This window comes from Pholcus phalangioides, unplaced genomic scaffold (assembly GCF_987345545.1).
Source record: "Pholcus phalangioides strain wild (caught in Gottingen) unplaced genomic scaffold, Ppha-v1.0 ptg000003l_1, whole genome shotgun sequence".
Taxonomy (NCBI): domain Eukaryota; kingdom Metazoa; phylum Arthropoda; class Arachnida; order Araneae; family Pholcidae; genus Pholcus; species Pholcus phalangioides.
This window is the reverse complement of record NW_028301596.1, coordinates 8,431,279-8,719,636: the sequence shown is the minus strand read 5'-3', so window position 1 is coordinate 8,719,636 and position 288,358 is coordinate 8,431,279. Positions and strand designations below refer to the sequence as shown.

General features: G+C 37.3%; 10 protein-coding genes and 1 non-coding gene across 12 annotated transcripts; 9 read left to right on the top strand and 2 right to left on the bottom strand.

Moving 5' to 3' along the window:
* Positions 1-50,057: 50,057 nt before the first annotated feature.
* LOC149088012 (uncharacterized) lies at positions 50,058-56,315 on the bottom strand. Its single transcript, XM_089243711.1, has 3 exons — positions 56,115-56,315; positions 53,042-53,204; positions 50,058-50,504 (listed from the first exon to the last, which is right to left on the bottom strand). The coding sequence occupies exons 1-3, from the start codon at positions 56,149-56,151 to the stop codon at positions 50,300-50,302; spliced, it is 405 nt and encodes a 134-aa protein (XP_089099837.1). The 5' UTR covers positions 56,152-56,315; the 3' UTR covers positions 50,058-50,299.
* Positions 56,316-59,049: 2,734 nt separating this feature from the next.
* On the top strand, positions 59,050-77,654 carry LOC149088011 (uncharacterized). Its single transcript, XM_089243699.1, has 5 exons — positions 59,050-59,247; positions 66,222-66,366; positions 72,758-72,903; positions 75,707-75,836; positions 77,443-77,654. Exons 1-5 carry the CDS (start codon positions 59,184-59,186, stop codon positions 77,588-77,590), a joined length of 633 nt encoding a protein of 210 aa, XP_089099825.1. The 5' UTR covers positions 59,050-59,183; the 3' UTR covers positions 77,591-77,654.
* A 15,168-nt stretch (positions 77,655-92,822) lies between these two features.
* Positions 92,823-106,350, top strand: LOC149088010 (uncharacterized). The gene is made up of 3 exons (XM_089243686.1): positions 92,823-92,976; positions 102,765-102,933; positions 106,067-106,350. Exons 1-3 carry the CDS (start codon positions 92,940-92,942, stop codon positions 106,284-106,286), a joined length of 426 nt encoding a protein of 141 aa, XP_089099812.1. The 5' UTR covers positions 92,823-92,939; the 3' UTR covers positions 106,287-106,350.
* Positions 106,351-109,110: 2,760 nt separating this feature from the next.
* On the top strand, positions 109,111-119,000 carry LOC149088009 (uncharacterized). Its single transcript, XM_089252695.1, has 3 exons — positions 109,111-109,315; positions 114,280-114,487; positions 118,586-119,000. Exons 1-3 carry the CDS (start codon positions 109,273-109,275, stop codon positions 118,863-118,865), a joined length of 531 nt encoding a protein of 176 aa, XP_089108821.1. The 5' UTR covers positions 109,111-109,272; the 3' UTR covers positions 118,866-119,000.
* A 7,251-nt stretch (positions 119,001-126,251) lies between these two features.
* LOC149088008 (uncharacterized) lies at positions 126,252-151,407 on the top strand. The gene is made up of 5 exons (XM_089243672.1): positions 126,252-127,347; positions 133,602-133,734; positions 137,551-137,726; positions 137,865-138,000; positions 150,922-151,407. Exons 1-5 carry the CDS (start codon positions 127,305-127,307, stop codon positions 151,205-151,207), a joined length of 774 nt encoding a protein of 257 aa, XP_089099798.1. The 5' UTR covers positions 126,252-127,304; the 3' UTR covers positions 151,208-151,407.
* Positions 151,408-153,165: 1,758 nt separating this feature from the next.
* Positions 153,166-153,238, bottom strand: TRNAR-CCU (transfer RNA arginine (anticodon CCU)). Its single transcript has one exon. It is a non-coding gene; the product is annotated as a tRNA-Arg (tRNA).
* A 3,461-nt stretch (positions 153,239-156,699) lies between these two features.
* LOC149088006 (uncharacterized) lies at positions 156,700-167,339 on the top strand. The gene is made up of 5 exons (XM_089243660.1): positions 156,700-157,329; positions 160,089-160,209; positions 161,858-162,003; positions 164,915-165,050; positions 167,046-167,339. Exons 1-5 carry the CDS (start codon positions 157,272-157,274, stop codon positions 167,323-167,325), a joined length of 741 nt encoding a protein of 246 aa, XP_089099786.1. The 5' UTR covers positions 156,700-157,271; the 3' UTR covers positions 167,326-167,339.
* A 3,138-nt stretch (positions 167,340-170,477) lies between these two features.
* Positions 170,478-178,388, top strand: LOC149088005 (uncharacterized). Its single transcript, XM_089243639.1, has 5 exons — positions 170,478-170,620; positions 173,851-173,998; positions 174,906-175,039; positions 175,425-175,539; positions 178,035-178,388. The coding sequence occupies exons 1-5, from the start codon at positions 170,584-170,586 to the stop codon at positions 178,303-178,305; spliced, it is 705 nt and encodes a 234-aa protein (XP_089099765.1). The 5' UTR covers positions 170,478-170,583; the 3' UTR covers positions 178,306-178,388.
* A 1,429-nt stretch (positions 178,389-179,817) lies between these two features.
* On the top strand, positions 179,818-185,898 carry LOC149088004 (uncharacterized). Its single transcript, XM_089252681.1, has 5 exons — positions 179,818-179,975; positions 182,710-182,845; positions 183,007-183,149; positions 183,349-183,463; positions 185,433-185,898. The coding sequence occupies exons 1-5, from the start codon at positions 179,912-179,914 to the stop codon at positions 185,839-185,841; spliced, it is 867 nt and encodes a 288-aa protein (XP_089108807.1). The 5' UTR covers positions 179,818-179,911; the 3' UTR covers positions 185,842-185,898.
* A 7,921-nt stretch (positions 185,899-193,819) lies between these two features.
* On the top strand, positions 193,820-208,523 carry LOC149088003 (uncharacterized). The gene is made up of 5 exons (XM_089243627.1): positions 193,820-194,282; positions 199,820-199,961; positions 200,773-200,906; positions 205,775-205,877; positions 207,899-208,523. The coding sequence occupies exons 1-5, from the start codon at positions 194,255-194,257 to the stop codon at positions 208,116-208,118; spliced, it is 627 nt and encodes a 208-aa protein (XP_089099753.1). The 5' UTR covers positions 193,820-194,254; the 3' UTR covers positions 208,119-208,523.
* Positions 208,524-211,649: 3,126 nt separating this feature from the next.
* On the top strand, positions 211,650-228,252 carry mtTFB2 (mitochondrial transcription factor B2). Of its 2 annotated transcripts, XM_089243606.1 has the most exons (9): positions 211,650-211,969; positions 212,078-212,140; positions 214,106-214,194; positions 217,547-217,694; positions 220,184-220,332; positions 222,206-222,298; positions 224,213-224,260; positions 226,798-226,943; positions 227,466-228,252. In XM_089243606.1, the coding sequence occupies exons 1-9, from the start codon at positions 211,678-211,680 to the stop codon at positions 227,650-227,652; spliced, it is 1,215 nt and encodes a 404-aa protein (XP_089099732.1). In that variant the 5' UTR covers positions 211,650-211,677; the 3' UTR covers positions 227,653-228,252. The 2 variants fall into 2 exon arrangements, with proteins under 2 accessions (XP_089099732.1, XP_089099739.1); XM_089243613.1 differs by lacking the exon at positions 226,798-226,943.
* Positions 228,253-288,358: the final 60,106 nt, after the last annotated feature.

The window sequence follows — 288,358 nt, the reverse complement described above, 5'->3', positions numbered from 1 at the left end:
GGGGAGGTAGAAAACACAAAAACAAAACAGAATCACATGGGAATGTATGACCTGAAACTCCAACATATCAGCTAAAGGATAAACGGGGATGCAGAAGTGACAAGCCACTAATGGGTGGGAAAACTTTTCATTTAGCGATACTTTACACGACGACAGTAAGTGTACACGTCAAGTTTCACAACAAGTACTCAAAGCTCTTATCATCCACAGTTATGCGCGTTTCACAACGGATTGATTGTTGAACCCTTTGAAAAATCCGAGGATGACGTCACTCTGCGCACGAAGCTTTTTAACAGCTGCCTGATGCAAAGATGTGTAGGGAAGAGAAAATTCTTCGTGGGAAATCGAACCCACGTCCTTTCACTTTCCAGGTGAACGCCCAAGACCACTAGACTACAGAGGCAACGGATGTCTCGATCTTTCCTTGGAGCTCGTGTGCACTGAACGGGACCGTGCATGGACGGTCGGACACAATTCAGGCTGAATCTCACAATTGCTGACGGTGCCACCAGGTTGCGGCTTATCCGAGGATGACGTCACTCTCCGCTATCCATACGAAGGTTTTTAACAGCTGGCTGATGCGAAGATATATTTAGGAAAGAGAGAAAAAATTCAACTGCCGCGTTGTGAAATATACTTTGAAAAATACCCAGCATTTCACGGACGTTTGTAGCTGAGACGGATATTCTTGCGACGTGGATGGTAAGAACTTTTATCATTTGTTGTGATACCTTAATGTGGACACACACTGTCCTCGTGTAAGGTATCGCTAAATAAAGAGTTTTCCCCACCCATTGTTGGCTTGTCATTTCTGCATCTTCGTTTATCCTCCAGCTGATCATGTTGGGGTTTCCGGTCATATATACCCACGTGATTCTGTTTTGTTTTCGTGTTTTCTACCCACCCCCTTGAATTTGTACGTTGAGTTTTGAATCACCCATCAACCTGTATTACTTAATGCCTACCAGCAGTTTATATTAAAATATTTTAAAAATATTTCTAGTACAGGGTAGAACAAAAACTTGAACACAGACGGAGAAAACGTCACAGTAATTCAAAATACAAATATCGAAAATGTGTTTCTTTTCGGGAAATTTGCGTGCACCAATCCCCCTTAATTTATGAGAAAACTTCGTCTGGTTCCTCATTCAACAACTTCCTCTCGATCTATTTTGCAGATGCGTCAAAACGGACACAAAGAGTTCGAATAAGTCTCCATCTTTATCTAAAGACAAAGCAAATATAAAAGAGCGATCCTTTTTTGCAAAGTCAAATACACTTATATAACACGACTACCTCTCTGGTTTTCCGAGTTAGTGGAGCCAATTCTAGTGGAAAACAGGTCGAGTTTTATGATGGCGCGCGTCTTCGCAAACGGCTGAACGAATCAAAGTTTCGCAATGGTAATCTCCCCTTGCTTGCTGTTGTTCTTCTTGTGAGAAAGACACTTGCCCGGGCTTTTTTTTTTTTCAAGAAGAGAGAAGAAACTTTATCGATTAAGAGATTCATCCTGATTTCCAAAAGTACGTCGTACTAGTCTATATATTGATTCTTACCCCGAATGCGCTAAAGAAACACGAAAGTTTTCTCTTCAAAGTGACACTTTTTGTTGGTTTTCTTATTATTTCCGTGAACTTTTATCGATGGTAGGCATATATTGAATCTATCGAACCGTGATTGGGTGATTTTCAGGGATGCGTATCGTTTCTTATGTTAGCTGAACTGTTGTTTTTATTATAGACTCATTTAACCGGAAAAGGAAAATACTAGTTTAGAAGTACTAGTAACTTCAATGAAGAAGCTTTCTTAAAAATATATAATTACCGTTTTTTATAGTTTATCCGACGCTAGTTACAAGGAAAAATAATTTTAAAAATTCCATCACGTCTAGTTTTTGAGATAATTGAAAATTAAATTTTTCAATAGTAATGCATAGGCAGTATACAAATCACACCGAAACTGTCGCACTACACCCAAATCATTGCCGAAGATAATTCAGTGAGTTTGAGGGTGGTTTTGGGGGTGCTGATTCCAAACCTCATTGGTTTTGTCACATAGGCTTTTCTTTGAGATAAAAGGGAAAAATCTCAAATTTCAATGGCAATACATAAGCAGCATGCAAATCACTCTAAAACTGTGCGTTATGAGCAAACAAAGCAAATCATTGCCAAAGATATTTCATTCATTTCAGGGCCGTATCATTATAATGACATAGCTAGGATATGAATGTGAAGTATGTATTTATGAGGTGATGAAATATTTGAGTTATTTCCCACAAAATATGAAATCGTTTTGGGTAAAAACCTCACACGATAGAAAAAAAAAATGGATTTCATTTTTAGAATAAGCACTGATATAACTGTGTAATTAAATTAGTTTTTTTTATATACAGGGTGTCCCATAAATTCTTAAATACAATCAACCCCCGGTTTACGAATTTAATTCGCTCTTGAAGTCTGTTCGTAAACCAAAATAATTTTCCCCATAGGAATCAGTGTAAAATGAATTAATCCGTTCCTGGGAAGTATTTCTAGTGTGAACTTTTTGAACAGCTCTTGCGCAAAACCAATGATTATCATTAAACTTCAACTGAAAAAAAATTGCCATATATTTAAAGAGAAGAAATGCAAACGGAATAAAAACGATGCTAGGACAAAGTCTCTTTTCGTGAACATGTATCATCTATAATCTCAATGTCAAAGCCATCAAAATCCCCGCTTTGCAATACTATCTGACCACAAAATATACTTCAAGCCAAATTGAAGGGGCTGTATAAGAAGAGCGGTATTTGTTCACGGAAATCTTATTCTGATGAAATATAATAAATATATTTTGAATCTTATTCTGATGATTAATATAAATAACGCAGAATTCTGCCAAAAGAAAATGTGATCTCATATTTTTTTTAAAAATCTGCTTCCTTCGGCATTTAGACCGTTTAGCGTGTTCGTAAACCGAATCATATTTCTCTTGTTCCAAAAGCGAGTTGTTCGCAAACCGAGGGTTGGCTGTAGTTTCAAATTCATAAAAATTGTTATATTCGAATGTGGTTTCCAGGAAATTCTCACGAAGGCGGATTTTTTTCGTACGGAAAAGAGAGAGAGAGAGAGAAATTGTTCATACTTTTGTCGATAGTGGCGCCAGGAGTGATTGAATCTGAACTTTTCTTCTATGTCTTCTGTGTCCGAAATGTTCGAAAGCTGCAGCCGATGATTCGCGGCTGAGGTAAAACAGCTTCACCAATAGTGCTTATCCACCACTGTCAACATCACAGTGAAAACGTTATGTAACAGGACAATTTATAAGAGATGAGCAGTTAATCACACAGCCTGCATTGTATAGCACTCTGATTTCCTGTGGTTCCCGACTTCAAGCCGTGAATGCGAGCTGATCTTCCAGTTAAAAAGTCTCGACACAGAGAACAACAGCCCTACAACGCTACAGATGTTCAGTAATTACACTTCACTCACAATTTGAATTGTAGATGGCGGCACTAATCAACGCATCACACCATATACGCACTCAGACTGTTAGGTACACGCACTCACCCTTCCGGCACAACTGAATTGGTAGTAAATTTCCCATGGTGAGATAGACCGGAGCTGTGCTCGGTTTGAAAATAAAAGGGGGCTCTGATTTGAATATTTCAGATGATCTGCTTTCATGCAGTGCCTTCTATTGACAAAAAAAAATTAAACTAAATATTTTACTATACCAAAAAAATCCCCTCTTCGTGAAAATATGTTTTTTTTTACAAACCAGATTCAAATATATACCAATTTCTTCCACTTTTATGAATTTTTGAAATATTTACGAATTTATAGAGCACCCTGTAAGTCGATAACATTTAGAGAGATTTTGTTTGATTTAACAAATTAAAATTAAGTAAATTCATAACCCCTCTTCATAGCTAGCAAGGGCAGTCTGTAATTCAACAGGCAGCTTCTTCGGGCTGGGCAGCGACGAGGAGAAATTAAATTCTGTCTGTCTGTGTGCAAATTCAATCACGAAGTAATGTGGTGATAACATTTTGGATTAGCTTTGATGAGAAATCTAATGGCTGTCGAGGGAGAGGGAAGAATAATTGTGGATTTAGAGATTAGATAACACCATTTGTTTTCCCATTTTCTGGGAAATGACTGAAAATTACACCTGGATTAAGAGGGATTCAGTTGAACAATAAGCATCTCGAAGAATTCGTCCTAACTGCTTGTTCCTTGCTGAAGTTAGCTTTAAGCGCCTTCGATTACACGGACTTCTGAGCTGGATACAATTTCGCAACAGAAATACATTCAAACTTGGTTATAAATGCAACGGTTGTAGCATCACCTCGGCTATAACGTCAGTAATTGGGGTATAGACTGCGCCCAAACACCAACTCTGGCCATATCACGATATTGCAATTTACTGCCATTAATGAGACGGGTTGGAAATGTTCGGTGGTCGCCTCAAGCGGTCGTTAAAGGAAAATATCTTATCTACAGCCTCCCTCGGGTTTGAGCCTGGGAACGTGGCAGAAACCTCCACGGTGGTAGACGAACATCTTACCGCAACACCACTCGGTGGTTGGCAGCATAGACTGATTCCCTATAGAGTAAAATCTTTTCGCGCCTCTCTTATAACGTCGATGAAAAGTTTTCACGTCGGGCATAACGACAATTTTTTCATCGCTACAAAGTTTTCGTTCCCCCAATGACATTTTTCCCAGAAATTCCTTAGAGCTGGTCGCATCCAAGAGTTCTTCTGTTGTTCCATTCATACGAAACGTTGAAAAAGAAAATAAAAAATATTCATTGCATGCTTGACGCTCCAACTTGCTCATTTTAACATGACCACCATGTACTAAAACTTGCCTAATTTTTCTTGATGCCCAAAAATAGGCTCGTTTTTTCAACTAATCTTGCTTCAATTCTAAATTTTTACCGCCACTACTACTACTTAACCGTACATGCACCTCCTATACATTCCTCTACGGAACTCTTAACAATTTGGTACATGCCGGAATGTGTTTTCTGAGTGTATACGTGGCCCTAACGCATTTATGTTGTCAGAATTGTGCTTTTTACATTTTCCCTGCTGGTGCTGCCATGACTTTCGTATGACGAAATAAAAATGGCAAATATATGCTTGAATTTCCATGTAACATCGGTATCGTGTTGTAGTTTTGCCTGCTCTATGCAGAGAGACATTTTTAAATGGGAGTCCGGCTCGCGCGCACTTTCCCATCTGAATACCGTATCACCTATTTCATCTGAATACCGTATCACCTATTTCATCTGAATACCGTATCACCTATTTCATCTGAATACCGTATCACCTATTTCATCTGAATACCGTATCACCTGTCTCAATCAAACATCGCACCAATTTCACCCAAATATGCCTGATTTCAGTCAAATATCGCTGCATAAAGCAAGAATAAGTGCTAGAAAGTATTCCAGAATATATGCAAGAAATAATTTCAGAATTGTTGAAATGGACAATTTTGCAGAATTGATGCCAGGAACAATTTCAGAATTGTTGAAATAGACAATTTTGCAGAATTGATGCAAGGAACAATTTCAGAATTATTTCAGAATTGATGGAAGATTTAATTTCAGAATTGATGGAAGATTTAATCACAGAATTGATGGAATATTTAATTACAGAATTGATGGAAGATTTAATTTCAGAATTGATGGAAGATTTAATTTCAGAATTGATGGAAGATTTAATTTCAGAATTGATGGAAGATTTAATTTCAGAATTATTTCAGAACTGATAGAAGATTTAATTTCAGAATTATTTCAGAACTGATAGAAGATTTAATTTCAGAATTATTTCAGAACTGATGGAAGATTTAATTTCAGAATTATTTCAGAACTGATGGAAGATTTAATTTCAGAATTGATGGAAGATTTAATTTCAGAATTATTTCAGAACTGATAGAAGATTTAATTTCAGAATTATTTCAGAACTGATGGAAGATTTAATTTCAGAATTATTTCAGAACTGATGGAAGATTTAATTTCAGAATTATTTCAGAACTGATGGAAGATTTAATTTCAGAATTATTTCAGAACTGATGGAAGATTTAATTTCAGAATTGATGGAAGATTTAATTTCAGAATTATTTCAGAACTGATAGAAGATTTAATTTCAGAATTATTTCAGAACTGATAGAAGATTTAATTTCAGAATTATTTCAGAACTGATGGAAGATTTAATTTCAGAATTATTTCAGAACTGATGGAAGATTTAATTTCAGAATTGATGGAAGATTTAATTTCAGAATTATTTCAGAACTGATAGAAGATTTAATTTCAGAATTATTTCAGAACTAATAGAAGATTTAATTTCAGAATTATTTCAGAACTGATGGAAGATTTAATTTCAGATTGATGCAAGAAATAATTTCAAAGTTAATGAAAAAAAAAACAATTGGAAACGGTCACGGAAAACTGAATTAAAAAAAATTTTTATAAACGGAATATGGTCAGCATAAATATTTATCGTATTGTGTGTATTGATACTTCTCTACCGGGACAACTTTCACTGTCGCATCTGACCCGCGGGCGGGAGGTTGTACACCTCTGCTCTAAATATTCCCGAACATCGTGTCCTGCAGACACGATCCGGTAATGAAAAGTGATTCCTATCCTGAACCAGTGACCGCATCCAGTCACCGTCTAGGAAATAAGTCTGGGTCATATACAATCATTAAGTTGCAGTTGTACGAATAACCCTGATGAAATCGATCCGAATGGAAGAAAGAAAGCAGAAATATTCGATCGATGAATTTGTCAACGGAGAATTTCGATTATTATTGGTCTATTACGTCAGGAATAATCCAAACATAATAATGCGAGAGAATTTTCTGTGGCTATAGGTTCTCGCATCCGAACACCTAGTGAAAGACTTCTGGGTACAAAACCAGGAAAAAATAGCAACGACTGAATATCAGCTGGCATTTTTCCCAGACAAGATAACCTATTTCCCGGATAAGTAGCTACAGACTATCCTAAGAAATAGGGAAGATAAATAAAAAATGAAGAGACCTACAGCATATGATATCAATATCACAATCTGTTTGATTGAAGTTAGATTTCTATTATCAGTATCCCTTCACACGCATGATTTATTATATCGGGTACATCCATTAATCACGCTAAGGAAGCCATTATTGCAAATGGCGGGACACTTTATGGCTTATACTCACTTGTTTTAGTCATTATTCCGCAATACACGACGAAAAATTAGTCCTTATTTTGGTTGCACGCGTAGGAGTTCATACGGACAGCTTATGATGACTGATAAATCCTATGAAACAGGGGTCTTTAACGTATGGCCCGTGGACCATATGTTGCCCCAGTGACATATTTATAGGGGCTTGGCGGGCTATAGCCCAGGTCGGTAAGTTCAGAGTTTTTGAGTAATGAGTTGCCATTCTTCTAAGAAAATTAGTATAATGGGAGAAGGGCAAAGAAATTTGTATGATCCTCGATAAATCCACCTCTACCCAGACAGTACGGGATTAGGTCAGTGAATGATCAAAACCGTGACGTGGTCTCACGTCGCGTCAAATCAGTGTGTACCTTTAGAGCGAGGGACCAGGTCTTTGAATTGAATGACCTAGAAGCTATGAGCAAGAATGACCAAAATAGAGATTTAGAAGTGTCAAAGCATGTGAGTGACCGAAAGAATGATTAGAGAGTGTGTGTGAGCATGGAAGTGATCAAATGAGTGACTTAGAGAGTGTGTGTGAGCATGGAAGTGATCAAATGAGTGACAGAGAGTGTGTGTGAGCATGGAAGTGATCAAATGAGTGACTTAGAGAGTGTGTGTGAGCATGGAAGTGATCAAATGAGTGACAGAGAGTGTGTGTGAGCATGGAAGTGATCAAATGAGTGACTTAGAGAGTGTGTGCAAGCATGGAAGTGGCCAAAACAGTGTGCAAGCATGTGAGTGGCCGAAACAGTGTGCAATCGTGGGATTCCCGTGAATGAGCAGGGGAGTGGCCAGAACAGTGTGCAAGCAGGCGACCGAAATAATGTGCATGAATGCGAAAATAAGTGACCGAAACAGTGTGCAAGCAAGTGAATGACTAAAAGAGTGACTTGGAGATTGTGTGTGTGAGCAGAGGAATGACTAAATTAGTGACTTAAAGAGTGTGTGAGCAGGAGAGTAGCCGAAACAGTGTGGAAGCATGTGAGTGACTAAAACAGTTTATAAGCATGGGATTGACCAAAATAATGACTTAGAATCACAGATGTGCTTGCAGGAGTGGGGAGGGAGGCCAAGCTAGTTATAGCTCAGGGTGGCGAATTCGAGGTAAGAGTTGTCAAGAAAATTAGATTAGAATGGGGAAAAGGATGGCAAAATTCTTGTAGCCCACAGGTGGCAAAACCATAAATGCACCTCTGTGTGGCCCTCGGAGCTTTTTGCAATGACCCACTGACGAATTTTAAAAAAATTGCTGAAATAAATGAAAGGCGATTAAATTGAAATAATTAATTTAAGTACACAGGTCACTGTGGGGCGCGGTAGCCCAGGTCGGTAAGATACTCGCCTAAAGTACCAAAGGATGTTTAGAGGTGTCGCAAGTTCGATACCCGGTTCGTCCTTGTCAGAAAACTTTCCTGACACAGGGGTACAACAAAAATGGCGACATGACCGCAGCAAAAATTGCTACCGCAGGGAGTCCCCCATCGAGGGGTTAGCGCACCAACCTCTCGACGAGTATAAAAAAAAACAAGCCTGCCGTTCGGAATCGGCAATAAATTGTAGGTCCCGATCTAATTGGCCCTCGTGTGCAGAAAATTACCGTGGTGCGACAAAAATGATCAAACAGGTCACTGTGAGCTTAACTGCGGTATTTAGGATTGTGAGAAGTTTTCAGATTCGCCAGTAACGGTGTGCATTTGATACATCACCAGGGCCGTCTAAACAAGTTGGGGACCCCGGTGGGCTAAACAGTCTTTTTGGGGGCCCTGATTTCATATATTTCTAGACGGAAAAGTCGACATCCAAAAAGTAATTTATAATTTTAGAATTCACAGAATTCTGAGAAACACCTTAATGAGGAGGGAAATAATTTAAAAATTAACCAAACAAATATATAATTTGTGGATAATTGAAATTATTTTCTGATTGATGAAAATTTCTAATTGGTTGAAGAATAATTCCAGAATTGCTGAAAGAAACAATTTTAGAATTTTCAAAACTAACAATTTCAGAATTAGTGAAAGAAATAACTTCAGAATCCACGAAGGAAATTATTTTGAAGTTAGTGGTAGATGTGTCGGAAGTGAAATGAAGTGATGTATAATAATCGGATAGGGTGAAAAGGCCATGGAGCCGAAGAGATACAAGGTTGTTGACTGTTGGACATGAGAGATGTCGGACTCTCTGGTTTAGGCGTCTGTGTAAATAAATATGATTATGAGTTATTCTCGTTGGCTCTGGTGTATACTTAAATAGTGATATGTCTAGGAGGCATAGCGAAGCAGTAGAAACTATTTCGTAATTATTAAAATAATAAATGCATAGGAGTTGAAAGAAATAATTTCAAAATCACTGAAATATATAATTACACATTCATTAAAAGTGATTTCAGAATAATTAAAAGTGATTTCAGAATAATTAAAAGAAGTGATTAATCAAAAAAGACTGTAAAATAAATGATTTTAGAACTAATCAACGTTAACAGTTAATAAAAGAAATTTCGCGTCGAATAAACATGTTGAGGCGCGGTAGCCTAGGTGGATAAGATACTTGCCTGAATTACCAAAGGATGTTTAGAGGTACTGCGAGTTCGATATCCGGTTTATCCTTGTCAAAAACTTTCCTGACACCGGGGTACAACAGAAACGTCTACATAGAAAAGATTGCTACTACAGGGAGTCCCATGGAGAGGGCTTAGCGCACCAACCTCTAAGTGAGTATAGAAGAAAGGCTTCAACAAAACAAAAAAATTGTAGGTCCCGGTTTAATTAACCCTCGTGTGCGGAAAGTGACCGTGAGGTGCGACAAAAATGATCAAATGAATAAAAGTGTTGAATTATGTTTGTCCCTGTTCAACTCGGAGCTACGTTGGCTCTTTCTGTTACATCTAAGATTTCACTGTACATTTTACATGAGAAGCCCTTGTAAATATTGAAGTGTGGGGGGGGGGGGGTATATTCCCATCGTACAATTCTAAATTCCCCAGAACGAGTTGGTAGCCGGCGGGCTTCGTTGAATGTTCCAAATAAGATTGTAATGTCTGAGAAGTTCAAGCACCCTGTCCTGAACTTTTCTTCATAGTGGTCAAGAGCATCTGAAGCAAAAGTTACATCAACCTATGACCCACGGATCACATGAGCCCTCAGAGCATTCCACCGTGACTCATTGACCATTTCAGAAAGTAACTACTGAACATTGCAAAAGAAGGCTTGAATAATCCTGGAAATGTATACATTCCATCTTCCATTCCACTCGAAATCCTTAGAAAGCTTACGCACCACTTGAAATACATGAGACTGCTCACCTTATGCTTAGAAGATGTGCGCACAGTGTGAAATACGTTAAGTTCCGCAGAGGAATATGGACGAGGTGCATGTCTGATTTAGTAGTTGTGTGAAATACGTAGGAGATTTGCGCATCATTTAAAATACACGAGGGAGGGCGTGCGCACAGCTTCAAATGCGTGGAGGACGGGGGAACACAGTGTGCTATGCGTGGAATTCGTGCGCTCAGCTTGAAGTACGTAGGAGGCTTCCTCACGACTCGAAATGCTTGGGAGTCTTCTTAACAGCTTGAAACGCATAGAAGGCGCGTATCCTTTGAATACCGTTATGAGGCTTGCGTACCTCTTGGAAGTGCGTGCGAGGCACACTCGTCCTCAGGAATGCTTGGGAAATCAGCTTACACCATTTTCGGAGGTACAGTGATGGACTATACAAACATTGAACTCTACAGGATCGGATACATTTCTAGAATCCATGAAAACTGAATGTGTTTCGCTTAAAAAAGAGGGAGAAGTAATCATTTAAGATTGTCCAGTTTTTTTTGTTCTGTTAGTATTTATGTTTCTTATTAATGTTCAATAATTAATATCGGAAACATTCCGACCTTAAAACGATTTAATATCTAAAAAATATATTGATTTTTGAAGAGAAAAATATTTTGTGAAAACAAATATGATTTCCACTAAAAAAAAGTAATGAGCAAAAAAAAATCATTAGTTATTTTTTAAAGAAAAATAATGAAAAACATGTGCATCCGGAAAACATTATGTATAATATTTTTTTCCCCCTTCTATGCAACTTCCTTAATGTTTTCCTGCACGAAAAACGTGTTTCTCCAGGAAAAAGTAATTTTCTTCGAAAATTTCAGAAACTTTTGAAATCTCGTGATCAAAAAAAAACATCATCAAATGAAATTTTTTCTTAAAATTTTAATGAATTATTTTCTGGTCAATATTTTTTGGAATTCAATTTCATTTTTTGCTCATGTAGTTATCAATGCTGATTTTTTTTAATGTAATAATTATACGAAATTATTATTTATATAATTATCGAAAATATATCTCAATATTGCATTAGAGTTTTATTCTTATTTTTCCCACTTTTATTTTTCTTTTCTTTTCAATACGTCATTAATTTTGCTTTTTCCTGTTTTTCCCGGATTTCAGTTTAGCTTGACCGACGCCGATGACAAATCGGAATTTCAGTAGCAGCTGTTGGCAACAGCTGAACTAATCTTTTTGATTGCCGATACATCTATATATATACACAACGAAATTACTCTCTCTCTCTTGTATCAGACGTGAAGTTATAGCTTGTATAAAAATAATTATGGAGTATGACGTTATAAAAGAAATAAATTCATTAAGGACTCATAATTGTTATTAATACTACCATTTAATGTATTATCGGATACGCAGAAAAGAAGTAATTTTAGAATGTAGTGCTTTATCATTACTTTTGTGATTATTTAAATTTTAAAATTTACTTTGAGTAAGTTTTTGATCGACATTGAATGTTATCAATATTTCAAAGAACTGCTCCGTTGTAGAATTATTAAGCCTAAAGCCTATCAAAAAGCCATCGATCTTTTAAGGTTGAGTAATTGCAGCGCTTTGAGTGACGCGGTAGAAATCACTGAGAACTCTTAGAAATGCCAATTTTTTATTTATTTTTAATGAAGTAGGCTATCTGCCAATTTTCGGTTTAAAAACGTGTCACGGGCCACTTGAGCGATATGGAAAAGCACTGAAGACCACGAAAATGATCTGAAAATGTGCCGAGGGCCACCTAAGTGGTCTGGACATATTGCACGGGTCACGTGAGAGATGTCCCGTGCTTCTTGGGTGATCTGGACCTGTGTCGCGGGTCGCTTAAATGATCTGGGGGATGTACCGCGGACCACTGGAATGATCTGGAACAGTGCTGCCTGTTACTTGAGTGGTCTGTGAATATGCCGCGGGTCACTTGAGTGATCTGGATCTGTGTCGCGGGACACTTAAATGATCTGGGGGATGTTTCGTTTATACCACTGGCAGTGTCGTAACTAGCCATTCTGGTGCACTGTGAAAGCATTTGCATTTAGACCCCTTCTGGTCCATTCTTGGGCCCAGAATGGCGTATTTAGGCTCATTCTGCCCCCTCCCAAGTGGGCCCTGTGGGGTGCACTTGTTGCACCTGCCTAGTTACGGCACTGACCTCTGGAATGATCTGGATCTGTGCCGCGGATCATCTGAGTGAGGTGGGGAAGTACTGCGGGACACTTGAATGATGTGGAATTGCACCGCGAGTGACTGAAGAGATGTGCAGGTATGCTGCAAGTCACTCACGTGATCTGTATATATTCCACGGGGTAGGATGACCAGATGTCCAGGTTTTTTGGCTATTTTTCGCCCTGTCCCGAAAAAGGCTTCCGGGACACATGTTTGTCCCGGTTTTTGCTCGTGCAATGAAATAGAATTATTTTCAATATTTTTCCAATTTGACTTTTAGCTACGTTAGAAATTATGCTAGGAATTTGTTATTTCACTGTTATATTTTTGTCATCTTAATACTATACACTAGACTTCTGATAGCTCTGATTGATACGGAAGAACACTTATCTATTATTAGAGCCTGGAAGTTCAGGCAAAATGCCATAAATGCCTTTATTTGTGCATTTTCAAACTTTTTTTGGCAAAAATGTTTTTTTTTGGGGATATCTCTTTTAAAATCGATGCAGACCAACCGAATAGAAAGCTGAAAATATTGCGAAAAATTTGCCATTATTATTATGAAAACGTTTTCTTAAATAATTCCATTTGAAAATGTCATGACTGATAGAATTATTCTTCAATTTTGGCTAGAACTATTTTTGCATGGTAGCTATAATTATGTATTAAGCATTCGATTGAATCGAGCTCTGACCTAACCTTTAGGGGACCACAAACACTTTTTCTTTGGCCTGATAATAGCAAATTAATTTGGCAAAAAAAAATGAAATTGTTATAATCTATTGTTGAAACAGTAGAGATTGAGTGAGTTGCAGCCAAAATTTTAGCCAGTTTTCTAGTTTTCGGATACATAATATCGTAGCTTTTAGTTGCTTTTCTTTTTAACCATTAATTATAAATGTCTTTCTTTAGTGCCTATTTTAGTCATTTTAGTGTCTTTTTGCCTACCTATTTTGCCATTTTTTAATGTCTAAACTTCCGGGTTCTATTGATTAAACTGATTGGCAGCAAGTGACAATGTAATGCATCTCACCCTTCATGGCATACGCCCTTAAATCACGTATATACGGGACGTCTGACAGCCATGTCTCCTATCCTAATGTTTTACTCGTTTTTGCGTCTCTGTGTAGTGAGATATTTTTCTTATACATTCTTGGTTTGCAGTTTTACACTGCAATGCCCATCAAATGAGAGTTTTGAATATGTTCCGGTTTTGAACAACGATTTTTGGGATTTGTCCCAATTTTGCAAGTACCTCCTCTGGTCACCCTACTCGGAGTCATTCAAGTCATCTGTAGATATATCGTGGGTCACTTAAGTGGTCTGTAAATATACACTTAGTTCATTTTTATAAAATTATGTTTGAAGTCACGGGCCATAATTGGTCCGCGGACCATGGATTGAGCATGTGTACGTACAGTATAAGCAAACCTGTCAGAGTATACAGAAATGATGAAAGAAGCAGAAAGCTAGAACATACACTATATTCGAATGCCATCTATATGCCATTTTAATAATTTCGCCAGATGCTATTAATTTAAATAATGAGTAGATGAGATCGAGCAGTCTACTAAAGCCATCATCCAAACGCTATGGGAGCAGCAAGGTTTAAGACGATGAAACGTTTAAGCTGCAGAATAGAATCATCCAATACATCGTATGATGCGATGTTTCCGTATCCACAAAACAGAATCAGAATTATTTGTACCAACTTGTGACAAATATACCATAAATGCAGCCTACAGACTGACATTAAAATTTTGAAGTTCATAAGAAAACTAAAAGAGAAGACAAAAGAGAACTAACTACATATCAAAAATATTACATGAGAAAAACGCAGCCAAGTCTCGAGTCTACGAGTTACAATGTAGCTAATTATTTCTAGGAAAAGAAAGAGTCATTCTAATTTCGCTGTTGCGAAAGTCTCGTCTATGGCACCTCCGATGTACGAATGAAAAGAAAAGGTTCAAGGTATATTAATTTAGTTCTCATTAATTAATGACTTAAATGCCTAAAGCTCTTGCTCTGTAACAAGAAAAAATGTTTTTGTAACAAAAAATATCTTATTTAGGTACACACTTGAATTTATCGATCAACAATGTACGTGTGTTTCACAAACATCCTGTCCAAAAGGAATAAAATCTTTAAAATGTGTAAAATATTTTTATTCTTTAGGACTTCGTTTACCTGTAATAATTTTTTAAAGCGTGTAATAGCATAGGCTTACACCAGGAGAAGAGGTGATAGTTTGAGCCGGGATTATAAATTGTGAATAAATGGAATAGCTTAGCCCCGGAGGTTGTAAATTGTAACACAATTGACATGTTTAAAAAGAAATACGATAAACATATTGGGGTAAATCAAGATTTACATTTTTCCGATTATAGTCCGTATAATAGTTTGTATTTTTCTATTTCTCCCCAATTATTATTTTACAAGAAGAATGCTTTCATTGCAGCTACATTTCTTTCTTTTTGCTGATATATTCTCAAAATTTTACTTTAATTATACAGTCATTCCTTTTGGATATTGTTCGTGAAGCACCCCGTGTACAGTATTCAAGTAATAATAATTAATCCCTTCTTCTTTTTTTTGGTTTCCTCTAGTGAGTAATTTAATTTCTCATCAACGCGGTAATCCAATAATCCGAAAAATTTTATCACTTCAAAACGAGGTTTCACTAATCCACATACATAAATTATTCGATATGTCTAGAAGTTAACGAAATCCTACAAAATCTTTTAATCCAAGTTATAATAAACACTCAAAAAATTAATCGAAATAATTTTCTTATTATACATAAAAATCTTTCGAAGACATGCATTTTTTCCCCACACGAAGCACTAATATTTAAGTTAGAAAGATATTTCTCATCGACAGTTAACTTAGGAATATGTATAATGAATTAGTTTTACATTCCAGTTGTTTGCCATTTTGGTTTCAAGAACTAATAAAAGGCCAAAAAATTGCATGTCAACAACTTTTCCAGTGGAGTTGTCAGTATAGACTCCCCTTAGCTTGAGGCGGCCACAGATAGACAACGCCTTCATTTCCAACCCATCTCATTAATGGCAGTGAATTGCAATATAGCGATATGGTCAGATTTGGTGTTTGGTGAAGTAGTATAGACTCCATATTTCAATAATCAAGGGGATTAATGCATTCGAGCAGATACACCGATCCTGGATATTATGAGCTAGGCAATGAAACATTGCAGAACTTAGATACATGCTTGGATTTAGGTATTGTAATGAGCCGCATATATTGGTTTACTGAACGTTATCATGACATAATTCGCAAAGCTAATAGAATTCCATGCATGTTACGTACGGTATACCCAAAAAACCGACCATGACCTCCGCTCTGTCCCCATATAAGGTAGTCACCCAGAGGATTTGGGCCATGGTGGCAGAGAGATACTACGTCCGGCATATTTATACTGTACCATAAAATGTGATGCGCATACGTCAGTGTTTCTCAACCGTCCGGCTCTTACATCAGTCAAACTGGGCCATGGTAGATTCACGCACACCCTTTCATTTTTTCCTAATTATTTCCTATTAGTCGAATGTATGACCGGGCAGGGCCGCAACTACATGCTTTGCCAGCTAGGGCAAGCATGACATTTCAGCACCCCGTAGTGTAGAAGGATCAGTTAAAGCAGGTATTCTTAAATTAAATTATTCTTAAATTATTGGTCACGACCCAATATTGGGTCACCGGGGATTTCGGAGATGGGTCGTACGAATGTACGACCAGAGATTCTTGATGTATTATTCACGTGGAAAACTCGGTTCACAGTGGCTGCCAAGATGAGTCATACAAATCCACTTATTTTCCTGTTTTAAATACACTCATTGTGTCACAGGTTTCACTAATTTTGAGAAACAAACAGTTTCATGGGTCGCGAAACTGATCTTGTTGATGATTTTGGATCACTGTTGAAAAGCTCAGGAACCCCCAGAGTTAAAGGGTGAAAGACATGATTCTTTAGGCTATAATTGCCAACTTTACTTACCTTTGGCAATTTTTTTAGCGATAAATAGCGATGACCCGTATGAATCCGATTTACAGTATTTTTAGGAAGGAAATATGGTCAGCTTCTTACTACTGATACTCTTCTACCGGAGTCCCGAACAGCTTTCGCGGGCCAGAAGTTGTGTACCCCTAATATATATCAGGATTTAAGGCAGCGTGCGCGTGAGGTATCAACAGATTCCATTCCAAAAGCACGTCCACATATGATTACTCACTTTGACTTTGTGTGTGATGAGAAGTCTCATATCACCTATAAAGTTTGTTCCATGAATTTAGAATTCCCCTTTATAAATTGCCAAAAAACTCCTGGCCATGATAAGTATTTTACTGCAAACCATACTTTTTTATGTCAGTTGTTTGATTTTTATTAGAGTTTTAAATTGTGTCCAGGAATTTTCGCACCACCCTGTATTATCAAGGAACGTATCGAGCTGAATGTCAATTGTAATATCAACGCCTAGCTTGACACTCGGGTACATCTGGGTAATATCCAAGGAAATTGGAACATGTGGGGCGGGGGGCTTACTACGATAGTCTTTCATTGCAATCAAAATCCAGTTTCGGCAGACGACTCTACTACTACTACTTAACATAACATGAAACCCATAACTGCACGCGCGCGTGTGTGTGTGTGGCCCTAACGTATTTATGCTGTCTGAGTTATGCTTGTTTCGTATTGTACTTTCTCTGGTTCTGCCAGTTGTCTTTCATATTTCGAAGTGAAAATGGAAAATGCCTGAATTTCCATTTCATGAGAGTATCGTGTTGGAAGTCTACCGGTTGTAGGAGATTAGTAGCTATTCCATGGCAGGATTGCACAATCTACGGTCCACCGAGGTGTTCCATCTGGCCGTAAAGGTATTCCGTTCCGGTGGGAAATTGACAACATGATCTATACCTAAGCTGACCATATCTCTTCGATAAACATACGGGAAATTGGGATCCATACGAGACACCACAAATTATTGCCAAAAACTCTGTCAAGGGTCATTTATAGCTAAAAGGCATTGCCAAAGGTAATAAAAGTGGAAAATTTTCACCGAAAATAATTATCAAATTTATGTAAAGTAGTAATTTAAAGCCCAAAAAAAATGTCAAAGTCAAGTAAAGTTGCTAATTGTAACCAATCAAATTTTCAGAAGTTTGTAAAGTTGTCAACTTTCGCTAAAATTGCTGAAAAATTGTCAATGTCGGGAAATATGGAACTACTGAAAGAACCGCGAGCGGCAAAATTATCGCTTATCTGGCCCGCGGACTTGAAAGGTTGTGCACCCATGTCACAAAGCATAATTTCACCAGGGTTTCCCGATGTTATTAGGCGACTCCAACCAACCAACCAAACATCAATATCACCACACTCATTTCACGTGTTATTCGTCGATCCAATCACCCTTGTCGAGGTAAAGTGGTCAGGAAAATCACTCGGGCTAAAAGCGAATGGACTTGATATACACACACGCGCTTCGCAAACGCTGACATTCAGCACCACGAGTATAGAATTCTTGTCACTCCATGAGAACCGTCAGTATCATCAGAATAATAATAAGAAGAAAACTTTTCCCGTTACTTTGACAATTCAACGATAACTACGTCGAAAATTACTTAGTGTTTCGTGAGATTTTAGGTTCCAGAACGAAAAACTAAATATTATCTTCAGAACGGAAAGTCTAGCGCATCTTAAGTCAAACAAAAAAGAAAATTATTTTCAAAAAACGACCGACGACGGCTAATAACATTAAAGCACAAAATGCTTTTTGGGTTTGCCCGCTCATGAATACCAAGTACGTAAATATTTCTTGGCTTGAGAAGATAAGTAGGTCACAGTATTACAAAATGCGATACTGTCGGTCGAGAATGTTTCAAGACGGTTCCGAACACGAAACAGCTGCAATGGGGCCAGAGTATGAGATGAGCCTCAAAAGAGAACACACCACACACAGATCCTTTCTATCTCTTTCAAGAGAATTTGGCATCCATCCAGTACATATAAACATGTATTATCTTCTAGAATTTTCTAAAACCCTTGTTAAGAAATTCCTGAAGGATTTGAACTATTTTAGAAGACACATTCTGTCTGATTAAATGCCGCAGAATCAAAGCGGTACATGCATCGCATCATATACACAAGTAATTAGCGGAAGAACTTTAAATAATCAATTTTTGGACTGTTTTTGAGCAGTATTATTTTTGAGATAATAAAAAGAAATTAAATCAATAATCAAAATCTTGAATATTTAGTTGATTATTTTGGTAAACTCGTACGATTATATAATTTACAAAAATTTTAAATTAAATTTAAAAGAAATGAAGTATATCTGTTACTGTAAATGTCTACTGTTAAATTTCACTGAGTTTATCTTTTTTACTGGCTATTATGCATAATTGGTTAATTTGATAAATGCTAAAAAAAAACTTGTCACTTTTACCTGCGTTCCTACATAATTCATTAGAATTCATTAATTAATAATCCATTCATTCGGTGATTATAAAAAAATAAAAAACATAATTATTCCCTCGTGTGACTGATGAATTGTTAAATGTGAAGGAAAAAATCCCAAATGACCGTAGTGTGTTTGATAAATGCAGAGTCTGGCTCCGATGAAACAAATCCGTATCTAATTTTTTTCAGAGCTGAAGAAGTTTTTAAGGTTAGTTTTTTCAAAACTAATGAAAATTAGGACCTAATTAGGTTCTGAGAGTTGATAGAAATTCGAATTAATGAAAGAAAAATCTCAGAATTGGTGGATGTTCAGAATTAATTAATGAAAGAATCTCAGAGGTATATATTCAGAATTAATGAGAGAAATAATTCCCCAATCGATCAAAATTCAGAATTAATGAAAAAAATCCCTGAATGATAGAAATTCAGAATTAATCTCCGAATTAATGAAAATTCAGAAATAATATCAGAATTGATGAAAATTCAGAATCAACAAAAGAAAAAAATCCTAGAACTGATGGAATTTCAAAATTAAACAGAGTTCCCCAATCGCGATAGAAAATCAGAATTATGAAAAAATAATAATTCCGGAATTGATGGAAATTCAAAATTAATCCTAGAATTGATGGGAAAAATCCAGAATTAATGAGAGAGATAATGCCTCAATCGATGGAAAATCAGAACTGATGAAAAATATTATTCCAGAAATGATGGGGAAATTCAGAATTAACAAGAGAAACAATTCCAGAATCAAATCATTTGAAGGTCAAATGCCTTGTTTATTACAAATTTCAATGTATTTGGTACTGTACACATATATATATATTTTTTTAATTTCTGTTACCGTAAGGGTGTCCCCCTCCTCAAAATCACGGGGCCCAGGGTGACCGCACCTGTCACCCACCCCTATGGGCACCTCTATCGTCAGACATGAAAGCACCTCGAGTAAAACGCTTTCAGAGATATTCATGAATCTACTGGCATTAAGAATTTATAGCACCAAGCATTCGCTGACTCGACATGGAATTGAGCCATCATATCCATCGGTGTTGGCTTTGCGTGAATCCACTATGACAAGTACTTACTTGTTAAACTCTTCAACGCTTCTTATTGGCGTTTCGTGATCGTCCATAGTATAGAAATGTAATGTCTTAAAAGAGAGAAAATTTCTATTTCTTATAAGAGAGATATGACATCTTATTTCTTCTTTTTTTTTGGTAGCTACAAGGTACAGAATAAAAGGCTAGACGGTTTTCCACGAGTAAAAAGAAACTAGACTTTAAAACAAGAAAAGGAATGTCTTGTAATTCCAAGAAAAGGCCAATACTGTGTTACATTTCAGACACGCCTGAAAGCCATTTATACTCGTATTGAAAAAGAATGTTACCGGAGTATAAAAAGGACTTATTTTTTTTTAATTTTTACTTTTCTAGAGGATAATCTTCTCGAAGTCGGTAGGTTTTTCCAGGAAATTTCTTTAAAAAAATGTTTTGTTGTCTGTATGGAATTCACTGAATAAATTCTGTGGTGTTTGGTCAGAACATGATAAATCTAAAATCCCATTTTTCAGATATAAGCATTTTCATTGTCATTTAAAAATCAAAAATGAAGAATACACGCACAAAATACAAATGAAAATATCATTCATCAGCATGTTGTTTAGCACGTATTCGTGCACTTATCTCACTTCTAATTAGTGACTACTAATTAGACTTACTACTACTAGGCAAGACTTACTTTTAGATAAAAAAAACACTGTTGGGAGATGTCATGTTCTGACCAAACACCACAGAATTTTTACATGGGTTTTTTCCTACATGTTTTAATTAATATATTCAATATGGTATATATTGTTGAATATGTTTCGATTTTCTTTGTTTTCAATTTGTTCACCCTAAAATTTTTATCAAATTTTTTCAACGTACTTTCTTTATTTCCAAAAAAAAAGTTTTGAATTTTTTTCTGAATTTTGCTGCATTTTTTCACCAAATGATAAAATTTTCATGACGATTCAGTTCCTCAATATTTTAAAAGGAATTCAATTTTTTTGTTATTTTGTATTTAATTTTGCAAATTTAATTTGCAACTTTTATCTTAATTTTTTAGAATTTTGCACACTTTATTTCAAATTTCTTTGATTCTTTTTTTTTTCAATTTATTCTTTTTCTTTTTTCCGCAATTTTTTTAATTTCTTCACAAATTTTTTACTTCTCTTTCCAAAAAATTTATGTCTTTTCACAAATTTTCTTTTTTTATTTTGTATTTGCAATTTTTTTCCCTCTTTTTCCAAATTTATTAATTTTTCGCAGATTTTCCTATAATATTTTCGCATTTTATAAAATGATAACAAAAAATGTATTACAGCTTTACATTTCTCTACTTACCTCCTAAATACAATGCATAATTTGTTTTTAATTTCCTAATTTAGTTTTTAAATATTTCCTAATTTAGTTTTTAAATATTTCCTAATTTAGTTTTTAAATATTTCCTAATTTAGTTTTTAAATATTTCCTAATTTAGTTTTTAAATATTTCCAAATTTGTTTTTTTTATAATTATTTAAAAAAAAAATTCATCTAATTTTTCCGTAATTTTTTTAAACCTTGAAATATTTTTTCCGCAATTTTTCTTCAACATCTCAAAATTTTTCACTCCTTTTTCCAAAACTGAAAAAAACCCCAAAATTAATTTTAAAAAAAAAATTAAAAACATGTTTTAAATTATGAGAATTTCTCCTTAATTCTCTCCATTTTTTTTTTTCACTGCACAAAGTTTCTAAAATTCCACCAAAAAATATCTGCATTCTATACTGCATATAAATGAAAACAAGTACGGGTATAATTGCTGGGTGGTTTTAAAAATAGTTTCCAAAAAGTTTCCCTTTTTTTTAAACTTTGAAAAGGTCATGTTTGGAGAAAGAAGTAATCCTCCCAAACATAGCCACGAGTTTCCACTCCATTCCTTCCGGCATACTTACAGTATACTCTTGTATTTGCTTCCGGATCGATTGAATTTCCAACTCACGGACAACTTTTCTGTCCGCACATAAATCATCGACCAAATGCTCTCTTCGTCTCGCTAGCTGTACATACTTCTCACCAAAAAGAACGAAAGGGAAATAATAAATAAAACAGTATTGAGAAATAATAAAAAAAACGGGTAAAAAAAAAATGTCCATGATTTATGGTCCGATTCACTCTAAAGTATTGAACTACATTTTTGGTTTAGAGAAATCAACCAAAATCGACAATGGAATGCAAAGTAGGCACAGTAGAAATGTTGCGGTGAGTGTGGTAAATAATACCGGCTATTATACATGATGATTGCCAATCGTCTCGGAGAGTTTGATAAGTTTTATCATTTTTACCGGCGATTATGCATAACCCAAGCTTCGTTGGTGAATTTGATAAATACTAAAAAAAACGCATCACTTTTTTTACCAACGTTCCTACATTATTCATTAGAATTCATTAATTCATTAGAATTCATTAATTCTTTAGAATTCATTAATTCATTAGAATTCATTCGGCGATTATACAAAAATTAAAAACATAATTAATCCCTCGTATAACTGGTGAATTGTTAATATGAAGGAAAAAATACGGAATGGTAGTATTTGATAAATGCTAAAAAAACTATGCGTAATTGTAATATTTGTTAAATGTTTAAAAAATATACTTAATGATAACATTTGATAAATGCTGAAAAAAAATTATACGTAATGATAATATTTGATAAATGTGTGTGTGCTAAAAACATTATACGTAATGATAATATTTTAAAAATGCTAAAAAAAGCTATGCGTAATTATAACATTTGTTAATGGTTTAAAAAATATACTTCATGATAACATTTGATAAATGCTAAATACTACATTATACGTAATGATAATATTTGATAAATGTGTGCTGAAAACATTATACGTAATGATAATATTTTATAAATTCTAAAAAATTATGCGTAGTTATAACATTTAATAAATGCTAAAAAAATTGTACGTAATGGTAATATTTGATAAATGCTAAAAACATTCTACGTAATGGCAAAATTTTAAAAATGCTAAAAAAAGTATGCGTAATGATAATAGATAATACAGTCGAATCCCGTTGTAACGAACTGCAAGAGACTATAAATCACTTCGTTGTATCTAAATTTTGTTATAAAGGAATTCCATGTTTTTGCATTATTCCTACGTAAACATATCTGGAGGATTAGAAGTGTTCTTAAAACGAGATTTTCGCTATAACACTATTCGTTAAAACGGGATTCGACTAAAAAAATTTTACGAAATGACAATATTTGATAAACCCTAAAAGAATTATGCGTAATTAAAATTTAATAAAATGATACCTAATGTTGGGGTACGATCGTGAAATTTGTTAAATAGGAGTTCATTATATCGAGATCAGATTTCGTCGAACGGGTGTTTGTTATATCTGGGTCAGATTGTACGCACATACAAATAATGAGTGATTACGCATAGTACCCAAGCGTCATTGGTAAATTTGATAAATATTAAAAAAACTAACACTTTTACTTTAATTTATACAAAAATTGCCACGTTTTTAAGACAAATAAATTACACTGGTCGAATGGTCGACGCGTTTTTTGTGATAACACTTTTACTGTTGATTATGATTACCCAAGTGTCATAGGGGAATTTGGTAAAATATAAAAAAATTATGCGTAATACGATCATAGAATTTGTGAAATAGAAGTTCGTTATATCGAGATCTGATTTCAAAATTCACAAATAAGAGTTATTTCCGGGACGTTTGGAAAAATTCGTTAAATAAGAGCTCATTATATCCAGTTCAGACTCTGGTTCATATGCACGGTCATCAAAATAATAAATCTTATCATGGCAATGGGATTTACCAATACGAAATGGCGATTATTCATAATAACCGACAAATGTCATGAATTTAGAGGAATTTATCAAAATGGTCGGTGATTATGCATGGAAACCAGATATTTATCACATTTACTGTAACATAAATATCTACCAACGACATCCTTGAAGCTTTGTTTCATAACATCCTAAAAATGAATTTGAATATTTGACTCTCTCTCAACAAAAATCGTACGAGATTTTTCGTTCCATGCAAGTCATTATTTTAGGACTGACTTTAATTAGTTTCCACAATGGCTTCTCTCTAATTATTCAAAACACTCTAATGAATTCTCAGTCGACTTGATGGTATTTAATGGATTCAATCCGTGGGGTTAGAGGTTCGAATTCTCGGTGAAAGAGTTTGTAGGCGGAGTTTTAGAAAGTCATTTGTTTGTGCGTAAATTATTGATTATGGCGAATTTTATCTTGATTGATATCGTCTGTTACTACGAAAGTTATCGAAATTCCATTCCGGGAATATGGATTCCGGACTATTCGTATGTAGAGACCAGAGATTTCAATGAGACATGCCACACAAGCAACCGATATCTCGCCACATGTAGTAGACCTGATTATCTGAAGCACTCAGTTATCTGACGCAACTACCACACTAGTGTAAGAAATTGCAGGATGTATAATCGAAACAATTTGGGATAACTGAAAAAACTAGATATCAAAAATTTAGTTGCCGATTTTTGACGTGAATACGCCTGTTAAATCATCTGACGGTATTGGGTGCCATTCGCAAAACATATATAGTGTGACGAAATACGTTAAAAACGCTCATACTTCAAGAACCAATCAGAATATGTCAGTGTTTTTGATGTCTGTGGGTAGATCTCCTTAAAGCAAACCCAACGACACCACTCCGATTTTCATGCCTCTTCCAGAATGGGCGCTATTCCCATGGCCCGCTTTCATAACGAAATTCTTTTGCTCTGCATCTCAAGAGGTTCGCACTGGAAATAGGAGCGAATGTGGTGTCATCTGGTAGACATTTTTTTAAGCAAATCTAATAATAATACTTTTGTTTTCATACCTCGTCCGGTCTGGGCACCAGGCTCGCATCCCGCTTTCATAACGAAATTGTTTTACGTCTGATAGCCATTTTTAAAACAAAACTAATGATCAAGGATACATTTTATTTTTCTGGATATTATGCTGAGATGAACTCAGAAAGAAAACTTATCTTGTCTTCGCCGGGACTCTCGAACCCAGGCCCTCTTGCATACCGGGGAAGCATGCTACCATCTACGTATAGTTTACGTAATTCCTGAAGTTAAGAGAGGCTACTAATGTCTCACGCCACAATGAGTGAAATAAAGAAGGCAGGGTCGTGTCTCCAGTGGTATATATGGTAGCATGTTTGCCCGGTATGCAAGAGGGCCTGTTTGAGTCCCGGCGGAGACAAGATGACTTTTTTTTCCGAGTTCACCTCAGCATAATATCCAGAAAAATAAAATGTTTCCTTTGATATCTTGGGCTGAGAAAAAGCTGTCTATCTACTAATGATGCTACTCTGGTTATCATACCTCTTCCGGTCTGGACACCAAGCGAGTGTTCCACTTTCATGAAGTTGTTTCACGCTCTATCTCGAGATTCGCAAATAGACAAGTTTGGTATCGTCTGTTAGCTATTCTAAAGACGAGTCAGATGATATCAATTTCATTATGATACCCACAGATATATATTCAAATTCAAAAATCTGAGAAAAGTTCGGAAAGAACAGCATAAACGAAGGAAAGGAGCTTTGTGTCCGTTAGTTTACGCTATTCTTTCAGTACCTATCGCGCGATTCAAGGCGCAAAGAACGCATTCACTTAAAAAAAAAGTGCACAAATTTATTTCTTTTTAAATTGTATCATATTTTCGAACCTCGCTACAGCTAATCTGACTGTTAAAAAGTCTCGTCACAGAGAGCAACAGGCCTACAACGTTACAAATATTCAATCATTACACTTCACTCACAATTTGAAGTATAGATGGCAGCACTGAAATATTCAGACGCAACACTAGCTACACACTCAGACGGTGCACTCACTTTGTTCCAGACTCTGCCACGAAGCTGGGCTGGAAGAGATCTCGTTAACGGGAGAAGTCCGGTGGCAGATACCCTGGCGTTCATTCATTCAGCTAATCTGACTGATTAAGAAGCTTCGGATAACACGATATAATTTTTTTTTTCTCATACAGTAGGATGTTTTCTCATCAAATTGGACATAGTGAATAACAACTGCTGCCTCTTCACGTGTATTTTAATATTTATTCAAAATGAAGTGTTTTTTTGGCGCGGGTCTTTCAATTTTTCAGACATTGTGCGCCAGTAAAAAAAATTTCATGAATACCAACAAGACCTATTGTGGCAGCTAGATTAACACAATGGGGTCATATGGTTTGGCCCAATAGCGAGCAGGATTATTATGAGACAAACAGTGAATTCTATAATGTTGAAGGAGGATTTTATCTGTTTCGAGGTTATTTTTTTTCATTAAAAATGTATTCTCTCTCTCTCTCTCTCTCTCTCTCTCTCATCAATTCTTAAATAATTTTTATTCAGTTTGAATCTTTATTAATTTTGATAACATTCCTTTGACTAATTCTGGAATTATTTTTCATTAATTATGAATTTTCATGAAAATTGCGAAATATTTCTCCACGAATTATGAAATTATTTGTTCCACTAATAATTAAATTAATTCATTCGATATTCATGAAATCATTTCTTTTAATGACAAAAGTAATTGAAAAAGTAAATCGAAATATACTGAGAAATTGAATTTTCTGGATAATATGCCGAAACTGATATTTGAAAGTGATTTGTCTCCTCCGGGAATTGAACCCGGGTCCTCTTGCAGGCAAGTGCGCTAACCAAACATCTATAATATAGGCAGAATTTCCTGGCATAACATCCAGAAAATTCAATTTCTCAGTATATATATTTCACGCCGAAAAAATTCCATCTCTTCATACAATAAATCGAAAATTACTTTTTTTCAATAATTATGAAATGATTTCTCATCATTTCCGAAATTGTTTCTTTCATTAGTTGCTTCTGTAATATTTGAAAAAGTAATTATGAAATTGCTTCTTCCAGCAAATATTTTGAATATTCTTTTTCGTTGAGTTTATTTACCCTGAATTTCTGTAGCAATTCTGTAGCTATTCAAGTTTTCGTCAGCGAATGAATTCGTATAGCTTCGAGGGCAAAAATGGAGATCACACCCATGGGCCATGTGTTGAATTTTCCTGCGTTAGAAAAATTATTTAACATTCCAAACTTAACCTTAAACCAAACAGTACTTATCACTGCAATGTATTACTCAGAGAAATTTTTTTAGCATCCAGTGGAATTGTCAATCTTACGCTGTACATTCGATATAATATGCAGGGTGAACGTGACCTGTTCTGCCGAACGAAACGGGATGATAGACGAGCCAAAGTCGAACATGAAACACCCTACCAACCCTGTCCTATCACGAACCTTTTTCGAGTTATGCTTATACCTTATATCGAGTTTTAATCGCATTTTTTTCATAATCGATTATCCACCATAACTCGAAAACGGTTCGAGATAGGAACGGATTGGTAGGGTGTTTTATGTTCCACTTTGGTTCGTCTATCATGGTTCGTCCCTTTCGTTTTACAGAACAGGTCACGTTCACCCTGTATAATTGTATATTGCATATTTTTACTTTTTACAACACATAGCATTTATTCCTGTATTTAGTCTTATATGATACGATAAAAGTAAGGAGCTAAATCAGAAGAAAGTAAATTATAAATTGCATGTTTAGAAGAAAAAAATTTTTCTCAAGAAACTAACATGTCTCATTGTAACAGCATCGTTTTAGAAGAGAAATAACTCATTCTCAGCGCGGAGAATTTCGACATTCACCCAAGATACAATGAAAAATTCCTCGTGAATAATTAATTCCCATCATTTTGTATCAGTTCTTTCGATGGTGACATCCATTCAAATACTCAAGACGTCATTCGGTATTGACAAAATTCACTAACGAAGCGAATTTCCTTGTACAAAAATTCATCGACCCGTTAAAAATATTCAGAAGTTTGGCATGAATGGTTTTGACAGACATCCATTTTGAATTTCCTCGTGAATATTTTACAAAGGAAAAAATTCTCCCAATTATTACAATTTCCATTCTCTGAAATATGAACATTTTTTGAAAATTTTAACTACCATCGATAGATATTGTAGAAAAATAAATATTTTTTCCCACCGAATGGGAACATAATTAGATACAATTAAAATACGCTCGGTGTAATTAGGAAACGCTCGTACTTCGTATTAATCATTTACGAAGACAATGACTTGTAATGAGGCTGGAAACTCTACAAATTTGCATTTACCTCAACTGTGTGACTTAGAATGTTGCAGAAAGAAAGGATTTCTTGTGGTTTTGCCTCCTCCCTCCCCTCCGACTCCGAAAAATTTCGGTATGTTAGAAACTAATAAGTGTATAAATAAAAATTAGATAATATATTACAAGTACCAGTCTTGAAGTATCCACATTAACGATGCCATTGATTACCAATGTACAATATACTTGTCATTTCAAGAACTAATCAACTGAATATTGTCATAAAAATTTGTCAGTAATGCTTTCTTTTATATAATTCACAGTGCCATAAAATAGTATTGGTAATAAGTAGTAACTTGAAAAATGTATAAACTATGAACTATGCTTTTGTTCATCGTCTAGGATGGTAACTCCAACACGGATATATGTATAAGGCTGTGTTGCTACAATGGGAAAGCAGACTACAACGCGTGGATGCAGATTTTAGACTATAAATAACTCATTATTACTACTTCACAGCACAACAACTCCGGTCATATCACCATACAGCAATTTGAACAACATACAACGAACCTTAATGCAGATTACAAACTTCAATGAGACTAAACCTGGAAACAGATTGCAAACTGCAACGAGACTAAAACTGCTAAAGGCAATGAGAATGCAACACAGATGCAGCGTGGACGCAAATTAAAAAAAACACAACGAGATTGCAATGTGGGTACTCATTGCAAACTAGCGAACTTACCAGAATCCAACCTAGATGCAGATTAAAGACTGCAAGGTGACTATCACCTGGACACAGATTGCATAAAACAACGAGTATATCACCTTGACGCAGATTTCATCAGGCTGGGCACACACCGGTTAGAAACAACTAGACATGACAGCTTTAGAAAAGCTTAGTCATTGTTGTTCACGTTGATTTGTTTGGCGCAACGCACACAAGTTAGACAAATTGAAACTTTGCGTCATAAAAATTGATGTGAACAAAAATTACTACTTTTGCCTATTGCTGTCTCGTCTCGTGGTATCTAACCGATGTGCGTCCAGCCTGAAGCAACGAAACTATCACCTGCACGCAGATTACAAACTGCGACTAGACTCAACCCGGACGCAGATTGCATAAAACAATGAGAGTACAACGCGGTTGCAGATTACAGAAGTTTTAAAAAAACAAAAAAAAATCAACGAGAGATCACAATGTGGTTGCTGATTGCGGACTACAACCAGACTCTAATGTGGACGCAGATTACAGACTGCAACGAGGCTATCACCTGGACGCAGATTGCATAAAAAAAAACGACGAGACTATTACTACTTAACCATACATGGACCTCGTAAACATTCCTCTAGGGAATTTCTAACGAAATGCAGAAACGTGTTGTGCGTATGTATGTATATGCATAATTCTAACTTATTTATGTTATCAGAGTTGTGCTGGCTTCGTGTTATACTGGTGCTGCATTAACAATCAGACTACAACGCCGATGCAGATATTGCAAACTACAATGAGATTACAAAGTGGACGTCGATTTTAGACTTCAACGAGACTATCACCTGGACGTGGATTGCAAAATAAAAAGAGAGACTACAACACGGATGTAGATTCCATACTACAACCGATACTACAGAGTGGACGATGATTTACAAAAAATATCGAGACTACAATGTACATAGATTGCACACTACAACCACGTGGATGCAGATCGCCGACTACAACATGGATGCCGATCGCTGACTACAACATGGATGCAGATAAGAGACTATACTATGGACACAGATTGCAGAACAGACCAGAACGAGCATGACCATGCTTTGTCGCTTACGCGATTTAAGCCCATTGCCTGTAAAAGCGTGGTCATGTCATTGAAAATTCTGAGTTACAAGAAAAAAAAAATAGTTGAGGTCCCTATCATCGGAACCCATTATAATTTTTTAAGGACCCTCAGTCATGTATGTGCATTGATATACAATTAGAAAAAGCATGTTCGAAGTCAGACATAGCAGATATAGCGAATCAGATTATACAATGAGTTCGGGGCCCCTTATTTAGGGTACTTGTGGACACGATTGCAAACAGCGGGCAAACAGTACTGCAAGATGCTAATTTTCCACCCAGAAGGTTACCGTCAAGGTCTGCGTGTTGATTCCAGCTCTCATATATGAGTATGAAGTATGGCGCCCAAGTGGAGTGCAGGGTTAAGATGCTAATTTTCCACCACGAAGGTTACCGTCAAGATCCACGTGTTGAATCCAGGGGAAGAACATTGAGAGCAAGTTATTTACCTACCGAGCCAGGGGCGACTACCGATAGATGACGCCTTCATTTCCAACCCAAGTCCATTGGTACGAAGCCACCGAATTGCGATATAACTGGAGTTCGTGTGCGGTAAAGTAGTGGTATGGAGTATGGGTGAACATTTTCTGCTCTACAATTAACTCTCTTTACGAGAGACTCTGCATCTGTTTTAAAAGGGCCTATGATCACTATTAGTTAATCACATCCTGAAATCGATTAGACACAAAGCTGAATTCCAATAAAATTATCCGACATTTATTCAAATCAATTCGTATTTTTAGTATTTCTTTAACCTCTAACATTGATCTTTCCTGGAAGTATCACCAAAAAAAGAAAATAAACGGGAAAAACGGGAACAATGTAATTAAGTTCCTGTCGGGATCATATTTGGGTCAAGGATCTCCTTCTGTTCGTAAATACTGGAAAAGTAGCGAGAAATGGGTCGTCGTTGGGGTGGTGTTTACATGCGATTCTCTATGTTAATAGTTTTACAGCGTGAATCTCGTTTCATAAGTGATCCAATGTTCTGTGGAACTATTATTTATTGCTATCATCGTCATCTAACCTACTTAGTGTTACGTAATCATCATTTCTCACTCTGGTATTGATCGAGATGATCAATGGATCACCTTATGATGGGCTTTAGCTTCATAATGAATAATATTAGTGTGATAATCTTATTTCATCCTCGGTGATATTTCTCTTGGCCCATTAAGATAAAAGCTTATACGAAAACGCCATCTACGTATTTGGAACCGAAAAGAAGGTCATTGCGTTGAGCAGTATTCAGATAGAACCACAATAATTACGGCGATTTTAATTTGACATGTATGATGACACCTGAACACAAAATATCACAAAATATTCAAAAAATATATTGAGTGCAAAATTGAAACTCACTGACCCCTAAGAAGAAAAATTTCTGATCAAGATAGAAATTTAGTCACATTGATAAAATAGCAGAAGAATGCAACAATTATGTGAAATAGTCTTCCGTAGTGATTCGAACCCTGGCAGAGGGTCATTTTGACTCATCAAGCTCCCCAGGTGCATGACGGACTTCGGAATGTTCTGACGTTTATTGTAATTGACGTTAATTATACTGAACGCTCGTGCGTTTTAATTTATTACTTTACCCGAGTTGTTTGAGGCTATTAGATGGTTTTGGCCAGGCGGCTTGTGAGACGAAAAATATGAATCAATTTAAATAAAGAAACATTAAGACAAAATGGTTAGTACATTATGTACTTGACAGGCGTTTCACAGAATCTTTAAACTGATTATCGTAATTTTTCCTTTTCTTCCCCTTACAGGTCCTTTCGTTTAGCCATTTCAATCAAAAAATTCACGAAAAAAAACGTTTTTTAGAGTTTCCAATGCTCATAAACAAAATTAAAATGAAAAACATAAAAATTAAATTTTATTCATCTTTAAAAATAGTGATTAAAAAAATTTAATTGATAGCAAAAGTGTTGAAATGAATGAATTTTTTTGTTTTGTTAATAAGGTTTGGAATCTCACAACTTTAGGAAAAATAAATAAAGTGCGTTCATGAACGAAAAGTATTTTTTCTGGTTAATAAAACCGATGTTCCCAATCAGGATTATTGGCAGTTAAAAAGCAAAAAAACAGGAAAATGATTCGGGAAAAAATTCGTAACTAGCGAAGGGGAACATCAAAAAGCATAAAATGCAAAAAACAGCAGGATAAACGTTTGAAATAAGGAAATTTGAAAGTTAAAAAAGTAGAAAAACAGCGACAAAATAAAAAGAGAATAAAGTGAGAAATTTTAATTTACATAAAAATGGAGAAAAGACAGAAGTTTCGAAAAAACAAACGAAAAAACTAGCAAAAAAAAACGGTATACCAATTCGGAAATATCATTTTGAAGCAAATCCATAAAGATTCAAAATAAAAGCTGACCCCCCCCCCCCCTCCAAAAAAAAGATTAAAATTGAAGAAAATCTATCTGTGTAATATGAAAAAGTGGTGCAACTAAGAAAGTGAAAATGAGGGGAAAAGAGGGGAGTCGTTAAGATGAACAAGGGAGCCTAAAAAAAAGTGAAAAAGAAAGGTAAAGACACAGAGATAGAGTTAAAGAGATGAAGAAGGAGACAACTCAAAATATTCACAAAAAGAGTGAAATACCAAAAAAAATAAAAATAATGAAAGAAATAGCCCTATAATATAGGAAAACTATAAATGCTGGAAAAAAAGAAACCTCATAATGAAGGAAACAGACTAAGAGATAAAAACGCAATAGTCAAACAGATAAAAAATAATAGACACAAACGATAAAGAACGAAACTGCCGAAAAGATAGAGCAGAATAGAACCAAGTCAAAGAGGAAAAAAAGGCCAAAAAGATAAAGAAGAGAATAGCCAAGCGGATAAAAAACAAGAGCCAAAGCAAAAGAAAAGAATAGCCAAACAGAAACAGAAGCAGGGGCCAAAATGATGAAGACGGACGACGGCACGGAACAGAGGAATAGAACCTTGTATAGGCCTTGGGCCAACAATATTGCATAGATAAATAAATAAAATAAATAAAGAGGGATCCTAAAAGATAACGAAGAAAGAGAAATGAAAAAAGAAAGAGGTATGTTATGAAATTCCGGACATAAAAATGAGAAAAGTATAAAGAAAGTAAAAAATATAACGAGATAGAAAAGTCAGAAAGATACAGAAAATAAATTAGAAAGAGAAAGAAAGTGATGACTAAAAAAATTAAAAGAAAGAATTAAATTGAGAAAGATGATCAAAAATAGATGGATGAAAAGATAGAGCAGGAAAAAACTGGAAAGATGAAAAAGAAGAAAACACACAAGATAGGATATATAGGAAATATAATAATTATGCAAATATCAATACAAACATTGGAATAACGCGCACATAAATTATAAAATATATTAAATAAAGTATTCAAATGAAACATCGAATCTCACATTAAGATATATTTTCATTACATAATATTCATACATCGTAATTTAATTGTATGAATTATCTATAATAAAATGATGAAATAATAGATAAATTGTATTAGAAGAAAAAAGTAACGAACTATAGTGTTAAATGTAATGTAACAAGAGTGTTATATACAATGTAAACAAGAAGAAACATTTTAAACGCAATTTTCTTCAGATTGCAGTTTTTGAAGTCATTCGTAAGATTAAAAATAACTACTGCACTACAGCTATTCTGAAATTTTGCAGAAATATTCATTTGACATGTGTTAGTGAAATGAACCTCCGATTTTACGATTGGCTATTAAGAAATATTTTCAAAATAATGTTGTATTCAGATTGTCGAAATTTAATTTCTTTTTTTCCAAATATAAAAATTCATAAAACTCTTAACTATATAAAATGGTCTTCTAAATATGGTCAGATATTCAAGTCGAGGTTCATATTACTGACATACAGTTATTAGACATCTCTGCAAAATTTCAGAATTGTTTGTGCAGTATTTTTTCTAATCTTATGGATGAGCTCAAAATCTGCAATGTGAAGAAAATTGTGTTTAAAATGTTTCTTGTATACATTTAAACTATAATTCATTACTTCTTTTATTTTGAAAGAAGTTGTCAACCGATTGATACGAAATTTTTTGCATTTAATTTGCCTTCGAATCAAATATTTTTTTAAAGCAACTTTTGAAAAATCAACTTCATTAGTCGTATGTGACACCACTTAATTAGCTTTAAGTAAGGTAGTAGTATAAACATATTAAATAAGATATTGAATTAGAAAAACACAAAAGAAAACATATGGAAAGTAAAAAAAACAAGAAAAAAAAGGTAAAAAATGAAAGAGTAAAATTTATGAAATATAGTTGTTAAATAAATTGCATAAAATGTTGAAATATCAAAATATTTTTTTAATATTAAAATATTTTTTTAAATATTAAAATATGTTTTTAAATATTAAAATATGTTTTTAAATATTAAAATATATTTTTTAAATATTAAAAGTACATAATTTTAAAATACTTATAAAATACTCATATGTAATAATTAAATTATCTGAAGTAATATATTGAAATAAAACATAAATTACGAAATATATTCGATGAAATATTGAAAGAAGAATCATTAAATGTTTTTCTAATCCTTAGACGAGAACTGGCGAGAATACGATATTCGTTAGATCGCCAAACTTAGAAATGTCGGACGAAATCGATCGCGGTCATAGCAACTTCGTTAACCCGAGACGCCATTGCTATAAGTGCCCATGTGTGTGTATGTGTACGGATGATGGTGGAAATTTGGGAAAAAGTATCAAGAAAAGAGTAAAAAGAGTAAAAAAAAAAAAGAAAGAAAATAGTTATTCTCTAGTGACGTCATTGAAACCACAGCACACACACACATATATATACACGGTTACGGTTCGCTTACAGTTTTGCTCTTATCTAGAAGCTGCATTCGAACAGTTTTGCGACAGAAAAGTTTGTTTCCTCGTAATAATAATAATAATATAAAATAAAATAAAAGTTTCTCTTTTGTCTTTCATCGTAAGTTTTGTGATGGTATCGATCGTAATTTCTCAGAATAAGAAATGATAACAATTTTATGAGAGTAACTTTTAGTGTTTTTCCTTATAGCCCTACTGTGTGTGTATAAAACTTTTTAACCTTTAACTATTCATATTCTTTCAGGAGTTTCGGATCATGTGGCAGCCGTCATTGAGAGAAAGTGAGACGTCCATCGTCGATATACACAACAAGAAAGTTTCTCAAAAATTGGAGAAAAGAATTGATTTTTCTGTATTGTATCTAAAGAAATTCACTCGGTAGAATTTGGGTGGAAAATTCATCGGTGTAGCATTGATTGAAATTCTTAATTTTTCATGAATTTTAACCTTGCTGGAAAAAAAAAATTAAATACGAAAAAATTTCAAGACTTCGAAAATTAGCAAAAGTCAAGAAGTTTAATCACTGATATCTTGGTGAATTTTCACTCAAGTGTCACGAGTTGAATGGCTTTTGGTGTAATAAAAACAGGTTGAAAAATTTACCTGTCACATTTTTGATTGAATGCTGTATAAAAATTTTAATTGATAAATTTTACATACAGGGTGATCAGCGAATAAGCCCTTATTTCAAAATTAAATATCTCTACAACAAAGATCAATAGAATTATGCGGTAAACGGTGCGTTTATAAGTAAAACTGTAAGAATGTTGTACAGAAATTTCAAAAATTTATTTTTTTTTTAAATTTTTTAAAAGTAAAAAAAAAAAAAAAAAATTGGAGATTTTGGGGTTTTGAAAATCCTTATATGTGTGAAGCGAAACCACTGCATTCGCCTAAAGTAACTGCATGGGCTGCGGTATGCGCCATGTGTGCTGACAAATTGTTCCAAAATTGTAACGTAACGTTCAGTAGTAATCGTTTCTCGCACGAAGAAGGGTCCGATAATGCCTCTGGCGCATACCGCAGTCCGTGCAGTAACTTTAGGCGAATGCAGTGGTTTATCTTCACACAAATGAGGATTTTCGGAACCCCAAAATCTCCAGTTTTGTTTGTTTTTTTTTAATTTTAAAACATTAAAAAAAACTAAATTTTCGAAATTTCTGTACAACATTCTTACAGTTTTGCTTATAAACGTACCGTTTACCGCATAATTCTATTGATCTTTGTTGTAGAGACATTTAATTTTGAAATAAGGGCTTATTCGCTGATCACCCTGTATTTGTATTGTAGAATCAACTGCAGCATTTTTATCCCATTCGGAGTTTTCGGAAACACCTCGTATGTCAAGCTGAATATGTAACTAATTAAACAATATTTGTAATTAAGGTATGTATCACAGGGCCTTGGGGCTTAGGGGTTAAACATTGATGAACCAGAGACATACATGAGGCTCATTATAAATACTGGCCTAGGAACCACATTCAAGGGCGTGGGGGGGGAAGGGCTAATTATAATCAATTTGCTGCCAAGATTTGTAATTAATTTTTGTTAATATTTATATTCAATGTACGTCGTAGCATGCTTGCCTGGTATGCAAGAGGATCTCGGTCCGAGTCCCGGTGGAGACAAGATAACTTTTCTTTCCGAGTTCACCTCAGCATAATATTCGGAAAATATATTTTTCCTTTATATTCAATTTCTTACCAATACAAATTTACAAATACAAATACAAAAACAACGCCACAATAGGCAAAACGCCCAACGAGGTGACTGAGAAAAAGATGCCCATAAAAATATGGATGTCATATATTTCAAAAATACAGCAACCCAATTAAAAATGCAAATAACAACAGTCAAACTCGGTTATAACGACCTCGGTTGAAACGACAATTCGGTGAAATCAGCAACAAAATCTGATCAGAAACAGGTAAATTCTTGCTGAAAACAAACTAATCGTACGCAATTGCATCTACGGTAAGTCCTTCTGTTTTCGGCAATGTATATTTCCTAGCTTCATTTCCGTTTTTCAGCCATTCCTCTTGCCAATGTTCCTTTTGTTTCAAAATGGATAATATCTGCGTCCTCCTGACATTTAATTATTCCATTAGCCAGAGCACGAACTTGTTTTACGTTTTTCACTGTATTCGATTACATCAATGTTTTTCTCCTCGGAATCTCTTCTCTTGGGGATCTTTTTCTAACGATGTCTCGTATTCAAGAGACCCCCAATTTCCCATATTTTTCCTCACTGAAATCTGATCACCAGATTTTAACGTTTCTTTCGTGAAGTACATTTTTTTTACTGCGAATTTGCAACAGTCCTTAATTTTGGTATTTTCCAAAATAATTGACAACTTTTTTTTTCTAATTGCATTTTTTGGTGACATTCAGCAATCTGTCCCGTCTCTAGGATTACAATTTCCCATATTTTTCTCAATGGGATATGGTCACCCATCAAGTATGAGGGTCTAATTTTTCATTTTTGAACCCAAGTGGATATTATCAAGTTCAGTTTCACATCGAATAATTTTCCATTCAATTAGAATGAAGTTATTATGTTCGCTTTATGGTCTGCGAAGTAGGTTTAAAAACGCTGATGTAAATGCAAATAACAAATACAAAACCACAACAGGCAAATTGACAAACGTGGTGGCTCACTTAAGAACATCATGGATCCTCGAGCCATCTTTTGGAGGCCGTACCTACTACTGCTACACCACACATGCACCCCGCGGAACCCCCAACGAATCGGTACATGCGGGAATGTGCGTGTACGTGTAGTGAAACCTGACGTAAAGTTTTTTTTGTTTCTCTGTAATGCTTGTTATGTGTAGTGCTGCCATCTGCCACCAGTTTTTCTAACTATCAGTGAAGTGTTATGATTGAATGCTTTACCGTTGTAGGACTGTTGCTCTCTGTGGCGAGACTTTTTAACGGGGAGATCGGCTCGCATTTGCGCCTTGAAGTTGGGAACCACAGGAAACCAACTTCAGCCGACCACCACTGTGGGGTTCGAACCCGGATCCTCGCATCGCGAGTCCGTCACTATAACCACTCGACCACCGCAGCGGTTGAAGCACAACCATGTAAATATGATGCACCAGTAAAATCAAGTAAAATATGAAGCACAACCAGACAACTATATCAGAGTTGCGAAACATTAAACTTAAAGCAAAAATTTCATTGAAAAGTAGAGCTAAAAAAAGTAAATCAAATAAATGTATATATATATATATACACACACTGAAGAGCCAAAAAAACTGGTAAACCTGCCTAATATCGTGTAGGGCCTCCGTGAGCCCGCAGAAGTGCCGCAACACGACGTGGCATGGACTCGACTAATGTCTGAAGTAGTGCTGGAGGTAATTGACACCATGAATCCTGCAGGGCTGTCCATAAATCCGTAGGAGTAAGAGGGGGTGAAGATCTCTTCTGAACAGCACGTTGCAAGGCATCCCAGATATGTTCAATAATGTTCATGTCTGGGGATTTAGGTGGCCAGCGGCAGTGTCTAAAGTCAGAAGAGTGTTCCTGGAGCCACTTTGTAGCAATTCTGGACGTGTGGGATGTCACATTGTCCTGCTTAAATTGTCCAAGTCCGTCGGAATGGGCATGACTGAGTGCAGGTGATCAGACAGGATGCTTACGTACCTGTCACCTGTCAGAGTCGTATCTAGAAGTATCAGGGGTCCCATATCACGCCAACTGCACACGCCCCATACCATCACAGAGCCTCCACCAGCATGAACAGTCCTCTGTTGACAGGTAGGGTCCTTGGATTCATGAGGTTGTCTCCATACCCGTACACGTCCATCAGCTCGAAGCAATTGGAACCGAGACTCGTCAGACCAGGCAACATGTTTCCAGTCCTCAACAGTCCAATGTCGGTGTTGTCGGGCCCAGGCGAGGCGTAAAGCTTTGTGTCGTGCAGTCATCAAGGGTACACCAGTGGGCTTTCGGCTCCGAAAGCCCATATCGATGATGTTTCGTTGAATGGTTTGCACGCTGACACTTGTTGATGGCCCACGCAGCGATGTCGTAGATTTAATTTTTTACAGGATTCCCGATATTCACGGTACACTCGTGAAATGGTCGTACGTGAAAATCCAAATTTCATCGCTACCTCGGAGATGCTATGTCCCATCTCTCGTGTGCCGACTATAACACCACGTTCAAACTCACTTAAATCTCGAAAACCTGCCATTGCAGCAGCAGTAACCGATCTAACAACTATGCCAGACACTTGTTGTGTTATATAGGCGTTGCCGACCTCAGCGCCGTACTCTGATTGGTTCCATATCTCTTTATTTGCATAGGCATGCCTGTACCAGTTTTTTGGCTCTTCAGTTTATATATTAGTATCTATGATGTCATGTAGTGAGTATAATTTGAGCCGAATTCGCGACTGTTAGTGCACGTTCAGGGGGTTTCAATCCAATTACACGAATGATGAAAATGATGTCCGTGACCGTATCTGAGGGTGAACGTTAAACGGATTCAAAATACATTATTTTTTAATAATAATTAAAAAATAGGTATCAAGTATTTAAATTTTAAACATAAATAATATAAATATTAAAAATAATAAATAATATAAATATTAAAAATAATAAATAATATAAATATTAAAAATAATAAATAATATAAATATTAAAAATAATAAATAATATAAATATTAAAAATAATAAATAATATAAATATTAAAAATTTAAATAATTAAAAAATATTTAGATAGGTATTTTGCTAGAATATTTTTATTTGACCATAAAACAGGGGTGAACGTTAACAGAGGTTTTACTGTACAGTTGAATCCCGTTATAACGAATTCCAAGAGGCTGGAAAAATCACTTCGTTATAACGAAATTTCGTTATAAAGGAATTACAGGTTTTTTGCATTGTTTCTGTGTAAACTTATCTGGGGGATTAGAAAAGTGTTCGTTAAAACTTGATAGCTATATATATAGATATATCGGTATTCTTTAAAACGGAATTCGACTGCACTACATATAAGAATAGTTTTTCAATTAATATTCAAAATTAGTATTTTACATTCAGTGGCTAATTTTTGTTATCGATAGCAGCTCGTTTAACCAAGTAAACAATTCGATTAACCGATCCCGCTCTGTTCGGGCGTATATGATTTTAGCGGAATTCCGAAAAAACGGAAAAGTTAGAATAATTTTTCCTCGCTCTTGAATAAGGATAATTTTTCAAGTTATATAGAATATTGAAATCAATGGAGAGAGGAAAGAAAGAAGAAAGAGTAAAAAAAGAGAGCAAATTGATTAGAAAGTGTATTTATTACTCGGAGCGAGCGCGAGGGTCACTCAAAGGTCGATTCGGTATTTGTGTCGGAACAATTTTTGTGTCGCCAGGCTGTGTCTGCATCGTCTTCGATCTCCATATAATCAGATTGATGTCCCCCCAAATGGCATCCAAAAAAAAATATAAAAAAATGCAATCCAGGTCAAATGCTGTGAAATGAGACTAAAAGCTTCTCTTTAAATGTCGTTATGTGTCCAGATAACAATTGATTGCTCGTGTTTGAATCATCGTTTGATCTGATATTGATACCTGATTTCCCGAAATTTTTCTTTACCCGCTATACATTTACTCGTTCATATTTAACTTTTTTTTTAAATTCATCAAAAAAATTAGGTTGATAGATCCAAAATTTTTTTTATTGTTTTTGTGATATTTATTGTTGAATTTTTGAAATAGTTTACTTTTGAATTTTGAAATAATTTACTTTTGAATTTTGAAATAATTTACTTTTGAATTTTGAAATAATTTACTTTTGAATTTTGAAATAATTTACTTTTGAATTTTGAAATAATTTACTTTTGAATTTTGAAATAATTTACTTTTGAATTTTGAAATAATTTACTTTTGAATTTTGAAATAATTTACTTTTGAATTTTGAAATAATTTACTTTTGAATTTTGAAATAATTTACTTTTGAATTTTGAATTAATTTTTAATAAATACTTTAAATTATTTTTGGATGAATTTTTAAATTATTTTTGGATGAATTTTTAAATTATTTTTGGATGAATTTTTAAATTATTTTTAATCAATTTTTAAATTATCTTTAATCAATTTTTAAATTATTTTTAATCAATTTTTAAATTATTTTTAATCAATTTTTAAATTATTTTTAATCAATTTGTGTATATATTTTATTGAACTTTTTATATATTTTGATCAATTGATCAATGATCATATTTTGATCAAAAATTGATTTTTAATCAATTTTTAAATTATTTTTAATCAATTTTTAAATTATTTTTAATCAATTTTTAAATTATTTTTAATCAATTTTTAAATTATTTTTAACCAATTTGTGTATAGATTTTAATGATTTTTTTAAAATTTATTCTATTGAACTTTTTTAATAAATGTTATTGAACTTTTTTAATAAATTTTATTGAACTTTTTTAATAAATTTTATTGAACTTTTTATAAATTTTAATGAATATTTCTAATAATATTTTTTATGATTTTTAAAATAAATTTTATTTTTTAAAATATACTTTAATTAACTTTTATGATTTTTTGAAAAAATTTTGATGACCTTTTGTGATTTTTAATAAATTTTAATTAGTTTTTCAAAATAAATTATAATGAATTTTGTGATTTCGAAACATAAATGTTAATGATATTTTTCTATGATTTTTTTTAAAATAAATTTTAATACTTTTTTATTATAAGTTTTAAAGAATTATTTTTTAGCTTTTTATAATGATACTGAATTGTTAAAATTACTTACTTAATTTATTCCTTTGAAATTTCAATTTGCATAATTTTTGTAATTCGAATTGACATAAAACCCAACCGACATTTTCACTTACGTTAATCTAACACACATATGCTTCATTTACATTTAAAATTTTTTTTCAAAGAAATCTATAATCTTAAAATTTACTATTTTTAATATACAGTATAAAATAAATTTCAAATTTTAATGCATTTTACAGCTGGAATGTTTTAATGTAGTAAATAGTGAAAAATTTAAAATAGATTTGGAAAAATTGCTATGAATATGCATATTGAGTTTTGTATTTTTAATGTGCGTTCTATGTATTTTCAAACCTAGGAAAGCATTTTTTATGTATTTAGTAACGTAACCTGAAAAAAATTGACTAATAATATATACAGGATGTCCCATCAAAACCTACCAAACTCTGCACAGACAGATTCCTCACTTGGAATACATAAAAAATGCCCAAAGAACTGTACCCATAGTTTTCGAGAAAAATGCGAAAGAAAAGCATGACGTCATATCCGGTGCAAGGGGGAAAACTTTCCACCATGGGCGGAGATACAGGGGGGGGGCAGCATCAAAGGTGAAGTCGACAGATCTAATGCATATATGTATAGATGAATCGACATCATCATCATCTTGCCCCCCCCCAGACTTCCAAGTCTATCTCCGCCTATGCTTTCCACGTCATTCCACGACGCGCGCATGCATTCCTTGATATGCGCGGTGGATATTTTGCACATCTTCCTATGTACACATACGCAAATACCGATGTCCATATGTTACCAATAGTTTTTTTTTCCTTTCACCGGATATATTTTAAAATCTCCAGTGTCTTTAACCCTGCCTTTTAGTGGAAAACTTGCGATCTTAGCCAATTAATGTATTCACGTGTTAAAATCATATTGTAACGGAAATTATGTAGATAGTCCTCATTCATAATTTATTATCTCATTTTCGCCTGTAAACAGTCATCGACGCATTCCTGTGTAAATCTCGTCAAATTGGCCATAAGCTTGACGAGTTTGGCGACAGCTCCAATGATTTGGCGACATCGCGATGCCAAAAGAATTTCTGGGATCTCACGAGAATGGTTGGGAACGTTCTCGAAGGTTACGTTCTCTGCTAGAAACGCCGCCCAAGCAGAACCATGAGCAGTTTGTTGAATTTTTTTTTAGATCTCTTGCGTGTGTGAGAGAAGTCACTCTCTATTAAGCGTATTGTAAAATCGCTGCTTGTGAATACGTGTAAATAAAATAAATCTGTGTTGTCCTTCAAACTGATTTGCCATCTCAAGTGTCTGTGAGAGACATCATCCGGAGCACTTAAGGTATAGAATAACAAAACGCCTCCGGGCAAAGTAACATTCCGGGTCCCTCCTACCTAGATGCAAATACCAATTTACATACTTTTCAAAATCGTAGCACTAGATCTTATTATCATGGAGGCTCCCTATGAGATATCACAGGGCGTGTGTTAAGACCGCCCTGGACCTCTGCCCATTCATAATTGATGCCCATCCAGAAATAAACAAAAATAGGTTCAACAACACTCAATGTCTGATTCCTTAATCAATACCCCCCCCCCCCCCTCGGAAGCAACCCTTAAAAAAAATTTTGTAGACGTGTCTTAAAGCATCTCTTTTCTTTGGTTGGAAAACAAATTGTTGTTGTCTTCGTAGGTATCTGTCGTTAAGATGTCAAAGTGACGTAGGTGCGAGCGCATGCCTCCTCATTTCTGTTTCAGAATTTGATAACCCTACCCGTAATAACTCTTGAACCTTATTGTGACCTGGTCAGCGTTTTCTAACCTGTGGTACGGGAGTCCGCGGACCCCCACGCGCTTCAGTGAGTACTTTGTAAGAGTTCCGCGGGATCAATTTCATTATCTGCCATTGCGTGAATGACGCATTTAACGCTCTGAAATTGTAATTTCTTACTCAAACTTTTTATAGTGTCTAAATTATAAAGGAACAATATACTTTGGATTTAATGCAGGTTCAGAGGCGTATTTACGGTTTTGTCGTCTGTGGGCTATCAGAATTTTTCCCCCCTGCTCTCATTGTAGTTTAGTTTTCTTGACCACTCATTCTTCGAATTCGCCGCCGTGTAACCCGCTTAGACCCCATCTGTAAATACGCCCGTGTCTCCAAGCCCTTCTTTCGGTCACTCACATGATTGAGTACTCTTTTAGTCACTTACATGCTTGCATGTTCTTTTGGTCACTCAAATTCTGTCGTACTCTTTTGGTCAATCCCATGTTCACACACACTCCAAGTCACTTTCAAGCTGACACATTTCCCAAGTCACTTTCAAGCTGACACATTTCCCAAGTCACTTTCAAGCTGACACATTTCCCAAGTCACTCTCTAGGTCACTCCTTTGGCTATATGCTTGCACGCTATTTTAGTCACCCACATGATTGCACACTGTTTTGGTCACTCACATGCTTTACTCTTTTAAACATTCACGTGCTTGCTCACTCTTTCAATCGTTCAACATGCTTGTGCACGTTCCACGTCACTCTTGCTCACTGCTTGCCCACTCTTTCGTTCACTCACATGCTTACAAACTCTTTAGGCCACTCATTGGCCCAGTTTCTGGCTCTCTGGGCAGAGACAGATTCGTGGTTATAAAATTTTTCCACCCCTCTCCCATTATGTACTAATTTTCTTAGTCACTCATTCCTAAAATTTGTTTCCCCTCCGAACTTGCCACCCTGGGCTATAACCTGCTAAGCCCCCGCTGTAAATACGCCACTGTGCATGTATAGCATATCCCCTCAAGAAGCTAGGCACCCGGGACAAAATTCTTATATATATATATATATATTTCTTTTTATAAGTATAAATTTACTATAGGAGGGGCCCGTGAAAAATCTGTCCGGGACGCCTGTCAGAGATCACAGCCAAGGTTCCCCTGCAGAAGTATGTGGAGTTGGGCGTAGCCATGGGGTGGGAGATTACTCGAAATTGACCGCCACTACAAGCTGGTCCACGGAGCAATACAGGGGGTCCACAACATCGAATGGTTGGTAAACACTGAACTAGGTCAGTGGTTTCAGTGGTTCTCAACCTTTCAAAGAGTGTGGCCTGGTTTATTTATTTTTGTTAGTAGAAAACTTGAGATCACATCACGCACGCCATTAACAAGAAGTAAATGGGAAGAATAAAACTGTGAATCACTCACGGTCCGGTTTGACTGATGCCAGGGCAAGCACAGATCCAGAAGGGGGCGATAGGGGCTATCGTCCCTCTCAATAGCCGAATAATATGGAATAATAGGAAAATTTATCTGTCCCATAAAATGCGGGATGACCCGATGCACCTACACACAATAAGTCGCTGCTTCAATAAATCCTCCCAGATCCGCCTGCTTATGCTCCATTCGTAATTGAAGATGTCTGCCTTCACTCACTCGGGGAAGGGCGATGGGGGGGGGGGGGGAACCAACCCTAAAAAGAGCCGAATAATATTACAAAATGTATCTGTCCCGTATAATACGGGACAATCAAACGAACTTAGACGCTTCGCCTCTCCCGTCACATCGTCCTGGATCCGAGTTTGTGTCAGGGCCCGGTACCACGCCGCCGCAGCCCAGCGGTTGAAAAGCACTGGACGAGGTGACTAACTGACTATATCTGAAACATTACTTTTTCCAATTTGTTCTTCTACGAGTAGATGGCAGCACTATCTGAATAATTTCTCAACTTTCTATTTTTCTACTGCTGTTCTAGTCATGAAAAAATATGTTTATATGTATTGTGAAACCTCTTTTAACGGACACCTCTCAGATGCGGTTACCCCTATTCTATGGCCATTTTTTTTTATTTGGCCGTAGAATAGGGGAAGGAAAGTAAAAATAGCCGAAGAAAAGTTTGCATTTGAAACCCCTTATCAACGGTCAAGCCGCCGCCCCCCCCCTATTACGGACAAATTTCTTTGTCCCCACCGGCGTCCACAAAAGAGAATGTTTACTATACTGTACAATGTAGCAAGAATGCACAATCTTTTCAGTCCGATGGCCTGAAAAATTACACGAGCGCCCAGTGGCACATAAGGGCCGGAGACCGCAGCCTGGGATTTTAAAAGATGGAAGGATGGAAATTAATTTTATTACTTATAGATTATATTTATGATAATTCACGAAACGTTAGACAGGGAAAATATGCAAAATATGCTTTGGCTTCCTAACTATAAGTATACACAGGGTTTTCTTGAAGCTGAAGGGCGGTCATCTTTCGTTTGTAATTGAAAAACTCTACCCTTCCCCCAGTACGTCAGTCATGGGCCCCCCACATCTAGCAACAGGGCCCCCCCACCGGCTAGAGTAGGGTTACCAGACGTCCTTGTATTTTGATTTCATTTCAATTGTCCTCCTCCGAAACCGCTCTGGGAGAACAAAAACCACAATATCCATTTTAAGAATATCATTGTTTGCTCACTAACAACTAATGACGTATACTGAACAGTGTGTTCGATGTCAAATCATCGAACTCAAAGTGTTCGATGGTGATTCTTATGGCGAAACCTACTCTGGCAAAAAAAGGAAACCAACAAAAACAAAAAAAACAGCACTCGTCAAATAAATAAATAAATAACGTCCGAGAATGGGAAAAGAAAACCCCGGAATTGCTCAAGGCAAAGTAATAAAACCGACTAGAGTGTGTGAGCAATTGATTAAAAAGCGAGGGTAAACGGATTGTCATTTGTTCTTTGCTTTTTTTTTTCCGGAGAATCTGATTTTGTTGGAAAATATTATTGTCGCGCAATCTGTTGCTCAAATCAGGAAAATGAACTTGCGAATTGTGAGGGGCTCAAGCGTCCTCCCATCCCTGTTTTCGAATCTAGTAATCCTAACCGGAAAAAATTCCGTGGACCACATGAAAGCACTTGACGGGTCACATTTGGCCGGAGGGCAGGAAAGTTGCTCCCCCCCCCGCCTTTAATTTTACATGACGGTAGCAAATACATAATTTATGTGCCGTAACCTAACATAAAAAGTCACATTTGGTGTTAATTAATCGAAAACAAAATTAAATATTTTTCAAATTAATTCCTGCCAGTTGTTTTAGTGCTGCCATCTTGTGTGCAGAAAATCAACTCTTTTCGAGAGTCATCAATATATCAGAGTAAGCTCTAATAAAAGAAATCATGAATACTCTTCATTTCTAACATATTATTTTATTTATTAAATTCAGTAATAATAAGAACTTATTAATATTGATCGATGTACGTTAAAAATATTTGTAGTCATCTTATTCCTTTTTTTGTATTTTGTTACACGTCATACATTTATGAGGTAGTAATTACCTACGTCGAAGCTTGTTTGAGCTTAACCGTGTTGAAAAGATGTTGCATTGAAGTAGGTTAATAATCTCTTAGAATTTGAGAGCTCTTCGGAAAATGCCAGCGAATCTCCTCTTTCTGTATTCGCTCTGCAATCGATTCAAGCAATCGTCACCGAGGTTGATCACTGAGCTATCCATGTTGTCGATAATGGAGTCTATGATCGGCTTGCGGTATTCTTCACCACATTACTGCGCAATTTTATCCGTCATGCATTTCACGACAGTTACGAATGACCTTTCAGAAAAAAAAACCCAAGAAATAATTACACCGACTCTGGCCATATATTGCAATTTACTGCCATTAATGAGATGGGTTGGAAATGAAGGCGCTGTCTAACGGTGGTGCCACCTCAAGCTTGTTAGGGAAAATATCTTATCTATATCCCCCCTTGGGTTCGAACCCGGGACTGTGACAACAACCTTCACGGAGGTAGACGAGCATCTTACCCCCACGCCACTCGGGCACAAAGAACCGCTGGAGTTGGCCATATAACGGGCTGCCATTACCTCCAATAGCCTAAGGGGTTCGCGCCCTGACATGGCATGTTCGCTGACCATGGCCATGTTCGACTATCCCCCCCCCCGAATTGCATTCAAAATAGTGCTTCAACTCTCGGTATCTCTGGGAGAACAAAAACCACAATATCCATTTTAAGAATATCATTGTTTGCTCACCAACAGCTAATGACGTATACTGCACAGTGTGTTCGATGTCATATCATCGAACTCAAAGTGTTCGATGCTGATTCTTATGGCGAAACCTACTCTGGCAAAAAAAGAAACCAACAAAAACAAAAAAAACAGCACTCGTCAAATAAATAACTTCCGAGAATGGGAAAAGAAAACCCCGGAATTGCTCAAGGCAAAGTAATAAAACCGCTAAGAGTGTGTGAGCAATTGATTAAAAAGCGAGGGTAAACGGATTGTCATTTGTTCTTTGCTTTTTTTTTTTCCGGAGAATCTGATTTTGTTGGAAAATATTATTGTCGCGCAAATCAGGAAAATGAACTTGCGAATTGTGAGGGGTTTAAGCGTCCTCCCATCCCTGTTTTTGAATCTAGTAATCCTAACCGGAAAAAAATTCCGTGGACCACATGAAAGCACTTGACGGCTCACATTTGGCCGGAGGGCAGGAAAGTTGTGCATCCTCCCCCCCGCCGCCTTTTATTTTACATGACGGCGGCAAATACACTCATGTCCATAAATAAAGGATAATTCAGAATCACACGGAAATTGAAATCTAAAGTAAAAATTTCACCCGTAGAATTATCACACACATGTGCAAGAATGATATGCAAATTTCAGGAAGCCACCAGATGATTCCGATAGTACGTCACAACGGCGAGAGTGTAACAGGGGGGTATATAAGGAATGGTGGCAAAGAAGTAAAATTGTTCACAAGAGTTCTGTAAGGCGCTCAGTGCCATAAGCGAATAGTTATGACACAGAGGACGCATGTGGATGATTTTTTACGTGGTAGAATTATCGGCCGCCTGGAATGTGGGCGCACTCAGATGGAAGTATCCGAGGAACTTGGAATTGCCCAAAGTGTCATCTCTAGGCTTTGGCAACGATTCCAAGATAACGGAAATGTCAGTAGACGTTACAGTACAGGTCGCCCCAGAGTTACAACGCCGAATGAAGACCGGTATTTGGCAGTAACTGCCAAAAGAAGCAGACGGAGCACAGCATCCGACCTGTCTCGTCAGCTATCTGCAGCCACAAGTACCACAGTTTCAAGGCAAACCGTGTACAGACGTTTGGGAGATATTGGTCTATATGCTCGCAGGCCTGTCAGATGTGTTCCGCTCACGGCAACTCACTGTCGGCAGTGATTAGCCTGGAGTAGAGAACATGCAATGTGGACATCGTCACAGTGGGCTTGTGTGATGTTTTCCGACGAGTCCAGGTTTAGCTTGCAGTCTGATTCATGTCGGACTTTCATATGGAGAACGCCAGGTACCCGTTACCACCAAGACAACATCATTGAACGACACCGTTACGGTGGTGCAGCATTGCTCGTTTGGGGTGGAATTATACTGGGTTCCAGAACAGATCTGCATGTTCAAACCGGAACCATGAAAGCCCAAATTTATCAGGACATCATTCTGGAACAACATGTACGTTTGTTTAGGGGTGCCATGGGCACAGAATTTGTGTTTATGGATGACAACGCCCGTCCTCACCGAGCAAACATCGAAAACGAATGCCTTGAATCTCAGGATATAACCCGTATGGAATGGCCAGCATTCTCACCTGACCTGAATCCGATAGAGCATGTGTGGGACATGCTTGGCCGACGAATTGCAGCACGTCAACCACCTCCTACATGTGTACCGGAACTTCGGAGAGCATTGCTTGCTGAGTGGAGTGATCTTCCCCAAGATCAGATCGATAATTTGATACTCAGCATGCCTAGGCGTTGTACGGTCTGTATTTCATCGCATGGGAGGCATACAAGATATTAACCATCATACCAACCATGTAATAGTAAGTTTTTGTAAAAGGAGATATTTTTTACAATTCTTCAGGGAGCAAAAATCGTAGTTATTATGAATGGTATCATACATGCACCATCGTTTTTGTTCTTTATCTTTTGTTTAATAAATGGGCTTTATGATAAGTAACGTTTGTTTTGTTTCTGAACCTTTATTTGCCGGAGCTGGCATTATCCTTAATTTATGTGCCGTAACCTAACATAAAAAGTCACATTTGGTGTTAATTAATCGAAAACAAAATTGAATATTTTTCAAATTTATTCCAGCCAGTTTTTTTAGTGCTGCCATCTTGTGTGCAGAAAATCAACTCTTTTCGAGAGTCATCAATATATCAGAATAAGCTCTCATAAAAAAATCATGACACTCTTTATTTTTTCATCATTTCTAACATATTATTTTATTTATCAAATTCAATAATAATAAGAACTTATTAATATTGATCGATGTACGTTAAAAATATTTGTACAAATGTCATTCCTTTTGTGGAATTTCAGACTATTGTTTTGTAGGTAGTGATAATTACGCGCGTTGAAGCTTGTGAGCTTAACCGTGTTGTAAAGATGTTGCAGTGTAATAGATCGATAATCTCTTAGAATTTGAGAGCTCTTCGGAAAATGCCAGCGAATCTCCTCTTTCTGTATCCGCTCTGCAATCGATTCAAGCAATCGTCACCGAGGTTGATCACTGAGCTATCCATGTTGTCGATAATGGAGTCTATGATCGGCTTGCGGTATTCTTCACCACATTCCTGCGCAATTTTATCCGTCATGCATTTCACGACAGTTACGAATGACCTTTCAGAATAAAAACAAGAAATAATTACAGGTTTATTTTACAGGATTAGCATAAATGAATTACGCGATTTTAAAAATTCATATTTTCAAAATTACCACACATAATACAGTGGAATCCCGTTATACCGAACTCCAAAAGAGCAGAAAAATCACTTCGTTATAAAGGAATTCCAGGTGCATTCTTCCTATGTAAGCTTATCTGGGGGTATTCAAAAATTGTTCGTTGAAACGAGATTTTCGCTAGTACGGTAGTCGACTGTGTACTCAGTGATGCATAAAAATAAAGTAAAACATTCCAATTTTTCTTTGCAGTTAGGAAATGTTTGATGTGTCACCCTTTCGTAACACGACAACCATTTAGTCTGTAACCAAGTTCATTCCACACATTTCGCAGTTTTTTATACAATTAGTAGTTTAACCTCTTTACCGTCACGGACGAAATATTTCGCCCAAACGCAAGTGTAATAAATTAAATCCACTTTGCTTTCTTTCCTCTCTCTCTCTCCCCATCATTGCGGAGCTTTATTGTAATCCTATGAACTGGAGTTGTTTTTTTTTTCTTCCCCGTGCTTTCTATACTTCTGTTATTGATTTTTCCCCCACATATAATGTATTTTTCTACTTCGTACATGTAAGGGAGAGAGAACACATAGGGGGGGGGGTGGTGAGGGTGAAAAGAGAAGTCTGCTGTCTCATCTGTTATATTCCTTTCCTTTTTTTATTTTATAAAACATACAATCAAAGTAAGAAAAACACAAGCAATAAAAGTCCACAAAAAGTAATATTACAATGACACAGACACTCTGTGACACCAAGGGGCTGATAATCCTTCCAGTGGGTCAATATAAGTTAAATTAAAGGGTTAATTGAATTATGCAACAGCCTTGTTGCAGTACTAATTGGAAGACGTTATTTTTCTTCTATTTTTCTTTCGCCTTCTTCCTAACGTGCGGTTAGGTTCGGGCAAGGCTACCAGATTTATCGCCGATTCGTCAAATATAGATCATCCATCATTTGTTGCCAGAAGCTTGTACGTGAAGAGTGTTCCAAATGGTTCAAAATGCACAACTCTAATGCGTTTCTTTTTTTTACAAGTTCATCGAGTGTTTTCGACAAAAACCATTTACCAGCCGCATTTTCTAAATTTTTAACAATCTTAAAGATGGTGTGTTATGCGAAGGTATTCGACTGCATTCGAAAACCATTCTAGAACCATTTTCCATAAAATGGTTCTAGAGTGAACTTTAATGACACTTTTTGATAGAAAGTGTATCAAAATGGTGGAAAAACAGTAATAAATTTTTGACTACCCACGCTTTTTTCTATGAGAATGTCATTTTTTTACGTCAAATTTTAGGCAAAAGTCACGCAATATTTAAAACATGATTGCCAAAAAAAATTTAATGAAATTTTTACAGTACATTTAGCTAGTTATGTTGCAGGTTATGAACAAAAATTTAAAGGATTGCATGCTATGCTCATAAGTTACACTCAAATCTGTTAATGTGCGTGTGAATTTTTTTGAAATTTCATCCTTTATATCGTCTACAAAATACTGTAATTAAACAAAATACTGGATATGGACTGATTCATAATCTCAACAATATATAGCAAAATATTATATTGAGATTTCGTAATGATACAAGGAATAGATTTTCAGAAATCATGTTTCAAACTCAAGAAAAATGTCAAAAAAATTGCATTCTTCGTATATAACACGTTTAAAATTTTTATTCACGGATTACTTGTATGTAAAAATGCAACACTGAAGTGGACGTAACTTCGATTCTAAGTGACATGTAAACAAAAAAGCCTGTTTTGGAATCACAACAAACATAAAAAGTTGAAAATAAAATCGATATTTTCTTCCAAAATGATGTTGACTGAGGGGGTAAGGTATGAGCTATTATAGACTCATCTACGGCACTCCGATATACGAATAAGGTTCAAGGTGATGTTTCGATGAGAGGTAAAAGGATGAATTCGGCAACCGGGAATTAGATTTCTTCCTCTCCCCAGTTCTACAGTTGAATCCCGTTATAACGAACTTCAAAAGACCGGAGAAATCCCTTCGTTATGACGAAATTTCGTTATAAAGGAATTCCAGGTTTTTCCATTGTTCCTATGTAAAACTTACATAGAAGATTAGAATAGTGCCCGTTAAAATGAGATTTTCGCTTTATCGGTGTACGTTAAAACGGGATTCGACTGTAGTATATATCAGTAGAATACAGGGTGTGCGGACAAAAGTTAAAAAAATATATATTGTTCTGTGAGTTTTTTGTGCATCGAAATTCATGTCCTGAATTCGGATCTTATATTTGCCCAAAAATCAAAATTAGTTCAAAATTTCGACGATAGGTGCAAGAGTCCTGAAGCATCGTTGAATAGTCTTATACCTGAATGGGACAATCAACCCCCCCCCCCCAGGTTTCTGTCCGTCATGACATTAATTTCGGCTGAAATTACCAAAGGGAAAATAACAATTAAAAAATCAAGATTTGCTTATAAATGATACAATTCATGATCATACTCACAAGCAGCTGGCTTCTCTCTGACTCATCTGGAAAGCACCGGGAGTACGAATCAAAGTCTGAATAGCAGATCTGGTGCAATCAAACGATATCTCTTCCATTCGGCTTGGGTCTTGGAACTGTGCTAGGCAGTGGTCGGCTTCGACGTCGTTATCCGCTCCAATCCCTAATGTATCCAAAAGACAAGCCGTTTATGTTCTCAATTTTTTCTACTATGCATATTGCGTACGTTCCATTCATCCATTTAAGGCATAGTTTCCAAACTTTTTCCTTCCATCGCCCACCAACTCAAGTGAACAAATAGGATCCTGTGTTAAACCCGTAGCTTTTCTACCGTCCCCCTGGACCATTCCATCTCCCACCGAGGGGATATTGCTCACTTTGGGAAACACTGATCCAAGGTGTGTCCCAAAATTGTAGAGCCAACTGTAATTTTTCGGGCTTTTCCTAAAAAATTGTTTTGCAATATTTGGAAATTCACCGTCCACTGGCAACATTTTTGGCGAGAATCGGCAATGACTTGATTTCTTCTTCTTCTCCCCAACCCCTCCCTCGATCAATTACGGCTACCCTAAACACAATCAAAAACAGCATCAGCTACAGTATTTTCTTCTCGCCAGAAAAGGTCTTAAAGATCTTAATCATGGTTGTAACCAGGCCTTTATTATAACGGCAAAATTTCGCGGGATCCTCGATTTCGTTATAACCGAGTTTAGCTGAATTAAAAAAAAAAATCTTGCATAGGGCACTGAATTAGAAGACATCGATGGCAAACCTCCCCCTTGCGATCGGTGAATTTTCACCGAAATGACGCGATTTCAGCTTGCGCACGATGCTCGGAAACCTGTTCGTAAGTCGCGTAGTGCAGTTATGCAGTCAATTCGTGATAAGTCAAACTCCGATGACTCAAACATCTGTTTAAGTCGAAGTTTTCACTCAGCCCCAGAACTTTTTTGGTATTTCAGTGTTAAAATTTTCCATTCACTCTTTTTTTCCTTCAAGTCAAAGTTTTCGGACATGAGAGAAATTTAAAAAATAGCATTTAGCAATATAATTCAGTATTTAGTAATAGAATTTATCATTTAGTAATATAATTCAGCAATAGAATTTAGCATTAACACAACAGAATTCAGCATTCAGCAATAGAATTTAGCATTTAACAATACAGAAAATTCAGCATCAACAACAAAATTCAGCATTCAGCAATGGAATTTAGCATTCAGCAATGGAATTTAGCATTCAGCAATGCAATTTAGCATTCAGCAATGCAATTTAGCATTCAGCAATGCAATTTAGCATTCAGCAATGGAATTTAGCATTCAGCAATATAATTCAGCAATAGAATTTAGCATTCAGCAATGGAATTTAGCATTCAGAAATAGAATTTAGCATTCAGCAACAGAATTCGGCATTCAGCAACAGAATTCGGCATTCAGCAACAGAATTCGGCATTCAGCAACAGAATTCGGCATTCAGCAACAGAATTCGGCATTCAGCAATAGAATTCAGCATAAACAACAGAATTCAGCATTAACAACAGAATTCAGAATTTAGCATTCAGCAATAGAATTTAGCATTCAGCAATAGAATTTAGCATTCAGCAATAGAATTTAGCATTCAGCAATAGAATTTAGCATTCAGCAATAGAATTTAGCATTCAGCAATAGAATTTAGCATTCAGCAATAGAATTTAGCATTCAGCAATAGAATTTAGCATTCAGCAATAGAGAATTCAGTATTAACAACAGAATTCAGCATTCAGCAATAGGATTTAACATTTAGCAACAGAATTCAGCATTTAGGAATAGCAGATTTATTTTTCTGCTGGCAAAAAGTGAATGACTTTATCAAGAAGACAAAAAAAAAGAGAGAGTCAAAAATCGTTGCATTTTTTGGCAGAAAATAATTTTGTATAAATTATTTATAACTCGTTTCATTTATACGATTATCTTATACGAGTCCGTTTCATTAATGTACACTGTATGTATTTCTAGTTTATGTTTTAAAATTTTCATTCAATAATTAAACATGATTATAAATTAGAATATTTTTTTCTCTCTTGAATACCTTCATCCCCAGTAAGTTGGCACTTTCGTTATTTCTATCAAACCGAGCAGAACTCGGGTCTATCGTCATGGTAAATTTATTACCAAGTGAGTTGTGCCGAAAGTGTAAGTGTGTGTATGCCTAACAGTCTGAATGCGTCTCTAGTGTTGTGTCTGACTTTTCAGTGCTGTCATCTGTATGTCAGAAATGAAGTGAGTGAGCGAAGAGTAATGATTGAATATCTGTACCGTTTATAGGCCTGTTGCTGCTCTCTGATGGCGAGACTTTTCGACGGGGAGATCGACTCTCATTCTTGCCACGAAGTTGAGAAAACCACAGAAAACAAACTTCAGCACTAATATGATATTCGTAAATAGTCTGCTATTTTAATAATTTTTTTTTGTTTTTTCTCTTTCTGAAATCAGATTATCCGATAAGTCGAACTAACGATAACTCGAAATTTTTTTTTGTCGGCCGACGCACATTCGACTGACTGTTACTACTACTGAAACACGCATGCACCTCGTCCATATTCCTCTGCGGAACTTCTAACGAATTAACCACATTTCAACGTGGTACATGTTGAAATGTTCGTGTACGTATAGAGTGAACCACCTTCCGTGAAGTTCGTTTCCTGTGTAATGCTTGTTATGTGTAGTGCTGCCATCTGCAATCAATCTTTTTAAACTATGAATTATTTCTCAACTCATAGTGCGTGAAGTGTAGTGACTGAATATTTGTGCTGTTTGCAGGCCTGTCGCTCTCTGCGGCGACACTTATTAACGTGGAGATCGGCTCGCATTCGCGCCTTCAAGTCGGGAACCGCAAAAAAACCAACTTTAGCCGACCACCCTGCGGCGACAGTGGGGTTTGAACCCGGATTCTCATCGGGATTTGACTGTATTCCATAAAAAAAAATTACTTATAAATCTTATTCAATTTTATGTGGCAAAATGTCGTTGTAACCAACATGGTCCGTAGTCGGAATCTACTTAACGAGGAGCAAATATTCCAGATTTTTCTTACTTACCAACCAAAAACAAAGACAGAAAAATGAAGACAATCATCTTATATAGAGAGGATCAGGACACAAACGTTGCTTCTCAATCAAACGCTTCTTCTTGGACCACAATCGCCGTCGACTGAATATGAAATAATGAAATGAATCTGGAAAAATGCTTTTGAACACACTTTTATCCAACTTCCGCGTCTCCTTGAGGTTATTTTTTGTGTCTTTCAAGGTTGTAATAAGGAAACGGATAAAAGATATGCAGTTCCTTTTAAAAAAGAAAGGCAAAATTCAAAGCAATAAAGGCTTTTGGTCATTCTTTTTTTCTTCTCAAATTCAAGTGTGTTCCGTTTTCCGTTCAATTAAGTAATTAATTAAATAATCGGCAATGAATTTACAGGCCGCAGTCTGTGCTAATGCGTGCCTTTTATCTCATCAACCGTCCGTCGTAGAGGTACGATTCCAATTGGAAAAATGTTCAAAAATCACCAGGTATCAGTTTTGAGAGTGAAAATACAGTATGCCGTAAAATAAAAAAAAATTATAAATTTTTATACGGTCCCCCCGTTCTCTAACTTCCAATTGGAAAGTTGTTGCCCTTTATCCACTAAGGCCAACAAAAAAAAAATTCAATGTTATACAATGCAAATAAAGGGCCACAACAAGCAAAATGCCCAACGAGGTGGCTGAGAAAAAGAGATGCCCATAACAAATATAGTTTATGGCCCATAACCAAATGTTATGCTAAGTGCAATATTTGCTAAGATATCTAAATTCAAAAATCGGAGAAAAATTATGAAAGAACACAAAAAAAAACCCGGCAACGCCTCTTTCCCTTACTTAGGGGCCATTCAAGTATTACGTCAGCAGATTTTTAGCCATTTTTGACGTCCCCCCTTGTCAGCAGGAGCGTAATACTTCAATTATACTTGAACAATCCTTTCCCAAATTTTGACCGAGTTTTGAATTCGAATATCTCAGTGAGAATGTTGCCCTTAGAAACTTGGAATTTTTTTCTGTTGGCTTCAGGACGGACACTACAACTACTTTCGAATTGGAAATTAGACGACAAAGGGGCCGTATAAAAATTTAGATTTTTGAGTTTCTTACACACTGCATTTTCACTCTCAAAACTGGTACAGGGTAATTTTATAACACTTTTTGAGCATTTTTTTAAAATTAAAACTATACCTCTACGACGGACGGTTGATGAGATAAAGACCGAATCAGCACTTGGAGGACACCCTGTAGTATAATTGCTATTTTCTGATATGTGAGTTCAAAAAAATTGACATTTATACTAAGCCGTATTAGTCGAAGTAAATTAAATATACCGTACTGTTATACTGTAGCAATGTGATAGATAAATAATTAATCTACCACAGTATAAAGAGTTAATTGACTCTTTACATTGTATTGATTCAGTAAATTGATCAACTTTTCATACCGTGTTAATTTGGTAAATTGATTTGATCCTTCAGGCCGTATCGGTTCGGTAAATCAATTGACTTTTTTGTATAACTGCTATATTAATTTAATAAATGAATTATATACCACTTTATACCGTATTATTCAGAGAAATTAACTTACTTTATCACCGTATTAATTCAGCAAATTAATTGAATCTTTCTACCGTATTAATTATTCAAACTAAAAAAACTCTTTTTGCCGTGTCAATTCTGCAAATCAATCAACTCTTTTAATCTGTATTAATTTGGCCACGGGATCGGTTCATCGATAGATATGATCATTTTAACGGACTTCCACTTCCAGTAATGAGTCAAGACATATCTGTATATGGGGACATGCAGACTTTAAATGCAAAGAAATTCTGGTGCTTTTGAACTTTGCAAGGTCAGCTATTCAAAGCCTTCATAGCATGAATGTTGAGAGATATTTTAGAACCTAAGTCGAATCCCGTTATTACGAACTCCAGGAGACCAGAGAAATCACTTCGTTATAACGAAATTTCGTTGTAAAGGAATTCCATATTTTTACAATTCGGGGGGGGGGGGTGTTCAAGTATTACGTCTCCAGATTTTTAGCCATTTTTGATCTCACCCCCTTCCCTTTCCCCTTGTCAGGAAAATTTCGTCAGCTCTGCCCCTACCTCCTAACGCATATTGGGATCAGAGACGTACGCGGGTCCCCGGTGTTACCTGATGTGGCTCACCACCTAAAACATTATTTTGTAAAAATTAACTAAGCGGCACATTCGCAGATTGCTTAAGTGATCCGCGTCACAGTTCCAGAACACTTAAGCGGTCCATGGTCCATTTAGAGATAGATCCCTTAAGTAACGTGTGGCACAATTTTAGAGCACATAAGTGCCCCGCAGTGCAGTTCTACATCTCTCAAATTTCCCGCGGTACAGATTTAATTAAGTGAACCGCGGCACATTTCCAGACCACTTGAAGGATCCGCGGAACATTTAGAGATGACTAAAAAGACTATCTAAGAATTATGAATAGGGAGAATATATGTTAGTTCAGGTGCCCACAAACTAGTTGCTCCGCTAATTTTTTGGCAAAAATTTAGGCAAAATTTTTGATAGAACTTTCCTTTTTTGCAACCGTATACGAAATTGCCGATTTCGGAATTTCTTTTTTTTTTGGATAGATTTACGTATCTCTACTCATGACGAATCCAGTGAAAAATGTCGTCTTATCTTACTCACATAACATCTTATCTTGCAGAGTCCAAATGGCTCGGACTCCGTATTCAATTTTAAAGTCATCAGGGTCTTTCAAATCGGCGAATTTGCATTTAAGAGGAAATAATCTCTATTAAAACTTAATTTTTTTCCCCCTCTGATGATATTAATAATAAGGATGAAAATGATAACACGCACAAGTTCGTGATGGATGCTGACGTCATCGCGTCCTTCACGGCATTCAGTGAATGCGAGAGAACGAGAGGAAATGAGGCTTTTCTTTTGCTTCCCGAACGGTTTGCCATTGCATCCTATTATCGCATGCGTCAGTGCAGCTGGCTGTGGACGAGTCACATGTCGCATTAACGGATTGGCTGCGTATATTTGTACCCTATCTTGATAACGAGAATTTAAAAATAAAAAAAAAACATTGGCGCATGACAACAACGTCCATTGGCAACGTAAAAAAAAGCATCACGATGTACAGACTCGTCCTTGTTTGTGAGTATCAGCAAAAAAACTTGTTAATCAAGCGTCAAACCAATGATTAATTAATCGGATTAACGTAATTTTTGGTCCGCATTCAGGAAATGAATCGCCGTAGCTTCCTTCGTATTTGCCGAATAATTTCCCATTCAAAAACGAAGAAATATTCAAATAGGAATAAAACTTAATTTCGCACCATATCAACTTACTTGTAGTTTTTAAGAGAGTATTGTGTAACCTTACTTATATATTAATACAGGTGCGTAAATTTCGCGAGAAAAAAAAATGTCGCATTGGAAATTTCACATTTATTCGCAAAAATATTTTTCAAGTAAAAAATTTTACAAAAATCCGCAAAAAAACTGTTTTCCGAATGAAAAAGTTTACTTTCATCCGCAAAAAAAAACTGTTCATATCAAAAAGTTTGTATTCAACCGCAAAAAATATTTTTGGAATAAAAGAAATTGTCATCATTAGCAAATGTTTCAAATCAAAAATTTTGCATTCTTTGGCAAAAAAACGAAAAATTCAATTCTAAAATTTCACATTCATTCGTACAACCAGACCTAAACTAACGTCACATTTATTTTTATTTTAGTTCAATTACAAGAGGTCAAGAATTAAAATTGTATCTCCTACAATACAAGCGTTCATCAAAATTACGACCTGTTTTCCCCTAAAAAGCGTTAATTATGTATCATTATTCCGCGGATAAGATGAAAAATCAATTTTTTGTATTTATTTGAATTTACTCATCAAAAATTACGAATTTCGCGTTTATCGCATTCATTTCGTAAATACAAAAAAATTACGTATTTCTACTTATTAAGCTTTTACCGTCTGCATCAAGATTTGAATTGAATTTCTTAATTTTTTTCTGTTACTTCTCTCTCCCTCTCAAGCAAATTTTTAGATATTTTTGACCCCCTCCCCTTGTCAGCAAAAGTCTGACCCCCCTTCCCCCCGCCCCTGTCAGCAAAGTTTCGTCATCAGCTCTGCCCCTCTGAATCCTAACTCATATATTCATAAAGGGTGGTTGATGACGTTAGCATTATCCAACTCCCCACCGCCCCTTGTCATCAAAAGTCAGCAAATCAGAAACCCCTCCCATCGATGATGACGTAATACTTGAACGGCCCCTTAGATATTAACCATAAAATGCATGAGAAAAAAAATTTCCTTCAAGTATGCCTGTGTGTGTGTAAGTATCTCTTCTAGACTTGCCCATGTCCATAGGGACAACGTTAAAATTGGAAAAAAAACAATCATATTTTATTTCTCTTTTATAAATAGGTGCTTTGAAAAAAAAAAATCTAAATTTATGACAAAAGTGCTGTAAATGGATGAAATTTTTGTTTTGTAAATTTTGTTTGGAATCGCACACACACATTTAGGGAAAAAACAGAAAGTCGTTCAGAAGAAAAATATTCTTTTTGTATTTAATAAAACCAATATGTTCCCAATTGGTAACACTGGCCGCTAAAAGATTAATCATCAGAAAATATCATGATTATTTTTCAATTATATTAAGAAAAATAAATGAAAAAATTTTCATAAAAATTTATTGAAATAGAAAAAAAAGTTATTCCCTGAGACTTGCGTTTTTATTTTTAGGTTATATTATTAATTCCTGGTTCACACACACTGCAATTGCAGTTCTATGCAGCGTGCATAGGCAACATGGTGTGTGGCATTTTACTGGTGAACCGTTGGTCCTAGAGGCATACTTCCAATTAGGAAAAGTATCCAAATAACGTGTAATTCTCAGATATGTCATTCATGTTGCATGGGGTTGTACAGTTATTAAAATAAAATAAAAAATTTATACAGTCCCCGTGTGCCCAGAAACCCAATCAGAAAGCTATTACCCTGTGTTTCCTGAGACCAAAAAAAAAAAAAAAAAAAAAACAATCTCCACGTTTCTAAGTGCAATATTCAATGAGAAATTCAAATTTGAAAAAGAACTTTTTGAACTTTAAATGGATATGAACTGTTTTACCCGCATTTAACAGTTTTTTTCCCCATTTCCAATTCGAATACCTCATTGAATATTGCATTTGGAAACGTGGATTTTATTTTATTTATTTTTGGCATCAGGAAGGACAGGGCAACAACTTTCCAATTGGGTTGTAGGGTATACGGGGACTGTATAAAAAGTTACTTTTTTTTATTTCAATACCCATGCAACACCTTGAAACATGAATGACACATTTGAGTGTATTTGAGGTATATATATATTTGAGAAATACAAAGGGTGTAATACGGTATATATGGGGTCATATTCAAGTGTTAAGTCAGCATCGATGGAGGGGGGGGGGGAGTTCCGATTTGCTGACTTTTGATGGGGGAGGGGGTTGGATGATGCTTACGTCATCAAACACCCTTTTCGAAATATTCTTAATGGCATCGTACACGGTGCGCCAAAAACGAGAAAAAACTTCAACTAGTTTGTAGGCACCTGAACTAACATTTCTCCTAATGATAAATCCCTTACAGAGGCGCTTTAGCGATCTCTAAATGTTTCACGGATACTTAAAATGCTCAGGAAATGTTTCCGGGCCTCTTAAGTGCTCTGGAACTGTGCAACGCATCACTCAAATGATCCGTAATTATGCCACGCATAACTTTAAGTAATTTTGGAGTGTTCTGGGGTAACTTGAGTGATTTAGAACCGCACTGGGGGCTGCTCTAAAATTCTGCCACATGTCACTCAAGGGATCTCTAAATGTGCCACAGATAGTTTAAGTGTTCTGGAACTGTGTCGCGGGTTACTTAAGTGATCTTTGAATGCGCCACGGGTCATTTGAATGCTCTGGAATTGTGCCACGGGTAACTTGGGTGATATAGAACCACACTGGGGGACCGCCTAAGTGCTCTAAAACCACTTAAGTGTTCTGGAACTGTGTCGCGGGTCATTTAGGCGATCTGTAAATGCGTCGCTTAGTTCATTTTTACAAAATTGTGTTTGAGGGGGTAAGTCACATCAGATAACCTTCAGGGCCACATTTGGTCCGCAAGTCAAAGGTTTACCATATATGGCTAGAAAAGTGGGTCGCAATGAATTTCTTAAAGAGAAATTTTGAGCTCTTACCCTTTAAATAGCATTGAAATTAACAGAAATCGATTATAATAACATATAAAGGTACTTCCTTTCGAAATTTCAATTTTTTTTTACATTAAAAAAATATTTTTTCCATCTTGGAGGGAAGGCGCACGAGCCCCCTATGCCCCCCCCTCCCGCGTACGTTTGTGATCCTACCAATATATGTTAGGAGGTAGGCGGCAGTGGTGACGAAATTTTGTCAGAGTTTTGCTTACTTTTGCTGACAAGGAGGGGGGAGAAAATGGCAAAAAATTTGCTGACGTAAAATACTTGAACGGCCCCTATATACAGGTGTAATACAGGCTGAAATACTGTTAATAGTCCGACAAACTTAGGGGGTTGTTAGTAGACATCAAGAGAATCAAAAATTGCAATGGAACATGGTGTCGCAAACCCCGTTGAGAAGGTGAAAATCGCGAAAAACGCTTGCAGGCTCTGAGTCCAGAGGAGACGAAAGGTGGATGAATGCGGTCTGGAAAGTTCTGCATAGGGGTCATTCAAGTATTACGTCAGCATCGGGGGGGGGGTTGGATTTGCTGACTTTTGATGACGAGGGGGGAAGGGGTTTGAGGGTTGCTTACGTCATCAACCACCCCTTTTTGAAGATATGAAATATTCTAAGCTGCTGACGAAATTTTGCTGACAGGGGGGGAAGGGGGTCAGTGTTTTGCTGATTTTTGCTGACAAGGGGGGGGGGAGGGGGTTCAAAAATGGCTGAAAATCTGCTTACGTAATACTTGAATGGCCCCATAGTGAAAAGATGTACCCCTTCCACATCCGGAAAGTACAACTCCTAATCGAAGACGACTTCGGAACCCGTCGTGAACAGTTCGTGCGCTGGATGCTTCATGTCACCACACATTCAGATCCTCAAAAACTTTCCAGCCACTTTTTTATTTACTGATGAAGCCAGCTTTACGCGAGAAGGCATTGTCAACACACATAATGTAGGCGATGGATAATCCCCATGCTAGAATACCGTGGAAATCTCAACAGATATTTAGTGTCAACATGTGGGCAAGTATCCTCGGTGATTATCTCTTGGGGCCGTACTTACTGCTGCTCGAACGCCTGAATGGAGCAACATACCTTGTTTTTCAGCAACACGTCCTCCCAGAATTGCTGCAAAGTGTGCCGGCCGCAGTGCAGCGACACGTGTGGTTCATACATGATAGTGTCCCTGCACGTTTCTCCCCGCGAGGTGCGTAATCCCGTCGATGTTACATACCCAAGGAAGTGAATTGGACGCACGGGACCAGTTGTTTGCCCCCCCCCCCCCGTTCGCCGGATCCCGCCAGTAAAATGTCACACGCCCTATTACTAATGCACCCTCTCTGTATATCTCATACCTTCCCAGTGCACTCATTTTCTTCACCAAACACCAACTCTGGCCATATCGCTATATTGCAATTTACTGCCATTAGTGAGATGGGTTGGAAGTGAAGGTGCTGTCTATCGGTGGTCGCCTCGAGTTCGTTTTGGGAAAATATCTTATCTATATCCTCCCTTGGATTCGAACCCGGGACCCTGACAACAACCTTCACGATGGTAGACGAGCATCTTACCACCATGCCACTGGGGCACTTTTTTTTTTTTTGAACGAGTACATTTTGTATATACTGTATATTTTTGAATTTGCAACAATAAAACTTTTTCTGGGGGTTTTTGGATCGGCGTCCGGGGGGGTGATTGGGGGTGGCGTCGACGTCTACTGGGCTTGTGAGGCCCTCCTGGGCGTGCCCTGGGTGGGGGGAGCTGTCGGCCGAGGCTGCTCTGGGCAATGGGAGTAAGGGGACCAGGCATTACGGCCTGCTTACGGCCTGGAGCACCAATCTTAGAGTCGAGGGCCGGAGGCGCCGGACCGGGGGGCTTGGACTCTAGGCCCTCCGGTCCGGCGTGGCTGGCCCTCTCCAGCGTGGTCCAACCCTTCCGGGTAAATGGCTTACATCCTACCAGGGACAGAGCCTGGACTACGACTGGCCTCTAAGTCTTTAAGTGCACTCATTTTAATTCAGCGCAAATGAAAAAAAAAAAAAAAAAGAGTCTGCAATACAGATTTGTTCGGATTAGACTAATCATATTTTAAATGTTGGTTATATTCTCTGCACGTGGTCCCCATGGACATATCAGCGTGTTTTTTTTTTACATGACATATAACATGATGTCGCTCTCCACTTGTTAATGCAAGATATACAGAAAGTTGGGGTCCTACCATCCCACTCCCATACTTATAAAAGGATATCCGAGAGGAAACTGACACCTGGCGCATTTGATTACTATAGGTGTCCATTCTGAGAGCGCATGCGCATTAGAGACACATATTTGTTTTATTTATTTATACAATATTGATTGGCCGAGGCCTAATATGTTCGATAAATGATATATTTAATTACGGTCAGCTAGCAGCAATTGTTGAGGTACGACGACGACGCAGAATCAAAGGTCCATTGTTCGAATTCCGTCTCTCCGCAACGCTATTTTTTCCCCCTGTTTTTACCTTACATCTTCACTTTTCTTGAATGATTCTATTTATTTATTTATTTTTCACTTTCACTCAAAGCTGTCATTAAATGGCCCAACATTCCCGGAGGTGTGAGGAGTCACGATGCGCTTGCTGCGGGGAGGTGGCGCATCAGCCAGCCGCCCCCCACGCACGTTTTATTACTTTTCGCATAGTAAATAGGGTTTTGTTGGTTGTATTGTAATTGTTTTTCTAAAAAAAAATAAATTTTTCGCAAACGCAACGGTATCTCGAGTGTAAAATACCGTAATCCCGAATCTCAGTTAGTGGTTCCCTCCACTTCTTGAACAAGCATCGTTTTCGCTCCGTGTATTCGGGGGGGGGGGGGGGACCAAAGAATATCACGCAAAAAAGTAAAGGAAGAGGGGGGGGAGAGTAGAGTTTTTCATGCGGGATTCGAACCATGAACCGTTCTGCTACTTTCCATTCTGTGCCGTACTTTCGTCGTACCAACTGCTCAAGAGCTGCTGTTGCAATTAAATATACCAATTCTCGAATATCTATTTGTCTAGTTCATCTCGGATATCCTTTTATAAGCATGGGGGGATGGTAGGGGCCCCTAGATGTTGTGAAGGCATTTATTTTTTTGATTTTTTAAGGAAGGAAAAAACTCATCTATGCTCTCTAGCGGAAGTCGAACCCGGGTTCCTCGTTTGCCGGACAAGTGCTCTCACCCACTAAGCTACAGCGGAGATAGAAATTTCCCTTCACTGTAGCGTATATATGCCGAACGGGACCGTGCAAATGGTCAGCTAACAGCTTCTGGACGACAAGCCACCAGATGGATATATATATATATATATATATATATATATATTTTTTTTTTTTTTTTTTTTTTTTTCATTGCTGTTTTTATCAAATCATCAAAGCTGATCTCCCCGTTAAAAAGTCTCACCACAGAGAGCAACAGGCCTACAACGGTGCAATTGATCACTCATTGCACTTCACTTATGGTTAGAAAAATTGACGGCAGATGGCAGGATTAAATGCCTTAGAGCAGCGGCTCTCAAACTTTTTGAACTCGCGGAGCCTTTTTCAGTATATAATTTCTATGGCGGAGCCCTGTTTCACTCGAGGAGCCCTTTTAGCACATAATTTTTATGGTGGAACCCTGTAGGCCTCTTATTTTTTATTTATTGTAGTTACTGATTTGTTTTATTTTCCTCGAGTCGCCGCGGAGCCCCTGGGAAGTGTACACGGAGCACCGGTTGAGAACCGCTGCCTTAGAGGAATGTGTACGAGGTGTGTGTGTGTGTGTGTGTGTGTGTGTGTGTGTGTGTGTGTGTGTGTTTTATGAACGCTACCGTTCATTTTTTGCATTTATTTCGTTGCACGTAACTAACAATGGAAACGTTTTATTTCAAGCTCTCCTTGCATTATGTGCGAGAGGAGAAGATGATAAATGTAATCCCGAAAGCTTCGGCGAATGTGTCGCGCCCATGTACAATGCCAGCTTCGGACATGAACATGGACTTTTCCAGAGTGTTGGCGACCTATTCGAGACTTGTCCGTAAGTGTCTTTGCAACTATTAATGCATATATGTGCTAACATTCTAATCATTTTAACGAATCTGGACGATTTTATGCAGAAAACGTTTATAATCAACTCGAAGCTTTATCCGAATTGCATTTTCTCCTATCTTTTTTAACGTGGCGAAAAACTTTCTTGTGCAGAAATATTGTTCAAAATATTGATTATTGTTATTATTTCCATAAATTTGTTTAAAATGTTTGCCACATGCATTTGATTGTATATGCTATCCTATGCCATTACTAAATTTTACATATCTCCTATATATATACTTGATGTTTTACAAGTTTTCGGGGAAAAAAATTCATTAAATCAATTTTAAAAATTTAGTTTTAAAATGGGTACATGTATCGGTCAATTAGTCTCAAGAGTGAGTCAAAGGTTAACCATGAGTAGAATTCGTTTATGATAACGGTCTCGTGTTCCAATATACCCGTCCCACCAGTCACCTCTCATCTTGTGATAAGCACTCCGTCACCGGTACCGGGGCCGTCATACATACGGCCGGGCTTTCGGTACTACCCATACAGGGACTACCCGGAGGACGAGATGGAATCGGCTCGCTTTCTGGCGTCGCAGAGCTCACATGCTACAACTATACCGGAGACGCAGGAGAACATATGGAACCTCTCGTCGGATTAGAGCACAACCTGCTGTACCCAGAAACTGGCTACAAATACCTATTCGCAGGTATGTAACTTCGAAATCTATACAGTCCTTCACTATGGCATTTGGAATGTCTCAAACTCAAAGCGAATCTCCTTGCAAACTACTTACAGACTGTGGAAAAAGTGACTCAATGGCTACCGATTGACAAAGATACCGATTGACTACCAGCGACCATGAAATTGGATCGTTAAAATCGCAATCTTTTGCATCATTTTATGAACTGAACAGTTTTTTTTTAAATAATTTTTTATTCAATTACATTGATTTCAAGCAAATTTCATCATGCGCGAAAGCTGTTTTTAATGCATCTTTTTGAAAATTTGTAAAACAATAACTATTCAAGATATGTAAAATTTAGTACTGGCGTAGCATAGCATACACAATCAAATAGATAGCATACAGACAGACAGACAAAATTTTATTGTTATGCTGTGAGCCTATTCAATTTGGTGGCATTCGAATATATATTATACGCTGAAGAGTGAGTGAGACAATACATCAGTTTGAGATTGGGGGAAACGCGGTTGCACTGAGTTCGAGACACATACATTACAAATACATTGAATAAAGTAAGAAAAATATACATAAAAATATTTAAAAAAACGCATTGAATAGAAACAATAGAAAATACTTTAAACAGAAAAAAAACATACATATATAATAATCAAAGAGTGCATCAAAATATATTTATGTCTAGGATTCATTCGCATACTCGCTTTCCACGAGAATAAAACTGTTTATAATTTGAGCAGCTACAATGAAATTGAAAATTGAGTGATGTTGTTTATGAGATGATTTTAAGAGACCATTCAAATCAAAATGACTTATGAGGTTAGACAAATATTTCCGTCTATATGAGCGATAGATTGAGCAATTGAAAAAAAACATGGTGCCAGATTTCGAGTTCGTTCAGATTACACATATTGCAGAAATTGTGGGGAGATATTGCAAAACTTTTGCCATGAAAAAAGATTGAATTCTGTTTCATTCTAAGTTGAAAAAGGACTCTTTTCACTGTGATATCAATTTTTGATGTCATGTAATCCTCAACAAATGTGTGCGATTTGAGAAACTTATAATGAGGGTGGTTATTACTATTTTCCATAGCACTCATGTCAATTTTGAGATTTCGGTCTACATATGTTTGCAGAATCTGTGGCAGAAACTTAACAGCTGTGTTGGGATCCTGAGCAAACCAGACAAACCCATAGCAGATTTTTGTAACAGTTTGACGTCTGAAGCCCAGTTAAACTTTGCATCAATGATCGAGTTGCTGTATTGGTGTAAATATGATTTCCTACTAAGTCTAGAGTCCGGCATTTTGAGAACACGTATCCAGAATTTAACAATCAACTTTATAAATGTAATAGATAAAGAAGTATATCCGAGTTCCAATCGCAATATGTAATTTGGAGTATATTTTGACAAATTAAATAATTTCTTAACAAAAAAAGAGAAGCATTTGTCGAGTTGGCGAAGGTAATGTATTGACCAAATTGGTGAGCAGTAGATCAAAACAGAAGTTAAAATAGATAGAGGCTACACAAATAAATATATAATTAATATTTCTAATAATATTTCCACCTAAAAAAGTCTTTGACCATGTTAAAATAGGTTCTCTTCCCTTTTGGAGGGGGCGGGGGCGATAGTCAAATCACAATCATGTTATCATTAACAACATTTTTTTTTTTTAAACTTTTTTATTTTGAATTTGGATAGATATTAATGTTTAGTATATTGGAGAATATTTCGTTTATTTTAAATATTTGAATGAAATGACTTTAATGAGCCATTCGAATATTGGAATCCATGTAAAAACATATATTTGAATACTTCGGTAATTTAAAAAAAAATTTAAATAGGCATTAAATTTTCAATGATTTAAGAGTACAATGAAACTCCTCTACGACGGCCACTCGGCATTCCGCAAAAAAGTGGCTGTCTGCAGAGGTGTCCGCAGAATAGGGGGGTTGTATGACAGGAAAAGCACATGTCGGGGGCGTGTGAAAATAAGTGTTTTCAATGTCACAGAAAAGCTTATGCTCTCAATTTACTTACAATGCCCACAAAGCAGATACATATACAGTGAAACCTCGCTGCAACGATACTCAATATAACGACAAATCTCTCTACAACGTTATTTTTCGAATATTGTTTGGATAGCCTAGGGGTCATTCAAGTATTACGTCAGCATCGGGGGGGAGGGGTTTTGGATTTGCTGACTTTTGATGACGAGGGGGGAGGGGGGGTTTGAAGGTTGCTTACGTCACCAACCACCCCTTTTTGAAGATATGAAATATTCTAAGCTGCTGACGAAATTTTGCTGACGGGGGACGGGGGGGGGGGAGGTCAAAAATGGCTGAAAATCTGCTTACGTAATACTTGAATGGCCCCTTATAGCCTGTAATGTTATACTTCTCTCGATACAAGGTTTCCTTTTTCTATGATATTCCCTTCTATAACAATATTTTTAGGAGGATTTTGAAAAAAACCGCTGCAACTTTTATTATTTTTTATTTATTTTTCGCTCGAAATATCCTTCAGTATATATATGTATTTTAACTCATGTCACATGTTTCATTTCGTCCGATGACGTGTAATAATATCGGTGTTGGGCATCACCTTATCACCGAAAGTGTTCGGTATTACAATTTTTTGTGCGGTACCCCAAATTATATTGCGATAAACCCCTATACAGGAGCAATACACATCTAATTTAATTTCTTTTATCAGCTAATCAATTAAGATACTTTGCAGCGAATAAATACCCAAAAGCGCATTTTTTGGTGATACTGAAAACATTAATTTAGAAAAGTTGCCAACAGCAGCATAAATTTCATGGCACGTGATGATAATTTTGACTGTCGATAAGCCCACCAAAACATACCCATACCCCCTAGCTGGGCCGACTTGAGGCGGTTATGGCCATTAACCTACTCGGCCGACTTCGGGCGATCTGGGCATTATAGAGTTAATGGTAATTCCTCTAAGAAGGTATTTTTTCGGTTCGGTATCGTTATGTGCATGGAGGTTTCTCTGTATCTTATGCAGAACTTGAAATATCAGATCATCCGATCAATTCCTTAATCTGTATTATCCGAGATCTGTTCTTTCTTTATAGCAAAATACTGTGTGTACATGTTCTTCCATCATATTTCTTTTGCTCCCTCATTGTTGTCCAACTGAATCTCTGAAGAACGTATCCTCAAATCCGAAAAACTTCCACATCCTTTCCTATTCAGTAAAGACCATAGACTATATTTGTCTGGTTTACCCTGTCACACCGGGAGTAAATTTTTAAACTGTCTCACCAGCTAGCAGCAACTGTATAGCAGCATTAGCCTTTGTCATCCTATTTATAAATGTTCCCAACCTGATAGTGTGACACATGTACAAAAAAACCCGATCCTATCTACAAGGATGTCGCCGCGGACAGGTTGGCCGCTGACCGCATATAGAGGTGGCCGCGGAACGGGGTGATTTTTGTATTATGTCTATGGAGCCCCGTTCCAAGGAAAACTGGCCACAAAGGGGGAGGTGGCCGGGGAATAGGAGTGACCACCTAGGGGAGTTTCACTGTGCTAAATTTTAATTAAACATATGTGTTTGGAATCTTTATTTTAATACTGGAATGAAAATAAATATATTTTGGATAATGGAAACATGATGTGAATTTTTTTGGATAATTTTTATTTTTACACTTAACAAATATTAATCTTTTGGATATTTTAATACGTATTTTCATGAATATTAATTTTATAAGAAATTAGAATGAATTATATTTCTGTATGAATATCAGTTGCAAGGACTATTTTTTTTAATTAAAAAAAATTTGAAAAAGTAATTTAGCTCATTTTGTTGAAACTACCAACGTTCCGATAGCTATTGTTTGTACTTATTTAAGCTACAAATAGTCAAATTTTATGATTATTACGAGGTCAACTGATATTATTATGAAATTAGAATACACTTATCCAAAAATATGAGAATGTATTGGACATTTTTAATTATTTAAAAAAATTAAGACCTATTTTGGAATTTTCACAAGTCTTCAATAATAATTTCAAAATTTGAAAGATTCATTCAAAAAAAAATATTATAAAAATTTAACTTCTTGAAAATATATATTCCAAAGTTTTAACTATAATCACAAAAAAATTCGAAATTTTAATATTCGTTTAAATATTTAAAAGGAAACTTTTTATGTATTTTAAAATATGTTTTATAATAGTATTACTTGAACTCCTTATTTATTTAGTTGACTTTAAACACGCCGGAGTGGTCTTTTGAGACCGCTATTGCGAGAGTACTTGATACAGCTTTAAATGTAGACTTGAGCTGATCTTCCCCGTTAAAAAGTCTCGCCGCAGGGAGCAACAGGTCTACACAACGGAGAAAAAACTCATAGTTTAACAAAGCTGATTGCAGATGGCAGCACTACACAGAAACAAACTTCACGGAAGGTTAATACGAAGGTTCACGTACACACACATTCCAATATGTACTAATTCGTTGGAAGTTCCGCAGAGGAATTTGGACGAGGTGCATGTCGGGTTTAGTAGTAGTATGAATGTAGATTTATTAAAACAAATGTCAAAAGAGCTGGCGCTACCTGTCTTGAATGATGTACTGATGGCGGCCCAAAAAATCTACCGTTAATATGTTTTGAATTTATATTGCGTATTATTCACTGATTTCGAAATTCAAGTTGCTCCACGGCAACCGAGTGGCATGCCCCTTCTACACAGGGGTTCCGATAAGGAAAAAACGATGAAGGGTTACTAGGGACCCCAGACATCGCGTATATAAATGACTTGATAAAGCACACTAGGGAGAGTACCTGCACTGCTTTGTATATTCGTGAATTATTAAATATAAATTCTTGTGCTTTCTCAAGTGGCCCGAATCTTCAGGGTTCCACCACCTATGACCCCCCCCCCTCCAGTCCATCCCCCCAGCTGTGGACCAGTCAAGGAAATTTTGCGTTTCCCACTAAGACCTACTCGATTTACTAGCAGAAAGAACGTGAGATGTCGTTGCAGTTTTGTCGCTTTTGTTTTGAAGTTGTTGCAACAGACGTATCATTTTGTCACATCATACATATGATCTTCAATTCATTATGTAGTATGGGCCTAAATAATACGAAAAACAAGGGTTTAGTGCAATGAAATACGGTATCTAAGGTCACTGTACAACTTTTACTTCCATATAGCTCCCGACCCTTTTGACACATCCACCTCTGCCTGCAGCCACAAAACTCATGGCCGGAAATAAAATGTGATTCAAATTCTCGGCTATTCCCTCAAGGACACTCTGGCATCTTCGTGGCCTATTTTTCACCAAGTACGACAAGAAAATAGATTATTTTGGTGCATTCTATTACCTTTTAGAAATTAGTCCATTTTCTATTGAAACACCCTGTACCTTTGCTTACGCCTGAAATGTAACGAAACGTCAATGATTCTATATACCCGAGTTTTAAAAGAGAAAATGAATAACTTTATTTCCTTAAAAAGAAAATATGCATTGATAGTGTATTTATGTGTTTAAGCAACGAAATTTTCAACTGCGATCAAAATGACCGCTCCGTAGTGTTAAAGTTTACGCATTTATCATGTCTTTTTCACGTGATGCAAGATGATCGCCACGTTAATATGACTTGACTTTAAGTTTGTACATGGTCTGTGGTTTATTCTTCCAGTATTTTGAAAACCGGAATATCATGCATCCGGGAGTTTGCAAGTCGATGTGGCTCCGATATGATCGCTGAAGACTTCAACGACGAGTTCGAAAAACCTATCAAATTGGTCGAAGAGATTTGCAATGCTGACTCTTCACTCAGAGCAGGTGCGTTAATTAGTTCTGTTAATTATTCATCTTTCCGTGTATAGAACATCATTCCCCATCTAGCAGGGCCGTCTTAAGAGCATTATGCTCCCCCCCCCTCCCCCAGGGTGAAGTGATTTTTCTATAGCCCTCCCTAACCTTGACCTCGAGCTTCTGGGAACCGCAGGCTGGCTCATTCGCTATATTTGTGCAAAGTGTGATGTCAATATTGTCGCTACAGCTGTTCCCTTTGCCTTTTTTTCTTCTTTTTTATTTACGATTAGACACCCTTTGAACAGAAAAATGATTTTTCCACTCTTTGATGAAGGGCGATGAGTCCTTGCTGTATATGCGTGTGGCGCTTTATCTTCTGCATAGCTAGAAGTGCCTGCCTACCAATGCGCATGCTTAGGCCGGTCGTCCACTGTTAGCTGCTAGAGGACTTGTGCATACAAACGTCTTGTTTTTGCTCCAACTGACTTGCAGTGGACGACCAATCTCGCTCTCTAAATTTTTCATCCTTTGATTGAGAATATAGTCGAAAAAATGCTTCTATTACTGCGGGAGCGTAAAAAAATGTAAAAAAGTCACTTTTTTCAGTTTTCTTTTACGAAAGACAGATGGCAATCAAACTCAGATGTTGGGAATTCAATACAATCGAGAAAGAAAAAAAATGATACACAACGCAAAATGTGGGTTCAAACCCAAAATCACCTACACGCTAGTGATCGGAGAAAGACACCCTACTACGATTCGATCCCATCATAACCCCCAATATATATAGTGCAGGTAGCAAACCTGTCAGAGAATAGAGGAAATACAGTCGAATCCCGTTTTAACGAATACCGTTATCGCGAAAATCTCGTTTTAACGGACCCTTTTCTAATCCCTCAAATAAGTTTACACAGGAACAATGCAAACAACCTGAAATTCCTTTATAACGAAATTTCGTTATAACGAAGTGATTTCGCCGGTCACTTGGAGTTCGTTATAACGGGATTCGACTGTAATACAAAAATATTTAAAAAAACACTAGAATTTTCAGTGATACCTCGGCAAACAAACGTCTCGGCTTACGAACTTTTCAGCTAACGAAGATTTTTTTGGGGATTTTTCTGCCTCTTCTAACGAACATTCTAGCTGATGTGGACACGCGCACTAACATAAATCAGCCGCGTTGTGAGCTGAATTTTAGCCCGAATAATCATCAAAATTACTTTTACTCGAGCCTGATTAACTCAAGTCCACCTCAGAATCTTTTTAAAAAAATGTACCTTCACTTACTCTTTTTGAAAGTTTTTGCATGTACATCTGATGTGAAAAGAAAGATTCAGCAAATAGAAAAGGCATTGAATAAAAAAAAGGGAGCCTATGTTGAGCTCCCTAGGCTATGAGGTGCCTAAAGGGAGCCTCATTGAAAGACTCGTAGCATCAATTCCCGTAGTAAATGAAACATTCTTGTCATTCAAGGAGACTATCTTTTCATCTGCAAATCCATCCAAATCTCCATCAGACACAGAAATGAACTGGCCGAATCACAAATGTGTGAACGAGGACACCTACGAACTCTACTTGGTTGTGTAGAGTACACACTAAAGCTGGTGTCGAAAAGTATCCACCACAATTTTTCGTGCGTAAACCAATTTGTTTTGTGCACGTATGTATCCTAGTGCGCATGCTTGAATTCTTCCCTGCCTGCAGAAGCTGCCAGTCGCCGGCAGTAATGATGGTATAGGAAATTTCCCCATATTCGTTAGGAAAAATTTGCCAAAATTTGTCCAAGTGAGAAATTTCTTAACATTTGTGGGAAATTTTGATAGTTCATCAAACAAAAGAATTTTTAGGAAAAGATAAATGAATTAATGCAGTGTGTAATACTTTTCTTTGTAAAATAGTTGATTACGTATTTTCCCCGCTAGATGGCAGTACATTTTTCCGAATGCGTGGGAAAAATTTAGTCAAAAGGGAAATTTTGCTGGAAGTGGGGGGGGGGGGGAGAAGGGCAACTGCCCCGGTCGGTGAAATTTAGGGAGTGGCAGTTTTAGGTGGGAACAAAGAACACCGTTACAAAATAATATAATTATAAAGGTGGGGTGTCAAAATAATGTTTGGCCCGGGCGGCAAAAATCCTAGTTACGGCCCTGCTTAAGTGATCTAGAAATGTTCCACGGAGTCAATTAAGTGATCTGGTAAAATAGCACGGGCCACTCAACTGATATGGAACTGTACCGCGGGTCACTTGAGTGATCTGGAAGTACGCCACTTAGTTCTTTGACGTCGCAGACCACATCAGGTGACTCCGACGGTCACATTTGGCGAGTGCTGTGTCGAGCATATAATCGGCAAATTGTTGACTTAAGACTTTTTTTTCAGGTTTTCACCTCTCACGAAATCTTCAATTTCCTTCCTCACCCTTCACGTATCCAAAACATACCCACACTCTATTTGGCCGTATTCAGCCGTTTCGGACTTCATAGAGTTAATGTTTCGAAGTTAAAGGGAGCTACCGTATTGGCAAGCTCAAACGCATTTCTACTGAGTCCAACAATACACAAAGATTGGCTTATCAAGAGACATTGTGACATCGAGAACTTTTATTGCACCCACGCATTATACAGGAATACGCAGACTTCCCGCAAAGGCGTGTCAGAGGGATCTGGAAGTTGCACTTCCTGCTGGATGGAATATGTTCGTGAATATACGTATATATATAATAGGACATTTTTCCTCTCTTATCTACCTGTGAAGATTGAACTCATTCCCAACTCTGTTTACATTTTTACTCATAACTAATGTTATCTATGTTATTACACGGTTATTGCAGAATATTTGCAGCACACAGCGTGCATGCGTCAAAATTCCGGAGAATTCGGCGCCTGCGCAGATAAGATTCAAGAATTCATGGCAACATTGGAACCGAAAACGGATGAAGAAGAGAAAACTGCAGCTTGCATGTAAGTCCAAGGAATACCTTTAATATCAACATCATTTTTATAAAGCGTTAAAGTAAAGGAGGGTCATTGCTTTGGAGAAAGTGGGCCACCTCATTGGTTGGAAAACATGTCGCAGGCCACTTGATTGATCTGTAAATGTGCCGCTGCCACTTGAGTGCTCTGGAGTTAAGCAGTGACCCCATTTAAGTGATTTGTAATTATACGAAATTAAGTGATCTAGAAATGTGCCGCGGGCCACTTGAAGGATGTAGAACGCTAGAGGGCCACATCTGGCCCGCGAGCTATGGTTGAGTGAGCATGTACACGTTATAGAGCTCCTCTTGTCTATCTACGGCCGTTTCAAAATTATTTCAAAAATCCACACAAACACGATATACAGGGTGTCCTATAAATTCATAGATAGTTTCAAAATTCATAAAAATTGAAGAAATCGGTGTATTTAAATTCAGTTTGACAAAAAGTTATTCTCACGAAGAAGGATTTTCTTATATGGCTGAGGAAAAAAAATTAGTTTAATTTTTTTTTTCAAAAGAGAGCGCTGCACGAAAGTAAATCACTGGAAAGATTCAAATCAGGTTCCTATAAAATGCAAGGTGCTCCTTTCTGAATTTCCTGTTACTGTTGTGAATTGGCATTGGTGGATAAATTACTGTCGCTCAAGTTGTTTTACCTCAGCCACGAATAGAACGCTGAAGCTTTACGAACGTTTTCATTCACAAAAGAGATTGTAGAAATATTCAGGTTCAATCACTGCTGCCGGAATGGCTAACGACGTTCTCCATCAACAAAAAGCTAAATTTAAAGCAGTTGATGGAAGAGGAGATAGGGTTTATCTTAAGTGGATGATCAAGTCTGCTAGAGATATATGTTGGCTTGAGAAAATATACCATGGTATCGAAATTTAAATGTCCATGAAGGATTTTAAAAAGCATGGTTAATCGAGAAAAAAGACTGTGAGTACTTAGAGGGGGAAGATTAAGTTCGGAGACAGACACAAAGGAGGACCAACTGTCGTAGATAAAGCGAGCGGATTTATTTTGTATTGATTCCAGCTTCTTGATATTGCTATCAGTGTAGGGGTCCCAAATTTCGGAGGCATAGGGGAGGACTGGAAAACTATAGATTTGATAACAGAAGAGTCTAACATCGCGAGTAGGGTGTTTAGGGTTGCGGCGAAGGATAAAGAGTTTATTGAGACATTTTTTTGATAGATATAATCGATGTGTTTATTCCAGCGCAGGTCTGCTGAAATGATGACACCGAGGTATTTATATTGAGAAACCTGGGATATGGAGGAGTTATTGATAGAGTATGAAAATTCGAAAGGTGAGAGTTTACGTGAAATTATCATAAGAACCGTTTGAGATGTTGAGAGGCATTTGCCATGTAGAGCACCATTGGGAGATGGAATTGAGATTGCGTTAAAGAAGTTCTTGGTCTGACACGTGATTTATGGTGCGGTAGATTACGCAATCATCAGCAAAAAGTCTAGTGGCACAGTTGAAGGTTTCAGGCAGGTCGTTAATAAATATATGTATAAGTAGATTATGGCGAGTGAACATTTTGGATCATGCATAAGGCTGATATCCTTTCATTTTCTTTATAGGTCTGAGCTGATGGTTCGATCATGTTACCTTAGTACATCAGCCAACGCGTGTAGCCTCGCAGCAACGAATTTCGTCCGGAAAGCGCTGCAGTACACGCCATCAGCAGGCCTCGGTCATTGTTTCAAGAATAAAACTTCTGAAAATTGAATATGTCGAGAAAAAAAAATGCTTGATTTTAGACTGACAGAAAATAAAGAATCGAAATAACCAATGGCTCTGGTAAATTTATAGAAAATTCATACAATTACAAAACACAAATTCAATCATTTTTCATGCAAACTGTTTGCGGCGTGTTTCACAAAAACGAATATAAATTATACGGTTCATTTTAAAATCAAAATAAAATATAAAATTGATCAATAAATAGAGCGGAATTGTTCTTGATACAGTGAACTATTCCCTCCCCCCCCCCCTCAAAAAAAATATGATTATTGGGGAGAATACAAAAACTTACATTTCTATACGTTCCCAGATCAAGAAAATTGTCACCAATGTCATCACCATGCCAATGTGAAATTTGTACCTCTCTCTATTATACCCAAACAAATTTACCCCAGGAACATGAACCCCCACCCCTCACGTGCAAGCTTTTGTCAACAAGTTTGGATGATCTCTATTTGACGAATCCGCGATAAACCTGGTAACCTTGCCGTACCTAACCTAACCGCACGTTAGAAGAAGGGGAAAGAAAAAATATGGAAACGGTGGAAAACAATATATTAGAATAGTAAATAAGGAAGAAAACAATGAGTGCGGTAGATCAGGTCCATAAGATACTCGCCCAAAATACCAAAGGATATTTCGGGTATCGCGAGTTTGATACCCGGGGTTCGTCCTTGTCAGAAACTTTCCTGACACAGGAGTACATCATAAACGGTGGCATGACCACAGAAAAAGATTGCTTCCGCGGGGAGTCCCACACTGAGGGATTAGCGCGCCAACCTCTCGGCCAGTATAAAAAAAACTGCCGTTCGGAATCGACAGTAAATTGTAGGTCTCGGTCTAATTAGCCCTCGTCAGCAGAAAATCACCGTGGTGCGACAAAAATGATAAAAATAAATGATCGAGTGAAAACAGTAGATTTCTCTTTTCACCTTAACCCTACGTGATAGATAGACAAAAACAGAAAAGAAGATACATTATAATATAATGTATCTTCCTCTCTGTTTTTTTTTTCCCCTTCACATATTATGTGAAAGAAAAGAAAAACACAAACAGGAGTATATAAAAAGCAACTTCGGTTTATATGGTTACAATAAAGCTCCGCAATTGTGAGGAAAGAAAACACCGGGAAATGGATATTGTAACAGGCAAGCTGTTGACAAGGATGTACAGCAATGGTTTTTATTAACGAGTAATTGAGGTTTAAGTTTTATCTAGAGACGAAGGCATTCTAGTGAGTTCGATTTTAACCTTCATGTGGCGAAAGGTTGCCAGTTTTGCATGTTAACGTAGAATAAAGGGATTTTCCATGTTCGCCGCTCCGTCACAATATTGCATTTATTCCACTGGCGTTTGGACAGTCGCCCGGGACTGCGCAAACGGGTTAATTTATTGTTCATCGAGACACTGGTGATTGAAATATCTGATTGGGTCTAGGTCAATTCGTCGCGCTCAACTTGTCGCGCGACAATTCGTCGCAATCAATTTGTCGCAGCGTCAATTCGTCGTGCTACAAACTCGTCGCGGTACAAATTTGTCGCAGAGTCAGTTCGTCGCGGTGCAAATTTGTCGCAGAGTCAGTTCGTCGCGGTGCAAATTTGTCGCAGAGTCAGTTCGTCGCGGTGCAAATTTGTCGCAGACTCATTTCGTCGCGGTACAAATTTGTCGCAGACTCATTTCGTCGCGGTACAAATTTGTCGCAGAGTCAGTTCGTCGCGGTACGAATTTGTCGCAGAATCAGTTCGTCGCGGTACAAATTTGTCGCAAAGTCAGTACGTCGATCAAATAAATTTTTAAAATTCAGTTTTCATGGTATTCATACCACACTTCCCGCTTTCTGGCGGGATCTTCATTTCTCGCTGCGAGGGGCGTTGGGGAACACACCAAGATGATAAATTGCGATAAAATAAATTTTCGAAATTCAACTTTCACGGTATAAGCCATACTCCCGCTTTCTGGCGGGATCTCCGTTTCTCGCAGCGAGGGGTGTTGCGGGAACACACCAAGATGATAAATTAGGATCAATGCCCATCCCAAAGAGCAATTTGCCTAAGGGGTCATTCAAGTATTACGTCAGGATCGGGGAGGGACTTTCGGATTTGTTGACTTTTGATGACGGGGGGGTGGCGGTTTGAAGGTCGCTTACGTCATCAACCACCCCTTTTTGAAGATATGAAATGTTCTAAACTGCTGGTGAAATTTTGCTGACAGGGGAGGGGATAGGGGTCAGTGTTTTGCTGATTTTTGCTGACAAGGGGGGGGGGGAGTCAAAAATGGCTGAAAATCTGCTTACGTAATACTTGAATGGCCCTAATTCACTATTGAATATATATCTGCCATGTAGAGAATACATCTTTCTTTGAGGAATTTTTTACCGACAATATTTCTAAGCCCAGCATTACACTATGAAAGTGTTCTAAAAGTCCTTTTATAAAACTTGAAAAATTCAACCAATAAGATTATCGGTTGCATTTGCTCGATTTTTTGAGTTTTATACAAGGGATTTTATCAAACTTTTATAGTGTAATACTGGCATTAGGCTGATATTACACTATAAAAGTTTGATAAAATCCCTTTTATAAAACTCAAAAAATTCAACCAATAAAGTTCATATGTTACATTCGAGCAAATGCAACCGATAATCTTATTGGTTGAATTTTTCAAGTTTTATAAAAGGACTTTTAGGAAACTTTTATAGTGTAATACCGGCCTAAGTTTCTATACCTAACAGCTGTAAAAGTCTTATTTTTAAATTATTTTTTCGCAACGTCGTGTACATTTCAAATCATCTTGCATTATTATGATAATATTCAGACACTCCGGTCATAAGCAAGGGAACCTTGTGGCTGAGGCCATTTCACCCCCCCCCCCCCAATAAATTTTTTGAGGGGCGGAGATCCCCCTCCAAATAATTCATGAGTATACAATGAACTTTTCCGCCTCCTGCGTACGGGAATACTTTCTAACTACTACGAAAAATTTTCGGTAGTTTCTACGGATTTCTACCTTAAAATACGGAACTTCGGCAAAATCGTAAAAAGTACGGAAATCTGTTTTTTTTTAGAAATTACTTTTGTTCAAGGATTTCTTTGAATTCAATTATCCTATCGAGAGTACAAAATGAAGTCACGCAAAGACAGAATCTCCAAAGAATAAATAGCAAGCCAAGAATAATTATCAAATTAATTACAAATCAACCAATTGGCGGAAAAAGTTGCGGTTTACACTAAGAGAACTTATCATCGCCTAAAGTTATTTTTGATAAATAAAAGACAGTTCAACTTTCATTCGCAGATTGGGACAAATAACTCGAAACCTATGTATATAAAATTGATTTCCTGTGTGTACTCTATACAAATCTACAATTCCATACCGATCTTTGCAAAATTTTGTATATGTACCAAACAGGTCCCAACTTATAGCAAATGCATGAAAGGGTAAAAAAACTGTCCAGCAACAATGATTTTTGGAATGCCTACTTTTGTTTCCTTGGTTCCCAAGCAATGGTTTGTCACTGTTTTAATGCTCCCAGTGTATGGAGAAAACCCGGGTAGAGCCAGGTATTACTGCTAGTTCACAACTTTCTTTCAAAAGTTGAAGGAAATTGATTTGAGTTGGAAAAACAAAACGAGAAAAAGATTTGCAATGGGGATTGCCCCTCCCCCCAAAAAAATTTGTTTCGATTTTTTTTCTTCGAGATTTTTTTTTGAAAAAAAAAAGTTTTGTCCCCCCCCCCCCCCAACTTTCCCGATGATGAACATTGTCACTACGGAAAGGCTTGGTTCCAAGGCTGGCATGTAGGTTTGAGTGCCGTATATACGGAACGAATGACAATTTTCAGCCCCCTCAATGGCTTCTTCATGTTCGCAGTTCTGACTCCGGCCAAGGACGCCGGAAGTGTTTGGAACTTGTGGGTTCTTGTCTGAATCTTAACATAGGAAATTTTGATTTCTGAATCAAATCTCTGGGTGCGTAAACCCATTCCATAAAGTACCGTGGGCACCCACAGCATCGCTGTCTCCGACGCCACTGCAAATGTCAATCAATTTTTGATTAATTTATTTTTTCAACTTTAAAATTACAACTCTCAAATAGAAAAAATTAAATCAGGTTTTTAATTAGCCCGTTATATGTAACTTTTTGTACATGACACTCATACGGCTCCAGTCGACGATTATTAAAAATTTCTTCTTGCAACTCGAGTGAATTAACATTAGAAAAGAATATAGGATTATATTCAGAGGCGTATTTTCTGGGTGGGGAGAGAATGACAAGTTCAAGGGGGCGGCGCAACAAATTTGAGTAATTGGTGATCAAGAACATAAATTAGAAAGGTAAAAGGGAGGCAAGGTTTGAATAGTTCACAGGTGGTAAAGCCATAAATCCGCCTCTGATTATAGCCTACATTTATCAGGATAATTATTTTAAAAGAATTCATATCGTACATAACACCCCACAATATCTAAACTTTTACTTACTTTCAGTACCTTTTAGTAAATACCATTTTATATAAACACTTATATAACCTGAATATCGTAATAAAAAGCCTGATGATGATTAATGGAATAATAAGTGATGCTATTTTAAACTACTATAATTTTTTTTCTTTTCTTTTTTTAACGAAACGTAAGAAAAGTTTTCAATTTATTTGAATTTAAATTGAATTCAAACAATTTAATTTAAAAAGTAACACATTACTTTGTAATCCGTTTAATATCTATATTTTATGATACAACAAAAATTCAAATAAAGAAAAGTAATAATTATTCATTCGCGATTGCATTAAATTTTTTTTGTAATTTCGGAACATGAAATGTGTAGAGAAACAACTTTTAAATATAACTATAAGGTCAACTACGCTACATACAGATAGCAAGCTTGAAAAGTATTTGAAAGTAATTACGTTTTCCAACGTCCTTAGAGAGACAACGTCCATTTAGACTTGAAGCTGAAAGTTTCTAGCTAGAGCTCTCAAATAATTAAGAGCATTTCCATCATCGAAACTGCTTACAATTTTTTGGATTCGCTCTGCAGAGTCTCGATAAACTTTTTTTTGCTGGTGCTCTCTTCTACCGCACTCCAACTCCTGAAATTTTCGTCTGGTCAAAATGTAGTCTTTCTTCAGGAGTTCAATAAATTTGAATATTGAGAGGTGATGCCCTGAAGCCAAAGAAGCGAGTCCCCTATGCCATCCTTCTACGGCGTTATTCGTTTTCGGCATACTTGCTTTCGCTGCCTCATGCAAGTTCCATATATCATGAGGAAACATAGGTCTTTGTCGAACACCCCGTGAATTGCATTTTCCGATCCAAGTTTCTTCAAAATAATTCACGATTTGAAGTAGTTCTTCCTCATTTTGAGCATAATAGTCTGAACTGACAAGTTCTTCGAAAATCGGCACCACTTTGTTTTCAGGAACGAAAGCCAGTGCATTCAGCATCCGTAACTGAACCGAAAACTCGACGTCTTCAGAATACTTCCTTTGTAAACCAAACTCTTGAACTTTTCTCCATAAACATTGCGTAAAATGAAAAAAACACCCGTTGGATTTGACGTTCGGAAACTCTTTTTGGAAAGCAGAAATTGCTGCGCGTTCAAAGTCTGACATAACTGTTGCAGGATTCAAGTCTGATCTCAGATGTTTTAACGCTCTCAGAACATCGCGATAATTTTCTTCCCTCCTGTTTTCCATCAAAACGTACAGTGTGGGAAAAACTTCTGAATGTGATAACACATGTATACAATACAATTGATTGAAGAGCAGAGGAACCGTCTTAAATGTTCCATCACAGAACCAATTAACTTCTCGAGACAGAAGATGAAGATTTTCATCGGTCCCGAAAATCAAAATTCGGGAATGTGATGAAACTCCATTATCAAAGAGAAGGAATCGTTTACCATCAGAGGTTAAAGTGTGAGGTTCATCAAGTACAAGTTCACATAAATTCCGAGGATTCACCGGATATTTATTCAACTCACCCCGATATCTCCGCACAGTCCTTCTCAGATTACTTACAGACGGAGTTTCGTTGACAGCTGCTTCTGGAATATCTTTAATAAAATCAGCTACCAACTCACTCGTAGAACACCGCGAAGTTGAGGCCTGAACCCTCCAGTTTTTATTTGCTTTTGCAACAGCAACTTTTCCGGCATCGGGCACATGATTATGACAAATGCATTTCACAACATTATCTTGTTTAACATGAAGACGACCTTTACATTTGTTTTTATGCCACTCTCTGCATTTCCATATCGTTTTATCTTGATATTTCCTCTCCTGGATATACAAGTAACCCTCATAAACCAACATATCATTTCCACGTTCGGTTTTGCAAAACTCCATGTTTTTACCAACAGAAATGTATAGACAGAGCACACAAACCTTCGCTACCGAAAACTTAGACGCTAATGAAAACTATCTGAAAATATTCAAATAAGCCAGCCAAATATATGCGACTGACCTATAGTCGTCTTTCTTAATGGCGATTATATGGCCTTTGCGGGTGCTCATCCTGAAAGCATTATCGAACTTCACTCGTAAACGCTGTACCTTTCCGCCCTTTTAAGCAGGTGGACCTGCTTAGGTATAGCCCAAGGGCTTCAGGTGCATAGAAGTCTCGAAATAGTTATATGTACAGTACCCCAATGTAAAAAAATTGTATATGACATATCATGATAAGTGGCTATAGAAGGAGAAGATTTGCGCGAGTACGTGTGAAATCACCCCGTTTATACGTCTCTCACTTAAGGAGAATTATTTGAATTCTTTTTTTTTAGTATTCACACACTTTTATATTCTTCTAGAAAAATTTTAAAGAACCGGAGAAAATGAACTATATTTTTTGCGTATAAAAACAAATCAGCGAAACAAGCAACGATAAGACCTTTTCAAAGAATATATGTATCCTTTTCTAAAACCTTGAAGTAAATAGCATGTAAGCAAGTGTAATGTTATGTCAATTATGGTTTCTTAAGCCATTTACATGATTTAATAAAAATTAACTTTTGTGGGTTTTTTTCTTCAAGTATGAGGTTTTATGTCAACAAAATTTGAATTGCAATTAAAACAACTGAATTACAGAATTTGTTTGCGGTCTATAGGAGAGGTCTTTTTCACAGAAGTTTCAACGGGTTCATTTATATGGATGTACCGTATTAACAGCCTCTTGAACGTCGTATAAACGAGGTTCCACTGCGTAGCATATTGTGTTCATGGAAATACCAGCCGAGACGGGAACCCCCTGCGTCTCAAGGGAATCCACGTACAAATAGCAAAGACCAAAGGCACCGACTGAATGAACCGGCTCATAACTAGGTGCTGCCTCTAGGCCCAGATCCCGCTGAACAGACATGCATATATGTTTTAGAAAAAAATTTCTTCCCCCTTTTTATTATTACTTTTCTTTTCTTCCCATAATTTAACGATTTATGAATATAAACGACTCTCGCTCTCTCTCTTTGAAATAAATTCCATCATAAACTTCGCATCGTAATACTAGTTCTTCATAATATTGTACAATGCTCCCTAAGGGTGGGGATGACGGGGGCTCTAGCCTGAGAGCTCGGAACAGTTCTTGTAATTTTCTTGTTTTTCACACTATGATTTCACTATTGCGGTTCATCTGCTGAAGATGTGGGGACCATGAGTGTACAAGCAATAACGGCTCCTCAACTCCTCAATAAGAGCTATACTGTAAATAAACTTATCTGGCAATCAAATACAATTTTCTGAAAAAAAGCAAAGTCGAGACCTAAAACAAGACGTTCCCAAACTCTAAACTAACCCCCCCCCCCCAAAGCAAGACGTATGGCCACGCGTTAAATTACGGCTGGGCACATCGAGTAACACCAATCAATTTTGACTTCTGATAGCCCCGTTAAGGCCCCTACTCAGCTCAGTTATACCTGTGCAGGCGAAGTCTCTGGAACCGCTTCTAGGTGATCTGTGGGGATATTTTCATTCTCCGATCTCTTTCTTCACGACTATCAATCAGTTCGAATTTTTTTAGCGAGTGCTCTAAAGTTCAAAATTTTCTAACATGATCCAAAAATGATACTTTGGATGTATTTCAGAGTTGTAACTAGTCTGAGGCAACCGGGGCCTCTAAGCAAATGGGCTACTCACAAAAAATAAACACTTATTTTGTATAATTTTTTTCCTTTTTAAGGGGGGGGGGAGGGGGAGGCAAGAAAATATCTGTCCCAGGACCCCGAAAAAGGACCCCCGGTGTTGGATTAGTTACGGCCATTGGCGTACGCAAAGGAGAAATGGAAATCCCGCCAGATAGCAGCAAGTGAAACTTATCCGGTTCAAATTAAATTTTTTAAATGTATGTGATCGCAATTTATCATCTCGGTGTGCGCCCCAACTCCCCTCGCAACGAGTAATGGAAATCTCCAGAGAAAGCGACAAGTGTGGCTTATCCGGTGAAAATGAAATATTAATTAAATTAAATTATTAATTATTTCAGGTTCTTGTGGAGATACTGTAGTGGTTAATGTTGGTGGGAGTCTCGATTCCACATGGGACAGATACAAGTTTACACTTAAAGAGAGCCTCCGCTGTAATTTGGGGAATATCATAAATACCGACATTTATTTACAGAATTTTAAAATTTTATCGTAGCAAAAATTATTTTTTTAACATTTACAGCAATTGAATAATAAAACATTAATATCAATTGCAATTTTAATTTCGATGATTTTTTTCGAAATGACAAAAAAAAAAAATTTAGTAAACTGTGTGCATTTCTTGATGGGGAAAAAAACTTTTCTTCATGTTTATTTTTTCACGTATGAGACAAAAAACCTACATACAGATCGCGTGACGAGTTGACTCTGCGATAAATTGACGTCCCGACGAATTGGTTACACGACAAATTGGCACTGCGACGAATTTGTACCGCGACGAATTGGCTCTGCGACGAATTTGTACCGCGACGAATTGACTCTGCGACGAATTGGCTCTGCGACGAATTTGTACCGCGACGAATTGGCTCTGCGACGAATTTGTACCGCAACGAATTGGCTCTGCGACGAATTTGTACCGCGACGAATTGGCTCTGCGACGAATTTGTACCGCGACGAATTGGCACTGCGACGAATTTGTACCGCGACGAATTTGTACCGCGACGAATTGGCACTGCGACAAATTGATGTGCGACGAGTTGAGCGCGACAAGTTGAGTGCGACAAATTGACCGGCTACGTGGCGAAAGGTTGCCAGTTTTGCATGTTAACGTAGAATAAAGGGATTTTCCATGTTCGCCGCTCCGTCACAATATTGCATTTATTCCACTGGCGTTTGGACAGTCGCCCGGGACTGCGCAAACGGGTTAATTTATTGTTCATCGAGACACTGGTGATTGAAATATCTGATTTTTGCCACCGACACACATTTTTTTTGTGGCATAAAAGGCAACAAAAATCAAAAATTTCAATCTGCAATACCTCTCAGTGAATTTTTCATTCAATTATCACGAATAAAAACCAGAAACCAGACCGGAATAGAATTTGGAGCCGATTCTCATCCTTTTGGGGACGACTGTCGTCTTACGAACTGGCCAAGAAGGCCTATGAAGAGTGGAAAAAGAAGAGAATTTAGAAGAAAAAAGAAGAAAGAATTGGAATTTTGTCGGTATAAAAATTTTCTCGGTATTTAGAGTGAAAATTTTTTAAATTTCCCTTACTAACAATTATTTCATTGGAGCGCATGTACGAAATTGAAATTTCTATATTATTTTCACTAATAATCTTTTTTTGGGGGGGAGGGGGGGGGGGGAGTGATAAGCAATGGCAACAAGATTTTCCTATTTTTGCTGATCATTTTTAAAGTTCAGCTCGAATTTAAAAATAAACCGCAGAATGTTTATTCTTTTCTTGGACAATTTTGTTGAAACATTCTATGTAATATATCCTACAGGTAAAAGGTGGGGTGGGAGAAAGAATCGATGGAATTTCGGGAAATTCCAATATCAGGTGCGGGGATGGGGGGATATTGGTCAATTACGAATTTTGTTAATCCTGTGAAATTCAGTTAAAAAATAAAATTTTAAATAAAACATTTAAATTTGTATTTTGAGAGTAATAAAGTTTTGAAGGAAAAAAAATCGTGAAAATATTTTCTTACTAAATTTCTACGCTGACAGTTCGCAGCTTTGAACATAAAGGTATGTGTATCAGTGTCTATGCATTTTCAAGACGAAGTTTCTATAGCAGCGCACCCTAGTGATGAGATTTGGAAAGCTCATTGTATAAATATCAAATATACAGAAAACACCGTATCAAAAATGTCCGATGGAAATGTATGCGAGAATATCATATACAAATTATTTTAAATTTCACAAAAAGTTATCAGCAAAAAAGAAGTAAAATGTTTATGGTTTAAATTTTAAAAAGTCAAGTATTTACATATTAGTTTTTATTATAATTTTGGTATTTGTATATTCTGTTTCGCAATTGATCACAGCTATCTCATTTATTCGTGATTTGCTCTTGCATTGTGTTAATTTGGGCATAGCTTGCAGTTGCATTTTCTCCTTATTTTTGCAATGTCAGCAATACGGTTATTGCTATAATTATTATTAATTTTTGGATGAACAAATAATGCATGTGATATTGCAATTGATGTGGTTACAACACAGATATAGTGTGTGTCATTGGTGATTATGGTTACATGACTGATGCCGGTTCTACAGTATCTGTGTACTGTCGAATGACACTTAAATTTTGGCATGAATTAATCTTTTATTGATAGAAACATCTCTGATTGGTGTCTCTCGATTGTGTAAAATTTTATAATGTTTGGGGCTTTTTGGGTAGCATATCATCCGCTACTTCCCTCAGGGGCCATTCAAATATTACGTCAGCATCTATGGGGGGGGGGGGTTCCGATTTGCTGAATTTTGGTGACAAGGGGGAGGGAGGGGGTTGGATAAGGCTTACGTCATCAACCACCCTTTATGAAAATATGAAATATTTTTAATGCCATCTTACTCGGTGCGCCAAAAACGAGAAAAAACCTTTCGATAGTTTGTGGGCACTTGAAGTAACATCCCCCCCCCCCATTGATAAGTGCCCCACAGAACCACATTAGTGATCTCTAAATGTTTCGCAGATCCAAGTGATCTGGAAATGTTTCCGGGCCGCTCAAGTGCTCTGGAACTGTGCCACGCATCACTCAAGTGATCCGTAATTGTATGCCACGGATCACTTGAATAATCTAAGAATGCGCCGCGGGTGACTTGAGTGATGTATGTAGAACCGCACTGCGGGCCACTTGAATGCTCTAAAACTACGTCACATGTCACTCAAGGGATCTTGAGTGACATGTGACGGAGTGCATGTGTCACGGAGCGCTTAAGTGTTCTGGAACTGTGTCCCGAGTCATTTAAGTGATCTGAAAATGTGCCACGGGCCGCTTAAATGCTCTGGTATTGTACCACGGGACACTTAAGCGATTTTTAAATGTGCCGCTTAGTTCATTTTTACAAAATTAGGTTTGAGGAGGTCAGGCCGCATGAGATAACCCCCAGGGCCATATTTGGTCCGTGGGACAAGGGCTTTTATGTGATTTATCATTATATGGCTTAGAGGGTGGGTCGCAATGAATTTATTAAAGATAAATTTTGCATTCAAAGTTTTGAAATAACATTGACATTAACAGAAATTGATTATAATAACATATATAAAGGTATTTTCTTCCGAAATTTCAATTTAAAAAATATTTTTTTCATTGAAAAAATAAATGTTTGATCGTCCGTGGGGGGCACGAGCCCCTCTATGCTCTCCCCCGCCCCCGCCGTGTACGTCTGTGATCCCACCAATATGCGTTAGGATTTAGAGGGGGCAGAGCTGATTTGCTGACGGGGGAGGGGGTTAAAAATGGCTAAAAATTTGCTTGCGTAATACTTGAACGGCCCCTTATGATATTTCCCATTTTTTTCTTCGACTGTGTTGTTTTATCTCGATGAGCACTCTATTTCGCAAACAATAATTTGTAACAATATTGATTTATAATGAGATTTGTAAACAATACTCTCCTGACAAGTCATTCACTACATATACATACACTATACACATGCACAAACTTGTCTTTTTCCTTCACATACCACACCTGGTGATGATCTGAAAGTCGGCAGACAGCCTGCAAAGGCTAGGCGGCGACGGAAATGTTCAATTCTGGTCTGGTCTGGTCTGAAAGTATTTTTACAAACCAAATTAAGAGCACTCAATATGTACACTTTGGGATTCACGGCATATGTCTATTCGGCAATCAAATTCGTTCCAAACTTTTGCTAGCATGTTCTTTGCATCCACGGCTGCTGTTATGCGGATCTTCAGTTCGGCTAATGCAGCTGGAAGGGGGGGGGGGGGGGAAGGCACATATAAATGTAGTCTTTTATAAAACCACACAAGAAGAAATCGCATACTGTGAGGTCCGGACAAACAGCATCAAATTGTTATTTTATTATGATTAAGGTGAACGTATTTGATTGAGAAAAATACGGGAAATTTTAGGATGATAAATACGAGTATCACCAATCAATCCTCGATAAATACAGCTAGTTGTCGACGAAATTGCACAATGTTGCTCATACATAACCCTTGGCGAGACATGCAGAGATGCGGCAAGTATGCTGAAATGTTACACTATAAACGTTTTGTAAAAGTAGTTTTATAAAACTTGAAAAAAAAAACAGCCAATAAGCATATCGGTTACATTCGAGAAGCTTATTGGTTGTTGTTTTTTTTCAAGTTTTTACAAGGGTCAATTTGGTTTCTTTTAGGAACAACAAGGTTTCCTTTTACAAGTTTTGTAAAAGATCTTCCATCAAACTTTTATAGTATAATCCTGACGTAAGCTATTACTTTTGGACACCTTTAGACCGAGCACAAAGAACAAAGAATTATTTACAAAGCGAAGAAAATTTTACGTTATATTTGAACTTCTCAAAAATAATTAATAATTGATTTTTTTTATCACCCAGTCAAGGAAATATTAAAATTAAAATTTTCGAATTAAAATCTATCGCAACTTCCAGTTAAAAACAAAAAAAAATCAAGTATTTCAATCATCGATATCCCGACAAATTCATTCAATGCCGGAGTTGACCTTTCTTTAATGAAAGAGAAACGAAGTAACGCTGTAATACCCCGACGCAATATTACATTATACAGGGTGTTTCAAAAAGAATAATCCGATTTAAAATAATCATAACTATTCAGCTTTCAATCCGTTCTGATCGAATACTGTATAGGTAAAAAGAAGGAAATCTCGAGTATCACGCAGTTGTCGACAGGTAGCGCTAACGCTCTTCCTTCGGCTGCCACTTCAGTGTTTATCAAGATTGGCTTTTCCCACGGTTAGAAAAACCGATTCGGACGACTTCATTTTCCAGCAGGACGGGGCACTGTCACACTGGAGCTTGGACGTTCGTGAATTTTTCAATAATCGCATTCCTAAACGATGGGTTGGCCGTACGGGACCTGACGATTCAGTTAAACATCATTGGCCTCCAGAGGACAGATTTTTCTTCCTTCAGAACAGCTTAATGATAGAGCACTCGCCCGGACAGCGACAGGTTGGTGATTCGGTACCCTACAGAGAATTGTGAATTTTCTTTCCGAAATCCATCTTCGCTTAGTATAACAGGCAATTTTACTTTGTATAATTAGCGGAAAGATTCACCGTTTCTTTTAATGCTTTCATGCGGATGATCATGGGCAGAGATACGGGGGGGGGGCATGGAAGGGGGAACCCCCAGCGTCAAAGTTAAAGCCAACTGATCTAATGTATTTACGTATATATGAATTGACATCATCATCATGCCCTTCCCCAGCAATAATCGTCCCCCCCCCAGACTCTCAAGTCTATTTCCGCCTATGCGCATGATGAAACTGAATTGAAGAAACTGAACACGCCCAGGCTCTTTTTTTTGTCTTTCAAACCGAGCATAACTCCGATCTATTGCATGGACAATTTACTACCGTAGGAGTTGTGCCGGGAGTGTCTGATTTTTAAGTGCTGCCATCTACAGGGTCAATTGACAGTTCTGTTAATTGACCAACAAACTCAGAGGGTTGTTAGTAGATATCTCAAGAGGAACAAAAATTGCCATGGAACATGGTGTCGCAAACCACGTTGAGAGGGTGAAAATCGTGAAAAACGCATGAAGGTTTCGACGTCACGCTGGAACGGCAAATAGTACAATAATAACTACAAAAAGATTTATTTCATTAATTATTACAAAAGTTGTAAGTGAAAGTGGCGGCCGCTGACCAAACCCTATGTGTGGGACCAACCCCTAAGGCACTTCTGAAGCCTTTCTCTGCATGTGGCAGACCTTTTAACGAAAGCATGTTGTGGCCAAGTACAATTTATTCGAGAGTGTAATTATTATACAAAGGGAGGACGCGAGATACTGTACAGAAAATTTTTCGACAAAAACAATGGCACATGCAGTGGTACGAATACAAAAAAGCGGCAAAATATAAATGTATTCAAGAGTGCAATTAGGTATTATTGTTATACAACAGGAGGACATGGTGCGGTACAGAAAAATTTGCTTTAAACAAGCACATGCAATGATTCAAATACAGAAAGAGCATATTGCTCCATAGCAAAATTATATTCGAGAGAGCAAGTGGCTATTATTGCAATGCAAGGGAAGGATATGATGGGGTACAGAAAAATTTAAGAGTGGTACGAATAGAGGAAGAACATGTTGCGGCAAAGTGCAAATGTATCCGAGAGCAATGCACGTGATGAAATCGATTATAACTGATAGATGCTTAATTGTAGCTGATATATTTCTCGCCAAAAAAACGTCTTGAAAACGTCAAACTCGGTTGCAACGACAGCTCGGTCATAACAACGAAATTTCACGGAATCTTCGACGTTGTTATAACTGAGTTATAATACTGTACATTAATTTCCCTCATTGCACTCTTTCACTCAGTGTAAACCATCCTTTCTGTTTAGCATACGCTCGTGCGGTTAACCAAAATCTTTCCAACCTTAATATTCATTCTATTTCCGCGTACGAACACAAATCCATTTTTCCTTGGAACGGATACGGAGTATCCAGATAAAACTTCTTATAGCTTCCTTGAGAAAAGGCAATTAATTTTCTTCTATACATCTATTCTCTACACCTACGACAATTTCCGGCTGTTACTGAAGGATTTCGATAATACAAATGGCGTATTATGTGAATAATAAAGATAAATTAATACAAAATAAACAGGAAAGAAGTCGACGATAATTCTTATTGCCATTCGGAGTCAAATTGCACATCATTGCCGCCGAATAACGCTATTACAGAAACTCAAATATGCGTGAATTGCTTCTTATCTTCCTCGTGGCTTTCGGTATGTAAATTTCTCGCATTAATTAATTGATCGCGTCTCAAATACTCAAGTTTAATTAAATCATTTGATATTTGACCAAACTAATCAGTTTTAATTATATAAGTATTGTAGAAGAGACGAAATTGAATATTAATTAATTTAGTTCATCAATTTAAATCAATTTATTGAAACTAGTTTATATATAGTAGTATTAAACTACAATAAAATAAGTCTATAAAAACTGTATAAAACTGAATTTAGTCGGGCTGGTGCGATTAATCGATTGATCGAGTCGGTAAATCAATTAGTTATCAATCGCGGTTAACAATTTTACGTGAGTTAATCGGTTTGATTATAATTCAATTAAAATTCTTATTAAAAGTTTTTAAAAATAAAAGGGGGGTTGGTGCACGATCTTGGATTCCCATGCTTTCCTATGGGAAAAATTCCTTGCTTTTAACAAATATTTATAAATTTTCTATTCATTTCAGACCACAATGTTTTTCCATTGATATTTTTAAACAATTTAACGAGAGGTTTTAAGGATTTTCGTTGCTGGTTATTTATTTATTTAAATCAGCATTAAAACTGATTCGAAAAAATAAGTAAATACACAACATATTAATATTAATTTAACTTCAACAACATTCAACTTTTCTAAAATCACCAAAATTTACCCATATTTTGTTATTTTGTTCTATAATTTTTTTTTTCAAAATCATTTCATTAGAAAATCCTCTCGTTAAAGCTTGTAACACCTCAATGCTGAGAGACATGTAAAGTTTCAAGACATTTGAACAAATTGTATTTGTGAAAAAATTTTCCTTATCTGACAAAAAAAAACAGTTTTGGGGAAAAGGAATATTTTTTAATGGAATACAAATTATAGCATATACGGTGCAATGTCTGTCAGCGATTTATATTTAAATATTTAAAAAAATGCAGTCAAACCCCGTTGTAATGCCTGTCCCAAAAAAATCTGGGAATTTGAAAATCTTGAAAATCTGGGAAAAAATCTCCCATCTGTCCCAAAAAAAAAAATTTGGCGGTATAACGAGTTTGGAGATATATCGGATCATGGTCGAAATAGCGTTTCGTTTCATAGGCTTCATTACATAAATTCACACGTTTATTATGAACTACTGTATCTCAGTGTCTTATTAATGTTACTCCATAATTAAAATAACTTATTTTATACGCATTCGATTCTAAGATAAGAAAATTCATGAATTTTAAAAACTACACAATTATTTAAATATTTCTCGATGTAAAACTTTAGATACATATGCACTTGCCTCCGAAATTATTTTAACTTTACGTTAGTTTAGCGATGCATTTTCTTAGGCCGGGATTACACTATAAAAGTTCTTTTATAGGACACAATACCGGTTACATTCGCGTAAATGCAACCTGTTGTCTTATCGGCTGCAGTTTTTATATAGGTTTTATAAAAGAACTTTTATAGTGTAATCCCGGCTCAAGTACAAAAACAAAATAAACAAAGTAAAACAATGGCAGCATTGCTTTTTTAGTCCGTATTAGTTTTGTTAGTCATGAATTTCCCATTTCTCAGATACTGAAAGCACAACATCTTCCGACCTAATTTGAGTGGAGCAAATGAAAAGAGAAAATTCTCTTGAAATGTAATGACCAGTAAAATGTAAGAGTAAAAGACATGTAATGAGTAAAAACATGAGTGTTGAAAAACTTCTCTTGGCGACCTTGGAAAAACTTGCGCAATGCACTCATTTTTTGTGTGTGTACACTTTCCCCCATCAATAAATCTGTGTAGTTGAATACGTTGGTTGTTTTGGTCCCTACACGCATTCGGGTATTTAATGTGGTTTCTAAGACCCCTCCCTGACCACACACCATTCTTTATTCTTCGAGTCATTTGTTCTAAACTATTGTTATGCTGACTGATAATAAAAGTGGACTGAGAAAACGATGAATCCTCAACTCCATCCAGAAAAAAAAAATACTAATAAGAGAAGAAATATTGTGGAAATTTTCTTGGAAAAACAATAACACATAGACTTTGTGTACATCCAAACAATAGTTGGCGCTATAACGGGTTATTTTACATTAGAAATCTTATATGGAAGATTTGTTCGTAAAAAATTTGTGGTGGTAAATGGGGTTGGCCCTACAACGGAGGGGGGAGCGTTATAACGGGGTTCGGCTATACTTTCTATACAGGCAAAACCAAAACTCGAACACAGTTAGACGCCGAAAATTGTATGGTATTTAAAAATTGAAAAAATGTGTTTTTGGCAAAAATTTACTTACATCAACCACCTTTGAACAGGATTTGTTTGGCAAAACCGATTAGATGTCTTTTTATTTGAGTTCCTACACATAACATTTATGATAAGTGATTTATTTAAAAATATTTGAATCAATATGTTGATCTCAAAATTCCGGCTATACAAGTTCGTTTAACGAACACTGAGATGATTTTAAGTTTCAAAGTGAGTTTGATGAGAATTTAACGGGATTGGTGCACGCAAATTTTCCAAAAAACACATTTTCCAATTTTTCAATTTTTAAATACTGAGAAATTTTCTGCGTCTGTGTTCGAATTTTTGTTCTACCTGTACTAAAACTATTTTTAAAATACTTTGATATAAACTGCTGGCAGGGATTACACATGCTAATATCTTCCACTAAAATGCGTTTTTCTCAAAACTAAGTTTTTGTTAGATAAGGAAAATTTTTTCGAACAACCACTCATTCAAATGTCTTGAAACTTTGTTCCTCTGAACACTATGGTGTTACAAACTTTAACACGAGGATGATTCTATATTGAAATTATTTAAAGAAATGTTATGGCACAAAATATATAGGTAAATTTTGGTGATTTTTGAAAAAGTTGCATGTTGTTAGAGTTCAAATTCGATAAAAAAAAAATTACTAACAATTAAAATCCTAAAATCTTGTTTAAAGTATGTAGTTTCAAGACATTTGAATGAGTGGTGTCCGAAAAAATGTTCCTTATCTAACAAAAACTTAGTTTTCAGAAAAAAAACATTTAGTGAAAAACATTAGCATGTGTATATATATAATGCCTACCAGTAGTTCATATTAAAATATTTCAGAAATATTTTTAGTTCAGGTAGAACAAAAACTTGAACACAATTAGACGCAGAGAATTTCAGAGTATTTAAAAATTGATCAATTGGAGAGAATGTGTTTTTTGGAAAATTTGCGTGCACCAACTCCCTTAAGAAGACAAAAATTATTGTCTTCGCTGTGCACAGGAGTTTTTGTATTTGGGAACATCAACTCCTCTACCCCATCCCCAAGTAACATCTGGGAGGAGTTTCTTGAAGAAACAAACAACAATATGATCGAAAGCAAGCGTAGTCGAGCACACTTGTAACATACACCGTGGATATAGCATACGGTTTGGTAATCCCCGTTTTTTATCCCATTCACTTCTATAATACACTGCTGGCCACCCAAATTGCAACACCAAGAAAGACAAGAGATATCGCAACAATATTTATTTTGTAGATAACATGTTGACCAAGCATCAAATGATTAAATTTATAGACCTCTGTGAAGTGTGGTTCCTGCCAAAATCAGTAGCCAGAGTAGCCGCCATTGTTGGAGATCACCGCTGCCACACGCCTCGGCATTGATTCAAAGAGACTTTGGATGTGTTCTTGGGGTACAGCAGACCAAGCAGCTTCCACGCGTTGCCAAAGTTGATCTGGTGTGGCAGCTGGGGATGTAATCTGGGTCAATCGTTGAGCAACCATGGACCACATGTTTTCTATCGGCGAAAGATCCGGAGAGCGAGCTGGCCAGGGAAGCAATTCAATCTGGCGATTGACGAAGAACCTTTGGACAATGCGTGCCACGTGTGGTCGCGCATTATCCTGTTGAAATATGGCTGTGGGCAAGCCCTGAAGGTAAGGAAGGACAACTGGCACCAACACCTCGGAGATGTAGCGCTGGCTTTTTAAAGTACCGGCAATGCGTACTAGAGGAGTGCGAGAGTGATATCCAATACCGCCCCATACCATAATACCCGGTGCAGGACCAGTGTGGCGGTGCATAACGCAGCTGTTCAGCATCCTCTCTCCACGGTGTCTCCAGACTCGAATCCGACCATCGTGGTGTTGCAGACAGAAGCGTGACTCGTCAGTAAAGACAATTTCATTCCATTGTGCCGTCCACATCCTTCTTTCATCGCACCATTGGCGGCGGAGACGTCTGTGGCTCTGCGTCAAGGGTAGACGAAGCAATGGACGTCTTGCGGACAGACCACTCTGCTGTAAACGGCGTCGAATGGTACGCGCAGACACTGGATGATGCGGTACAGACTGAATGTGCTGTGCTATGGTTCGTGATGTGGCTGAGCGATCCGTCACTGCCATACGCCTGTCATCACGTGAAGTGGTGCACTGAGGTGGATGCGATCGAACACGTCGGTCCGTCGTACCCTCCTGCATCCAACGATCACATATCCGCATTACAGTTGTTTGGTTTCGTCCAACACGACTACCGATTTCCCTGAAAGATAATCCACAATCTCGGTAGGCCACTATCCTTCCTCTGTCGAACTCGGATACTTGATCAAAAGATGATCGCTGTTTTCTACGAGGCATAATTGATCGTTTTTTTTGAAAAAACCACAAGAAAAACACAATTGCCGTACTTCAAATCGTCGAAATCTCCAAGCCTTAAATAGCGCTTTGAAGTGGCGCCACAGGCGCGCGTGATGTGCGTCTGCGCTGAAATTCTAATCATTTGCATATCTCACCTCCGCTAATGCATGCTGTAAATTTCATATTATTTGCATGCTTCCTTCAGGGTGTTGCATTTACGGTGGCCAGCAGTGTATTTTCACCTTTGTTATTATTAGAGCCCGGATTATATGCACTAAAAAAGTGGCAAAATATGCTCTAAAAATATGCAAATATGCACTCAAAAATGCAAAAATATGCACTTATAAATGCAAAAATATGCACTTATAAATGCAAAAATATGCACTTATAAATGCAAAAATAAACATTTAAAATGCAAAAATAAATATTTAAAATGCAAAAATAAGTATTTAAAATACAAGATGTGCACTTGAAATACCAAAATGTGTACTGAAAATCCCAAAATATGCATTAAACACCACAAAATATGCATTAGAAATCTTGGAAAAAATCAAATATTTCGAAATATGTATAAAAAATGAGAAAATATGTTTAAAAAAAATCATCCAAAAAAAAGCAGATGTGTTTTTAAAATGCATGTTTTCTATTTCTTAGTGCATATCTATTCATTAGTGCATAATTTACAAAAAAAACTTCCCCTCACATACATATCGCACATGCAAACATCTTCTACATATATACATTCAGCCATTTTTTAATTCTCAATTTGTTGTAGCTGCTCAATAACGAAAATAGCATTAACAAAAATATTTCGACACTATTTCTAAAAAAATGTAACACTTCGACATATCTCTAGACATAGTCTTACAATAAAAAACGGTTAATATTCGTGAAATATTTTATAAATATGTATTGATTCATTAAGTTTCACCTGCGGGGAAAAACCCGATGTTATGAAAATATTATGAACAATATTTACTTGAAAAATGATTTAAAAAAAAAAATTGAGCGTGAGCTTAAATAAACCTTCAAAAATATGCACTTATACTAAAAATTCTTTGATTTTATGCATTTATATGCATTAATGCTAAAAAAAACCGAAATATGAAAATGCATTTGCATATAATCCGGGCTCTAGTTATTACATACCTGCTTAAAACATACACTGCGAATATAACGTACCAGAAACACTCCCGTTTCCTGGAAAATAATTCGGATATGACAAACCGCAAACAAAAACCGGAATTTAACCAATTCGTGTCGATCTCTTATCGGAAAATTGTGACTATAGTTTAAACCACGTCGGTGAATACGGCCTTTAATCCAATGGCTTTCCGTTATTGTGTTTACAGTATTTAATCAAAGCATTGAATTCATTCGCACAAGAGCATGAACTCCATGAACTCACGTTTTTCAGTACATTCAAGACATACTTTTTTTTCGTTAATGATAGAGGGCGACGATGGTACTAGAGATGACCGTATTAAACAGCGTGGAATAATGTAAAATATACGAACACGACCAGCAGCCAGGGCCATCTTAACGCATGGGCCATCGTGCCGCACCCGGGCACGGTCCGGGGGCCTCAAGAGAAGAGGGGGCCTCAGAAAAACGAGAAGTAGTTGAATTTTTCGAGAATTTTCTAGTTAGGGCCTCAGAAAAATCACTTGGGGACACAGCCCTTAAGACGGCCCTGCCAGCAGCACGTGAATTTCGGATTCTAAACGGACATTACCAAACGGAGTTACCAAACTTCAAGCCGAAATTTTATTCAAAAATAGCCAAATACAGTATTAAAAAAATTGATCAAATATCGACCGTGAGCATAATTCGAACCAAAATTGCAATCTTTGGTGTCCGTGCAGGGGGTTTCAGTCCAAAGCAGTGTTTCCCAAAGTGATAGAAGCCAAGTATTTAGCATAGGATCCTACGGGTTCACTTGAGTTTGGGGGCTATGAGAGAAAAAAAAATTCCGAAGAATGGAGTGATGGAATGAAAAGTTTGGGAAACTATGGTCCAAAACATAGTTTCCCAACCTTTTTGTCCCACCGCTAACTTCTTCAGAAATCTCTCCCCCATCGCATCCCAACGAAATCTAACCCATACGATCCCATGTTAAAGCTCTACCGCCTCCCCGGAACATTCCATCGCCCCCAAAGCGGCGTTAACGCCCACTGGTCCAAAGGAACAAAATGGTGTCCATGCCCGTATCTGAGAGTGACCGTTAAACAAGGGGTTCAAAATACATTATTTAATATTTTTTTTTTTTGCCTGGAAATTTTTATTTGGCCGTAAAAAGGGGGTTATCGTGAAGAGGGGTGGGTTTTACTGAATTCGCGGACTAACTAAACAGCTCTAACAGTTGTGGAGAGAGGGGTTGCTCTGGTATTGCCAGTTTTTTCCAAACCATATCTCCGCTACCAATTGAAGTTAAGCCCTGATAGCGAGTGTGTTGTTAGAATGTTGCAGGCTGCAGCTTTCACTGACAACTTTTTTTCACCTCCATGACAGCTCTACCGAAATAGGGGTTCAGTAACCACAGAAAACGAACCCCAGCTGAGTCAATTAGCAGCATATACGAAATACGCGTGTGATATCTATCGGAAAAGATATGGTTGCTCTCTTGAAACTAAGTGCTCTGTATCACGTTCTACGGTCACGGTCACGACCTTGTGGTTTATGGCTGGAATGACGAGTAAAATTGGTGGTGGGAAAAACCATGTTAATGAGTGTTGCTGTCAATTTCATGATGATAACAATAGGAAAACCTCCTCTCTCTCATCAAGTTCTACTTTTATAAGGATGTGTACCTTTTCTTCTTCAAATGTCACGGGAATGATAGACGATAACAATCGTTTGGCGTACTACAAGGACGTAGTCTTACGTAGGCCTAATCTGGTCTTGGGGCAGCCCTGTCATTCGGGGGGTGGGGGGGGGGCGTTGCTTCCCCCCCCCCTGGTGGCTTAAAAAAATGAACTAAGCGGCACATATACAGATCGCTTAAGTGTCCCTTGGTACAATTCCAGGACATTTAAGCAACCCGTTGCACATTTTCAGATCACTCTTAAATGACCCGGGACAGTTCCAGAACACTTAAGCAATCCGTGACACATTTAGAAATCTCTAGAGTGATCTGTGACGTAGTTTTAGAGCAAATAAGTGGCTCCCAGTGCGGTTCTACATCACTCAAGTTACCTGCGGCACATTCTCAGATTGTGTAAGTGATCCGCGGCATATAATTACAGATCACTTGAGTGATTCGTGACACAGTTACAGGGAACTTAAGCGGCCCGGACACATTTCCAGATTCCCTTGGATCCGCGAAACATATATAGATCACTAAAATGGCTCTGTAGGGCACTTATCAATGAGGGGAGATGTTACTTCAAGCGCCAACAAACTATCGAAAGGTTTTTCTCGTTTTTGGCGCACCGAGTAAGACGCCATTACAAATATTTCATAACGGGTGGTTGATGACGTAAGCATTATCCAAAGCCCCCCTCCCCCTTGTCATCAAAAGTCAGCATATCAGAACCCCCCCCCCCCATCGATGATGACGTAATATTTGAACGGCCCCTTACGACACGTTTTCAAATCGATGTGAAGTGGCCCCACGCTTTCCCCTAAAGGTTGAACACCCTTGCCTTAGCTAATGACCCATTTTGCTCTCAAATGGCTTTTGGGGGCGTTTTAGTTTGATATTTTACTATTATACTCTCTCACTGATTTGTAGAATAGATAGAATCCCATATCAAAAATCGTTAAGCTTTATTGCAATAGAATAATGCCTACATATTCGACATGATATATTTCTTCGTGGGATGAAACGGATAGTATATAGAGAAGAGTAAGTAAATCACATGGAAATTTGACGTCGAGAAAAGAGTCGGTAAAGTTTCAAACCTGTGGATGCTCAGCACTGTATTGCAAAATATTGTGGAAGGTGTGGAGCACCAACAGTAAGAACGGCTCCAACGGTGATCACCGGAATAACATTTGGTGAAGTGTTTGACATTATTTCTTTCATTCATTCCAAACAATTTCGAGAAATTTTTCATTAATTGCGAATTCCCATCAATTTTTTTAGGAACATTTCTTTCAATAATTCAAATTTTTTACTAATTTTCAAAAAAAAAAAAAATTATTTCGATAATTTTGAATTTTCAATAATTTCGAGAAGTCATTTCTTACAAGATTCCTCAAAAGGCAGATTATTTTTTGGAGAACTCAGATAATTTGCAATCACCATCTCCAAAAATAACCATTCTTTAGAGTAATCTTGTATTAACACAAGTGGAGAGGACACATTTCTACATATAAGTCTTTTCTTTCGTTAATTCTGAATTATCGTGTTTTAAAATTTTTCCATTCATTTACAGTAAAACCCCTCTTAATGGACACCCCCCTCAAATACGGGCATCCCCTCTTTTACGGCCAAATAATCATTTCCCTCTGTATAATAGCCGCTGTGGTGGTCGAGTAGTTATAGTGACGGACTCGCGATGCGAGGATCCGGTTCGAACCCCACAGTGGTGGTCGGCTGAAGTTGGTTTTATGTGGTTCCCAACTTCAAGGTGCGAATGCGAGCCGATCTCCCCGTTAAAAAGTCTCGCCACAGAGAGCAACAGGCCTATAACGTTACAAATATTCAATCATTACACTTCACTCACAATTTGAAGTATAGATGGCAGCACTGAAATATCATACGCAACACTAGCTACACACTCAGACTGTTAGGTGTGCACACTCACTTTGTTACAGACTCTGCCACGAAGCTGGGCTGGAAGAGATCTCGGCAACGGGATAAGTCCGGTGGCAAAGACCCTGGCGTTCATTCTGTATAATAAAAGTATGTATTTCAATCTTTGATTTACGGTCACCCCTCCTTTGCGCACGAATTTTTTTTTTTTCTTGTCCCGCCGGTGTCCGCAAAAAAGAGGTTTTACTGCGTACTGAATTTGTTAACAATTCCGAAACGATGTACAGTATTTCATTCTAAATTTTCAACAATTCTAAGATTATTTTTTACTATGTCTGAGATTATTTATTCTGAAATCACTACACCGTACTTAAGTTATAATCGTGCAATATTTCATATTCAAAAGTGAAACCATTCCTCGAAACAATTGTTATCGTTTCAGTAACTATACTTGAAAACGTGTAATTCTCTTTCATTCCAAAATTTGCCAATAGGTTGCGCCAATTGCGAATCGGAGCTTGAAACCACCGACGAATGTCTGGACCGACTTTCAGACAGTGACGAGCTCCTTGAAGGTGTTATCGAATGTTCTTTCGGTACGGCGATGACTCTCCTACGAGCTGAACAGGACGTCGAACTGCGAGACATCGACATTAAATGCTTGTAAGACACTGTTAGATGACACGTATTCAGATGTGTACTGTGCGATTATAATTGAAGCCGCGATTTCTAAACTCTGTGTGTGTAAAATGTATGTGTGACTTGGGAATTTGATTGAATTCCTGAAGCGCAATGAAGTTTTGTTTGGCGAAACTAAATTTTTTTCTGTTCCAAAAAAACCGCATTCAAATTTACCAATTCCTTCAATTTTTTATGAATTTTTAAATTACTTAATAATTTACGGGACACCTTGTACGATTGCCTTTTGATGGCATTCACTGTTGAATTTCTCTGGTAACTAATTGTCTAAAGATGTCTATAGACATGTCTTCCATACGCAGATCGTCATTTTTGGAACGGGAAAAACCGATCGTAAAAAATGTGGTTCAAAATATCGTAATTAAAAACTCTTGTTGCTTCATATCAATGGTCACGGTTGCGGCCATTCTCAAAGAAATACCAACAGTTCCACCCATGAGCCATACCATTTCCTAAAAATCTCTGGTCGCTGTGACTACAAATGCCGACAAAAACGAACCAAGGACAAAAACCACTCCACATTTTTTGACCTCACTCGTTATACACTGAAGAGCCAAAAAAACTTGCCCACCTGCCTAATATCGTGTAGGGCCTCCGCGAGCCCGCAGAAGTGCCGCAACACGACGTGGCATGGACTCGACTAATGTCTGAAGTAGTGCTGGAGGTAATTGACACCATGAATCCTGCAGGGCTGTCCATAAATCAGTAGGAGTAAGAGGGGGTGGAGATCTCTTCCGAACAGCACGTTGCAAAGCATCCCAGATATGTTCAATAATGTTCATGTCTGGGGATTTAGGTGGCCAGCGGAAGTGTCTAAAGTCAGAAGAGTGTTCCTGGAGCCACTTTGTAGCAATTCTGGACGTGTGGGGTGTCGCATTGTCCTGCTGAAATTCTCCAAGTCCGTCGGAATGGACATGAATGGGTGCAGGTGATCAGACAGGATGCTTACGTACCTGTCACCTGGCAGAGTCGTATCTAGACGTATCACGGGTCCCACATCACGCCAACTGCACACGCTCCATACCATCACAGAGCCTCCACCAGCTTGAACAGTCCCCTGTTGACATGTAGGGTTCATGGATTCATGAGGTTGTCTCCATACCCGTACACGTCCATCAGCTCGAAGCAATTGGAACCGAGACTCGTCAGACCAGGCAACGTGTTTCCAGTCCTCAACAGTCCAATGTCGGTGTTGTCGGGTCCAGGCGAGGCGTAAAGCTTTGTGTCGTGCAGTCATCAAGGCTATACGATCTGTAACTACAACAAGAGTGTGTTTGCGATGATGCCATTCCAGTCATTATGAAGAGAGACTTTCATTTTTTGAACATGTTTACATTGGATAAGAACGCAGATGTCGGGAGATATGATCGAAGTGTTCAAAATTTTCAGCGAGATGGGCCATGAATTATTACGGGAAAATGAATTAAATCGACTGCTTTTACAAGGGGACATTGCATTTTTAATTGGGTTGCTGTATTTTTGAAACACTGTATATGACATCCATATTTGTTATGGGCATCTTTTTTTCTCAGCCACCTCGTTGGGCGTTTTTCCTGTTGTGGCGTTGTATTTGTCCAGCATCCCCCTGAGTAGAGCTCCTTCGAATACTAGGCTGACTCAACCATCTTTGAGTAAAAGTATGACGTCAGGGTGGCCAATCACTGTGTTCCGTAGCTCACTTTTTTTTTCCCAACGATATTCGATACATCACTTTGAGCAGCAACCCCCTCTATAGGCGCTTTTCCTCTACCTTATGCAATACACACAATCACTCGCTTTTGAAAATGTGTCAAGGTAATGTGTGGATTAATTTAAACGAGGGTTGCTAAACCTTCTGCAGAGCGCGGGCCACTTCGTTACTTTGGAAACACGTCTCAGGCCACTTCATTGAGTGAACTGGAACAGCACCGCCGGTCACTTAAGTGATCTGCAAATGTGTCGCGGGATCACTCGAGTGATCTGTAAATTGGTCGGGGGTTTTATATATATATATATATTAGTCATTTGATCTGAAATCGAACAGCTTGAGTGATCTGTAACCGTGTCGCCTCTCTCTCAAGTGATCTGGAAAGGTGCCGCGGGTCGTTCAAGCGATCTGAAAATGTACAGCGGGTTATTTAAGTGATCTGGAGATATTCACGTGTCATTTGAATGCTCTGTAACTGTGCCGTGAATGTTTTAAGTGAGCTATAACTGTGCCGTGAATGTTTTAAGTGAGCTATAACTGTGCCGTGAATGTTTTAAGTGAGCTGTAAATGTGCCGTGGTCCACTTAAGTGCTCTGAGACTGTGTCGTGGGTCGCTCAATTGATCTGCAAATATACCGCGGGTTACTCAGTCGATCTGTAAATGTGCAGTGGGTAACTTAAGTGATCTGTAAGTGTGCCATGAATGTTTTAAGTGAGCTGTAAATGTGCCGTGAGCCACTTAAGTGCTCTGAGACTGTGTCGTGGGTCGCTCAATTGATCTTCAAATATACCGCCGGTTACTCAGTCGATCTGTAAATGTGCAGCGGGTAGCTTAAGTGATCTGTAAGTGTGCCACGGATCATTTGAGTGATCTAGAAATATGCAGCGGTCAACGTAAGTGCTCTGGAACTGTGTCGCAAGTCACTTAAGTGAGCGGTAAATGTGTCGCGAACCACTTAAATGATGTGGAACTGTGCCACAAATTGCTAAAGTGGTCTGTAAATGTGCTGTGGGACACTTTAGTGATCTTGAATAGTGCGAAAGTCACTTAAGTGATCTGGGAATGTACCACAGGCCACTCCGTATAAATAGATTGTCCCCCCCCCCCCAAATCACTTAGGTGACCTTTTTATGACCGGTTAGTTCATTTTTACAAAATTAAGGTCACGGGCCACATCAGATGACTCTGTGGACCATGGGTTAAGCACGCATGGATTAAACATTGGTAACTCACGAAAGTACACAAATATGAGTAGGAATCCTTTCTTAGTAATTAGATATAATGTTATAACGTCCATAAATATATAATATAATATATTTATGAATATATATTTTATATATATTTATACATATAATATACATAAATATATATAAAACTAAACGTTTTTATTTTGGCTCTCATTTTTAAAGGACATACCAATACATGGTCGAATGTTTGGTGAAGTTCGCTGGCGAGAAATGCGGTGAAGATGCCAAGGAAGCCGTTTACCTGGAAATAGCCGAACAATTGCAGGACGAGTTCAAAGGTTTCGAAGACAGCCCGTACTGTGTCGCCACAGTCGAACCCGAGTCCAAGAAACGAAGGCGACGATATTATCCGTACGATCTATTGATGGGAAATCGACGTTGATATGGTCACGTGATCGATAGCACGTATCTCAAAGTCTGTCAAATAAAAGAATTTTCAGCTCAGATATTCTCGCATCCAGTACAAAGTCTCTTAGTCTCTTCCAATCATATGATGAATGGAACCCGACGGTGGTGCCATCTGTTTATTTCAATCAAAAACGGACGACGGTTTTTTTTCAACGTATTCGGTTTCTCACAACGCACACATCTTAGAATTTCAAGAAATTTCCAAATGGAAGAAACGTTATATTAATCACTGATAAAATTTAATTTTAACTTTAAAAATTATGCGTATTTATCAAATTCAAATAAGGACAAAAAAAATCCATTGCAATGAATAATTATAATAATCAATTATTGTGTCAAAAAAAAGGAAGTTGGAACAATCAATTTGAGTAAATCTACAATATTGGATTTAGTAACATAATTACCGTCAAAATTTCCGCTTATATCAAACAGTTGTAACAAACGAATGTTCTAGTTCCCATCCCATAGGATTTTCGCTAATCACACAGGATATAGGAACAAAAATTTCGGTTCAGAATTTGTTGCAACGTGGCTTAACCATCATATAAAATTGAATATGTAAAATTGATTGATATTTTAAGTAAGAAATTTAGTATTCATCCAGAAAAAAAGTTCTGAATGAAAACTTCCGAATCAAAAATTTGGCATCCGTTAAGAGAAAAAAAAAATTCCAAATCAAAAAATTTAGCCTTTATCCAGAAAAAAAAATTTAATCAAAAATTTTTTGCATTCACTCGCAAAATGAAAATCGTGTCAGCCAATCGATCAATTGTTAATCGCAGTTAAAAATTTTAGTTGGATTAATCGACAAATTTAGAAAGGGGCCATGACAGGTGGTTTGGAGAACCGCTGAGAAGAAAAATTGAGGTGTGAAGAAATAATTATATGCTCTTATATTAGTGACTATACACTTACAGAACCCAACAATACCAGGGCCGTCTTAAGGCATGGGCCCATCTGGGACTCACCACCTATATTTTGCAGCAGGTAGGATGGGGTTTTTCGCAGGCCCCCGGCTAGATTTTTCACAGACCCCCTCCTCTATATTAAATTTTAGTGTGAAAACAAAAAATGATAAAAACCATATCAGGCCCCGGGCTGCAGCTCTGTCAGTCCCACTCTTGTGAGGGGTCATGCCCGGGGGTCTCATGTCCATAAGTGACCCCCACCTTATGATATTTTGTATAGTACAATAAATTTTGAGAATAAGTAGAAAATATGTAGGCTGTTTATTTCCGGCTAAGTATGAGACTACCATAGCATCACTTGTTGAGACGGTCCTGAATAGAACTCGGATTAGCGGGCAGCTCAATAAACTCTAGGCCAGCGGTCTGGAGACCAATGTTATTTGTAAAATTTTCATTCAGTATAAATTCACTGAGCAATTCAGTACGTATAAAGGATCTTGCTTCTAGATGAGGGTCGAAGACTGTGGGTAAGACGGGGGGGGGGGCAAAAAAAGGTTAAGAAACGCTGGTCTACACCATAGTTTCCTAACCCTTTTTGTCCCATTGCCCGCTTCTTCAGAAATTTTTTTCTCCCATCGCCCCCAACGCAATCTAACCCATAGAATCATATGTTATACCCGTAGCTGCTAACGCCTCCCAGGAACATTCCATCGTTCCCCACGGGGGCGTTAGCGCCCACGTTGGGAATCACTGGTCTACACTATGAATAGTAGTTGTTTGTATATTCTTGGAAAGCATCAGTCACAAGCACAATTTAGGAAGAGTTTGAAGGTAAACAAGTAACACAGATGATCAAAAGTAGTTTCGAAATCAGTTAATTACCTAAAATAATCGATTTAAGAAAAACCACAAAATCCAGAAATGAAGAAATTCCAGGTTTTAACAAAATATTTTTAGCATACAAGTATTGAATCGCTTCAAGTGGCACACAGCCTTAATTTCTTAGTTTATTCCTATATTTGATTACATTTAGCGAATAGGTGCGTGAAAATGAATAAATAACAGTTTTATAGCATTTATATAGTTAACTATTACAGTGAAGCCCCTCTTAATGGAAACCCCCACTCAATGCGGTCTCAACCCCTCTTTTACGGCCAAATAATTATTTCCCCCATGTATAAATACAGTTGTGCTTCTCAAACCCCTGATTAATGGTCAATTCTCTTTTACGGACGAATTTTTTCGTCCCACCGGTTTCCGCAAAAGAGATGTTTTACTGTATATATAGTTAAGAAAAATATTCGATTAATCGATAATTTTGATTAATCGATTAGAAATTTTTGATTGACTGGTTAAAAATTTCAATCGATTCCCATCCCTACTTACAATATAATATCACTAAAAGGGTAGTATCACAGCATAGTTACGTACATATTGTGGACATTCTAACCAGATGTTACCCAAATAGACGGTCGATGACCCTGATATCTTCAAAGGAACCCCGAATAAATAAGTTTTATAGCATTATATAGGTAACTAATACAGTGAAACCCCTTTTAACGGACACCCCTCAGATGAGGTCACCCCCCCCCCTCTTTTATGGTCAAATAATTACGTCTCCGATACAGTTATGCTTCTTCAACCCCCTGATTAACGGTCAACCCTCTCTTACGGACGACTTTTTTCGTCCCACCGGTGTCCGCAAAAAGAATCCGTCTGATATTTGGGGGGAGGTCAAATACATTTGATATTTGGGGGATGATATATAAATGTCAAAGGGGCAAAGAAAAACCAAATTCCGGCAGGAAATAACTAGATTGGTAATAGATATATTACTTATGATACCGCGCTGCCCTTTTTCATGTGGTGAAAACTTAACCGCATACATAAGGACCGAACGCCTTTCACGCATCGAGTCATTCTTGATGATAAGGAAGAGAAGTTTCGTCACGGAATCGGTGGCGAGTTTACATGTATAAATATATAGTTGATACACTTATAGGTCCTTAGTGTTGCGTTCCTTCCAGACAGTGTATCACCATTTCACGAGAAATGCATATGTTGGTTCTTACCGGTCTTTTCCTGTCGGCATTTGGTAAGTTTTGAAATTTAAAATTTAATAGTATACATCTCAAGCTTCAAATAATACAGTGTGTTCCATAAATTCGTAAATAGTTTAAAAATTTATAATATAAGAAATATATATAGGTACCTGCTTGGCCCCCCGGTAGAGGGCGTCTTCAATAATGACCCACTCGATCGTTAGTAAGTTTTTGTATATTTGGCGGTGCGACCGGAGTTGGTGGTGGTAAAGTAGTAGTAAAAATAGGACAATAATTCAGATATGATCAGTTAATAGTAAGCCCTGGATTTTATATACCAGTGATTCGCTTTCGTGCAGCGCTTTCTGTTGATAAATATATGAACTAATATGACTCTAATTTGCACATCTGAAGTTATTTAAATTTGTGCAGCGTCTTCTGTCGACAAAAATGTAAACTAATTTTTTTCTTTTAAAAAAAAAATTCCTTCACGAGAATAACTCTTATTTTCGTAAAACAATATTCAAATATACATCAGTTGCTTCGATTTCCATGAATTTTTAAACTACAGTCTAAACACCATTTGATAAATTCACGGATTCGGGTATTGTTATCACTTTTGCCAAGTACGGATCGTAACACGTGGAAAAATTCGTTTATAGTTATCAAGACTTCGAATTACGTTATAAATTTTTTTACCACGAGAAGTGTTTTGGTTTTACATATTTTGAATGTAAGGGATTGAACCATACTCATGTTTTTCCTATAAGCTGTCGTTATCGATCTGCAAGACTAGGAGGTCAGGAGCCTCCCTTATTGACAAAAATTTCCGTACTCAGTAGGGTAGATCGAAATGCGGATAAAAGAATCGGCTTGGGATGCAAATTTGTCTTTTAAGCATATTCGCATATAGATGCAAATTTTTTTCAACTTCAGTTAATTTCTTCCGGTGCCCCGAGACACTCAAATATTTGCCAAAAATAGATTTTTATGCAAATTTTGAATAAAAATAGAAAAAATGATTAAATAATCGATTTCACAGGGAAAATAGTATAGGCAGAGAATGAAAAATCATTTATTATTATTAAATGTATGAAATTATTTACTATAGTAAAAATTGGAAGGAATGGTGAAAATATTCATGCCATACATACCCAAGCAGTTGAAAGGTGCATTCGCCTAGTGTCTGAGGCGTCGGAAAGTGTGTGTGTGAAGAGACACGGCTTCATATTGAATAGGATAAAATCAAACATTTCAGTACCAAAAAGCATTACAAATGTGTAAATCTTCAAATTAATACAATTAAAAAATACATTATATAAGTTCAATTTTTATAAGTTTTATGATTTATTGTTTTGATTTTTAAATTTATACTTCATGTATTATATTATAAAATTATTTATAAGTTTATATACTTTAATACCTAAATACTCTGCAAAATTTGCAAACATTTTTCATTAATTTAAAATTTCTAATACATTTTCGTAAAAGTGTGAATTTTTAACTATTTTTGGGGCGCTTGAGGGCACTAGAAGATACGAATGGATTTCAAAAAAAATTATGCAACATATATATATATATCCAAGACACAACTTTCCCACCCCACATCAAAAATAATTTCAGAAATTTTTTTTTTTATAAATTTTCATGAAAATGTCAATTTTTAGCTAGTTTTGGAGCCTTTGGCCACCAGAAGATATGAACGGATTTCAATAAAAAAAATTATGCATACTAATACACCCAAGACACAACTTTCCCATCCCACGCCAAAAGTAATTTTGGAAAACAAAATTTTCCTATACTTTTTCGATCCACCCTAGTACTCCGGTTCACAAAGTCTTAATCGGGCAGTAATAGCTGCTATTATCAGTGCGGTGCTTATTTTGCAATTTCTTTCTTATAACGAAGCCATGAGTAAGTTTTGAGTTTCTTTCAACTGATCGTATTCACAGCTCCTCGGTTGAAAGACTTTCACAAGGGAATGGAAATGGACGTGGATTATAAAAAACATCCCAATGTCTTCCATACACATTATACAGTTCTATTCTACCTCCTCACAATTTCTGAATAAAAAGGATTTTCGCTTAAAGGAAAAAAATCCTGTTTTAGCACCATTGAAAAAAAAAATGCACGGTTTAACATTTTGAAAACTTGTTATGTCAGAAAGAAAAACGGAGTTATCCCGTTTCCATGTGTCCCGTCCTACCAAACGGGGCATATGGTCATACAATGGAACGTCCCTTTCCGTTAGCGGACACTTTTCTGTGATCCACGATCCCGTGGAATAGGGCTTCGATTCACTCTTCGTTAGCGGACAGTAAAATCAAGCAAAAACTCTAATTTTTTTCCCAAATTCTAATTTTTTCATAAATCGGGAATTTATCATACTCAACGGTGATTATGTATAATCCCTAGCTCGTATTGGCAAATATGTCAATCCGTCAATTAATTACTTGATTAACTGAAGGTAAATATGGCCCAGGATGCTGATTCCGAATGGTAATGTTGGGTTTTGTTTGCACATGTTGATACGTGTGAAGAAAGCTATTGTAACTGATAATGTTACGAACGTTTATTTCTCTTGTGCTAAATGTGTGTAGCGCTCGTATCATGCGCGAGAAAAAAATAATTAATTCTTTTCATTAATAGTTTAATGAAAAGGAGAAAGGTTATAATTTTTTATATATTTATCAGACTTTCCAACTTCATTTGGGAATTATGTATAATCGCCGATAAAAGTGATAAATGCAGTGAAATTTAAAGAAAGAAGCTTCCTTTATCGAGACAATTGCTGATTGTGCATAACCACCGGTGTATCATTTTTACGCACAGTGACATATATGAAAAAATTGCGACTGAAGCGAAACGTCGTATAAACGAGGTTCTACTGTATATCGTACCTCCCCAATAGCGGACAAAAGTTTTGTTGGTCCCGTGGGTGTCCGTTATCGAGCGGTTCCACTGCAGTATTTACAACCGGTTATTTTACGGATACAGTGATCAATTAGTTATTATTATCAGGAATCCCGAGTCCCGATGTGATCACATTAAGTGACGTGCACTGTATTTACGAATTCATAGAACACCTTGCGCATAATTCCCTCTGTGAATTCGATAATAAGAAGGAAAAATCCAAAATGAAAATAATGTGTTTGCTATGTGCAGTCAGACCTTCCCCCCTCGACATAACGGAAAACTATTTGATGAACTTTTTGATTATACAATTTTTTTAGAAGTCCCTGCACAAACATCAGTGTAATGGTATACCCTGTTACAGCGTTAGAATTGAAAAATAAAAGCCACTTGTGTGTCCCGTGGGCCAGTGAATACGAAAACCTACTGATCCGCAGATATTACAAGTGGTCCGGTAAACGAAAAATCTCTTTCGAATAATTTACTTTCTCGCGTACCACCACAATTTTTTTCCATGTGGTACGACTGTTTTATTTAATCGCGAGTTTCGGACCAGCGGACCACCAATGATTTCGAACGCTGCTGTATGTAATCGAGTTCTGAGAATTCGAATTTACTGCTGTACTATGGGAAGGAAGTCGAAAATATGTGGGAAGGAAGTTGAAAATATGGGAAGGAAGTTGAAAATATATGTGAAGGAAGTTGAAAATATGGGAAGGAAGTTGAAAATATATGTGAAGGAAGTTGAAAATATGGGAAGGAAGTTGAAAATATGGAAAGGAAGTTGAAAATATGGGAAGGAAGTTGAAAATATGTGGGACGGAAGCTGAAAATATGGGAAGAAAGTTGAAAATATATGTGAAGGAAGTTAAAAATATGGGAAGGAAGTTGAAAATATGGAAAGGAAGTTGAAAATATGTGGGACGGAAGCTGAAAAATGGGAAGAAAGTTGAAAATATGTGGGAAGAAAGTTGAAAATATGGGAAAGAAGTTGAAAATATGTGGGACGGAAGCTGAAAATATGGGAAGGAAGTTGAAAATATGTGGGAAGAAAGTTGAAAATATGGGAAAGAAGTTGAAAATATGTGGGACGGAAGTTGAAAATATGTGGGACGGAAGCTGAAAATATGTGGGACGGAAGCTGAAAATATGGGAAGGAAGTTGAAAATATGTGGGAAGAAAGTTGAAAATATGGGAAAGAAGTTGAAAATATGTGGGACGGAAGCTGAAAATATGTGGGACGGAAGCTGAAAATATGGGAAGAAAGTTGAAAATATGGGAAAGAAGTTGAAAATATGTGGGACGGAAGCTGAAAATATGTGGGACGGAAGCTGAAAATATGGGAAGGAAGCTGAAAATATGGCAAGCACACCCGTGCGGGACAGTGATCTGTGCTGTGACTTTTCCCACGCGTGTGTATATTGATATACAGTGATATAATGCGTTGCTCTGGTGAATGCGCTCGCTTGCTGGATTCTGGTTCTGATTCAACTCAGTCTGAGAATTTTTTTTCCCCCCAATCTTATTTTGCTTTGTGCATATGTTTTAATGTGTGCAATATTATATGTGTTTTGTGGCAATCGGAAGTGTATGCAAAAGGTACAGGTAATATACGCATGCAATGTACATAAATTGGAATATAAGAGTAGTAGTAGGTATTTATATCAACGAGTCAATATTTGAGAGTTTGTGTGTCGAGGTATGATGGGCTGGACTGATTTGCGCCAGTATTTTTCAGCCAGTGAATGTAATACTGAAAAGTTGTTAGAATACTGTATTTTTTGTCGTTATTATTATTGTTATTATTTTTTTCATATGCAAGAATGTAAACCTAAATGTCTGCTCGCGAAATGTTAATGGTGCTTCCTGGGGTAAAATAGGTGGTTTATTGTGTTTTTTAGTTATTTTATTTCATTTTTTTCCACATCATCCTTCCACAATCGAGTCTGATATCAGGCTCTCCTAGACCGTCCATCCCTTTGAGAAAGAGCGCAAACCATCCCAAGATGGTCTCTCTGGGCGGTCAGCGGTCATGTCTGTCTGTCTGCTGTACTATGGTGAATATAGGAAACACTGTTGCCAACGCTCTTTTTTTTTTTTTCAGGTTACGTCGTCGACAGGGAACAAGAAAACAAAGAGATTGATCTCGAGCAGTGCTTGAATGAACTGACGGAGAAAGAAGTGTTCTCCAGGAAGACCATGTCTTGCACTTTCACCAGCATCAAAGAAGCTACCCGTCTTTTCAACGAGGGTGGTGTAGAGCAGCCTTTTATTCTGACGAACGTTGAGACTGACCGGAAAGCTAAGTGCACGTAAGTTAGATTCATCTACATTGTATAAACCGGTGGTTCTCAACCTTTTCGAGCCCGCGGCCCGGTTTTATTCATTTTTGTGAGTCGAAGGCCCGGTCAAATGCATGACCAACGGAAAATGAATAAGGGGAAATTGAAACGCTAATCGCTCGCAGCCCGGTATGAATGAGGTCATGGCCCCGGCTCGGCGGTTGAGAAACACTGGTATAAACAATTCATCTATTTTGTTTAATATAGATCAGTATTTCTCAACCTTTCTGAAGAAGGGACCAGTAAAACATCTGAAACAAACTGACGGGCCACTTGCGTCCCGTATATTACGAGACGTTTCGTCCCATTTTTTTCAACGATACTTAGTTGAATTTGTAATATTTACTTAAGTCGTGGATACACAACGCTTCATAATAGATAAATTATGTTATGATAATTATGATGAAACCTTGCTATAACGATACTCGATATAACGATAAAGCCCTCTACAACGTTATTTGTTCTTAGTCCGTAGAGTATCGTTGCATCAAGGTTTCACTGTATTCGTCTGTGTTTGTATATTTTTCTCAGATTTAACATTTTGTCCTCAATTTTTTTTAAAAATTCTGATAATGATTGGTGATTGTACCTCCTTCTCACAATGATTTTGGTGGCAATCGGCGGTGTCCCGTATTTTACGATTTATTATTTAAGATCACAGTTAACCAAATTTTATTTTTCTCAACGAAATGCGGTCATTTGAGTATTTTTTTTTCGTGAAATACATTTTTGCTTCCTATGGTTTGTAGCCGCCCTTTATTTCCACACCCTTCAACAATTTGAGCAGTAATTGGCAAATTTCATTTAAAGCACTTTTTGGGGCATAATTATTATTTAATTTATTTAATTGCAATTTTTTGGGGAAATTTAGCGATATCCTATATTTAGGATCGCAATGCCCTGCATTTTCCTTGATGATGTACGGTGATTCTAAATATGGAGGTTAATCATATTGATATTCCTAACATGAATTGTAACAGGTGAATGATTTTATCAAGTCTCCTGTGGACCACCTCTGGTCCGCGGACCATAGGTTGGGAAACGCTGATGGAGAGGCCCACCGAGAGGAGAAAAAAACGGATAACTGACGCGGAAAAAGTAAATAACAATGCTGCGCATGTGCAGATATTACAAGTCGCGTATACTCCCAATCTAAGCGGAGTCATAGCGATTCTTCAATCATCTGCTGATGTCGCTCGCTCAAGAGGTTGTGCATTGGATGACGTTCTCTTTCTTTCTGTGCAATATGATCAGTCTTGTGAATACGGCTGGTTTATCATTTCAAGTCGCCACAAATGGACGACTTGTGGTTTTACGATCGAATTTCTGAAGTGTCGAAGCAGGCAATACAAACGAGTTTGCCACTATGCCATCTGATTCCAGTCTCTTTGAGCTTTACCAACTCCCACTGACTATGTGTGCTACTAAACCACACATGCACCTCTTCCATATTCGTCTTCGGAACTTCTAACGAATTGGTACATGTTGGAATGTGCGTATCCGTGGTGTGAACCTAACGTGAAGCTTGTTTCTGTGTAATGCTTGTTATAGTTCTGCCATTTATTTTTCGAACTATGAGTGGAGTATAATGATTGATGATTTTACCGTAGTTGTAGGCCTGTTGCTCTCTGTGGCAAAATTTGACTATGCTTGTTGCCTATTAGGCTAGACGAGTGTTGAGACGCGTACGAAGCATGTGAAATGACCCGACACGAGCTCCATGAAGCAAAACTCGGTGGGCGTATTCGCGTTGTTATGGGCAATCGCAACGCAGTTCGTTAACTCTCATCACAGCCTGAGATATAAGCGTCTACGGACAAGAACGATTTTGGATGCTTAGGGGTCATTCAAGTATTGCGTCAGCATCGGGGGGGAGGGAGGGGTTTTCGGATTCGATGATTTTTGATGAAAAGGGAGGGGAGGGAGTCAAAAATGGCCGAAAATCTGCTTACGTAATACTTGAATGGCCCCTTAGGGTCTAGATATGTCTTATTTAGATTTGATATGTGTGGAGGTGGGGGTTAGTAATCAAAATGGAATAACATTATTACAGAACAAAAAAATATCTTTACAAAAAATATGAATGCACTAAACAAAAAGTAATGTTGCAATTCTAAGCTAATGAATATTTGCAGAAATGGTGGAAATTCAAAATTAATAGAATATAGTTCCGTAATTAATGAAATATCAAATTTAAAATTCTGAATTTATGAAAAATTTTAAAAACAAAAATTAATGTAAAAATTAAGAACTGATGATAGTTAAAAATTGATGAAAATTAATGAAATTAATTATAAAATTTCAGAATTAATGAAAAAAATGAAATTTATTAGAAAAAATTCAAAGTTAACAGGAAAATTTCAGAATCAATGAAAGTTTAAAATTCAACATTGAAAATAAAGGAAAATTTATATTAAATGAAAACTTAGAATTGATAAAAATTGCAAATAAATGAAAATTTTTGGAACTAATGAAAGTTGAACATTTATTAAAGATCAGAATCAATGAAAAATAATTCTAGAATCTCAATATCATTTCGAATGATTTATTATATTCTGTGGAATTATTTCATTAAATTATTTTTCCTGTTACCATATTCTCAATTTTAAATTTTCATTAATTTCGGAAATATTTTCTCTCATTAATTTAAAAATATTCTTCATTTCTGAAATTTCATCAGTTAAAAATTTTCATCAATTTCCATGTTAGTTTAACTTAATTGCACGTTTATAATTTTCTATACAGTTATATCATTGAGTATATGTGATTTTATTGTCATTGATATAAAATGTATCAATTTTCTAATGATTAAAATGTATCAAATTCCTCTTCCCACCACACGGAATATATGAAATCGGGACAAAAGGGGCCTAAACATTTTGTTTCTTGAAAATGTCATGACCTCACTGGCCACTATTAGTGACGTATTTACAGGGGGCTTAGCGGGATATAGCTCATGTTTGCAAGTTCAGAGGGGGCGGCAAATTTGAGGAAGGAATAGCCAAGAAGAGTTTGACCTGGAGAGTTTGCACGCACGTGAGTGTGCAAAGTAGTGACTTAGAGCGTGAGCGAGCATGTCGATGACCAAACGAGTGGCTACAGAGTGAGGGACCAAGTCAGTAAGTGACCTAGAGTGACTGCAAGTATGTGAGTGACCGAAACAGTGTGCATGCATGTGAGTGACCAAAATGGTATGCAAGCACGTGAGTGACTAAGAAAATTAATTGAATGGGAGAAGGACGGCGAAATTTGGGTAACAAAAACAGTGTGCAAGCATGTGAGTGACCAAAACAGTGTGCAAGCGTGCGAGTGACCAAAACAGTGTGCAAGCGTGCGAGTGACCAAAACAGTGTGCAACCATATGAGTGATCAAAGCCGTATGCAAACAGTAAGTGATCAAAACCGCATGCAAGCATGTGAATGACCAAAACAGTGTGCAAGCATGTGAATGACCAAAACAGTGTGCAAGCATGTGAGTGACCAAGCACAGTGTGCAAGTACGTGCAAGCACGTGAACGGGAGAAAGGCCGTAACAAGGAAGGTGCAACAGGTGCACCCGCACAAGGCCCCACTTGGAAGGGGGGGCCCAGAATGGGCCAGAAGGAGCCTGAATTTAAATTGCACAGGGCGCACAGAAATGGCTAGCTACGGCCCTGCATGTAAGTGACCACAAACAGTGGGCAAGAACGTGAGTGACGAAAACAGTGTGCAATCATGTGAATGACTAAACGAATAGTTTTAGAGACACGGGTATACTTGGAGAAGTGGGGGAGAGACAAAGCTAGAATATAGCACAAGGGTGGCGAATTCGAGGAGAGAGAAAAGTCAAGAAAATTAGGCTAGAATGGGGCAAAAGGGCGGTAAAAATCGGGCAGCGCCCCACAGCGTAACCCTCGAAAACTGAGAGGTGGGTTACGCCCACAGGCGGCAAAGCCATCAATGCGCCTTTGCTCATCATTATTTTCACACCAGGCCACCTCGTTTGGAAGGCCGGCATGGTGGGGGGGAGGAATTAACAAAATCTATATTTTACAGTTCATTTGATTCCGTCTTCGGTTTTCGTTCTAGGGCCATGTACCTGACGAGAGAATGCATCATAGTGTTCATGGAGAGCGAATGCGGTGAACTTTCCGATGATCTCAGAGAAACTTTCCAAGAAGGATTCGACGACGGTACCGATGCGTACGCTTGTACCGCGGACGATTTCCCCACGAGTTTCTTCGGACATGCAGATGACGCGGATGCTTTTCGCAGCCGCAAAAGGGCCACCGTCGATCCTCTGAGGAAATACGGGTCGCTCTTCGTGAAACGAAGACGAACCGATAGGAAAAGGCTACATTTCACGTGAACTTGGATCGATGCAATTAATTAATCGATTCTTTTATTCGATATTTTAAAAACAAGGTCATTTTGTAAATCGATTCCATCAGGAAGAGCATCCGAAATGTCCATTGTATGAAAATCGAATAAAATAATTATCGATATTCTTGGTTTTTTTCCTTCTCGCATTCACCATTCTTCTGTTTTTCTTTTTTGAAATCGATACCAAATACAGTGGAACCTCCGTTAGCGGACATTTTTCTGTGATCCCGGATCCCGTGGAATACAATTCAATGTATTTCGTTCCCTGTAAGCGGACAGTAAAATCAGGCAAATTCTAATTTTTTCCCCCCACACTTTAAATCAGGTATCTTCAACCCGTTGCTCGCGAGCACGACGGTGCTCCCCGAAGCACCCAGAGTTCTCGTGAGCATTTCATCAACTTTCCAATTAAACATTGTACAAATTGCATTAAAGATTCCATTGCAACCATCCTGATTCATATGCATTCGTATTGTCAAACTTGCCGTAAGGGTGCTCTTCTTCTGGTGATTGGCAGTGCTCGCGACTAAAACATGTTGAAGACCTCTGCTCTAAATTATTAATTTTTGGTCATAAACAAAGAATTTATCATATTCAACTAAGATTATGCGTAATCCCAAGCTCGTATTGGTGAATATGATAAATCGTTAATTAACTACTTAAATTAGCCGAGTACAGATATAGTGTACCGCAGGCATCTTTAACCCGTTTGCTCGCGAGCACCACGGTGCTTCCTGAAGCATCCAGAGTGCTCGATGCTTGTGTTCAATTTCGTGCTCGCGATCACTTGCCCAACGTTACAATTAAACACCTTGCACAAATTCCATTCAAGGATTGAAATCAGCCTGATTATAAATACATGCGTTCGTACGTCAAACTTGCCTTAAGGGTGCTCTTTTTTTTGATGATTGGTACAGGCAGTGCTCGTGACTAGAAAAATGTTGAAGATATCTGAATTTTCAGATGGTAGTGTTGGTTTTGTTAGCACATGCTGATACGTATGACGAAAGCCAACATTATAATATGTACTGATAATGTTGTATGTTTTTATCTTCTTCACACGTATTTAAATTTGATTTTTATTGCAAAATATACGTGTAGAGCACGTATCATGCATGGGTAAAAATAATTACTTGGTTTAATGAAGAGAAGAAAGGTTATAATTTTTTCCATATTCATCATACTTTTCAACTTTATTTGGGAGTTATGCATAATCACCAGCAAAAGTGATAAATGTAGGGAAATTTAATTAAACTATTTGTACATTTATATATATATATGGAGACGATTGGTGATTATGCATCATCACCACCGGTGTATCACTTTCACACATTCAGTAACATATAAATTTTAACATTAAAAGGTATAGTGACCAATTGCGACAGAGGCAAAACGTCGTATAAATTTGAAAGTCGTATAAACGAGGTACCTCCCCGTTAGCGGACAAAATTTTTGGTCCCATGGGTGTCCATTATCGAGAGGTTCGACTGTATTGCGGTCTTCACGTTTGTATTTTTCTCTCACCCTATACATCCACAGACAACCTCTGTCTCGCGTGTACCAGATTCTTACTGAATCATCTTTTCGGATGATCTGAAATGTGTCGCACAAGGGTTCTCAAACTGTGCTCCACCAACCATTTCGATGACACGCGCTGTCCACAGTTAATCGAAGGCTTCGGTATGATGTCTTTACCATGAGGCGTTGCTTCAACTTCCATGAAAACCAACTTCAGCCTATCACAGGTCAGATCACTCATTCAGCACTCAAAAAAACTAAAAACAACTAAATTTTTTCGTTTTTGGATACATTGTTAAAAATTATTGTTACTAATCAGATCAGAGAATATATTCCTTACCCATTATTTCCGACAACAATGACGAAGAATGACTGAGATTTAAACATCTGTTTAAAATAATAGTAAGCAACCGCAACAAAGCCCCTAACAAAAAACATGTTAACACAGTGTTTGTTTCAGAAACAAACTCATTTCACAGAATCCTTTATATAAAAGGACTGACGAATTAAGACCAATCAGTATGAGTCGGAAGTGGTTTTGTGCAATGTGTCTGTTTTTTCCTTTCAATGTGTCTGGACATTCTGAAGGCAGACTTTTTCATTGCACATCTCCTGAAAGGCATAGTTTGTTATAGGAGGGAGCAGTTTTTGGCGCAACTGCGACGGGTATCTGTCTTCAGAAGGCGGATTGGAGAATCGGTTTCTTTTAAAAACCGCGACAAATAGGGTAGCCATTTTACATTGCCACATGGAGTGTGAAAAGAAAAAAGCATGAACATTGAACCAGGGCCTACGGAAATCATAGGAGACGAAGTTCTTTGACGTGATAGTTACAAGTAGATGTAGGAGACAGTTAGTTGGTGAAACGAAGCATATTCTGTGTGGGGAATCAGCTCAGAGAGATTAGTCTGAGTGTGTCTCTTTTCTGGCATGCTCTTTGTTGAGCATCTGGAGAGTCTGAGGGTAGTCCATCCATTACGCATTTTGTGAGAGATGTTGGCAGTTATAGGAGGAAGCAGTTGGTAGTATGGCAAGCTATGCAACTGTGGCGAGTCCTGTCTTCAAAAGCCAGTGTATCAGGGAGCTAGTGTCTTTCACAGCGGCAGTTAGGGTTGCCGTGTTCCCTTGCCGCAAGGAATGTGTGAAGGAAGACTATACATGATAAGACCAATCTTGCACTTCAACATCATAGTCGTAAACCGATATTCATGGAGTTACAGAGTCGAAATTAGTTATTAGTGAGTCTTGCGTCAGCTCAGAGAGATTAGTCTGTGGCGAGTGCTGTCTTCAAAAGCCAGTGTATTAGGGAAGCTAGTGTCTTTCACAGCGGCAGTTAGGGTTGCCGCAAGTAATGTGTGAAGGATGACCGCACTTCATTGGACCAGTCTTGCACACAGCATCATAGTAGTAAACCGATATTCAGAGAGTTACAGAGGCGAAATTAGGTATTAGTGAGTCTTGCTCAGAGAGATTGGCCTGAGCGTGTCTCTTTCCTGGTATGCTCTTTGTTGAGCATCTGGAAAGCCTGAGGGTGGTCTTTCCATTACGCATTTTGAGAAAGACGTTGGCAGTATGCAGTTGGCAGTATGCATAGTATGGCAAGCTACGCGACTCGGGCGAGTCCTGTCTTCAGGAGCTAGTGTCTTTCACTGCGGCAGTTAGGGTTACCATTTTCCCTTACCGCAAGAAATGTGAGAGAACCAAACAACCAGATACACATCCACATTAATAAGAGGACCATTCGGCCAGATCCTTTTTAGATGAAAGAAAAGAAAGAAGATCCTTTTTTAGATGAAGCAAAGAAGTAAAAAATCACGGCTTGTTGCTGATTACTGGAAAGAGTTAGTAATATAAATATATTGTACGTAAAATAAAATTCTTCGTAAAATTTCTCTTTTCAGTAATAGCCAACCTATGTTCTATTTCAGGGGGATAGTATCTGCTCAGACAATACCAAAGCGTATTAAAGCGTACCAAAAAGTAAAAATTCTTAATACGCTTTGGACAATACGTAATGGAATCTCTGAAAGACCACTGCAGCGTATTACCTACCACACGAATTCCGGTTCCAAATTCGACGAAATTTCCGAAAACAACGATTGCACGAAGGATAATAAAATTTGCTGAAAGCTTGAAAATAAAATTTAAAATTCGTTTCTGAAAAAAAAAAAGTTAATAAAGAAGTTTTACTATTTTCAAGAACAAAATATATTTTTAAAATTTCCAAATTGATTTTTGAAAATGGATGTAAAAATCATTCAAAATACGAACATTTTTGCGGAAATTTTAGTACAGTTGGACTTGGTTAATTCGAAGTCCAAAGTCATTGGAAAAAAAAGTTAAAATTATCCAAAATTTGAATTATCCAATTAGTCTATCCTGGATCTATCTGTACAGTAAAATGACTACAAATGAAAACCACAAATGCATTAACATTCACATAGGATAATAATTATCAATTACTAAAATTTTATCATCAGTTACGGAACTTTCCAAAATTTTAATAATTTATAACCATAATATAATTGTTTTTAGCTGCTACATTACTCTTCTGTTCTGGAAATCAGCATAACTGTAGGATTTCTTGACCCATGTTCAAAGCCTGATTTACGGAAACTTCATGATCACATCCGCTACGAAACTGTTTCCAAATTTTATTTATCATTCCTATGCTATATCGAGGCAATATACATTCATTAACGTATTACAGTCTGATCTCTTTCCGGTATTTTTCATACTCTTAATTACGAGGAAAATATTCTGATCTTGATCTATAGGCTGAAAAGCATAATCGGTATTAAGTGATAGTACGCAGTCTCGATGCACTCCAGCTGAAAAATTATAAAATGGACACTAAATTATCAAAAAGAAGTAGAGGAAAAACAGAAAATGTTTTCAAACTGACTTCAAAAATGCCAAATTCAATAAAAGTTCGGCTTGAACAGGAAATTTTAACACAAAATTAGATAGAATACTCAAGAGGAGTTCGAAAAAGTTCGAATTACCCCAAACTTCAAATTAACCAAGTTCTACCGAATTCACATGTGCGCGTAAATAAAATAAATATTTTTTCTCATCGCTGTAATTCAGAGAAATTTTCTAAACTAGATGGAGCCACAAACAATAGCTCTTCTCATGAGACATTGTATGTATAGTAATTATAGAATTCAGGTATTTCTTTTCCAATTCCATGAGAAACCTGGAAAAAAATTTTCAATTTTGGTGTTCTAATACGTTTTTAAAATTTCTCTCTTTTTCCCTCATTGGAGGTTTCCAGAATAATTTTTCGGAAAAATTATTCTGGCTCGAGCATACCGCCTCTAAAAGCGACCCTGGTGGAAGGCTGGCAGGGCTTCAGTCAAAAGCACCGCTCGATGGACCTGTGATTATTTTCAGAAGAAAGCCGCACACCATTGTTTACCGTGCAAAATGGACGTGACCATACGTCCCGCTTTTGAAACAGATTTTTTTTTTTTTCTGTTTTTTGATCCAGAATTGTTTTACTTAATAATGCCAAATAACAAGTAATTTAATCCTTAAAACAGCACATGCCATACTTTGGATAACCATCATCACTTATCCTGTAAAGATGATGTACAACGAGGTTATTTTTTATTAAATTTATTTCAAAGGTGTTTCTGGTACTCCAGGGACCGGACAAGTGAGGAAACAGAATTTTTCCTTTGCTTCCGGACCACTCTCGATAAAATACTAGGTAAGGGAACCGAAATGCACACCCTTGCCCTTTGTCATAGAATACAGGGCGGCTCTTGTGCCATGCCACTCATTACGGCCGCACGGGGCGCCACTGAGGAAGGGTTCTAAGTCCATGGTGAATGGGTGAAAAAAGTTTCATTGGCCAAAGAAATGTTCTGTCCGTTCTGGAGAGGCGCTAAATCCGCAATGAAAGAGCAAAAAAAAAAATTATTTTAAGTTTTTGTTAGGAATTATTGGCACAAGTTATGAGGGAGAGGCATGACCCACAAGGGTAGGGTTGACAGGGCTCCAGGACTCTATCCTTATCTTCTTTTTTTTCACGCTATAAATTAACTGTGGAAGGGTCCCCCATTTAAAATCTGGCTTGGGGCCCGCGAAAGAGTCAGTTGAGGGGCCCTAATTCAGGATGTAGGGCTGTGGAAGGCTATGGAAGGGGGGAATAGACAGGAGGCGCAAAAATCCGAGATCCCAAATAGAGATTTTGTCTCGAGCCACCCCTGATAGTTTACATTCTTGTTTTTCGTATTACGGTCATAGGCCCTGTCTATTTATTTCCCACAAGTTTTCTCAACATCTCCGTTGTCGAGGTATGACTCAAAAGCGTGATGTCATATGTGAATTTTCACTGTGTGCAATTTTTAGAATTTTCAGTGAAATTTAAACTAAAGTTTACGCTGTCCGCCACCCTTTACAACCTGCCGCCTGGGTGCACCGTACCCCTTGCACCCTCGCTTGAGCCGCCCCTGCTGACAAAGGCAAGACTAAGAGTGCTCTAACTCTGGAATTTGAGTTTGGGACAATCACCATCTCTCTCTCTCTCTATTTTTTACATGTGAAAAATTAACTATAGAAGGGCTCGTAAAATGTTGAGGGGCCCGCAAAGATCTCGGAATTGAGGCCGTGTTCCATGATGTGGGGCAAATAATTCTAGCCTTGGTCCCGCGTGCTCCCTCTGGAAGGAAAAAACTGCACAACCATTTTTAGAATTTGATTGTTCGTTTAGCAACACCTATTACAGTGTACACTGCGAGGGTGGGGGTTACTCGGGGCCATTCTCAACAGCATCAGTAGGCGTCCAGCTAAAGTAATGTTTCTGTCTGGAATGGCCATATGACCCTTATTTCCAGCAACATTCCCGTATTTTCTCATAATTTTGGCCACCCAAATGCTATTGGATACTAACGACTCCAGCACACAATATCCGATTAAGCGGGGGTATCTAATTATGCTGGGAACAATTCAATTACCATTTTACACAGTTTGTATAGTCGAATCCCATAATAACGAACTCCACGAAACCAGACAAATCACTTCGTTATAAAAGAATTCTAGGTTTTTGCATTGTTCCAATGTAAACTTATCCGGGGGATTAGAAAAGTTTTCGTTATAACGAGATTTCCGCTATAACGGTATTAGTTAAAAATTTGACTGTATATTGAAAACTGATGAAAAGGATCAATATAAGAAAAATCTTCTCGAATAAATCAGACATCAAAAATAAAATGAAAGTTATATTTAATTTTTTTTATGTTATTTACAATGAGATCACAAAATACCTGATTTTTACTTTTATCTGGAGAGACAGCGTCCTCTATCGGCAAAATATAGAACAGAAATAAAACAATCAAATGCACGTATTTAAGACAACTTGATTACTTGATTACCTACTCTCAAATGCATATTTATCTTAACTCGGTAACATATTTTCCATTAATTCCGAATGTTTCATTTAATAAAAACATTATGTGAGTAGTGGTTGACGTGTATTAACAGTTGACGTGTAAAGCGTAATATTCTATTACAAGCGGGGGAGTCGTAATTATCATATTATGCGGGAAACTTTAACATTGTCTCTATAGGAGAAATTTCGATGCAAGATGATTTCATCTGTTTAAGCGGGGTATCCGTTTATCCGTTATTATCCGATCAAACGGGGCCGACTGTATATCACTGGTGTGATATCCGCCATTCTTTCTAAGAAACTGGTTCAATACCAAACTGATAAGCAAGAATTAAGGATAACTGATAAGCATAGAAGGAGGTGGGGGGAGGGGGGGGAAACCATTTCGAAAGGTCAATAAGAGAGGTCAATCGCCAAAAAAACACGCCATAAAAACGAAATAGCTGCTAAAAATACACCCACAAGAACACTTCGAGAGGGGAATATCATAGCCAATTAATTATCAGTATCTCGCATTCAGAAAAATGTTCCAGCCTTTCACAACTATTCACATTAAAAAAAAAATGGAGAATCTCTCTCTCTCTCTCACACACACAATGGCGTCTTTGTCGGAGCATTTTCATAACCCGAAAGAAAACGAGTCGTATAGAGTGAGAGAACCGTGGGTAGACTAATAAATAAGGCGGAGTGATATGATGCTTGTTACATGGTGTCCGAGTCCGTGACTTGTGGAGAACTTTCCGACCATGTAACGAAAGGGGGGGAAAGGATGGCAATGATGATGATGATGATGGCATCGTTCCTCAACGTCGAATTGGGCGCCGCGGCGATGGTTAACACCAAGGTCAACGTCTTATATTCCAACTTTTAGTTAGTCAGGTGGGATTCCCTTAAGAAAAGAAAGAACCGAGATAGAGACCTTCGCACATGCAGTCAGTCAGCGAGAGTCCTTAAATTCTCCCACACACGTTTACTGCGTACGCGCTCAGCCGCTTCGTCATATGGTGATCCAGCCGAGAGAGAGAGATCATTGGTGCGATCACTCAACTCAATTGCCGGCTACAACGAGACAAGAAAATCGCGATATTGTGTCATCCCTCCCCCCCCCCCCCCATCCATCCTGTGGTTGGATGATCCATGCATCACAATCTCAGTCATCTTTTACTAGGAAAATTCTTCTGTGTTTCCCTTTTCTCTCAGATAGAGATAGTGAAATTTCCAATTGGGAAGTTATGCATTTTTGTGTTGTGCAAGAAGAAAGACTTTTAGATGATTGGACGTCGTAGATCGACAACGACGACCTCTTTCTCCTGGAAGTAGCGGTTGTAATAATAATAAAAAACGACGTCGACGCACGAGATTTCCGCGAGACTCCATCGGCACTTCCGCTTTTTTTTTTGCGGAAAAAACAACAAAATATCGTCTTTGTTTTCCCATCCTGTTATTTTCTGTCTCATCGACGTTTTGTTTTGAGATTTTTAGCAGTATCAATACCTTCATACCGAGAAGATGGAGAGTACAATACTCCTCGTAGGATTCTTATTAGCTGCGGGTGAGTAATTTTTCCAGCACATTTTCTGCATGATTAAACGGTGGTGTATATACAGAGTGATTCTTAAAGAAACAACCCCACTAAATGAGGTACATCACAAAAGAATCGATACATATAATAATGTGATCGATACATAAGCGACCTTAGATTGCATACCGTGCGTTCAAGTGGTGATTTAGTTATGATTGGAGCAGTGGGTGCAGTTTTCTCGAAGGCATAGCTACTCAATCTATATCCTATATTATCAATACATTATGTTTAAATCTACATGCCTATGTAAATCAATCTACATAATATCTATATATATGCAATTGATTTTCTGTCTCTCTCTGTGTGTGTGTGTTTTCAATACAAATCTACAAGTTTAGACCGATCGTCGCCAAATTTTTCATATATTCCACAAAGGACCCGACTCGAATGATAGGCTATTTCAAAAGTTCGTCAAAGCTAAGCGAGTGCCCGAAATGGGCGGAAAAACTGTCGGGGCAGCAATGGTTTGTAAGCCTCAACAATGACTTTTATATTGCTTACTAAACAATGTCGGTCAGACATATTGACTTTTTTACTATGGTCTGTCACTTTATCAATGTATCCAGTAGGTATGGGAAAACCCCGGGCATTGTAGCTAGTACTGTCTGGTACACTCATAACATATCCCTGGATATAACATACGAGAGATTTTCTAATCCCGATTCTTTACCCGCTCACTTCATGTGCATATATATTTTTATCTCTTATTACATACTCCACTTAAAACATACACTGTGGATATAACATACCTTAGAGAAAATGACTCGGGGTATAACATACTACTTCACCCAAATACCAACTCTATTGCAATTTACTGTTTTTAAAAAGTTGGGTTGGAAATATGAAGAAGCCATCCATCGGTGGTAGCCTCAAGTTCGTTTAGGGAAAATATCGTATCTATACCCCTTCCCTGGGGCTTGAACCTGAGACCGTAACGGCAACCTCCACGGCGGGAGACGAGCATCTTACCTCCACGCCACTCGGTCGCTAGCATAATATATTGCAAAAAATACATGGGAAAACAAAACCAAAAAAGTGACTTGATTGGGGACCGTTGTATCTGGGTGATATCCTGATGTATTCTTTGAAGAAAATTGTTAGAATTTCTGTAATAACGAAAAAATTACTCGAAATAATTACATTTGCTACTGATAAGGTAGCTCTATAATGAATCGGTAGTGGGCGGGTGTACCCCCCCCCCCTTTCCCACACCTTCTAGGATTTAGAATATATCTCTTCTAAGAGCCAAACATACAATTGAAAATAATGGTTTCACCCGTAAATTACGGGACGTATATTCACCGTACGTCCTTCGCTTCCATTTGCCTTCCCTGGGAAAACTGGATACGCGCTTGCGGTGGATTGATAGAAAGCGTTATCTGTTAGTACGTATCTGTACTTTGCAAGAAAAATTTCTTCTTATTTAAAAAAACGCCTCTTTTTTTCCTCTATTTCTGTTGAAAACGGCATCCGTCAATGTTTTTTTTGTTTTTTTTTAAATCATCGAATGTTTGCATTTTCTGATACTTTTGGATCACTTGGTAGATGGCGGTGATAAAACTGTTGTGATCGGGTAAAGCAGAAATTTGCATTGTTTTAAAAAGCATCAACTCTCTGTTGAAAGAAAATGCAAAAGCATGTTGATTGATGACAAAATTTATGAGCCTATAAGTTGCTTCTTTACAAATTAATTATAAATATGATGGACAACTTTTAATGAAAACTATTAGCATTAACCCAAAAAAATGTCAGTGAAATCAATTAAATTTAGCATAAAATTTATGCATGTTCGGGTGAATCATATACAGTCAAACCTCGTTAGTGCGTCACCCGGTTAACACGTCACTCCGCTTACAGGATCACTTTTTTGGAAGTCCCAATTGTCCTCAGACAGGACTTGGCAAGCTAGGGCTTACTCCGTTTAACGAGTCACTCCGCTTACTAAGTCATATTTTTGCTCTCCCAAGAGTGGCTCATTAACGAGGTTTGACTGTACTCTGATAAATTTTTTTGATAAAGTCCTCAGGACATCTTTTATCGTCCAAAATATATATTCATTCTATGTCAAATTTAATTACAGGCTGCATAAACTTATTTTGTCTGCGACAATCTCACTCTCTGTGCAAGTATACAACTGCTATATAAACTAATTTCAAGACCTCGCTTATAACATACACATTGGTTATAACATAGACTTTTCTCGAATCATCGGGGGGGGGTATGTTATAAGCAGGGCCGGACCTGGGCAAGTGAGAAGAGTGCGGCCGCACCGGGCCGCTAAATGTTTGGGCAACAAAAGGGGATGCGTATTTCCCGCATAATATGATGAACTGTAACACGAACCACTTAAGCGGTCCGCGTCACATTTACAGATCTTAAGTACTCTGGAAATGTGCCATGGGTCACAAAAGTGATCTGTAAATATGTCACGGGTCACTTGAGGGATGTAAAGCTGTGCCACGGGTCACTTAAGTGCTCTGTAATTGCTTCACGGCGCGTTTAAGTGCTCTGGTACAGTGGGCCACTCAAGTGATTTGACTTGTTGAGCATATAATGTCTTATGGGCTTATATGTATCCTTAAACTTAGCGACGTATGTGCTGCCACCTATTTGTGCCATTCGCGAATCATTCGACTATTCCACTCTACAAAGACGAGAGATTAAAGGCCGGTATTATTACACTATAAATAAAAGTTTGATAAAATCCTTTTATAAAACTTGAAAAATCCAGCCAATAAACGATCAGCTTATTCGTTGTATTTTTCAAGTTTTATATAAGCACTTTTACAAAACTTTTATAGTGCAATCCCGGCCTAAGATTTTTTAGGGGTAACGTGCATTAGGCCGGAGAATTGCACATTAAAAGATTTGTAAAAGTCCTTTTAAAAAACTTGAAAAATAAAACCAATATTCGCATCGGTTACATTCGAGCAAATGTAATCAATAGGCTTATTTTGTTGTTTTCTTCAAGTTTTATAAGAGAACTTTCTAGAACTTAGTGTAATCCCGGCCATACCTACGGAATTATTAGCAAATTCTTTGGTCCAGTTCGATAAGAATCCCTCTGTGCTAGACCGGGATTGCACTATAAAAATTTTGTAAAAGCTCTTTGATAAAACTTGAAAAAGGCAACCAATAAGTAGCCAATAAACTTGTAAATCAACCAATAAGTTTTGTAAAAGATTTTTGATCAAACTTTTGTAGTATAATCCCGGTCTAATTAAACGGAAATATAATGATCAGTTAGTAGTTTTTAAACACCTTAAAATTGTAACGCACAAAAAACTGGTTCTCTGAATGTTTTAACCCGGTTCTTGTGACGCATCATGAAGCTCTAGTAAATTATTTTATGGAACGTCTTAAGTCACTTGCGGTGGCTTTCGTTATCATGAGAGAGAAATCTTTAAGATTAATACAAAGAAGAAACAAACGTAATTTAAGAGAGAGTGTTAAAAAAAAAATGTCGTCGTCCTTGATGGTTGTTTCATCATCAAAAATGAGGAAAACGTTTGTATATATTTTGTTGAAACCGGTATGGTTACGTTTCAGCAACCTGTCAACGCATTCCAAGCTGCAGCTAGTAGTTTTAAAACATTGTTTTGAAACACTGGCTGCATTTGAAACAATGTCCGGAAGCTGAGATATTTTTATAGCATTATATGGTTTATACGATACTGTTCATATCTTTGTGAACTGTTTATGGTTCTCTTATATGCATGGGGGTTTTTAAAGGACGCACGAAGGCTTGCGATACTTATGTTTTTTTTTTAAACAATAAATGTTTGCGAACAGTGATGCTGATACGTCGGAAGGGTGTTTGTATGCTTGTGATTTTGAAAATCACGCTTCAAAACTTCTGATCCTTATAAAGTTTGTTTCGAAGCTCGGTCGAAGCTTGGTCCTGAAAAAAAATGGTTTTTGGAATTGCGTGATGCGCATATGAAAATCATGTTTGGCAACTTGCGATACTTGCAAAAAATTTTGGAAGGTTTTGGAGCTCGTAAAGATATTTAAATTTTTGTGGAGATGGTGTTTAGTAGCTTATATGTTTCATTGGAAACTTGTTTTTGCCGGCTTATGATGCATTGGGAAAATTATGTTCACGAGCTTGCGATGCAATTCAAGGAAATTAATGCTTGCGATGCATTGAGGAAAAATTATTTATTTATTTATTTATTTATTTATTTAACGCTATGCTCACGAGCTTGCGATGCATTTCAAAGACATAATGTACGCGTTGCATTTCAAGGAAATTATGCTTGCGATGCATTTCGAAAAAATTTATGCTTGCTATTCATTTTTTCAAGGAAATTGTGCTCGCGATGTATGTAATGATGCGAAGTTACGATACACTGAAAACTCTTTTCAAGCTCGCGATGTATTAAAAGAATTCAAATTCGCGAGCTTGCGATTATAAGACGTTTTCCGGCATTCAGTTCTTGTAAAATGTACGTGTTTGACAGCTTACTATTTGTACGGGAAATTTATGTTGGAGCGTACTTTCGATGATTTTTTTTAATGTTTGAAATTTTTCGATGCTTGGGAGAATCGTATGAGAGCTCAAGATATGCATAAAAATTGTTTACATGTTATATAAAAAATATTCCACGTAAAGCAACCTTAACACACCAAAAAAATTTTAATTACAGTCGAGTTCGGTTACAACATACCCCTTTGGTGATTCGAAAAGTGTATGTTGCAATAGACGTGTATGTTATAAGCGAAGTCTTGAAATTAGCTCAAGTAAATGCTTATTGAGATTGTCACGGTCAAAATAAGCTTATGCAGCGTGTAATTAAAATGTAATGTAGCATTGCATATGGTTTTTGATTGATATCTGAAAAGTTTTGAAAACTTATTAGACAACATACATGGTACATAATTGTACTTACATACAAATACATACATTTTTGAAAATTTTTATATTTTTGGCATTTTTTAAGTTCATGCTGACGGTTTTCATTTGAAGTTTAATAAAATTTACACTTCACCAATCAATAGCGTAATAGTTACATTTATTGTTAATAGGTAGCGCTGAAGAGAAACAAATTTTTATCTGTCGAAAAGAAATACAGTAGAGAGTCTCATTTATCCGGCATTCCGTATTATCTGACGCCCCACCACAAAAAAGATCAAGCACCAATATTGAGCCTCTCAGAATTTCACATATAACGACGGAGTTAGTTCTCGGCTCTAGAAATGCATTAAGTAACAAGAAGCAGCTACAGGAATCGACATAATGATGCTGCTAAGATGGCGAGACTTGGCAACTAAAAAACGGTACTTGCCATGAAAGCGGACCATGATCAAAAAGTTCTTTGTCATCAGAGGACTGTGAACTAAACTTCAGAATATTCTGCAACTCTAAGTTCATTTTTTTATTGTTTTTGTATAAAACATTATTAAATTCGTAATGTGTAAAATTACAACATAATTTGACGTTTAATAGGCTTTTTTTTTAAAACACCTCCGTATTATCCGACGTTATGCCAGCCCGTTTATATCGGATAAGCGAGACTACTGTATACTGGCAATATGAAATTTCTCGTCGATGTAAACATTGACGCGGCCTTCTGTTATAGAAAACGGGGATATATCATCCTCACGCAATAAGTGTTGTGTATGCTTTTAACTATATCTTTCTAGGGTTTTTTTTTGCAGTATGTTATATCCGAATTATTTTCTTGGTATGTTGTATCCATGGTGTATGTTTTACGCAGGGTATGTTATAACAAAGGAAAAAAAATATATAGAAATTGCACGGGACGAAAGTTGAACACAAAAACCGTATGTCATAACCACGGTGTATGTTAAATCAACACCACCTATAGAACAAGGCCTCCGCACGAAGCTTGTGACGTCAATGAAGAAGGCCATTTCTCCTATTTCCATTGGATATACTGCAAAAAAGGTAAAAGATATCGCATGCGTCGGCCTGCTATATCCAAATGGCAATAGTTGAAATGGCCTTCTTCAGTGACGTCACGAGCGGAGGCCTTGTTGTATATGTGGCGTTGGTTAAATCCGGGTATGTTATAAGAGTGCTAGAAAAGTAATTTTTTTTGCCATTTTTATTCCCTTCTTAAATATGACGATTCAATTACTACCTCTGCAGTAAGATCTAATACTTTCTAAAAAAATTACTTCGGTAACTAATTTTTAGTATGCAAACATTACGTTGTACATATGCGATTATAGACTACTTATCCCATATTTTATTACAGGACTGTATGAGGTTCGGGGATATTCGTGTGAACTAGATCAAGTAGAAATCTGTAAGCAAGACCTTGGTGCATACGAACGTGATCATTTTCCTTTCTATGGAAGCAACGAAGAGGAACTCGACGAGACTTGCAGGTGAATTAGATTACAGAACTCGGCCGTGTTTTCTGTGCTGGAATAGCCGTCTTCAATCTGTTGATCGCGAGCACCGCGGTGCTCATTTAATCACCCAATACTATCCCTTGACTGACTCTCATCTAGAGCTCAAAGGCTTCATCAAGCTTTGCATTCACGAATTCAGTTTACGCTGATCTTTTAAATGCCGAAACATTACACTGACGGAGGATGGGAATTCTGATTCGCGGAAATTTGCGGGTATGGATGCTGCTCGGATGTGCTGGGTATAAGAATGGATTCACATCTACAGACAGTCACCGTGTCGTGTCAGACACGAAACCATTTTCGAACATAAAAATGTCTGTCTGTCTGCTCCTGCGCAGCCACGATACGATAAGTATGAATACGTTCATTGGTGTCACGATAAAGAACGTTTGTCGTGTCTGACACGACACGGTGCGTGTCTGTAGATGTGAATCCTCCCTAAACCAAAGATGTTCAACTTTGAGGAGAGAGAGCGGGCCACTTCATTGATTTGAAAACATATCACGGGTTACTCAATTTAGTCATCTGAAAATACACCGCGGGTTACTTAAGTGATTTGGAACTGTGACGCGGGTCACCCAAATGCTATGGAACTGTCACAGTGATCCGTGGATAAGCCGCTGGTCATTTGAATAATCCGGGAATCTGGAACACCACCGCATTTACTCAAGTGATCTTTAAATGTGCTGCGGGCCGCTTGGGCACTCTCGACCGGTGCCGCTGTGATCTTTAGGTATACCGTGGGTCACTCTGGGAAATGTGCCGCAGATCAATTATAAATAATCTGGGAATATGTCGCGTTTAGCTCAAGGGCTTCGGCACTCTGCCACGGTTATCGGTATAATTGCCGCGGGTCACTCTTTGAATGTGCCGCCGGGGAAAACGCAAAAGATCTGAAAATGTACGGCGGGCTGCTTGTGTAATCTGCGAATGTGCCACATTGAGTTATCTGGAAATATGTCACATGGATGTGATACTGCACCTCTGATCACTTATCAGATCTGGAAATATGCCGCTTAGTTCGCGTCTACGAAATTAGGTTTAGGATCGCGGGCCACATCAGATTACTCCGAAGGCCACATTCGACTCGCGGACTATGGGTTGAGCATGTATGGTATAAACGGTGCTCGCGACTCAAAGCAGGTTGAAGATTCTTGCTCTATATACATGAATGATAGCTTAAATTCGAAAATACTTTTGTATATGTCCCATGAGCCATGAAATTGTCCATCATTTTGTATTCGACGTTTCTTTATTGTTCCTTCGGCACGAATTTGGTGTTTCATTTTTTGTGCATCACCAATGACTTTTCACATTAAGGATGGGACTTGCGTCCATCTTACACACAGGGACCCGTCATAATACATCAAAATTCTTGAAGCAGAAAAACACATCAGATTTCGGTCCGTATTGTCCTCTGGTCACGCATGCGAAATTTCATTCAAATTAGGTCCCAACATGTTATGAATCTACATGTTTATGCAAATAACAGAGAATCCATTCATCAACAATAGAACTTGTTTTCTTATTTTTCGAAGGGATCCGCTCTAACCGAGTTATCGAACTTCTACATTATTCATTTATTAGAAAATTATAATGGATGAAATATTAATCTTTAAAATCAATCCGGTCACTAGAGCAGAATTAATTAGATACGATTGAATTTAATGGTGAAATTCCGTGATGATCGAGGAAAATCGAGTGCATAATCATGTAGTATTTATAGTGGATGCCCAGGGGGATTATTTTTTTGGTACGGGGGGGGGGAAATATGTTCAGAATTGCTTCAACAGAGGGCGCTGCACGAAAGTCCAACCTAATTGGATCTGAACCTTTCGTCAATTTTTCTGTGTTCCAAACGTTCGTAAAACTTCAGCCGGCGATTCCAACTCCACTATTAATGGTTTACCGACCAATGTCAACGTCACAATGAAAACCTCACGTTAATACTAGTAACGAGAAACTTCAGGAAAAAGACCTATTAATCGTACACGCTGCATTTTATAGGAATGTGGAGCGCGGTAACCCAAGTCGATAAGATGATCGCCTAAAGTACCAAAGAATGTTTAGAGGTCGATGTTTAGTTCATCCTTGTCAGAAAACTTTCCTGACACAGGGGTACAACAGAAACGGCGACATGACCGCAGAAAAAAAATTGCTACCGCAGGGAGTCCTCCATCGAGGGGTTAGCGCACCAAACTCTCGGTGAGTGTAAAAAAGAGCCTGCCGTTCGAAATCGGCGATAAATTGTAGGTCCCGGTCTAATTAGCCCTTGTGTGCCGAAAATAACCGTGGTGCGACAAAAATGATCAAATATAGGAATGTGGTTTGCATATTTCCAGTAATTTTTATTCGTGCAGTGCCCTATATCAACACAAATTTGAACTAATTTTTGGTCTGTACCAAAAAAGAAAATCTACTTTCGTAAGTGTAACTTTTTTGTGCAAACCTTGTTCAAATATACCAATTTTTTTCAATTTTTATGAATTTCTAAACTAATTAGAAATGTTGGACACCCTGTATGATATAGAAGAGTAGCTATGAATTCAGTGCACAGATTATCATTATTATGATAATCTGATTATGATATTTCTGACAGAGGTATCCTAAGTAAAGCTGTTGCTTGGACGTAATATTACGTCCGTGATCGTAAAGAGGTTAAGTAGAAAATACGATGCCGTAACATATTAAAACTCGAAAAGGAAACCATCACGGGGTGACAAAACTGGAGGTGATTGGTCTAGCCCAGGGGTCTTCAACCCATTGGCCCGCGGGTAAAATGTTACCCTACGAGATTTTCACTGCGGCCCCGCCTACCATTTTTTGAAAACAGCTATTTTACATAGAAAAATGATTAAATTTAAAAAAAAAATTGTTGAAGAACTTCGGCCACTGAAATTTGTACTGCTGTATTTAGAACACTGTGACATGCCTTTCCAGATCCCATGCTGTGTATTTAATACATTAATAGGGCCGCCGTCGTAACGAATTTGGAGGGGCTCGCAGATACAACAGTTTTAACACCTATGGTTTTATATGGACTACATATTTCGGAAGGCCGAATTAGGCATCCAAAAGACATAAATAATTACCGAATTTACAGAAATGCTAAAAAAAACACCTTCGTGAAAGAAACAATTTTATAATTAGTGCAGGACCACTGGTAGAATTTATTGCAGGGCCACTGGTAGAAATGATTGCAGGACCACTGGTAGAAATGATTGCAGGACCACTGGTAGAAATGATTGCAGGACCACTGATAGAAATGGCTGCAGGACCAGTGGTAGAAATTATTGCAGGACCACTGATAGAAATGGCTGCAGGGCCACTGATAGAAATGGCTGCAGGGCCACTGGTAGAATTTATTGCAGGGCCACTGGTAGAAATGATTGCAGGGCCACTGATAGAAATGGTTTCAGAATTGTCGAGAGCAATTTCGGGATTGTTAGAGGTAAATATGGAAATACAGTCGAATCCCGTTTCAACGAATACCGTTATAGCGAAAATCTCGTTTTAACGAACACTTTTTTCTAATCCTCCAGATAATTTTGCATATAGGAACAATGCTAAAACTTGGAATTCCTTTATAACGAAATTTCGTTATAACGAAGTGATTTCTCTGGTTTCTTTAAGCTCGTTATAGTAGGATTCGACTGTATTTGCGACTTGCCGTACCGGACGTTACAATGATCTTTATGAAGAGCACCGACTATGTGTAAACGTTTTTTTTTTTTTTTTTTCCCAATTTAAGTGAAAATCTGGTAAAACCTAAATGATTTAAATTTTCAGAGCGATGAACGAAACGTTGGAGTGTCTGATATACTTCGTGGAAAATTGCCAAGAGATACCCGACTGTGATGAAGCGTGCATGATGTCGGTCCACGAAGCGCACCAACTTGCGAAAGGCTCTGGTATTTTCGATCTGTTCAAGCATTTGTGTACCGACGAACATCCAACACGAGAAAGTAAGTATTATATATACACACACATTGAAAGGGACCCCTTTAATGTGATCCCCTCCCCCCCCCCCCCCCCGAAACCCTATAAGGGGAACCTGCATTGTGTGTCGCGAAAATCTGAATGGAAATATTTTTCTTTTGCAGCGTACTTGGAAAACTACGAGTGTTTCAAGAAAGCTTCGGACAAATACGTCATGTGCCACAACACGTCTCAAGAATCGCAAAAGTTCCTTGCGACCTTACACGGGGATCCGAAAACATATATCGAAGCCACGTGCTGGTGAGTTTGAGCGATTTCGCGTGGCTCGTATTTAGGGTTTTTGCCGCCTTCTGAGCTACACGAATTCCGCCGTCCTTCTTCCATTCTGGTCTAATTTTCTTGACTATTCTTTCGTCGAATTCGCCATCCTGTACGTTTGTCCCCCCCCCCCCCCCATTTTTCGTCACTCCCATGCTCACACAATCTCCAAGTCACTCTTTTAATCATTCACATGCTTGTACACTGTTTCGGTCACTCATATACTTGCACACGCTCTAGGCAGCACTACCTATAAAAGAAGGCTTCCGCACGAAGCTTGTGACATCACTAAAGGCCATCTCTCCTATACCCATTTGATACATGGATATACTACGAAAAGGGTAACGAAGGCGCATGCGTCGGCCTGCCTTATCCAATGGCTATATAAATAACGTGATCCACACGTATTCCCAAGGGATCAGTATGATCCGTCCAGGGAATTTGTTAGTGTTAGTAAACATCCATGCCCGAACCGGGATTCGAACCCAGACCTGCACAGTGAGAAGCTAGTTCCCTAACCACTCAACTGCCAGGCGGCAGAGAGGAGTCCACGAGATGGACTTCTTCAGTGACGTCGCTAGCTTCGTGGGAAGGCCTTCTATGGCGGTGTTGCTCTAGATCGCTCTTTTAGTCACTCACTGACATGGTTCCTTGCTGTAAAGGTCACTCTTTCGATCATTTACACGTTTATCACATGATCTAGGTCATTCTCATGCTTTCGCCCTCTCTAGGTCAATCTTTTGGTTATTCATGTGCTCGCAAACTCTAGTCAACTCTTTTGGTCAATCACTAACCTCGTCCACTGCTGTCTGGTCAGCTAACACCCCCCCCCCCCCATCATAAGTACGCCACTGTCTGTCGCTTGATAACGTAGATGCATGACCAATCTACTTCATAGGTTTCGAACTGGGGTTCCGCAAAAGCCTCTCAGGGGTTCCACGATATCAAAAGTTGTAAAATATTTCATTGTGTACATATACTTGTTTGGAAAATAAATCGATGTCTCCTTGGGTTCCATGGAATAGGCTCGTAATCATCAAGGGTTCCATTGAACGGGATCCGGAAATTTCACCTCCGACGTTTCGTCCCAATATTCCACCCCTGACATTTCGCCTTCACTGACCGTGTGAACGACAGTGAGTGATTGAGTGACAGTATGAGTTACCCTATAAGTGAGTGATTGATTTTATGACTGACCAAGTGAGTGACCGCATGAGTGAGTAAGTGACTGTATGGTTGAGTGAATAACCACATGAATGATCGACTGACCGTATGAGTGGTCAAGTGAGTGGCCGTATGTGACCATATGAGTGTGAGTGACCATCCATATCCACATGGGCTCTCGCACTTGGTCACTCATGCGGTCCTCCATCTGGTCACTAACTTTATCACTAATACTGTCACTCACGTATTTACTTGATCGATCTAATCCTACGGTCAATCACGGCTAACTTGATCAATCATACAATACACTTCGTCACTCACACGGTCAGGGTCGGAAAAGTATCAGGCGCGGAATTTGCTCACGGACTCACTCCTCTGCTCATACACTCACTCACTACGCCACCTTGTCCATGTAAAGTTCCTACCAACATGAGTTTGTAGGTGAATTTTCTTTTAAGTGTGAATTACGTGGCGGTGAATTTTTCGCACTCGGAGAAAAAGCAATGGTTTCCAACATTTCATTCGTCAAGCACCCCCGGGAACAGTGGCAGATTAATGTCGGTCGAGGCACCGGGCGCAAAAGAAAATATTGGACCCCTCCTTACATTAGAAAAAGTAATGAAGTTTGGGTTTTTCGGGGCCTTTAAGAAGTCGGGACCCCGGCCGCGCTCCCGCCGTTAAATCCGCCTCTGCCCAAGAGATGTGTTGGAACCTTGCGAAGCCTCCAGAAATGCATGAAAGTTGAGCGTTACGTACTTTAAAAATGCACATCCCTAAAAATAAGAGATAGTAGAGCTCCTTGGTGTATACAGGGTGTCCTGTAAGTGCTAATGCGGCCTTTAACCATCCGTCTTAGAGGTATAGTTTCAATTTTAGAAATGCTCAAAAGATGTTCAAAATATACCCTATACCAGTTTTCAGAGTGAAAAGACAGTATGTAACAAAATAAAGAGATCTAAATTTTTATACGGTCCCCTTGTCCTCTAACTTCCAATTAGAAAATTGTTACCCTGTCTTTTTTTTTTCCAAACCCAACAAAGAAATCCCATGTTCCTGACTACACTATTCGCGGAGATATTAAAATTCAAATATCAGTAGTATAAAAAGGACAGTTCAAACACAGGGGGAGGCGCGGAGGCGCGCGCCTCACATCCGGCTCCCTCACGCGCCTCACATCCACCCCCTCACGCACCTCGCATCCGCCCCCTCACGCGCCTCACATCCGCCCCCTCACGCGCCTCACATCCGCTCCCTCAATCCTCTTATCACCCTAGCCAATGCACCGCTCCCAACAACGTAGACTTTGATTTTTGAGAAACAATTTCATGCAAGCGGTAAACGCCAACTTGGTGTAACTCGTCACATATTTATTTAAACGCGCCGCTGTTGCACTGCAACCACTTCATTTTACTCAACGTTTCGCCTGTTTGAATACTCTCAGTCTCTACACTCCACAGCTAGCATTACCTGTAAGTAAAGTATTTTCCTTTTTGAATCGTCATGTCTTGTGTGTTAGATATCGAAGGTTTTAGATTGAATTCACGTGAATTCATCGTGAAGGAATTAAGTTTTTCCAATTTGGAATCAAGTGAAACTTATCACACCGTTTATAAACCATAATAACAGAATTGATTTTTTTAGAATGAACGGAAGAAAAAATTCTAGAATTGATGAAAATTCGGAATTAATGCAAGAAATAATTTAAGAATTGATGGAAGCCTCCAATAAGTTACCGTGAGTGCGGGGCCCGGTGCAACCGCACACCTCTAAGGGCGGCTCTAGACTTACAGAACCATGAATTCCGTTTGGGACGCATTATAACCAGATTGCTTTTCAGGCAGAAATTTCGAGTGCTTTGACACGTAGACTGCTCAACACTACTTTTATTGGAAAAAACTTTTTAGTGATTTCAGGGTAATTTTGAGTGCTGATTCTGTGTGTGAATCTGGCATTATTTTTTTTCAAACGCTGTAATTTTTAACATAAAGTGAAAACTAAATTTCAGTAGTACTGCATAAGCAGCACACAAATCGCATTTAAATCTGCGAGCAGAGTTTACGTCACTAGAAAGCTTGAATCAATGGAATGAATCAATTTAATCATGAAAAGTAATCAATACATAAATTGCAAGATAAGTCAATACTGATGATTGATACTTAGGGCCGGACTTGGGCAAGTGTGAAGGTTGGCCGCAACCGGGGCGTTAAATGTTAGGGGCCGCAAAAACGTGATGAAAGAAAATACTTTGATTGCATTTTAATTTAAAAACTTCGTTTTCAACAAAGCGAATGCATTTAAACCTCACTACAACGATACTCAATATAACGGTAAATTACTCTACAACGATATTTTTTCAAGCCTTGTTTGAAAATGCCTATACTCTAATGTTAAACTGTTACCTCTCGACATAACGATATATAATCCGTACATAATCTACAACGACATTTTTTCTTGGTCTGCAGAGTCGTTTTATCGAGGTTTCGCTGTAGCTTAAAATTTTGTCTAAAACCTTTAAAATTCAGACATCGAACCCTATCCCTCTTGCCTAGGGTTTTCACAGAACCCCTTCCTCCAAGTCAAGTAAAGGATGGAGGTGGATCTAGTGCTCCGGATGATGGGTTGCTAAATTCTTCTTTTAAAATTTAAAAAATTACACAAGGCATACATAATGCATACTTGCCCGGCCGAAAGAGTATGAAGTTGAGGTCCTGGGTAGGTAATCGGTTCAATTTCCCTGACAGCTCTCCAACCTTTAAATGTCTGGAAGCAGCGGGCAATATCGTTTAAATTTATTGTCGAATAATTTTTTTCTCTGTGACCATGAAATAGTAGTTTGATGTTCATTCTGCCTATGTAAACCTGGCGTGCTCCTGGGTGTTCATGGTTACTCAGGGATTAGGAAACTCCGTTTTCGAGGGCCACAAAATGTTTAAGCCCGTCCTTGATAATAAAATAATGCGTATTTGTAAATCAATAAATGCACATCTTTAAAAACACTCCACTCAATTATCAGATTTCAATATGCAGGCAATGCACGTCATATGAAATTTGTGGTACATTTATGTTCAGAATAAAAGTAAAACAATCATGTATACATTTATATATCGTATAATATATGGAATGAAAATAAGGGAATATATTTAGGATATCAGAATAGATCAATGCAGTAATGATATGCTCTATAATGTTGCATTTTGTCCACTAAAATGAACACAAAATGATATTAAATTAATTCAAGGAGAAGCACTTGCATGATTTTCTGTTATGGGTTTTGAATGTCTTTCATAGGAGGCTTCGGTAGAGTAATCAGCCATCATACGCGAGGCTCGAGCTTGCCTTGATACTTCTGTTCCATTACTTTCATAGCTTGATGAAACCGCCTCTCTTGTCATTAAAATGACTCAGATTGTCTGTGAAATTGGACCAAGTAACTAAGAAGAAAATGCGCCTTTGTGCTCATATTAACAGTCTATTTTTCAAACGTTAGAAAATTTTTAAATTCAAATTACAAATTAATCGTATTTTATTGCAATTCTTCATCGTTCTCTGCTTTGTAATCATTCAAAAAATTCTCAACAACCGATACGAAACATGATCAAACTGAAGATTGACCGGATTGAACGGATATTGATTAATATCCGTCAAAAATGCTGAAAATTTCGTATCTTTAAGAAATTTATGAACTTGAGAACCATCAAAAATCCTTGCTCACAGCTTTTCATTGTTCAGTCCAGGAAACGTTTTACAAATTCATTGGAAGCACTCGCCACTTTATTTATTGAGCACCTTTATCAAATTGCTTCACTATAAGCCGAGTTTTATATGAAGTGTTGGGGGGGATGTATTTTGTCTATGAACCGCTGGCTCTCTGATGATATTTTCTTTGTTGTCCCAGTAAGAGGTTCATCAGCTCAAGATCATGACAAATAACGGATGTCTGATGATGAGAGATACGTAAATTTTGCGCATAAAATTTCGAAATTTCGCAAAAATAAAATTTTCTAAATCAGAGATTTTGCATTTATTCGCAAAAATGAACAAAACTAACGATACATTATTACTTCGCTTCAAAATGAAACCTGAAGGAAAAAAGTACTTAATTAAAAGCTAATATTTCAGTAGTCTCTCCATATCTCCTTCTTCAATAGTACTTCCCTCTGTGACTAGTAACGGCGTTGTAGGTACATAATACAGTCGACTCTCGGTTTACGGAGTTAATTCGTTCCTGAGGTAGGTTGGCAAACCGAAACACATTTAGGAATTAATGTAAAAATAGATTCATTCGTTTCTAAGACCCCGAAGTTCCTACAGTGTCAATTTTTACACGCTCAAGTGAATAACTCGAAACCTATTGAAATAATCATACTGACACTAAAAACACTTTTTTCCAGAGAAAATCCAGACTTTACGAGAAAACGGGCATATATGCTATACATGGGCAGAGCTGTCTACCCATGTCTAGTCTGATTAATTTCATCTATTAATGTCAATGTCAAAGCTCTCGAAATTTCTGCCTGCAAAGCAATCTGGCTACAATGCGTTCCAAACCGAATTCATGGTTTTATAAGTCACTTGCTGCCAAACTTCATCAATAAGTTCTATGAGCAATGTGGGCATTAAAATGATGTTTCTAGAAATCAGATAGTAGTAATTACATATGTATCAGAGGTTATTGCAAAACGTGTTTCAAAAATTTCTTTGATGAAAACCGTCCCAAAATTTTAAATGACAAGCTGATCTATGAGCTGGATAAAAGGTGTCGAATTCGGAGGAATGCATTTGAAAAAATCGAAATGCGGCCGTAGACACTTCAATTTCTCCATTATCATTTCGAATTTAGTCAAATATTTTCCTGCTTGCGTGTTCGTAAACCGAATCAATTTTTGTTGTTGGTAAACCGAATTGACGTAAACCGAGACGTTCGTAAACCGAAGGTTGACTGTGTCAGCATTCTTGCTATTAGCGGGACTACGAAGACTTTGAATTACTGCCTTTGCATAGTAGGTAATAGAATTTCATTATATTTAACATGCGCATGGCCATCAACAGAAGTATTTTAGATGACTACTGAAAGTAGTATGATTGTATTTATCAATGACTTCATACCATGTCATAACGTTGCAAAAAATATTATCTTGGAGAAGCTTTCCAAAGTACAAAATTTGGGTGCAAAGTTGATGTAAGTGTTGTCACGGCTTCAGATAGGCCCAGCATAAAACCACTGTATATGCTGCAGAGTTTAATTTGTCGCGTCGAATATCGTGTAAAATAAATGTATTTAAACTCTTCTGCTGCTGTCAAACTTTTTTCTGTCTTTTCGAAAAAAATGGCTCTGACTTTTGCGTTCATGAGAAAATTAACTTGATGCGCAAAACGTGCGCGAATGGATATATAGTTTGGTCCTTCTATAAATAGTCAATAACATCCATAATTTTCGGACAGAACTCAGAAACGGAAGACAACTGAACTCTTAATTCACGAGTTAGAATTCAAAAGCATTTTGCTCAGCAAAATCACGACCTATTTTCGCTTAAAATTGTAAATCTTCGAAATTTTGAGGAAAAGTTATAAAAATCAAAATTTTCGTATTTATTCATCTACATCGGCTAATTTCACTTTTATCGCATTTATTCCGTAAATATGAAAATTACGCTTCCGTAATGATGCTATGAATGCAATAATATTGAGAATAAGTTACGAAAATAAATGAAAAAACACAAAAGTAAAAATCTGCCGCAAAAAATAGTGATTACAGACTGCATTGGAATGTTGAGAATATGTACTATCTCAAAACTAGAGTCATTTCGTCAAAACCAACACCAGTTTTGGAATCAGCAGACCACTAAAACCTAAAACCTTTACAATAAAACCGTTGAAGTTTCTTTGGTAAACCGATTTTTTTTTTTTTTGTCTTGAGTAGTGTAATAGAGGATATTTTAACACTTCTAACGAAATTAGACATTCCCTGTCTCTGCCCCAGTCTGACTTTTTCTCTCTCTCTCTGAGGGAATTCGTTTTTAGTTTATTCAAAGTTCTTTATGACTTTTTTTCAAAAACGTTATAAGCGGGATCCGAATTGGACAAAAACCGAGACTCATGTAAAACCAACAGATCTATCCACCCTATTTTGTAGGTTAACTATCATTCTCCTTCGACAAAGAAAAAGTTTACCCCCCCCCCCCCCCCGCACTCATGAGAAAATCTTCCGTACACTACTAAATGTAATTCGCTGCACACACAATGTACTTAGAGTTCCCGTTTGAACTAGACTGGGACCCCAGTTCAGGAGAAGACTCCTTCTGTCCCAGTCTAGTTCAAACGGGAACTCTAAGTACATTGTGTGTGCAGCGAATTACATTTAGTAGTGTACGGAAGATTTTCTCATGAGTGCGGGGGGGGGGGGGGTAAACTTTTTCTTTGTCGAAGGAGAATGATAGTTAACCTACAAAATAGGGTGGATAGATCTGTTGGTTTTACATGAGTCTCGGTTTTTGTCCAATTCGGATCCCGCTTATAACGTTTTTGAAAAAAAGTCATAAAGAACTTTGAATAAACTAAAAACGAATTCCCTCAGAGAGAGAGAGAAAAAGTCAGACTGGGGCAGAGACAGGGAATGTCTAATTTCGTTAGAAGTGTTAAAATATCCTCTATTACACTACTCAAGACAAAAAAAAAAAAAAATCGGTTTACCAAAGAAACTTCAACGGTTTTATTGTAAAGGTTTTAGGTTTTAGTGGTCTGCTGATTCCAAAACTGGTGTTGGTTTTGACGAAATGACTCTAGTTTTGAGATAGTACATATTCTCAACATTCCAATGCAGTCTGTAATCACTATTTTTTGCGGCAGATTTTTACTTTTGTGTTTTTTCATTTATTTTCGTAACTTATTCTCAATATTATTGCATTCATAGCATCATTACGGAAGCGTAATTTTCATATTTACGGAATAAATGCGATAAAAGTGAAATTAGCCGATGTAGATGAATAAATACGAAAATTTTGATTTTTATAACTTTTCCTCAAAATTTCGAAGATTTACAATTTTAAGCGAAAATAGGTCGTGATTTTGCTGAGCAAAATGCTTTTGAATTCTAACTCGTGAATTAAGAGTTCAGTTGTCTTCCGTTTCTGAGTTCTGTCCGAAAATTATGGATGTTATTGACTATTTATAGAAGGACCAAACTATATATCCATTCGCGCACGTTTTGCGCATCAAGTTAATTTTCTCATGAACGCAAAAGTCAGAGCCATTTTTTTCGAAAAGACAGAAAAAAGTTTGACAGCAGCAGAAGAGTTTAAATACATTTATTTTACACGATATTCGACGCGACAAATTAAACTCTGCAGCATATACAGTGGTTTTATGCTGGGCCTATCTGAAGCCGTGACAACACTTACATCAACTTTGCACCCAAATTTTGTACTTTGGAAAGCTTCTCCAAGATAATATTTTTTGCAACGTTATGACATGGTATGAAGTCATTGATAAATACAATCATACTACTTTCAGTAGTCATCTAAAATACTTCTGTTGATGGCCATGCGCATGTTAAATATAATGAAATTCTATTACCTACTATGCAAAGGCAGTAATTCAAAGTCTTCGTAGTCCCGCTAATAGCAAGAATGCTGACACAGTCAACCTTCGGTTTACGAACGTCTCGGTTTACGTCAATTCGGTTTACCAACAACAAAAATTGATTCGGTTTACGAACACGCAAGCAGGAAAATATTTGACTAAATTCGAAATGATAATGGAGAAATTGAAGTGTCTACGGCCGCATTTCGATTTTTTCAAATGCATTCCTCCGAATTCGACACCTTTTATCCAGCTCATAGATCAGCTTGTCATTTAAAATTTTGGGACGGTTTTCATCAAAGAAATTTTTGAAACACGTTTTGCAATAACCTCTGATACATATGTAATTACTACTATCTGATTTCTAGAAACATCATTTTAATGCCCACATTGCTCATAGAACTTATTGATGAAGTTTGGCAGCAAGTGACTTATAAAACCATGAATTCGGTTTGGAACGCATTGTAGCCAGATTGCTTTGCAGGCAGAAATTTCGAGAGCTTTGACATTGACATTAATAGATGAAATTAATCAGACTAGACATGGGTAGACAGCTCTGCCCATGTATAGCATATATGCCCGTTTTCTCGTAAAGTCTGGATTTTCTCTGGAAAAAAGTGTTTTTAGTGTCAGTATGATTATTTCAATAGGTTTCGAGTTATTCACTTGAGCGTGTAAAAATTGACACTGTAGGAACTTCGGGGTCTTAGAAACGAATGAATCTATTTTTACATTAATTCCTAAATGTGTTTCGGTTTGCCAACCTACCTCAGGAACGAATTAACTCCGTAAACCGAGAGTCGACTGTATTATGTACCTACAACGCCGTTACTAGTCACAGAGGGAAGTACTATTGAAGAAGGAGATATGGAGAGACTACTGAAATATTAGCTTTTAATTAAGTACTTTTTTCCTTCAGGTTTCATTTTGAAGCGAAGTAATAATGTATCGTTAGTTTTGTTCATTTTTGCGAATAAATGCAAAATCTCTGATTTAGAAAATTTTATTTTTGCGAAATTTCGAAATTTTATGCGCAAAATTTACGTATCTCTCATCATCAGACATCCGTTATTTGTCATGATCTTGAGCTGATGAACCTCTTACTGGGACAACAAAGAAAATATCATCAGAGAGCCAGCGGTTCATAGACAAAATACATCCCCCCCAACACTTCATATAAAACTCGGCTTATAGTGAAGCAATTTGATAAAGGTGCTCAATAAATAAAGTGGCGAGTGCTTCCAATGAATTTGTAAAACGTTTCCTGGACTGAACAATGAAAAGCTGTGAGCAAGGATTTTTGATGGTTCTCAAGTTCATAAATTTCTTAAAGATACGAAATTTTCAGCATTTTTGACGGATATTAATCAATATCCGTTCAATCCGGTCAATCTTCAGTTTGATCATGTTTCGTATCGGTTGTTGAGAATTTTTTGAATGATTACAAAGCAGAGAACGATGAAGAATTGCAATAAAATACGATTAATTTGTAATTTGAATTTAAAAATTTTCTAACGTTTGAAAAATAGACTGTTAATATGAGCACAAAGGCGCATTTTCTTCTTAGTTACTTGGTCCAATTTCACAGACAATCTGAGTCATTTTAATGACAAGAGAGGCGGTTTCATCAAGCTATGAAAGTAATGGAACAGAAGTATCAAGGCAAGCTCGAGCCTCGCGTATGATGGCTGATTACTCTACCGAAGCCTCCTATGAAAGACATTCAAAACCCATAACAGAAAATCATGCAAGTGCTTCTCCTTGAATTAATTTAATATCATTTTGTGTTCATTTTAGTGGACAAAATGCAACATTATAGAGCATATCATTACTGCATTGATCTATTCTGATATCCTAAATATATTCCCTTATTTTCATTCCATATATTATACGATATATAAATGTATACATGATTGTTTTACTTTTATTCTGAACATAAATGTACCACAAATTTCATATGACGTGCATTGCCTGCATATTGAAATCTGATAATTGAGTGGAGTGTTTTTAAAGATGTGCATTTATTGATTTACAAATACGCATTATTTTATTATCAAGGACGGGCTTAAACATTTTGTGGCCCTCGAAAACGGAGTTTCCTAATCCCTGAGTAACCATGAACACCCAGGAGCACGCCAGGTTTACATAGGCAGAATGAACATCAAACTACTATTTCATGGTCACAGAGAAAAAAATTATTCGACAATAAATTTAAACGATATTGCCCGCTGCTTCCAGACATTTAAAGGTTGGAGAGCTGTCAGGGAAATTGAACCGATTACCTACCCAGGACCTCAACTTCATACTCTTTCGGCCGGGCAAGTATGCATTATGTATGCCTTGTGTAATTTTTTAAATTTTAAAAGAAGAATTTAGCAACCCATCATCCGGAGCACTAGATCCACCTCCATCCTTTACTTGACTTGGAGGAAGGGGTTCTGTGAAAACCCTAGGCAAGAGGGATAGGGTTCGATGTCTGAATTTTAAAGGTTTTAGACAAAATTTTAAGCTACAGCGAAACCTCGATAAAACGACTCTGCAGACCAAGAAAAAATGTCGTTGTAGATTATGTACGGATTATATATCGTTATGTCGAGAGGTAACAGTTTAACATTAGAGTATAGGCATTTTCAAACAAGGCTTGAAAAAATATCGTTGTAGAGTAATTTACCGTTATATTGAGTATCGTTGTAGTGAGGTTTAAATGCATTCGCTTTGTTGAAAACGAAGTTTTTAAATTAAAATGCAATCAAAGTATTTTCTTTCATCACGTTTTTGCGGCCCCTAACATTTAACGCCCCGGTTGCGGCCAACCTTCACACTTGCCCAAGTCCGGCCCTAAGTATCAATCATCAGTATTGACTTATCTTGCAATTTATGTATTGATTACTTTTCATGATTAAATTGATTCATTCCATTGATTCAAGCTTTCTAGTGACGTAAACTCTGCTCGCAGATTTAAATGCGATTTGTGTGCTGCTTATGCAGTACTACTGAAATTTAGTTTTCACTTTATGTTAAAAATTACAGCGTTTGAAAAAAAATAATGCCAGATTCACACACAGAATCAGCACTCAAAATTACCCTGAAATCACTAAAAAGTTTTTTCCAATAAAAGTAGTGTTGAGCAGTCTACGTGTCAAAGCACTCGAAATTTCTGCCTGAAAAGCAATCTGGTTATAATGCGTCCCAAACGGAATTCATGGTTCTGTAAGTCTAGAGCCGCCCTTAGAGGTGTGCGGTTGCACCGGGCCCCGCACTCACGGTAACTTATTGGAGGCTTCCATCAATTCTTAAATTATTTCTTGCATTAATTCCGAATTTTCATCAATTCTAGAATTTTTTCTTCCGTTCATTCTAAAAAAATCAATTCTGTTATTATGGTTTATAAACGGTGTGATAAGTTTCACTTGATTCCAAATTGGAAAAACTTAATTCCTTCACGATGAATTCACGTGAATTCAATCTAAAACCTTCGATATCTAACACACAAGACATGACGATTCAAAAAGGAAAATACTTTACTTACAGGTAATGCTAGCTGTGGAGTGTAGAGACTGAGAGTATTCAAACAGGCGAAACGTTGAGTAAAATGAAGTGGTTGCAGTGCAACAGCGGCGCGTTTAAATAAATATGTGACGAGTTACACCAAGTTGGCGTTTACCGCTTGCATGAAATTGTTTCTCAAAAATCAAAGTCTACGTTGTTGGGAGCGGTGCATTGGCTAGGGTGATAAGAGGATTGAGGGAGCGGATGTGAGGCGCGTGAGGGGGCGGATGTGAGGCGCGTGAGGGGGCGGATGCGAGGTGCGTGAGGGGGTGGATGTGAGGCGCGTGAGGGAGCCGGATGTGAGGCGCGCGCCTCCGCGCCTCCCCCTGTGTTTGAACTGTCCTTTTTATACTACTAATATCTATGTAAAGTTATGAAAGAACAGCAAAAATTAATGGACAACGATCATCCTCTTCATTTATGCTGCCCTTCCCCAACTTTTCTCCGATTTTTGAATTCGATTATCTCAGTGAATATTGCCCAAAGAGACTTGGATTTTTTTCCTTGGCCTCAGGAGGGACAGGGACTGTTGTAAATTGCTGTGGCCGATAGATGTATGGACAGTTATATTTAATGGTCATTTTATATCTCTGTCCATTTTTTCTTTTGCAGTTTCTTCTCGTGGTACCAAGACTGCTACACGAACGCCACGATGGAGACGTGTGGAGCCAACAACACATTCTTCGTATCATTCGCCTTGCACTTGCTGACTGGCGAGCTCGTAAGCAAGATGTGTATTCCCATGGTGTACTGCGACAAGCCGCCACTGTATGCAGAGCTGGATGACCCGATCCCTGAATCCGGAGCTCTTCATCCAACGACCAACTCGTGTGCCGTCTTTTTCCTCGTGTTCGTGCATTTTGCGTATTTTCTGGTCAAAAACAGGCAGTGGCATTAATGTTTGCCTTTTTACGTTCGGGTATCGATTCCATCGAGTCAATCATAAATTTGTAAAGTTCATGAAAAATGTTTATTCTCGTACCCTTTTTTCAATGTATATATTTCTATCGAATTTCTAAACGAAATTGTTCAGTATATTTTAATACTATTTATTAATGGATATTCAATAAAACATTTCATTCGTTTCCGAGTACAAAACATGGATTTATTTGTATGATGAAGATGGATTCAGTTCTAATCTGATTGGAGATGATTTAACGAAAATTCACCGGCCCCAATTCATCGCTATGAAAATTCATCGACGGAAATTTCGCCGACAACAGTTCTACACGAGTCAGTCAGCGAGGAACGGCCGAGTTAGTCAGCCAGTAAATGTTACAGGAGTTTGGCTGTTTTACAAAAGTGTAAAATAGACCAACAGATAACATACGGGAGTAGTATAAGAATATTTAAGTACTGTTTCTTGTTCTACATTCACAAGAAAGTTATCAACGTTTAAGTTTCGCAAATGTTCCGTTTCGAAAAAAAAATTTGAATTGGTTTGTCTGAAAAATTAGAAATTTCTACGCCACCTGTTGATTTTAGTAAGTTTCATCTAAGTCAAAGGAATGTGCCTTACTAGTTATTCTCTCGTGAGTAACGTAAGAAACACTGTCATTTTACAGTGGAACCTCCAATAACGGTTACTCCCGTTAGCATGTATTCCTCCACTGACGGACACTTTTGTAGATTACATCGACGGGACTCAATTTTGTATATTACAACCCATTAATGGACGCTATCGGTCAAAAATTTCGGTCCGGTGAGTTGGTTTTCTGCGATTCCCAACTTCGAGGCGCGAATGCGAGCCGATCTCCCCGTTAAAAACTCTCGCCTCAGAGAGCAACAGCTCTACCCCACGGTACAATTATTCATTCCTTACAATTCACTCACTATGAGTTGAGAAAAAAAACTCAGTTTAAAAAATTCATTACAGATGGCAGCATTACAAAGAAACAAACTTCACGGAAGGATCACTATATGCATATTCCAACATGTACCAATTCGTTCGAAGTTCCGCAGAGGAATATGGACGAGGTGCATGTCTGGTTTAGTAGTAGTAAAATGTGAGTTTGAAAGCGCTGGTGAAAATTGAGCCGTTTTGGAAAGAATCCCTTAACGCCAGTAGATCAACCGGTGCCAGAGTGGCATGGTGGTAAGATGCTCGTCTACCATCGTAAAGGTTGTTGTCAGAGTCCCGGGTTCGAACCCTAGGGGAGGATATAGATGAGATATTTTCCCAAACGAACTCGAGGCGGCCACCGGTAGACAGCACCTTCACTTCCAACCCATCTCACTAATGACGGTAAATTGCAATATAGCGATATGGCCAGAGTTGGTGTTTGGTGAAGTCGTAGTAGATCAATCGCTTTGTTGTGTTCCCTTTTGAATGAGAAATACCGAAGTGAATGAACAAGGTGGGTATCTTCCCTTTAGGTAGAAACGACGGACCCTATAAACAATGTGATTTCTACCAAAAATAAACCCTGTTGCAAAATCCGCGACAGCTCGACCCAAACATTCGAAAACCATTGAAAAATGCATTTCGAAAAAAAAAAAGTGGAAACATTCCTTTTTTGAAAATAAGCTCCTCAATATAATGCTCAGTTTTTTTACAGCGTACAATATTCTTAAAATTATCGGTGGCGGTGATTACAGTTCAGTAGAAGGGATGAAAAGTATGAAAAAAAAATAGGGGACTCTGTCGCAGGGCTTCTTCCTATCTTAGAGATGGGCCCCCGAGGCCTATCAGCCTCCTTTACGTGAGGAAGGATCTAATGGTAGGAAAACCATCAATAATTGATTCCACACAGACAGACAGACATGACTGCTGACAGCCCAGAGAGACCATCTTGGGATGGTTTGCACTCTTTCCCAAACGGATGGACGGTCTCGGACAGCAAAAACATTGTGTTGTACCCTCGGCGGGACTCGAACCCGCAATACCCGGTTTAGGAGACCGATGCCTTATCCATTAGGCCACGAGGGCTGGATTTGGTACAGTTGCGGACCGTTGAAAATACTTGCAAAAACTTGCGAACCGGTGGAAAGTAAATTTTATTCAGAGTAAGTTTTAAATAATACGTTATTAAATAATTTGAGACCGGCGAAAGTAAACATTATGAAGAAATATAATTTGTGGATGGGAAAATTTCAAAAATTATTGGTTATATGACTGTTATGTATCTATGTGTTTGTATTCCATGAAACCAGGGCATCAACTAGGAAGGGAAGCAGGCGGATATGGTGCCCCGGGTGCCAGACCGGGGGACGTGAATTTTCACCCTTTTACCCATCTTTCAAGATTACAAGGGGGCACCCAAATGTGGCACAGCTGGCCAAACATCTAGTTGCGGCCCTGCGTAGAACGGTCTTGCAATCGTCAAGATTTCCGCTCAAACTACGAGTAAAATGTTGGAATCCTCTGGTTCATGTCATCAATAGGCGCGATCTGAACGATCCATCAACTTGCGATTGGTTACAAAGACTTCCCTGGATCCAAGAAGACACCTTTCGGTTTTCAACTCAGTCCATGAAGGATGATGATTGACGAAGCAAACCATGAATTTTCTCTACAAACATGGATATTCACTGGAACGAAAAGATGAATGAGACGTTCAGATCACGGTAGCGGAACGGGTCACTAGATCGAAACGACGATGACTCGTAGCTTACGAATCCGTGACGGGGAACCCAGTTTACAAGCCCATTTTGCAACACAAAAACATTTTTTTTTTTCAAACTCTTCCAAACAACGAACAGAAGATAAATTGGCAAACATTTCTTCTCTCTCTGCAAACTTCTGTGCTCAAAGATTCCTGAATAATAGGTACAGACCCACAGAAAACGTTCGAATTTCTATTATAGAAAGATCTGGAACATGATATTTGCTATTCGTGTATTGAGCAATTACATTGAAATTAACGGAGGCCTAAAGCTATACAAATCGGAAACATACAGCTTAGATTTAAATTCTATTTTCCCACAACATACTGATGCTTCCTCATTCATGTTCATTTGGTTTTAATCGCCAAATGCAATTCCTTAGTACTTAGTGCATTCCAAGGATATGTGGCGGCGCTGTCAGCAAGTGTACGCAGGTGTTGGCGCTCCAACATCATAAATCTGCCAACACATCGTTTTCATGAGCGCGTCTTTTCTTTACGTGTAACGTATCATGTGTTTCGTCAAATTAATAAATTTCATATTTAGCCGTTCTCTCTGTAATTTAAGTAATTATTGTGGAGTCCAAGTTGAGGTACCTATGGATAAATTACTACTTCAATTCAATAGCCAGTACACAACTTTCTACACCAGTGGTACTGCTACAGATACTTAACCTTTCAAACAGCGTGGGGCCACTTCATTAGTTTGGTTTGAAAACGTTCGCGGGTCACTTAAGTGTTCTGGAACTGTGTCGCGAGTCACTCAAATGATCTGTTAATATGCCGCGGGTCACTTAAGTGATCTAGGGATGTGCCGCGAGTCAATTAAGTAATCTGTAAATGTGTCGCTGGTCAACCACTTAAGTGATGTAGAACTGTGCAGTGGGTCACTTAAGTGATCTGAAAGGGTGCCACGGGTCGCTTAACTCTTTTACTACAAATAAAAAAATTTGACCTCCATTAACAATGGAAATGAACAAAATAGGTCACAAATAAGGCAAATTTAGCGTTTGAGATTTTCTACCAAACAGTTTTTGTATGTGAAGGTTTTTTATTGCTACTTTTTCCAACAGATACCCTTTACGTTAGAGGTTCCATATGGAATATTTACGTGGGTATCTGCTTGGTATTTCAAGTTCAAGTATTTCCAATTTCTCCTCCAGACTTGAACACAACCAAATACACCATACATGCGCAACCCATGACACGCGGGCCAAATGTGGCCCAATAGGAGATCCATCTGATGTTGCCCGTGACCTCAAGTGTAATTTTGTAAAAATGAACAAAGCGGTACATTTATAGATCCCTCAAGTCATCCAGTCATCCGCGATGCAGTTCTGCATCACTCAAGTGGCCCATGGCACATATCCAAAATGTGCCATGACAACTTTTAAGATAATGAAAACTAGCTTTCAACTAATGATTTTATATCTTTAATACAATAAAACCCACTCTTAACGGACACCCCTCTTTTACGGATAAATAATAATTTTACTCTGTATAATAAAAAAAAAAGTATGCATTCTTTTAAACTCCTGATTAACGGTCACCTCTCTTTTCGGGAGGAATTTTTTTGTCCCGCCGGTGACCGCAAAAGAGAGGTTTTACTGTATCTCGACTGTATATTGCATTTAAAAATATGAATTTTTCTGTAGATGACTTTTCAGAGTGGGATGTACGTTTCAATAATTGGAAGTTTTAGCACTCGAGCGACTCCATAAAAAGTTTATTTGTTTATGCATACGACACCTCTCAGTAGTATTATGATATTTAAGCAACTGCACGTCATTTGGAAACGTTTGTAATTGAAAGTCCTCTCTAAACTAAACAGTTTCAGAGATGCCTGCAAACAATTTGGGACAGCCTGTATAGAGCATGGGTCTCGAACTGGTGCGAGTCGGATGAAGAATTTATAGAATATCAGAAATATATTTCCCTAATGTTTATTGTGGTCCGGAGTCGAACCAGCCTATACTACTCATGAATCACTTATCTGAATTCTACACGTTATTTTTAATTGGAAGTATGCTTCTAGAATAAACGATCATAGACAGTAAATTGGTTCAAAAATATTTGCCCCAGTTCAAACTGTTAACGGGGGGGGGGGGGGGGGCAATCTATTATGCATTTGTAGTAGTAAAAACAAAAAAATGATGAGAAAGAATCATCTCTGGTCTCCGTTCTCTTGTGAGGGCTATGCGGGGGACCATATTTTGTAGGGGCTTTCACAATAAAATCTGGCACGATTTATGACAATAAATATGTTTTAGTGAATGTGATGCCTAAGCCCTCTTTCATTTTGCCTTTTTGAGACAGCAGTAGGGGCATTATTATAATTTTTTTTGTTGAATAAATATTCAAATATTTGCTAGAGTTACGTATATATAACATCCTTATTACTCTATCCAGAGTTCCTACGTTAAACTTTACGCTGGATACCCCTGGTATAGAGCTCCGTGACATTAGGTTGACTTTAGTCTGATCAGAAAGCACCAGGTAGTTCTCCAATCATCCAAATGCAATGCAAAACCAACCAGGTTCTTTGCAATATATATATACGCTATTTTATAATTAGTCTTATTAAAGTTTAATGATGTTTACACGTCGTTATTGGAAAAAGTGAGGTTGCGAAAAAAACATTTCGGTGTAAATCACACGTGCCGATAAATCCTAGATTCAGCGCGTTCGAAGATCCTATAATAGTTAAGGAGGGAGAGAGAGACGCACACACAATGCAGAATCCAAATTTAAAACCAACATCTACACCGCAAGCCAAAACAGTGACGCTGCAAGTTTTACGTGTAAATCCGGGATATTTGCCAGAGACAGTCCTTGTGTTGTGTTGAAAATCTTCACAGAATAAAACACACACACACCTAATGTTTCTTAATTCAAGCTATAAAATGAAAGATCATCCTCATGCTTTTGATAATCCCATTTAACACGAACGACGTCACACAACATAATGATCACGGCTCATAAATAATTCATCTTCGAACGGCTACGTGAAGATTATTAACTCACACACTCTCTCTCATTCAACGAACAGGCCGTGAATAAAAATTGGTAGACGTGACTATTAGTGACCTTTTATTTCCGGTGTGGACAGAGGTGAATCGTTATTTGCCCCGTATCATTTTTTGCTCTTATATATACTCTGTATATAAAACGATTCGGAATTTCTCACAGAGCTCACGTATGTACGTTAAGCAAATAAAGTCACATGACGCGACACCAAGCGGCGTTTTGCGGAATTTTTCATCAGCTGGATACATCACCGGTCGGTCATCTTTATCCGAGAAGATAGAGCTGATTTTTTCGTTTTTCCTATTGGATATCATTCGACCTGATTAGTTTATGGAGAGATGCGCGTCAAGTTATCTCCCGGCTCTCGTGCTCCTGTCGTGTTGTATCTGTAAGTACTCTATTTGTATTTATTCATTTATATATACTATTGTATTATTACGTACTACTAGTGTTTCTCAACCAATGGTGCGCAGACCAGAAAAAGAAATATATATGGTTGTCACACACCATGAGACCCGTATTCTGCAGGACATTCTCATAACTTTGACCGTCACGAAATTTCCAGTGAAATGTCCTGTTCTCTCCCATGTTTTCAACGAAGCATACTTCAGTTTTTTTTCTGCTTGTATTATCTCCGCTTAATTGTGATAATTATGACTCCAATTATTCTAAAATTATTATATAATTTTTTTTTATCTCGGCATTTGTCAAGTTTTTATAGTAAAACCCCAACGGACAACCCGCTCTTACAGCCGAATAATAATTTCCCACGGTACAATAAAAGTATGCATTTCAAACCCCGTGATCAACGGTTGACCCCCCCCCCCCTCTTTTACGGATGAATTTTTTCGTCCCACCGATGTCCGCAAAAGTGGGGTTTTACTGTTTATTCGTTTGGTACATCACATTTTAATCCTTTGTGATTTGTAATAGTCCTCTATTTCCCGTCGTTGGCGATTTTTCAGACATTTTGGCGACGATTTGCAAATTTTCCCGCTTTCGACAACTTTTGGTCTATAATTGGCAAGTTTTACTTGGGCCGGGATTACACTATAAAAGTCTGATAAAAATTATTTTATAAAACTTGAAAAATGTAACCAATAAGCACATGTTACATTCGAGCGAACTTAACTGATCCACCGATTGGTTGCATTTTTCAAGTTTTATAAACGAACTTTTATTAAACTTTTATAGTGCAATCCTGACCTTACCCTTTTACCTTTAATCAGTGGTTCTCAACCACCGCTCGAAGGAAAAAATAAATAAAATATGTGCGACATAGAAGTTGTATACTAAAAATTGAATCAAAAAAAGGTTAAGAACCGCTGCCTTTAACAATCTCGGTAACTATAATTGGAAAATTTGGCAACAACAGCGATGGATCCCGATTTACTGCATTCACATAAAGGAAATGTGGTCAGCTTTTTAATTATACTTTTCCACCGGGAACACCTTTCGTCAGCATTTGAACCGCGGGTTGGAGGTTGTGCATCCCTGGGCTTGAGGCAGGGGCGTCGGAAGTGTATTAGAATTGTGGATACTCGACTTGGTCTTTATGTGGGAGATCCTGATTTCTGAATCAATTCTGAGGGTGCTCAATCTGGTGCTACAAAATACTGTGGTTGCTCGAGCAGCCCCGGCTCAACCACCGCTCGAAGATTTTAATTGTTGTTGAGGTTTTAATTCGAATCGAATGAAATAATATATCATTTTGATTGGTATTTGTAATAATCTTAGTCAAATAAAAAGATCGGGAAATAACGGATCCTAAATACGATCACCATAGGCGGAAATAAACTTGGAGGTCTGGGGGGGGGGAGGCACAATGATGTCAATTCATATATACATTAGATCAGTCGACTTCACCTTTGACGCTGGGGAGCTGTCCCCCATGGGCCCCCCCCCCCCCCGTATCTCCGCCCATGGATATCGCTAATTGATGTCAAAAATTCAATTTTCACGGAATATACTGACTAAGGCCGGGATTACGCTATAAAATTTTGATAAAAGATCTTTCATAAAACTGACAAAATTCAACCAATAAGCGCATCGGTTACATTCGAGAAAATTCAACCTGTGATCTTATTGGTTGAATTTCTCGTGTTTTATCAAAGAGCTTTTATAGTGTAATCCCGGCCTAATTGCTGAAGCCCTGAGAAATGAAGGATCGCGGTAAACAAAACTTTATCTCGCAGAAAAAATATTCATCACAACAAGGTGATCATAGTTTGGGGGGGGGGGGGGGAAGAATAATTAAAAATTTGGATCTCAAATAAGGGGTCATTCAAGTACTACGTCAGCATCGATGGGGGGGGGGGGTCGGGTTTATTGACTTGTGATGACGGGGGAGGAGTTTACACGATGCTTACAATATCAACCACCATTAAGAATTAATATGGTATCTTACTGGGTGTGCAAAAAACGAGAAAAACCTTTCGCTAGTTTGTGGGCACCAGAGCTTGAGCTAACAGTCCCGCTATTGATATAAGTCCTCTACACAGACACGTAAGTGATCTCTAAATGTTCCGCGGATTCTTCAAGTGTTCTAGAAATGTGCCATGGGCCGCTTAAGTGATGTGGGACTGCGCCGCGCGTCACTCGAGTGATCCGTATATGATGATGATGCTACATCGCCAATTCTCACCAAAAGCGTTGGCCACCAGTCGGCACGAAATCATCAGTTTTCGCTGAAATTGCTTTAAAAACTACCAATGGGTGCCCTGCGGCGATTGATGTTAGCTACATATTTTATGCTGTTTTCTTCCGCTGCGGGATGGGTAGGGTAGGTAGTTCCTTGCAGGATGTTGAGTACCTGTGGATTTCTATTTATATCTCCATCCTTCGAGGGCAAGGTCCGAAGTAGCGTTATGGGAAGCGGAAGTGGTTAAACGCGTTGGTGATTTGAAACTTGAAAATGGCCAAGGGTGCATCAGGGAACCTGGGTGCATCTATTTCAGTAGTCATTTTAACGGTTGTGAATAAACTTGTGTAGAGAATAGACAGGAATTAAGTGGTGATGAGAAAGAATTTCTTTAAGAGCTATAAACCCTCCCATAACGCTGTAATGGTTCCCATGTTATTACACATAGATCTGTCTCTCATCTCACGATTCGATTTCATTGGGTCTGTTTTTTTCAATTTCTATAGTATTGTCAAGAGCGAAATGCGTCAATGAAGAAGCGGCATGCGAGAAGGAACGTTCTATGATCTCATCCGAACAGCCTTTCTATCACATAAATGATGGTGTCGAGCTGGACGTTGCGTGCAAGTAAGTTTCGGATGGAAAATCTCGGCAGTTGAATTCCAGTACCTATAGTATTGTCCGTGGTTTTCATGGCCGGCGTTCAATTAATTATATACGGTTTCCCGGTTATGTGATCAGAGAAATTAGATTCCTGACGTTTCATCTTCATCTGTGGTAGGCATCTTCAGATGTTTAATCACGCGTAGGTCTCTGCGACAAGCGAGAAAGGCGTCGTACATCTACTCCCGTCGTGTTGTTCCTTAAACAGGGTGAACTTAACATGTTCTGCCAAACAGAAGGGGAGTGATAGACGATGCCTAGTGGAACATGAAACATCCTACCAACGCTGTCTTATCTCGGACATTTTCGAGTTATGGTGGGTAATCGATATGGGGAAAAAATGTGCCAAGTCTGTAAAAACCCAAATTTGTGTTTCTTGGAGACCTATATGCAAACTAAGCATATATTTGAAAAGAACAGAAAAATCCCATGAAGTGACATCAATTTCATTGAAATATCTTTATCCAATTGAGAGCTACAAGCGCTGAAAGATTGGCAAAGTTCAAAATCGAATTGTCGCCTAAACGACAATTCATCGCCAATTCCGCAAACACCCTTGGTGTTGTAGCTACAATCAGTCAAATTACCATAAACTCATGCATTGTACCAGCTCGATAGAGCTTACAATAAACCATATCGTTGATCTAGTTTTCAGGAGAATTTGTTCCACTTGGGCTCGTCTATCACCCCCTTTCGTTTGATAGAACATATCACGTTCACCCTGTATAGACGTCTAAGAAAGTTATTTTTCATATATTTTAATAACTGGCAATCCTTTGCAACATGAATGTTTCCAAGTTCTACACGTTATTTGAAAATTTTTCTAATTGGAAGTATCCTCTATGATCCATGTCGCCAGTAAAATACAGCAAGGAGGGATTAGGGAATACCCTTATATAGCCCTGTATATAAGGGTCAACTTGAGTAGATGTATGACGCCTTTCTCGCTTGTCGCAGACCCCTACGCGTGTTTAAACCTCTGGTGATGTCTACCACAGATGTAGGCGAAATGTCAGGAATTGGGTTTCTTAGACCACGGATTCAACAAGTAAATCATATGTACACTCTTCCAGTATCAATAGTTCCGGGGGGAATGTTTAATCCTTTGTGTTCCACGGACCCCTTTCCAGAATGATATTTAATATTGGTTGTACTATAGAAATAATGAGTTGTTTTCTCATCTCAAGCTCATTAACACTAGACCATAAAGAGAAAAAGGCGCCTTTGTAAGTTACTGTTTGGCGCAAGTGCTGATCAGCACGGTTGTCGGTCTATCTAGCCTGAAATATTAGTCCTCACTAAAAATAGTATTTCGTAACAACCACTCAAAAATCCTGATAGTGGCAGAGAGAATTCTGAAAATCGCTAGAAGAGTTTAGATATGGAGATGATAGCTCTTTTCTTCTAACAAGGTTTCCGTAACATTCATGAAAAGGACTCCGCTCATTGGTCAAGTGCGAAGACTGTTTTTCTCGTTAAGGTCTAGTCCGTTTCACCTTCCCCCTCCGTTGAAAGCTGCCCAAAGGGTTAAGAACCCCCTTACTCTTGTTATTAGGACATCATTTCTGTTTATGGCAGTGTAATGAAAATATTTTCACCGTTTCACCCACAGGTACAAATTGGATTTCATTCGGTGCATCAAACGTTACGTCAACGAATGTCTTTCCGCTAAAGAACGAGAGCGGTTTGAGCTCCTCACGAAAGGCTCGTGGAATTTTCTGGCTCTTTTCTGCAATGAAACCAGTGGTGTCAGGAAGAGTAAGTTTTGCTCCCGGTGTCCTACGCGTATTTGTACGATTGACAAGTGCATTCAAAGTTATATTCCAATAGCATATGATAAATAGCTGTTGACATCAGGAGAAACGGTAACAATTTTCTAATTGGATTCTTGAAGACGGTGTCCGTATAATCAATCTCTATATATTGATCCGGCCCCACGCCCGCAGGACTCTGCAGCGCAAAAACCGGTTTTGAGATATGGCTAGAATAGCGGGATGATTTGATTGGTCTGTTTTGCGTAACCACACCCAAAAACCGGTTTTCTGCGGAGATCTGCGCGTATGGACCCGGTTCCAGTAATTATCAAATACTGTATATGACGGTTATTGCCTCTCTATAAACGGAAATGGATGAGGTGCATGTGTGGCTTAGAGTAGCAAACGGAAACCAAGGGTCCTTAACTGTTGTCACAGCCCGAAATCCTTTTACCAGATGATGAAAAAATCTAAATTTTTATATAGACATCCTATCCTAAAAACCCAATTAGTGGTTGCCCTGTCTCTTCTGAACCCAACAAAAAAAAACCCACGTTTCTAAGGGCACTATTCACTGATATATTTGTGTTTGAAAATCTTAGAGAAGTGGGGAAGGGACAGCATAAATAAGAGGAAAGAAGCGTTGTCCATTGGTTCGAGATGTTTTTTCCTCATCTTTTCTCAGATTTTTTAAATCCGAATATCTCGGCGAATATTGCACTTGGAAACGCAAATTTTTATTTGTCAGCTTCAGAAGAGACGGGGCAATAACTTGCTTATTGCGTTTTTTAGGATAGGATGCCCATATGATTGAAAATTTAGATTTTTTTTTCATTTATTTTATGACACGTTGTATTTTCATTCTAAAAACTGGTACAAAGTGATTTTTGAATACATTTTGAGTATTTTTCAAATTTGAACCATTCCTCTAAAACAGTTTCCGGAAACCATCTCATCGACCCCAACTCCAGCCAACCCATAAGATCCTATGTTGCACATGTAGCTTATACCACCCTCCTGGACCATTTCATCGCCCCCGCCCCAATGGGCAATATTTCCCCCTTTCGGAAACACCGCTCTTGAACTTGATGTAAAGGCCAAATTAGAAATTACGGGACACCCTGTATATAGGGCCATTTAAACCGGTGTTTCTCAACCACCGGCTCCGGGCATCAGTGAAACAGGGCCGTGAGTGGTTCGCAGTTTTATTTTTTCCGTTTATATTGTATCCCCATCAGAGTCATGCGTATGACCGGGCTTTCCACTCACAACAGAAAATAAACCGAGCCGCGGTCTTCCAAAGGTTGATAACCACTGGTCTAAACAGTATCATGAAGCCATCCGGGCAAAAGTCTTCCGGTACATTAAGCGGATGTGTAATCGACCCCGGCTACGGGATCCCGTATTTTAAATGTGTACATTTGCATAATATTTGTTGAATGAAATGGTTTGAGCTCAAGCCTTGGAATCAGTAAACCCACCACCTCAAAACCCGGCACCAAGTGGCACAGTGACTAGAAGACACTAGTCCGTGTTACCATTGCCACGACGATGTTAAGTGCAAGTGGCTGAGCAACTGACCTCAATGATGCGAGAGATATTCGAGAACACAAAGGGTTCTCGACTCAACCAGCCAGGAGGTCAAGAAACTCGGTACCTCGCTGATCCACAGAGCTGAGCCCCATCTAACAGGGAGGACAACGAGCCACAAAATCACCAAACGAAAACATTGGGGGAAATCCTTCCAAAGCTACCTAACCATGTTAATCCCAAGCCCAAAGAAGCTGCTATACTTACTTCAGTCTAGGTTAGACCTCGAAGAGAGGACTTTCCTTGGAAGCCAGACACGAACGCGTCTTACCGGAGTGAAATCTGCAATTCGAATAATCTTCAACAGACGTTTCTACAATACTACAAAATAGCATTGCAATGTTTCACTTGAGAATGAGAGATCCATTTGTTGAATAACATTGTTGCTGTCACCCGGTAGATGAGTGATTAGCACTCGAACCTGAAAAATTCACCTTTTTTTTTTTTTAATTTACTGGGATGGGCTGATTCAGGGGTTCTTAACTTTTTTTCAGTCACGTCCCAATATCAAAAAGATCTTGCGACCCATGAGACTGTTTGTTCTCCGAAATTAATAAAGCCAGCGATGCAGTGCATTTATAATAGACTGTAAATGGATTTGTACGACTCACCTATAGGAAGCCTCTGCGAATCAACTTTAGGTCGTTATACTTCTTCTGAACCTAGATTTAGATCCATAGGGGATTTTTTTGAACATAGTTCAAAATCCCAAACCGTAAGTAGATTTGTTCGACCCATCTCAGAAGGCCCTGTACACAGAGGAATGACGTTAGAGCATCATAGGCTCCCTCGGGCCAAGTGAAGCTCTACCAGGTAAATTTACATGCTAACTCTCGGAAATTTCAACCAGATCTCATTTCAGTAAGGCCGACCTCTTCTCTTGAGACCATCTCCAGGCCGTGCCCGTGCGTTAAGATGGCAATCAAGTTTTAGGTCGTGGCCCACAGCTCATGAATCCCTGGCTCTTAGATTTGTACGACCCATCTCAACAGCCTTTGCGACCGATAGGTTAAGAACCCCTGCTTTAGGGTAATGAATAATTGGGAGAGACCAGATTAACGGCACCATACTGGGCAATACTGCCATCCCATGCAAACAACAAACCAAAACCGGGGGGGAAGTCGCGACAATTAAGAAGTCGCCAATGAAAAATACAAAAACTCCTAATGCATTTCGACACACAGTGAAATAAATCTTTCAAGTAGGTTCGGGTATGGCTTTTTTTCCTGCCATCGCGAATAATAACAAATTATGACCCTCCGCTTTTGAAACATCGATGCATGTTGTCTCTCAATCGTCTGCAAATTGTTTTTTGTCTTCGGTAGGATATTTGGAAAAAGCTGCCTGCTTCGGTCGAATTTCTCCGCTACTGGACGTATGCACCATGGAATATGAAGATTCACAAAATGACGTCGATGATAAGAACCTTACTCCAGAGGTTCTACTGAAGAAAACATGCTGGTAACGTATAACTCACGCTATTCTTCGCGTAGTTTCCGACAATGGTGCTCACCCAAATTCATAAAAAACCACTTACACCAACCATGGCTCTCGCTCTGTCCCCCATGGGGGATATAAGCTGGATACCCAAAAGAGTGTGACCCATGATAGAAAGACCGGAAAAACCACCTGACTATAATGCGCCTTATATACGTCTATAGTAGGGGTGGCCAACCCACCGCACGCCATGGTATCGGGAGTAGCACGCGAACATTTTTTTCAAAAAGACAATTTCTTTTTGACTGAAAAATGGAATAAAATATCTCCCAACTCTTTTCAATCCTGAATGGTGGTCTCCCTTCTCAAAGTTTAAAAATTCCCTGATTTATATTTTCCCTAAAGATAACTGCTATTTGTTTCAATGTTGAGACTGAAGGGAAAATGTTTGCATCAGTAACTTGAAGCGATCAAAGAGGTTCAAGAGAAAAAAATCTTTTTTCCCTCCCAATGAGATGCCATGGAAAATGATCCGCATACAACCAAGTAAGAGCACACGGAAGAGAAAACCCTTCTAAAGAAAACGTTGTGATTGCTTCAGTGTCCAACCTTTTGTGATGGTGCTTCTTGCTCAACTGGCCACAGCAAATAAATTAGTAGAAATGACTGCCGCGGAAACAGACGTTTTTATTCTACTGAGTGATAATAGATGCTATACAGTGAAACCTGTACGAGACAGAACGTCAAGGGACAATTACACTATAAAAGTTTTGTAAAATCTCTTTGATGAAACTTGAAAAATTTAACCAACAAAATCACCGGTTGCATTTGCTTCAATGTAACCGATGCGCATATAGATTGAATTTTTCAATTTTTATAAAAAGACTTTGATCAAACTTTTATAATGTAATCCCGGCCTTAGACAGGTTTCACTGTAAATCATTATTATAAAAATATGCTATAAAAAAAATTTAATAAATTAAGGAGTATTCCGTTATAGACAGCTTGACTCAAACCGTGAAGGCAATCCAATAAAACTCTTTTGGAAATACACGACACCAGTTTCTCGTTCGTCACGGAGACTTACGTCCTATTAACCCCTTTACGTACAAGCTTTTCGCAATAAATTTAGACAATGTAGAGTTGAAGTACCATACATATATCTCAAACTGGCATTGTCAGTGATAGGAAATGAAGAGGAAAAAAAAGATGAGAGATCAGGTTTTACATCCTTTACCCCCGCTCCCCCAGTGACCTTTCCCCTATGTGTAGTACCATTTTTTTTTTTTTTTTTTTGCTCGACTAACCGTAGTGAGAGAGAAAAGCAAGTAATGCTGAGGAAAACTATTCCTGTCTGCAGGGTTCGCAATTAAGTCTCTCGAAAGAGAGGGGGGGGGGGTGTTACAGAGCAAGACTGTATTTCGTCCATCTACTCAGAGCCGAAATATCTCGCCCTTGTTGAGGGTCTAAACCTCTCTGAGAAGACGCCTAACACGGATGTGGGCGAAACGTCTGGAAGTGGGTTTCTCGGATCGTTGACTAACGGCCTGAAGCAGAACCTCAGAGATAGAAGGCCTTCGCACTCAGCTTGTGACGTCAGTAAGCAGTCCATTTTCACCTCAGAATATTCAAGGAAAAAAAATTCCCTGCTCGTTCCAGTATTATCGTTGTGAGAAAAAGAAATGATCGGGCTCAGAATTGGCGATTTCTATGCCCCACATCCAATCACTACGCGGTATTTGTGAGCCAATCAGGAAGATTCTACGCCAAAATAGGAAGAAACGAAACAGGATACTGTGTTTCAAAATGTGGCAAACTTGCTAGGTAGTCTGAATGGCGTTTATGGCAAACAGTGCAGAGGCCTTCTATCTCTAGGAGATGATGCCTGAAGCTGCACGAGCTTAATTGACAATAACCTTCGGAAACTCTTCCAAGTTTGTTGTTCGCGTGGATTTTCACTGCTGTGATAATGCTTTCCTATTTTACTAAATTTTGCAATTTTGATTCGTTTGATTGCAGCTTATACTTCGAAAACATTCGATGTTCGAGGAACGTGACTGAATCGCATTGCGGCCCCGAAGCTGCTGAACTATTGACGTCGCTATTGAAAGAACGAGGAGGGACTTACTTGAACAGCCGTTGCGAATCTTTCGAAAAGACGGATTGCTCGTCGTCTTCGTCGATAGCGAGTCGTATCAAAATCGACAAGAACATGTTTCATGGCTTAGTGTTATCGAATGTAATTTTTGTTGTTATTGTACAGTGTTTCACGGTGATGTTAGGTTTGGATACGAATTAAAACGCTTGTTCCTATTTTTTTAGGCTTCGATCGAGTTATTTTATTGTAATGGGGGAAGGTCTAACACAACGGTGACTGATCAAACACTTGGAGTAATTTGATGTAAGCTCGAGGTCACTCGTGTCCAGCCTAGCCCAATAGGTTTCAAGGTTGGTCATGAACGTGTAGTGTGGTCGTTCCACTATTGACAATGATCGTCAAATATTGGAGGCTGGAGGGCTGGTTGAAGAGAATGACCCAAACTGTTCAGCCTCCAACACAAGTCGAAGGAGCCGCATTTCTTCCCAATCCGTATGGCAACACATTTTTCGAAGAAGGCTGTCTATGGAAGCAAATATTCAATGAAGATGGGGCCAGTGGTGCTTCATTGCAACAGGGAGAGGAAAACATTAGAAACAAATTTTTGCGGATGACTATTGGACCAGGCTGGACATGAGTGTGACCCTATCTAAAGTGAAGTGACGACCGCCTTTCCAGTGATATTTCAGAGGCAATCACCTCGGCTAAAGTTTGTCCAGCGCAAGCGAGTCGGTCTCTCCCATTACCAGTTTCTCCTCAGAGCAAGCACCATCTTCGATTCAAGGTAGATGGCAGCACAAATCTGACAACATAAGTTAAGGTGATTCCACACCAGCAGAACTCTGCACAATTCGGCAGGTCAAAACCGGTTTTTTGGTGTGGGTGCACAAAATCGACCATCTTTAGATCATTCGCGCTGTGCTAGCCATATTTGGATCTAGATGCTGATCTGATTAAACTTGGTCCTGGTATGAAGCATCACGAAACACATTTCTTTGCGTAAGCAGATAAAAGCTTTTCAAATGGATCATCTCTACCATTCCGTGTAGAGATATCAACGTTCTACAATACAGAGCGGCCCTTACCAGACGTAGGGCTCCGTGCGCTCAACAATTTCGGGTCACCAAAAAATGCTTAGGACCTCCATTTGGCCGGGGGGTGGGGAATTGACATCTATTGTTTCAGAATAAGCAGGAATACTGAGAAATAAACTGAAGAGCCAAAAAAACTGGTAAGCATGCGTATGCAAATAAAGAGATATGGAACCAATCAGAGTACGGCACTGCGGTCGGAAAAAGATCATGCAAGAACGGGACCAACGACGACTGACGAGAATCATTAAACGTGACAGACGTGCAACCTTTCCGCAAATTGCTGCAGATTTCAATGCTGGGCCATCAACAAGTGTCAGCGTGCGAACCATTCAACGAAACATAATCGATATGGGCTTTCGGAGCCGAAGGCCCACTCGTGTACCCTTGATGACTGCGCGACACAAAGCTTTACGCCTCGCCTGGGCCCGCAACACCGACATTGGACTGTTGAGGACTGGAAACACGTTGCCTGGTCTGACGAGTCTTGGTTCCAATTGCTTCGAGCTGATGGACGTGTACGGGTATGGAGACAACCTCATGAATCCTACATGTCAACCGGGGACTGTTCAAGCTGGTAGAGGCTCTGTGATGGTATGGGGCGTGTGCAGTTGGCGTGATATGGGACCCCTGATAGGTCTAGATACGACTCTGATAGGTGACAGGTACGTAAGCATCCTGTCTGATCACCTGCACCCATTCATGTCCATTGTGCATTCCGACGGACTTGGACAATTTCAGCAGGACAATGCGACACCCCACACGTCCAGAATTGCTACAAAGTGGCTCCAGGAACACTCTTCTGACTTTAGACAGTTGAGCTGGCCACCTAAATCCCCAGACATGAACATTATTGAATATATCTGGGATGCCTTGCAACGTGCTGTTCAGAAGAGATCTCCACCCCCTCTTACTCCTACGGATTTATGGACAGCCCTGCAGGATTCATGGTGTCAATTATTACCTCCAGCACTACTTCAGACATTAGTCGAGTCCATGCCAGTGTGTGTGGCGGCACTTCTGCGGGCTCGCGGGGGCCCTACACGATATTAGGCAGGTTGACCAGTTTTTTTTGGCTCTTCAGTGTATATAAAAATCAGTATCATTCAAACGCACAATCCAATGTAAATTAACGCAAAAATTGATGAAAATTCAGGACTGAAGATAATTTTAAACTGAGAAAATTCTCGAAGTTAATGAAAGTTTCTAGTGATGAATTAAGAATAATCGGGAAAAAAATCCTAGCAACAAGAAAAATTCAGAACTAACGGAAGAAAAAATCTAGAATAAATGAAAATTCAGAATTAACGGAGGGAAAAAAATTGTAGAATTATAACGGAAGAAAATTCTATAATAAATGAAAATTCTCAGAATGAACGGATGAAAAAATTCTATAATAAATGAAAATTCAGAATTAACGGAGGGAAAAAAATTGTAGAATTATAACGGAAGAAAATTCTAGAATAAATGAAAATTCTCAGAATGAACGGATGAAAAAAATTCTATAATAAATGAAAATTCTCAGAATGAACGGATGAAAAAAATTCTATAATAAATGAAAATTCTCAGAATGAACGGATGAAAAAAATTCTATAATAAATGAAAATTCTCAGAATGAACGGATGAAAAAAATTCTAGAATAAATGAAAATTCTCAGAATGAACGGATGAAAAAAATTCCATAATAATTGAAAATTCTCAGAATGAACGGATGAAAAAAATTCTATAATAAATGAAAATTCTCAGAATGAACGGATGAAAAATATTCTCAGAATGAACGGATGAAAAAAATTCTAGAATAAATGAAAATTCAGAAACACAAAACAAATAATTCCGAAATTGATGAAAATTCGGAATTGACGATATAAAAAATTTTAGAAATGGTGAAAATTCAGAATTAATGCAAGAAATAATTTAAGAATTGGTGAAATCCTTCAATAGTATATGATGAGTGCGGGGCCTCACAAAGCTTGAGGGCCCGGTGCGACGACCGCACCTGTCGGACACCCAAGTGTTCTGCTACAATACAGAATTTATTTCAGGAAAAAATCGTAAAAAGGAAAGGAAGACATGATCCCAAGTTAAAATATATACACATACCGTTTTTTTTTATTTTCAAAATATGCATTAGTACGAAATCATGTCGCATTTCTTAAGGAAGAGGAAACACAAAATGGCTCCTACAGGAAGGGAAGGAAGTCTTTCCGGTGAGACGGACATTTTTTTTTTTAATTTTCTTTTGTTTAATTATCTTTGCGAAAGTAGATTAAAGAAAACAATAGTTTTCGATAGTGTTTCATGAGTTCTAATGCATTCATTAAACAGAGACCTTTGCATTACCTAAAATATACCGGCCGTAACCCCGAAAGATGGACGTTTTGCCACTGACTTCATTCTATGCCTTACGTGAGTTTTATTTCTCTTTTTATTACTTGCAATCAAAAAAGTTGCTTTATTATTGGCAATCAAAAAAGTTGCTTTATTATTGGCAATCAAAAAAGTTGCTTTATTATTGGCAATCAAAAAAGTTGCTTTATTATTGGCAATCTGCAATGTAGCTTGATATTGCCATATTCGAAACTGTCTGTCTTGACTTTTATGTATACACGGGGAGAGGAGGAGTGTTCCCGACACTACTGAGTCATATATGTAGCTCGATAAAACTACCGGATTAACATCAAATTTAATGGGATGTGGGGGAACTAATGACGGCATGGAAAGCGGATTCCGTAAAAAAATCGTAGTTGCGCGCGCAAACGTTGCCGATAGGAAAAGATGTCCTGTTTTTGTTCAAATAACACTAGCCACACTCGTGTCACGTAAGTGACCTACTGAGTGAGTTATAGAAGGAGTTACCTGGCGATTGACTGATGACCTGGTGAACGAGTTCTAATGACAGGTCGGTTTCGACATTCGATCATTTAGTCACGTGTTTACTCACTCGCTCATTCATTCAGTCATTTCCATTCATTCAGTCATGTCGAACTGATGTTGAATTGTTTGTCGGGAAATTTTCCCAGTGATGAATTTTCCGGATACGGGTCGTTCCACCATTGGCAATGATCGTCAAATGTTGGTGGCCTTAAGGTACTGGGAAGCTAGTCGAAAAGAGCAACCAGATCCTTCCAACCGCCCCCCCCCCAAACTAAGTCAAGGGGGGGGGGGGGGGGGGAGAGTCACCTTCTTCCCAATTTCCCAATCCATCTGGCCACATATTGATCGAGGAACGCCAACAAACACAAAATTGAGTGTTCTGAAAGCAAATATTCGCCGAGGAACCTAGCCAGCTTATCCTCTTTCTCCAGAGGTACGCATATAAGTGCCTTCATTTTTAACTGTTTTAAATGGTTTTAATTTTTTTTTTTTCAAGACCCCTGAGCTTGTGTGTGTGTGTGTACGTACCTAACTCAAATAGTCCTAGTAAAGATATTGATCCATTTAACCAATTAATTTTTTTTTTCTTTTTAAAGGGCATCTTGACATAGGCCTACAACAAACACAAATCAATCAAAAAAAAAATTGAATACCAAGTTTTAGTTCAGGTTTGAAGAAGATACGCCGCTGATGCCTCATTGCAATAGGGAGAGGCAAACACCGGCGAGACAAAACACACTTCACATTGCGAATGACTATTGGGCCTGGTTGGATACGAGTGTGGGAACAGCTACAGTCGATAGTTTTCATAATGCTCAAAAAAAAGAATTAAAAATGCAAATTCACGCCTACGTAGGAGATAAAGTACGAGTAATTCGGGATCTACAGACATGGTCAAAGGTCCGAATAACCTGTCTGCGCACCAGCGCAGCTCAACACGCATCTCCAGGGACGGGCTTAAGTATTTTGCGGCCCGGTGCAAAAACAGCTTTGCGGTCCTCTGAAACAAGGTTTCCTCGATTCCATTAATCCAGGGCTGATACACTTTCATCCGGACAAGCATGCATTGTGCTGTGCTTACCCCTTGTAATTTTGAATAATTTTTTAAAGAAGAATTTAGCTTCCTCTAGTCCAGTGCCCGGGGTACTAGATCCAAATGCACCCTTCTCTTAGCCTGGGTTGGTGAGGATGTCTGTCAAAACCTAAGGCCCAGGGGGTTCGATGTCTGAATTTTAGGCGTTGGACAGTATTTTAAGCAATCTCATTATGCCATGAGGTCCATCTCATTATCCCTTCCAATACGTTCCTAAAGTTTACAGACGAAACATTTTTTTTTTTCCATTTTTTATTCAATTAATTTTTTCCTTCTTAGATTCTTAGCTGAACCCAATGACCAGGGGGGGAAAAAACTGCACGTGCGCCCAGTGGCACATAAGGACTGGGGACCACAGCTTGGGATTTCAAAAGTATTGAGGAGAAGACTTGTGGGGCAAGTAAGAAGTTTGAATGTTGAGGTGGAAGATTCGAATGATCTAAATGCACATTATATACAAAATATATACAACGCAGCACTGCAGATAACAATCATTACACAGAAACAGACTTCACGTTAGGTTCACAACACATTCATGCACAGCTTCCAGCAGGGTCCAGGTCTTCTTCGACCACCTGGTCTATCTTCATCGAGACAAGACGAAAAAGTTCCGTCGGTCACAGTAAGCACAACACCAATATGAATTCTTCAGGTACAAATACGGAGGCCACAACAGGCAACTTGCCATGACAGCTCGTCGGAAAGAAACAGAAGAAAACAATATTCCCATTAAAAACTTCAAGAGCAAAAAAGGCAGTAGGGTGAGAACGTAGTTAATTGTTTTCGTTACTGGAAATAATGAATGTAAGTAGTTTGTTAATTAGGAAGTGTCTGCCGTTGGAATCAATAACTCAAATAATGATCACAAATTTAATTTAATACACTGTATTTTTTACCTAGTCGGGGGCTGCACAAAATGATCCCGCGGACCAGTTGTTGGTCACCCCTGTCCTGGACTATAACAGCCAGTTCATGTTCCCACTATCGAGAATCACATCACCGGATCTCATAATCATGATGTCCACCCTGGCACTATCTACAGTAGGTGGCTCTTCTTTATCTAAGCTTTCAATAGATGTGCATGAGACAGGCATCTTTAACTCGTAGCACCACTGTGCTTCCTGAAGTACCACCAGACCAACCGTGACACCCGCTCTGTCCCACTAGGGGATATAAGCTGGTCCGTCTTCCCGAAGTACCCCAGAGTGCTCGCAAGCACTTGATCAACGTTCCAATTAAACCCTTTGGAGGAGCCCAAGGACTGAAGTCAGTTCCATTTCATGCATTCGTATGCTAAACTTATCGTGAAGGTGCTCTTCTTTTGATGATGGGTACAGGCAGTGCTCGAAACTGGAAAAAGGTGGAAGGCCTCTGCCATAGGGTGACGAGATGTCCTAGAATGAGTTGTTCATTCCGGTCTCCCGGATAAGTTTTTAGATGTATAGAGAAGGGTATAATTCTGTCGTATTACCGTCGTAAATAGGCTAGAATTGGTTAAATTTGGGCGAGCACAAGTGATAGTTTGCGAAAACTGTGTACACTTCCCTGTTCAGCCGTATTGTAATATGCTCACCTGCAATTATACATTCAACATGTGTTTACATGATGAAAAAAAACGACAGCAATATTTTTCAATTATCAATATTGTTATTTTAAAAACTCGTTCCAGTACTGTCGGCTATACTGAGGAATGTCACGGGATCGAACAGCTGCCGCAGGAACGGTATCAAGTGTTACAACCAGCTTCTGTACGACACCGAGTTCCATGACCTGATAAATATTCTGACGACCAAAGAAGACATTGAAATCTTCTGCAAGTAATGGTTACACTTATAAAAGAACCATATTATATATAACAATTAGCATGTGTAAACATTGTAATTATCGTTATATAATGCTAATACGTCATCTTTACCAGCGACACTTCTCGGAAACCACGTGATTCCTATCACGCCAGATGAATACAAATGCTTCTGGTCCGGGGGAATTCGAAGAAGAGAACCGATCTAGTTTCATTCCGAAACCTCGATCAGCTGTATAGTAACAGCAGCTGCAAAGTGGTACAAGTCGGTTTTACGCGAAAGTTACAGCCGCGTACCCCGTTGGCCTTCTTTAACGAGAGAGAGCGTTTATGGCTCCAAAATACTGTGTAATTTTTAAGTGAGACCAAAACATGAAGATTGTTGTTTTTCACAGTAAACGGTGAAGAATTTTCGATTTCAAGGACTCGCCTGCAATAATGTTTGATGGAATTATTCTCTTCGTGAATTATGAAATTTAATATTTTTTTTTTTTCGCGAATAATAAATTTCCATCAATTATGGAATTTTTCCATGAATTATGATAATTTCAATCGGTTATAAGAAATTGTTTTTCCGTCACCAGTTCTTGAAATCATATTTTCCTGACAGTCCGAAAGATTTTTTTCATAAAATTCAATAATTCTGTAATTATTTCTATCAGTAGTTCTAAAATAATTCCTTTTTTAATAATTCTTTAGAATTACTTCCCTCTCTTTCGACACTTCCATCCTTCTCATTAAGTTGTTTTCCTCAGCTTTTCCGTAATTATGTATGTATTTACCATTTTTTAGTCGGGCCACGACAAATAAGAAAAACCCTTGGTATTACATGCCAAAATGTAATACCAAGGTAAATTTCTAATTCATTGGTAGACCTTTCAGATAGGATAGTTTACATAGGCACAAATTTTTCTTTGTTGTAGCGAGAAGACGGCTCTTTTGAACTGCATCGAGGAGTATAACAGTTGTTTGCTGCAAAAGGACGCGGATTTTTACGTTAACGCAACTACTGGGATCATCAGATTCCACAAATACATTTGCAGCGACAGGTTAAAAGGTGAGCGATACCTTCTATGAAATGATCAAGTCTACAGGATGTCTCATACATGCGTAAATTAGCTTCTTAGATATATAAGAGACAGTAGCAGGAAAATTCTCAGCTGTTAATCGTACACCCTGCATTTCAAAGTACTCTGATTTGCTTTGTTGCAGCGCTTTCTATCGATGAAAATTTGAAATATTTTTTTATGTACCAAAAAACAAAAAAAAACCCTCTGTGAGAATAACATTTCCGCAAACCGTATTGAAATACTAATTCCTTCAATTTTTATAAATTTTTAAACTATTTACGAATTTATGGGTCAACCTGTATAACAGGAACTTCTACTGGCTAAAATACAAGATATGCAAACTCTTCTTTAATTCTTAAATAATTCGTGTAGATTTTAGAAAGGAGACGAGCTGCTACTACAAGAACCGCAGGGCGATTGACAAATGCAGGACCTACGATCTGAGCCATCGCACGCTGAAGGGAATGAATAAGCATGGAACCTGTTGGTATGTAATTACAGTAGTAATTTGCAAGTTTTTTCTTTAGCAATAACAGCAGATTTTCAGAATTATTTCTAATATTTTGTCATCGGCGTGAAAAGTCAGTTTCTCGCCGAAATTTTGAGAAACCCGAAATGTGGCTTGTTGAAAGAATTCAAACATGTCCTCATCAGGGCTCATCAAATGACCCTCAACCTACAGATGATAGGGGCTGCATAATTTTTTCGGTAAAACCTGCGAACATGCACAGAGGAAAATAAAATCTAAAAGGAAACTGTAAACCATCAAAAGTGGAGCATTCGGGGTAAGTTTCGAAACAAATCAATAATCGGGAAGCCAACCCAAAAACATCCGAGAGGTCAATTAGAGGTTAGCGAAGATAGGTGCAATACTGCAGAATATTGTGGACAAAACCAGGGCTAATGCATCTAATCCTGCCTCAGCAGTTGCGGATCGATCGTCGGAGACATTAGTTGCTTTTAATTTGAGGGGCAGTGAGTCAAGTGATAATGATCAGCAAGACTCCGATGACAATTTTGTTCCCGTAGTTCATAAAAGCACCTCTCCGCATGAAAAAATACCACCTCTCGCTTGATATCACAGATATGGTGAACTGGGAATACAGTAAAACCTCGTTAAGTCGTCACCCTAATAAGTCGTCACTCCGGTTAAGTCGTCATTTTTCTTCAGGCCCTTCCAGCTCTCATAGACAGCAATGTTATTAAACCCTCGTTTACTCGTCGCTAACTTCGGTTAACTCGTCACTATGAAAAAGTTTGAGAAAGAGGAACAGAACTATTTTTATAACTGCCATTAACAAAAGAGCTTGTGTTAACAGCATTGTCATATGCTTAAAAGTCACCATAAAATCCTATATACCCAAACGGAACAGTTTGAGTAACGAAAGTTATACTGGGGGAAGTTCATTTGCCGACTAAGGTTTTTGGAACGTTGGGAACTGTTCGAGCTAGATCTCATTTCTGCATGGACTCTACTAATTTAGGGCTTGAAATTTAAACAAAACATCTTTATTGAAAAAAATTAGACATTCTTTCCCAAGTTGGAGGTCTTCTGTTTACTTTTCCCTGCCCAGGACCCGTCCACTAAGTCAAAGGTGTTCGAGATTACATTGTAGTTGTATCATGAACTACTGATGAAGAATTAAAACACTAAAGTTTTTTAAATTTGATGTATATGTAAAATTAATGTGCAATAAAGAGTTATTATGACTAGACTTAGACTCTATTATGAAGAAAAGCTACCTATTCTAACAGTTGCTCTGTTAGTCTATAAATTAAAAATTACTAGTATTAATCAAAGTGTACAGTATACTGTACCACAACAATGTAAGTAATAAGAGATAAAAAAAAGGTAAAATACAACGCCACAACAGGCAAATTGCCCAACGAGGTGGCTGACTTAAGAACATCATGGATCCCCGAGCCCCTACCTACTACTGCTACACCACACATGCACCCCCCCCCCCGCGGAACCCCCCAACGAATCGGTACATGCGGGAATGTGCGTGTACGTGTAGTGCAACCTGACGTAAAGTTTGTTTCTGTGTAATGCTTATTATGTGTAGTGCTGTCATCTGCCCCCAGTTTTACTAACTATGAGTGAAGTGTTATGGTTGAATGATTTACAGTTGTAGGACTGTTGCTCTCTGTGGCGAGACTTTTTAACGGGGAGATCGGCTCGCATTTGCGCCTTGAAGTTGGGAACCACAGAAAACCAACTTCAGCCGACCACCACTGTGGGGTTCGAACCCGGATCCTCGCATCACGAGTCCGGCACTATAACCACTCGACCACCACAGCGGCTCTATTGCTATTATTTTTTCTTTTGCAATCTATAAATTTATACGATTTTCACAACATTGCATATTGAAACTGACGGCACTCCGCTTAAGCCGTCATAATTTTTCGATAACTTGAGGTGACGACTTATCGAGGTTTTACTGTATTTAGAAGGGAAGCTGAAGGAATTCTGCACCGGACGGTTCAAACTTTACGTGGACTCACCGAAGGTCTGAGTTCAAGCAGAACCTCCTAAAGATAGATAGAAGGCCTCCGCACTCAGCTTGTGACGTCAGTAAGCAGTCCATTTTCCCTCAGAATATTGAGGGGGAAAAAAATTCCCTGCTCGTGCCAGCATCATCGTTGTGAGGAAAAGAAATGATCTCGGGTTCAGAATTGGCGATTTCTATGCCCCACATCCAATCACTACGCTGTATTTGTGAGCCAATCATGAAGATTATACGCCAAAATAAGAAGAAACGAAATAGAATGCTGCGTTTCAAAATGTGGCAAACTTGCTAGGTAGTCTGAATGACGTTTATGGCAAACAGTGCAGAGGCCTTCTATCTCTAGGAGGTGCTGGTTAAGTGGCCCGCGACACGTTTGTAAACCAGTGAAGTGGCCCGCACTCTCTTGAAGGTTGAGCACTCTTGTCTTTATGGCATCTAACATTTGTTTCTGTTTGTTTTTTCTTGTTCTCAGCCAAATAGAGGTCTATCACTGGTGTATAGCGGAACCTATCCTATATTCCGAATGCGGCTTCCGTGGCTTCGAAATGGTTACGGAGCTGGTGAACTTGTACTTCGACGTCCAGATCTCCAAGTGTCAGGATTTCGACGACATCAACTGTGATCTCTTCGTCGCATCGGGTTGTGGTGATGATGAGGCCAATCATCAGAGAAACGTCGTTTTATGGATACTCTTAGCACTCACGATATTGCACTCTGGGAACTACGACAATGATTTATGCTGAATATTCTATTTTGCCGAAAGAAATGTACCAAGCTGCTACTTTATCACATTTTTTATCAGCATTAAATATGAAATGTTTGTCTCTCACGCTTTTTTTTTTTAATCTCAATTTTTAGGGTTACCTTGTCAGTACAATAATTTTTATATTTTGATATTTACCCCCCCCCCCCCCCCCCCCAGAAAGGATTTACAGAAAATTCACCACCGACAAACAATTCACTGCTAGGAAAATTAGCCGACAGCACTTCGAAATCAGCGAGTAAGTGAACAAGTGAGCGACCAATGAGAAGCGAATAAGCTAGTTAGTGACCGAGTGATTGAGTAACTTTATGAGTCACTAACGGCCGTGATTCACCGACAGAGTTTAACTGGTATCGCAGGTTAAAGGATTAGAGATGGAAACGGTTGAATTCGGGGTTTTAACCAATTCGTGTCGATCTCTGATCCTGTAACCCGCGATTGCAGTTAAACTCTGTCGGTGAATACTGCCGTAAGTGAGTGGGTAATCGCACAAGCGGGCAAATGAGTGAGCGAGTGAATGATCGTACGAATGACCGAGTGATTGGCAGTATGAATGACCGTGTGAGTGAGTGAATGAATGAATGACTGATTCATTCGCTCTCTCATTATTTGCTCACCTGCATACTCCGTCGTTCACCAGCTCTCGATCATTTGAATTTTGGTAATGAATTTTCCGCACACGCCTAGAAAGGTTGACGAATGCTTGCTTAACCCCTTACTCATTGCCCCATATGCGGGATTCATACTGACAGGCCTCCAGACCGGGGGGTGGGGGGCCTGATTTCATTCATATTGCGTTTCTTTCAACACTATAAATTTACTATAGAAGGTAACATCCAGTAAATATATCCTGGACTGGGACAGATATGTGTAAGAGTGTAAGATAGGTGGATTGCGTACCATTTGAAATGCACGCACAAGGTTTGCATGTCCATTTAAATGTGTAGAGTCCGTATCCGTTAAAAATATTAATATAAATACATAAAATATGGCGTACGAGAACGGCTAAGAAGATGTGATACCCACCTCCCTCCAAGATGCGCAAGAGGCTCGCTAACCCCTGGACATGCATACAACAATAAATGCTCAGCCCCCTTCACCCCCCCCCCCCCGTGTAAGCGCCTATGTACTCACACGACCGCAGAGCAGCGGAACTGAGTCTAATCCGAATAAAAGTTCCATTTCCTATTACCAGCCATTTCTTCGGAAGGATTTCAATACTAACCACTCCTAGTCTCACCTAATTCTAAAGACATTTCTTATACCAGGAACATGTTTCCCAAACATCCGGCAAGTTATTCATCTGAATCCAGTAATATTATAGTCGCATGTTAAAGGTCTATTTTTTTTTTTTTTTACGGTCGTCGATCTCAGTTTGTTTCGGAAGATGACGCGCATCTTCTCTTCTTAGATGACTCTCATCCGATTTCTTACTAATTGGTGACGACCTATTTCCGAATTGGAAAAACAAACAACTATATACATCCTACTTATAATAAGAAAGTAACACGTCACTGTATATACCAGATGTCCATCAGGTGCAAACGTTCAAGTCCTAGGAGCTCATTTTGAGAAACATTTCACCGATGAATCTACTGAGCAATGTGATGGCCGTCTGGATTCCAACCATGGGATTAATTTTCTTCTTAGGTGAGATTTCTCAAATATATTTTGTTTTCTTTGAAACTATTCACGGTATTTCATTGGTGTCTTAAAGGGTGGGCCATCGGAATTCCTAGTCACAGACGGAGGCCTCAAATCAGGGCCGAAGGCCAAATGCGGCGGTAGAAAAGTATCAATACTCCCACACGATAAATGCCTAGGCTGACTCTATTTCTTTCACAAAATAAGGGATATCGTCAAAAAAAATTATCATATCGAGGCAAGTAAATTGCCATTTATAGCTGTAAAATTTGTCAAAGGCAAATAAAATCGCCAATTACAAACAAAAAAAAAATTGTCAAATACAAGAATTTTCCATTCAAAGCCGTTTTACTGTTGACGTCAGAAAGTCAGGAAACTACTGATGAGATCATGAATCTATTGTTGAAGTCATGAATCTATTGTTGAGGCCAGAATACAGTTGTTCGAGTCATGAAACCACTGTTGTAGACATAAAATGACTTTTGAGGTCAGAGAACCATTGTCGGAATCGGGGAGTTTAAACTACAATCGCCAGTTAAAGAATTAGAAACGAATTGGTTAAATTCGATCTCCAATCCTTTCACCTGCGGTTACAGTTTAAACTCTGTCGGTGAATACGGCGGCCTTGAGAAAACCATTGTTGGAGTTGGAAAAATATCGTCTAGTTTAGGCTAAGCAATCAGAATTCATGTTGATGTTGTAAAGTTAAATTATAATGGCATTAAAACCATTATTGCAGTCAGAACGTTATTGTTGAGGTTGGAAAATTTCTTTTAAGTCAAAACATTTTACACATACTGTTGAGGTCAGAAAATGTTTTACTGATGTAAGAAACTTGATATATCATAAAACGGTTGTTCAAGTAACGGAAATATTGTTGAGTTTAGATTGTTTAAGGCATGAAGTTACTGTTTGAGTTCTTGAAATGACTATTTAGGTAAGAAAAAATTACTCTCAGTGAAGTGTTGTTTTAAGGGGTGAAAAAAAAACCGTTTGTTTTTCTAATTATGTTGAGCTTTTGGAAAGCAATTGTAGAAATTATGTGATTACTGTTGAGGCAAAAAAAATAAATGTTGTAAACAGAAAATTACTGTTGAGAGCAGACGGTCAGGAAATCGTTGTTGAAATCAAGATATTACTGGTGTGGTCAGAAAACTATTGTTCGAGTCATAAAATTACGGTTCAAGTCATAAGTTTGACAAAACATTGTCGGAAAAGTCAAAAAGTCCGAAAAATACTGTTGAAAGTCAGAAAATTACTGTTTATGTCAGGAAAGTCAGAAAGCCGTTGTGGTAGCCAGAAAATTGCTGTTGAGATAAGAAATTCTTGTACAGGATATTATTGTTGAGGGCAAAAGGTCGGAAAAACCATAGTTGGAGTCAAAAAATTACTGTTGAAGTCAGAAAACCATTGTAAGTGGCAGAAAAATTACTGTTGAGGTCAGAAAACCATTGTAAGTGGAAGAAAAATTCCGTTGAGCTCATAAACTCAAAAAACTGTTGTTAAGCTCATAAAATCAAAAAATTACACACTGTTGAATTTAAAAAAGAACTAAGTCGGAAGTTACTTTGGGTTTTTATTTGGTCCCCAGGGGATGAAGTTATACCGAGAGGTACGAGACCGTACCTAATTTTCTTCGACATTCTGTTGTAAAACCAGCAGTTTTAAATAGTGTCCTTCGATCATTAAGAGGTCCATGGTGTTCACAAGGAGGAAAGCCGGGGGAACCTCGGCAGTAAACTACTCTATATAGGAGCAATGAATCCAAATAATATGTATTAATCAACCAATCTCAATTAGTTTTTCACGGCGAATGAATACGTTGAAGCGCCTTTTTCCTGATGGTACTAAGAACGCAGATTTAGAACAAATGTCAACAATAGCATGAATATGATCGCACGTGACTACAATATCGCCTCTTCCGATACAACGATAAATCCCTCTAAAACGAAATTTTTCGTGGTCCGCAGAAAAGGAATTTTTTTTTGTTAGGAATTATTGGGACAAGATGTGTGAGGGAAGGGCTGAGACTCCCACAAGGCAGAGCCGTCTTAAGAGTATCATGGGCCCCCGGGCCAAGTGGTTTATCGGAGGTCCTACCTGGTAAATCCTGGAAAATTTCAACCGGATCTCATTTTTGTGAGGGCCCCTCTTTTCTTGAGGCCCCCGGGCCGTGCCCGGGTGGGCCCATGCGTTAAGACGGCACTGCCACAAGGGTAGGACTGACAGGGTTCCAGCCCGGGGGGGGGGGGTCCGGGACTCTACCTTTCAATTTTTCTTCTTAAATACTATAAATTAACTATAGAAGGTTCCCCCCGCATGAAAAAATCTGGTTCGAGACCCGCGGAAGATTCCAGCCTAGGACCCTCGACGAAAAAACTATGTGGGGGGGGGGGGGGGGGTATAGGCTGAAAGCGCAAAAAATAAGTCCCGCACGGGGGTAGAGATTTTGTCTCGAGCCACCCTCTGATAGATTATACTCTTGTTTCTGGTAATAATGGTTCCAGGCCCTGTCTATTCCCTCAAGTTTTCTCAACATCTCTGTTATCGAGGTATGATTCAAAAGCGTGATGCCATGTACATTTTTGCAGTGTGGATTTCTTTTAAATTTTGGAGTCTTAACTAAAGTTTACGCTTCCGCCTCTCCATACAACCTGTCACCCGGGTTTCCCGCACGCTTTGCACCCTCTCTTAAGCCGGCCCCCGTTTCAGCAGTATATACTGTTCATTTTTCTTGTAGGTTTTTCTCCCGTGGTAAACAGCGATAGAGGATCCGAAACAGCCATCAACTGCTTCAACGAGATGAACAAAGAAAACAACATCACTCACCTCATCTTAGACGTCAAGGCCACTCAACAGATCCGTTCCTTTTGCAAGTAATCACAAATTTACTGAGAACATACAGTATATTTAGAAATACTTCTTAAATATTACCGTTTCGTGTGCCATACTGCTCGTTAATGATTTAAAATTCGAAACGATGTGTCACGTTCGGATTATCTATGGCAATTCTCTATTGATCTCTTTCTGAATGTAGACGAGTCAGTGACTGGATGAAATGCATAGCTGAGAGTGAGCACCACCTGACGACTGCCCAGAACACCGCGTATCTCAAGCTTACGAGCGGTGTTCATCAGTTCTACTTGAACGTGTGCCCACCTGGTACAGACATCACTGGAAGTAAGGTTATTGCTTCGACCATACGTTATTATGGTTTTTTGACCATACGTTATTACCTTTCTATGGTCTGGAATTCCTATGTTTTGCAGAATATATCATTGGATTTCGTATCTTAATAATGTTGTTAATTAACACGGGAAAATTTCCAATTGGTTCCGAAATTTTTATTCTAATTACATTCTGTATTGTCTTCTTCTAGAATACAAAGTTAACTCGCCTTGTTTCGAACTGGTCAGGCATCAAATAGTTACTTGCGGTGAAATATTACCTTCAGTGAAGGATCAAATAGCCCACGATGTTACCCTTAAATGTTGGTAAGTATAGTGCTTACAATATTTGGCCAATATTTGTCTCAAGCTAGGGCCACACTCCTGTGTAGACTAGCCCAATACATTCAAAGGTTCGTCCTGAACGAGTAGAGTGGTCATTCCACCATTGACAATGATCGTGAAATGTTGGAGGCTGGAAGGTATTAGAAGGCTAGTCGGACCTTTTAGCTTCCCACCCAAAGTCATAGGGGGGTCGCTCTCCTTCCTGATCGTCCAATCCGACGGGCCGCACATCAGACGAAGAACGCCAACAGTCACAACACGGAGAGTGTTCTGGAAGCAAATATTCGCCAAGGAATATTGAGCCAGTGTGTAGCCAGAGTAATGCTGCTGCTGCTACTTCTTTCTATCAGGTTAAGGCAAATATTGGAAACGAATATTTGCGAATGACTATTAGGCCAGGTTTGACGCGAGTTTGGCCCTGGCTTCACTGATACGTACACATATGGTGCTTTTGAAAGCATGGTAAAAACTCTAACGGGAAGATAAAGAGGTATATCGAAACACAAAAATTATCAGAAAAAAATATCGTGTTACGACTGTAGCAGCCTATTTAAGCTGCAGGGCACTAAAATTATTATAATACGGTTATATACAAGGTTCTCGGAGATTCATTAATACATGGCATTATTAGGCTAATTATCAGCTCCCTCAAAAAAGCAAAAGTGGGGCATTTTTGCCAAAACGATAGCTGAATAATAAAGGGGGCGGAAATTTCTGCCCCGTGAAAGCGGGACATATAACCAGTGCCATCTTAAGGCATGGGCCCACCCGGGCACGGCCTGGGGGCCTCAAGAGAAGGAGGAGCCCCACAAAAAATTAAATCTGGTTGAAATTTTCAAGTATTTGCCAGGTAGGGCCTCAGAAAAACCACTTGGGCCCGGGTGCCCACGATGCTCTTAAGACGGCCCTGCGTATGACATTTTCTCCGCAGTAAGTCGCTTCTCCTGTTCAAGTTTCCTCCGTAAAAGTTTCTAGTTGTGGGGACTTATTATCTTTTGTTTTCCATCGGAAAAAAAATTTGCGCATTCTGAAGCTTCAGGTTTAATCAAACTGCTTTTTTTCCCTCTGTAAATTATCGTTATCAGGCTGCAAGACTACGTAGGAGGCCAGAAGGTGTTCTCTCCCTTGTTGACAAACATTTTCCTACTTAGTGTCGTAATCAGTCCGTAGTATTCGTTGTGATCTATGTACGCGTGAAGCTGCTTTTTGCAAAGGCCTTCTTATAGTCAAGATCAATACTTGTGGCCAAAAAAAAAACCCTCTCCATCAATTCCTGATCAGTTTCAATTTTGTTTTACCGAGAGACTTTCTTAAGGGATCCATGAAACGTATTGTACATTCAAAAAAAATATCGTAATTTGCGACAGTTCCATTCTAACGCCTCACGACGACGGGGGGAAAATGCAGGATTTTACCTTAAAACAGTGTTTCTCAAACTGTGCGTCGCGGCTCCTAGGGGCATTGCGGTGAGCTGGAGATATCGTGCAACTATTCATGATTTGAAATGGTTTTTTTAAGAGAAAATATCCACCACAAAACTATTCTAGGGACCCGCAGATGAACCACGAATGTGGTAAGGGAACCACTGGCTTGAAGGGAAAAAAAATTCCCGTTTGGAATAAAAAAATGAAATGATTGAACATTTTTTGCAACCAATTATGCGGGGGGGAAAAACAGAGTTTAGCCGTCTTATAATAATACCCGTTACTAAGGTCCTGTTCAGTCGAACGGGATGCATGGTCAGTGGGCTTGCAAACGGGGTTTGCAGATATAGTTATCATTCGATTATCGATCGCATTAAGCGGCGTGGACTGTATGAGCAAAAATTTCGCCGCCAGCGTTCGAGAGATGTTGAAGGTCATAAATTCCATGTCTTTAGAAGAACAAAAAATGCAACCTTTATTGCACGTATTCACTCTCTGATACATTTGTACCTATTTCCGTTTTTTAGTGCTATCAACGAGTACAAGGAATGTGTCACGCGAGCGGTGAATACACGTTGCGGAAGCGAAGCCGGAAACGTGTTGCGCGAAATGGTCGAACGTTACTTCAAGACTTCCGCTAGAGACTGCCAGGAGGTGCAGAGTCATCGATGTTACGAAAGTGACCGTTTGGAATCGGACTACACGAGACGACCTTATCATCGTCACTACAACGGAGAAGGCAAATCGACGGACGACGGGGAACCTTGGACGAACGAAGTCGATAAGAAGTATCCACATGACAAATGGCACGAACGGGAATGGTACAAGCACTGGAAGAATGGCGTTGGCTCCTCCAACAGAATAGCATTCGTTCCTGTCACCGGCGTCCTCATTGGCGTGCACACCATTTTGATTTCCATCCATCATGCGTTTTGAATACACACGCATTCCATCGAGCATCGTTTATAAATAAAATAATTTTATACATTTTGATCTCTCGTTTGAATATTTTAATGCGCGTGGGTGATGGCAGGGTTGGAACTAGGGAAAGGAGCTAAAGGGGCAATTTCCCGAAGACGGTAAAATTTAGGGGATACGAAATGAAAAATTATGGTCATAATAGGCCTACTCGTGTTAGAGGAAAGATAGAATGCCAGGAGGCGTTCCTACATCTCCTGGGCCAAAACATTTTAGATAGAGATCCAGAGGCGTACGCAGGAAGGGTGCTCTAGGGCCCAAGCTGGCCAAAAAGTGAAAAACAAATAACATTTCGTTGAAAAAAAAAACTGAAATATTGAAAGCAAATAACCTTTGTAAACACATATAACACATATTAACCAATTCTTGTTCTTTGTTACGATCACGGGCGTAATATTACGTTCAAACGCCAGTGGAATACAAATACAACGCCACAACAGGCAAAATGCCCAACGAGGTGGCTGATAAAAAGATGCCCATAAAAATATGGATGTCATATATTTCAAAGTATAGCAACCCCAACCAAAGTATATACACATGATAAAATATTATACAATGCCCATAAAGAATACTTATGGTTGTCTTATTCTAAGAATGGATAGCTTCTCGATTTACCCCAACATGTTTATCGTATTTCTTTTTAAACGTGTCAATTGTGTTACAATTTACTACCTCCGGGGGTAAGCTATTCCATTTATTAACAACCCTATTAGAGAAAAATTCCCTGCGACACCATAACCTTGCATTGTCCCTCACCAATCGATACTGGTGTCCCCTTGTAAAAGCAGTTGATTGGCGGTGTACTAAAAGTTCATGGTCCATCCTATCCATCCCATTGAAAATTTTGAACACTTCGATCATATCTCCTCGACACCTGCGTTCATCCAATGTAAACATATTCAAAAAATGAAGTCTCTCTTCATAACTCAAGCCCTGTGTGCCAATAAGGACACGCGTAGCTCTTCTCTGCACCCCTTCAACCAAGTCTATGTCCCTCTGTAGATATGGTCTCCAAAACCTTACAGCATACTCCAGTCCAGGACGAACTAAGCCTCGAAAAAGCGGAAGAATGACTTTAGGAGAACGCGAAGAGACCTTTTTGAAAATGAGACCAAGCATTCTATTCGCTTTTTTGACCACCGCTGAACAATGTTCAGAAAACTTAAGTCGCTCGTCAATGAGAATTCCCAAATCGATGACTCTAGTTGCATCCGGGATAGTGACACCATTCAACTCGTAAGATAACCATGGGTTGTTCGAACCAAAATGAGCGACCATGCACTTATCTACGCTAAACGTCATGCCCCATTCATTTGCCCATGCTGCAATCTTGTTTAAGTTGGTCTGGAGCAACTCCCTATCGCTTTCATTCCCGATTACCCCCATTAGCTTCACATCATCTGCGAATTTGCTAGTAATTGCATCGATACCCTGATCGAGTTTGTCGATAAAAAGTGAAAAAAGTATGGGGCCAAGGACACTTCCCTGAGGAACTCCACTTGTGACGTCTGTCCAACCAGAGAATTCCCCGTTCACCATAACTCGTTGCGACGTATCTCTTAACCACGATTCTATCCAATTCAGCAAGTTGCCCCCTATTCCAATCTCGTGTAAACGCTTCAAGAGTTTGCCATGTTGGACCCGATCGAATGCCTTCTGGAAATCAAGGTAAACAACGTCGACATTTTTGCTCTTACCCAAAGCCTTAGTCACGTAATCATAGAAGCAAAGGAGGTTAGTTACACATGGCTTCCCCTTCCTGAACCCATGCTGATTATCCGACAATACATTATTCTCGTCTATCCACTTCACAAACTGCCTTTTGATGATAATTTCCAAAATTTTCGAGAGGGAGCTCGTCAAATTCACTGGACGATAATTAGACACCACTTCTCTACTACCCTTCTTAAATATCGGAACAACGTTAGCCAGTTTCCAATCTCTCGGGACGATACCCTCAGCAACACTACTCCTGAATATCTGTGCGACTGGCCCCAGCAATTCATTAGCACCTTCCCTGAGAACCCTGGGATAGATATCATCTGGTCCTGGTGCTTTGCTTGCACATACATTTCTTAGAAGATTTATTACCTCCACGTCTTCTACTTGAATATCCTTGAGGGTTTTATTACCCCATGCAACACCCGTATATCGAATATCATTATCTCCATTAAAAACCGACGCGAAAAAGTCATTGAAAGCACTACACATGCCTCAATTCAAACAAGTTCTCTGTCTTCACCATCGCAAAGCTTTATAGTAACCCTTGTATTTTCTTCCCCTCTTTTCACTTCTGCTTTTTTCCCCCCACACATACGATGTATCTTTCTAAGCATTTAAGAGCGAAAGAGAACTCGAAAAAAAATTATCTACATTTATTTAGTATAATTTTTCCTTTTATATTTTTTTCTTTCCCCCCTTCTTCCTTTTCCTAAAGTGTTATTACCCAGCACCTCCTAGAGATAGAAGGCCTCCGCAGTCTGCCTGTGACGTCAGTAAGTAGTCCATTTTCCCGCATAATATTCAGGGTAAAAAATTCCCTGCTCTTGCCAGTATCATCGCTGTGAGGAAAAGAAATGATCGGGCTCAGAATTGGTGATTTCTATGCCCTACATCCAATCACTGTGTGGTATTTGTGAGCCAATCAGGAAGATTCTACGCCAAACTAAGAAGAAACGAAACAGGATGCTGTGTTTCAATGACGTTTATGGCAAAGAGTGCAGAGGCCTTCTATTTCTAGGAGGTGCTGGATTACCTCGTCCTAACAAGAGCATCTATAGGCGGATTTGGCTAGACCCATACGCCATAATGTTTGATCGACTTATATCCAAGATTTTCCACCAGACCCTTATGATAAATTTTTAATTAAAAATAAAATAAGTAAGGGATTTTTTTTTATGCTGTGACCCTCTCGGGCTAGAGTCTTGTCGGCCTCCCTCCTTTAAAGGGCTGTGTAGAATTTTATGGGGGCCCTCCAACGCTAGAATTTCTGCGGGTCCCTTTTTTATACTAAATTTATCACACAAAAAACAAGATGCATCCAGGGCTCGAGGTTAGGATTTTTCAAGGGCCCTCTGTGATAGTAAGAAAAACAAACAAATAGAAGGGCTGGAACTCTATTGGGCTCCCATTGTGAGGGTCGTGTACACTTCTGCGGCCCCAAGTGTACAAAGGCCTCACTATCATTGGCGTACGCAGGGGAGGGGGGGGGGGTTAGAACTCCCCCCGGAGCCAAGATTGTAGTGTTATTTTGCAGGAAAAAACGTAAACTCCCCAAAAGGAAAAAAATCTGAAACCCCGCCCCCCTTCCCTCGAAAAAATTCTGCGTACGCCTATGCTCGCTAGTGTAGAAAACAAGCTAATGCGGAACCTCCGGTCTGAATGTATTTTACTACCCATTAATGGACACTACTCGTTAGTCGACAAAATCGGGTGGGTCGCAAGGTTCTACTAGTTGTGTAGGGAAGCAAATTATAATCAAATTCACACCCCGGGGGTGCCCCTTTATTTTTAGACAATCCCACGACAATTGTTCTCAAAGCCTGCGTCGCGCGCAGCTTATAGAACCTCGCTAAGAGATGGTGTATCGATGTGTGCCCGGTCAGAGCATCGAAATAATTATTTTCTGGACGAATGTAGGGAGCCACGGTAAAAGATGACAAGGCCAAAGGAGTCACGGGAGGGGATGTTCATACGGTTCTAATCTGCTCGTGGGCACACACGAACTTCCTTTATGTTCCTTTCTTTCCTTTGTGTCCGTTGAAAAAAATCGATTCCAGGTGGGTCCAGTTAAAACAGCTCAAGAATCGTTCAAATTACTGAACAACCAATTGCGAATGCTTTCATTGCATGTGATCCGCCCGCTTATGTACACGTGCTTTAATATGAACAAATTTTATATATATTCCGTTGCGCTCCGCTACAGGCTATCAAACAATCGACCTGCGCTTCTCTAAAAAAGTTGGACAACCCTGAATGAAAAGCATGCAAGCAACCTAAAACCGAAACCATCTTAAGCCGGGTTTACACCTGCAGTGGTGTAAACACCTCTCCGATACGCGGAAAAAATCTGATAGCAGCTCATAACAGAACCGAAAAGAGCAGAGTAATTTCTAATTAAGGTGCTGATAAACGGAATCATGGATGTACGCGGCGTCTTTGCGCCTCTTTCATGTTTACCGACAAAGCTCAGTATTTTCCAGGGTGCGTGAAAGTTGCCTAAAGGGACTTTTAAGGTTTTGCACAACAAACATTTTATCCCCTTTTCTCCATTCAGGCCTGCTCATGGTAAATCCGTCTATGAGGCTGTTTAACCTCTTCGCTTACAATTTATTGGCATGAAATTCGGATGATATCTATTTGACGAATGGGCGATAAATATGGTAACCTTGTCATAACCTAACCGCACGTTAAAAAAAAAGGAAAGAAGTTAAAGAAAAAAAGCAGAAGAAAAGAAAAAAACAAATGAAAGAGGAAAACGGTACAATAGATAAGTATAGAGAGAGAGCGGGTATATATATATATATATATGAGAAGTGGATTTCTCTTTTCACCCTCACCCTGCCTGTTCTATTTTGCTCTTATATGTATATAATAGAAGGATACATCCTATGCGGGGGGAATCACTATTAACTGTATAAAAATAGAAGAAAGGTAAAAAGAACGATTTCGTAGGGTTACAGCAAAGCCTCGTGATCACGAGGAGAGAGGAAAGAAAACAGAGAGAGCTTGTTTGAGTTTATTCCGCAGGCGTTTGGACGCAATATTACGTCCTTGATCATAAGTGTGGTTAACGAAGAGAGGTGAGCGTGGGCGAATAGTATTGTTCCATGTAGAGCGGGCGCTAGAATATACTGATCATCGCGCCAGACAGCGATTCGCCTTCGGAAGTAGAAAACACAATTCAAAAATAAAATACGCGCACAAATGAGCCAATTTCTTTGATGTACCGACTTCCATGGATATCGCTCGCGTATCGATACGCAATTTTGCGCTGTTTACCACCCACATCGACTACTAAACCCCCACATACACCTTGTCCATATTCCCTGCGGAGCTTCTAACGAACATTGGTACATGTTGGAATGCGGGGTGCGTGTTGTGAGCCTTACGTAATAATTGTTTCTGTCAATGTTTGTTATGTGTATGGCTGCCATCTGCCATCAGTTTTTCTGACTATGATTGAATAATTTTCCTATTCTCATCGACTGCGCTGTGCCATCACAAGCTTTACTACAGTTTACTAAAAGGTGGTATTGGCCGTGCACAGCTCCATCTAAAGAATCGGTTTTTCGCTGCGCAGCGCTGCGAGTGTGCACCCACCTTCAAGTGCATCATGGGGCTTTGAGAAAAATGGGAATTTTCTGAGGGCCCCCCCCCCCTTATTGCCTATAAATTTGAGGGTTCCAAAAAATCACATGCTTTGAGTCGGAAAACCAGATCTCATTTTCATGCCAGCTGGGGGAGAGGGCATGTGGTAAGATTAGGGCGGTCTTAAAAGCATCATGTGCCCTTGGGCAAAGTGATCATCTGGGCCCCCCCCCCCCAATTAGTTGAAAAAAAGTACCTACTACATATAAATTTCTATGCTTTCTCTCGCGTGCGCGCGCGCGAAAATCGTAGCCATCAAATCTCATTATCATGAGGGCCCCCCCTTGTTATACACTTATTAATACATGGGCGGAGACAAGGACATGTGAAGTGTTTCGAACCTGTGGGTGCTCGTCAAGGATGTGCTTAAGTATTTAGCGGCCCGATGCAAAAACAGCTTTGCGGCCCTCAAAACGGGATTTTCCCATCTCCCGGTGTCGTAGGTGCCGCAACCCAGGATGGGTCAACGTTTGACTCACCACGGGGCATCTTCCCTCCCCCCCCCCCAATAATTTCTGAAAAGCAATATAATGCCCCCTCTCTCTCTCTCTCCTGCGTACGCGCTATACACAGGACGACCGGCAACTTTCAGCCCTCCGCCCCCAATATTTACTTCGTGTCGGCGCCTCAGCCCAGTGTCCATGAACACCCTGGTCCACGCCAGGTTCATATAGGCACCCGAGAATAACTTTCAAACTACTATTTCATGGACATAAAAAGTATTCGACAATAAATTTGGTCGATAGTACCGCTGAAGTGTGCCCATAGGCACTTAGGTTGGGGCAGGGGGTTGTCGGAGATGAGAATCGAGAAACCCAGAGCTCCAACTAGATACTCTTTTAGCCGGGCAAGCATGCATTTAGCCTATCTCGTGTAGTTTTGAATAATTTTAAAGATAGAATTTAGCGCTTCCTGTGATCCAGCGCTCGGGGCATTAGATCCACCGGCCAGAGGGTTCGATCAGGGCCGCCGCAACTATGGGGAGCAGGCGGGTTTCGTGCCCCGCGTGCTAGACTAGAGGGGGAGGGCGCAAATTTTATTCCCAAACCTCTCCTTCAACATTACAAGGGGGGCGCCAAAATGCGCACTTGCCCGGATGACCAAGCATCTAGTTGAGGCCCTGGGTTCGATGCTTGAATTTTGGAGGTCTTGGCATGGCTTCACACATCCTGCAGCAAAGCCTCCTAGGCTAGGATCTTTGGCGGGTCCTACCGCAGTGAATTTACAGTATGAAAACGAAAAGTGATATGAATCATCCAGGGCTGGAGCCCTGTTAAACCCTAACACTGTGGGGGCCTCCGTGGGGCGTGGATAGAATTTTAAGCTATTTGCTTTGTTAACTTTACGAACGTTAAAGTCAAAATGTAATCAAAGTATTTTTATCCTGTTTTTGCGACCCGTGCCCTTCGCACCCCCCCCCCCCCATCATCAATGACTGAGCTGAGTGATCTAATGTATGTGCACATGATGACAAATATATCGATGCTTGATCGGCAGGGTCAAGCACGGAATGCCGCTGTGGTGGTCGAGTGGTCATATTGACGGACTCGAATAGCGAGGATCCGGGTTCGAACCCCACCGTCACCACAGTGGTGGTCGGCTGAAGTTGGTTTCCTGTGGTTTTCAACTTCGAGGCGCAAATGCTAGCCGATCTCCCCATTAACAAGTCTCGCCACAGAGAGCAACAGGCCTGCAACGATAAATTATTCAATCACGACACTTCACTCATAGTTAGAAAAACTGGTGGCAGATGGCAGCATTACACAGAAACAAACTTATTCACGTCAGGTTTCACTACACGTACATTCCCGCATGTACCAATTCGTTAGAGGTTCCGCATAGGAATATGGACTAGGTGCATGTGTGGTGTAGTAGTAGGGTCAAAAGCACGCATTTCAGCGCTCCCTTGCAATGTTGAAAAGGAGGTTAAATGATAAAAATTGCACCCCCGTGGTCCAGGTGGGCCTCATGTCTTAAGACGGCACTGCCCAAAACTGCTCACAGAGTTCAGGAAAAGTTTCGAATGCAAGCTCGGAAATCCAATCCATTCAACTGAATACTCACCTTCTGAACCCACAAGCAGGGCCGCAACTACGGTGGGCAGGAAGGGCCTGTTGCGTCGGACTAGAAGGAGCGTGAATTTCACCCTTTAACCTCGCTGCATGTGGCATTATGGGCAGAGTCGGGTCTTGAATCATGCGAGCCAGCTACCGCAGAAGGCGGCGCCAACTGAAAGGCCCCCCCCCCCCAATTGTTTAGGGCGCTAACTAAAGGGGAGAGGTGATTTTTTTGTTCACCAAAATATTATTCGCTTACACTTTGAAAAATGTCCAGAATCGGCCCCGATTACGCGGGCGCCAAAATGCGTGCTTACACCCTGGCTGATCAAATCATCTAGTACCGGCCCTGATCACAAAAAAAAAAATCGAGTATTATCCCAAATCGAGCCTCATACAAAATAGCCCTGAGATCACATAGTACCTGCCGAAACGTCACGATTAGTCTTTTTATATATTCCTTTTCCTCGCTTTCTTCCAATAAGAAGTTGAGGAAAAAGAAAACGAGTTTCCGCAAACTGTCATCTACTTCTGAAGCTTTATCAAAAGGAAATACGTCCTTGGATTTTAGCTTTTTTCTCGCTTTTATGAGCATTATCTGATATTGCATCACAGATTCCGTGATTCATTTCCTCCGCCTCTCTTTTTCTTTTCTTTAAAAATACTTTTCCGAAATACAACGGCGGAAAAAACCCCGAGAAATAGATTTCGGTACATAAGCGTATTTAAATTAGCTCTCCCTGTTCCTCTGTCGCCAAAAATCCCGCCACGTGGTGATAAGTAGGTATCCTCATTTGCATAATTCCGGCACGAGGTTTTGTGTGTATGTATGTACTCGCTTCACCGGCTTTTCCTCGCGCTTGTGACATCGTTCTGTCTGTGTTTTGTTTGAGATAATCGTGCGTCGTTAAGCAACAGGTGTGTGTGTGCGTTTTTTTTTGGCGATGAAGTTTCTCGTGCTGCTGATCGCTGGTGAGACATTTTATTGATTCTATAAATTTCGCAAGAATAAAAATTATGCTTAAATTATCTCTTGGGACTACGGGTTGCGATTTACATTTAATTTAGATTTTTAATTCTTGAATAATAACATTCAAAAAAATCCTGGCTTTTTCTTTTTAAAATTTAAAATACTGTATTTTGACTGAAATTTAGTTTTTGGAGGTAATCTGGTTGAGATTTTCGGAAAATTTGCCTGGTAGGGCCTCAGAAAAATCATTTGGCCCATGGTGCTCTTAAGGTATCCGTATTTCTTGTCACTTTTGTTTAAAATGGTTCTAGAGTGAACTTTAAATACATTTTTTTGATAGAAAGTGTCTTGAAATGGTCAAAACAGTGACAAATTTTGGTCTATCTATTGTATTTTCTATGAAAAAGTAGTTTTTACGTCAAATTTTAGGCGAAATTCATGTGATATTCGAAACACGATTGCAAAAAATTTTATTAATGAAATGCTTTGTGATTTTCACAGTGCATTTAGCTATTAATGTTGCAGGTTAGGAACCAAAATTTGAAGGATTGCACGATATGTTCATAAGTTACACCAACATATGTTTAAGTACGTGTGAATTTTTTTGAAATTTCATCCTACATTTTGTCTATAAAACACTGTAATTCAAAAAATGTGATAGACCATAGATTTGGGTTCGTAACCTCAACAATTTTATAGGAAAATATCGCATTAAAATTTCGTAAAGATGCAATGCATCAATTTTTACAAATCGTGTCAGTCAAGTAAAATGTCAAAAATAGCATTCTTCGTAAAACATGTTTAAAGTCTTTATTCTCGTATTTGTTGTGTTTTCTTTAACACTTTGTTAGCCGAGTGGATAACACATGGGTATTTATTTTGATGAGTATTTATTATTACGTTAGACTTAGATAGATTATACATATAGATAGGAAGAATTTATAAAGCGGAAAGAGCAGAACATTTAGACATCTTGTCTACTTGATGTCCGAGGTGGAACTCGCTAGTTTCCCTTACACAACACTAGGTGGCGTTGTATGTTCTTATCAGTTTAGTTCTTTTAGTCATTTCTTATAAGGACACCACAGTATTACTTGTATGTAAAAACGCAACACTAAAGTTAACGTAACTTTGATTCTAAGCATCATACAAGCAAAACGAGGCCCATTTTGGAATCTCAACAAATAGGGCTTTGATCAAAAATAAAAAATAAAATCCATATTTTCTTCCAAAATGACGTTTTCAACGTAGTCGGATACCTTAAGACGGTCCCGTTTAAAGGCATTTATTTACAGGGTTTTTAAATGTGTCGTTGATTTAAGTGCTATACATTGTAGTGATTGTTGGATAATTTTAAAGTCTATTAAAAAAAAATGTGTAAATGAAGTCTACAAGTTTAAGAAAATTGCTTGGTTTATTATCCAAATACTGAAGTTGGAAGTAATAATTTAAATAGTATTAAGGGTCATTTACACCTGTTAGTAGTTTACTAAGTTGCCAAGTACGTAAATGATTTTTAAGGGCCAGTATGTCATTAAGTTGTCAAGTGGTTTAGAAGTTGGATAATTTAGTTCAGAAGTAAATAAACCAGATTCTATTTTTTAAGTAGATTTATGCAATGCCGTCTTAACGCATGGGCCCACCCGGGCACCCCAGGAGAAAAGGGGGGGCCTCACATAAATGAGATTCGGTTGAAATTTTCTAGAATTTAGGAGGTAGGGCCTCAGGAAAACCAATTGGCCCGGGGGGGGTCCATGATGCTCTTGAGACGGCCCTGGATTTATGGGCACTTGCCAGTGGGCCTCCTGTAAAAATTTTCCCAGTGAGCATTCATTAAAACCAATTCACCTGTGGATGCTTTTGAGGAACTGGCTACGTGAGTGATTTAGTAGTTAATTAAATTTAATGTCGATAAACAGGTCTTTTAAGGGTAAAATTGTTAATATATTTTGAAAACAGTGGGGGGGGGGTGCTGAAAGTTTTTAGTTCTCTCATATATGCGGGACTCGAGCGCGTATGTAGATGTTTCTATAACATTGTTTTTTGGGAAATTATTGGGGAACCTCAAATGGCCTCAGTCCCTAGGTTCTGATTCCTGTGCAGTAGGCTATTGGAATAAGATCGTTTTTTAATATAGTTTTTAATTCGGCGAATAACACATTTTAAAATATGCACATTAAAACAAGGTCAGAAAAATCCCAGGTCACCGTGGCGGCTGTAAAATATATAAGTAACACTCAAAATTTTCCATAATTACAGTGAAGCTCTTGAAACAGTCATTTGGTGCTGTCAAAAAGTGGCTCTTTGCAGAGGCGATTGCCAAATAGAAGTTGTATGACTAGAAACTATTTCGCCACGGCCCTCCAATGTCAAAGCAAACCTACTTAATTTATTCACGATGCCATAAAAATAGGCACGTATAATGCTTGCCATAACAATATATATTTTTTTTCAAATCTCTCTCGTTGGAAGCTCCCATACAATAATATTAAACTCCTCGATACAAAATCCTTTGCTAGGATAAACTCCTCTAATTATGTTTTTTAAACTGCTACATTATTGTGTGCTCAATATGTTTGTAGATGTTTTTTTTCTGAGGACTTTTCCTTTAATTGCTGAAAGTGTTATGTATTGTTAGTTATGATACACCAGAGTGCATTGTAATATACCTCTTTTACAGAAGCAATATATATGCACCCATATATAACTAGGTTCTTCTATTGGCTAATCAATTAAAATATTTTGTAGCGAATTAATTCTCAAGTTTTTTGTAGTACTAACACAAATTTAGAAAAGATGTCAATAGCAGCAGAAACTTGACAGCAAATGATAATGCTTTTCAATATAATAACTCTACTATAATTGTTTCACTTGGTCCGGTATCGTTATATAGGTCCATAATGTAACTGTGGTTTCGCCGTATTTTATTCAGAACTTGAAATACCAGATCTGATCCACTCGTTGATCCTTAACTGGCATGGTAGAATCATTTTTATCCCATGCACTTTCTCACCCCCTTGAGAAATGTATCTCAACCATTTTATTCTATCTTTTCAAGCTAGTTGTTTACACGTGTTTGACAAATTTTTTCTTCCCTCTATATCATTGATCAGTTTCTGTGGGGTTAAAATGACCACACCACTTGCGTAAGTCTTTTTCTGTCTGACAGCCAGAGTGTTTGGATGGGAATGGCGTATCAGAAGAATGTGTTTTTTTTTAATAATTGTATGAAATAATGGTGAAACATCAGATATCCAATATGAGGATAGTGATAATATGAGATATCATGTAATTGTGTTTGAAAGTACTATGATGCAAATAGCTTCGGTATCAAAATGATGAAACTTCTTACTCAAAATGTTCAGCTCTAAAATGAATGACTCTTGAAGCGAAGTGTCAAAGTGAGGAAATTCATCGAGAAAACTATACGCATGAGGATGCGCCATCTATATGAACTATTACACATTACAGCGCACAGTATTTCAGATTTAAAATAAGATTTTTGGTGCTTGTGAAAATATAGTAAATATTTTTTTAATTTTGTGAATTTTATTTTCTGAGTATTTCAATCGTATTTATTTTTTCAATATTGTGGGAAAACGGGGTTTGAAAAATTTTCAAGTCGTATATCCCTCTATTCTTTCGAATGAGTGTCTTAATAAAAAAACTATTTTCGAGAAAACTCTGAATTTTTTTAAACCTTTAAATTAATTGAAGTCGTGTAAAAAAACCATTGTTTTTATGAAATATTTTTATTTTTGTAGATTTTTTTTAAAAATTGCATTGATATTTGCTGGGGTCATTTTGACCTCACGACGCCAGTTATGCACAGAATTTTCACAATGGCAGTTAAGGGTTGATCTGTATTATTGAAGAATCTCTTCAACTTGTCACGAGCACTGTCCATTAAACTAAACATTCTTTAACAAATGTGCCTGAAATCTGTATTTAATAATCCTTAAATATAATCTCAAGGGGTTTAAGTAAAGTGTAATCTAGTGCTCGCAAGCTTAAAATTAGACATGAACATTGAGTAATCTTTCCCAGCAACACGCATCGTTAATATATCGTGGTCCAATATATCGTTAACATAATGTCCTATCGAGGCTCTGTGCTTTTGGAAGCATTAGATTGAAGATTAGTTTTATAGAAAGTTGTACATGTTCTTTCCTTTTTATTTCTTTAACTCCCTCGCTGTTGTTTTACTGAATCTCAGCATGTTAAAAAGTGAAGAAAGTATCTACAAGCTATAATTTTCGCATCCTTCACCTATTTAATAAATCGTGTACAGCAATAACTGTCCAACAATAAATAAAATATAGTATTGAAAACTAGCTATTTATATGTAGATACTAGATTTTTTTTTTTTTTTAAACTTCTGCCGCTACTGAGACTCTAACCCGATATGCTCTACAAAAGAAATATTCTGTTGCTATAGTTTAGTTGGTATAGCACTTGACTGGCATTCGAGAGGCCCGAGTTAGTCCCAGTATCTCGTCTCTGCCACTTTTTTTTTTTTTTTTCAAAAATCTCTTGTAAAAACTATATAATCTTGTACAGTGAAACCTGTGCAAGACTGACACTATATGAGGCAAAACCAGTCTCAATCGGAATACATCTGTTCAATAATTAGTGTCTTTATTTGTTCTTTCATAAAATGGAAATCTGTCTGAAACTGAATATTTCAGTCAATTGACGTTCAGTTTCTTACGGGTTTCATTGTATTAATACGGAAAAGATGCATCCTTCTCTGTATGTATAATGAATAGCTTGTCCCAATACATCGATAGGGTTATTTTTGGTCTTGTCTCTGCTCTTTTCAACACTATTCATCAAGAGTCTATTTAAGCTTTAAGTTGTGTAATTAATCTTAATAGAAAAATTGATTGCATATAGACAAGGGCATAACCAGGATCTGAACTAGGAGGGGGGGGGGCAACTCACTGGTACTAAATTGTCTATGCTGTGTCGATTACTACATTTTAATTTCTCTTTGGGGGGGGGGCAGTTGCCCCTCACTGGATACGCCCATGGATATAGAAGGTTCCCTTCCCCAAATAGTCCCTTTATGGGCTGGTAAAGGTCTATAACAAATGAATATTTGTATGTGTAGAACCAGGGCTGCAACTCGGAGAGCAGGTGGGTCTCGTGCCCCGGGCACTAGACCAGAAGGGGGCACAAATTTTATTTTCAAACCTCCTCCAATATTACAGGGGGCACCAAAATGCGCACTTGTCCCAGGTGACCAACCATCTAGTTGCGGCCCTGTGTAGAACTTTCACACTGCATATATTAAAAACTTTTCTTATGAGGGAGAAAGAACTAGTTAACACAAGAATAAACTACATATTGTAGTTAAATCTAGCTAATAATGGTGATTGAATTGCTAGTATTCTGTAAGGTTAGAAAATTGCAAAGAAAGAATATAATGGATACAGTAGACTTTCGTATGCAGAATATAGTCTGTGTAGAGTATGTGCATGAAATGTTTGCATATTACTCAAACATTATCTTTAATTTTTTTTTTTTTCAATTTCAGTACTTAGCGAGACCACTGCAGCAGCTGTGCTTAATTATTGCTCTGCAACATACGTGCTATGCTGTATCACAGAATTTTTAATTCTAGCGAATCCTGATCGGGGCTTTGATTTCAGTGAGGAAAGAATAAATAACACGTGTATGTAAGTAGTTTGAGATTGGCATTTCTTTATGGCATTTTATTAATTTTGCTGAAATATTTATTTCAGGTGTAACTCTAACACACTGAATATACAGGTGTCTTAATTTCATTTTGATCTAAGCAAACATTTTTATATTTAATAGAATGATCGAGGTCTGGAGGTAATGGGTGTAAGCACTTTTAGCCAATAATTTAGCCAATAGCTGTAAGCCAATTTTTGAGATGGCATTTAATAAATTTCTCATGTACGATAATTAAATTGAAGTCTATGCATTTCTGAAAGTTACAAATTATTTTATGTTTTGCATGGAAAAAGATTAAGGGATCCATTATCCATCTTGTACTTGGCTGGTACCGAATTTGTCATGCCGCAATACCACTATAGACAACCATATCTATAATTTAAAATTGTATATCTATTTAGAATTAAACTGGTTGAAAAATTGTTCTAGTCATGGTCTAGATCAGCGATTCTCAACCTTTTTGACTTGTGGAGCCCTTTTTAAGTAAAATTCTATGGCGGAGCCCTGTAGGTTAATTTTTTAATTCATCAAAGTTGGATTCATTTTTACTATTTAAAAATTTTTAAATTTTGCTGTTTTTTCCTCAAGTGGCCGGGAAGCCCCTGTAGAGTACACAAGGAGCACCGGTTGAGAACAGCTGGTTTAGATGAATTATCAAATGTTTTGTTCATACCTGATGGTGGATTGTCCTTGTCTCTTTAATCCAACCTTCTATCATTATACATGCTGTCTTTGTTTTAATGTTAATAAAATTTATTCTTAATGAAATTACGATTGAAACTTTTAAAGGACTGCCCAAGACACTTTCTTCTGTATGGATGATCTGAAAGGAATGTGTGAAAATCCAGAATTGCTAGAGGCTGTCGATGCTTCACATTCTATAATGTCTGAACTATGCAGTATAGGAACGCCTCTTTACAAAGGTTTGGATTTTTATTATAGATCTTTGTATTTTTAGTTGTGTTTGACTTTGTCTATATTTTAGAAATATAAAGCGACTTATATTGACAATGTGTTTATGGTAGGCACGTATGAAGAATGCTGATGTGAAATCTAATAATGTGTGTAGAATTTCTTGTGACTTGTGTGTAAACCAATTTAGCAGTTAACATTTCTGAAAACTGTCAAGTCTTTAGTTATAAATATTAAAGTATCAAAAATTATCTACAAAGTTACAAGAAAGTTTAATTTTTATGAGCCATAAATTGTCAGATTTGAAATACTTATAGGACATTTTAAACTTTAAAAGCCTCTGTATATTCACTTTGGTGTTTGTTTCATTTTAGTACTTTATTTTTTTATTTTAAACTATTTCTGTAATTAATAATTCTAATGAATTTGAGAAAGACGATTAAATTTATGAATTGCTGTATTTATAAAGAACTTTTTAAAATCTTAAACCAAAAATAAGATACACACTGATAGTATTAGTCTCTATTTTTGGGATTAAATTTTTGGTAAATTTTTTTTTTTTTCTTTTAGACTGTAAAATATCATACATTGTAATTTATATTATCTTGTATATTTTAATTCAGTGGTCCTTCCCACTTATTCTTTGGTCAGTTTATATAAGAATTGATAGCATTTCGTTAAAGCGGGTCCTCGACACTATTCATGAATTTTGGCGAGGAATGCTCTGTTGATGTAAAACCAGCTGATAATGGCAACCCTTAGCCAAATGTCTAAGCATCTATTTAGCTATAGATGGCATTGATCACCAAAACGACATTTTTATTTTGCATGGTAATTATAAACTAGCATCCGATAATAAGTTTATTAAAATTTTTAAAAGATGTTAACAGTGCTATTAATTTGAGGCTCATCCGTCAACCGCAAACCTAGCAAAATTTGGATATAGGGACGTGCGGTCCCCCCATAGGCTATTACTGTAAGGTGTGGCCACAGCTCGCTAGTGATTGAATCTTTATATTGATTTTACACAGGAGATCATCCTTACATAGCAGCATGAGCCATCGCAATGTGATTTTGAAGCAAAATTGTTCACTAATTAAAAATTGATTTTGCTTTGTCATGATGGCTCACGTTGTTGGCGGGAGACTATCTTTTTGTGTGAATCAATATAATCACTATAGTGAGAAAACTACGGTTATAACTTAAGTACCCTCTTTCTCATCTGGCCGCTTTCGCAGGTGGGAGGGCAGAAGACTAGTAGTCGGATAGCAAATGTTTTGAACAACAGCACAAGAAACTAAAGCGAAAACATATCGGTTAATGATAATCATTCATAGGTAAGTGTTGGGAACTAATATGTCCATGATGGTTTATTTATTGAAACAGGCTTTTGCTGTCTGGAGTAAATTATTACGCTTTACCTTGGGTTATAGTGTTAGCCGAAGCCAACTAGATGTCAAAGATAGCTGCCCAGTTCAGCAAGGACTAATCAAAAGTTTCTGATAGTGTGGTTTATAACTCCATCTTTTATATTGGTTTCCCTCCCCATGGAATTAATTTGAACGATATAGTAAACTATAACTTGTTCTATTAAATAATCTGAACTCTTACATGGCTATTATTTTCTCCTTCAATGGAACGTAGTATTTTCATGGGTTATTATATTTGATGCTTTTGCTTACTAATACTGAACTGGTAATAGTCTGTCTCTTTAATAGGGGAAGTATCTAAATTATTTTTCTATCTCTTTACAATTGGGGGGGGGGGGGGGAGAGAAGACAGTTGATGTTTTAAAGAAATAGGACACTGATCAACAGTGAAAATGATAGATATTTTAATCTAAAATATATATCTTTAAAGATCTCGCGTTGCTGAACACTATCTCCTTTAAAATTACCTCTTGGTTCAGATTTCTGCGTAATTTCACTGTTTACATTTTACGTATAACTATAGGAATATAAATAAGTTAGCTAACTTAACTTTTTATATATGCTGTCTTTTTGCCTGTCGTTTGTGGGGAACATCTCTGGATTATCAAGCAGAAATCTAACATCAAAACTGACCACTTTCCTTTAATGTTATATCATTACAAAAATGTCTCGATGGAATTGCTGTTTTTTCTCATCACCAAAAGTACCACAATTCACTGGGAAGACATCAATATATAAAGATAAAATATATTTTTAATGGCATGTTGCATCTAATTTTCTCGTAGGCACATATAAGTTTGTTTGCTAGGTCTTTGTAATTTGCAGCGTGGTGTTATGTTTGTAACCTTAGGTAGGGCACCACTGGAATATATATTTATACACTGTGTGCGTGCGTGCTCTGTAAGGAGTTAAATCTGTGTTCTCCACATGCAAGTATGGTGTAGTGTTTCTTTATAACTTATGACTGCCATTTCAGAAGGTTGTCAAATAAACATCCATTTGAATATTTATGTTAAATGTTTCCATATCTAAGTCGTATGGGGGAGGGGGGGGGAGGTAAAGCAGTATTAACTGCCTTGATGTACAAGTTCCAGTTTTATGTACAACGGTGGTAGAACAATGTTAGGGTTGACTAAAGATTCGTATAAAATGTTTCTAGTGCCAGGCAACGAAGTTGTTAGTAGAGGCCATTCCTTCTGTTTGTAATGGGCATATTTCGCGGGGCTATTCCATTGATGTATATAGCAGCAATACTTTGTCTACATTATAGACCAAGCACAATTGCTATCATTTTGAAATCGCCACATACTAACCACTTATGTTGATTGTAATTTATAAGATCTAGAAGGCATCGCATGGGATAACTTTCTTTACCTAGAGTTGTATAAGCAACAGGGATTGATATTTCATTACTATTATGTAATAGCGCAGCCTTCAGGCTTGTTTTTTGAGACATCTATAAAGTCTTCAATCTTCTTTGTACAGAATGTTCAGTATCAAACCTTCAACATCATTGCAAGTCATCTGCACCGCTGAAAAATGTTCTTTTTGACGATTGCGAAAAATATGTATTCTAACTGTATCTGTCAGGAAGTTCCACTGTTACAATAGAGATTCTAAGAGTTCAGCTTTATTCTTTTGGCAGTTTTAAATCCCTAATCAGGTCATGAAGTTCACATTGTGTGATTCTTTATGATACAAGAGGTACTTTTCTGTATCATTGGTGCTTGGAACATTTTCTGACACATTAAGTTTACTTCAATTACCTTCCATATCGCTGTCGGAATGTTAGCGGGGATCGGGGATTGACAATCCTTTTCCATGGACCACTGGGTGAATGACAGATGGTATCACAGGGTATTCAATCTTTTTTTCTTTGTATTCTTTTTTTTTCAAGCACGATACCATGCCATAGCTGCCAAGTCTCCCGAATTTTTCGGGAATCTCCCGAATTTTAGCTTCATCGCTCGATCTCCCGAAAAGTTCTTAAATCTCCCGAATTTTTACGAAAATCCCTAATTGTCCCTAAAAATTCCCTACTTCATTAAAAAAATCCCCGCTTATGAAAACAATCCCTAAGGAATTTCTTGTGGGGCATGAAGCCTCTTTTTTTCCCCTTTCGAAATGACGTCACACGTCGTAAATGGGGAAATTCCCTTTTTAAAGAAGTTTTACAAACCCTCTGATGGTAACAAGAAAGTTGTTTGTCTTATCGTGCAGGGAAATGGCTTAGCAGCCAATAGTCCTGGATAATAATTGAAGATTATAGTGACGCGCATATGGTCAAAATTTCTTTTGTTTAAGTTACGTACGTGCGATATAACAAAGCATGAATAATGATAAGCAAAAACATATTTAATAAATTTTAAAGATACTTATTCCGATGAATTTCCTTTCATCAAACGTTCCAGAGGAGGGCAGACTTTTCCTTTTTGTACAAGTTGTGTTGCGGACATAAACATCGGTCATGGAAAGACTGCCATCATCAGTCGTGAAGTGAAAATAAACATCAAGCAAGTGTCACAAAAAGTCAGTGTTCTTCAAAAATTGACGGTGTTTTCCTTCATCTTCCGATGATTTTGGGGTCATTCGCTCAGAATGTTTGTTCACAGCGTTTCTGATTGAACGCAATATTTATTTTTACATCATTGAAGTTTTGACCTCCGATTTCACTTGTTTTTTGCGTAGGAATTTTATTCCCAAGGGTTTAACTTCCATGTGTGTAAAATCCCTATTTTAATTTGACTTCAGTTTTTGAGTAGGGATTTTATTCCCTACGCTTTAACTTTTATGTTTGGAAAATCCCTATTTTATTTGGAAAAATCCCTATTGTATTTATTAGTGAGTGGTTTTAGCATAAAATACGGGTTTGCGCGAAAATCTCCCGAATTTTCATTTTCAAAAGTTGGCAGCTATGCCATGCATGAATAGCAATCTGTATTAGGGTTCGTGTCAGATGACTGGCACATCGAAATACATGGAAACTTTTCCCAAGTATTCAGAGTAGATGAACAAGTTGTACAACAAACGTAAGGAGCCCATGATTTATTCTGGTCTCTTACATGACATTAAGTTTATTTGAATGTGTTTTAAAAAATTCTTTTTTTATGAACCTGTATTTTTGTTTCAGGTAGCTTTTTTCAGATTTTAAATGTGTAGTTTGGCCTCTTGTTTTATAATGTATCTTTTATTTTATTTTTAAATCTTGGACTGGGATTACACTATAAAAGTTATGTAAGTTCCTCATTAAATTTAGAAAATGCATTAAATAAGCATATTGGTTACATAAGATGTAATTGGATCTTTATTGTAAAAATTAATGTATTCTTTATCAAACTTTTATTTTGTAATCCCGGCCTTGACCCTTTAAGCAGTTTTTTTTTTTTTTTTGTTATCTGCATAACAGGATTTAAGTTATTAAAACTGTCATTGGTGTTTTTATTTCATAGCAATGAAGGACCAGAAATGTTTAAGCGAATCTTCTCAGACAGTTAAAGAATGTTCTGTAAAAAATCCAGAATCTCATCTACAAGGTTTGACAGCAGATTGCTGGTAAGAAAACTGTCAGATATTTTGAATGTCTTGGCTAATGATGGGTATTTTTTGACATTCTCCCACTGTTCTCATGAGTGCCTTGCCAATCTTCTGTTCTAAGAGAAGAAATTGTCTTCTATAGCTTAATGGTAGAGCACTTGCTCTTACTGAGTGGTTAAAGGTTTTATTCCCCTTATAGAGAGCATCACTGGCCTTTGTCAGAGGTGTCTCAATGAGCTGGAGATATTGATTGGTGTTTTATATTTTGAGTGGTTTTTTATTTGGCGGGAATATCTGCCAAACTATTCTGGGCAGACAAACCATGAATGGACAAGAGTTGCAAATGAAAAGTTTGAGAACCACTTTGTGAAGAAAATTCGTATTTCTCTATAGCATTGCAGTTTTGCTTGGTGTCTGGGCAATTATACTTTGTATTGGTTTCATTGTTTGCATGTTAGGAAAGGGAAGGGAGTAGTGGTGGCAGTAGATTGCACTTTTGCCTTCACGTTTCTAAAGTAGGCAAAACCATATAGGTGGGTCTAATTGAATAGGGTATTTTTCTCTGAATCTTGTTACGATTCACTCAAAACCTGCTAAATTACTTTTCAGCCCTTGAAGAAATTTGAATTAAGATTAGGGGGCTGTGGTTAACTTAATTTTGAGAAATTCACAAAATATATATTTTAGGTAGAAATATTTCAATATTTTTCATATCTGCCATACTCTTAAGTGTTTTGAGAATTGTAAAATCATGAATGCATTTGTTAATTTTCAAGTAACATTTGAACCCATTAGTAGAGAATTAAAGGAATCGCTGAATATGAGCTGTTTTGTTTCATGGATGCCAATATGGAGCAAAACAGTATTAGTTGATCGTAATTTAAATCCCGATCTCAAAATCTACACTGGATGGAAGAATTAAAAGTTTGAGTTCCTTGCTTCAAAAGCAGCAGCAAAAAAGATTACCAGGTTGTTGGACAAAGAAACATCTCAAAGATTCAAAACTAAAAACTGGAAAGTCAATAGAAAAAATTAATGATTTTCAATATATGGTAATCGTGAGAAAAAAGCTATTTTCTCTGAAACTTTATTTTGCAATGAATATTATTTTGCAAATCAGAATGATCCAGTGCTGTATTTGTAAGAACTTTGCTCGTGAACACTGACTCAGATGACACTTTTTAAAATGTGGTTTATGTAATTAGCATGAGAAAAATAATTTTTAATAATCTATGTATTACTTACACAATAGAGTAGGTACAAAGTATAGGTTTCTTTTCACCTTTGTATACCTTTTTTCTCTTTTTGCTCTTAGGTTTATATAGTAGGGGGTAATAGTTATATTATTTTATTTTGATGACATCGAGGTAAAAATAACTTTTTGGTAGTGTTGTAAATATAGATTCACTGATAAGGAAAGAAAACTTTTGAATTTATTCCACTGGCACTTGGATGCATATGTCCTTGATTTAATCTTCTTATTCATTTAATCTTCTTATATCAGTGAACTATACAAGCAGCAAATACTTAGATAAATAACTAATAAGAAATGGGGGGGGGGGGGGTTTCCAACAAATTTTAAATTCAATTAAGTTGAAACATGATCCTTACAATTGTTTCGGAACAACTCTGCGTTTCATTCTCAAAGAATATAAAAATAAAATGGTCTCTGAGACGGATTTAAAATCTGGCTATTATAGACCCCAACTAAAGATTGAGAGAAAACAAATAAATGCATAGTTTTCTTTTTCACCTGTATAAATTCATGAACCAGAGAATTTATCAAGGCAAGACAATTGCGGTTTTTCAATTTTTAGTTGGTGTCCGTCATGTTAGCCAGATTTTGTCCTTGCCGTCAGACCAATTTATTTGTATCCTTTGAGAAGGGAGCGATTATGTAAGGATCACTATTTAACTTAGTTTTGCATATAAGAATTTTAAATTCAGATATGTCAAATGTTTGTTTTTATTTTGTTTCACCAAGTTAAGAATATACAAATGTTTATGACAATTCTATTTAATTAAAAAATTTTTCATAGCAAATACAAGCATTTTAAAGATTGTGCCTTGGATTCAATCAAGACCAACTGTTCTCAAGATGTTGCCAAGTTAGCAAATAATTATATTGTAGATGTAGCTGGTCTTGGTTACGAGCAAGTCTGCATGGATCATTTTTATCAATGTAGTACTGCCCCTTCTTTGATATTGTCAGCGTGGTTGTTTATTGCATGTGCTATTTCACATCTTATGCTGAGGTAGTCCTAGTTTTTGCAATCTTTTATTGAATTATTTTTATAAGTTTATGAAAATTGCCATATTTTTGTATTTGATGCTGAAGATATCTGCTTTGTATATTGCGGGAAAATTTACTTATATGTAGATGAAAATATGTATGAAATTGTCAGTATTATATAAATCTGTAGTAAAACTAAAGACCACTCTTATAATATATTACTTTTTAGTCCAGAAATTTTATGTTAATCCATTGAATGTGGATGTATTAATTTAAGGGACAATGTTAATGTTCCTGCATGTTTTACTTTATTGCCTTTTTAAGTTTTCGGTTGTTTATTGTTATTTTGTTTACTTAAAGGTTTCTAGGTTTTTCTTGCTGAAATATGTATTCATAATATTCCAATAAACTGTTAAATTCTGATCAGTTCAGATCATTTTTTTTTTTTTTAAATGTTTCTAGAAGAATCCAATTCAATCAGTAGTGAAATCTAATTTTCGGGTTTATATTTTAAGATATTCCATTGATGCACCACTCGTGTGTGAATGAATTCACGATTAAAAATTTCAATGTGAATTTTCTTGCCACCCCCCCCCCCCTCCCTATAAAATATATACACACTTGTTTTGAATTTATTCCACTGGCGTTTGACCAAATATTACGTCCTTGATCGCAGTGGTAAAAAATATCTTTAATATTCATGTTTGAAATAATTTCTGAATTAATGAAAGAAACAAATCCAGAATTGGAAGCAATTACTTCAGAAGTAAAGGAAATAATTCCATTTTAGATGAGTTCCCTAGTCCTTTTTTAATCTTAAAACCCAATATCTAGAGACCGAACTGTATATCTCTATGGGCAAACTAACTTTTTCACGGAGTCACGTGATTTCCCAACCATTTTGTCCCATCGCCCCCTTCTGCAGAAATTTTTCTCCCACCACCGCCCCCCACAACGCAATTTAACCCATAGGATCCTATGTTATATCCGTAGCTTGTTCCGGGGGGGTGGGGGCGCGGTAGATTCTCCCACGTTGGGAATCGCACCATTAAATGTCTGCCGTCGCGGCGGCTGGATGGAAAGTACTTTGTTTTGGGAGTCTCCTTATGTGCGGAACTGATTGGTTCAATCGGTTCAGTTAAGGGCTCTGCTTGTAGGGAACTAGATGATGATCATCACTGCATTAGTCACTTTTTGATTTTTAACTTCGATGGCGGCAGCAAACACCACAAAATGAAACGGAAGGGGGAAAAAAAAACTTTACACTTTTCTTCTTTTCTGGCATCGAGGTTTTCTGGATGTAGTTTCTAGTTAGGGTGATCATATTGCTCGAAAAAAATACGGGAAATGCTTATTTTCAGCATCGTTTTTAGCGATAATTGGCAAAGTCGTCAACTCGTGCTTAAATCACAGAAAAGTCACCAATCACGGGAAATGAAGCACCACTTCAAATAGCAGTGAATTAAAAAAGATGAATGTGTGAGATGATGAAATGTGTTTGTAGTCTTAATTATCATGATGTAATTTCTGAGTTGGAAAGAGACGAATTTTAATCGTTGATTCGAAGAATAACTGGTCATTTCTGACAAAAAATTCGAAACACAAAAAAACCTTAGAGGAAAAATAGTTTATATATTATATTACTACTCGATATGTGTGTGTCCGTCTTGTAGCAAATTGTTCTCTCACATCCACAATAGAAGTTGTCGGGGGGGGGCATTGAGAAGAAATATTTCTCCTCTAAGGTCGGAGCGCTGTGGACCGCGCCGGCGTGGCCTTGTCGGGACGGGGGGATTGTTGTCCTGACTTTGTCGAGCGGTGATATGCCCGGGCATTGGAGGTAAAGCCGGGTTTTCCTAGGATTAGTATTTCTGCTTCGTGTGCAGCGTGAAAACGCTGATTGGTTAAAACCATGAATTTCAGGTTTTTAACCAATCACAGTTTTCACGCTGGACGAGCAGCAGAAAGCCTGCTTCTAGGAAAACCTGGCTTTAGGGTTGTGCTTTCCCGGCCGGCTTGCCGGTTTTTCTCCGGCAAGCCCACGATCAATCAGCTTATATCGCAAAAGTGGCAGAGCCTGGGCGTGCTCGGTTCTAAACTATACTAGACTACTCGATGTTCGAAATACGGGAAAATATGGGCGGATGGTAATTATTGCCAAAAGTAAGCGCGTACAAAAATCGCAGAGTGTAATTCATGGGTAATGAAGCGCCACTTTAAATTGCAATTAATTAAAAAAAACGAAGATGACAAATATGAGATGGATAATTTCTGAGTTGAGATGATTTTAATCGTTGATTTTAAAGAATAAAAGGTCAAGTTGCCTTCGTTGAAAATACAGGAAATACGAGACGTACAGTCACCGCACACCACATGAATTTAGCTTTACTCACATCATTTCATTAGTCACTTTAATTCCGATAACAAATGGCAGCATCGATAAAATAACTATTTTTATTTGTCGTATGCGGTTGGACTTTCTTTTGGGTGTCTATGTCCCGTGTAAAGAGGCTGAACCAATTTCATTTCATCTAATTCAAGTTAACGACCTTGCTTGTAAGAAACTGAAATGAACTGCTCTGGAATTTGAATATCTTGTAATTTTACCTTGAAAAAATATGGATATATAGATAGATATATCGAGAAGGAGAAAGCGCCAAATATATCCAGCCGCACCGATCCAATCCGAGTTAGTTCGCCAACAAACTTCTTGGTACACGAGTTTTGAGACGCAGTTAAGCTCTCGAACAGCCGGTTGTTATGAGACCGGAAGAGAATTTCGTGCGTTTAGCGAACGGCAGCTAATACTGATCAGATAAAGCCGGGTTTTCCTAGGAGCTGGTTTCCTGTGCCGCGCGCAACGTGATTCGCCCAGCGCGACACGCCGTCCATTCACCACCAATTACTCGCTCCAGCTGAGCGAGCGGCGAGTGTATTATTGCACAGAGCAAGTTCAGTAGCAGCGAGTAAAATTGTAGGCGAGTAGCTAGTAAACTCGATCAATGTAAATGGGCCTTAAGAAAAGCAGTACGACACTTTTCCTACAGAGCGCAATACGCCTCACGACAGCGCTTTACGTCGGGCATGATTGGCCGACTGCTTCTGGAGAAGTCAAATGCGTCGTGCGCCGCGGTTTTGCCGATATTCTCTTTACTGTTACGTTTCCTTTCCCTTCCTGTCAAACCGGAGCATGCAGACGACAGAGTAGCTGATGCCAAGGCCATATACTATAATATAGCCACCCTGATCTTATGCGCCCCGCTGGGAAAACACAAACGTGCAGCGTGATTATGTAACACGTTGCTGTCGACGCGATATTATACTGTTCGGTTCACGCGGCGCAAAAGACCTATTCCTTCCTAGGATAATGCGGCTTCATCTAAACATAAGTATAACATCGCGAGCAGCTTTTCCGGAAACGCACACTTCCAATAAAAAAAAACAAAATATGGTCAGTATTTTTATTGACGACTGAATTCTTGACTTCAAGTCGGCTTTAACGTCCCAAACTGCATATTATAAAAATTCGATCGGTACGAGTGGCAACAAAGGGGTTTGTTTACATCATTTGTTGACGAAAACTGCATGTGTACGTTAAGCTATGGTAGATTCATCGTCGCATCGAGATGGGATCATTTCCAAGCCGCGAGATCGTGCCACGGTTTCGTAGCTCATGTGAGAACCTTTTCGAAATTATCGAAAACGGATGAGAATCCTAGAAATTGTGATTCTACTAAAAAGTCGAAGGTATTATCAACCAGATCAGCTGTTGAACCGAACTGCAAGGTACAAGCCATTGTTGATAGCTATCCTACTAGCCTGTGGAAGAATCGGAGAAAATTCAACAACTTATATTTGGCTGATGAAGATATTGCTGGTAAATAATTCGCGATCACTCGCTACAGCTATGTATCCCAATAAATAGGCTAAAAAAATGTTTGTTTTTATTCCCTATATGTATTTCATTCAATTTTTTTATTTCTAGAGGATGTTGCAAAGGTCATCTGTCACGGAAAAGAAGATGTATTCACATTCGAAGCCAACCCTGGTAAATTATTCTTGTAAACATGTGTCTTTGGGATCACTCACTGAATAGGAGTGCCATTGGTACTTGGCGAAGGACTCGACCTGCTACATGCTCAACTTATGACCCACAGGTCAAATGTGGTTCACGACCTCAAACCCAATTTCGTAAAAATGAACTAAAGGTCATATTTACACATGACTTAATTGTCCCGGAAAAACACATTGACAAATCACTTAAGGCAGGGGTTCTCAAAATTTTTCCATCTGTGGCACCCCCTTACCGTAATCAATGCTTATCCGCGGCTCCCAGAGCAGTTTAACAAAGAAACTCTTCAAAAAGCTTTTGTTTCCCTGACAAAGATTTTTGGCACACAGTTTGAGAACCCCCGACTTAAGGGACCATTCACATATTCACTTCAGTGACCCACGCCGCAGTTTCAGAGCATTTAAGTGGCCAACAACATGTTTACAGATAACTTAAGTGGCCCACAGTGCACATTCCCAGATCACTTAAGGGACCAGCGGCATATTCGCACATCGATTGAGTGATCCGTCATGCAGTTACAGAGCACTCGAGCTGCCTGTGGTGCAGTTCCATGTCACTCAAGTTATTCCCGGCGCAGTTTTCCAGATGACTTTAGCACACATTTACAGATCACATGAGTGACCCGTAGCATTATTTTCGGAGCATTTAAGTGATTTCACTTATGTTACCTGCAGCACATTTCTATGTATAATTTCATTGATTATTGTAACATTTACAGATTATGTAAACTACCTATGGGGCTGTTCCAGATGACTTAAGTGGCACGTTTCTTAAAGGTTGAGCATCCTTGACATACTCCTTTCTCGCCAACCCCCCCCCCCAAAAAAAAAAACGCTTGCTCAACTCATGCCACCTAGCAGTTCAGTGGTTAGGGAGCTAGCTTCTGACTGTGCGGGTCTGGGTTTGAATCCCAGGTTGTGCGTGGATATCTACTAACACTAACAAATTCCCTGGACAGATGATAATGATCTCTTGGGAATACCTGCTGATCACGTTATTATTATTTAAAAACAATCATTCTTGCCAACAGCGTTCTTAAGATGACAAAATTTTCTGATTTCATTATAGAAAGGCATAATTAAGCACAGAAAAGTAGGAAAAAACCTGTCAATTGAGACAGATTTAAAAGACACATTAAAATTTGGCTGGTGCTTAATTTTTTCCTAATTTGTTAAACCCTCGGACATAGTACATTAGATCCCACCTAGAATGTTATTCTCCTTGAAACAACTCATTTTTGTGAGATCCCAACTCTTACTAATACTCATCAAGGTATCCATTTAAAGCGTTGTTCCACTTCTAACAATGTTTTCTCAAGAGACTTTGGAAAAACGTTATAAGCGGGATCCACTGTTTATAAAACACAATAAAAACAAGAGCACTCACAGGTACAGACAACATACAAATTGGTATTGGTGCCTAAAATTTTCTTTGTGTAGTTACTAAATTCCAGACTGAGAGCAGTTCAAAATGTTTGGAGTTAATAATGGTATACTTGCCGGCATGAAAAAGTTACTATGCCTTGAAAAAGTCAAAAGAAGCATCATTTTGGACTTTTTCCTTCATGTAAAAATCGTTCTGGTGCCTAGATTTTTTTGCAATTTGTCCAGCCAGTACCATCTTAAGGCATGGGCCCACCCGGGCACCTCGAGCAAAGAAGAGCCTCACAAAAATGATATCTGGTTGAAATTTTTGAGAATTCATTTGGTAGGGCTTCACAAAAATCAATTATCCCTGGGGCCCATGATACTCTTAAGACGGCCCTGTATCCAGCCCTGATGTAATCAAATGCTCAATCTTTTGTCTTATATAATGACATTGGTTTTATTTGTGATGCTTGCATATTGAAGTAATGTGTAATAACAATCGAGTTTTTTAATGCTTAATATTTTTTAATCATATATATATATTTAATGTATCTATTTTGTATCCTTATTGTAGGTCCTGGTATTTTGACGAAAGAACTGCTAAAGCATTCATCGAAAATCCGGGTTTTTGAAAGAGAAGTGGCGTTTCTTCCTGTTTTAAAAGTATATTAAGGTTTTTTTCCCCCTTCCAATCATTTTAATAAAATAAAGCTGTCGTCTCTCTGACAATGAAATTTTTGGCCTCCTTGGAGGACGGTTGTCCCTTGCAGGCACATAACGTACGTGTTCAATGTTCTTTTCTTTGTTGTTTTTTTTGTTCTTTCATCGTTTGCTTTATTGTTCTACTCTATGTGAATGTTCAAGTTAAATAAAAAAATAATAAAAACCATTCTGTATAACAGGTCCTGATAAATCCCTGGTTACAGGTTGCCGTGGCGACTAGAAAATTAATGCTCACAACACACTTTTTGACACAATTTTTTGACTGTATTTTTGAAAAAAAATATGCTTGGCTCATAAGAAATTTGGGCTGCACCTAACTTCTTTTTTTGTCAACCCCCCTATCAGCTATAGCGCTCCCCCACCCCATGTCCTACCAAACCCGCTTAGTGCCAGAAAATTGTGTGAATAAATCTTCCATGCACAGGGATCACACAGGTTAATTTGTGATTTGATATAACTCCAAACTTGTTATTGTGCTAGAATTCTGTAAAACAAATGGTGACGTTAAATCTCGGTTCAACTGCAACATGCTAGATAATGTGTCAAAAGAAGCGAAAGGATGAATCTTTCATGTTGGTCCTTGTTCTCTTGTATGGGTCTCTATCGCATAAAATATGTATGTGGCAAGAAATATCTTGCATTATGTATTACATGTTGCAGAATCTGTATTGGCTATCCCGCCAAAAATCATGAGGATTAAGTCCCCAATCCTCGTCATGATAACATATAGTCTCTGCTGGGATTCTTTAGTAGTATTATGTTTCACATTGTAAATTATCTTACTACAGTTGTTGCTTGTTATAGTAACCTCTCCATTATACAATGACCACTAAGGTAAGTCCCAAATGTTTTCATAAAACGACTATCATACATGCTTTATTTGGGCATTTTATATTGAGCATCAGCTGTAGTTGAATAAATGTTTATTAAATTCAGTCAATCATTGCCTCACACTCACATAATCAAATCATGTTAATCCAAACAATGGTGTCACTCAGCATTTCTTTCATTATCATGAATGTGTTAAGGTTTCAATCTGGAAATAAGCAGATGTCAGAGAGAAACAAAAATGACTTGTGCAGTTTCGATGTGTCTCTCAAAGTTTCTACTCGCAAAAAGAGCATTTATGGTGAATATTACAGTGGTAAAGATACCAGCCCACAACTTCGTTGATCCAGCTCTTCGATTTCATATTTATTAGTCAACTTTTGAATTAGGGATTCCAAAACCAGTAACAGACAGCCGCTCCAAATTCAACTACATAGTGGCTCATTTACCGCCGGAAACCACTTCCATCATCTGAGATGTCATCACAAATCCATACAGACACATCAAATTGGAATCGATCAAACAAAGCGATGAATCATCAGAGCAAAAAATTCAGAAACTACTCGTTGGTTAGCAACTCGGAAATCATTGTCCTATCAAACTTTTGCACATGCTGCCACCTATGATAAATAATGCAGAATATTTCTTGCCGCATGCACATGATAGATAGTGCACCACCTATGATAGATAGTGCAGAATGTTTCTTGCCACATGCACATTCTGAATACAGACCTATAGCATAGTATATCTTCATGTTTGTTTGGAAAAAATAATTCAAATAGTCTACTGTGTAATCGTAAAATAGAGTACCACATTTGAAAGGAATCTATGCTCTAATTACAGTAATTAGAGCCACCTCGGGGAACAAAATATCAGATTTGGTATTTCAGCTCTAATGCTAGATAAAATTTAGTTTCTGCGATTCCCTTTTTACCTTGTAATACATGGGTGCACAAATTTTGCTGCTAGCTGGCAATAAAAAGTTACTTCTTCGATGGTAAGTATGAGTGATAGGATAGTGATAGGAACCGAGAGACACCCAGGCTCTGTCACACTCAGTGATATAAGCACATTGAGTGAAAACACTTATGAAATCATCATGAAATACTCATTTTGATTGATGCTAAGGTATTTCCTGCACAATTTATATCAATCACCACTAACTCTATATACTATATCATATTTTTACCCTTTGACTGAGATGTCTTGCCTCCTTAAAAAGCCTCTTATTTTACCATTAACAAGCCTAGGCCTAGATGTTTTGAGGGCGCGGTAGCCCGGTCGATAAGATGCTCGCCTAAAGTACCAAAGGATGTTTAGAGGTGTCGCGAGTTCGATACCCAGTTCGTCCTTGTCAGAAAACTTTCCTGATACAGGGGTACAACAAAAAATTGCGACTTGACCGCAGCAAAAAAATGCTACCGCAGGGAGTCCCCCATCGAGGGGTTAGCGCACCAACCTCACGATGAGTACGAAAAACAAACCTGCCGTTCGGAAGCGGCAATAAATTGTAGGTCCCGGTCTAATTAGCCCTCATGTGCAGAAAATGACCGTGGTGCGACAAAAACGATCAACTAGATGTTTTGCAAAGAGTATTTCTCAATTAAACACCTTTTCCTATACTCTTTACTTTGTACCTGCCGAAAATTGGAAGAAAGAATACTTAATTAAATATGCAGTATTTTAAAGAGATGTTTGATGATTACTGATGTGATTAAATTGCTTTGTTGCATATTTTTATACAAATACAAATACAAATACAACGCCACAACAGGCAAAATGCCCAACGAGGTGGCTGATAAAAAGATGCCCATAAAAATATGGTTGTCATGTGTTTCAAAAATACAGCAACCCAATTAAAAATGCAATTAACACAAATTACAAACAATATATACACATGATAAAATATTATACAATGCCCATAAAGAATACTTATGGTTGTCTTATTCTAAGAATGGATAGCTTCTCGATTTACCCCAACATGTTTATCGTATTTCTTTTTAAACGTGTCAATTGTGTTACAATTTACTACCTCCGGGGGTAAGCTATTCCATTTATTAACAACCCTATTGGAGAAAAATTCCCTGCGACACCATAACCTTGCATTGTCCCTCACCAATCGATACTGGTGTCCCCTTGTAAAAGCAGTCGATTGGCGGTGTACTAAAAGTTCATGGTCCATCCTATCCATCCCATTGAAAATTTTGAACACTTCGATCATATCTCCTCGACACCTGCGTTCATCCAATGTAAACATATTCAAAAAATGAAGTCTCTCTTCATACCTCAAGCCCCGTGTGCCAATAAGGACACGCGTAGCTCTTCTCTGCACCCCTTCAACCAAGTCTATGTCCCTCTGTAGGTATGGTCTCCAACTCTTATGCTATTTATCTTATTTTTTTTATTTATCTTATTTTTTATTTTATATCCATCCTCTTATGCTATTTATCTTATTTTTTTTCAGAACCTGCAAGAGAAATTTGAAGCATCACTTGACGTCGTAGAGGAAGACATAACTCTTTTACCAAAACTAGAGACGAAAGCAAAATTCTATGATACAGCATATATACAGGCAATTATAAAAGATATTGAAAAGAAAGATTGGGGGAATGGTAATTTCATGAATATGCTCTTGTACTCATTATGTGCTAATTGGAATTTAACCCTATATAAGTAAGCGTTCGTCTAATGGACTACCGATCAGATTAGTTACTAAGTAACACTTATTTACGTTTATTTAACTTAATCTGGGTTAAAAAAAACAAACAAAATATATAGATTTAAGAAAGCACTTTGAAATTAGAAATATGGAAGGGTAGCAGGAGCCCAGATCCAAGTTTGAGAGCCAATGCATGAATCGCATCGTCATTTTGACATAAACTATGCAAGTTGATTCAGAGTGTATTTAACAAAAAGTAGAAAATAAAAGGTGTAAAGCTTTTCTTCAGGTAACAAACATACAGCAAGTTTGTTTAGTCTGGACTCAAAGGAGCTCTCTGAAGCAGAATGTTTGCATTTTGTAGTGAATAAGATCTCCAGATCATGGAAAAACCAGCACAAATCCTGGTAAAAATGTCTGGAATTTTATTAGTCAGAGTTTTTTGTGCCTATACTAGCCGTGGGCAAAATGAAAACATTTTGGAAAACAATTTGTGGGCCAAAAAAGTAAAAAAAAATTTGGCGGGCTGGACATATTCAGACATTGGTTCATAACTTATTCCCCTGCATTAGCCGGCATGTAAAACTCAGGGGAAAACAGCTTTTTGAATACTCGTGTCTGGTCTGTTCCCTGCATGCTGAGAAAATCGAGGTTTAATATGGATCGCAATATGCATTTATCCAATTCAATGGATTTTTAAAATAAAGATAAAGTATTTATGAGCATTCCAGAATCTGAGACTCAAATTTCCCAACATGCTGGTCTCTCTCACTGTTTCTGAATTTTTTGCTTAGAACTGAATTGGCAGAATGTGTTGTATACTTTGAAGACTGCCACAGTTTTATTGCAAAAGAGATTATAACTGTGAAAATACAATAAAAGTATATTTTAACAATTTCATGCATATTTATTCTATTTTTTGCATATGCAAAAGTTTTTAAATCAATTTGCATTTAAATTCTCACACTTCCATATGCAAAAAAATGGGATCATTTCTTTAAATGAATTTTTTTAAAACACTGGAACTGAAAATTTCTATACTATTTTGAAACTGCAGTGGGCCAGATAGAACCTTTAAACTGGCAGTAGTTTGCCCATCACTAGCCTAGACGGTTGACAATTCCCCCAGAAATACATGTTCAAGCCAAAAATGCATGGAAAAATACATGTCTGTCACAACATTTTATCTAGCATTTGTACGATAGACTGCATGTCAGATTTGGGAACCCGGTGTGACTGCAGGGGAGTAGTAGTTATTAGATTGAAGGGCATTAGGCACTCATGATGTATAGTGCCTTATAAGAAAGCATCTCTTCGAACCATAATTACTACGATTAATATTACTACATAATTATTATGAACCATAATTAACTACTACTTAATCTTAGACTTTGCAAGATTGTGGCTCTTGTTTATTTGTAGATAAAATAATAAAAATAAATGAATAAACATTGCTAAAACTCAAGCCATTGATTACCTTCATGTTCGCAGGTGAAGATATTCTTTAGCGACCACAATTTCTTAAATATAGAACATTATAAGCTGCGTATAGCTAGCTTTAAAAAAAAAACCGCTGCAACATGTGAGCATTTTTATCTAAACAAAAAGTTATAGTCTGATAATATGAAAAAATTATAATTTTGTTTCATAAAATATGGGGTCATATCTCATTGATACACTTCTGACACACCCTTGAGGGTATAAAGGTTAATTGTAGTTTGGATGCCGCCATCCCACTCAGTACATATCTGACTGGTCGAGACGGAAATAATTTCTGAATTGAGAGTCAGCGAAGCCAGATTCAAGGGGGGTGCCACCCCCTCTTACTGTTCATCATGTGGTTTTTAGCTATAGCTACAGGGTTAAAGCCGTAGACCCCAGGGCTTAGTGTGACATGCATCAAGCAGAAGCTTCACTCTTATTAATTCACTTCACTTATTTAATATTTGAATTATGGGGTCATATGGTCATCATAATTATATAAATATTTATTTTCATTGATTATTTATTTTAATTTTTTTAATTTATTTTACTGAAATTTTATTTTGCAGGCTATATATACCTATATAATGAAGATCAATCAAATCAAATTTATTCATTTTTACACATACGTAAAGATTTAAAATTAATTTTTGTAAAACATGTTTATACCATCTAGAGGCAATGATGCCTGTACGGATGATTGAAATCTTTTATAAAAGATATTAGTCTTCTGTCTGAATACGCTTTTCATAGTGTTAATATATTCCATCTATAATGATGCATTTCTCTGGTCCCTTGAGCATTGTTACGTAGGCGTTGCACTGTAGGCCTACATGTTTTTTTTTCTTTATCGGCTAGAAAAATCATAGTACTTAACATCTCAATTTTTCAAGATATAGCTATTCCTAACTGATAGTTTGGTTAGAAAATTGAGGAAATATTCTCTGCGAAATGTTTCAGGTATCGCTTTGAAATTTGTTGCTGTGATATCAAGTTCAAGAACAATTAACTTGATGAGGTATCTCTTAGCAAAATTGCCGTCCCTGGGTTCTTTATTCGCTTATGGAAGATGTCAGTTTTTTCTTTTTCTGACTGATATGGAATATTCGGTAAGTAAAACTTATGATACCTGTAGAAAGTTTCATTATCTTTCCGTGAACTGAATGCACTCACAAGTAATGATCAAAATATCATATAATTTTCTGTGAGATGCTTCTTTTTTTCTTTCAAATAATGTGTGTATAGTGAGATGCTTGTTTGATACTTGTCAGTCTTCAGGATGAACATTGGTGCGATTTAGAGTTGGTCAATCCTAATGAAACTGATCCACCTCCTGGTGTTCCTATTTTTTGCTTGTGATTCGAACTGTGATAATTTTCCAACCAGCAGAACATTTCTACATAATGCTTGGCTTTCCTTTCAATCGCTCACCAACACCGATTATTTTGTTATACAGCAATTCACTTCCAATCAAGTTGTGTCAGAAACCTCTCTCTGTAGAGAAAGTCGTGTTATACTTTTGTCTCTTCATCTTTGACGGGTGGGGAGGGCGCTTTCATTGAGGGTATATTAGAGTGCTATCTATTTTTGGTCACCTTAGGTCTGATAAGGAAACAACTTTTCATTGTCATTCACTGGATTCTGCATGAAGACAAAGCAGATTTAACTGCATTCACACCATGCACATACTTTGGGCCCCAACTTCTGAAGGGCCCTGGAAAGCCCCCAACTTCACATTTTTTTTCTAATTTTAGGGACCCAATATTTTTTTCTGCTCCCATGATCTTAAACGACCTACTATTTCTACCTTTACAGTGTTAGACAAGCACCTTGCCACTCACTGCACCACTTTGCTCCGATCATGTTTGGCATGTTTCTTCCTCATCAATTGGTAGTTGTTCCACTAATTAACCTGTGTTGTTGATTTATGTATGTTTTCAGGCCACTGTTACTGAAATAGGCATGCAGAGTGTCCATAATTAAATTTTTAATTTTCTGACATATCTGCAGGCTTATCTTCCCTGGTGAAACTTGGGGGAATGTCTCAATGATGGGAGGGAGAAGATTTCTTAATACTGCTCCAAACAGCTATCTGAATATTTATATTCTCGAGTGTAACCCCTGGGGGAAATTTAAAGCAGTGGTGTGTGTGTGCGTGCGGTTTTCCACTTTTTTTTTTCTTTTTCTTTTTGAAAATTAAACTGAATTAAATCAAGTTCCCGAATAGCGTTTTTTGTAAATGAATACACAAATTTCAATTCCAGTAGGATTTATTGCTTGGGGATCCATATATTCATACATACATACTATAGACATAATAGGGAATCGACTGACAATTTGTATGATGGCTATGCCCAGGTGACTTAGTTAAAGACAAATATATCCGCATTGCTTATGATGAAGAATCCCCATGTTAAAAAAAAAAAGATTTTCACCAAAAAAGCGAATTCTAGTAAACTCAAGATCAGACATTTTAGTGATGAACTGGAAATGAAAACAGTTTTGTTGGAAGTTTTTAGATTTCTTACCATGAAGCTTGTAATGTTTGGTCACATGTTTGCAAAAAATTAGAAAATGCATTTTACAGTTTGCATAGAAAATCAATCAACTGAACCAACCTCTAGTGGTGGATATCAAAACCATTTTTTTTGCTCTCGATTTCTTTTCCTTCCCTTCGTTAAGTTGTTCTTAAAGTGTCACAGTTGTCAGATGTATAGGGAGTTGAGACTGTAGACAAAACAGAACTTCAGTTATATATTCATCCCATATATAGGTATAAGCTTGTTATAGCAACCCCATTGTCTTGTCGAAAACGGACATTATATTGTGGGATTGTTACATTGAAAGAAAAACTTTTATGGTATAGTCGTTATATAAAAACATTTTGAACTTATCCTACTAGTCCTTGTGTGTAATGGAATGGCTACTATAACATGGGATTATTATGATGAGCGTCCACTGTATTTATTTATCTGTTTTCAGCGAATGATGGCCAAGCCCAAAGGGAATATGAGCACTTACAGAGATGTAACTGTTATGTACAACTTGTTTTTTGAAGTTGAAAGTATAAAAATGGTGAGTGATTTGGTCTTCCATTAAAAAATAAACTCAAATATATGGACATATAATTAAATACCAGCATATAATTAATTGAAATAGTCAAACTCGGTTATAATTGCATAAAAAAGATCTCACAAAATATCAAGTTTTTTTTTTGGTGAAAGTATAGTCGGATGGAATCAATTACAGTTGGGATTATTAGGTCATAAAATGTTGTACTTGAATTAATTTTTTTGTGTGTTAGAGCAGGGGTGCATAAACCGTGGTTGCAACATCCGGGAGGGGGGGGGGGGGTCACGAGAGAATCTACAAAATAAAAACTTCCAGATAAGAAATTCATTTTTATTAAAAATTTGTCAGAACTAAAGCATGACTTTATTCAGATGAGCTAATTATCATGTATCAGACAATGTAATTTTATCAAATTCTACTTGTACAATAATCATTATATCAGATCCCTCATGCCAGAATCACGAATGTGCAATGTCCTTGCAAAAAAAAAAAAAAAAAAGAATGTGAGAGAATCACCCGATTTCAAAATTGTATATTTCTTAAAAATTAAAAACACAGAATAGAATGATAAGTAATATGTGAATATATACGGGAGGGAGGGGGGGAATGTGTCTACGTTTTATGAACAATGTTTTTTAATGGTGGATTTCAAGTTTAGAATCATTTTGAAATCTGACGATTCTTTCTTAATCACCCTGTATACAAAAATCAAGGACCGTAATACACCTTGCTGCACTTTCATCTAGCATAAGGGACACTAAGTACATCAAAAAACAAAGTAAATATTTATATGATATTTAAAAAAAAACCTGAATATCTTTGGAAGTTAATAGCGGCTAATTAAAATTGAAACAGCATGTTTACTGGCAAAAAAATCTGAATATCCCAGAAAAATGGGACATATAATCAGCCTATGTAGAGGTCACCGATAAATGTTTTGGTCAAAACTGGGTCACGCTTCAAAACGTTTGCGCACCGCTGCGTTAGAGTATGTTATGTAAAAGTCAATGTATTAGATAGATAGGTCAATTGTAGGGCTCCTTGACCCCATATGTGTACTTATCCACCATTTATTCTGTGAAGTGTGATGTCAGTCTTAGGCTTATTGCTATAAATATTACTGCTTCTTATCCTATCCTTTTTTTTAAACTATTAAATGTCATGTTTTGGATAAAAAACTGGTTTTGTCACTTTAAGGTGGAGGAAGATGAGTCTGCCCTTAGGGGTGCCTTTGGGTTATAAGATCACTGAAACGTAACTCCAAGATGCTGTATTAACAATTTATAGGTTATGATAAATGGTAAGCCATTGAATGTTATGCAGTTGTGCTGGAGTTAAACTTGAATTCTTCAACAAGAAAGAATCCAGCACACCTCACACTCGCACAACATTATGTACCCATTGCTTCACTGAGAAAACTTTATAATAGGATAGATTTAATGATAGATAGATGCATGTTGAGAATTTTTTTGTTGTTGTTTGCTGTCTAAAAAATAACATTTGCTAGAAGTCATTTAAAACATTTTGAACATCAGCTGCTTGTTTCCAGATCTTAATACTGTGTTAGAAATTTTTTTTCTCTTACTGTTGGGTTCAGATGAACCATACAAAAACCAACATGATAGAGTGGCTCAGCACAGTGTTCTCAAATGGGCCAATCTCTTTGATGTGTCAAAATTGATAGGATTTGTTTTGGCTGAGTATGATGCACGATGTTACGCAGTTTGCTGTTAGAATTTTTCTCGCTGTGCTGAGCTCCTGTTCCATATCAGGTTTTATCTGATTCAGCGTTGTGCAACACAGTTGGTCTGGACCTGCCTGTAGGATCTAAATAGTATATTATAATAGAAAAGCAAGAGAGTAAAACTTTTTCTAAATTTTATCTTCATTATAATTTTTTTTAAATATTATTTGCAGCTGCCGATTGAAGCTTTCGTACCGCTAGTGAATTTGAACAAAAAAAAGGTGATATTGCACAAATTTTTACTTTGGAAGAAACAGTTCTTATTTTTTATACTGTCATTTAAACAGTTAATATTATACTAATCATACATCAATATTTATAATGTATGAAATTTCTAGAATTTGTTACATGTTTACCTAAAACAAAAAAAATTATACACCAAAAGGCATAATGGTATTTTGGAATTAATATGTGAATAAGTTTCATGTTCAATATTTGAGTATGTGCTCAAAAGTCTGCGCACATCTTTAGCAAATATATTTCATTTTTAACCTAAGACTACTTCCAAGTAGAGACATTCGAAAGTTGATATTAACCACTGTACATTATTTCTTCAGCGGTCAAAATTCTCAAATGATGAACATATTCAACTGTTTCATGTATGATGGTATTGTTCGAATTGCTTTTTGGAATAAGATATGAACCCATTGCAACATGGCTTTTTAACCAATTGAAACTTCAAATGTTTGGGAAAAAAGTATCACAAGTTTCAGAATTATACAGAAAAAAAAATTGATTCACGTAGAGAATAAACCAGTGTTGATTTTCTGACCTAATTAGCCACCTCACATCAAAATTAATAGTGTTTAGTGATACGGCATCTCATGGATTTAGTGAAAAGGATAATGCATTTTCCATAATTTTATTATTTTGATTAATTTTCGTCATTTGATTGTCTCCTTCGGTTTGTTTATTTTGACATCATACACATATACTATGTTCAAGCGCTTCTCTTATATAACATTAGACACACATTTTTTCTCATTTGCATAATGCCGGGAACCTATTCTGAAAATAATCAAAGACGGAAAATAATCGAAGTACAAATTTGTGGGAAATCCTTCATCATACTGCTACTTTCAACAAGTAACATCTGGCTACCAAATTATGAATAAATTATATTTTCTTTACGCATGCATGTTGAAAAATCATTTCCTTAAAATGCTCATATCTCATCAAATATCAGATTATTTATTATAAATTTCATTACAATATGTCTTGTGTGTGTATTATTAAATTTATGATAGTTTTGTAAAATTCGGTTGAAAACTCTATGTATGTTATAAGCAAAAAATCATGCAAGAAAATTGGAATTTTTCGAAGAAACATTCATATTTTTTTGTGAATATATATATGGTATTTTCATGAAAATGCATGCAAATATATTAGACATAGCAAGTAAACATTTCATGAAAGTTACAAATTCTTTGCAGCTTTTCGTGATACAGGGTTGATCAGAAACACCTTTGAATAATAATTTACACATCTTTCTAAGTGCATTCATGACTAAATCTTTACTGGAAAGTGTTAATACAATTATTAAATTTATGTGCCCAGAATTTCAGAACCCTTCATCAAGAATTTTTATAAAAATTTAAAAAAATTGCCTAAACTCAGAACTGAACATTGACTTATGACTATATAATGTACAGGCTCAAACCATGAGACGATATTCCCATCGCACTCTGTTGCCATATTTTATACAAGTATAATGATAATTATAATATTAACAACGTGCATACAATCATATAACACACAAATTGTTCACCACTCTTTAGTTCCACTGACCTATGGTCAAATTTGAATGAGTTCAAAGCAAAGCCATCAGCTTTAAACTCTCATTCTTAGCCTAATTAGCCTCTGTGTACTTGAAAATTATGATTATGACAGAATTGGTATGGTGATCTGGCTTAATCGAATAAAACTTGTATAAAGAAACCTCTGATTTTAATTTACAAGAAGTTGTTACTTTCTTATATGAGGATGATTCCTTCTACAAAAAAAAGTAATAATTTTCATAATTAATGTTTCAACTAATAGTGTCCCATAATAGTGCTTTAATAAATTAACCCAAATGATTCCTCAAATCAAGAGGCTTTCTGGACAAAAAGCCAATTTCAGCTTGGAAAGAAAAGTTTGTTGTCTCAACAAGAAATCTAACCCAGGACCTCTTCCAAACAAGGAAAGTGCTCCTACTAAAATACTAGCGAAACATGACCTTTCTTCCCTTTAAACATGCACCGACTTAGCTTAACTTGCTGATTAAGCTTCTCTTAATTTCACCGATTGACTTCCAGGTGGCTGTAGTAGAGGTGGATAATTCTTTCTCTGCCTATGATACATCAAATCAAGAGACTTCCTGGATATTATGCCACACAAGGTGACCTTGGGAAGAAAATTTTGTTGTCTCTACCGTTTCTTCCCAAGTTCAACTCTTCATTTCAATATCGAGGAAGTCTCTTGATTTGATGGTTTGCTGTTATCACCCACCGTCAAACCGAAAGATACCTAGGCGGTATCGCAATATTGGCTAATTGTCCTCACAGACTGGATAAAAATAAAAAAAATCATCCACCCCAACTTATTTTGCTTACTAGCCATAAAATTGTTTGTGCTGGTCAGTGCATAGTTTTACTTTGACTAGATTATTTGTGTTATCTCTATTCATTTTTCCTTATAAATTAGTGATTTTTGATGACTATTCTTATCAAGCAATATATATATTTTTGGGTTTGAATCTGTATTTCATCAATTCCAGGGACCTCAGAATATTTATTTTGTACGCCTCACACCTAACCCAAATTTATTAGATATGGTCCACTCGCCGCACCTCCTTCCAGAACTGTATTTCTTCATTCGTCATCACTTCATGAAAAGAAAAAGCTATGTTATACCTACTCTAGAGTGAGTTTTATATTTATTTATAGAATGAAGTAGTGTTTCTGAACCTTTCATAATCCAAGGACCACTAAAATTTCTGAAATAATTTACACTAGCACTAATTTACCTATGTTAAAATTTGAATGAGTTTGAAGCAAAGTTATCAGCTTTAAACTCTCATTCTTGGCCTAATCAGCCTCTGTGTGTGTATGTGTGCCTAAATTTTCATTGGAACCTAGATAAATAGCATTCACATTAGTTATGTATACAGCTATTGAATAATTTTTAATTAAATTTTCAAGTCTACCTGAAGACCAGACCTTGTCCACAGATCAGGTTGAGAAACACTTTAATAAAACATTTAATCCTATCCTTATTTCAACTTTAATCATGCTATGTGAAGCTTCTTATACTGTATCACATCTTTATGGGTGTATGTTTTTAATAAATGCACTTACTTCCTAGTGTGTGTTGAGAATTATATTTATGATTACAGGTTCATCTGACTACTCTATTCAGTGACAAATATTGTTATTTTTTTAACAGGCAATGGATTCCATGGTGTGGACCTAAGTTCATCAAAAAGGGAATGAGAGTGTTTACAAGGTTTGGTGATCTCAGTCCATCCCAAATACTTCAATTATTTCAACAATTTTCCTCATTACCCGAATATGAAGATTCCCCTTTCCGTGCAGCAGTAGAGCATTTCTTTGAGCATCATCATACTTTATAAAATTGAACATTTGTAAAAAAAATGTAAAAATATACTATTCCACGGCATAAAAATTTATATGGAATCGTATCTTGATGCCTTTTACTTTGAGCATAACCCCACTTTTTGTTTGGTTTTTGAAACTTGGATGTATTTATTATGAGTATATCTTTCACATTATTCATGTGTTTGCCAGAAATAAAATACACATACTGTATGTTTATAAAATAAATATTCTAGTTCCACTAACATCTGGGGGGGGGGGGGAAATAAGATGTTTGAAGTGGCATTCTGACTTTAGGCAAATATTCACTGGAGTATGTATTTTATATTGTGATAAGTTTTCTTGTTATATTATTTCTCAAATTCCTTTAATAATGCTTATTTAGGAAAAAAACAGACGGAATATTTTGTGGGGGAAAAAGAGGGGGATGAAAGAGAAAAGCAATTTTCTTCGAAGCTCTTTGTAAGTAAGTGTTTATCCACATATATACTCAAAGTGGAAGGTAAAAGAAGGCATTTCTTGTATAAACTCATGTTCCTTGGAAATTGTTGTTTGGAAATTGATCTGTATATCATTTTTTCGAATGAGAGATAAAAATAAGAAATATTTTATATATACACTTTTTTCTGGTTTTCCGTTTTTCTTTTTAATATATTAAGTGAAGATGCGGAAACATAATCTGCAGACATAACTTGATGCTGTGTTTTTTTGTCTTTTTTTTGCTATAGTATTCAGTGGTGTTTCCATGTAATAAAATCATTTTATTAAAGAAAAAAATTCTTTATCGTGAAACAATTATCGAAATTGATGAAAATATGAGCGTTCCCATGGGTGGAGATACGGGGGGGGGGGGGGCATTGCTCCCCGTCAAACCGAAAGATACCCAGGCCACATCGCCATATGGCAATATCGGCTCATTGTCCACACGGACTGGATACCTCTGGCAATTTATTCATAAAAAAGCATACATTACAAAATATACATTACAATCATAACTATAAAATCATAATCTAAGTGTAGGCATTGCCCCCCGGCATCAACGGTGGAGTCGGCTGATCTAATGTATATATGAATTGACATCATCATCATCATCGTGCCCCCCAGCAATAATGACCGTCCCCCCCCCCAGACTTCCAAATCTATGACCGCCTATGAGCGTTCCGGTAAAAATTTCATTGTATAGTACAGGTAGTACCCATTACTATGTGTTTTCTGGGCCGCATAGAAAGAAGAAAACTGTTTTGGCCGTATTGGAGAACGAAAAAAGAAACTGGATGATGCACTCACGAAATGATAATTAAAGACATCATTTTAAGTTTAAATTGAGAAAAGCTTTAAAAATGATTTTTTTTTCCGATGTGATGTTTGCAGAGCTTTTGCAACAACCAAAATCGCCAAGATCATTCATCTATATCAGCTACCGTGACGAAAAATTCGCTGTGAAGCTGCGATCCTCGGGGTTTTTTTTCAACATGATGACGCAGTTGCAGACGACAACAACGATAAATTGTTGAAATTTTCTGGAATTTTTTTTTTAATGATTTAAATTTTCTTCGAATTTCTCCCCGCGGCGCGCTAATTTCCGAATTGCTGATATTTTAAAGATCAATAGCCAAGGTTATTATAGATTAGGGGTCTTCCACACGATACTTGCATAACACGAAAATTCAGGCCCCCTGTTGTTTTCACATCAAAATATGGAAGTCAGATCTCGGGGGGCAGAGAGAGCGCGCGCACGCGCGATGGAAGATGAAACACGCATGAATCAGAAATCATAAAAAATATTAAAAGATTTTTATTTTAATAACTATACAACCCATTTCAACATGAATGAAGTATCTGAATTTTACACGTTATTTGGATACTTTACTGGAAGTATGCCTCTAGGATCAACGATTCGCCAATAAAATGGCATACGCCCCGTTACCTACACATCCTGTAGTATACACATATACGGCAATCACCGGCACGCACCACTAGAAACTCTCCAGAATGATATTTACGAGGTGCATGTACGGTTTAGTTACAGTAGTGTAGTTGTGACTCGAAATAAGAAAAACAGTTTATTTTACTCTTCATACGATAAACAAATATCTAATATCTTGGCTTCCTTGAAGAGCCTATTTATTCACAGCTGCATTATTTCCAATCGTTGCTTTCGATTTTCTAAGACATTTTCCCGAGATACTAAACCACTTCAATCGTTAGCAGCATGTGGAAAATTATTTAATAATTTTTTTTTTTTGGATATTATATATATAATTTTCTTCGAATTTCTCCCCGCGGCACGTTAATTTCCGAATTGCTGATATTTTAAAGATCCATAGCCAAGGTTATTATAGATCAGGGGTCTTCAACCTTTTAGACCCCGCGGGCCGAGTTGAAACTTCCCACGGAGCCGGCGGCGGCATTTCTTTTAACAGATGTATGATGACGGTGTTTTCATTCTCGAAAATTTTTAAACATGTAAATAATTGTGAAGGGAATGTACGAGTGGATAAATAAGCGCAGGTAAATACATTAATGTTGAAATGCTATTCAACTCTTTGCTATTCTATGCTTAAGGTATCCGACTACGTTGAAAATGTCATTTTGGAAGAAAATATTTATTTTCATTTTTTTATTTTTTATAAAAGCCCTATTTGTTGAGATTCCAAAATGGTCCTTGTTTTGTTTATATGATGCTTAGAATCAAAGTTACGTTCACTTTAGTGTTGCATTTTTAAATACAAGTAATACGCGAATAAAGACTTTAAACGTGTTTTACGAAGAAAATGTTATTTTTGACATTTTACTTGACTTTGTGACATGATTTGTAAAAATTGATCCATTGCATCCTTACAAAATTTTAATGTGATATTTTGCTATATATTGTTGAGGTTATGAACCAAAATCTAAAATCTATCGCATATATTTTTTGAATTACAGTGTTTTATAGACAAAATGTAGGATGAAATTTCAAAAAATTCACACGTACTTAAACATATTTTGGTGTAACTTATGAACATATCGTGCAATCCTTTAAATTTTGGTTCATAACCTGCAACATTACTAGCTAAATGCACTGTGAAAATCACAAAGCATTTCATTAATAAAAATTTTTGCAATCGTGTTTCGAATATCACATGAATTTTGCCTAAAATTTGAAGTAAAAACGACTTTTTCATAGAAAATATAATACACGGACCAAAATTTGTCACTGTTTTCACCATTTCGAGACACTTTCTATCATTTTTTCTTTTTCTATTTTATTCTTAAAAGAAAAAAAAATGTGCCCTTTAACTTTTTTTTCCGAATAGTGGGCATATTGTCTTTTATTTCACCTGCACACACCTGTTTTTCTGCTCACAGAATTTCGATGTCTGTACGGAATGACAAAATAGCATGTTTCCGTAAACAATATAGGGAAGTTTTTTTCTGTGCAGCAAAAAAAGAAAACTCTTCGGACACGGAAGCATTCTTGGTCATTTTCAGACTCTAAACGCCCATTTTTTGTCTTCTCACCTCTTAAAGTCTGTCCCATGAATTTAGAATCATCCTGTATTACACATGCGAAATATTAATAAACTAGAACCCTTCCGCCACCTATCAAATAAGACTGTTAAAATTCTTCGATTGAAATTAGCGACCGGATTTTGTTTAATGTGCAGAATGAAAAAAAAATAATGTAATATGATATTATCTAACATTTTATAAGTAAATATTATTAAATTGTCAAGTTTGCTTCGAAATATTATCAGTTATTATTTGTAGGTCTATGTGGTAAAATAATGTTAGTATAGCTCGCAAATTGCAGCCGCCCTTAGCTGCGATATTGTTTTTAACTACATTCACAGAAAGCTTAGGATGGTAACATTCTACTGACGTTATTTTACCAAATACAAATAACAACTGTTAAAATTTTGAGACAAACTTGACAATTTAACTAATATCATTGTTTATAAAATTTAAACTAATATACTCTAATATTGTTTTTTCCATGCGGTACATTAATCAAACTCTAGTTGCTAATTTCTATTGAAGAATTTTAACAGCTTTATTTGATAGGTGGCGGAAAAAAGGTTTCTAGTTTAGGGGTCATTCAAGTATTACGTCATCCTCGATGGGGGGGGGGGGTTCCGATTTGCTGACTTTTGATGACAAGGGGGAGGGGGGGGGGTTTGGATAATGCTTATGTCATAGACCACCCTTTATGAAAATATGAGTTAGGATTCAGAGGGGCAGAGCTGATGACGAAATTTTGGTGACAAGAGGGGGGGGGGGGCAGCGTTTTGCTGACAAGGGGAGGGGTCAAAAATGTCTAAAAGTTTGCTTGAATAAAAATTTGCCTGCTTAAAAATACTTGAACGGCCCCTTATTGATATTTCTCACATGTAATACAGGGTGATTCTAAATTCATGGGGACAAACTTTAAAGAGGTGTAGTTCACACTTGTTGTGAAACTTAACGTTTACACGTACTATCCTCGTAAATAAAGAGTTTTTTCCCCACCCATTATTGGCTTGTCTTCAGCATCTTCGTTTATCCTCCAGCTGATCAGTTTGGGGGTTTCCGACCACACATTCCTACGTGTGATTCTGTTCTGAGTTTCCTACCTCCCCTAAAAGTTTGCAAAGTCTAGCTTTGAATCACCCTGCATGTAAGAAATCAATTCCTATACATATTTCATATCAAGAGAAATTGCAAAATGTATGTAGATTCGATAAACACGAGCACCTTGATTTTTTTTTTTTTTTGGGCGAGTTTTTCGGAACCGAGAAACTTCTTTGTTGTCACTCGATTCAACCGTGGATGGTAAATATTTGAAAAGCTTTTTCGGTACGTGATTCCTCCGTAAGTATTTTATTCAATATATTTTCCGCGTGTTTTTCCTTCTCTTTTCCGGATTTATTTTGTTTTTTTCATGGTCACATACACGGGCTTTTTTTTTACTTGTTCCAATATGTAGGTGCATGTGTTCAAATCGATCGATCATTCGATTGATCAGTGGCGTTGCCTTTAGTATATTTCGCTCCCTCGTCACGTTTCGGCGTTTTTTTTTTCGTTATTTAAGGCTTAAGCGATGTTTTATCGTTGATTTTTCGGGCAGCCCTTTTTAGATGATTGCCTTTTTTTGTTTTTTTATGCCCGTTTTTTTTTTCTTTTTCTTCCGTGCAAGAAATTGATGAGTTTTCCTGGAATAGTTTGTTAATGAAATTAACTGTTGATGCTGTAAAGATGTCTGGCAGACGAGTGGCGATAAGCGTGCCGCCACCGCTGTGCGGGCATCGTGATGGAATCGCAGGTTCGACCTCCCGTAGGTGGCACGGGGGGGATACGGAAATTTCGCCTCCGACATTTCACCCAAGACACGTTTCGTGCCCGGTACATTTACTCCACAGGAAATTTTGCCTGCTCTGACCGTGTGAGTTACCGAATTAGTGAGCGAGTGATCAAGTTAGTGACCGTTATAGTGATCAAGTTAGTGACCGTATGTGATCAAGTTAGTGACCGTATGTGATCAAGTTAGTGACCGTATAAGTGATCAAGTTAGTGACCGTATAAGTGATCAAGTTAGTGACCGTATAAGTGATCAAGTTAGTGACCGTATGAGTGACCGTTATTGTGATCGTATGAGTAACTACACTCACTTGGTCTCTCATAGGTCACTTAATGTCACTCACTCATATGGTCATACACACTCGGTTACACGTGCCACATTCACTCATACACTCACTTGGTTAGTCTTACGGTCATTCAGTCATACAGTCACTTACTCGGTCACTCACACGGTAAGGACAGGTGAAATGTACCAGGGACGAAATGTCGGAGGAGAAATTTCCGTAACCCAGGTGGTTTTTGTCAGCCTGAAGTTGGTTTCTTGTGGTTTTCCCAACATTGAGGCGTAAATGCGAGCCGCGCGCGCGCGTGTGTGTGTGTGTGTGTGTGGTTTCCTATTCAAAAAAGTCTCTCCTCAGAAAGCAGCCGGAAGGGGAAGTTTTTTTTTGTCCGTTAAAAGTTACACCAAAATGGGTACTGGCGCCGGGTGACAGTAAATTTTCGTTTCAACCCTGCGCACGTTCCAGTTTATAACTTAAAGGAAAGTATTCCTCCTACGCATTTCTAGTAGGGCTAAGAATCAATTAAAATTTTTAACTTGTTTATCAAAAAATGTAAATCGATTAATCGACCGATTAACCGAATTTTAATCGAATATTTTCAAATGCTATTCATTCATAGCAAATGTGGTGCCGGTAATTCTATAAAATATCAATTATTGATGCTATAAAAATATATTCTATTCAGTTCAAACGGATCCATCCACTGAATGGATGTAAACAAATACAGAAATAAACTAAGACAGGAGTTCTCAAACTATGCGCCTCCAACCTTTGTCACGGGCACCGCGGAGCAGTCACACTCTGATAACGGTTATTCGAAAATATTCTGTGTTAAATTGGTCTGGAGAGCCGGTGGAACTCGCGGATAAGCATTGAATGGGAAACGGGTGCCTCGGGTGGAAAAAGTTTGAGAACTCCTGGATTATAAGAAATAAAGGCCGCGCCCGCTGGAAGCTATTTGATATCGTCCCCATTGGCCAGAAACATGAATGTGCACATTTCTTAAAGTTTTGAATGTTTACTACACAATGTTATGTTAATCTATGGGAGTTGTTCTCCATAATTTTTTTTTATAAAATGCGTTTCAATAGGAGATACACCTCGGAATACTTAGATAGCAAAACAAGTGATCCTAACAGCTGATAAACCCAAAAGTAAAATTTGCACATTCATGTCTCTGGTATAAAAGGGACGATATATATGCTGAACATGCTTGTCACATCCTGGAATAACTTGGATCTTGTAGTTTTTGGTTTTTTTAAAATCAGTAATTTCAGAAATCATCACTAGTTTTCGTTGAATCGACTATTATCGACGACTATAATCGATTATCGTTTCATGTCGAAAAAAATTTGATCAAAATATCGATTCAAATATTTTTAATATCGCAAATATCACTGTTATTTATAGGAACATAATTTAAGACATTTAATCGGTTTTTAGTCAACAAAATCAAGTTCATAATTTAGCTTTCAATAAAGATTTTAATCGAATTTTTTTCATCGGATTGATCGAGTCGATTAACTCAACAAAATTTTCACAACTGCGATTAACAATTAATCTATTAACCGACCCGATTAATCGATTAATCGCACCAGCTCTAATTTCCAGGAATATGCAAGCTTCCGACACATTCCAATGGATACAGACCATATTGCAAGAACTACGCACGCCGCGTATACATGTTTATCGGTAAGTATTCCTCGTACGCATTTCTAGCAACACGCAAGCCTCCAACACATTTCGATGGGTATAGAAACGGTAACAACAAGGGTGGGGGGCTGACATGACTCCAGCCTGGGCCGATCCTCATTTTTTTGTTTATAGACGAAAAAATCTGACAATCTGACCCGGCGAGTGATCTCCCCGGGTCAGATTGTTCAGATTTCAGATTAGGGGTCATTCAAGTATTACGTCAGCATCGGGGGGGGGGGGGGGTGGAAGGGGGTTTCGGATTTGCTGACTTTTGATGACGTGGGGGGGGGGCTTGAAGGTTGCTTACGTCATCAACCACCCTTTTTGAAGATATGAAATATTCTAAGCTGCTGACGAAATTTTGCTGGGGAGGGGGAGGGGGGTCAAAAATGGCTAAAAATCTGCTTACGTAATACTTGAATGGCTCCTTAGATTCCACCAAGGATCCTAACATTTGGGCTCTGCTGCATGATGTGGGGGATGATGGAATTACACTTGAGCATAGGTGGAGATTGACTGGGGGGAGGGGCATGATGATGATGATGTCAATTCATATGTACGCATATACATTAGATCAGTCAGCTGCACATTTGACTCTGGGCACCCCTTTATCTCCACCCATGCAAGCGAGAAAGAATAGTTGAAATTTTATCATAAGGTAAGTAAAATATGTTAAATGTCATTAACACGTGATACGGCAATGGATACGCAACTGTGTCAAGGATCATTAGTTAACAGTGACACGGATTCGCGTTTGAGATCTTGATGCGTTTTTGTTTTTGTCAAGTTTTTTTCTGAAATGTCGTAAAGTGATCCCCCCCCCCCCTCCTGTAATGAATCGTGACTAGATAAATATTCGGGATAGGGGACGAGGAAACCGGGGCTCAGTAATTGATAGTGACGTGTAATGATCTTAGACATTACGCCTTCAGGAGGCCCTGACCTTTTAATGTGGCGCCGATGAGGTGATTAAAAATGTAGGGAATGGCGGAAACCGAAAACGCGAAACGCCAAAGGAAACATGCAAAGAACATGACGTGGAATAACATGCAAATGATTATAATTTGAGAAAAGTATCGCGTGTGGGGATCCAAAAGCGTCTTCTGAACTTCGTTCAAGTCAAGGGCTGCCCAGGGGAGGCTCTTGGGCCGTGTGGTCGCATGGGGGTGTCAAATCCGAAGCTTCGTAGGCGGAAAAAACTTCTATGGACCCAGAGGAGTTATGGAAAATTATTTCTGCCCGCTCTAGGAGAGACGCCTAATTCAAGATGAAAGGGCAAAAAAAATTTTTATTGACCAAAAAAAAAAACTGGAAAAAGGATTTCTGTCCGCTCTAGGAGGTGATGGTGTGTGATTGACTGTGATTGAGTATCTGACCAAGTGTCTGATCGTATGATTAAGAGTGTGAGTGACGGTATGCTAAAATGAATGGTCAAGCGAGTGAATGTACGAGTGACCAATTGAGTGATCAAGTGAGCGACCATTTTCGTGATTGAGTTGGCCGTATGAGTGATCAAGTTCAGTGGCCACACTCATGCGGTCACCCATATGTTCATTCATTCACACGGTCACTCACCCACCCACTTGGTCAGTCTTACGGTCATTCACTCTACATAGCATACGCAAGATTGACCTGTAGAGGGGGCACAAAAATTTTTTCCCGAGAAATTTTGAGTTACCACCCTTCAAAAAGCATTTAAATTAACAGAAAATCGTTAATATAGCATATAAAGGGTATTTTCTTTCGATATAATTCAATTTTTTCCACCGAAATGTTAAATTTTTTCTAATTTTTAACGGATTGGAGGTGGGGACACGGCTTCCCTGAGCAACCCCCCCACCCCGCTTACACCTCTGCTCATATGGTCCAGGGTGAATTGCCACGGGCGAAATGTCCGTAAACCCCTAGTGTAGGGGTTCTTAATTTTGTGTGTCCCACGGACCATCCCAATAAAATGCAGGCCACGGACCCTTTTACAAAATAATATCACTACGTAGCAGTGTAAATACGATGTGAGAGTAAATCGTTTTCTAATCCACATTCACTCCGCGGAATCTCTCCAAGGCTGTCAGCATTTCTCTGACGGAATTTCAATGAGTTACCACAGAAAACCAACTTCAGCAGACCACCAATTTGCCAACAACGGGGACTCGAACCTGGGGTCCTGGCGATGCGAAAACTCAAAAATGCCGCTTATTTTTCATCCCTATTTAATAGGTTCAACTTAATTCTGACGATTTCCCTCCATTTTCTCAATTTCAAATCACGTGGACGAACATGTTTAACATGCATGAAAATTTTATTTTCAACATTTTCTTCCATGTTTACGCATTTTACCTTTTTTTTCCCCCGAATCTAATTTACTTTCTGGAGAACTCGGTCAAATATCGGTAAAAGGGGAAAAAAAACGGGTTCTCTCTCTTTTCTCCCTTTTATTTTTCCGTTTCCAGTTTTGGCATTTTGCCAAATATTTGTGCCGAGTCGGTCCAAAATGGCACCAAAGGAGAGAGTCTTGTCCCTATAATAATCTGTTTACGAATCCCGTTCCATAATTAGATTTCGTCTCCTCAGCTTAATTGGATTCTATTGACAATATTTTACACGTGGAAATCGATTTCAATCGATATCCTTAAAATGAGATGAAATCTCACTATTTTGAGAAACTTTAAATCAATATTGATATTTTATGGTATTATGTTTATATCATAATGCCGAGAGAGAGATATGAAAGAATAGATGGTTTTAATTAATTTCTCGGTTATGCTAATGAGATTTAACTCTTTGTTTATTGTGATAACTGGGGCCCAGAATATATGCACTGAAAAAGTGGTGAAATATGCTCCAAAAATATGCAAATATGCACTAAAAATACGCCAATATGCACTAAAAATACGCCAATATGCACTAAAAATGTCTAAATATGCACTAAAAATGTCTAAATATGCACAAAAAATGTCTAAATGTCTAAATATGCTGTAAAAATGTCTAAATATGCGGTTAAAATGTCTCGATATGCTGTTAAAATGTCTCAATATGCTGTTAAAATGTCTAAAAAATGTCTAAACATGCTGTTACAATGTCTAAATATGCTGTTAAAATGTCTAAAAAATGTCTAACTATGCTGTTAAAATCACAAAATAGGCGCTGAAAAGTTCCCGAAAAATCTCTTTAAAAATTCCAAAATATGTATTAAAACTGAGAAAATATGCGTTCAAAATTTATTGAAATATGCGTTTCAAATGCCCCGTAAAAGAAAAAAAGCCGTTTTAAAAATGCTTATTTTCTATATTTCTTGGGTTCAAATTCATTCACAAACAGAAAAAATTCTCACGAAAATCACTTTTTTTGCATGTGTTTTATTCGGGAATTTCTTCGTAGTAGTAACTACGCGCTCACCAAAAAAATAGGGGGGACAAAAAAAATAGAGTCGAATCCCGTTATAGTGAACTCCGAGAGACCGGAGAAATCACTTCGTTATAAAGGAATTCGAGGTATTTGCATTTCTCCTACGTAAACTTATTTGGGGGGGGGGATTAGAAAAGTGTTCGTTAAAACGAGATTTTCGCTATAACGGTATTTGTTAAAACGAGATTTTCGCTATAACGGTATTCGTTAAAACGAGATTCGATTAGTTCTTGAGAAAACTTCTTGTAAACGAAGTGCGCGTGCACACCGGTAACGAAACAGAAATAGCGTCAAAAAATTCATCATCATATGAAACATTCATTAAATATTATAAAAATTCCGAATTTTTTCCATCTTACACGCATAATTTCAACCTCATAAGTATGATTAATTATTATTTATTAATAATAATTAATTATTAATAATTATGAATTAATTTCAACCTCGAAATTATGACATTTGGGTTTTGATGGCATTAGCTTCTGCTAAATTTCGTTGAAAAGGATGGTACAACCAAATTTTGAATTGTCATCAATTTTGAATTTTCATTAATTTCATCACCCTCAAATTCTATTTTCAAGTTTTATTCATCAAGAATTTTCATTAATTTTTAATAATCCTGAGAATTTTTATAGATTTTTAGAAATCCGCTTTTTAATATTTTTTTTTAAATTAGCCTACGAAAAATAATTTTCATTAAATTTATGAATTTGGCTTTAATTTCGAATTTTCATTAATTAACGATATTTGATCGATGGGGGAATTACTTTTCATTAAATCTCAATTTTAATTATTAGTTTTACTAATATATACATATATTTTGGTGGTTTTAATCTAATTAATATTTTTCACTAAATATGAATTTCCGACAGTTTTGGAATTATTCGTAAATATGGAATTGTCATCAATCCTTTCATTCGAGTTTTGACTCTTTCGTCAGTTCTAAATTATCATTCATTACAGGATTATTTTCCATTGATTACGGAATTTTCATTCATTCCAATTTCTATTATTTTGTGTGATTCATTTTCAAGTTTTGAATATTCGCAAATTCTTAAATTTTCATTAATTTATGTAAATCCTGAATTTTTATTAATTTTCGTAAATCCTGAATTTTCATTAATTTATTCTAACCCTGAATTTTTATTAATTTATTCAAATCCTGAATTTTCATTAATTTTCATTAATCCGGAATTTTCATTAATTTATGTAAATCCTGAATTTTTATTAATTTTCGTTAATCCTGAATTTTCATTAATTTACTCAAATCCTGAATTTTTATTAATTTTCGTTAATCCTGAATTTTCAATAATTTCTGTAAATAATGAATTTTCATTAATTTTCATAAATCCAGAATTTTCATTAATTTTCATAAATCCAGAATTTTCATTAATTTATGTAAATCCCGAATTTTCATTAATTTATGTAAATCCTGAATTTTCATTAATTTATGTAAATCCTGAATTTTCATTAATTTATGTAAATCCTGAATTTTCATTAATTTTCGTAAATCCAGAATTTTCATTAATTTTCGTAAATCCAGAATTTTCATTAATTTATGTAAATCCTGAATTTTCATTAATTTTCGTAAATCCAGAATTTTCATTAATTTATGTAAATCCTGAATTTTCATTAATTTTCGTAAATCCAGAATTTTCATTAATTTTCGTAAATCCAGAATTTTCATTAATTTTCATAAATCCAGAATTTTCATTAATTTTCATAAATCCCGAATTTTCATTAATTTATGTAAATCCCGAATTTTCATTAATTTATGTAAATCCCGAATTTTCATTAATTTATGTAAATCCTGAATTTTCATTAATTTATGTAAATCCTGAATTTTCATTAATTTTCGTAAATCCAGAATTTTCATTAATTTTCGTAAATCCAGAATTTTCATTAATTTTCATAAATCCAGAATTTTCATTAATTTATGTAAATCCAGAATTTTCATTAATTTTCATTAATCCGGAATTTTCATTAATTTATTCTAACCCTGAATTTTTATTAATTTATTCAAATCCTGAATTTTCATTAATTTTCATTAATCCGGAATTTTCATTAATTTATGTAAATCCTGAATTTTTATTAATTTTCGTTAATCCTGAATTTTCATTAATTTACTCAAATCCTGAATTTTTATTAATTTTCGTTAATCCTGAATTTTCAATAATTTCTGTAAATAATGAATTTTCATTAATTTTCATAAATCCAGAATTTTCATTAATTTTCATAAATCCAGAATTTTCATTAATTTATGTAAATCCCGAATTTTCATTAATTTATGTAAATCCTGAATTTTCATTAATTTATGTAAATCCTGAATTTTCATTAATTTATGTAAATCCTGAATTTTCATTAATTTTCGTAAATCCAGAATTTTCATTAATTTTCGTAAATCCAGAATTTTCATTAATTTATGTAAATCCTGAATTTTCATTAATTTTCGTAAATCCAGAATTTTCATTAATTTATGTAAATCCTGAATTTTCATTAATTTTCGTAAATCCAGAATTTTCATTAATTTTCGTAAATCCAGAATTTTCATTAATTTTCATAAATCCAGAATTTTCATTAATTTTCATAAATCCCGAATTTTCATTAATTTATGTAAATCCCGAATTTTCATTAATTTATGTAAATCCCGAATTTTCATTAATTTATGTAAATCCTGAATTTTCATTAATTTATGTAAATCCTGAATTTTCATTAATTTTCGTAAATCCAGAATTTTCATTAATTTTCGTAAATCCAGAATTTTCATTAATTTTCATAAATCCAGAATTTTCATTAATTTATGTAAATCCAGAATTTTCATTAATTTTCATTAATCCGGAATTTTCATTAATTTATGTAAATCCTGAATTTTTATTAATTTTCGTTAATCCTGAATTTTCATTAATTTACTCAAATCCTGAATTTTTATTAATTTTCGTTAATCCTGAATTTTCAATAATTTCTGTAAATAATGAATTTTCATTAATTTTCATAAATCTAGAATTTTCATTAATTTTCATAAATCCCGAATTTTCATTAATTTATGTAAATCCCGAATTTTCATTAATTTATGTAAATCCTGAATTTTCATTAATTTATGTAAATCCTGAATTTTCATTAATTTTCGTAAATCCAGAATTTTCATTAATTTTCGTAAATCCAGAATTTTCATTAATTTTCGTAAATCCAGAATTTTCATTAATTTTCATAAATCCAGAATTTTCATTAATTTATGTAAATCCTGAATTTTCATTAATTTTCATAAATCCAGAATTTTCATTAATTTATGTAAATCCTGAATTTTCATTAATTTTCGTAAATCCAGAATTTTCATTAATTTTCGTAAATCCAGAATTTTCATTAATTTATGTAAATCCTGAATTTTCATTAATTTTCGTAAATCCAGAATTTTCATTAATTTTCGTAAATCCAGAATTTTTATTAATTTTCATAAATCCAGAATTTTCATTAATTTTCATAAATCCCGAATTTTCATTAATTTATGTAAATCCCGAATTTTCATTAATTTATGTAAATCCCGAATTTTCATTAATTTATGTAAATCCTGAATTTTCATTAATTTATGTAAATCCTGAATTTTCATTAATTTTCGTAAATCCAGAATTTTCATTAATTTTCGTAAATCCAGAATTTTCATTAATTTTCATAAATCCAGAATTTTCATTAATTTATGTAAATCCAGAATTTTCATTAATTTTCATTAATCCGGAATTTTCATTAATTTATGTAAATCCTGAATTTTTATTAATTTTCGTTAATCCTGAATTTTCATTAATTTACTCAAATCCTGAATTTTTATTAATTTTCGTTAATCCTGAATTTTCAATAATTTCTGTAAATAATGAATTTTCATTAATTTTCATAAATCTAGAATTTTCATTAATTTTCATAAATCCCGAATTTTCATTAATTTATGTAAATCCCGAATTTTCATTAATTTATGTAAATCCTGAATTTTCATTAATTTATGTAAATCCTGAATTTTCATTAATTTATGTAAATCCTGAATTTTCATTAATTTTCGTAAATCCAGAATTTTCATTAATTTTCGTAAATCCAGAATTTTCATTAATTTTCATAAATCCAGAATTTTCATTAATTTATGTAAATCCTGAATTTTCATTAATTTTCGTAAATCCAGAATTTTCATTAATTTTCGTAAATCCAGAATTTTCATTAATTTTCATAAATCCAGAATTTTCATTAATTTATGTAAATCGTGAATTTTCATTAATTTTCATAAATCCAGAATTTTCATTAATTTATGTAAATCCTGAATTTTCATTAATTTTCGTAAATCCAGAATTTTCATTAATTTTCGTAAATCCAGAATTTTCATTAATTTTCGTAAATCCAGAATTTTCATTAATTTTCATAAATCCAGAATTTTCATTAATTTATGTAAATCCTGAATTTTCATTAATTTTCATAAATCCTGAATTTTCATTAATTTATGCAAATCCTGTATTTTCATTAATTTTCATACCAGAATTTTCATTAACTTATGTAAATAATGAATTTTCATTAATTTTCATAAATAATGAATTTTCATTAATTTATGTAAATCCTTAATTTTCAGAATTTTCATAAATCTTGAATTTTCACGAATTTTCATTAATTTTTATGTAAATCCACCTTTATTATTTTTTTAATTACGAAATAATTTTCCTTTATTTCTGAATTTCATTAATTACGATATTTCATTAATCGAGGAATAACTTATCGTAAAATCTGAATTTTCAATAGTTTAGGAATTGATTGATTATTCATTAATCTCGCATTGTCATCAATCCTAATTTATAATTATTATTATTATTTTGTTTCACGTTTTTATATACAGGGTGTCCTGTAATTGCTAATGCGGCCTTTATCTCATCAACTGTCCGTCGTAGGGGTCCGATTTCAAAAATGCTCAAAATCACTCTGTACCAGTTTTGAGAGTGAAAATCAGTTTCACAAAATACAAAGAAGTCTAAATTTTTATACGGCCCCATCCTATAAATTCCAATTGCAAAGTTGTCGCCATCTCGTGAGGCCAACAGAAAACAAAAACAAACAGAAAAAAACAGTTCTATGTTTCTAACTGCAATAATCACTGAGATATTTTAATTCAAATACTGAGAAAATTTATGAAGGAACAGTAAAAACAAATGGACACACAACGTTCCTTTCCCTTATTTATACTGTCCTTTCCCGACTTTTCTCCGGTTTTTGAATTCGAATATCTTTGCGAATATTGCAGTTAAAAACGTGGGATCTCGTTTGTTGGACTCAGAAAAGACAGGGCAACAACTTTCCAATTGTGGAAGTTAGAGGACGGGGGTGGGAACGTATAAAAATTTAGATTTTTTTTCTTCAGTGACAAACTGTATTTTTACTCTCAAAACTGGTACAGGGTGATTTTTGAACACTTTTTGAGCATTTTTTGAATTGGAATCACACTTCTACGACGAACGGTTGACGATATAAAGGCCGCATCAGCACTTACAGGACACCCTGTATTTTTCAGCATTCCCGTACTTGATATTTCAATTAATGTAATGTCTTTATTTTCATGCCGATTTTCCCGACTAATATACAGGCTCAGAGAGCCTCCTGTAGGCCTCCTGAGCCTGTAATATCTAGGCTCAGAGATCCTCCAAAATGCCAAGATTACTGACCCTGAAATCGTTCCCTTCCTAAAACGCTCGTCCACTCTGGGGGTCTGCGTCCAGAACTCACGAATGAACTGTGTTCCAATATGCGCATCCCACCCACAACGTGTATTGCGTGTTGACGCCATCGCGATCGGGTCTTAGTCAACACCATCGCCTTATAGTCAAAACCAACTATAGCGGAAGGCCTCTCCGCGCGAAGCTCCAGACGTCACTGAAGAAGTTATTTCATCATTGAATACACCGCAAAAAAAAAAGGTAAGATGCCGACGCATGCGATATCCAATGGCTACAGGCGAAATGGATTTCTTCAGTGACGTCACGAGCTTCGCTTGGAGGCCCTCTGCTATTGATGGTGGTGGTCTGATTTACTCGCGAACGCTGCACGTGTCTCGAATTGCACCTAGCCTCATGTGACGTGGGCGCAGCCGAGTCTCCGTCGTCAAATGTGTCACATGACGTAGGCTTGGTTAAGTCTCTTCTCGTGATGGTGTTTGTGGCGTATTCACGGGGGGGGGGGAGGGGGGCTGACAGGTTATACAGCAAGTTCAAAGGTGGGGGGATTTGATATTTGAGAATGAATTTCCACAAAAATTAGCAGAAGGAAGAAAATTTGTATAAGACTAAATAAATCCGCCTCTGTGCCAAGACAGTAGACTACGTCAGTGAGCTTTTGCCTAAATGTGTCATTTCTTAATAAAACCCCCCTCTGGTGGAAACATGTGCAACTAATTTTTTTTCCCCCCTGAAACACAAATTCCCACTACATGAAGTCCACCCACAAAATTTTACAATTTTTCTGATGACGGGTTTCGCCTGTAGGCTACTTTAAAATAGGGTACTTTAATTGTGGATGCCTTGTACAGTATTTTATTCAATATATACATTAATCAATATTTCTTTTATTAATTGTATGTGTATCAATATTTCGTGCTCATTACTTTATCAGAGGCACAAATATTTTCTTTGTCCCGATATACTCAACGCAATATTTGATACTGCATTCAGATACCCTCAGGGGAGGAGGAGGATAGAAAAAAGGATTTCCGAAATACCTTCTCATTTTTATCGATAAAGAAAAGTTTTTTGGACCGTAGAGTATTTAAGGAAAAAAAAAAAATGTAAGTATACATGCAAACAGGAAAATCCTTATTACATGCGTAAGGAATACCGAAAAAGAAAGATCGCATTATTTGCTGTTGGATTTCTTATCCCGCAGCCGATTCTATAAGTATGTAAAAAAAAAAAGAGGACTTTTCAAGGAAAGTTTTCCCCTTGGGATAAAAGAAAAACAACGCAAAAATCCGGAAAGACGATACTTTGTCACAAAAACATAAGAGCTGACAAAAGAAAGTCTGGATGAAGGAGATCTTTTTCCCGTTTTGTTCGGGAAAACTCGATACATCCAGAAGTAAAGAAGAGGAACAACAACAATAGAGTAATAAATATACAGTCTACTATAACTCGAAGTTATGTTGAATATGCCGTGAGTTGTTAATATTATGAGGAAGGGTTTTTTTTTTTTTTTAAGGTATCCGACTACCTTTCTTGTCACTTTTCTTTAAAATGGTTCTGGAGTGAACTTTAAATACAGTTTTTTGGTAGAAAGTGTCTCGAAATAGTGAAAACAGTGACGAATTTTGGTCTATCTATTATATTTTCTATGAAAAAGTCGTTTTTATGTCAAATTTTAGGCAAAATTCATGTGATATTCGAAATACGATTGCAAAAATTTTTATTAATGAAATTCTTCGTGATTTTCACAGTGATTTAGCTAGTAATGTTGCAGGTTATGAACCAAACTTTAAAGGATTGCATGATATGTTTATACGTTACACCAAAATATGTTTAAGTACGTGTGAATTTTTTTAAATTTCATCCTACATTTTGTACATTTTGTCTATAAAACACTGTAATTCAAAAAAATATATGTGATAAATCTTAGATTTTGGTTCATAACCTCTACAATATATAGCAAAATACCACATTAAAATTTCGTAAGGATGCAATGCATCAATTTTTACAAATCGTGCCACAAAATCAAGTAAAATTTAAAAAAAAATAGCATTCTTCGCAAAACACGTTTTAAGTCTTTATTCTCGTATTACTTGTATGTAAAAACGCAACACTAAAGTGATCGTAACTTTGGTTCTAAGCATCGTATAAACAAAACAAGGCCCGTTTTGGAATCACAACAAATAGGGCTTTTATAAAAAATAAAAAAATGAAAATCCATATTTTCTTCCAAAATGACGTTTTCAACGTAGTCGGATACCTTAAGGCAACTGACATGTTGAAACGACAACTTTTTTTCTTTTTAAATTGTCGAAAATGGTTTCATAAATTTATTTGAAAGAACGTTTAACACAGAATCCAAAACTGTTTCATTCTTATGTATGCAGTATCCTGTTGGTGAGTGATGGAGGAGTTGAGAAAAATCATGGTTATGCTAGTTAAAATAAAACATTTATTACTATATAATTTAAACTTAACAATTTCAGGACGGTTGTTATTGCGTGTTCATTCCGCGGTGACTGCCAGCGGAAGTTTGTTTCTTGCCAAGTGAGATCAAATCTTGCCAAACATCGGCGGCTTGGCGGGATATACAAGAGCAGTAAGTAAAAACAAAGTTGTGGCATAAGTTGTGGTTAAATCATCTGCAACAATGGTTTCGGAGGCAACAAACAATTTTTTCAAACGCATTTTTCCGTTACTTTATTTCACGCGAAACCAAATTTCTCGAAAACTATGCAAGATATTTTCATGAAATTTTTCGACAGATCACATTAGCCGTGTAATGGAGGATAGGATCCTGGCCATATGTTTAGAATTCGATATTTTACAGCCGTTTGAACAAAATATTTTGAATTTTTTTGTGAAAATTTACGTATTGTGTTTCACGAAAACTACCATATCTCTCAGAGAATATTTTGTGTACCCTTAGAACTTTTTTAGTTTCTTGCGCAGGCAACAGTGCAAGCAACAAACAACTATAGCAACACGCAGCACAAAAACTATTCGAATATATCCTGCAGTTTTCAGTGTAAAATGTCTCACTGCAGAGAGCAGCAGGCCTACAACATCTTCAAACATTACACTTCACTCACAGTTCGGAGAATATGTGGTAGATGGCAGCACTATAACAGGCATTACACAGAAACAAGCTTCCCGTTAGGTTCACAACACATACACCAATTCGTTGGAAGTTTCGCAGGACAAGGTACACGTATGGTTCAGTAGTAGTGCTGTAAAATGTCTGTCGTAAGTGCTGAAAATAAGCTAATTTTGATAACAGTATAAAAATATCTCAATAAGTTATAGAAATACTTCAGATATTTTAGTGGATTTTCTCGTTTTACACAGTATTATGATTACAACCGCACACGTTTTTTAAAAAAACCCCACTGTTTTGAAAAAAAAAAATGCCCCGCACGTGGTCAGTTGCTTTAACACTGTTTGGCAAATGCTAAGGAACAGTGTCATATCTAACGATTGACATCCTTTAAAGAAATGAAATGTGACACATGTGTTCAATAGACATCCTGAAGTACCTTTATTATTATGCCAAAACCAAACATAATATCGCAATACGACTAAACAAAATAAGTGAAAGGAAAAAACAATATGTTTCTTACAGCAATTGCAGACAGAAATGAGTTCGTCAGTATGAAGTGTGACTGCCTCGTACGAGCACCTCCTAGAGATAGAAGGCCTCTGCACTGTTTGCCATAAACGCCATTCAGACTACCTAGCAAGTTTGCTACATTTTGAAACACACCACCATCGTATTTCGTTTCTTCTTATTTTGGCGTAGAATCTTCTCGGTTGGCTCACAAATACCGCATAGTGATTGGATGCGGGGCATAGAAATCGCCAATTCTGAGCCCGATCATTTTTTTTTCCGCACAACGATGATACCGGCACGAGCAGGAAATTTTTTTCCCTTGAATATTCTGAGGGAAAATGGACTACTTACTGAGGTCACAAGTAGACTGTGGTGGCCTATTTCTACGAGGTGCTGCTCAATACACTGATGCACATTTGACATCTGTTGTGCGTGTTGTTCACTAAATTGTTGAGGAGTTTTATTTAGCATTTGTTGTTTTCAAGACGATTTTGAGTTCCTTATTAAAAACGGGGAGAACGATTTTCCCGCATTTAATGCTCCCCCCCCCCCCAAATTTCCTCCATCTTTCGAATTTGGATATCTCACTGCCCTTAGGAACGTAATTTTTTTTTTTTTTTTTTGCATCAGGAGGGCAACAACTAACTGGGTTTTTGGGTACACGGAGACTGTGTAAAAAATTATTTTTCATTTCATTTTGATAACTATACAACGCTCTGCTACAGTCTGGGGACTGTATAAAAAGTTTTTTTTTTCATCTTAATTAATTACTATCAACACTCTGCAACATAAATGGCATAGGTACCTGAGTACTACAAGTTATTTGGATACTTTTTCTGTTTGGAAGTATGCCTCTAGAATCAACGGTTCGCCAGTCAAATGCCACGCGCCCTGCTACCGTCAAACCGAAAGATACCCAGGCCACATCGCCATATGGCAATATCGGCTCATTGTCCATACGGACTGGATACCTCTGGAAATTTATTCATAAAAAGCATACATTACAAAATATACATTACAATCATAACAACTATAAAATCATAATCTAAGTGTAAAATCAATTGCGAGATCACAAATCTACGTATACAATCGGAAATCAAGCATATAATCCTATATATTCCATATTAAATCTTAATTCGAATATAAAGTCCTAAATCACATATTGAAATCAATAATAAAAATCAGATAAAATTCATAATCGATTTCATCCTCAATTTAAATCGTTCGATTTCCATGACATTATACTGGTCTTGTGCTATCAGTCAGTCTTCTTTGTAGTTGATCAGTTTCTTTTTTCTTTGTGAGCGGCGAGGTGGTGCAGTTTGTACTTGTGCTATAGGCTGATAAGGCGTCCGTGGGATCACTTTGTCTTCATTGTCTTCTATCCATCTAATTATTTTCTTGACTTTATTTATTCTATTTTTGTTTTTAAAAATCTCTCTGATCCAGAGTGTGGCATTTTCAGCAGCGGGCACAGCCATGTGCTTTAGATGTGCAGTTAATGTACATGTTGTCAAGTAATGGATGGGAGTGCCGATTTCACCACAAAGGCAATGATCTTTTCCTCGTTTTTTGAAGCGGTGAAGGTAATTTGGAAAGCGCCCTGCTACCAATAAAAGTAGTATTCCATATTACCCGACCTTCTTATACTGCTACTTCACCGCATACCAACTCCGGTCATATATCGCCATACGACAGTTTCCAACCAGTGGAGTTGGGACGGAAATGAAGGCGTCATCTATCGGTGGTCGCCCCGATGCTCGATAGGTGAAGAACTTGTTTCTTAATGTCCTCCGCCGCAATTCGAACCCGTGGACCTTGACAGTAAACCTTTATAATGGAAGACGAGCATCTCAACACTGCACCACTCGGGGGTGCGAACTTCCTATCCCAGTTTCACATGGTGAAATTCAAGGATAATCTCATTGTTTTGTTAATTTGTATCGAGTGCTTAACTTTTGGAAAGCAGTGTATTTTGGCGATAATAAAAGACATCATAATAAAAAAATATATATTTCCTATATAATAATGAAAATATAATGCCCATAAAAAACCACATTATTCACTCATAAAAGGTAAATACGGGAGGGAAATGTTCCATAAAAACTAATTTCCGCCATCTAGTTTTTTTTTTAAATGAAATATCCCTCGCATAAATGGTCAACTTACACAAAAGATAATTCGAGTGAAAACAAACACAATTTCCGTTCGATGTTGATAACCTTGATGATAATAATAACAATAACAGTTATTTTTTTTTTCTTCTTTGTATTATCGGCTTGACGCGAGTATTATCAATACATGTCCGCCTACATGAGAGATGGCCGTGAAGAATGGAGAGAGAGAAAAAAAACGCCATCAATTATAATAGCTAGGTTTATAGCTTCGTGCGACGGATGTTATTAGAAATAATCTTTATGAGAAAATAGCATGCAGGTCTCCCCACCCCCCAGGTACATCTGCTTCCTTGGAGTTAGGGTGCATAGTGCATATAGGTAGATAACCTTAATGGGGATATTAATTTGACTGGCTTGCAAAATCTGGACACATTAATCCGGGGGGTTCTTAACGTTTTCTCCGCTGCGACCCAAAATCAACACATTAACTACGCGACCCATGGGACTGCTTGTTTTTTGGGTTTTTTTTTCGAAATTTTTTAAGACATAAAAAACAATAATGAGTGTATTTATAACAGGACTGTACGTGGATTTTTGCGGCTCTCGTTCAGGAAATCCCTGGGAATTATATCCTTTTTAGGGCTGCTTTACGGCACACCAACTCCAGTCATATATTGCCATATGGCAGTTTAGAACTAGTGGAGTTGAGTGGGAAATGGTGTCACCTATCGGTGGTCATCCCATGATCGATAGGTAAAGAACTTTTTCTTATGGCTGGATTCGAACCCATGGATCGTGATAGTAACCTTCGTAGTGGAAGACGGGCATCTTACCACTACGCCACTCGAGTCCATTTCAAACGCCTAGTCCCTTTCAAACTTAAATTACTGTACAAAACGTACTACTATATCTTATAAAAATAATAACAATAAAGAAATTAGGTTCTTGGGGGGGGGGAACAGAGAAAAGAGGGTCTGAAGAAGAGACACAGGCGGAGATAGACTTGGAAGTCTGGGGGGGCAAGGTCATTATTGCTGGGGGGGGGGGCAAGATGATGATGATGTCAATTCGTATATACATATATGTATTAGATCAGTCAACTCCACCTTTGACGCAGGGGGGGGGCACGGCCCCCCCCCCGTATCTTCGCCATGAGGAGAGAGGTCTCAGATTATCCGGAAACTCAAACTTTCAGGGCTCTCTGTATTAAGTTACCTAGGAGGTATTATTGGAACAGGCCTTGTTGCCAGAGGACTGCTGTGTGCAGAAGTGGGGGAGGGGGGGGGGCATATATATATGTGGTTCGTGTCCCCCCCCCCCCCAAGCAGACCAAAATTTTAATCATGTTTTAAAATACTTTTATAAAAACTGTTAAAATATTGAAAGAAATTATCTTTTACACGCTGTTGCAATTAATTATTTTGAATTTGCGTATTTTTGTTGAAGGTTTGCAGTAACTTAAGATTTCCCTCGATGGAATTTTCTTGTGCCCGTTTCCATAGGAGGTCAATTCTGCGTACGATCCTTAGCCTGCGCACCTGTTGCAATGCCATGGACTGGTTTCACTAATGTCGGAAACCAAACATTTTATCAATCAGGATTATTTAATAAGAACTTTTTATTATCACAAAAAATGAGTAACTTTGCCTGGTTTTAATTTATACAAAAATTGCCACGTTTATAAGACAAATAAATTTAATTGGTCGAATGGTCGACGCGTTTCGGCTCTGGAACGATGGAAGAAACACACCACCTATTTCGTCAGCTTGGACAGGCTTTATTAACCTCAGTCGTGAAAAAACTTTCAACACTTTACAACAGATGGCTCCCCAATTCGCATCCAAAGACCACTCGGACGCAGCAAATACAAAGGCGAACTCTTCGGACGACCAGACGTAAACATCACTCTTCCACGACTCATTCGTGTGAATTCTCACCACGAAGTCCTGATGACGGCTCTCCATTGAAGAGCCGAAACGCGTCGACCATTCGACCAATTAAATTTGTCTTAAAAACGTGGCAATTTTTGTATAAAAAGAACTTTTTAATTAAAAATGAACCAATTGAGTTGGTCGCATTGTTGATTTGGGTCGCGGTTCAAATGCTTAAGAAATTTATTTATTTAAACCGACTGCCTGACTTCAAATGACGAATTTCACAAAAAAATTATGTTGAAATTGATTTCACGTATTCATTCGCAAGTGCAGTTACTCTTGAATCTGAAACTATTTTATTTTTTTGTCTCTACAATAATTACAAGCGAAGTTATTGCAGATTAATTGAAACTTAAAACTAATTAATGATCTAAACCCGTTGAGGAAATCTTTGAATGTATTTTCTGAAGATTTCTGTACTTTTTCTTTTTGGCTTTTCCGCTTAACGGAAAAACTTCACAGCTCAAGAAGCATTTGTCAAAATATCTCTATGAAACTTTCCCACTGCCTATTTTAGACAGTTCTACTGCTGAACCATACGTGCACCTTGTCCACATTCCTCTGTGGAATTTCTAACGAATTGGTACATGTTGGAATGTGCGTGTACGTGTTGTGAACCTGTGTAATGCTTGTTACGTGTAGTGCTACCATCTGCTATAGATTTTTCTAACTATGAGTGAATTGCAATGATTGAATTATTGTACCGTTCTAGGCCTGGTGCTTTCTCTGGCGAGACTTTTCAAAGGACGAGACCGTCTTCCCTTTAGAAAGTCTCGCCATCGCCACAGTTCTGACTGTACAATGAACTAAAAAGTAAGCGATATGTTTGAGACTTTTTGGTTTAAACGATTTTTAATTGAGAATATCAAGTATTTATTTAACGGAAAATGTGTGTGTATTGTTTTAACATAAATAATCGCATTTCATTACAGCATTCTACAGTACACATGTTTTAACAGTATTCTAAAAGTCATTGTACAGAAAAATATCAGAGCAATGATCTGTCTTAAGAACATGTTGATACAAGCAATTTTTTAGTGTACAATGTCTAGCAGAAGTACTAAAAATATGCTAAATTGGCAATAATTTTTTTTTTTTTTTGCCACAATATGTTCATGAAATAATATTCATTTTCTTCATTTTATACCATATCCAAACCAAAACCACATTATTTTCATCTAAAATGATTTTTGTTTAAAAAAAGCGCACCGAAGGGAGGCAGGCAGTCGCCTTAACCCTTTGAACGTTTTTTAAAATTTTCCTTATCCGCATTAAAACTGCCACATTTGAAACGAAACTGTGTAACCTTCACTAATTGCCATCTATTTTAAAGAAGAATGATTTTTCCCGATTGCGCGAGCAAATAACTGTCTCGTCCCCACCAGCAAGAAAATTTATCCACCCATTGCTTTTATCTCCCTCACTATGATGCGAAAATACCTGTATGACGCGTGTGGCTTTCTATAGGAAGAGAAATACCGCTTCTAACCTTTCTATATTGTTTGTATCCAGCGTGTATTACTTTCTCTGTATTTGTGTCGCTCCTTCTTCTTATCAAACGTTGAACAAGAGCTGACTCCGGCAGCACCTCCTAGAAATAGAAGGACTTCGCACGCTGCTCGAGACGTCGAATCCTCACTGGAAATGTTCCGAGAAAAAAATTCCGCTGCACGTGCTAGTATTATCGTTATGCGGAAAAGAAACGATCGTGCACATAGTTGGCGATTTCTGTGCCCCACATCCAATCATTGTGTGGTATTCTTGAGCCAACCCTATTCTGCGCCAAAATAAGAAGAAACCAAATAGGATGCTGTGATTCAAAATGTAGCAAACTATAGGTAGCTTTACCGGACTACTCTCATGACGTTCAGATGAATTTGGCAACCCGGAGGCCTTCTACCTCTAGGAAGTGCTGACTCCGCCCACTGGTAGTTGATTGATCGGAGGGGAGGAGGGCGGAATGGAAAACATGTTTTATAGTAAAAACAACTTTAGAGGACGAGATATTTCGGGGTTGGCTGAAACACAAAGCAGATCAAGTTTGATGAGACATCTCGGAATTTCCGCTGAAAGGGGATTGAAGACAATAAAATCATGCCAGACTGCGACATTTTACCACGCCGAGAAGTGCTAAGCTTCCTACATAGACAAGGAACGTTAAAGAAGATGGAGAAAGTGATGAGACGCGATAAACCACCTATGAATACGTTTATCATGGGATTCCAATGCAACTCATATGACACGCACAATGGTCAAAATGATGGTAATATAGTGCAAGAATTCATACTTAGGGGTCGTTCAAGTATTACGTAAGCAAATGTTTAATGTTTAGCCATTTTTGACCCCCCCCCCCCTTGTCAGCAAAATTTCGTCATCAGCTCTGCCCCTCTGAATAAAGGGTGGTTGATAATGTAAGCATTATCCAAACAAACCCCCCCTCCTTGTCATCAGAAATCAGCAACCCCCTCCCCCCATCGATGATGACGTAATACTTGAACGGCCCCTTATAAGCGTTTTTCAGAGAACAAACGACTGAAAAAAAACCAGTTATTTTCGCTACCGCAGTATTTCCGTGCAGCGTTTTTTTTTTGCAATTATTATCCGTATAGTAATAATTTTTATTTATTTATTTTTAGGAAAAAGGGGCTACTCAAGCCGTTTCTTAGAAAAGAAGTAACGTGATACTGAGAAAGATGATGAATCATTCTTCGTATTTATAAGTATTCGCAAAAAAAAGAGCGTTTCTAGCTTCAAGGCGTTTATCTTGTTGTTGGGTGTCTTTTATTTCATCCAGAAAACAACAATCTTCCGTGATATCATCTTTATTCATGAAGTTTCCAGAAAAGGGAGAAAATAAATAAAAACAAAAACAGGTGTGTGTAGGTAAGTCTTAAAATAACGCGTTTGATCCTTTTCTTTCCCCCATCTAATTACATGTACAATGGCGACTTTTCTAGATCCCACGCTATCATATCGCTACCCCCGTTACGACTGATATTATTATTAACTAGAGTAGTTATAATAGCCGCTATGGTGGTCCAGTGGTCATAGTGACGGACTCGCGTCGCGTACCCGAAACCGACCATGACCAAAAGACAACACTGTCCCCATAGAGGATATGAGCTGGTCACCCGGTCACCCAGAGGGGTTTGGGCCATGGTAAAAGAGCGATGCAACGTTCGGAGCACTAAGCACCGAAAAACCTCCAGCGGGCAAGACAAAAATTGAGGTTACATGAGCCGGTGCATATGCACATATATATATATATATATATGTGTGTGTCTATAGTTATATTATGTGTGTCTTATATATATGTGTCTATAGTTATATTATGTGTGTCTTATATATATGTGTCTATAGTTATATTATGTGTGTCTTATATATATGTGTCTATAGTTATATATATGTGTCTATAGTTATATTATGTGTGTCTTATATATATGTGTCTATAGTTATATATATGTGTCTATAGTTATATATATGTGTCTATAGTTATATTATGTGTGTCTTATATATATGTGTCTATAGTTATATTATGTGTGTCTTATATATATGTGTCTATAGTTATATTATGTGTGTCTTATATATATGTGTCTATAGTTATATATATGTGTCTATAGTTATATATATGTGTCTATAGTTATATTATGTGTGTCTTATATATATGTGTCTATAGTTATATTATGTGTGTCTTATATATATGTGTCTATAGTTATATTGTGTGTGTCTTATATATATGTGTCTATAGTTATATATATGTGTCTATAGTTATATATATGTGTCTATAGTTATATTATGTGTGTCTTATATATATGTGTCTATAGTTATATTATGTGTGTCTTATATATATGTGTCTATAGTTATTTGTGGGGGCCCCCTTCGTGGCCTGCTGGTGACGTGCGTATGCACCGGCTCATGTAACCTCAATTTTTGTCTTGCCCGCTGGAGCTTTTTCGGTGCTTAGTGTGTCTTTTATATATATATATATAAGACACACATAATATAACTATAGACACATATATCTATAGATACATAAATATATATAGCGAGGACTCGGGTTCGAACACCACCGTCACAATAGTGATGGTCGGCTAAAGTTGGTTTTCTGCGGTTCCCAATTTCCAGGAGTGAATGCGAGCCGATCTCCCCGTAAAAACGTATCGCCACAGACAGCAACAGGCCTACAACAATACAATTATTCAGTCAATACAGTTCGCTCATAGTTAGAAAACTTGATGGCAGATGGAAGCACTATACACACAACAAGCATTACACGGAAACAAACTTCACGTCAGGTTCACTACAAATACGCACACATTTCAACATGTACTAATTCGTTAGAAGTTCCGCAGAGGAATATGGACGAGGTGCATGTCTGGTTCAGTAATAGTAGCTATAATACCCGGGCTGTCCGGGTTTTCTATATTCTGTATAGGGGCCGTTCAAGTATTACGTCATCGTCGATGGGGGGGATTTCCGATTTGCTGACTTTTCATGGCAGGGGGGGGGGGGGTTTGGATGATGCTTTCGTCATCAACCACCCTTTATGAAAATATGAGTTAGGATTCAGAGGGCCAGAGCGGATGACGAAATTTTGCTGACAAGGGGGGGGGGGTCAAAAATGGCAAAAAAGTTGCTTACGTAATACTTGAACGGCCCCATACTGGCAGCATTGAAGAAGTTACAAACCATTGTGAAGGGTTAAACATGTCTGTGAGAATCATTGCTTTGGGATAGAGGTAATCAAAGTAAACATTCCCGATGTCATTCTTGAGACTTAAACATCCATTGTTGACCGACAATGTGTTGCCCGTTTCAGGCATGCGCCCAGCTCCGACGAACTTTTGAAGTAGCTTGTCGTTCAAGTCGGGTCCCGTTTAGTATACAGGTTGTCCTGTAAGTCCTAATTCGGCCTTTATCATCAGTCATTCATCGTATGGATATGGTTCCAAATTAAAAAATGCTCAGAATGTGTATCAGTTTCGAGAGTGAAAATATAGTGTGTCATAAACGGAAAAATCTAAATTTTCAAACGGACACCCTATCCTGAAAAGGGGATAAACACAATTAGAAAGTTTTTGTTGTTCTGTCTCTCTTGAGCGCAAAAAAAATCACATTTCCAAGTGCAATATTGACTGAGATATTTGAATTCCAAATTCCGGAGGAAGGGGAGTTGAAAAAGAAGAACACAAGTGAAGGAAAGAAGCGTTCGTCCGTTAGTTTATGCTGTTCTTCTGTTCTTTCACAACTTTTCTCCGATTTTCGAATTCTAATATCTGAACGATAATTGCACTTGGAAACGATTTTTTTTTTTTTGCCTCAGAAGAAGCAGGGAAACAACTTTCTAATTGGTTTTTTAAGACAGGAGTGTCTCTATAAAAAGTTTGATTTCTTTTTACTTTGTGACGCACTGTACATTAACTCTACAAAAAAGTACAGAGTAATTTCTAAATTGAAACTATATTTATACGACGAATGGTTGATGAGATAAAAGCCGCATTAGTACCTGTATATATCTATATACAGTCAAACCTCGTTAATGCGTCACGCTTGGAAGAACAAAAATATGACTTAGTAAGCGGAATGACTCGTTAAACGGTGTAAGCCATAGCTGTGCCAATTCCTGCCCGAGGACAATTGGTACTTCCAAAAAAGTGACCCGGTAAGCGGAGTGACGTGTTAACTGGGTGACGCACTAACGAGGTTTGACTGTATACTGTACTTTACTCCCTTTTTCTCTAGAAAGTAATCCCAATTTTTTTTTCAAGAAACAAACTCAACGAGAAGAATACGTTGAAAACGTCATTTTCGAAGAAAATATGGATTTTCATTTTTTTATTTTTTATAAAAGCTCTATTTGTTGTGATTCCAAAACGGACCTTGCTTTGTTTATACGATGCTTAGAACTAAAGTTACGTCCACTTTAGTGTTGCGTTTTTACATACAAGTAATACGAGAATAAAGACTTTAAACGTGTTTTGCGAAGAATGCGATTTTTGACATTTTCTTGAATTTGTGACATGATTTGTAAAAATTGATTCATTGCATCCTTACGAAATTTTAATGTGATATTTTGCTATATATTGTAGAGGTTATGAACCAAAATCTAAGGTCTATCACATATGTTTTTCGAATCACAGTGTTTTATAGACAAAATGTAGGATGAAATTTCAAAAAATTTACACGTACTTAAACATATTTTGGTGTAACTTATGAACATATCATGAAATCCTTTAAATTTCGGTTCATAACCTGCAACATTACTAGCTAAATCACTGTGAAAATCACGAAGAATTTCATTAATAAAAATTTTTGCAATCGTGTTTCGAATATCACATGAATTTTGCCTGAAATTTGACGTAAAAACGAATTTTCCATAGAAACTATAACAGATAGACCAAAATTTGTCACTGTTTTGACCATTTCGAGACACTTTCTATCAAAAAATGTATTTAAAGTTCACTCCAGAACCATTTTAAAGAAAAGTGACAAGAAAGGTAATCGGATACCTTGACTAAAAAAAAAAAAAATTAAATAAATAACGGAATAAAATTTAAAAAAGTAAAAAGTTTGAATTTAAAAAAAAAAAATCAATTGTACAAAATTATACTAAAAAAACTAGCAAAACATAAAAAAAATCAGTAATGTAATTTTTTTGTCCTTCATAAACGGAAAACGATCAAGAAATCCACAAAAAAAATTGAAAATTCCAGCATCAAAAATGATGTTTTCAAAACTTCCCACGAGAATTCGCAGAAAACTAATTAAGTAAGATAATTGCTAATTTTTTTCCCCCTTAAGATATTTAATCAAAACAAGATTGTTAATACAATCTGAAGATTAAAAATTTCTTCGACTACGCAATTCGATTTAAACAATTTTATTAATTTTTTTTGACGAATTCATATAAAATTTTAATCAACTTCAGTTATCGTTATTATAATCGTAAACAGTGTTAAAAAAAAAAAAGCCGTAACTTCTTTTTAATGTTTATCTAGTCAACATCTATACCAGGAATCTTCAACCAGTTTCTCGCAACAAAGAGAAACTTCCCCCGAGAAACCCAGAGTGCTCGATCATCACAGAGCCGACACAGCTGAAACTATAAACATGAAATTCTTTCAGTAGTTTTATTTCATGACGTAAAGAACTAGCTAAAAAGTTTTATTTTTATTTTTAAATTGGACCCCTAAGGGGTCACGCGCGATTATGTAGAGCATAGTTTCAACCTTTTTTGTCCCATCGCCCCCTTATTCAGAAATTTTTTTCTCCCAACGCAATCTAACCCATAGAATCCTATGCTGTACCAGTAGCGATGGAATGTTCCGAGGTGTGCTACCGCCCCCCCCCCCCGGAACATTCCATCGCCCCCCAGAGGACGTTAACGCCCACGTTGGGAATCATTGATGTAAAGAGCATAGTTTCCCAACCTTTTTTGCTCCATCGCCCCCAACGCAATCTAACCCATAAGATCCTATATTATACCCATAGCTTCCGCCGCCCCCTGGAACATTCCATCGCCCCCCAGGGAGCGTTAACACCCACGTTAGGAATCACTGATGTAGAGCATAGTCTCCCAAGTGCATCTGGCGATATCATTGCTTTTGACGTGTGTTGCGTACTTTTTGAGGTATAGCGGAAAACAATTGGTTTCTGAGGTATAGCGGTAAACAATTTGTTTTTGAGATATAGCGGAAAACAATTGGTTTCTGAGGTATAGCGGTAAACAATTTGTTTTTGAGATATGGCGGAAAACAATTTGTTTGCAATCAGGGTCGCGGAAGCCTGGTGCCCAGACGGGAAGAAATATTGAAACCGAAGTTATATAGCGAACATTGGGTGCACCTTTACCACTTGTATCTAGCGATGCTATTGGTTTCGACTTGCGTTGAATACTTCCCGAGATGAGCGTTTAAAGAATTTCGTCACTCAACTTTCTTGCGAATGCTCCCAGTATCGTTAGGCAGCGCCCGAGTGGCGCCGTGGTAAGATGCTCGCCTTCCACTATGAAGGTTATCATCAAGGTCCATGGATTCGAATCCGGGAATAGAACGTTGGAAGCAACTTCTTTACTTATCGAGCCTGCTGGGACGACCGCCGATGTGGACGGAGCCTTCATTTCCCACTCAACTCCTCTGGTTGGAAATTGCCGTGCGCGATATATGACCGGAGTTTTTGGTGTGCGGTAAAGTAGTATCGTCAGGCAATTTAAAAGACGTATTCACTTGAAAATTAAAACTGCTTTTTAGGCAGGTCTCTGTTTAGGCAAAATAAATAAGTAGGAAAAATTTAAAATTTAAAGACATCTGTTCAAAAAAAAGGGAAAAAGACCAATGAAAGGGTTCTACGAAATTATATTAAAAAAAAAAAACACTAACAAAATTAAACAAAAATCAATAATGAAATTAATTTTTTTTCCCTTCATAAACAAAAAACGGTCAAGAAATCCCTAAAAAATATTAACTCAATTTTGTTTTTTTTTTTAAATTTTCTCATGATTTCGGAGAAAACTAATTAAATAAGATAATCATTCTTTTCTTCCCACCCGTAAAGTTTTCAATAAAAACAAAATTATTAATCTAATCTAAAGTTTTACAAAAATTTCTACGACTACGTAATTTGATTTAAACAACAATTTTTTTTCTGACGAACTACATAATATACAAATTTCAGTCAACTTCAGTTATCGTTAGATTCGTTATTATTAAAATCAGTCTCGAAAGCCTTTCAATGACTTCTATTTACATGTTTGTCTAGTTAACATATAAAAATGAAAAACTTGGGCAATAAAAATTGGCAGCAACTGGAAAGTTCGGGAAACAAGATGAAAAACACGAAATAACCTTTCCTCTTTTCAGTTCCTTTCCATGTTATTCATCTTATTTGAAAACAAAAAAAATGGCGGTACTTGAATGAAAACTATTTTGATCTCGACCAAAAGCAGTCTCTGAAAAAGGGATAGAGAGAGAGTTTTCTTTAGAAAATGTACGGACGGTTTCTTATTTTTATTTTATTGAAATATTTTGAATGCAGTGCGTCTCTGTAAACAAGTCATTTCTATGAAACCAGGACGAACTGAAAAGTTGTCGTTTTTCTTTGAGAAGGAACCTCTGTGTGCGAAATAAAATAGATTTTCTTATTTACTTTTTTTTTTTGCTTCTACTTCTCTTTACACCTCGTATCTTATAACACGGGTGAGACGTTGGCCATCTTTAGACCGATTTCCGGATGAATTGGTAAGAAAAGGATATCTGCATTGTGGAAATTTTTTGATTTTATATATAAATTTTTTCGTGATATCTAGATGTGCGTAGTTCTAGAAATGCATAGAAGTGTGTGAAACCTCTGAATATGCGTAGGCCTACTCTTAGAAATGCGTGCGGGACCCACCTGCGGGGCTTTAGAGGTCTGTAAAACTTCTAGATATGCGTGCTTCTAGAAATGCGTACGAGACCTGCGTATTCCTAGAAAATAGAATCACTGAAATCGATAAAATTCCTCGATAATCCTGTAAAACCCTATTAAACTCGTGTAAAATGATATTTTATCCATACATATTTTGATATTTTCTAGATATGCGTACATCTAGAAAAAATGTGTACGAGTTGTTTGTACATCTAGAAGTCTGTAAAATCTCTAGATATGCGTACATTTAAAAAGGCGTAAAAGTGTTTAAGATCTCCAAAAATGAGTACACCTAGAAATGCGCAAGAGTCCTGCGTGCTGTAGAAGTCTGTAAAATCTCTATCAATCTTTAATAGGTGACACATTATTCCTACAGGAGATGGCACGCTGTTATTAACATAGTTTTTAATCTTAGCAAACCATGGTTTTAGAAACGGGGGAAGGGGGAAATTAAAATAAACAAACAGAATAAACTTTCAAATTAAAATAACATACTAATACAGTAAAACCCCTCTTAACGGTGACCCCTCTTTTACTGCCAAATAATAATTTCCTATTTTATAACAAAAAACGTATGCATTTCACACCCCCTGATTAACAGTCGCCCATCTTTTAAGGACGAATTTTTTCGTCCCGTTAGTGTCCATTTAAAAGAAAAAGTTAAATATTGAAAAAAATTCTTTAATTGGTGTTTAACTCTATTTCTGCGAATTTAAAACTCTTTGTCGAAGATTAAATACTCGAAATTTTTTCGGAGAGATTCTCTCTCTGCTCTTCTGAAAGCTTAAATTAGCCTGTGTCGTCATCGTAGTCCCCGAAAAATCACGTGGAGAAATGCTAGAAACTTGGAAAGACCCATAACCTGAAGCTCAAATGCCCTATAAAATAATCTAAAAAAAAAAGCACGAGTTTCCGATCTTTAAGACAGTGTGGGTCAAAAAAATTCCCATGAAGCCGGATGGATGGTCAGTAAGTCACACTGTGGTATCTTAATTCTTGCAGCAGCGTCTTAACGTGTAAATCCGATGAGGCCGAGGGCTTCAAGGCAATTGGGGGGGAGCCCTACATTAATCGAGAATTACACTTATTCTGCGAAATTTTTTTATTAAATTTGAATTTTCATTGATATTAAATTATTTCCTCAATAAGTATGGGATTTCATTAATTTACGAATTATTTTGTTTTATTGGATTATGAATTTCTTTAATTCGGAAAATGTTTTCCAGTAAATACCGATTTCCATCAATTCTGAAACTATTTCACTCTATCAAACATTAATTTCCATTATTTTTCTGCAACTATTTTTTTCAATAAATATAAATTTTTCATCAATTGTGGGACAATTTTTGTTATCAAATATGGATTTTCATAAATCATGATTGCTCCCTTCGAAATACAAAAAAAATTAAATTGCCCCCTTGTGGGGCCCACGCCCCACAGGGGGAAATCACGGATCTAGACGGAGGCGACACATCATTTTAATAGCTGCTGCTGTTGGAAGACATAAACTAAAGCCGCTAATAACCGAAGAAATAGGTAATTTTGTGGTAATATAAAGATGGCTCAAAATTGTTATAATGATTGTTTCTTGTTGAGTATCGTACCCGATTGCATAATCATCGGCAATGGAATTTTCTATGAGCGTTCGGGTAATTGCACTTAAAATGGAAGGAGAGGCCTGAACTACGTTATCCAAGTTCCATACAACTAGTACACCTAGAAATGCGTATCAGACCGGCGTGCTCTAGAAATATGTAAAATCTCTAAATATGCGTACACCTAGAATTGCGCGCGAGACGTGCGTGGCTCCAGAATTCTGTGAAATCTCTAAATACGCAGACACCTGGAAATGCGTACGAGACCTGCGTACTCCTGGAAATGCTTAAAATCATGTAAAATCCCTATAGGTACTCATAGAAATGCGTTGAAATTTGTGTACACCCCCCTTGTTTCTGTGCAGGCTGGAGACGTCCGAATCGCTGACCCTGCGAAAAAGGTGAACATACTACTTGGAATGCAAACTTGCGTACGCTGTCCCCCTTCCCTTATACTGTGTCATAATAATGTGTGTCAATCTTCGATTAATTCGCATTTGTTTTTCCCCGCCATAGCTGAATGTTTTTCACGTATTCCTGAACAGCCTGTTACCTTCTTCGCATTGGGAGCCGATGGTCTAGAATAGTCAGTGTATTTATTCTGTGCATAGGCGGAGATACGTGGGGGGGGGGGGATACGACCCCGGCGTCAAAGGTGAAGTCGACTGATCTAATGTATATATGCGTATGTGAGAGATTGATTGATTGAGAATTGACACCATCATCATCACCGTGCCGCCCCCCCCCCCAGACTTCCAAGTCTATCTCCGCCTATGATTCTGTGTCGTAGTAGTAGGAACAACAAGAACAACCAGTGTTTCAAAATTGTACCAGAATAAAAACCACAGACCAATACTACTACATTCTGCCTGAATATCGAGTGTATCGGTAGTTACCAGACGTCATCCTAAGTTTCGGAAAATTCGTCCTGTTGTCCTCCTTTTTCAGGTTTCCGGAATTATTATTATTTTTTTCCCAATTTGAAACGTATATCTTCATTAACATGAGTGTTTTTGTGGTTTTTTCCCCATTAACCAATAGTCATCGAAAATTGTTGTTGCCGGTTTTACCGGTCAGAATAGTAGCGCCATCTGTCGCGAAAATTGAAGAAACTGACTTCACTAAGGGCGTCCTCCTTTCTCCAGTTTTCGAAATTGTTAACTCTAGGTAGGAATAGGGTTAGCTAGGATGACCATACGTCCGTATTTCCCGGGAAGTCCCAATTTTTTTTCTGTTTCTTGGCCTGTCCCGATCATTTTGCAAACATGTCAGTTTTTCACATATTTTCAACGACGCCAACTTGACTTTTTTATGCTTCAAATTAACGATTATAATTATCTTTCCAACTCAAAAATTACATTACGATTATTACAACTACGAACAAGAACATTAATCTGAAATATTTAGCGTTTTTTTTAATTCACTGCAATTTGAAGTGGCGCTTCATTTCCCATGATTGGTGACTTTTCAGCGATTTTAGCACGAGTTGGCAACAACTTAACTTCTTTTTGGCATCATTTTTGGCGATAATTGGCCATGTCCCGTATTTTACCGTATTTCGAAGCTCAATTTCCGTATTTTTCTCGATCAAATATGGTCAGCCTAATGTTAGCGGATTTGCAAACTGAGAAAGGTGGACGCCTGCGCACGCATCCTTAGTAAGTCACTTCCCACAATTTTTACAATAGATGGCGCCACTATTCTAACTTATAAAACCGGTCATAACAATAATTTTTCCCAACTCTAATAAAACAGAACCACTAAAAAACAAATTCTGATCATTTCGACGATTATATTGGTGAATGCGTGCGGAAAAAGAACCAAAAACTCTCATATTAATGAAGAGATATACTGTATACTGAGAAATTGAATTTTCTGGATGTTATGCCAAAACTAATATTTCGAAAGAGATTTGTCTCCTCCGGGAATCGAACCCGGCTCCCCTTTGCATACCAGGAAAGTGCGCTAACCAATACAAGAGGGAGACACTGTTTACGATTACTTATCGACACAGAGACAGTGTCTCTGGTGTATTGGTTAGCACATTTGCCTGGTATGCAAGGGCCGCTGAGTTGGATTCCCGGATCAGACAAATCACTTTAATTTCCAAATATTAGCTTCGGCATAACATCCAGAAAATTCAATTTCTCAGCATATTTCGGACCGGAAAAATGTCATCTCTTAAGATATACTGTATGTTTCAAAGTGGAGAAAGAAATTTCCCCCGGAAAAAAAATAAAAATAATTCTGGAAACCCTGAAAAAGAGGACAAAAGGGTGAATTTTCCTAAACATAAAAAGCGGACGCTCGAAATAACATCAAGAAGGATGATATGTCCTCCTACCTGGTTGGTAACCCTATCCTAGGTAGGAGTGTTCTTTACTGGTACGTTCCAGAAGATGCTACTACTACTACTAAACCACACATGTGTACCTCGTCCATATTCCTCTGCGGAACCTCTAACGAATTGGTACATGCGGGAATATGTATGTACGTGTAGTGAAACCTGACGTGAAGTTTGTTTCTGTGTAATGCTTGTTATGTGTAGTGTTGCCATCTGCCACCAGTTTTTCTAACTACGAGTGAAGTGTAATGATTGAATAATTAATCGTTGTAGGCCTGTTGCTCTCTGTGGCGAGACTTGTTAATGGGGAGATCGGCTCGCATTTGCGCCTCGAAGTTGGGAACCAACTTCAGCCGACCACCACTATGGCGACGGTGGGGGTTCGAAACCCGGATACTCGCAATGCGAGTCCGTCATTATGACCACTCGACCACCACAGCGGCTTCCAGAAGATGCTGCCATCCATGTTTCGAGTTGCCAACTATTTTTTTGGAATGTGGGGGAAGGGGGGGGGGAGAGTTCATAGATGCACCAAAGTAGGGTGACCATACGTCCCGTATTTCCCGGGACTGTCCCGGTATTTTCTGCTTTTTTGGCCGTCCCGACTTTTCGGCAAAAGTGTCCCAGTTTTTCCCGTATTTTACACGAAGCCTAGTTGAATTTTTATTCTTTATTGAAGTCAAAGATTGACATTATTTTTCAACTCATAAATTATTTTATGATAATTACATCTATATATGAGAATACTAATCTCCCACATTTGCCTTGGTGAACGTTTTTTTTTTTTTCGTGGAATACATTTTAATCCACTGCAATTTGCAGTAATGCATCATTTCCCGCCATTGTGATTTATCCGTAATTTCAACAATATTTGGCAACTTTGTGTGGTTTTGGCGTCGTTTTTGGCGATAATTGGCGATGTCCCGTATTTTCCCGTATTTGGAATCCCAATGTCCCGTATTTCTCTCGAGGAAATATGGTCAGCCTACACCAAAGCATTTCAGCAATAAAAATATGCAGACTTACAAAAGATAATAAAAAGCATTTCTCTGTTGCCATTTTCTCCAAATTACTTTATTAAAAAAATGAAATAAAATTAATTCCTCTAAAAATGGGTCATTTCGTATCAAACATGGCGGTTTCACATCAAATGCTAGACACGTGTCTCTTTTCCGCCATTTATTTACTGTGTTTTTCCTCTTTTAAGCTCTTTTTTTACATTGAAAAACATCGTAACATCTAAAGAAACTGTTTACTTCACTATAAATTTATAAACCAAAAGAAAAACAAAACCATAGTGAATAATAATTTAAGCTCTCGGCAATTTTACTTATTTATTACAACAACAAAAAAAATTTAACGATCGAAAAATAATCCTAGAATTTTTCAAGCAAAATAATAATTTTTGTTTTCAATCAATTATTATTTTATCAGGAATATTTTCCCGAATTTTTAAAGAATTTGTATCAGAATGTTCTAATAATAATGTGACCCCCGTGAATACGTATTAGTTTTCCAGATATTTTTTATAAGAATGTGTGTGTTCCGGAATGTGTGTGATTATTGGGAAAATTCTAAGAGTTATTATTATTATTATTTTTTTCGATGTGTTATTACAACTATTCGGGTTTTATTTTCGAGAATCTTGTTTTTGGTTTTTCGTTTTCGTCGACAGTTTTTAAATGTTTTCATTTTTTTTTATTTAATGATATGCTTTGAGATACGTATTTCGTATCGATATCTCGTAGAAATGCTCCTCGATTCTTTTCATTTTGATGTTCGGAGGATTCTGGATCGATTTGATATCAAGATTAGGGCGACTACATTGCCTGGCTGACCATATATACGAATCGATGGCTGGAAGAATACTGGCGATCCTTAATATACGAATCGTTACTAGAGATGGGACGAATATATTCGGCCGCTATTCGGTATTCGGCCCTTTTGCCGAATATTCGGTTCGGCCGAATGATGCTTAGGTATTCGGTCAAATATCTGTGTAAACCTAAGCGCAATAAACTAATTTGAATAATCTTATTACTTCGAATTTTTTTTCCTTAATTTAACAATTCACTGATTATATTTTATTCTGTGGTGCATACCTACCAGTTTCTGTGCAAGAGGTTGTCGTGGTGAATTTCTAGGATAAGTAAAACATGAAACTGAAAATAGAATACTACTACGATAATGTGGAAGTGAGCATGAATTACGCAAGTTCACTGAAGGTATGTATCCAGACCAGAAATGTATTGAGCCACTGAAAGGGGCAAGAACATCTAAAGTGGGAAAAACAAGTCGTAAATTTTGCGCACATTAATACTTGAGTAAAAATAATGGTTGACATTTTTTCAATCAGATGTAAAATTGTAGCAAGTGTTGGAAAAAAAAGTTGATTCTGGAAGGGGCCATATTCAAGTATTAGGCCCCTTTCACACGGAGCGGATGCGGATGCGGGTCCGGAAGAAGTTTTAACAATTGGAATATACTGCGCCTTTCAGACGAGCCGAAAAATCTCCGCACCTAGGAAATGTTCATGCGGGTCCGGACGTCGTCCGCATGTGTCAAAACCTAAGTGCGGGCTCCGCATCCGCACATAGAAGTTTTGACAATAGGTTTATTCGGAGCTATTCAGACGATGCGGAGCGAATTCGTCCGCATCTTTGGCTACTTTTTGAAGGTGATTTTTCACGGAATTTTTTTAATTATTTGCCATAAATACCCTTAAAAACACCATATGATGGTCCCTGCTCATTAATATAATGTACCTACATACGTCGATCCCTTTGTTTCCTTCTGAGATTGAGATATAGCAACTTTAACTGCCTTTAGTCCATACTTTACAATTTTATACAATAAAACCAGCCAACAACGGCCACTGACGGGACCAAAATTATAAGCCGTTCTGTTCATTACGAATATTTAATTGACTACATACTTTAATAACTTTCAAATTTAATTTAAAAATAATAATTTTTTTCTTTTTAAATTTTTAAAATTCTTTAAAAATATAAATATCTGAAATATTATTTTAAATATTTGTTATTTTTTTAAATTTTTAATCTGTTAATTTTTTTAAACTTTAAAAAAAATACTTTTATTAAACAACGTTATCCACGTACGGTGTTCACTCAGGGCCGGATTAAGACGTTTGAAGACCCTAGCGCTTGAATAGTTTTGGTGGTTCCCCCGATACCTACAAGTTTATTTTACTCAATATTCAGTCTATAAACTTAAAAAAATGAAATTTTATATTTCAGAAGTGACTAATCTAAGGATGGGATTTCACTCTAAAAGGTTTATGAAAGTTATTTTATAAAACTTGAAAAAAGCAACTAATAAATTGCAAGTGCAACCGATAAATTTATTAGTTGCTTTTTTAAAGGAATTATTATAAAATTTTTATAGTGCAATCCATACTTGAGGCCGGGATTATACTATAAGGTTTTGTAAAAGATCTTTTATAAAAGTTGAAAAATTCAACCAATAGGCGCATCGTTTGCATTCAAGCAAATGCAACGGGTGATCTTAATGGTTGAATTTTTCACGTTTTATCAAAGAGCTTTTACAAAACTTTTATAGTGTAATCCCGGCCTAAGACAGAATTGTGATGTGAATATTTCTAAGCACAGAAATTTTGAAAGTCCCAACCCCTCCCTTTTTTTATACTTGCAAATTCTTTGATATTTGCTGAATTTTTTTTTTTTTTTTTTTGGAACATCGAATGTTTTGGATGTTTTTGGATTCGATTTTTCGAACATTGGATGTTTTTGGAATTTTCTTTCATATTTTTCCGAAAAGACAGATTTTTTTTCAAAATTTTTTGAAAATATTTTAAGATATTTTCTCCCATCGACTACTTGTGAGGATCTGAATGGAGGCATCTTTAGGCTCAATGATAAAAACCACCAAAGAATGCCTCTAGGCTGCCTATGGGCACTGAATCAGGGGTGAAGGAGAAAAATAATTACAGAAATTGCGAAAAAACAGTTTTTATGCACGAATTTCGAACTAAAGATGCGGGTGATTCGTCCGCATCTTCAGTGCTCGTTTGAAAGGGTATGCGGACCCGCGTCTGAAGACGCGGATGCGGGTCCGGAAGAAGTTTTAACAATTGGAATATACTGCGCCTTTCAGACGAGCCGAAAAATCTCCGCACCTAGGAAATGTTCATGCGGGTCCGGACGTCGTCCGCATGTGTCAAAACCTAAGTGCGGGCTCCGCATCCGCACATAGAAGTTTTGACAATAGGTTTATTCGGGGCTATTCAGACGATGCGGATGCGGAGCGAATTCGTCCGCATCTTTGGGTACTTTTTGAAGGTGATTTTTCACGGAATTTTTTTTAATTATTTGCCATAATGATAAAATGACCATCATAAAACACCATATGATGGTCCCTGCTCATTAATATAATGTACCTACATACGTCTATCCCTTTGTTTCGTTCTGAGATTGAGATATAGCAACTTTAACTGCCTTTTGTCCATACTTTACAATTTTATACAATAAAACCTGCCAACAACGGCCACTGACGGAACAAAAATGATAAGCCGTTCTGTGCATTACGAATATTTAATTGACTAAATACTTTAATAACTTTTAAATTTAATTTAAAAATTTTAATTTTTTTCTTTTTAAATTTTTTAAATTATTTAAAAATATAAATATCTGAAATATTATTTTAAATATTTGTTATTTTTTTAAATTTTTAATCTGTTAATTTTTTTAAACTTTAAAAAAAAATACTTTTATTAAACAACGTTATCCACGTACGGTGTTCACTCAGGGCCGGATTAAGACGTTTGAAGACCCTTGCACTTGAATATTTTTGGTGGTTCCCTCGATACCTACAAGTTTATTTTACTCGATATTCAGTCTATAAACTTAAAAAATGAAATTTTATATTTCAGAAATGACTAATCTAAGGATGGGATTTCACTATAAAAGGTTTATGAAAGTTATTTTATAAAACTTGAAAAAAGCAACTAATAAATTTATCGGTTGCATTAGAGCAAATGCAACCGATAAATTTATTAGTTGCTTTTTTTTAAATAATTGTTATAAAATTTTTATAGTGTAATCCGGCCGGGATTATACTATAAAGTTTTATAAAAGAACTTTTATGAAAGTTGAAAAATTCAACCAATAGGCGCATCGGTTGCATTCCAGAAAATGCAACCGGTGCACACACACACACACACATTTTGCATTCAAAAAATTCAACCAATAAGATAATATTGGTTGAATTTTTCACGTTTTATCAAAGAGCTTTTACAAAACTTTTATAGTGTAATCCCGGCCTAAGGCTGGTATTACACTATAAAACTTGAAAAATGTAATCAATAAACACATCTGTTACATTCGAGCGAACTTAACTGATCGGCCTATCGGTTGCATTTTTCAAGTTTTATAAACTAACTTTTATAAAACTTTTATACTGTAATCCCGGCCTAAGACAGAATTGTGATGTGAATATTTCTAAGCACAGACATTTTGAACGTCCCCACCCCTCCCCTTTTTTTCTACTTGCAAATTCTTTGATATCTCCTGAATTTTTTTTTTAGGAACATATTAGTTTCGGATGTTTTTGGATTGGATTTTTCGAACATTGGATGTTTTTGGAATTTTTCTTTCATATTTTTCCGGAAAGACAGATTTGTTTTCAAAATCTTTTGAAAATATTTTAAGACATTTTCTCCCATCGACTACTTGTGAGGATCGGAATGAAGATATCTTTATTCCCATATTCTATGTGGCTCTAGACTAAACCACCAAAGAATACCTCTAGGCTGCCTATGGGCACTGAATCAGGGGTGAAGGAGAAAAACAGTTACAAAAATTGCGAAAAAATAGTTTTTATGCACGAATTTCAACCTAAAGATGCGGGCGAAACACCCGCATCTTCAGTGCTCGTGTGAAAGGGTATGCGGACCCGCTTCCGCATCCGCTCCGTGTGAAAGGGCCCTTAACGTAAGCAGATTTTCAGCCATTTTTGACCCCCCCCCCCCCCCGTCAGCAAAATTTCGTCAGCAGCTTAGAATATTTCATATCTTCAAAAAGGGGTGGTTGATGACCTAAGCGACCTTCAAACCCCCGTCCCACCTTGCCATCAAAAGTCAGCAAATCCGGAAACCCCTTCCCCCCCCCCCCCCGATGCTGACATAATACTTGAATGGCCCCTAAGCAAAGTGATACTTCGGCTAACGAACGCCTTGGCTTACGCATTTTCCTTCTATGACGGAGATTTTTTTCGTGGCCTTTCCTGCTTTGGCTCACGAATACATTCAGCTAACAAACATTTTCAATGATACGAATGCACGCACTAACAAAATATCCGCGTCGTGTGTGAGCCAGGTTTTCACACCAGTCATCATCAGAATTACTGTCACTAGGGCCCGATTAACTCATGTCCACCTCAGAGTCTGTTTTTCAGACGTACTTGCACTTTCCTTTCTTCTACATCTGCATGTGTCAGACAAAGAAATGAGCTGACCAAATTACAAATGTGGATGGGGATACTTAACTTATGCACTCAACACGAGCTTTATACTAGACTGAGCTGGCTTCGGTTGTGTACATAATGTGAAATAAATGAAATCTTTTCTTCAGCATCTCTCTCATCTTCCTGTAGATTCTCATTTACACAATTCTGAAGATCTTAATTTTAGCCTTCAATCAGTTTTTGTCTTTTTTTATAGTATTCCTTGGTGTTTTAAAAAGTTTTTCTTTGAATTTTTGGCAACGGATCAAATGATTTTCTGTAGAAACCTATGGGAAATAACGTCTCGTGCCTTGAAGTTGGGAACCACAGAAAACCAACTTCAGCACTGTGACGAAGGTGGAGTTTGAACCCGGGACCTCGCGACGCGAGTCCGTCACTTCACAGTGCTGGCAATCGCGCCTTTTATTCACTGCGGCGCAGATTTGCATACGGGGTTTCACCTTCTTCCCCAGGTTACGTTTGCATGTGCATGGGTTTTTCTCCCGATTAATTTCAACAGGAATGCCGTTTTAACGTTTGCGGAGCGGCCGTTTCGAAACGCGTTTGCGTTTCATGTTAGACCATGCATTCTTTGATGACAATTGTTTGCATTGGTATTGTACTATCAACTCTTAAAGTTTTTCCCATCTTTTCTGAATCACCCTGTATAAATTTATAACAGGTTTACTTCTTGTAACCACGCAGGTTTAATGCGTTAATAAAGAGTTTTTTGATATCTACTAGGATTTTGTTGGAAAAAATAGTCATAAAATTCCATTGGTGGGTGGGAAAAACCAGACAGTGCTCCATTCTTTCTTTCTCAATAAAGAATCAAGCGGGCAAAATGGTGAAAAAGTAAATCTAGTCTGCGATAGAGGAAGGTATCATTAATGTTCTACCAGAAATCGATAAGTTTTGATAAACGTTGAGTATATTTTAAAGTGTTTTTTTTGTCCGTCCAGAAAAAATTTGGTTCTTGTACCCACGTCTTCAATTGATGGTTACTGTGAATTGCAGGCAATTCAAATGCATTTCACGAAAAAAACAAACATGACAAATATGTTTTATAAATATTTACATTTTTGTCATGATCAGGATTTTTTAAGCGATGAGAGTTTTGTCGCATCAAAGTTACAAATTCAAGTAAAATTCGGAAGAAAAACGGGACATTTTCATAAAAAAAATACAGTCGGGACAGACAAAATTAAGGAAAAATGCGAGTCATATGGTCATTTTAAATATGAGTGTTAAATGGAACATGCACACGCCTAGAAATTCGTGGGAATCGGCATAGCCGTACAAACGCAAAGAAAGCTTACGAACCCATTGGTGTCCTTTTTGGTCACAATTATGCGAAGGAACGCGTGCTTACCTGATAGATAGGAGCAGGAGTTATTCGTATACCTTTAGAAGCGCATGAAAAGCGTGGGTATTCCTAGAAATTCGCGCAGCTATAGAAATGCGTGGGAATTCACGGAGCCATAGAAATTCGAAGGAAACTTGCGTGCCCATTCGTATACATTTTGGCCACAATTATGCGAAGGCAGGCATGCTTTGCTGATAGATATACGTAGAAGTTATTCGCACACCTTTAGAAGAGTATGAGAAATATACCCATTTCTAGAAATGCAGAAAAAGCTCCATTAGAGCATACATTTTGGCCACAATTACGTGAAGGAAGGCTTCACGTAAGCCTTCCTTCACGTAATAACCTCGGCGATATGTGTGGGAGTCATTCATACCCTAGAAACGTGTGGGAGGTGTATACACATTCCTATAAATATGTAAGAAACTTGAACTAACTACCGTTAGCATACTTTGTACCACGACTTATGTTCTACACCTGTTTTTATTCATGCTACTCGTTTTTCTTCAGCAGAAAATTGTCAGGATACCCAACACCGAATGGCTGCATCACGTACCCCCCCCCCCCCTGTATGGTGACATACCGGGATTGTGCTGGACTGTAAAAGAAAGAAACAAGCTTTCTCACTTATTTAGAATGTCCCAATGGTTACGCAACGTCAGATTTACTGCAGATTCAGACTATGACTATTTAAAGATCCACCCATAATTACGTATAAAAAAAAAAATTCGTGGGTATATATACTCATTAGGGACACCCTGTATCACACTAATAACGGAGACATCTTAAATGGATGATCAAACAACCTAGATTTCTGAATCGTAAAAAAAGTGAAGTAGCACGAAACCAAAATAGAAAACTCATTCTATTCAACTTAGACAATGTATTAACCTCAGACAATAAAACGGCGAGAAGCAATTTGCCATCCTTTCCTAGTTTCTTCTTTGTCAGTGCTGAAAGGCATTTGATGGCCGTGAAAAGAGAAACAGTTTCTCAGAGAACTAGAAAAGAAACAGTAAAGAAATATATATATAAAAGCCAACAACCACAAGTGAATTATATATCCTCTAACAAAGTAACCGCTTTTTAGGTACTGTTTTTATTATCCATCGTAAACGCCGTAGATGAATCTGACGGGTTAAAGTTCAGTTCCAGAGGAAAAGAAGCGACACTAAAAAAGGACTACCAATAATTTTATTTTCTGCTCCCTAAAAGGTTATAAAGTCAATATGATATTTCTATGACCTCTGTATGAAATTTTATAGCCGGTAAGAAAAATAAAATAGAAAGGAGGCTGTTGGGTGTGTTATTAGCTTATGTAATAAACTGGAAAGTGATTCGATATTCACTCAAATAGTAAGAAAAACAATAATAGTTAAGTCGAAAAATCGTAAGTTTTCGGAATATTTCTGAATATGCTCATGTTCGGAATTTATGCGACGGATGCGTTTTTGCACTTGTCTTGCCGCTGGTCATGGACTTGTATCCCCGTGTCTTGCCACCTTTACCACTGGTCTTGTATTACGCGTTTTGAAAGTTGAAATGTTTGCAAGTTTGGTCGTGGACTTATATCATCCGTGTTTGGCGACCTTTGCTACTGATCTTCGGCTTTCTCTCTGTGTTTTAGAACCTTTGTCACTTTGGTCTCAGGCCTAGATCGCCGTGTCTCGCCACTGGTCATGAGATTAAATATCCTGTGTCTTGCGCCTTTGGTCGTCAGCTTATATTCCCGTGCCTTGCCGCCTTTGCCACTGATCTTGAGCTTTTATCGCCGTTTCTTGTTATCTTTGCCCCTTTTCTTGGGCTTTCATATTCCGTCCGATGTCTTCTCAATTTTGCCAATGGTCATGGGAGTAAATTCCCGTGTCTTGCCACCCTTACCACCGGGTTTATATATCCTTTTTCACTTTGTTCTTACGCTTGCATCCCCGTGGCCTTACCACTTTTACCACTAGTCTTGAGATTAAATGTTCCGTATCTTGCCACCTTTGCCCTCTTTTCTTGGGTTTGTATATCCCGTACCCATGTCTTGCTACCTTTGCTACTGGTCGTGAGGTTAGAGAGATAGGGACTACCTACCTATCATTTATTTCGTGCTTATATATCTCCCGTGTCGTGCCTGCCACCTTTGCTAATGCTCTTGGATTCACATATCCTGTGCTTTAGCACTTTTGCCACAGGTGATATGTCCTCCAGTCTTGCCATTTTTGCTACTATTTTACTGCACACCATTTTCGCTGCTGGTATCAGGCTTACGTATTCCTATTTTTAACAACTATGCCAATAATCGTGAGCTTATGGATTATATCCTCTAACGTGCCATCTTTGCCGCTTGCATTGTCTTATGTATATTTTGGGTATTTACACCTTTGGATCTTTCCATTCATTGTTCTTGAGCTTATGTTTTTTCAGCATTGGACCCTCTTTGTGCCTCAGTAGCACTCCTGTAGACAGACGTGTCATACTCATAATATTACCATCTTCGCCATTGACCCTTCAGCTTATAATTCCCGTGTCTTGTCACGTTTGCCACAACCTGGAGATAACAAATTGTAACGCATACACAGATCTGCATACTTCTATGCAGATTGTTCTATGAGTTAACTCTAACCGTCTTCAGCTCTTCATTCTCAGCGATATTCTTAACTCTTGGACATAAGTGCATTTATTGCCATTCACGCATTGTAGCGCCGTATAGCTATGCAGCACCTCCTAGAGACAGATAGACCTTTTCTATCCCTATGTACAGTATTGCTTTAATACAGTATTGCCTTGATTTGTTTGATAGATATTTCCTCTGACTTAACTAATATTAGATTCCCCCCAACAGGTAATAATTATACGGCCTTCACGGATAAATTAATTACTAAATAAAAACGTGTTATTGAGTTACGATGAATGATCTAATAACTGATTCTTTGTAATAAAAATGATTCTGTTTCGTTTATTTGCGTCATCGTGACGTGTTTGATGACGTAAAGGCATTCAAATAATAATTACGACTTTCTCTTTTTATGCTAAAAATATTCAATTATGCTTCTATAACTCAGACGATTTGTTTTTATTTGTTCTGTTTAAGCATATTAACTATGCGTATCTTATATATAAATGTGAAAGTATGTATGTATGTATGTTCTTTATACAAATCTACAGTTTTAGGCCAATCGTCGCCAGATTTTGCATATATATACCAAACAGGACCGGGATTGAACCGTAGGCTACTTTAAAAGTTCGTCAGAGCTGGGCAAATGCCCGAAATGGGCGAAAAACTGTGTGACAACAATGGTTTTGGGGTCTCAACAATCACTTTCGGAACGTTTACTTTGGTTACCGTGGTTCCCAACAATGCGTTTCAGACTGTATATATGCCCATACAATGGTTTGTCACACCTTTAATTCTGTTATTATAACAGTTTATTCCTTTATAACGGTTTATAACTTTTCCAATCCTCCCAGTAATTGAAGAAAACTCGGGAAGGGCCAGACATTTTTCCTTGCCTATATACAGGGTGTTCTGTAAGTGTAATGCGGCTTTTATCTCATCATCCGCCCATCGTAGAGGTATAGTTTCAATTTAGAAAATGCTTAAAAGGCGTTTGAATAATATTCGCTGCACAAGCTGAACGCATGACGTCACTAACAACAGAGAACAACAACTACGGCGACAAAACTGAGATACTGTTCAATGCCATCAGATGAACTCAATTCTTACCTCAAATCATCAACATTCTGGCACCAAGTTAAAAAAATATTATTGTCCACCAACATGCGAGTTTCAACTGCAAAATTACTCAGCGCTGCTATCATTTTCACATCAAACTTGGTCAAACTTGGCAATGGAAGACTTCCCGTAGATCCAAGCACTGGACTGATTCCGTTCCCAAATGGATTCTGCCAGTTGTTAAACTCAGTTCAAGAACTTGCAGACAAAGTCTTCCCAAACATTCAAGAAAATCACCGAAACCATGAGTGGCTTTGTGAGAGAGCGATTCTGTCACCGAAAAATGACAGTGTGAACAAGATCAACGAAAAAGTCCTAAAAATTATTCCGGGAGACTCCACATCTTACAAATCGGTTGACACTGTCACAGACTCAGCGCAGATAGTTCTGTATCCTGCAGAATTTCTGAACTCTGAATATTCCGGGTGTGCCACCATACAACTTGACCCTCAAAGTCGGAGCACCTATAATGCTTTTAAGAAATTTCGAGACACCGAGACTCTGTGATGGTACCTGACTCTGCGTGAAGAAATTGCACAATTGCATCATTGAAGCAACGATTCTAACTGCATGTGCCAAAGGAGAAGACGTCTTCATTCCACGTATCCCAATTATCACTGAAGAAATGCCATTCACTTTAAAGCGATTACAGTTCCCGATTGGTTTAGCTTTTGCCGTGACAATCAACAAAGCGCAAGGCCAGTCGTTAGCCGTGGCAGGTATCAACCTACTTGAGCCCTGTTTTTCACACGGACACCTTTTCGTAACCTGTTCGCGTGTTGGTAATAGCAAAAATTTGTACATCTACACACCAGGTTGAAAAACAAAATATATTAAAATATATTGTGTATCCACAAGTGATTGCATGAACTTTTCAATTAAACTATTTAAAAATAAAAGTAATTTTTTCTTACTTTATGCAGAAATTTTTTTGATTAAGAAATAATTAATAAGCTATGCTTACATACATTTTTTACGAGGCCGGCAACGTCGCCGGGTATCAGCTAGTTCACTATAATAACCAGGTTTCTTTGAAACAGGGCTAACAACATGGCGATGTGACGAGGGGAAGGGTAAATTGTTGTTGATCGAAAGTCATAAAAAAATCATACAAGGATTTGGAATCCAAATTTCCCCCGTATTTCTTTCGAGGAAATATGGTCAGCCTACTATTGCCAAGAAAAATAAACCCATTTTTCCCTGTTTGCCGAGGAAAGAAACCGATTTTTCCTTATTGTGAAATGAAAAACCGATTCTTGAGAGTTTATTCTGCGATTTTTTTGCGCATTTATAACAACTAATTTCCTGCGTAGAATGGACAGTATTGATATTTGTGTGATTTGTGAACAAAAATTAGACAATGAAGCACGCGTAAAGTTCCTGTGGTCCGATTATGTCTGATTTGGAGATGTTGTTTAGCAATGATTTCTGATTAAGAACCATTTTACAAATCTTCTGTTGCAATTTTGCCGGGGTTCATCCACAAATTGATTGGACTATATTTGCTAACATCGATTGCGAAAGAGTCTCTATCACTTACGTGATTCCTGTCTTCAGTCCTTCGATATATGCATGTACGATTTTAGTTTGTTATAGTTTTATTTTTTGCCCAACAGATGGTGCTATGGTACCAGTGAAAAAGTGAAGATCAGATATAACGTGAAGGCAACTGTAGGGTTACCAGACGTTCTTGCTTTTGTTATCATTTCAAATGTCCTCGCTCCTTTGTCCTTCTTTTCAAGTTTCCAGCATTATTCTTTTATTCTTCTTTATTTTCCGAGGAATTTTTTCTCTCTCTGAAATATACATCTCTTCATTGATAAGAGAGTTTATGTGTGTGTGTTTTTGCAAACGTTTGCATTCTTTGAACAATCGCCGTCGAAATTCCCAGAGTACGACCAAGTTTCTTCCAAGCAAGCTACTCTAACCGTGGCCCCAGCTTGCCCCTAGGTGATATTTACAAAAGACAAGGTTTTCGGCCCAAGAGAACTATCGTGGTGACACCGGTTGTTTTGTCAGTATAATGGTGCCATCTGTTGTGGACGTTGGGAAAAGTGGCGTTATCAAATGCGCGCGCTCAGGCGTCCTCCTTTCTAAGTTTTCGAATCTGATAACCCTAGGTAACACGAGCATGGCCCCCACATCCTGAAGCGGGGCCCTTAGGCTGGGATCTTTTGCGGGCCCTCCGGTCAGACTTTTCACGGGCCCCTTCTATAGTTAATTTATAGCGCGAAAAAGCAAAAAATGACGAGAACTGTCCCGGGCCCCAGGGCTAGAGCCCTGTCAGCCCCCCCCCCCTTGTGGGGGCCATGAACACGAGTAGTGAGTGTGTGGGGAGGAGGGGGGCAAGGTGGCGTCAGCCACGTTATTTGTTCTCTGTACGCGTTTCGTCTTGTGTTTTTTTTTCTGTGTATGTGTGTGATTGAAATAAATGAGCAAAAAGTGATTTCGTTTCTTTGTGTATTTTTATTTACTCGTAGAGGAAGGCCCGGCCGGTATTCGTCGAGAGGTGCGTCTTGACGTGAGCCGCCCTGACTCGAAGACAGCATCGCGTGAGTCAACCTGGCTTAGAAATTTCGTCTTCGTGTGAGTCGCCTCAAGTCCCACGTTTACCCGAGTTTGCGCTGGTGTTTGCTATTGTGAGTCGTTCTGACTCAAAATTCGTCATCGTCGTGATTGTTTATACCTGCGATCGAAGTTTCGATTATTGTTGCGGTTGTGAGTCATAAGGAGCAGAGACGCCGAACACGAAGAAAACATTGGGATGGTTGAAAGTTGCTGGTTATCCCGCATATACGGGACTCAAGCGCGTATGCAGGAGAGGGAGGGCGCATTGCACTGTTTTTTCAGAAAATTATTGGGGGAGGGGGTTGGGCTCAGCCCTTACAAAATTTAATTGGGGGGAGGGGATGCTCAAATGATTTCAGCCCCTAGGTTCCGGTGGCTATAATAAGGGGTGTCGTCCAGACAAGCGAGAACCATGTCGTTGCCGTGACTCGAAAATTTTGTCTTCGTGATAAGTCAAATGTGAACCGTAATAGTTGTGTTAAGTTTCTGCATGAGAATTGTGCTTTCTATAAGCCCCTTTACGATTACGGACGAAATATTTCGTTCGAACGCCAGTGGAATAAATTCAATCCACTTTTTTCTCTGTGTTTTCTTTCCTCTCTTCTCAACATCACGAAGCTTTGTTGTTACCTAAGAATAGAAGTTGCTTTTCCCCTCCGTCTTTTCTATATTCCTGTTAATGATCTCCCCCCCCCCCCCCACATGCAATGTATCTGTAAGAGCGAAAGATAACACGTAGAGATGAGGTAAAACAAAATCTACTGTATACTTCTCTTATATCTATTATACTATTTTCTTTTTTCCCCTTTTCTTCTTTCCCCCACCTTCTTTTTTTTAACGTGCGGTTAGGTTGGAACAAGGTTACCAGATTTATCGCGGATTCGTCAGATAGGAATCATCCGAATTTATTGCCAAAGAAGCTTGTAACGGAAGGGGTTAATGAGTGTATGCGCCTCAAGACTTCTAGTCACTAAACATTTCATACAAGAAAAAAAAAACCGAAAACAACTACGAGGACTGTACATAAGTGATTCTGCGAGACTTAATTGAGTTCTAGAAAAGTTTGTGATTTCTCCCCATTTCCGTTTCTTTACAGATAAGAAACTCGAGACAATGAAACACTTGTGTCGCCATCATTATTTGAATTAGACATTGCAAAAAAAAGAAAAGCCACGCAACATTGTGGGAAATGAAAATAAAGGAGATATTCTTTTTCCGATGACAAAGAAAATGGCGCAACACGTGCGGGTGTATTTTACATTTGTGCCAAACAACCAACGCCATACGCAAACAAATATATAAATTTTCCCACTAAAAACACGTTAACGTGTTATTCGGCTCCTTTCTGTTTTTCTTAAAAAAAAGAAGAAAAAAGGTCGTATTTTTAGCCGTAAAAAATAACAAAAGCTTTAATATGGCAGACAAGAAAAAAAAATCGGCCGTAATGGCCTATTTTCTCGGGGAGTCTAAATGTAATATATGTAGGTAAATCTCCTTATTTACAGTTATATATGATGAGAATGGAGGATTTTTTTGTTTGTTTGTGTGGTTTGTCTCTTCTAAAACACACGTTTCTCCTGATAAGAAATGCGGAAGTTTACATTTTTTATCCCATATCTTCTCTGCCTGTACTTTTTAGTTGTTTTTACAATGTTTCAAACATAATAATGGAAGAGTCTTAAGAAAAGGAAATATTTAAAATTAACTGATAAGAGAAGAGTTGTTTCTATTTGGGTTCGACCTGGTGATGTCTCTTCCGATTCATCTTCTTGCTGAGATAGTGTCGTTTTACCTTAGGTAAGAGCGACTGGTTAGGTACGACTAAAGCGCAGGGCCGTCTTAAGAGCATCATGGGCACCCCGGGCCAAGTGATTTTTCTGAGGCCCTAGCCAGTGCCGTCTTAATTCGTGGGCCCACCCGGCCACGGCCCGGGGGTCTCAAGTGAAGAGGGGCCTCAAAAAAACGAGAAGTAGTTGAATTTTTCGAGAATTTTCCAGGTAGGGCCTCAGAAAAATCACTTGGGCCGGGGGCCCATGATGCCCTTAGAACGGTCCTGGCCCTACCTGACAAATTTTTGAAAATTTCAACCGGTTCCAATTTCTCTGAGGCCCCTTTTCCCCTTGAGGCCCCCGGGCCCATGCGTTAAGACGGCGCTGCCAAAAAAAGTGCCTTGATAACGCGCCCTATTCAAGATTGCTATAGGTAGGAGCGGTCCCTGCATTTTGTGTGACCCCCCCCCCCCCCGCACTTAAGATTAATTGTTGAAGGCTCTCATAAATTCTGAAATTATTCCTTGCATTGATGTTAGATTTTCGCTAATTCTGAAATCATTTCTTACATTTATATACTATACTTAAAAACCTACATTTTATTTTCTACTACAGTAGCACCTCTCGATAACGGACACCCATGGGACCAAAACTTTTGTCCGCTAACTGGGAGTGTCCGCTATTGGGGACGTACGGTATACAGTATCACCTCGTTTATACGACTTTCACATTTATATAATTTGGCTTCGGTCGCAATTGGTTCATATATGTTATAGTGTGTAAAAGTGATGCACCGGTGATTATGCATAATCATCAATCGTCTCGATAAAGAAAGTTTCATTAAATTTCACTAATTTATCACTTTTTCACAAATTTATGACAAATAACTCGTGACAAATTTTACTGAAGATACCGAAATTTGATCAGATTCTCTTCTTAGAATAAATCGATAGTTTCCATTATCTGAATGTATAATCGATATAATGGCATCGAGATCGTATTCCAGTACCAAATATGAATAATAAATAAGTAGGATCACACACACACAGAAACAAAAAGAAAAAACGATATGCAGCTCATGGCCAACCAGTGAAAGAGCGAGTTAGAAAACAAAAACGAACAGAGTAAGAAAATATAATTGAACATCAGGCCATGACTGTCATGAGTCAGACAGGTAAGTAGTAGTTGTAGGTCACACGTCGCTCAATCAGACCCAGATCCAATTTCTGGTTTTGTAGACACCCACGCGGTAAACGGAGTAATGAATGAAACGCTGTTGTGCTTGTGCAATTCCAATTATTATTACTGCACGTACGGTAAATACAAGGGGGTCTGTGGGTGAAGTGGGGCACGCATCAAGCTGTAATTTAAATACTACGAATGAATTTTGAAACTGGATATTTTTTGAAAAGAAATTGCGAAATTTTATTTTTTTAATTTTATGTATATCGAAACTACATTATTTTCATTGTTGTAGATAGCGTATTTATTTCAGTCTCATTGAGGATAAATTTTATTATTTGAATGAAAAGGAAATACAGAAAGAACCCCCTCTTAACGGATACTTTCCAGATGCGGTTACCTCTCCTTCACGGCTAAATAATATAATTTTCCTTTGTTTAATAAAATTACCCATTTCAAACCCCTGATTAAAGGTCATCCCTCTTTGGGGATGATTTTTTTTTGTCCCGCCGGTGTCCGCAAAAGAGGTTTTACTGTATTGATTCATTTCGATTTAAAGTGTTTATACTTCCATTAATTTTTTTTTTTCATTCACGTAGACACTTTTATTCATTTCTGTGGATGGTTTATTCGATTTTATTCACTACTTTTTTTCTTCGCGTTTGTTTTCTGAAAGGATATTTTTCTTTGGATACCGATTCGTCATTCACATCGAAAATATTGAATTAATTTTCATAGAGAGTTTATCGTTGCATTAACGCTTCTTCATTTCGATCAATAGTTTTCCTCCGTTTTCATAAAGTTTTTTTTTATGTTTTGGCTTTTGCATTCATTTCTTCATTCACATCAAAAATTTTATTCCTTAGCATTTATTTCTTCATTCACATCAAAAAAAATTTCCTTTGCATTGATTTCTTCATTCTCATTAAAACATTTTTTTTCCTTTGCATTTATTTCCTCATTCACATCAAAATATTTTTACTTTGCATTCCTTTCTTCATTCACATCCAAAAAAATTTTCCCTTTGCATTCATTTCTTCATTCTCATCAAAAAAAAATTTCCTTTGCATTTATTTCCTCATTCACATCAAAATATTTTTACTTTGCATTCCTTTCTTCATTCACATCCAAAAAAATGTTTCCTTTGCATTTATTTCCTCATTCACATAAAAAAAAACTTTTTCAGTTGCACATTCCTTTCTTCATTCACATCAAAAAAAAAATTTCCTTTGCATTCATTTCTTCATTCTCATCAAGAATTTCTTTTTTTCTTTTCATACGTATTTATTTTATATTCACATCAAAAATCCTTTTCTTCCATTCGCATTTATTTCTTCATTCATATCAATAACCTTTTTTTTTGCATTTACTTTTATTTTTTCACTCACATCAACAATTTTTTTTTCATTCACATTTATTTTTTATTCATTTCAAAAATTCTTTTTTTCGAATTCACATTTACATCAAGCATTTCTTTTTTCTTTTCATTCGTATCCATTTCTTCATTCCCTTTAAAAGTTTTTCTTTCTGTTTTCAAAAAAAGGTTTCCTTCTATACATTAACACTTCTTAATTCTCACAAAGACAAGTATTTTGCTTTCGTGTTCATCATAATTTTCTTTCTTCTTAATTGGAATACATATTTTTTGTATTCATATACATAAAGGTTTCCTTTCGATGCATTTGCACTTCTTCATTCGAAATCGGTATTTTTTCGTTCATTTTTCAAAAGGATTTTTATTTTCCGAGAATTTTCAATTCTTCTGAATTTGCGTTTCTTGTGCGTTTCATAAACTTCGTTTTATTATTCGTTAATTATGAATATTCGTTTTCAAAGAACTTTTTAAATATTACAAACGATTTCTTTCTCTACTTTCCCTATTTGTGGTTTATATTATAATTTTCTCAGCATTCATTTTCGTCAAATATTTCTTTAATTCCGATTCATATTCCTCCTTTATCTTTCTCTCTCCCCTGTTGATTTGCGTTTCTCTTAATTGACGGTGTTTTTATTGCATTTACATGAGGGTTCTTCAATCACATGAAGAATGCAACGTTGATTTTCATAGTTTTTCTTTGCATTTATACAGTCGACGTTCGTTATAACGACCCTACGTTATAGTGACCATTCCATTACAACGACCGGTAACATACGCTCCAATTGTTTTCACATAACGGCTATCATATATGTTTCTTCCGAAACAACGACCCTCCCAATATAACGTCTCTTTTCGACGAGACGAAGGGGGTCGTTATATCGAGCGTCGACTGTACTCATTCATACGAATCAATATTTTTTACTTCGTTTTCTTAGAAAATTTTTTTTTCTATTATTCACATTTATTTCTTCATTCACATCAGGAATTTTTCTTTCTATATACAGTATTTCTAAATAGATTTTTTATGCATTCAAATTTCTTATTCACATAAGGAAAAATTTTCTTTTGCGTTATCCACACATATATTTTTCATAAAAATTTTCTTTCAATACATTTACATTTCTTCACTCTAATTAGTATTTCTGTATTTATTCTCAAAAAGGTGGGTTTTTTTTTCAATTTTTCTTGTTTCTTCATTCGAATCAGTATTTTTGCACTCGTTTCATGAAGACTTTATTTCGTTGGATTTGCAATTATGCATTGGAATCAATATTTTTTTTCATTAATTTCTATAAGAATTTTCTTTCCTTGCATTTACACTTCTTTATTCGAATCGGTTTTTTTTTCATTGTATTTGCACTTCCTCATTCGTTTTCATGAAGGTTTTCTTTCTTTGTTTTCGCATTTTTCATTCGAACAAATATAAATATATTTTATCAGTTTTCATAGAGAATTTCTTTCATTGCAATTTTACATTCTCGTTTGAATCAACATTCCTGCATTTATTTTTTTCAAAAGTTTTCTTCCATTGCATTTGCACTTTTTCATTCGAATCAATTTCTTCTGATTAGCTTTCATTGACTTTTTTTTTCATTGAATTTGCAGATCTTCTTTGGAATCAATGTTTTTACAATCGCTTCTATATGAAAATTTTCTTCTGTTGCATTTTTCTTCATTCAAACCAACATTTTTTCTCTTATTCAATTCATCTCAACTCAACTTAGATCAGCTGAGCTTATTCACTCACCTCAAAATAAACTCGGCAATGAGAAAAAGAGAGAGAAAACTGTTGCCGATTAGTTTCCTTTTTCTATAAGTGAATTTTCTGCCGTTGGTGGTGAAAATTCCAGCTACGCATCCAACACAAAGCCCACAATCATATTTAGATGAGTAGTTTCTAAAAAAAGCAGTGCATATCATCTTAATTCTGAGTCAAAATGATTTCAGGTGGAATACTGGGTTTATCAACGAGTGGAGCAGCATAATTAAATGCGTCCGAACAATCAAAGTTACATCAATTGATTGCTATAGGCATATCATGTTTAGAAAAGAGGCAAAATTAAACAAGCACACCGCACACTTGTTGGAGAAAGAAAGTAACTAATATTAGAGATGAATAATGTGAAAGTGACCATTTACATATCACTAGGGCAATTCAAAAAAAAGAATAGAAACGGCCGTGTTTCTGTATGAGCCCAGTAAATGAACTGACCTTGCTGAGCACTTTGGAAAAGAAAGCTAGACAAAAATATTGCAATAATGAAACGGAAAAAAAGGAAAAACAAAAGTGAAACGGTTGAAAAACATGTTTATGCAAATGAGGTTTCAAAGAGCGCACGTGTGTGCTTCTAAGTGTGTCTTGAAGATTCTAGTATTTTTCAAGGCACGCCTTATTCGGGGGGGGGGGGTCAAAAAGCTTGTGCTATTATGCATCCAAGGCTGTAACTACAAGTAGAGGTCACCTACATAGTACATAGTTAATAAATTGTGATTTCCTTTTCTCTCAGACGTAGGGGGGGGGGGGGATAATCCACAATGAAAACATCAGAACAACAATTAAATAAGTATTAAATAAATACTGGCAATAGAATACATGCCTGTCAGCTCATGTCAAGAATGCTCCATGATTGTTGTCTTTGGCGTCTTAACGGATGAATCAACAGGGCCCCCCCCCCCCCCCCCTGAATCGAACAAGCGCTGCGTCTATACTTAGCATTCTTGAAGACGTTCATTAAGTTTTGGATTTTCATAAAATTTCGGATTTTAATAAATTCTGGATTTTAATTTATTTTTGGATTTTAATAAATTATGGATTTTAATTTATTTTTGGATTTTAATAAATTCTGGATTTTAATTTATTTTTGGATTTTAATAAATTCTGGATTTTAATTTATTTTCGGATTTTAATAAATTCCAATTAGTTACTAAATTGTCATTAATTTTTTTTTATTATTATAAAATTCTGAAGTGAAATTTAAAATTCTGAATTCTTATTTTCATATTTTAATCAATTTTGAATTTTCATTAATTTTTGGATTATAATCAATTCCGAACTTTGATGGATTTTTTTTTTTTTTTTATCGATCCTAAATTTTAATTTTTGTGTTTTAATCAATTTTGAACTTTCATTAGTTTTGGATTTTAATATAATTTTTTTTCATTAATTCCGAATGAATTATCAATTCAGCATTTTCATTTCCAATGAAAGAAATGATTCCAGCACCCGCGAAAATTCAGAATAAATGAGAAAAATACTTCTAGAATTAATGAAAATTCAGAATAAATGAGAAAAATACTTCTAGAATTGATGAAAATTCAGAATAAATGAGAAAAATACTTCTAGAATTAATGAAAATTCAGAATAAATGAGAAAAATACTTCTAGAATTAATGAAAATTCAGAATAAATGAGAAAAATACTTCTAGAATTGATGAAAATTCAGAATAAATGAGAAAAATACTTCTAGAATTGATGAAAATTCAGAATAAATGAGAAAAATACTTCTAGAATTAATGAAAATTCAGAATAAATGAGAAAAATACTTCTAGAATTGATGAAAATTCAGAATAAATGAGAAAAATACTTCTAGAATTGATGAAAATTCAGAATAAATGAGAAAAATACTTCTAGAATTAATGAAAATTCAGAATAAATGAGAAAAATACTTCTAGAATTAATGAAAATTCAGAATAAATGAGAAAAATACTTATAGAATTGATGAAAATTCAGAATAAATGAGAAAAATACTTCTAGAATTGATGAAAATTCAGAATAAATGAGAAAAATACTTCTAGAATTGATGAAAATTCAGAATAAATGAGAAAAATACTTCTAGAATTGATGAAAATTCAGAATAAATGAGAAAAATACTTCTAGAATTAATGAAAATTCAGAATAAATGAGAAAAATACTTCTAGAATTAATGAAAATTCAGAATAAATGAGAAAAATACTTATAGAATTGATGAAAATTCAGAATAAATGAGAAAAATACTTCTAGAATTAATGAAAATTCAGAATAAATGAGAAAAATACTTCTAGAATTGATGAAAATTCAGAATAAATGAGAAAAATACTTCTAGAATTGATGAAAATTCAGAATAAATGAGAAAAATACTTCTAGAATTAATGAAAATTCAGAATAAATGAGAAAAATACTTCTAGAATTAATGAAAATTCAGAATAAATGAGAAAAATACTTATAGAATTGATGAAAATTCAGAATAAATGAGAAAAATACTTCTAGAATTAATGAAAATTCAGAATAAATGAGAAAAATGCTTTTAGAATTGCTGAAAATTCAAAATTTATTTTATTTTAAAAAAAATCAAAATATGGTGGAAATTCAGAATTTATGGAAGAATTCCAGAATTATTTCTTTCTAGATGAAAATGCAGATTTCCAAAATTAATTAAAATTCATAATTTATGAAAGAAATTATTGTTACCGTAAATACCCCCGAGCCCGTTGCGACCGCACCTATCGCACCCCCCCCCCCCCCCCCCCCGCCAAGGGCGGCTCTGCACGGTTTTCCCAAAAACACATCCCTAGTGTGATTACATTTCTTCCCAAGAAATAAAACATTATTTTTCTTCTAAGAAAAACACAGAAACAGCAAAAAAGAGAAGCTTTTTTTTCTTCCATGTTTTTTTGGATCGTATCAAGTCTCTGAAGCGTTGATGTGGTGCTTGAATCAGCCCCGTGGAGACATAAAAAGACGCTTTACATATGAAATAAACTCCAAGAGAGAGAGAGAGACGAGTAAACAAAAAACCGAACGTCATTTCACGCAAGGGTTAGTTATGAGTGAGACATGGAGATCAAATAAAGCGACGAAAAGTAGAAAAATAACGAAAAAAATAAAA

What these genes read in the sequence shown, in the direction of transcription:
- LOC149088006 (XM_089243660.1), top strand. Translation starts at nt 157,272, where the DNA reads ATGGAGAGATGCGCGTCAAGTTATCTCCCGGCTCTCGTGCTCCTGTCG. An exon ending in GCTCCTGTCGTGTTGTATCT is followed by an intron (nt 157,330 to 160,088) that starts GTAAGTACTCTA and finishes CAATTTCTATAG; the next exon opens with TATTGTCAAGAGCGAAATGC. An exon ending in AACCAGTGGTGTCAGGAAGA is followed by an intron (nt 162,004 to 164,914) that starts GTAAGTTTTGCT and finishes TGTCTTCGGTAG; the next exon opens with GATATTTGGAAAAAGCTGCC.
- LOC149088009 (XM_089252695.1), top strand. Translation starts at nt 109,273, where the DNA reads ATGCATATGTTGGTTCTTACCGGTCTTTTCCTGTCGGCATTTG. An exon ending in TCTTTTCCTGTCGGCATTTG is followed by an intron (nt 109,316 to 114,279) that starts GTAAGTTTTGAA and finishes TTTTTTTTTCAG; the next exon opens with GTTACGTCGTCGACAGGGAA. An exon ending in GACCGGAAAGCTAAGTGCAC is followed by an intron (nt 114,488 to 118,585) that starts GTAAGTTAGATT and finishes TTTTCGTTCTAG; the next exon opens with GGCCATGTACCTGACGAGAG.
- LOC149088010 (XM_089243686.1), top strand. Translation starts at nt 92,940, where the DNA reads ATGCGTGAATTGCTTCTTATCTTCCTCGTGGCTTTCG. An exon ending in TATCTTCCTCGTGGCTTTCG is followed by an intron (nt 92,977 to 102,764) that starts GTATGTAAATTT and finishes ATTTGCCAATAG; the next exon opens with GTTGCGCCAATTGCGAATCG. An exon ending in GACATCGACATTAAATGCTT is followed by an intron (nt 102,934 to 106,066) that starts GTAAGACACTGT and finishes TCATTTTTAAAG; the next exon opens with GACATACCAATACATGGTCG.
- LOC149088011 (XM_089243699.1), top strand. Translation starts at nt 59,184, where the DNA reads ATGACAACAACGTCCATTGGCAACGTAAAAAAAAGCATCACGATGTAC. An exon ending in GTACAGACTCGTCCTTGTTT is followed by an intron (nt 59,248 to 66,221) that starts GTGAGTATCAGC and finishes TTTTATTTCAAG; the next exon opens with CTCTCCTTGCATTATGTGCG. An exon ending in GACCTATTCGAGACTTGTCC is followed by an intron (nt 66,367 to 72,757) that starts GTAAGTGTCTTT and finishes TTATTCTTCCAG; the next exon opens with TATTTTGAAAACCGGAATAT.
- LOC149088003 (XM_089243627.1), top strand. Translation starts at nt 194,255, where the DNA reads ATGAAGTTTCTCGTGCTGCTGATCGCTG. An exon ending in TCTCGTGCTGCTGATCGCTG is followed by an intron (nt 194,283 to 199,819) that starts GTGAGACATTTT and finishes TTTCAATTTCAG; the next exon opens with TACTTAGCGAGACCACTGCA. An exon ending in AGAATAAATAACACGTGTAT is followed by an intron (nt 199,962 to 200,772) that starts GTAAGTAGTTTG and finishes AAACTTTTAAAG; the next exon opens with GACTGCCCAAGACACTTTCT.
- LOC149088012 (XM_089243711.1), bottom strand. Translation starts at nt 56,151, where the DNA reads ATGATTGTCTTCATTTTTCTGTCTTTGTTTTTGGTTG. An exon ending in TCTGTCTTTGTTTTTGGTTG is followed by an intron (nt 53,205 to 56,114) that starts GTAAGTAAGAAA and finishes TGGATACATTAG; the next exon opens with GGATTGGAGCGGATAACGAC. An exon ending in CAGAGAGAAGCCAGCTGCTT is followed by an intron (nt 50,505 to 53,041) that starts GTGAGTATGATC and finishes TTATTCTGAAAG; the next exon opens with GTCATTCGTAACTGTCGTGA.
- LOC149088005 (XM_089243639.1), top strand. Translation starts at nt 170,584, where the DNA reads ATGGACGTTTTGCCACTGACTTCATTCTATGCCTTAC. An exon ending in GACTTCATTCTATGCCTTAC is followed by an intron (nt 170,621 to 173,850) that starts GTGAGTTTTATT and finishes AACTCGTTCCAG; the next exon opens with TACTGTCGGCTATACTGAGG. An exon ending in TTGCAGCGACAGGTTAAAAG is followed by an intron (nt 175,040 to 175,424) that starts GTGAGCGATACC and finishes TAATTCGTGTAG; the next exon opens with ATTTTAGAAAGGAGACGAGC.
- LOC149088004 (XM_089252681.1), top strand. Translation starts at nt 179,912, where the DNA reads ATGAATCTACTGAGCAATGTGATGGCCGTCTGGATTCCAACCATGGGA. An exon ending in TGGTACAGACATCACTGGAA is followed by an intron (nt 183,150 to 183,348) that starts GTAAGGTTATTG and finishes GTCTTCTTCTAG; the next exon opens with AATACAAAGTTAACTCGCCT. An exon ending in GATGTTACCCTTAAATGTTG is followed by an intron (nt 183,464 to 185,432) that starts GTAAGTATAGTG and finishes TCCGTTTTTTAG; the next exon opens with TGCTATCAACGAGTACAAGG.
- LOC149088008 (XM_089243672.1), top strand. Translation starts at nt 127,305, where the DNA reads ATGGAGAGTACAATACTCCTCGTAGGATTCTTATTAGCTGCGG. An exon ending in AGGATTCTTATTAGCTGCGG is followed by an intron (nt 127,348 to 133,601) that starts GTGAGTAATTTT and finishes ATTTTATTACAG; the next exon opens with GACTGTATGAGGTTCGGGGA. An exon ending in GAACTCGACGAGACTTGCAG is followed by an intron (nt 133,735 to 137,550) that starts GTGAATTAGATT and finishes TTAAATTTTCAG; the next exon opens with AGCGATGAACGAAACGTTGG.
- mtTFB2 (XM_089243606.1), top strand. Translation starts at nt 211,678, where the DNA reads ATGTGTACGTTAAGCTATGGTAGATTCATCGTCGCATCGAGATGGGAT. An exon ending in GGCTGATGAAGATATTGCTG is followed by an intron (nt 211,970 to 212,077) that starts GTAAATAATTCG and finishes TTTTATTTCTAG; the next exon opens with AGGATGTTGCAAAGGTCATC. An exon ending in AAGTTGAAAGTATAAAAATG is followed by an intron (nt 222,299 to 224,212) that starts GTGAGTGATTTG and finishes TATTATTTGCAG; the next exon opens with CTGCCGATTGAAGCTTTCGT.